General features: G+C 40.6%; 3 protein-coding genes, 2 non-coding genes and 2 pseudogenes across 7 annotated transcripts; 2 read left to right on the forward strand and 5 right to left on the reverse strand.

The window, feature by feature from the left end:
- The first annotated feature begins 2,287 nt into the window (after window positions 1-2,287).
- On the forward strand, window positions 2,288-3,128 carry LOC138386844 (large ribosomal subunit protein eL21-like; annotated as a pseudogene).
- Window positions 3,129-7,850: 4,722 nt separating this feature from the next.
- TCAIM (T cell activation inhibitor, mitochondrial) lies at window positions 7,851-67,073 on the reverse strand. 3 transcript variants are annotated; one of them, XM_069473546.1, is made up of 11 exons: window positions 66,929-67,073; window positions 57,591-57,663; window positions 55,467-55,602; window positions 51,388-51,541; window positions 45,854-46,106; window positions 25,972-26,094; window positions 22,407-22,504; window positions 22,058-22,149; window positions 18,024-18,256; window positions 17,229-17,360; window positions 7,851-9,600 (listed from the first exon to the last, which is right to left on the reverse strand). In XM_069473546.1, exons 2-11 carry the CDS (start codon window positions 57,617-57,619, stop codon window positions 9,360-9,362), a joined length of 1,491 nt encoding a protein of 496 aa, XP_069329647.1. In that variant the 5' UTR covers window positions 57,620-57,663; window positions 66,929-67,073; the 3' UTR covers window positions 7,851-9,359. The 3 variants fall into 3 exon arrangements, with proteins under 3 accessions (XP_069329647.1, XP_069329646.1, XP_069329648.1); XM_069473545.1 differs by lacking the exon at window positions 66,929-67,073 and adding an exon at window positions 66,625-66,716; XM_069473547.1 differs by lacking the exon at window positions 66,929-67,073 and adding an exon at window positions 66,423-66,457.
- On the forward strand, window positions 34,124-35,356 carry LOC138386845 (large ribosomal subunit protein eL32-like). The gene is made up of 3 exons (XM_069473544.1): window positions 34,124-34,356; window positions 34,700-34,807; window positions 35,161-35,356. Exons 1-3 carry the CDS (start codon window positions 34,189-34,191, stop codon window positions 35,302-35,304), a joined length of 420 nt encoding a protein of 139 aa, XP_069329645.1. The 5' UTR covers window positions 34,124-34,188; the 3' UTR covers window positions 35,305-35,356.
- Window positions 38,395-43,465, reverse strand: LOC138387771 (small kinetochore-associated protein pseudogene; annotated as a pseudogene).
- A 2,156-nt stretch (window positions 67,074-69,229) lies between the features above and the next one.
- Window positions 69,230-151,887, reverse strand: TOPAZ1 (testis and ovary specific TOPAZ 1). The gene is made up of 20 exons (XM_069473548.1): window positions 151,548-151,887; window positions 148,625-151,094; window positions 138,662-138,723; window positions 137,848-137,975; window positions 126,272-126,336; window positions 121,556-121,695; window positions 120,053-120,138; window positions 118,825-118,950; window positions 116,833-116,896; window positions 111,011-111,162; window positions 110,717-110,809; window positions 106,523-106,638; window positions 95,729-95,795; window positions 94,534-94,708; window positions 93,393-93,493; window positions 90,647-90,812; window positions 81,580-81,744; window positions 79,730-79,933; window positions 72,431-72,614; window positions 69,230-69,449 (listed from the first exon to the last, which is right to left on the reverse strand). The coding sequence occupies exons 1-20, from the start codon at window positions 151,885-151,887 to the stop codon at window positions 69,230-69,232; spliced, it is 5,124 nt and encodes a 1,707-aa protein (XP_069329649.1).
- On the reverse strand, window positions 99,780-99,915 carry LOC138388712 (U4 spliceosomal RNA). The gene has a single exon (XR_011234209.1). It is a non-coding gene; the product is annotated as a U4 spliceosomal RNA (small nuclear RNA).
- On the reverse strand, window positions 133,494-133,554 carry LOC138388938 (U7 small nuclear RNA). Its single transcript, XR_011234393.1, has one exon. It is a non-coding gene; the product is annotated as a U7 small nuclear RNA (small nuclear RNA).
- Window positions 151,888-288,358: the final 136,471 nt, after the last annotated feature.

The following is a 288,358-nucleotide window of genomic DNA, read 5'->3' on the forward strand; positions in this document are numbered from 1 at the left end:
GCAATTGGCCCTGGGGAGCCCGTCACAGCCTCGCAGGCACACTGAGTCTGTGAGCCCATTTTACAGGTTTGTTGGGAACCTACTATGTGCTGGAGAAATAAGGATGAATGACATACTAACCTCAGGTTGTTAGGGAGAAATGGCCCCGTGGATGTCCAAGTTCTCTGCTGTCCCCTGGCAGAGCTTGCCTCTCCCCAGGGAAGTGGTTCTGGTCAGAACAGAGGGTTCTGGCCACCCCAGGTGATGGCCTGGGACAGAGGACCCCAGTGAGCCTCAGGCCTGGACAGCTAGTCCTAAAGATGGAGCCGTGGGGAGGGCCCTGAGCTGGGACGCACCAGATGGCCTCAGCTGGCTCCTCTGCTCAATGATCGCTGGTCCTGGACTCGAGGGACATGGGAAGTGCACACACAACCCTGGCCCAGCCCAGTCCCTGTTGCGGTGCGATGCTGCCTTGCTGGGGTCCTCTGTGTGGCTTCCTTGAACATGTGGCCGTGGATGCTCCTGAGCCAGCTTTGCCCTCTCTCCTGTGGTAAGGAGCACCAAGACTGGTGACCTCCCTGCCCGGGGCCATGGCTGGGTGTGCAGAAAGGAGGGCAGAGCATAGAGTTCTGGAGCCAGTGGGTCTGGGTTTGAGCCCAGCTTCCTCACTTCCTGGCAAGCTACACTGCACCTGCAGGGATGGGGTGGCTGGTCCTTGCTCTACGCCCCCTCTGGAGGCTGCAGCAAGACTCTCTGGGATGGAACGTACATGGGGGAGCCCAAGCCTGGCTGAGGAGGGATCAGAGACCTAGGGCTGGAGGATCACTCCACACAGCCCTTTGGTGCTGGGACCACCTGCCAGGAGGGGCTGCTGCTCCTCCCTCCCTCTGCTGCTGAGAGCCCTCAAATCCCTCTGCCTGTCCTAGCCAAGAGCCTCTTGGCTGGACTGAGTGGGTCTTGCCTTGACCCTGGTAGATGAGGGCCCCCACTCTGTGTGCTACCCCCATGACCCAAAGAGACTATTGGGTGTGGACAGTCCTCTCTGTGCCCCAGAGCCTGAGCCTTCTCCTGTTCCAGGCCCACGAGGGGTGGGGCTAGGACACCTTCCTGGACTCACTCGGGATGGGACATGGGTACTGCCCGTAGGTCCCACAGAATGGGGGCTGAGGGGCTGGCCAAATAAGCTGTGCCTTGAGCCATGTGGAACTGGACGTCACCCCTGTGGGCTGGGGAGTGTGAATGCACGGCTTTCAACTGGAAAGGTGTTAGAGCCGGTTCCCCTCGGCCCACGGAGCAAGGGAGCCACAACAACCAAGGTTGCAAAAGGCAAAGGAGTTTATTTGCTAGCTCGAGCTAGGGTCCAAGTCCCAGAGCACCAATGCAGTGGCCTCTTCACAAACAAGGACCCTGCCTTGTGGTACAAGGTGAGTTTTTATACTCTCTGCTGTTTACAAGACTCTGGTCTCTGGTTTAGAGAGATATTGGGAAACACACGCCTCACACAAGCTGTTCACACACTGATCATGCCTTGCCCTTTTTATCTAATTGGTCGGTTGGAGCCCCGAACTCCTAGTCCTTTATCAGGAAGTAACTTGCGGTCGCCTCCCTGGGGCCTTGTTTTTCTCAATTTTTCTGAAGCCTGTTATGCCAAGCTAAACATCAAGCAAGCATGTAATGGATACAGAAGCTGAAATAGGCTGTTAGCCCTTTACAATATTTTCTAGTTCTACAAAGGGACTAGGAGACACAACCAGAGCAGAGCACTTGAAGGACTGTGGGCCCCTGGGGTGAGAACGGGCAGGGACCAGTTCGTAAAAGCGCACATCGCCTCCCTCCACTACCCAGCAGAACTCCCAGGCCAGGACGCCCTCCTTTGTGCAGCCTGGGCCACCAGCCTGCCCACCTGCCAGTTTCTACTAGGCTGGTCTACGCTGTGGGGCCCCAACCACGGGGACCACAGGACTGCAGAGCTCTTCCCTCCAGGACACACGCGGGCCACCCCGACTGGGGAGACGTGACGAAGCCCACATACCTTGCTCTGGAGGAAAAGGTGAGCTGCTCAGGCCCAGAGGAGCAAGGCTGCTGCATCTCAGCACCAAGGATACAGTTAAGTTTTGTTTTTCAAATAAATGGGCAACGACTTGGAAGGCTGAGGGCCCAGAGCCCTAGGCGGGGGAGCACCCAGGGAGGAGCCCCACCCGGCCTGGCACCCAGGGCAGGGCGCTGCTGAGTCAATGTGTCCGTCCGGGGCCAATCAGAAGACAGAAACCGCCTTTCCGCCGGAGCCACCATCTTTCAGTAATTCGCCAAAATGGCGAACACAAAGGGGACGAGGAGAGGTACCTGACACATGTTCTCTAGGCCTTTTAGAAAACATGGAGTTGTTCCTTTGGCCACATACATGCAAATCTACAAGGAAGGTGATAGTGTAGACGTCAAGGGAATGGGTACTGTTCAAAAAGGCATGCCCCACGAATGTTAACAGGGTAAAACTGTAAGAGTCTACAGTGTCACCCAGCATGCTGTTGGAATCGTTGTAAACAAACAAGTGTAAGGTTTTTTGGATTGACCCGGCGCCAGAGAAAGAAAGACGAGCAGAGTTGAAAGGGATAAGTAAAGAGGCTTTATTGGAGCGCTCCCGGGGGCGGGTAACGAGTCCCTGAGAAAGGGACCCGGGCGAGCCTCACGTGACCCACGGAGTGGGACCAGAGAAGCCGCCCGCCCAGAAGTCTGAGTGGGTTTATGTAGGTTCTTAGGGCTGGGGGATGGGAGCTTCTTCGGCCAGGAGATGTCGGCTGGAGGAGTGAGGAATTTCTTTGTTTCAGTTTTGGGGCGGGTATTCAGGAATAGGAGGGGCTTCTTTTTTCATTAGGGAAGGGAGGGGTGCCTGCCACCAGCCTTCCATTAAGGGCAAGATTCTTGCCAAGAGGATTAATGTGTGTATTGAGCACATTAAGTCCTCTAAGAGCCGAGATAGCTTCCTGAAACGTGTGATGGAAAATGATCAGAAAAAGAGGGAAGCCCAAGAGAAAGGCACCTGGGTTCAACTGAAGCGCCAGCCCGCTGCACCCAGAGAAGCACACTTTGTGAGAACCAGTGGAAAGGAGCCCGAGCTGCTGGAGCCTAGTCCCTGTGAATTCATAGCATAGGAGACAAAACTAATAACCGCTGGAAAAAACAAAACAAAACAAAACAAACAAAACAAACAAACAAAAAAAAAAAGAAGAAGACAGAAACCACACAGGGATTTAAACAGGGGAAGTTTAACATAAAACTTGTTAAACTGTAGTTACAGAATGACTAAAAGATGTAAAAAAGTCTGCATATGGTACACTTGAGTTGAGGGAGAGCCGCAAGGAAGAAAAACGTGGAGTCCCCTCTCCAGGACGGTGTCGGGCCTCACTGAAAAAGGTGCGGTTGCAGTGACGGGATGGCAGAGACGCTCCCTGGGCTGCCCGGCCTTGGCTGGTCCACAGTCACTGGGTAAGCGGGAAGCCACCCTCTGGGGCCCCCGTGGGGCGCAGGCCACCGATGGCTGGGCTGTGGGCAAGCAGTGGGAAGGAGGGCACAGCAGGGCAGGAGGCCTGGAGCTGCTCCATGTTCGTGCAGAGGGGGCCACGCGAAGGTGATCACCAGGCAGGGCCAGGACCCTGTGTCTGGGCCGTGCCCATCGCCCCCACACTTCTGAGCAACCTCGCAGCAGCTCAAGCGGCAGGAGGGCCCCTCCTCCTGCAGTGTGCCTGCGCCCCCCGCTGAGAAGGCTAGCCCGGGCGCGCACTGTGAAGGAGGGGGCTTAAAGGAATTCCGTCATCCTCCCAGAGCCGGAGTGGACGACAGTGAGTGGGAAACTGACACGCAAGGCCCACAGCTGCCCTGTCCCGGAACTTTGCAAGAGAAAAGAAGAGACGGCGCACAGCAGGCTGAGAAGAAAAGTGAGGGGCTGGGGCTGACCCAAATGGCCAACAAATAGGGCAGGCTAAGTCGCAGCTGTAAGCCACGGGGAACCCTAACTTTGGGGATGTGAGTGGATACGAAATAAAGCTCAGAGAGAAAGAGAAAGCTTGTGCCCTGCCAAGATCTTAGGTGAACTTGGCACAATGCCCACAGATGGTGGGTCCTCTCTGCAAAGTCATTCAAGGGCAGAATCAAAGTCGGGTTTGCAATGGTGATCCCAGGTCACCAAGTGTAGTGGGTTGAATGGTGGCCCCCAAATGATATGTTCCTATCCTGATCCCTGGAACCTTGACTATTACCTTATATGGCAAAATAGGTGATTGAATTAAGGCTCTTGAGAGGAGAGGCTGATCCTGGGTTATCTGGTGGGTCCTACTCGCAATCACAAGTGTTCTCCTAAGTGAGAGGCACAGAGAGTCTTGAGACAGACACACAGAGGGCACAGAGGGGAGGAGGCAACGTGACGACAGAGGCAGAGATTGGAGCGATGTGGCTACACGTCGAGGAAAGCTGACAGCCACCAGGAGCTAGAAGCAGCAAAGAAAGGCATCTCCCTTAGAACTTCAGGACGGAGGGGAGCCCTGGCCACACCTTGATTTCGGACTGCTGGCCCCCAGAACTGTGAGGGAATAAATTTTTGTTCTTTTAAGTCACTTTATTTCAGCCACAGGAAACCAATACGCCAAGGGGAGGCTACATGATACTCAGTGTCTGTGATGTCAGCTCCTCAAGGCAGCGTCTTTCTATGTGGTCCCTGCGGTGTCCCCGGTGCCTAGGGCAGGGTCTGCACACAGTGGGTGCTCCCTAAGTGTTTGCTGGATTACTAAGAAAGAAAACACCAAGGATTTTACCACAAGGTTTAAAAACCTGCATTTCTGGGTGGGGTAAAAGTGCAGTGTGAGGGCGGGTATCTACGTATGTTGTCCCTTGCCCCTGTCCCTGACCACGCTGCCCTCCCTTCCCGAGGCCTCTGTGCCTGACCTGCTGACCTGGAAGTCTCCGGCTCATGCATGTGGATACTGGGTCTGGGCCAGTGCCTGTAGTAGTGACAAATGAGAAAATGAAAAAGAAAAACCAGCCACCTCTCAAAGATTAGGAGGGTGAAAATCTGATGCCCCCCCCAGTTTGGACCACACCCTGTGCTGAGCCAGTTTCCCCCAAATAAGTGTCTGTGGTGGGCACTTTGGGGCAGAAGTGTGCACATGCCACTCCAAGACGATGCTGTCGGCACCTGAGCAGTCCCTGTGCACCCCATGCCCTGGCTGCGGCAAGGAGGGAATGAGGCTGAGGCGCCCAAGCAGCCGGGCTGGAAGGAGGGTGAGGGCTGAGGCTGCCAGGCTTCCCGTGGGAGAAGGAGGGAGCAGAGCTGACAGGCGCCAGCCCCACCTGGTCTCCACACTGGTTCTGCAGGTGTACCATCGTGCCCAGGACTGACGCACCTGACCATCCAGGTACCATCCCAGGTCCCTGTCTCTCCGTGCTGTGACCCACCCACCCTCCCAGATGGGGCAGTACTGCCCCAAGGGCCACCTGGTGGTGACCCTACCCCTAGTGCTGACCTGGTGGTGGGCTTGCCTAGAGCTGGGGGCTCTCCTGCCTACTCAGATCCCTCACAGGCCCAGGAACACCTGGATTCTAACTTCATCTCTCCTGCCTGCAGCAGGTAGAGGGCCTTGGACAAGCCTCTTCCCGATTTTGGGCCTCAGTCTCCCCATATGCAATATCTGTCAGCTTAGGAAAGAAAAGCTCCCTAAGATGCTCCACACAAAATAAGTCCCCACGAAGGGTTTTGAGTGGCCAATAGAACCAGGCTGTAGGAGCAGAGTCTTGGGGGAGTATTGGGGGTTCATGACGTCCCTGATAAAGCTAGGGTCCCCTGGCAGAATGTGCTGCAAGAGATGAAAGAAACAGAAACACAGACACAGAAATAGTATTTAAAACAGCAGGGAAATCAGGGGACCATCAGCACTCTTGGTGCTAGGTGGCAGTGACTGAAACCCAGCACTTGCTTTTTATTCTCTTTGCCATGCCGCAAAATACAATGATCTCATGTGAAAAAAATCATGGGATCCAATGATCAAAGGTCTCAGGGATCCCCCCAAAATCACAGGGTGTCCTAGATAATTTCCTTCCCCTTTCTAGAAGGGAAAACCACATAATTCTTCAGTAGGTACAACACTTTTGATCAAGGTAACCTAATTTTATCCCAAGCTCAAGCTACATACATAGATATCAATCTTCTAATTTCAGTAGCTGTGACTCATTTGATCAAGGAACAAAGAAACTACAGGCTTTACATTGGGAGACTGGTTTTACATTAACTGAGGCACTGTGGAGAGAAAGGGGCAGAAGGAACTTGGCCCAGCGTTCTAACTATGGAAGCCTGAAGACCCTTCTCCTGGGCTGACATACGGCAATCTAACTCTACGGCTGTGAGACAGTTTTCATGTCAGGCCGCTCTGCGGCTTTTCACGCATGAGGCCCCTTAGGCTCTGAGGTTGGAGCATGCTTTGCTGTACTCCCGGATCGCTGATGTCCCCCAGCTAGGCAGTTAAGATCTGCCTTTATTTCAGGCTTCTGGTCAGGCAATTCCTTTACCTCCTTTCCTCCCACAGCCTCAGACATAGCATCCCTAAGTCCCAGTGGTCTGAATCCCGTCAGGGGAGGAAGGGGGGCCCACAGTGCCCACCTAAGTCTGATTTGTCTGGGGCACTGGCTGCTCCAGCTCCTCCTGTCCTTTCCAACTGCTGAAGAACAAGTGCCTGGGCCAGTGACCAAGGTGCACCCGTGGGAGGCCCCTGGCTTCCTGGGACAGAACCTGCTGAGGGTGGGAAGAACATCCAAAAACATGCCTCGGTGCCTCATTTCACAGGTGGGGGAACTTGAGGCGAAGTGAGGGGTGGGCCTTGCCCAGGGCAACTTAGCAGGTGGAGTCACTGGAATGCCATGTCGGGGTTCCCTGGGGCTTGTGCCAATTCTTACCCATGGGATGGGACCTATGGTGACCCTGCCATGTCAGAGGGCCCAATGTTGGGGTCTGTGGCCAAGTGGTGTAGGTAGGGGGGTGGTCTTGGAACAGGGCAGACACTGTGGTCAGCCAGCTGCCAGGCCTCACCTGATGCATCTGTGGCTCCTGCACCCTGGCCTGTGGGTGGGAGGCTGCCAGGACCATGGTCCCCTATAGAAGAGCCTGGAGCCTCAGGGCCCATCCATCTCCCTGGGACTTATCTGATCTGCTTGGCTCGCTCCAGGGAAGCCTGGACAGAATCCTCCAGAGCATGTGGGGTTGGGGATGGGCAGCCTCCATGACAGAGGCTGAGTTAGTATGGGGAAAGCAGGCACCAGGACGCTGGAACAGTGATCTGAGCTGGAGGGGATGAGTACTCAGTCCTTAGAGATTCCAAAGGTGAGCTGGCCCCTGACATGGCCCTGGTCCCTCTTGTCCCACTTGCCCACTCAAGGCCCACTACCCTCTCATTAGCTCAGGGAGGCTGCCTGGAGGTGGAGGCCTTTAAGAGACAATGGAAGCAGCAGGGTCTGGGATAGATGTAGCTTTGTCTAAGAACTAGTTAATGCTGAGAACTAATGGACAGCCTGGGGGCGGGGAGGGCACAGGCCCCAGGTGAGTTCAAGTCCTGTTTCTCCCTTGGGACAGCCCTAGCCCTGATCTGGAGCTCCGGTCCCTTTGGAGACGATTTCTTCCCAAGACTTTGCAGAAGCACAGTTAGAGGGGCCTGGTCCTTTTATGTTAGATTAGGAGAAGAAATCAAACAGGCACATACAAAAAAATCACAATTTTTTGTAATTTCGTATTGCACTGCAATAGTTATAAAACCACTAATAATTGGATAACAAGGAAAAACAGTTATCTGGTTGATGTAGGTATTATTTATTATGTAACAGTTTGTAGACAAAATTCAGTTGAAAACATATTACTGAGGATTCTATACTAGTTGATTTTAGAAATGGCATAATCCAAACCTGATACATTTCCAATACATTTTCTTATATAACCTTTAAGGAATTTTTCACTCCCATTATTTGGCTCTGGAAAATCTTAACAGGTAACATGTTATGCTAGAAAACAAAATTTAAGTATAGTTGTTAGGCACAGGTTAAAAGGGATGATATGCACAAACTATAATAATTACAAATCAATACTTCTTTTGAACACACATTTGAATTTAAACTTGAATCAGCGTTTTAGATAAATTTAAAACATACTTCAAAACTGATCGTAACATCTCTTTTACTTTCTAATGCACTTCAAAAAAAATTCCTGATTTCTTCAGCAACAAGAGTCACAAAAATGGCATCCCAGATCAGCATTCACTTTGTCCTCTTGAGAAATGAGCTGGAGAGGTTTGGATCTGGTTAAAAATATATCCTCAGGAATCTTGGGGTATATGTGCAGAGAGAGAAGCACCGAGTCTAGAGACCAGGTCCCTCGAGTCTTCTGGGGACACCATAAACCCGGTGGGGCGAAGCTGTATTCTATGAACGAGAGGTGACTCCGAGGGGCTTACCTGGGCCAGAGCTAACAAAAGCGTTTCAAACATGGGTAGGAACAGGAAGGGTTGACAGCGGTGACAGAAATCCTGAACGGTCTGAACCATTTTACACTTGACTCTACTTCCTAGAGCTCTTTGGGAAAATTTTCCTAGATAGTGTCTGCCCATGAAAACAAATGGGTCCACCTCATTAAATGATTCAAAATATTTCCTGTCTGTCGGTTTCATGCTACCAACAGTTATAATATTTTAATGAAGGGGAGAAATTATGGGTTTAAAACTAAATTCTCTGTCACTGAAGATGTTTTAATAAACTGGTTATCAGACTGCTGATGACAATGTCAATACCATATATTCAATTGCTTTTTTTCTCCTCTAGTCTCTTAGGAAAAATTTGGTTATCTAATTTTTGCTACCTATCAATCATTGGTTTTGGACATCAAATGTCCATTTCTGGCTGCAAAATATGTGTGTGTGTATATACATGAGATGTAACTATAAAGATACATGTTGCATGTGTCCTGTAGAAGCGAGCTCCATGACTTCTGAGCTATATTCTGGACACGGGGCCTGTTTATATTTACACACACAAACTTGTCCAGCTCCAAACCACATTCACTCATACAAAAATATATCACTCTTATAAAGTCTTTCATTTACATATCACTAAAAATATGTTCACTCTAACATCTTTTTACCTAGTCTTGCCGATCAATACTATAAGACCAGGAGATAAAACCTTTTAAAACAAGTCTCCTAGCAGAAATTCATTGTTTTAGAAATGTCTACTTTTAAAGCAGCAGTTAGAAACTTTGTTCTTGTAATATGTAAATAATACTGTTATATCAAATTGTGGATTTAAATAAGTTTAACTGTTTCTTTCTTATCTCTTTAAAAAAATAAAGCAGATTTCTGTTACTTAATGGCTTCTCCATTCTTCCAATTCCAAGGAATACAAAGGTCTCCATCTTGCATAACAGAGTAAAAATGTGAAACGCACAGGTGCATCCCATGTAGATAAGGCAGTGATTGTTCTAGAAGTCTCTTACAGCAATCCACCATTTGTATACTAGAAATGCTGGGCTCTTTATATAACTTCTCCAGAGAAAATTTCTTTGTTGAAGCCTGTATCAATTCATTCTCAATAACCTTTAACCTATTATATTGAAAATAAAAATAATACTGCCATAAGCTATAATAAATAAAAGAACATACAATGTAAATATATTCTTAAATATCAGGGCTGTAAGTTTCCACTCACAACACTGAAAACGGCACCCGCAAAGGCCAAATTACATGTTTGGAAGACATGCTGATAGTTACGATGCAGAACCTATTGAGTTACTGCCACATGTATCTCTAAAAGCATTTGTTCAATCTTTTTAGCAATAATGGGGTAAAAACAACTAATCCATAATTTAAAAAGCTCTTATCTTGTCTTGCCTAGCAGGCATCAGCAACTGAGGAAAACAGAAAGCTAGGAATATAAAACCGCTAGCTTCAGTGTTTTTCTTATGTTTTTCTTGCTGATTTGCTTGAGTTCTTTGTAAATTCTGGTTATTAGCCATGTGTTGGATGTGTCTCTTGTGAATATTTTCTCCCATTCCGTAGGCTGTCTATTTTGTCCTGTTTGTTTCCTTAGTTGTGCAGAAGTTTTTTGGTTTCACCAGGGGGGAGGGGCAGGGGGAAGGGGAAAAAACTAACTAATGGGTACTATGAACACTATTTGGGTGACAGGCACACCTATAGCTGGGACTCAAGCATTACAAAAGTGACCCATGTAACCTAAAACATTTGTACCCCCTGAATATTTTGGGGAAAAACAAAAATAAAAAACACCCTAGCTTTAGCAGCCACTTAAAGCTTAACCAGTGGGTTGTACTGACTTCTAAAGACTCTCAAAATAAACACCAGGCCCGCAACAAAACTAGGGGACCGGTTCCCTTTATTGTTACTTTCCTACCCCTCTCCACCCCTTTCTGTTCCCTCTCCTTTGCCTGAGGTTACAACATCTCTTGTTCTATTAGGGGCTTCAGTTAAGGCCCACAGAGTACACAGCTCCAGTGCAGAATCAGGTCTCAAATACCCTCTCCCACAGCTGGCAAGTGCTTATGAATATGCCGCCTGGGTAAGCGGATTCAACGCCCCACATCTAGAGACGTGTTCAAGAGAATCCACCTTGTTACACCCTCACAGTTATACTAGGCCAATACATATGTTACTTGGGAAGCCCCATTTGACAAGGTGAGTGAAGCAAAAACACCATGGTTAAGTGTCCCAAACCAGTCTAATTTAAATATTCCATTGGTTAAAAATACCCAAATATTCTATATTTAATCACCCTTAAACTCTGCATAAAAGAAAAAAGTCGGTATCATAAAATATCCATAAGCTAGAAAAACCTTCGAAAACAGAAATTGTCATAGCAGTTAGTTATCCCGGTCTAACTTCTGAATCCCTTTCTTTAACAATGCCCAGATCACTTTCATAGTGCTGTTAGCTTTTTCTATAAGATTGCTCTTCTGCAGAATGTTGCTTAGAGATTCAAGAAAGTAGACAGCAGTCATGGTTCTGAGAATGTTCCAGTGGGGCCTGCTTCTAATCTCTCCAGGATTAGATAGGAAGAACCCTAAACTACCACTGATACAGCGGGGTATAGCTATCTTTTTCCATAAAGGGCTTTTTCACTTATGAAAAAAAAATGTATTAACAGCCTAGCTTAGAAATGAAAAGCCTTGCAGTGTGAACACACTGTTGTGTAGCTCTCCAACAATACATCTTTATACAAATCTGGGCAGGGCTCATGCATTTCCATTCCTTCTAAGGGAAGCCTCCGAGTTTCCCAGACCCACAGGCCACAACCTTTCTAATCAGGAGAACCTGTCAGTCCTTCAAGGGTGCAATCTTGGAGGAGCATCAAGTTCTGAGAAGGCAGTCCCTGGCAAGGTTCCCTCCAGGCATGTCCCTTCAGTAGGAAACAACAGGTAACAGCCTTTCCTCCTTCTTGGGTGTTTCTGCAGTCAGCAGCAGACCAACTTAAAAAATATTGTTTAAAAATTATATTTTGTCTTTCCCTGTAATTTTTTTTTTCTTATAGTTTTTTGGCCTTAATTCCATACCTCAAGAAAGAGAGAGATCAGCCTGAGCAAAAGCAAGACTCCGTCTCTACTAAAAAAAAAAAAAAAAAAATAGAAAGAAATTATATGGACAACTAAAAATATATACAGAAAAAATTAGCCAGGCATGGTGGTGCATGCCTGTAGTCCCAGCTACTCGGGAGGCTCAGGCTGGAGGATTGCTTGAGCACAGGAGTTTGAGGTTGCTATGAGCTAGGCTGATACCATGGCACTCTAGCCTGGGCAACAGAGTGAGACTCTGTCTCAAAAAAAAAAAAAAAAAAAAAAAAAAAAAGAGAGAGAGATAGAGAGAGAGAAAAGGAAAGCTGAGTACACACAAGAGAAACGTCATGACATGGTGTCTGTGAATATAGGGTTGGTGAGTGTGGCTGGTAGGAAGTTCTGTTCCTTTCCTTCTAATGCTAAGAAATACATTGGCCAGACATTTCCTAGGGGAACCAACCCTCCTTTCCTTTAACAAAAATTATCCCATTTTTTTTTTTTTAAACACAAAGTTTAACCACTCTGCCTTTGATGTCAGAAAGTGAGTTCCATGTCTTGTTTGCACTGTATCAGCACTAGTGACTTTACAGCGCTTGCTAGGCATGTAAGTACTCAATAAATATTAATTGAATGAATGAACATTCTTTTTTTTTTTTTTTTTTTTGAGACAGAGTCTTGCTCTGTTGCCTGGGCTAGAAGTGCCGTGGCGTCAGCCTAGCTCACAGCAACCTCAAACTCCTGGGTTCAAACAATTCTACGGCCTCAGCCTCCCATGTAGCTGGGACTACAGGCATGCGCCACTATGCCCGGCTAATTTTTTCTGTATATATTTTTAGCTGTCCAGATAATTTCTTTCTATTTTTAGTAGAGATGGGGGTCTCACTCTTGCTCAGGCTGGTCTTGAACTCCTGACCTTGAGCAATCCACCCGCCTCGGCCTCCCAGAGTGCTAGGATTACAGGCGTGAGCCACCGCGCCCGGCCTGCACATTCTTTTCTTTTTTTTTTTTTTTTGAGACAGAGTCTCACTCTGTTGCCCAGGCTAGAGTGAGTGCCGTGGCGTTAGACTAGCTCACAGCAACCTCAAACTCCTGAGCTCAAGCGATCCTCCTGTCTCAGCCTCCTGAGTAGCTGGGACTACAGGCATGTGCCACCATGCCCGGCTAATTTTTTCTATATATATTTTTAGCTGTCCATATAATTTATTTCTATTTTTAGTAGAGATAGGGTCTCGCTCTTGCTCAGGCTGGTCTCGAACTCCTGAGCTCAAACGATCCGCCCACCTCGGCCTCCCAGAGTGCTAGGATTACAGGCGTGAGCCACCGCGCCCGGCCTGCACATTCTTTTAAATAGTTGTTTTCACTATATGCAAGTCTCAAAATAACTGAACCATTCTCTTATTATTGTATATTTCTTTTTCTTTTCTTTTCTTTTGTTTTTTTTGAGACAGAGTTTTGCTCTGTTGCCTGGGCTAGAGTGCTGTGGCATCAGCCTAGCTCACAGCAACCTCAAACTCCTGGGTTCAAGCAATCCTCCTGCCTCAGCCTCCCGAGTAGCTGGGACTACAGGTGCACACCACTACGTCCAGCTAATTTTTTAAATTTTTAGTAGAGGTCTCACTCTTGCTCAGGCCAGTCTCAAACTCCTGAGCTTAGGCAATCCTCCCGCCTCAGCCTCCCAGAGTGCTAGGATTACAGGGGTGAGCCACCATGCCCAGCCTGCTGTACATTTCTATTGTTTCCAATTTATCTAAGTGATTTTAAAATTTGAAGTATCAATGGCTGGATTTAAGCCACTGTTTATAAGACAGGAACAGTTACATGGCTGGATACTTTTCAGACAGCCCTCGTACATGCCATAAGGTGAGAGGAAACATCAAGTGAGGGGAGCCATGCTAGGAGAGCTGATTTATTGTCTAGGTGCAATTTACCTGGGTTATTACCGCCCTACGTAAGAGCTGTGCACCTGGCTATCACCATCCTCCAAAGGAGTGGGGGTGCCACAGGAAGTGCACACTTTCCACATGTCAGCCAGGCAGTGTTAGCAGACGAGGAGCTACCTGCAGTCTTGAGATCGTCATGTTCTATAAAGACAGGACCTGGATATTAGCTTAGAACTGTGTTTTTTAAACTGTTCAGCAAGCCGAGGGGCCTGGAGAGGTACTCAGAGGGCCCTATGGGTACTGGTAGCCTCTCATTTCTTTCCTCTTGAACTAGAGCAGCTACGAGCTTTTGTCTTTTTAAATACATTGGGTTTCTACTTAAGAGTCCACTTTACAAAGAGATATGCAGTTAAAAAGTGTCTGAAAACCACTCTCCAAGAGCACACTTCATGTAAGGAAAGAAGGTAGTCTTAATCACCACCTGGCAAATACAAGAAAGGAGATCTTTAGGGCAGGGAGAACAGAGCAAAGGAAAGGAATGAGGGCAAAGGCTGCTGGGCCTAGAGTCAGAGGCTTTCAGGGGGGCAAAGGTCATGGCTTAGTGCAAAGGTATGTGGGGACCAGCAGCAAGTGTTTTCCTTCCCTTGGGGGATAAGTATAGGGATGAGGGCTCTGGAGCCCAGAGCCAGGGGGGGCTAGGAAGCAAGCCAAAGCCAAAGTTGACAGTCAGTTGGGGGTATTTCCTAAGCGCCTCCTGTGTGCCTGGCACCGATCCCAGCCAGCACTGGAGGGAACAAGACAGACCAGTCTCTGCCCTCGTGGAGCTCACCTTCTACTTGGAGGGAGAGACAGAGAATAAATAAGGAAAGAGAGTTTGCTGAAGTGGATGGTGCTAAGCCAAACGGAGAAAGGCCGCCGAGATGGACAGGAGAGAGCAGTGGAAGGCGGGGCTCCACCCTACGCAGTGTGAGCAGGGCCCTGAGGAAGTGTTAGTGGGAAGTTAGCGCACAGGTCCAGGAACTACACGTGCTGAGGGTGCTCAAGGAGGATAAAAAGGCAAATGGGGCTGGAGCAAAATAAGGAGAGAGTGCCAGGAGCCCATGCAGAGGCAGGGAGCACCGCAGAGGATCCTGCAGGCACAGGCACACGCAGGCAGTGACAACCCGGACTGCATTCTCACTCCAGCTGCTCCAACGAGCACTGACAGGAGGTGGGTGGAAGGGACCGGTATGGAAGCTTGCAGACCAGACAGGAGGTCATTACAAAATGAGGGGGCCTAGACTAGGTGTGGCAGAAACGGAAAGGAGAAATGGCACGCTCTGGGTCTCCTCTGAAGGTGGGGCGGAGAGGACGAGTGAGGTGGGAGAAGAACCAAGATGACTCAGGGTTTTTATTTGCCTGAGTAACTGGTAAGAGGGAACTTTCAAAAATCAACCTATTTGAATTTTATTTTTTAATTTTCCTTCCTCACAATCTAGTAGCATTATTCCAAAGCTATAAAATGGCCATAGAGAAAAGCAGCAGCTATGGTACAACAGACAAAATAATCAGTCCTAAAAATGACAAGTTGGCTGGAATTGCTCCCAAGAGATTAGACCAGACTTACACTTTAGAAAAGTAGTACCACAAACAAATGTTTAGCAACCAATCAAGAAGTAGGATATTCCTATTGTGATAAGCAGATGTAAATTCTGGTCTCTCCAGTTAGGCGGAAGGCCAGAGTCCACCCCAGATGCAGAGAAAAGAAGGAATGTCTCCTGATTATTAACTGTGTTGATGATTATCTGCTAGCATAGTACAATGGGTGAATAATCAAAGTGACCCTTTAAGGCAGGTCCTAGGTCCAAGGAAAGGAGAGTCGATTTAACAATACTGCCCAGAGGCCGGGCGCGGTGGCTCATGCCTGTAATCCTAGCACTGTGAGAGGCCGAGGCGGGAAGACCCCTCGAGGTAGGGAGTTCAAGACCGGCCTGAGCAAGAGCGAGACCCTGTCTTTACTAAAAATAGAAAGAAATGATTTGGACAACTAAAAATATATAGAAAAAATTAGCCAGGCATGGTGGCGTATGCCTGTAGTCCCAGCTACCCGGGAGGCTGAGGCAAGAGGATCCCTTGAGCCCAGGAGTTTGAGGTTGCTGTGAGCTAGGCTGACACCATGGCACTCTAGCCTGGGCAACAGAGTGAGAATCTGTCTCAAAAAACAAAAACAAACAAACAAAAAAAAAACCCACAAAAATCCCCCCAATACTGCCCAGCTACATGAAGTTAAATTTTACAATGCTTATTTAGGTTGTAGGAAAATGTACTTTGTTCTAACTGATGCTATCTGCTTCTGTGAACCTGCTTGCTTTTTACTCGATTGTTTAAAATAGTTAATCAGATAGGACTGGAGGGTCTTTAGATGATCTCATAACCTTAAAGCTGGAAATTGTTGCCTAAGATGTCCCAAGATGTATATGTTTAATGTTCCATATGGTGCAATGGTGAAGGGTATATAAGTTGTCACAAAACCCGTGCTCAGGGCCGCACTCCGAGCTTGGTGGGATTCCCTGCCAGAGAGCGTGCCCCTGGCCAGCTAATAAAGACTCACTAAATTTCAATCAGTCTCTTGTGGTTGACTTTCTCGCTCTGGTTCATAACACTATCATAGGGTCTGGCCAATAGAGCTGTTACCAATTCCACAAGCAAAACAAAGAGATGCAGCCCCTTCATTTATTTTATAAATAAAACGATCCCATTGTCTCTTCCTAAATGGACAGCTGCTAGCTGTTCTATTTTATATCCCTGGCTTTTTAAATGAGCACTTTGTGGGGACCGAGCCTTGAAGGGGCAGTTAGGCAGAACTGATTCCACCAGCACCCTGCTGAACACCCAGCTGCCATGTCCCTGTTCTCCTGTCTCCTCTTTGAAACACCCGACCCCCAGACATGTGCAAAGCCGTTCCCTTCAGCTTTCTTCCAGCTCCTTTGCTACAGCCTTCCCTGCTCCTCATGTTCCCTGAGCGTTGCCTCTTCCCGCTCAACTTATTCATAGCACTCAGGTCTCCTACTAGAAACAAATTCCAGGAGGGCAGGGACCAGGACTTCAGCTAGCAGTGGCACCTATCACAGCTTTGGGCACACGACAGTCACAGTAAATGCTGGCTAAATAAATGAATGAATGAATAAATGCTTGGTAACCAAACTTCCTGGCAACATCTTTAGAAAAATAACCATTTTTTGAATGTAATACCTCCTTTCTCCACAGGAGATGCATAAAACATTATTGAGCAGTATCTCACCGCCTACAAAACAGGAAAGTATTGGCTATAATATGACTTCTTCAAAGATATAAACAACATAGAAATAGGACTGTTTATGAACTAAAACAATTTTTTGTTTTACAAATTTTTCTCAATTTCTTTAAAATGCAGATAAAGTTTTCTATCAATGGTTAAAAAAATTTTAAACAATGAAGATTTTGTTGTTGGCAATCTTTTCCATCTGGAGAATTTCTTTCTGATGTTTTTACTTTTCATTCTGTTCCTGAGTTGAATTTTATATTAACAAGCCCTACTTCTCAAATTGAGGCACACAGTGGCAATGTAATTTAGGTTATTATACTTACAAAACAGCCACATCTAATCTCTTGCAGGTGGGGAATAAATAAATATGGAATATCCACAAATTAGTCAATTTCCTAAGTTTATTAGAGTTTTAAGGTCCCATATTTATGAGTTCCAAATGCCTGATTTTTTAAAAGTTAGACTGAATGATACGACTTTACAGAGGGCTAACGGTACTTACTCTTCCTTTCTTTTCATGTTCTCTCTTGCCTGCTGAGCTTTGGTGAGAATAAACCATTGGAGATTTGCTAGATCACAGAGTATTGGGATGTTAAAATGCCCGAGTTCATGCAAGCTTGGAGCATATCTGTCACTGAAAGGAAACATACATAGAGGAAAAATTATTGACCCCATCTGCTACCCCACCAGAGAAATGTTTTATTAGTCTTCAAGAATCTGAAAAGGAGTCACCAGGAAAATCCACCTTACGAGTATAGTAACATTGACTTAAAGCCCAAAGATACACTTTATGAGGATGATTACATACTTCTGAGCCCGGTGACCTTCCTTATTTGTTCCATGTCGGTAGTGACCTACTTGATGGTGAGGTTGCAAGAGCTAAAGAGAATGCGTGTAAGCACCCAGCACAGTGGGTGCTTCACAGCAAATAGCAAGTACATGCACAAAAAATGTTGGCTACTGGTTTAATATTGGTTTAATCCTGTAAGGTTTTCCATAGGATTGACTTTGCACAGTAAGTGGCAATATATTCAAAGAATGTTCCTGAGAGTCAACCTTTCAATCCTCTCATGCTGGCTTTTCTTTTCTTTTTTTTTTTTTTCTTTTTTTTTTACAGCCCCATGTTGGCTTTTGGCTTTTCTAATGTGTAGAAGAGAGTGGCTAACATAAGTAGTGACATTGCTTTTTTTAATTCCTAAGAACCACACACTGAACTACAAAACAATTTAATGCACTCACACACACAACCCCCTTAAGGGAAAAAAATAAAGGTAATCTTTCTGTTTTAGATATTTACCTGTTAAGGATCATTTGTAAACCACGCAGACTTTGAGGGTGAAAAGGTATTCTATTTTTCAGTATCCTACTATAGAACACATCAAGAAGAGAGTAATATTCTTCAAGTGTCAATACTGGCTGTAATTCGTCGATATAAACAACTTGTATGCCACCTAAAAGATAGCTTATTTGGTCTTCTAAAAGCATCAGCCTCCTCTGAAGGTCAAAATAACTTGGCAATCTTTCAAAAAGCTATAGTATTAAAAAAAAGGAAAGAAATAGTAACATTTAGTTTTATGTTATGTTAATAATTCAATTTTAGGATTCCAATAAACGGTATTGAGAAATTTTAGCAAGAAAATTATTTTCCTAGAAGGTAAGTTCAAGTAAGTGTTAAGAAAAAGGCTTAATGTAATGCTAGAAATATTAATATTCAAAACAAACCACTGTAAATCTTGGGGGTTTTTTAGAAAGGAATTGAAGAGATTAAAAAAAAAAAAAGAAATATATTCCAAATAAAAATGAGTCCTAACTACTAATATTTAAATATTTAGGTAAGAGTCTTAAATTAGCTTAGAATGATTAAGTAGTATAATACAGAAAGTTTTAGAACTGAAGTATATGTATTTCAACTCCAAGTCTATTCCTTCAAAATTTACTTTAAATCAACTAAATTCAATTAAATGCAATAAATATTATCAACCACCTACCATGTACTTAAGCACTGAACTGGGCACTTGAAGTGCATAGATTTTTTTTTTTTTTTTTGAGACAAAGTGTTAGTCTGTTGCCCGGGCTAGAGTGTTGTGGCGTCAGCCTAGCTCACAGCAACCTCAAACTCCTGGGCTCAAGCGATCCTCCTGCCTAAGCCTCCTGAGTAGCTGGGACTACAGGCATGCACCACCATGCCCGGCTAATTTTTCTATATATATTTTTAGCTGTCCATATAATTTCTTTCTATTTTTAGTAGAGACGTGGTCTCGCTCTTGATCAGGCTGGTCTCGAACTCCTGAGCTCAAACAATTCACCCACCTCGGCCTCCCAGAGTGCTAGGATTATAGGCGTGAGCCACCTCGCCTGGCCTGAAGTGCACAGATTATAAGAGTTTGTCCCTGTTGGGCTGGGGCTCACAGTTGGGGTGCAAGGAGACAAAACAAAAATCTGAATCCAGTGTACTAAGTGCCACAGCGACATGAATGGATACAGAGAGGAGGTTCCAGTGAAGTCTAATTTGACTAATCTTAACAGGTACATAGGATTTAGAAATGGAAGATGAATGTGGGAATCTTTGAGGGGGAGAAAAAAGAGCACATGCAAACATGGAAGCATGAAATGAAACAGTACGTTCAAAAACAACAGGGAGTTTGGTGTGGCTGGAGTGGACCTGCTTGTGGGCGAGTGGAAAGAGACAGGCTGAACAGGGAGGAAGGAGCTAGGTCAGGAAAGGACTGTTAAGGACTTAGATTTTACATCAAAAGCTGGGCTCTACACAACTTTAAGAGGAATTGGGCCGGGCGCGGTGGCTCACGCCTGTAATCCTAGCACTCTGGGAGGCCGAGGCGGGTGGATTGCTCAAGGTCAGGAGTTCGAGACCAGCCTGAGCGAGACCCCGTCTCTACTAAAAATGGAAAGACATTATATGGACAACTAAAAATCTATATAGAAAAAATTAGCCGGGCATAGTGGCGCATGCCTGTAGTCCCAGCTACTCGGGAGGCTGAGGCAGTAGGATCGCTTAAGCCGAGGAGTCTGAGGTTGCTGTGAGCTAAGCTGACGCCACGGCACTCACTCTAGCCTGGGCAACAAAGTGAGACTCTGTCTCAACAAAAAAAAAAAAAAAAGAGGAATTGGAAGGCACCAAAAACTCTGCTATGATAAAATTAATAGCAATATAAAAATTCTACATATTATTTATAATCAACATTTTGTAAAAAATAATTTTACTTTTTAAATTTTTCTCTCAATGAGGTTGCTCATGTGTATATTTTGATATAATCGTAGATTTGCGTACCTTTCTTCCAGTTTCCCCAACGGTTAACATCTTGTGAAAATACAGTATAATATCACAACCAGGAAACTGACATCGATATAATTCATTAATCTTACTCAGATTTCATCAGTTTTACTTGCACTCATTTATGTGTGTGTGTTTAATTTTATGCTACTTCACCAAATGTGTAGATCTGTGTGACATCACCACAGTCAAGACACAGAGGAGTTCCATCACAGGGATCCCTTTTGTAGCTGCTGACACCGTCTGCTCCCCTACTCCTCAACTCCTGGCAACCACTGATCTGTTCTCCCTTTCTATAATCTTAGTATTCCAAGGATGTTATATAAGTGGACTCATACAGCATGTAAACTTTGGAGGCTGACTTTTCTCACTCAGTGCAATGCCCTCGAGAGCCATCCAAGCTGCTGCATGTATCAGTAGTTCATTCCTTTTTATTGCTGAGTATGACTCTACGATATGGATGTACCACAGTTTTTTTAAACTATTCACACACTGAAGGACATTAGGATTTTTCCCAGTTTTTGCCTATTATGAACATTCATCTACAGGTTTTTGTGTGAACATAATTTTTTATTTCTCTGTATAAATACCCAACAGGGCAACTGCTGGGTCATATGATAAGCACACATTTAGTAAGAACGTTGAGTAAGAACTGCCATACTCTTTCCAGAATGCCTGTACCATTTCACATTCCCGTCAGCAATGCATGACTGATCCAGTGTTTCTGCATCCTCACCAGCATTTGCTGGTGTGGCTATTTTTTATTTTAGCCATTCTGATAGGTATGTACTGATATCTCATCGTAGTTTAAATTATATTTCCTTGATGGCTAATGGTGAACATCTTTTCATGTGCTTATGTGTATCATCTGTATATCCTCTTTGGTGACATGTTTTTTCATGTTTCTTGCCCTTTTTTAGTTGGATTTTTTTACTAATGAATTTTGAGAGTTCTTTATATATTCTAGATACAAAGTCTGTCAGATATGTAGTTTGCAAATATTTTCTACCAAATATTTTATTTGAACAAATACTTCACCACAGAAGGATATGTGGATGGCAAATAAGCACATGAAAACATACCATTATCTGTCACTAGAGAAATGCAAATTAAACTCACAGTGAGATAGTACTACATACCTATTAGAATGGCTGAAAGCAAAAAGATGACCAGACTAAATGCTGGCAGTTTTTTAAAAAGTTAAGATAACCCTACCATACAATCCAGGCATTCTATCCTAGGTATTTTACCCAAGAGAAAGGAAATACATGTCCATATATTTGTACACAAATGTTCACAGCAGCTTTGCGTGTGATAGCCCAAAACTAACACAACCCAATGTCTATCAATGTGTGGACGGATAAACAAACTGTGGTATATTTATACAATGGAACACTACGTAACAAAAAAGGGAATAAACTCTCATACCTGCAACATCATGGATGGATATCAAAATAAGTGAGTGAAGGAAATCAGACAAAAAAGTATGCATAGTCTGTGATTCCACTTACATAAAATTCTAGAAAATGCAAACTAATCGAGGGTGACAGAAAGCTGACCAGTGGTTGCTTGGGGAAGGGGTGGTGGGATTACAGGGAAGGTTTACAAGGAGCCACAAGCAGAGGACCCTTTGTAAGCCCTCCCTCCCAGGTGATGGATGTTCACTGTCTTGGTTGTGGTAATGGTTTCACAGGCATATATGTATGTCAACACTTACCAAATTATGCACACTATTATGTATAGTTTATTAAGTATCAGTTATACCTTAATAAATCTGTTAAAAACAAGGATAACAAAACAACAGAATACAGGCTCTTAGGCTGTGTTTCAGAAAAAACTGTTACGTTACCAGATAAAAACTGCCTTAAAAATCAGTCTTTCCTTTAAATATTTTAACTACATGATATTAAGCATCTTACTTGAAAACAGCTGAAGCAAGGATTTAAATTTTTAGTTCAATGACATGATAGCATTGTTTGAAACGCAAGCATATGAATGACAAATCAAAGAGACTGTTTAGTGCTCAAGCTCCTTCTCACCTTCACCCAGTGGTGATGGACATCCATCGTTCCCAGCATCACATGGCCCACTGCACTCACGCCTGAACGGTCTGTGAACAGGACTGTGCATCCTGATGATAGAGCACAAACCCTTTGGTCATGGTCCAGAGATGCTTCATTCTTCTAGCATCGTGCAGATAATTACTTAACTTTGGGGTATAAACTCAGGATTAAATTCAATAGAAGCTTAAAGGCTAATTTTATGTCACTGCTTTATTCAGAGGAACAGATTTAAAAATTCAGCCGTGATAAAGTCTCTCAGTTTTCTACTACAATTTATGTGTACAGCAGCTAGGTGATATTTTAAAAGAAAGTGGAAAATGTTTACCTTTTGCTTTTTTAAGTGTTTCCAAGTTCTGCTGTGCTAATCGGCCCAAGCTGTGCAGCTGGCTACAGCGATGGGCGATGCCCCAGCTCCTCTGCCACCTAAGCCAACAGAGCACACAGGTGCGTTAGCAGCCAGCACCCGGGGGAGGAGCCAGCACTCACCTGACGGTCTGAGTCCTGGGAAAGCCAATGAGTTTCTTTCTGAAGAAGCCACACAACATGTTTTAACTGACCCGTTTCCAAGCTAGCTGATTTTTAAAGAAGCAATAAGGCCGGGCGCGGTGGCTCACGCCTGTAATCCTAGCACTCTGGGAGGCCAAGGCGGGCAGATTGTCTGAGCTCAGGAGTTTGAGATCAGCCTGAGTAAGAGCGAGACCTCGTCTCTACTAAAAATAGAAAGAAATTATATGGACAGCTAAAAATATATATAGAAAAAATTAGCTGGGCATGGTGGCACATGCCTGTAGTCCCAGCTACTCGGGAGGCTGAGACAGAAGGATTGCTTAAGCCCAGGAGTTTGAGGTTGCTGTGAGCTAGGTTGACGCCATGGCACTCTAGTCCGGGCAACAGAGTGAGACTCTATCTCAAAAAAAAAAAAAAAAAAAAGAAGAAGAAGAAATAAAACGGAAAATGAATGGTTTACCAGAAGTTAAAAATATTACTGCTATGTTCAAGTATCCAAAGATTTAAAATAAGCAAATACACTATGTTGTTTCTATTTTAAAATAAGAGGATGAAATAGGAAAAACCTTGAAAAAATATTTTTCTCCTCCACATTTTATAATGATGATTTTCTTTTAGATTTAAGTTCCAATCAGGAATTCCAGTTAGGTTTATCAGATTCTTTTTATCTTATTCTAGAGACAGTGAATTTGATGACATTATGTAATTTGTTTGTTTTATAAACTAATGGAATCTGATACTGACATGATGTCACAGAGGCTCTGCTGTGTAAATGTAAAGAACACTGGTTGTCACCTGGAAAGCGACATCAGAAAACCCACCTTTGAATTCTTTCTTTTCTTTTTTCTGTCGCCCAGGCTAGAGTGTAGTGGCGTCATCACAGCTCACACTAACCTCAAACTCCTGGGCTCAAGTGATTCTCCTGCCTCAGCCTCCCGAGTAGCTGGGGATACAGTTACATGCCACTATGCCCGGCTAATTTTTTCTATTTTTTGTAGAGATGGGGTCTGGCTCTTGCTCAGGCTGGTCTTGAACTTCTAGCCTCAAGTGATCCCTCTCACCTCGGCATCCCAGAGTGTTAAGATTACAGGCGTGAGCCCGCGCCTGGCCCACCTTTGAATTCTTATTCTGCGATTTACTAGCTCTGCGACCTGGGACAAGCTGCTTTTAGTCTTTCTAAGGTTTTCACTTTCATACATGCAAAGTGAGGACATTTCCTACTTCCTAGGTAGAATACGTCAAATGAAATCATATGTGAAGGATTTAGGCATTCAAAACAGGCCCTAAAAAAATTTTATGTTCCTCTTTTATCCTAATACTGATTCTGATCAATGTCATTTCTGATAAAATGAAAACTGGTTTAAAAATTTTTTTCCCTTTAAGTCATAACTGAAAACCTAAGATATAATCTCAAAGAATTTATATTAATTTTTGATTTGAAATTTAAAAATTATAAGTGATAAAGCTATTAGATGCTGTTTTAACTAATAAATGGTCTTTCATATAGGCTGTTCAGAATGAAAAACAATGTCATTAGTCACAATGTTTCCATTTGCTGGACTCTTGGCCAATTTTCTACTAAGTGGAGAAGCCCTTATGTCCATGGTCCTCAAATGTTATGGTCTCAGAATCCCTTTATATTCTTAAAAAATGAAAGCCTCAAAGAGCTTTTGCTTATGTGGGTTACATCTATTGATATTTCCCATAGTATAAATTAAAGGTGAGAAATTTCTCTATAATATTGTAAAATAATGCTTATTTCCTTCTACATTTAAGAAATCCTCTCATTTTCCTAATCCCAGTCTGCTTTGACAGATCCTTTCAAATTTATACTAGAAAAAGTTATTTTCATGCACATGAACTTGTTGACTTTATAAACTTTTAAAAATGATCTTGTTTTTAGTTAGAAAAGTTAATGTTACTAAACTATGGAATTGGAAGAAGCCCCTATAATCAAAGATTGATCTAAAAACTACTGATGTCATGGTAAAAGAACAGCTATAAGCATAAACACAAACATTCCACACACTGCAAGTCTAAAGGATTTGCTTTGAAATGTGAATTACCTTGTAAAATGATGATTTGAATATACAAGAACAGTACACATAAATACTATCTGTACTCCATAAGCACAGAAATAAAAAGAGCTATTATGGTATCTAAACAGTCATTTGGTTCAATATAAGAAAAAAGTACTGATAATGAGGGTTGAAAACAAGACAGGTTACAGCAAAAAGTACCAGAAATGTTTAAGCATGAGACTGGCTGACAATTTTTCAGGGTTCTAATAATGGGGAGTTCAATGACTGAATCATCAGACGCCTTTTCCCTTCCTTACAGTTTTAAGAGCTATTAAATCTATTTTCACAATAAATTTCAACACGTATCTTTATATAACTGCAATTTCCAAGTTTATGAAAACTTATTTAAAAAGTTGTGCTATATAACATAGAACCAAGAATACAACAACTATTTCCTTTCTTCCCTCTTCCTTTTAAACTCAAATACTAGGCAGGGCGCGGTGGCTCACACCTGTAATCCTAGCACACTGGGAGGCCGAGGCGGGAGGATTGCTTGAGGTTAGGAATTCGAGACCAGCCTGAGCAAGAGCAAGACCCCGTCTCTACTAAAAATAGAAAGAAATTATATGGACAACTAAAAATAGATATACAAGAAATTAACCAGGCATGGTAGCGCATGCCTTTAGTCCCAGCTACTCGGGAGGCTAAGGCAGTAGGATCGCTTAAGCCCAGGAGTTTGAGGTTGCTGTGAGCTAGGCTGACACCACGGCACTCTAGCCAGGGCAACAAGTGAGATTATGTCTCAAAAAAAAAAAAAAGAAAAAGAAAAGAAAAGAAACTCAAATACCAATCTTACATGATGGGGCATAATTATTTTTTATATATAATGTGTATATGGAAAAGGATATTTTTCTTCTTTTTTTATTTCAGAATATTATGGGGTACAAACATTTTGGTTACATGTAATGCCTTTGCCTCACCCAAGCCAGGGCTACAGGTGTGCCCTTCCCCCATACAGTGGGCTCCGTCTCCATTAGTTGTGAGTTTACCCCCTCATCCCACCATCTGACCAGCACCCAATGAAAAAGATATTTTTCTTACAAACTCATTGTGTAAAAAAAAGTTCAACTATTATGCCAAAAATGTCAGTACTTAAACTTTATTTCAATATTTAAAACAAGAAATTAATAATTTTCTTACACAGATGAACATTTGATTATCTTCATAAAAAGATAATTGAAGAATATTTAGTTATCAGAATAATTAAAGTTAAAGATGCAAATATTTAGCTGCTAGAAAGCTTTACCAGTAAGTAATTCATATTTATTTTAATCTCTAAATTAGGTTCTCTCTTCTTATTACCTGATATCTGACAGTTGCAATTGATGAGACAGTTCATCTTTTAAACGATCTAGTTCTTTTCTAAGTGGCAAACTATTTTTCAACTTTTTAACAGCGCTTTTTCCATTATTATCTAACCAGGATCTAGAAAGAAAAAAACAGAGAGAGAGAGAAAGAGAGAGAGATATACTTTGCAATACTAACCATAATGTAAACACATTTCTACTATTTAGAGACATATACATTACCTTAAAGCAGCCCCAACATTGAACTGAATTTTCATTCAAACCTTTATTTCTACAAGTCTATTCCTGTAGAAACCTGCTTCTAAAACAGGCTGCTTGGAGAACTGCCAGCACCTGTCAAATCATATTCTAGTTATGACAACTTCCTTTGCAAATTAAAACATCAAATTTTAATTACATCAAACCTGTCACTAAATTTCTAGAGATGGAATAATTTTTAAAAAATTAAAGATACTTCAAAACCTTTCACTTATGTCTATTACTACTTCCAGTAACCTACACTAGATCTTCGCTTATGTCAGTCATATACATGTGAGCATAGAATGAATAATAATTATAGAGCAAGTGAGCAAATAATGTTATGGTAGAGCTAATAAGGTATAAAAGTCAAACTCAGAAGACATATCCAACGGGACTGGTGACAACTAAGACGCAATGCATCCTTGTGGAGGAACTTGAAAAGATTACTTTGTGGATTCTAGCTGGGTAGACTCCAATTTCTCCTTTTATTTTAATCTTAGATATTAATACCCAGAGCTCTTGATGCTTATCCAAGTCCCTCCACTGGTCGGACCTTACCAATCTAGTCTTTTTGCCACAAAGTCTCCAAAAACACCTGCTCCTTCCAGGTGGGTCTCTTCACTATGCTGGTGCTCATTTACACCTCCATTTCTTTCCAACCAACCAAATGTCCAGTTGATGTCTCATCTCAACTGTATTAACTATATGATAGTCTCAGCAGAAAGATGTTCTGTATTTCTTAGAATGTTTACCTGAACAGCCTTAAAAGAAAAAAAAATAAAAAATGCTTTAAGGAGATTAGGAGGGGATAGCTTTCAGCAAAGAGCTGAAAGGCAACTTGCATGGCCTTCCAGAGAGCAGCACTGCCCTCCTGGAAATCATCTCTTACTTGGTGCTATGATCATCACGACACCGGGTTGCTTGTTACTGTTCAGGGTCTCTGGCTCCTCAAGGGAAGTCTGGAGAAATGAGTGACCTGGGTGGAGTCCTGGGAGGCTGAAGAGTTGCTGCAGGAACATGTGGGGTAGAATGACAAGGTGGCTCTTGGCTGAGGGGAACATTTCGGAGTCTAAGAGTAGTGGTGGTGGTGGGGAGAGCCTTAGACATAGCTGTGCACGAGAAAACTTCAGGGGATCAGGGGAAAATGATCACAAGAGCAAACACAGATATGTCACACAGCCCCACATCACCAGGATGACTGAGAATCCCCTGTGGGATATGTCAGTGATGGTCACAAAATACAACACTGCTGCAGAAGAGCTCATATCTCCATCCCAAAAATGCTCGCCAAAGTCTTCAAAAAAAAAGAAAGAAAAAGAAAAAAGGTTCCTTAATAGTCACTTTAAAGGTTTTAGACGTTGTGATCTAAAGCATTTAAAAAATTATCATGTTTAGAATATTGGAACCACCAATTCATTATGCATTTATTAAACATTTATCCTGAATGCTTGATATTGCATTGTGTTGGGATTATAAGGAATAAAAAGTCCCTATTGTAAAGACAGACACATTTAATAAGGAATATAGAGATAAGTAGAATAAAATATAAGAGCTACCATGAGAACAGAGGAAGAAGTAATTAATTCTGCTTGGACAGTTCTTTAGAACAGGTGATATGTGATCTGGAACCCGACAGATGTATCAGATCTTTCCAGGTAGGTGAGAGGGAAGGGCATACCAATCATACTAACGCACAAGGATCTATAAGATGAACCAATATGCCCAGATCATATGATGCTTCGCAGTGGGGAGGGCATGAGAAGAGACTGGGGGAGGGGTCAGACCATGAAGGGTCTTACACACTGGGAAAAGGAATTAGGACCTTATCCTCTAGGTAAAGGTGTTCAACATTTTTTGATTCACTAACTTTGCATAGCAATTAATAATCCTTCCTATACCCCCTTTAAGAATATTGATAAAAATTTTTATCACTTCTGCATGGTGTGTGATAAAAATTTTTATCACTTCTGCATGGTGTGTGATCACCATTATTAGATATTGCATTATAATTTTCCAACCTTTCCTCATTTATTAAGTAATACATGTTATTCAATTTACTTTAAATCATGTAAGAGAAAGCATGATTCATTGACAAATGAATTATCAAATGACATACCATGTTTAGTTTGGGGACCAAATACCTTAAAATGTAGACTGAAATAAAAGGGGACTTCAAAAAGTTCATTGAAAAATGCATATTATGAAAAAAGTATGGGCCGGGAGCGGTGGCTCACGCCTGTAATCCTAGCACTCTGGGAGGCCGAGGCGGGTGGGTCGCTCAAGGTCAGGAGTTCGAGACCAGCCTGAGCAAGAGCGAGACCCCGTCTCTACTAAAAATAGAAAAAAATTATATGGACAACTAAAAATATATATATAGAAAAAAATTAGCCGGGCATAGTGGCGCATGCCTGTAGTCCCAGCTACTCGGGAGGCTGAGGCAGGAGGATCGCTTGAGCCCAGGAGTTTGAGGTTGCTGTGAGCTAGGCTGATGCCATGGCACTCACTCTAGCCTGGGCAACAAAGTGAGACTCTGTCTCAAAAAAAAAAAAAAAAAAAAAAAGAAAAAAGAAAAAAAAAAAAAAAAGTATGCATAAATTTCAAAATTGTTTTGTATCAAAATAAACTCATACTAACTTGTTATAACATGTCTGAACAGGATTTCTAGTTTGAGGCACTAAGAAGGATAAGATACCAGTTTGAAAAAAGCTCCTATCAGAGCAACATGAATTCTGCTAAAATTGAAGCATGAACAAACATCAAATTTATGGTAAGCTTGAGTGGAAGCATGGTGAAATCAGTGATGCTTTATGAAAAGTTTATGGGGACACTGCCTCAAATAAATCAGCAGGTTACAAACGGATAACTCATTTTAAGAAGGGACGAGATGATGTTGAAGATGATCAGCCACATCAGTTTGGGAGGAAAAAAATTAATCTTGTTCGTGCCCTAATTCAAGAGGACTGAGGATTAACAGCAGAAACAACAGCCAGCACTACAGACATTTCAACTGGTTCTGCCTACACAATTCTGACTGAAAAAAACAGTTGAGCAAACTTTCCACTTGATGGGTGCCAAAACCATTGCACCCAGATCACCTGCAGACAAGAGCAGAGCTTTCAATGGAAATTTTAAACAAGTGGGATCAAGATCCTGAAGCATTTCTTCGAAGAATTGTAACAGGAGGTAGAACACAGCTTTGCCTGCATGATCCTGAAGACAAAGCGTGGTCGAAGCAATGGCTACTCAAAGCAAAAGCGGACTGGTCAAACGTAAAGGTTTTTAGGGGATGCACAAGGCATTTTGCTTGTTGACTTTCTGGAGGGTCAAAGAACAATAATATCTGTTTATTATGAGAGTGTTTTGAGAAAGTTAGCCAGGCGTTAGCAGAAAGCTTCACCAGACAGTCCTTCTCTAGCACAACAATGCTCCCACTCATTCCTCCCATCAAACAAGGGCAATTTTATGAGAGATTTGATGGGAGATCATGAGGCATTCACCTTATAGTCTGATTTGGCTCCTTCTGATTTCTTTTTGTTTCTTAATCTTAAAAAAACCTTTAAAGGTCACCCATTTTTATTCAGTTAATTATGCAAAAAAGACTGCATTGACATGGTTAAATTCCCAGGACCCTTAGTTCTTCACAGATAGACTAAATAGCTGGTATCATTGTTTACAAAAGTATCTTGAACTTGATAGAGTTTATGTTGAGAAATAAAGTTTATATTTTTATCTCTTAATTCCATTTTTCCACAAACTTTTTGAAGTCCCCTTGTATAATCTTACGATTATACATTCATGACTTGACTTTTGAAATTCCTACATTTAGTATATAAATATCAACTGGTCTAGTTTAATAATTTTTGTGTTTTGTTTCTAAACACTGAGACAAAAATGAAGGTTCTAATCATGGTTTTTAATATATATATAGATATAAAGATAAAGATATATGCTTCCTAGCTCTGGCCACTGAGAGGATTAGTAGCAACTGTGCACATGTAGCACCCAGATGTTGGTTTCTAAAAACCATTCTCTACTAGAAAGAACCAGAGCTTCTTGGCAAAATGGCTGAATCAGACTTTGGGGCAGGGACAGCCCAGATGAGCCTGGATCATCTTGATGAACCAGAGAGTAAGGGAGTACTCAAGGAATCAGGGGTACACAGGAGCCCAGCTTGAAGACATGATGAAATTAGGAAATCAACACTTGGTAAACGTAAGAGTAATATGTGATTCAGGCAAGACTCATCAATGAATATCAGAGTGGGGGAGTAAATTTCTGATTAGTAAAAGACTATTTATGTAGCTCTAAGTATCCTATAACCATGGGACCAGCCCAAACTGGGCATACTCTGTTGATAACAAAAAGTCAAGTCACCTTTTAGGTATAACAGAGCCCAAAACTCCAAGTCATGTAGCCCAGGCAGGTGCAATAGGAAAAGCTGTGACCTCTAACAACACCCAGAACCAACAATTTCTCCCCCAGAACCAAGAAGATCAGGACATGACCGAAACTTGAATGTCAGAGCTCTTTCAGAAGCAAAGGGTTTATTGGCCCAAAAGATGAGGGGTCTCAACACACCTTTCTGTAAATGGACAAAGCTCTCCAATCAGACCCTGCCAAGCCAACATTCCTAAATCCTTTCCCTTACCCTCTGAAACTGTAAGTTTAACCCAGACCACAAATCAGGGAGACAGATTTGAGCCCACTCCTGTCTCTTTGGTGACCAGTTTTGCAATAAAAGTCTTTGTTTTCTGAAAAGCCAGTGTTATAGTTATTGGCTTCTGTGCACACTGGGCAGGGAGCTCATTTGCTCGATAATATCTCTTCAAAAGAAACTAATTAAAGGGAAAAAGAATAACTTTACCATGGAAGAAACTGGAAGACATTACATTAATCAAATGATTCAAGTTAATGTCACTCGTAATGAGATAAATCAACATCATGTGCCTCCTGTATAATCCACTGAAAGCAACACCACATCACTTCTGGGGTATTTCTGCCAAAATGAACAACCTGACTCTAATAATGAGGAAACATCAGATAAACTCAAATTGAGGGACATTCTACAAAATAATTTGCTTGTACTCATCAAGGTAATGAAAGACAAGAAACACCGAGGAACTGTTCCAGATTAAAGACTAGAGAGCCATGACAACTTCTTGTGGCTCATGATCTGAGGTCTCTTAATAAAAGGCAGTGATCAGAAAATGAATGAAATTGAATAAAATCTAGGGATTAGCCAATAGTATTGCTATCAAATGTTAATTTCCTGATTTTTACAATTATGTTATAGTTATATAAAAGAATGTCTTTGTAGCTTAGAAAATACAACCTAAGTATTCAGGGTTAAAGGAACATCATGGCTGCAATTTACTCAAATGGTTCAGGGGAAAAATGTATACATATATCATAATTTATATATAAAAATTTACATCTACAGAGAATGGTAAAGCAAATGTGGCAAAAAGTTAACATATGGGGAATCTGTATGGATAGTACAGTATATGCAACTTCTTTGTGTTATTCCTACAACTTTTCTGTGAGTGTGAAACTACATCAAAATAGAAATAAAAAATAAGTAAAAAAGAAAGAGTATAAGTGTCTGGCTACTGTTTGCAAGCATTTATCTAGAGAAAAAAAACAAAATGAAATAACTGTAGAGACTGTCTTTATTCTTGAATTTGTGAACAATCAAACGGGAAAAAAATCAACAGAATTTTCTTTCTGGTTTGGTGCTTATGTACAAGAGATAACATCATGTGTTTTAGAATTTTGACCAAATCAACGTAACTAACAACTCAGCTGAAAGTCATCATGAGACAAATTTTCAGAATATTTTTTATGCTCATTAACTTTTTCATTATCAGCAGTCCCTATATTTCTTTTCTTTAAAACTATTTTAATAAGTACATGGATCTATTTAGGGTAAAATATTTCACACAAAAGCATCTGCAGCAAAATGGGAGTCTCACTTCTCAGATCATATCCATCAGGCCAATTTCATGTTCTCCGGTCTTCCTGTAAACATCACAAGATACTTGACATCCTTGTAATTTATTTTCTACTTGTATTAGATAGAGTTGGTTTCTTTTGCTGGCAACCAAGAACCCTGACTAATAAAATTCTCTTGCATTTTCTTGGTGACAATCATAAATTGTGCAAATGTACCTCTGCCTTTCCACATACCCCCTTACTGTTTCTTATTACATTGGCTGGACCCTATAGGACACATAAATTGTAGAGTTGATAGTGGGCATTCTGGCTGGCTTGTTACTCCATAGTTCTGATCCCATCTGCTTTCTATTTTTCAAAAATTCTTAAAAATTGTCTCTTATTGGCAAACTCCATGCAATTTCATAAATGAATCCCTGGAGATTTACAGGCTACCAACTGGGAAATGCTTCTCCAGATAATGTAAGCTATTAAGGGGAATGACGCGATAAAATCCTTTTGTAAAATTGAGAAGGTGGGTTTGAGGGAATATAGAATCCAGGTTGTAGGGAAGAGAAACTTGTAGTAGAAAGATCCTTTAGGAAGTCATACCAATAGTCCAGGAGAAAAAAAGAATGTGGCAATGTGGAGTCCCACTGAGCAACTTTGAATGATCTTTTCCCCCACTAATTCAAAATTATGAAAACAAACTGTAAGTAAGCCAAGAGCTGTATTTACTTTAAATCCTTTCTGGACTTATTTACCCTAACCTTTGTCCTCTGTCCTGTGACTGGCCAGTGCTTCTTCAGTATCCCTTTTTGAACCAATCACAGTCTATTTGTATAATAATTTCTTTGTACATGTCTTATTTCTCCCATTATCCTATTACCTTCATGAGGGAAAGGTAAGTCTTTTATTATCTAATACGTACTTAATCTGAATGTCACTGCAGTGAGATCAACCAACAACATGTAATTTGATTATGAAAATTAAACCATAAGGCAAAGAAAAAAAGAGTCCCTTCCTGTCCAATGTGGAAACACATGGGGACCCTGTCTATCCATACTCTAGGTCTAAGAGACAAATTTCTGAATTATTCTCTAAATGAGAATACTCTATTGCATTTCAAAAGGATCACTATAGCCTGAATTTGCCACATAAATAATTTTAATTCTTAGCTTAATTTTGTAATCACAGACGTTTAAAAATTCAGAGCCCTATTTACAATAGGGAGAAGTCTAATTAATTACTATTGAGATAAGGTAAACAGGAGTCTCACATTTATTCTATAGTAAAATACCAAGTAAGCCAGACAGTTTAACCTTTACTAGTCAAAAACTTTAAGAAATGCTGATTTTATAAAAAATGAAATCATCTATAAATACATCAAGAATAAGATGCTTAGGAGTTAACTAAGGAGGTGAAAGACTTGCACAATGAAAACTATAAGACATTTCTGAAAGAAATTAAAGAAGAGAAATATATGGAAAGACACCCCATGATCGTGGATTGGAACTGTTTTTATAATTCCCTTTTTGGACTGTTCATTGTCAGTATATAGAAATGCAACTGATTTTTGAGTGTTGACTTTGTATCCTACTTCTTTGTTGAATTTATTAGTTCTATCAAGTTCTTCTGTGGAATCTTCAGGGTTTTCTGTGTATAAGACCATATCATCTGAGAGCAGAGATAATTTTGCTTCTTCTTTTCCAATAGATGTCTTTTATTTCTTTTCCTTGCCCAACTGCTCTGGCTAGGACTTCCAGTACTATGTGGAACAGAGGTGGTGAAAGCAGGCATCCTTGCTTAGTTCCTTACCTGCCGGGAAAAGCTTCAGTCTTTCGCCACTGAGGATGATGCTTGCTACGGGTTTTCATGTGTGGCTTTCATTATGTTCATGTAGTTTCCTTCTATTCCTAGTGTGTTGAAAGTTTTTATTATGAAAGAATTTTGTCGATTCCCATCAGCCCTTGCGCACCACCTTCCGCTCTCTCTTCTTGGCGCTGTCTACGGAGGTAGCAGCCATCTCTTATTCGGTATCATGGCTGCCCTCAGACCCCTCGTGAAGCCCAAGATCGTCAAAAAGAGGACCAAGAAGTTTATCCAGCACCAGTCAGACCGATATGTCAAAATTAAGCGTAACTGGCGGAAACCTAGAGGTATTGACAACAGGGTTCGGAGAAGATTCAAGGGCCAGATCTTAGGCCGGGCGCGGTGGCTCACGCCTGTAATCCTAGCACTCTGGGAGGCCGAGGTGGGCGGATCGTTTGAGCTCAGGAGTTCGAGACCAGCCTGAGCAAGAGCGAGACCCTATCTCTACTAAAAATAGAAAGAAATTATATGGACAGCTAAAAATATATATAGAAAAAATTAGCCGGGCATGGTGGTGCATGCCTGTAGTCCCAGCTACTCGGGAGGCTGAGGCAGGAGGATCGCTTGAGCTCAGGAGTTTGAGGTTGCTGTGAGCTAAGCTGACGCCACGGCACTCACTCTAGCCTGGGCAACAGAGTGAGACTCTGTCTCAAAAAAAAAAAAAAAAAAAAAAGGGCCAGATCTTGATGCCCAACATTGATTATGGGAGCAACAAGAAAACAAAGCACATGCTGCCCAGTGGTTTCCACAAGTTCCTGGTCCACAGTGTCAAGGAGCTGGAAGTGTTGCTGATGTGCAACAAATCTTTTTTTTTTTTTTTTGAGACAGAGTCTCACTCTGTTGCCCGGGCTAGAGTGAGTGCCGTGGTGTCAGTCTAGCTCACAGCAACCTCAAACTCCTGGGCTCAAGCGATCCTCCTGCCCCAGCCTCCCGAGTAGCTGGGACTACAGGCATGCGCCACCATGCCCGGCTAATTTTTTGTATATATATATTTTAGTTGTCCATATAATTTCTTTCTATTTTTAGTAGAGACGGGGTCTCACTCTTGCTCAGGCTGGTCTCGAACTCCTGACCTCGAGCGATCCACCCGCCTCGGCCTCCCAGGGTGCTAGGATTACAGGCGTGAGCCACCGCGCCTGGCCTGATGTGCAACAAATCTTACTGTGCGGAGATTGCTCATAATGTTTCCTCCAAGAACCGCAAAGCCATTGTGCAAAGAGCAGCCCAGCCGGCCATCAGAGTCACCAATCCCAATGCCAGGCTGCACAGTGAAGAAAATGAATAGACAGTGCATGTGCACATTTTATTTGTGTTTGAATAAAACCATAAAAACTGAAAAAAAAAAAAATTTTGTCAAATACTTCTGCTGCATTCATTGCGATGATCATGTGGGGTTTCTTCCTTCATTCTGTTATTCTGTTAATGTGTATTACACTGATCAATTTTTGTATGTTGAATCATCCTTGCACTCCAGGAATAAATTTTACTTGATCGTGGTATATAATCCTTTTAATATGCTGCTGAATTCACTTTGCTAGTATTTTATTGAAGATTTTTGCATTAATGTTCACAAAGAATATTGGCTTGTAGTTTTAGTGTCTTTGTCTGACTTTTGTATCAGGGTAATTCTGGCCTCATTTATAATAAGTTAGAGTGTGTTCCTTTTTCAGTTTTTTTTTGAAAATTCTGAGAAGGACTAGTGTTAGTTCTTCTTTAAATGTTTGGTAGAATTTATGAGTGAGGCCATCAGGCTTTTCTTTGCTAGGAAATTTTTGATTATTGATTCAATCTTCTTACTAGTTATATATACGTCTTATCAGATTTTCTATTTTTTTGTGGTTTAGTCTTGGTAGATTTTGTGTTTCTAGAAGTTTGTCCATTTCACCTAGGTTATCCATCTAGGTGTACAATTGCTCATTATTCTATCTTATAATCTATTTTATTTACAATTGGTGTAATGTCTCTACTTTCACTTCTGATTTTAGTAATTTGAGTCTTTTTTCTTAGTCCATCTAGCTAAAGGTTTGTCAATTTTGTTGATCTTTTCAAAGAACCTACTTTTGGTTTTGTTGATTTTCTCCATCATTTTTCTGTTTTCTATCTTGTTTATCTCTGTTCTAATCTTTATTATTTCCCTCCTTCTACTAGTTTTGGGTTTAGTTTGTTCATTCTCTAGTTTCGTAAACTGTCAAATTAGGTTGTTGATTCGAGATCTTTCTTGTTTTTTAATGTGTTTACAGCTATAAATTTCACCCTTAGCACTGCTTTCACTGCGTCTCATAAGTTTTAATATATTGAGTTTTCATTTTCCTTTGTCTCTAAGTATTTTCTAATTTCCCTTGTGATTTCTTCTTTGATCCACTTGTTTAAGAGTGTTTTGTTTGATTTCCACAAGTTTGTGAAATTTCCAGTTTTAGTTCTGTTTTGTTATTGATGTCTTTAACTTCATCCCATTGTGGTCCAAGAGGATACTTTGTGTGCTATCTATCTTTTAAAATCTACTGAGTAAGTGCTTCAGGAGCAGTTAAAAAAAAATCCATTGAGATTTAATTTTTAGCCTAACATATGGTCCATCCTGGAAAATGTCTCATGTGCACTTGAGAAGAATGTGTATGCTGCTGTTATTAGGTAAAATGTCCTGTTTATGTCTATTAGATCTAGCTGGTTTATTGTGTTATTCAAGTCCTCTATCTTCTTATCTTCTGTCTGGTTGTTCTATCCATTATTAAGAGAAAGGTATTAAAGTTTCCAACCATTATTGTAGAACTCTCTATTCTCCCTTCAATTCTATCAATTTTTGTTATTTTGATGGTCTGTTATTAGGTGGGTAAATATTTATAGCTGTTATATCTTCTTGCTGTATTGAACTTTTTAAATATATAATGTCCTTTTTTGTCTCTTATAGTCTTTTTTGACTTAAAGTCTATTTTTTCTGGCTGGGCGCGGTGGCTCACGCCTGTAATCCTAGCACTCTGGGAGGCTGAGGCAGGAGGATCGTTCGATGTCAGGAGTTTGAGACCAGCCTGAGCAAGAGCGAGACCCCGTCTCTAATAAAAATAGAAAGAAATTATCTGCACAACTAAAAATATATAGAAAAAATTAGCTGGGCATGGTGGCGCATGCCTGTAGTCCCAGCTAGTCGGGAGTTTCACTATGAAAAAATCAACTAAACTATAAAAGAAGACAGTAATACAGGAAATGGGGAACAAAAAAGCCACCAGGCAAATAGAAAATAAATAGCAAAATGACAGAAGTAAGTCCCTTCTTATCAGCAGTTACTTTAAATGTTAATAGATTAAACTCTTCCAGTCAAAAGACAGAGATTGGCAGAATGGATTTCAAAAAAACATGATAAAAGTATATGCTATCTTGAGAGACTCACTTTAAATCCAAAGACACAAATAAGTTGAGAGTGAAAGGACAGAAAAGAATACTATTCCATGCAAGTAGTAACCAAAAGAGAGCAGAGGTGGCTATATTAATATCAGAAAAAATAGACTTTTTTTTTTTTTTTTTTCAGACAGAGTCTCACTCTGTTGCCCAGGCTAGAGTGCCACTGCATCAGCCTAGCTCACAGCAACCTCAAACTCCTGGGCTCAAGCGATCCTCCTGCCTCAGCCTCCCGAGTAGCTGGGACTACAGGCATGCGCCACCGTGCCTGGCTATTTTTTTTCTATATATTTTTAGTTGGCCAGATAATTTCTTTCTTTCTTTTTTTTTTTATAGTCAGAATATTTATAGAAATATTTATTTTAAAAGTAGCACTTAAAAAAAAAAAACAGAAGTGACTTACATTAAAAGCTCCAAGGTGTACTGTTTCAAGTACATGTTATTACTATCTATACCTTTACCCCATTTATTAAGCCAAAAACATTTCAAGCAACTTTAAGTTTATAAATTAATAATGAGGTACAGAAGCCCAACCAGAATGGGACAGAAAGTGCTCCAAGTTAGAAGGGGGCAACATGGCTCCTTAACGATGTCTCCCGTAGAGCACCTGTAATTAAGGTTTCTTCCCTACAATTGGAATGTGACATTTTAGATGCTCTGGTTGTGACTGGTTTAGTCCCCCAATTCTAAAGGTGTGTTAGCATCAAGTGGTTGCCCAGGAGGTCAATCCAAGCTTCCAGCTTGCAGTCTTGTAGGCCCCAATTATCGACATGCGGCTCAGGAGGGCTGACAAACCTGAAGGCTGGGAAAAATTGCTTAAAGGAGGAACTGCCACTCCAGCATAAACTACCCTTAATCCTACTGCAGATATGGTTTTCATTCTGGAGGTGGTGAGTCCCAGAAGATCATGGCCAAGAAGATGTCCTAAGTGGCTTCCTCTGAGAGTTTATCCCCAAGAGGGAGCCATCTGGCCATTTGCTTTTTATTACATTTCTAATAGCTGCTCCATTTCCTCAATGGCTGTTGTAAAATCATTTACTTGACTGTTACATAAGGTTTGCTGTTCTAGGAATCGGAGCCTTTCTTCTTCTTTCATCTTTAACTTTACCTTTAAGGCCTGTAACTCCTCCATCTGCTTTTTGGCTGTTTCGTTAAAAAGCTTCAGCTCATCTTGCAAAGTTTCTAACAGCAACATAGAGTCCGTGTGATCTGTCGTGGATTCTTGCTGTGATGCCAAGGTCTCACTGCCTAAAACTGGGTTGAGGCCTTTGCTCTCCAGAATTGCCAAACAGTTGTCCTGAAACTTTTCCAGCAGCTCTCCCTGAGTTTCAGTTAACTTCTGGTGCAACTGCTTGTTGACGGCCTCTAAGAGCTGGTTCTTATCCTTGAGCTATTCCTCTGATTTTTGCTTAGTTGGTGGTTTGTAGCCCTTTTTGACATTCCTCCTGGTGGCAGTGCCTGCAACTTTCATCTGCCCATTCTCTCATTTCGGTTTGGTGATTTTCATAACATCATTCTCTGAACCTCCTGAATGAAGATGTCTGGGAACATTGACTTCTTTGGACCTAACAGTAATAGACTCTTAGAAGTGGCTCGAGTTTGTGGGTCTGCGGGCAGGCCGCCGCTCTGCACAGAGGGGGGCTGCAGGCTGTACACGGTCTTAACCACACTGGTCATCATAAGCAGGCGGCATGGCAGGGCCCTCTTGTTCAGAAGCAGCTCCAATTTCTTTCTATTTTTAGTAGAGATGGGGTCTCGCTCTTGCTCAGTCTGGTCTTAAACTCCTGAGCTCAAACGATCACCTCGGCCTCCCAGAATGCTAGGATTACAGGCATGAGCCACCGCACCCAGCCAATTCACCTATTTTTAATGTGTTCGCAGAGTTGTGCAACCACCAGCACAATTGATTTTAGGGCACACTCAACACCCTAATAAGAAATCATGTACCCATTAGCAGTTACTCCAGTCCTGCCCTCCAGCCTCAGCAACCACTAATTTACTTTTTGTCTCTATAGATTTGCCTATTCTAGACATTTCCATAAATGGAATCATACAATATCTGGTCCACTGTGATTGGTTTCTGTCACTTAGCATGTTTTTAAGGTTCATTCACGTTATAGCATGTATCACTATTTCATTCCTTTTTTATTTTGCTAAGTAATATTCTACTATATGAATATACCACATTTTATTTATCCATTCACCAGTTGATAGACATTTCGGTTATTTCTACTTTTTGGCCATTATAAATAATGCTGCTATGAACAAATCTTTATGTGGATGTCTGTTTTCATTTCTCTTGACTATACACCTAGGAATGGAATTGCTGGGCCACATGGTAATTCTATGTTTTACATTTTGCAGTACTGCCAAACTGTTTTCCAGAGCAGCTGCACCATTTATTCCCATTAGTGATGGATGAAAGTTCCAATTTCTCTATATCCTAGCCATCACTTGTTATTCTCTCTCTCTCTTTTTTAAAGTCCCGACCTTGGCATGGATGTTACTCTCTTGATTATAGCCATCCTAGGGTATGAAGTGGTATCTCATTGTAGTTAATTTACTTATTAGAACTTGGCTTGTTTAAAAAATGATTTTAGTACACTTACAGCAATATATGTAATACACATATTTCATGTATTGTTATAAGATCCAAGCAAAGAGAAAAAAACAATAAAATGAAGTCAAAGGAACATAAAAAGATATGTGAAAATGAATGCCAGAGTATCATGCATTGGGACTAAAGTTAGACTATGAAATCATCTGGTTTAGTTCCTAGGGTCATGATGCTTTTGGGATAAAAATATTTCACTAACTCAAAAGAAGTTCAGTTCTTCATGAGTTTAAGAGGATGAAAAGGAGAACCATGATACAAATAGCAATATAATTAAAATGCCATAAATTTCAAACTCCTAGGCCTCAAACTGTATGAAACAAAGGATAGCATTTAGACCAATAGCTTTTTATTGATGGCAACCCATGGTAAGAAATATTTTACACGGTGAGCCAGTATATACATACTGGCTTGTACACACTTGTACATACATGAGTGTGTGTAACTAAACCAAATATTTTGAGATGTAATACTTAAACTTACTACCAGAAATACATTCACAATATATAGTTTAAAATGTTAAGAAAAGGAACAAAGCAAAGCAAAACAATGTTGTTGGTCCCAAATCACTAAATTGTGCATTATGATCTGTAATTTGAAAAACACTTAGCCTACAAACAAGGGAAAGAATATTTATTTATTTATTTATTTTTGAGACAGAGTCTCACTCAGTTGCCTGGGCTAGAGTGCCATGGCATCAGCCTAGCTCACAGCAACCTCAAACTTCCTGGGCTTAAGCAATCCTTCTGCCTCAGCCTCCCGAGTAGCTGGGACTACAAGCATGTGCCACCATGCCCGGCTAATTTTTCTATATATATTTTCAGATGTCCATATAATTTCTTTCTATTTTTAGTAAAAGAGACGGGGGTCTCGCTCTTGCTCGGGCTGGTCTCGAACTCCTGAGCTCAAACAATCCGCCCACCTCGGCCTCCCAGAGTGCTAGGATTACAGGCCTGAGGCACTGCGCCAGGCCGGGAAAGAATATTTAAATGCATGATATGAGTTAAATCATGACTATCAAATTCCCAAATATTCTATGGAAATAGTTCTGATGTTGTCCAATATGGTATTTCATGGACACAAAGGCTGATTCAGAACTTAGACACTGAAAGTGAAATAGAACCACTTGAGCTAAGTCAAGTAGAAAAAATGGACCTCTGACACTTACTGGTACCTTAGTAGCTAACAGAATAGTATTTCAATGGCTTTTTATGGTTCAATGACATGTTTTTTCAGTGAGATAGACATTTCAAATAGGATTATTTTGTTTAGATATAAATGAGTCCTGTTGGCTCCTTCCAAACGCAAGTTATATAATTAAAATATGTTGATATTATTTGATAATCAGAGAATATCCAAAATATGGAAATACTAAAATCTACAACACAGAACAGCATTTCCTAACTTTTTTCCAGACTGGAAAATTTCTTTTATAATAGTATATAATTTCAAAAACTCCTTAGGTATTAATAATTTCATTTTATCATTTTTATATGGTATACAATAGAGTGATTTTGAAGTGAGATAAAACACAATTTGCTGAGAAATTCAAAATTACATAGCATGTCCTAAAATGTAGATTAAAATGTAATTGCTAGATATAAAATGAAAATGGATTAAATAGAACTTTTATGACCTGATAATTCTTGCATTTTGTGTTTTTAAAAAACTTATTTTCATAATTTCTTTTAAAAAATTAAAAAATGCTCAAGACAGATATATGATTCCTTGAGAGAAATTACAGGCACAATAAATGCATTTAAGCTATGATTTCTTCTCAAATTTTAGAGCATGAAAGCATAGAGGAAAAAAAAATGCAGAAGAATTTTACAATTCTAATTTTTGAAATATACAACATAGATGACAAAACATTTATATTTTGAGGGAAGGAAGAACGATTGAAAGGTGATATTACTGCCAACTATTGGAGAATGTGGGTCAGTGGAACTGCCTACAGTATTTCATATGTTACCAGCACTCACTGACTCACGGCTAATTTTCAACTTCGTAGATGAGCCTTTCAACCCCTTTACTATTTATTCACGTCTAATCATTTTAAAAAAATGGAAATCAAGAATAAGAGAGAATGCAAATAAAAGTATTTGTACTACCCATTAATAACTCTAGAAGAATTTTTTTAAATGCTGAGATAATTTCAGCCTGTACTTTTCAGCAAAACCAAAAACAGACAAAAACTTAACGATTTAAAAAGTTAAAGTCTACACTAAATAATACTATTATATTTTCTTTTTAACATGTATTTAAAAATATTAGAACCATCTTAACTTGCTTTCAACAATGAATTAAAAAGAAAAAGAAAAGAATTTATCAGACGAAGGTAATTTGTAAATCAGGTGAAGATCAGGTTAATGCAATTCAGCAGAATTATCACTTTTATGCTTCTTTTGAACTATATAATTCAGCATGTGATCCTTATAATTCCTCTCTATAACCCACCTATATAATGAAGATGAATTAAATAATACAAGAATAAAATTAAAAACTTAAACCGTACACTGCCAAAATGACCATCACTGCTAACAGGTTTTAGTCAAGTTATAGGTACCCTTTGTCTTCCTAATGGGCAATCACTTGATTTCACGTAATTTGTTTTTTTTTTTTTTTTTTTTTTTTGAGACAGAGTCTCACTCTGTTGCCCAGGCTAGCATGAGTGCCGTGGCGTCAGCCTAGCTCACAGCAACCTCAAACTCCTGGGCTCAAGCAATCCTCCTGCCTCAGCCTCCCGAGTAGCTGGGACTACAGGCATGCACCACCATGCCCGGCTAATTTTTTCTATATATGTATTTAGCTGTCTATATAATTTCTTTCTATTTTTAGTAGAGATGGGGTCTCGCTCTTGCTCAGGCTGGTCTCGAACTCCTGAGCTCAAACGATCCGCCCACCTCGGCCTCCCAGAGTGCTAGGATTACAGGCGTGAGCCACCGCGCCCGGCCGATTTCACGTAATTTGAAAGCTCTCAAATGGCTCAAGAACTTTACAATTTGTAAAATAATTACAGATTTTTAAAAAATCAGTAGTAACTGAAATGAGAAATTGATCCAGATATCATTCTGGCCTTTATGATATAAGCTTCTGGAACCCTTGCTGGGAAAAACTAACATAAACCCTTAGCAGAAGTTCCTTCAAATAAATAGGGCAGTACCTCTGCTTGGGAACAGGTCAAGATTGGCTAGAAGGGGCTCTCGGTCCATGCTAGAATTGGGAAATCAGGTTACGTTAAAGAAAGAGAGATATGAAACCATTCAAATCAGTATGGGTGTCATAACTCCACAGGGTCTACACTGAAAGATTCACTTTAAGGACCCAATGAGCAGTACTCCTTTTCTTGCCTTAGCTCAGCACAATGCTGTCCTCTCTTATCCTACCAGCCTGGCCTTTCTGCTCTAAAATTATACCTTCCAAAGCTAAACTCACACTCCATGAGGTATGATGATCTGGTTCAGATAAGTCACTAAGATACCCATTCTTAAGAAATATAATCTAAGGGCCCCCAATATAAGCATTAAAAACTAGACAAAACTATCTACTATAATGCTATATCATTATTCATTTCATTTTATGAAACTAAGAAAGATTCTATCTGCCTAATAATGGGTTTACTTTAATGTCTGTAAAGATAAATAGTTATTGACAACTCAGCTGGATAATAATGATCAGCGAATTAGAAAGTTAAGTTTCCACTAACTTCAATTTCTAAAACAGTGGTCTATTTAAGTTGCTGTCCTCTTTAAGGGTAGACAAAAAGTTAAAATGACATTTTTTTGAGCTTGTCTTGATCATACAATAGAGTTTGAATTTAAAACAAAGCATATCTTGGAAGAAATCAAGAATTTATAGCAACACAACTCATCTACACTCAGAAAATTTCCTTAAGGTAATGTATCTCTCTCCTGCTGCTAAAAATACCAGATATTTTTTAGTAAACACCAGTGAAATTAACATAGGTATTTTAAGAAAAAATGGCCCTTTACATTCATTGCTAAGCCACTTCTATTACTACCATCTGTATTAAGCTACTTTACATTTCTATATTAAATCCTGAGTTCGTTACATGGAGGCTCCAGCACATCACATGCACATTTATTCAACAGTTCTTTTATTCAGTTCCATGAAAATACTGGATAGGTTCTATGAATCTATAAAGCAGATTAGTAGACATAAAAATGATTAAAACATGTTCTCTACTCCTAAGAACTCACTATCTAGTATAATGTAATATAATACAAGAAAGTCTACTTTTATTAAAGACTGAGGAATTTTATTGGATAAACTACATACAAATAAAGAAATTATAAATACTCAGCTTAGACAAGGAACCCAGTTGAATACCACTTTTCTTATTGAACTGGCCTTTTTAAATTTCAAGCTGTTTTCATTACTTTGCCAGCTGACTAACTCTTAGTTCTAGGCCTTTGGTACAATGTTTTCATGATGGCTGCACATCCACCTCCAGGAAAAAAACCGTGCTCTACAAAATACTCAACTGAACCACAGACTAACTGCTTCTCTGAAATTCTTTAATACATTATTCTTAAGCCCTTTAGCTTGAGTAAAGGTCCAACAACTGTTATTTTTGCTTTCTTGCCTAGCCTCACTCGATCCCACTTTTTTTCTATACCTGTTAGGCCAGTCACTCCCCACAACCTTTTGTTCATCTAGACATGGTGTGAGATAATAAGCAATATCCTCTTACAGGTATAAGGAGAAGTTTTATATGCTATATCGCAGTGGATACATAGCTGAGAATCTCTCTTCCAACTAGTGCTCACAGCAATCTACTTCACCTCCCACTGTAGCCTCTGTGTGCAATTAACCTTAAATCATCTTTTCTGTTTTTCTAAACCAAATTTTAAATTTACCAATTTCTGGGCCACCATGACTCTTCATTTTTTGCCCTACTTCTTACTGTCTCATTACTTCTGGTCTACCATTATCATTCCCAAACCTACATTTCATCTCAGTTTTGTTTACAGAAGAGAATCTAAACAATTAAAATGCATATATTTAGGGTGGTGATTTATCCATCAGTTGTGCATATAGACAAATATCATAGATAGACCATATCACACACAAATACATACATACACACCTTTAGACATAACTTGTGTCCTTTCCTGCATTGGACTCTGCTACCTTCCTATCTCTTCAGCCTTATTTGGAATCTAGCTAGGAGGGAGGATATCTCTGAGTTAGGATAGATGATCCACAAAGCAGGTCCCATGCCAGTGGATAATGAAGGATAATTTACTATGTTGTAATGAGTGAGAGTCCTCTGGTAAGGCACTGGACTCTTTAAATACAACCATAGGGACAGAATGTGCTTGATCTTTATGGAGTCCCAAAATGACTTACTCAAAAAAAATTGATGGTAAATTTATAAACAAGGCATCCCAAATGATAGAAAATATTTTATACATGGCTTTTATAATTTAAAAAAAATATCCTTTCTCAATAAGCTATTCTAGATATTTTATAATGTTGTCTCCATGTATCTTCTTATGTATGGATTATTATACTAAAGTACATTACTACTGAACTCTCCCTTAGAAATGCCTAATACATGAAGAAGTGTAAAACATTTTTATAGTCTTAGGTATAGCCTTTCTCCATACACCAGGGGTAACTTGAATAGAATTTTTAAAACTTAAACAAAACAACCTCCTACATGTGTTGGATATCAAAAGACCAAAAAATTATAAATACAGTTGGAAGTATTCTGGCAACTTTAAGAAAAATGAAATGTCTTTAGGCTTTAATTTTAAACATGAACTACAAATAACAGTTTAGGTAAATGAAAACTTTTACATACGTTAGGGTCGTTTCCATTCTTGAGACTTGTTCAAGGTCTTCATCAGGGTCCTTGAATCCAGTGAAGGAGTAATAAGACTTGTCCCATTTGATGGGCCTGTCAGACATCCTTTTAGCTTCTTTGAGTGGCTGGGAATGCACATTAGTATTCAAGCTTTGGATATGTTCAATAGATAAACTGCAGGAGTTGAGAATATATAATACTGTGCTTAGCAGATCTCTGGTGTGCAAAGTAAATTTGACTGCTCGAAATCCTAGAGAATATAATTCCCCCAAACAATTAATAAAGATGATTATTTGCTTTACTTCAACATTTATAAAATCAAAATCTTTCAAAACATTCCATTACTGATTAAAATTCATCCTACTGGCAGATAATCTGTAAATGAAAATACTTCTCTTCTACAAAATTATGCCACACCATTTTTATCTTTATGAATTCCTTCAGTCATCAGCTCCATTTTCTAGTTTGGCATCAGTGTCCAATGCCATCCCAGCCCAAGAAGGGGATTCAGAATATTTTCAATACTGCCTATAAATTTGGTCTCTTAAGAGACAGAAAAGCTCTCCTGTGAGCTGGTGTCCACCAAAGATAATTTCTAGTGGGGAGTGGAGGAAGGAGAGAGAGAGAGAGAGAGAAAGAGACTGACTGCATTGTGACAGATTGTGACAGTAGTTCAGATGAGGAGAGGGGCCAGATAATCTAGTTTCAGTGGTCACAGAAACCCATCTTGAATTTTCTCTATGATTGAAAGAGATTGTCCCTATACTTGCCCAACCCCAACTAGCTAGCAAGCCAATATTTTCAGGAGTGATTTAAGATTTTCTAATTGCTTAAAAGTGCTTCACGATCTGATTTCGATATTGGGTAGTTATTGGATTAAGGGTAATAATAATTGTTAAGTCACCAATAGGAAATCCACTGGTTTTGTTTTTATTCTTTATTGGGTATTAGGCATGGTTCTGGTTGAATTTATGTAACTTTTCAATCAAACACTCCACCAACTGTGCCATTATCATCTCTCTTGTCAAATGTGAAGATTAAGGTTAGAATGAAGGTTAAGAATGAAGCCAGGCCTTAAATCTGAGTTGACATCAAGCCAAGTATTTTCTCTACTACAACACCTTTTTTCCTTTTTAAAAATTACTTTTAATTAGTTTTCAAAATTATACAAGTATTATATATGTACATGCTTATTGTAAAATATAATAAAAGCAAAAATCTCCCACTAACAGGCATACAACTTCAAACCTTTACTAGATATAACCACTATTTTATTTTTAAATCCAAATCCTTGGGTATAACCACTATTAACCGGTATGTATTCTTCCAGACGTGCACTATCTAATATGGTAGCTACTAGCCACATGTGGCTATTTAAGATTAAATTGATTAAAATTAAATAAAATTTAAAATTCACTTCCTTGGTCACATTTCAGGTGTTCAATAGCCACATAGGGATAGTGCCTACTGTGTCAGATGGTGCAAATGTGGAACATTTCCCTCATCACAGAAAGTTCTCTTGGGCAGCATTGCTCTAGACCTTTTCTAACCATGTGCATATGTGTGTGTATTATATGATATGTATGCATGTGCATTTATACAAACACACAATCACACAGTTTGAATGGTTTCTTTTTAATATATAAATGGTATCATTCTAGATATATTATTTTGAACTTGTTTTTGTTACTTAACCTTGGTGATCTTTCCATATTTGTATGTACACATCAACCTCATTCTTTTTAGCAGGTACATACTAGTCTATATAATGAATACAGTATAATTTATTTAACACTTCCAATAGTGATGGACATATAAGTTGCTTTCAATTTTTCACCATTCAAGGCTGAAATGTATTTTCTTGTCTTTGCAACTGCTGACAGGTATCACAATTTAAATCATACTCAGGGATATATATTCTACTTGCTACACAGACATGGAATCCAGAACATGAAAACTAAGAAAGACTTGTTGGTTGAATCATTTAATGGTGATATGAGAACTACTGGTGAATTATTATAGTCAGTGAAGGAGGAAAGAAAAACCTAAATTGCTGCATTAGAGGTTAAGAAGAAATAGCTCATCCTTAAAGAGCAAAGTCAACGAATAAATCTCAGTTTTTATCTTTATTTATGAATTCCACTAATTATTTAATCCAATGTAAGGAATGCTATTTAGTTAAGTCTTGCCTGTATCAGATTTTTTAGGATACATTTATTTTATTTTATTTTATTTTTTTATTTCAAAATGTTACTTAAGGGGTAGGAGTGTTTTTGCTACATGAATAAGATACATTTTGAGAAAAGGAATTTTGTAGCTTTAGAGAGAGAATTCCAAACTGCATTCTAGAATTTGTACAAATTTATACACATGCCAAAATGTGGGAAAATGCATTCTCACTACCTATGGGAACTGTCAGTAAAAAAAGAAAAAAAATTAATGGGCAAGAAATAGTACCTAATAGTTCAGTTTGCATTTGAATACTGAAGCTAAACATTTTTATACACTTATGGCTATTTATATGTATTATTTCCTGAACTGTTTCTTCATTATCTTTGCTCATTTTAGTAACAGAGATACTGTGTTTTCTTTTTGATTTGTAGGAAATTTTTTATATATTAACATTATCTTTTTGTCATATATGTTATATGCTTTCTACCATTTCTAATTTAATTTTTTCTGTAACTTATTTTTTCTTTTTTGTTTTTACAGACAGGGTCTCACTTTGTTGCCTAGGCTGGCATACATGTTATATGTTTTCTCCCATTTCTAATTTAATTTTTTCTATAACTTATTTTTTCTTTTTTGTTTTTACAGACAAGGTCTCACTTTGTTGCCTAGGCTGGCATCAAACTCCTGGGTTAAATGATACTCCTGCCTCATCCTCCTGAGTAGCTGGGACTACAGGTGAGCATCATAGTGCCCGGTTATAACCTATTTTTGTTTAAAAAATGACTCACAGTTGACCATTAACTGAAAGTAAAGGATTTCTGTCTTTACTCAGGAATCAGAGCTGGCTCTAGCTATTTGTTTTAGCATTAACTCACAGGAAGCTCTTAGGACATCCTCAACTTGTTTTAAAACTTATTCTAATAATAAAATGTATTTCCTCATGAATCACCAAAAAGATGTGGAGCTGAAGAAATGATTAGGCCTGTAAGGATTCAATGTATTAATAATGCAAAAGGACCCATGAAATTTTAGTAATGAAAATCATTAATAAACATTTTATCTTATTACCATCTTAATTATCAAGGAAAAGTTGATGAATGATTTCTAGTGTTCTGGAAATAAAACCCACTTGATTTTAATTTTATAATCAGATAAAAATGTTAAAGAAATAAAAATGTTTTAAATCTTTGTCAAGGGGCCAAGCTTTCTCATAAAAACAAAGGCAAAAATGATTAATAGCAATATTTTTTAAAAAAGAATAGATCATGTGGTATAAAAATAAAAACATTGGACTAGGAATGAGAATCTTAGTTCTAGTATCAGCTCTTTCCCTAATTTGCTGTGTAAAACTTTCTAAGTTCCTTCTAAGCTTTCAAATTCTGTTTACTCTTTAACTCCATGTATATTCAGTATTTAAGACAAATCTAGATGATGACAGTTTTAGAAGTAATAGTTGTAGCTGTGGAAATGAGCTTGACTCTCCCAAATACATAAAAATAAAAACAGACTGATGATAATATTTTAATTTTAAAAACTATAAAGGATATAATTTATCTTCATAAATTCTATCTGTTTTGCTGGAAAAATCAGGAAACCTAAGTAGAACACTATGTCTAAGTATGATTTTCTTTAATTCCTAGCCTAATCTTGACCCCAAGTAATAGGTACATATATCTAATAAAAAATATTTATGAGTATTTGGTCTTATACTAGCAAACAACATATATCTCAGTTCCTTATGAGACTCTCATGGCTAAGAACAGCATATTTATAAAAGATTAAAACAAATAATGATAATATACAATTGTGTCACTTAGAGTGATAATCATAATTATTATTTATTACTATTTACAACATTCTTCAGTACAGCTGTTCCTTCACAAAAGAGCTATAAATTTACTTTTTATTTCTGAATAATGAAGAATAGGGACTATTTTTAATAAAATTCTGAATCAGAGCTAGATGGAAAAACTGCCAAAAAAAGGAATTTGTAATTTCTGATCTTCCATATTCAATCATGGGAAAATAAAAGATAGGAGAAAATATACTACGGAATACTAGTCCCTAGAGAGTCTGAGTAGGAAGCTGTCTTCAAAATAAAGATCCTATGTTAGCGCTTTTTAGATCAAGCTCTTCCTCTTCCCATCTGAGGTCCCCAGCACCTTGTGAGCATTAGTATAAGTGTGAGTGGCCTCTACACAGTACCCCAACTCTTTCATGTTAACAAATGAAGGCCCAGAAGTTAAGGTCATATAGCTAATCACTGGCAGAACTAGAAACAGATCCTAGGTCTCAAAAGACCCATAAAATTCCATTTTATAATAGTTTGTTACAAAAACATCATAGCACATTTTCTTTTTCTTTAGAGAAAGGGTCTCGCTCTATCGCCCAGGCTGAGTGCAGTGGTGCGATCATAGCTCATTGTAAAGAGATCCTCCTGCCTCAGCCTACCAAGTAGCTAAGACTAGAGGCGTGTGCCACCATACCTGGCTAACTTTTTTAAAAAATCTTTTTGTAGAGATGGGGTCTTGCTGTGTTGCCTAAGCTGGTCTCAAACTCCTGGCCTCAAGTGATCCTTCTACCTCAGCCTCCCAAGGTACTGGGATTACAGGTATGAGCCACTGCACTGGCCTACAGTGCATTTTCTAAGTGTTTTTGTTAACACAGAAAGTTCTCAGTAAATCTTTAAATTGTTTTAAGTTCATTCTAAAAATAAAGTTATTTCCTCAAGGATCATCAAAAGGATATATATTTAGAGAAATTATAGGCTGTTAATGATATTTATCTAAATATTTGTCTTTAATTTTATTATTGGATCATGGTTAAAGCAGTGGCAAAAGGTACTGAAAAGGTTATCAATTAGGATTGATTAGATTTTAGAAACAGCATAAGGTTGGAGTTAAAAGACCTGGGTTCAAGGCCTATATATTCTGTTTTTATGGTCTCAGGAAAGACAATGAACGTCACTAAGTTACAATTAGGCAAATACCACCAGCCTCACAGGGTATTTTGAGGACTAAATAAGAAAATGTAAGGTGTAATCTTTAGAAATATAAATTGTTATAGACCTTTGTTTATAGTGTTCAATACTTAAAACACTGAACTCTGAACTAGGAAAGGGACAAATAGGAACACTACAGTTTTACAGACAAAAAGTTTAAACACACACAAAAATGGCTTGTTCAAACACATGCAGCTAGGAACAGAATCTATTAAATAATTCTAGAAAAATAATCATTCAACTGATATCATTTTTCTATGACCAAAGCTTCAATCCAAAGATATTTTGGCAATGTTAAAATTCATGAATACATTTAACATGAAACTTGTAAAGGACATACTAGAAATAAAAAACATACCGGAAGTACTAAAGGGTTCGTGGCCATCAGAGGAATTCTGGTCTGTTCCTCTTACATAAAACGTAAGCTGAGTTGGTTTCAAAGACTTGAAGCCTGGCTTCTGGAGGTTTTCTAAGTAGACACTTAATCTCTTGAGAGAATTTTCATTGACTTCCTAGAAAAATATATTAAGGGCATTTACACACAAAATAGAACAAGGAAACATGAGAAATTATATCTGGCTTTTCAAACACATTATTGAGGGTACTAAATAATTTAGTGTTCAAAAATGTTGGGATTCCATAGCTCTTTGGTGAAAGATAAAACTGGATCCACATCTTAAAACAAGTAACAAAATGAACTCTGCATGAATGAGCTGTAAAAAAAATGTGACCACAAAAGTACTAGAAAAAAAATTCCTTTATAACTTAAGTGTGGAAAATGGCTATGACCAAACAGATCAAAACAACAAGTGATTGATAAATCCAATTATGTAATTATATTTATTACATCCAATGATATAAGATCTCTATTACCATAGAGAAATATTTTTTATGTAAAAAATTTTAAATAAACACATAAAAAACCACACACACAAGCAAAGTCAAAAGACAACCAACCAAGAGAAAATATTTGTAACTTACAACAAAGGGCTAATCTATCTATAAACAGTTCTTAAACACACATCCATAGGAAAGTGGTTGAATAAATTATGGTACATTCATTTAGTGGAGTACTACAAAACCAAAAAGAAAAGAAAAGAGAAATAATATAATGTAGAAGATATATATGAATTGACATGGAGTGATTTTTAAGGATATAGTAAGTGAAAAAAGAAAATGTCCTTTTGTGATGGAACAGCTCTGCGAAGAATGGCATAAATAATAACTGTGCTTTTTATTGCTCTAGGTCTATTTTTTTTTTTTTTTTTGAGACACAGTTTCGCTATATTACCCAGGCTAGAGTGTAGTGGTGTCATTATAGCTCACTGCAATCTCAAACTCCTGGGCTCAAGTGATCTTCCCTCCCAAAGTGCTAGGATGATAGGCCTGAGCCACCCGGCCCAGCCCCATTCTAGGTCTCTTTTCAGGCACACAGTGTGTGATCTGAAATTAGAAATAATCATTGCTTATTTGTGTTTGTTTAATTTATTATAATATGATGTTCTTTTTTTCTTTTTTCCCCCCTTTGTATCACCTAGGTTTAGAAAATTTATAATAATATGATATTCTTAGCCTTAAGAGTCCCATAAGCAAATGTGGTACATTTTGTGCAAGTGTATGACTAAATCTTCATGATTATTTTTTAGCATGTTTCTATTTTTGCCAAAAAGAAACACAGGAAGAACAATCCAAAAACTAATAAAAATGACTATCTATAGGAAGCGAAGAGGAATGGGGTAAAGGAAACAGGGATAGGAGTGAGACTTCTTAGTAAACTCTGTATTTGGTTTTGATTTTTTAAACCTATAAATGTTTTGCAGATTTTAAAATTAAATAGGATTAAAAAACCCCATTGTGTATTACTGTGAAATCCTGGACTTTGAGCCTGATGTCAGGACTAGATGGGACTTTGAGTCTGTTTCCCTTAGAAAGGGAATAAGTGTGTTCTGTAAGAGTGAAAAGAAGAATGAACTGAACATGTGATGATAGGAAGAGTGAACTGCCTTCATGGAGCTTGCATTTTAGTGAGGGGAAAACCATAAACAATAAACCTAATAAATAAGGAAACAGGGTACATGGATAGGAAAAAACACAATAGGACAAGTACTGCAGGGTAAGGGGGAGAGGGAGTGCTGGGAAGGAAGGTGGAGGTGGCAATTTAAAATAGGGCAATGTGGGGCAGCCTCACTGAAAGGTGACACTTTAATGACAAAGCAAAGGGCAAGCCATATTTGAGATATGTGAGAAAAGGATGCTCCAGGCAGAGGGAGCAGCTAGTGCAAGGGCTTGGCACAGAGTAGGCATCCAATAAGTACAAGATGAAAGAGAAAACGAAAATATAAATTTACCAGAACAATTAAACTCTATGCATTCTTTCAGGGGTCCCTAAGACCACCCTCAGGTTGAATGATTTGCTAGAAAGATTCACAGAACTTAGAAAAGCTGTTTTACTCACAGTTATGGTTTATAACAGCAAAAGGATACAGGTTAAAATCAGCAAGGGGAAAGAGTGCATAGAGCAGAGTTCAGGAAAGATCAGGTACAAGCTTCCACTTGTCATTTCACAGTGGAGTTTTACGGACAGTGCTTAATCTTCCAGCAATGATGTGTGACAATACATGAGAATTATTGTCAACCAGGAAAGCTCATCTAAGTCTTGATGTCCAGGGTTTTATTGCAGTCAGCTAAGCATGTAGTACCCACGTGGCTCAATTTAGCTATTCAATCTCATCTGCCCTCCCCACCTTCCCAGGTAAAACCGATACAGTATAGCACAGGGCCTCAGACATGCAAAAACAGGTGTTCACCATAAATCACAATGTTAGCATAAACTATATGACATGGCCCAAGGCCTCAGACATATAAAACATTTCTATCAGGCAAGACATTCCAAGGGCTCAGAGCTCATCTTCCAGGAGCCAGTCAAGGGCCAATACTGAAGTCAGACCTTTCTTCAGAATGTGTAGTTTAAGCAATCCAAGCTTGGTGAGTTAACGTTTTACAGTACATAGAACTGTTTTCTGTTGTTTTTAGAGATGGGGTCTTGCTATGTTGCCCAGGCTAGACTCAAACTCTTGGGCTCAAGTGATCCTCCCACCTCAGTCTCCCAAGCAGCTGCAACTATAGGCACGCCACTGCGCCCAGCTGCACATAAAAGTTTTAATTTAAAATGATACATTGGTAGAGGAGGGAAAACATTCAACTATTACTAGGGTTGATCTTTTCATGTATGTTGGGTTTAAAAACTTTAATCCCCAAGGTAATGAATATTTTCCTGTTGATTCAATTTACTGATTACTTAGAAAGGTTCTGATTTTGAATAGCCAACGCATGTATATCAAATATCATAATCAGAACATTTTCTTAGAGCAAAAGCAGCAAAATTGATTTATTTTCCATTGCAAGTAGAAACAATGTTATAATTTTCAAGAGTTTAAGTTCTCTTTCATGTTAAACTAGGTGTTAATGTCATAAAAAGAACCAATGAAATTAGTACCAAATGATCTGAATTAAAATAAATATTAAATAATATACAGTCATCCCAAAGTATCTGTGGGGGATTGGTTACATGACCTCCTGTGGATACCAAAATCCACAGAGGTTCAAATCCCTGATATAAAAGATGTAGTATTTGCATGTAACCCACGTACATCCTCTGGTATACTTTAAATCATCACTAGATTACTTATAATACCAAACACAATGTAAATACTATGTAAATACTAGTTGTAATGTATTGTTTAGGGAATAATGACAAGAAAGAAGTCTGTAAATGTTTAGTACAGATTCAGTGTTTTTTTCTTGAATATTTTCAACCCAAGGTTAGTGGAATCCACAGGTGCAGAACCCATAGATAGGAAGGGCTGACACTGTATTTTTTAATGTTAAAAAAACATTGACCATCCTAACTAAGTCTATCATAAGTTATTTTTCATATCAGTTTGTACTCTTTGAGCACACATTAACTGTTGTTGTAAGGAAGTGGTCCAGCAGCACGCAACACAAGGAAAAGTCATTAGAGCACTGAAAAATCTTCCTTGTATCATCCTTTAAAAAGGATTGACTCAGTGTGCAGATGGGTGGATTCAAGTAAACAAAGAAAAAAAAAAGCATTGATCATAGCAATAGAGGTCTTAAGTTTTCTTTCAAATCCCCCAATTTTACTCCAAAAACTGGTACAAAAAAATAAGATTACTAACACTTTAGAGAGTTTATATGACAGCTCTATTGCCTGCACAAAAAAATGACAGCTTTCATTAAAAAAAGGTTATATTTTTAATTGTCAGTATCTATATTTCAAATTAGTTTAAGGCATTGATTACATTACCATGACAGAATAATCCAAATTTATAGAACTCTATGTATTATATTGTATCAAAGGTAAACAAACTAAACAGAAATGTATACTAATGGTTAAAAAAACAAACAAATGCTTACCCTTTCTCTGGGGTGCTGTCCAAAGAAATCTGGATGTACTGCAAAATAGAAAGGCCTCAAGGCGTTGACTGCTTCAGCTGCTGATAAAGCTCTTGAGTAGACAAACCAGGGTGAAAATATCTTTTCTAGACAAAACCTTTAAAAAGATGTGGACTGATCATGCACTGAGGTACATACACACACAAATCCTCAATGTAGAAAGTGACAATATAATTAAAAGTACTATGCCCAGTAAATACCATAGAAACAAGATAGATACTTTATGGTTTTCTAAAATCTATTAGTTTTAACGAGCAGTGAGTGCTACATGATTTCTAAAACAGTGGTTATAAATTCTGGTGCCATATGAAAAATATTAAATAAGAATAAAATTTCCCTTCAATAGTCTACTCTGAAATGTCAACTGGCTTTACTGCAAGTGATGATAATTTTCTTCTTCAGATAAAAATAATCTCAGTATCCAATAGTGCAATTTTGTCTTTATAGTGGAAAATATTTTGAGACTTATAATACTTAAAAAAGATACAAGATGTCTCTTAATTCATTTCTTCATTACTAGCATGTTAAAATTATTCTAGTTGAATAATTTGATACTCTCACTCTTAAATTTTGGCATAACCCACCCAAGACTGTATTTTTTTTTTAAGTACAGTGTTTAAATCCAAATGAAATTATATGCAATTTTTTGAAAGAACTTCCATGATATCTTTTTTTGAATGTTATAATTTACCTTTTCCATCCTAAACATTTTATAATGAAGTTGCTAAACACTGTGCACATTTTTGTTCTCATATATTAGGTGTGCTGAGTCTTTAGAAAGGTTTTACATTTTTAAAATGGTAGAGATTACAGAATTATTTCTGGTGACATTTTTTTAACAATGTGGAGACCACCAACACATTTTCAGATTACCTTTTGTTTTTCCCATGTATTTGAACCTTTCATAAAGTTAAAACATAGGTTTGTACATTAAGGATTATAACAGGAGTTTGAAGTAAAGGAAACAATCAGCCAGATATTAAACACGAGCTAGTCTAAGGAAACGACAGTGACAATTCTTCTTATTCCCCTCTGAGTGAGCTTCAGTTCATTATTTTCCTTCTAAACTCAGCCTGGTAACAGAAGGCAAGGAAGTAGTTGGACAGTTCAATCCAGGATTATTTTCCTTATTTTTCTTATTGTGGTACCACTTTTCTCAATATTGCCAAAGCACAAAACCCAAATGAGCTCACTATCCCCATTTATTTTTGGTTAGTTTTGAAACAACTTCTCACTATACAATGTACCTTGAAATCATTCCTTCTTTCCATTTTCTCTGCTACCAATTATCTTCATCACAAAACTGGACTGTACAACTTCATACTTAGTCTACTCCCTGTCTCTTTTCTCTAGCCACACTGGATATCACCAACAGACTTATTTTCCTAAAATCCTACTATCACTGTATTTCTTATTCCAACACCTTTGATGGCTCCCTCCATTCCTACAGAGTAAAATCTACTCCTTGTTCTGATATTTGAAGCCTTTTATAATCATTTCACCATTTGTCTTTCCAACTTGGTCTCCAAGCACTCATGGAAACCCTCAATTCCAGCCCCCAGTGATCTTCCTTATTCTTCACCTTTCTTCCAACATAATTTCTAAACCCTAATACATCCTCCCTGCTCCCCACTTTGCCCTATCCAAATTGTACTTACTCACTGAATAATCACTGCAAACCTTCCATGTGCCAGGAGGGATCATACCCATTTCCCCCAGAACCTTCCCATCTGTATTCTCATTACAGTCTTTCCCGCTTTTAAACTCTAAAGAAACTGTGTACCCTACGTCCTTGGAATATCATACCATAAAGGTGAATCGTATTAAGAGGAAACTTGATCTGTTTTTCCTCTTAAGCTTTTCACATGGAACTATTCTAAAAGACAGTATTCTTTTCATCTTCTATTCTGAATGGACTCTTGGAGGACCTGGCTGTCCATATGAATTTTCTTTTTCTTTTTTTATTCCTGTTTTCCACCATAATATAAAATAACTTCAGAATTTAAAAACAACAAAATTGAAATTAACCAATGCATAAAAGATTCCCCTCTCAATAGTAATTACAGATTGGACCACGAAGCTTACCTCCTCACAGGTCTCAGGTGGCAAAACATTTCTGAATATGTATGTACATCAACTTCCAGGCATCCATTAATTGCTTAAAAAAGTTAAGAAGATACCACAAATGAACAAGTGGAATTTGAAATTAACAACACATTACCATTTATATTATCACCCCAAAGTATGAAATAGGTATTAATCTAACAAAATATGTATAAGATCTATATGAAAAACACTACAAAATTCTGACGAAAGGAATCAAAGAACTAAATAAATGGAGAGCTATTCCATGTTCATGACTAGGAAGACTTAATATTGACAAAATGTCAGCTCTTCCCAACTTGATCTACAGATTCAATGCAATCTCAATCACAATCCCGGCGAGTTCCTTTGACAAGGGAACTTGACAAAGGTAATCCAATGAAGCAGTCTTCAACAAATGACACTGAAACAACTGGATATATACATACAAAAAAAAAAAATTAACCTAGACACAGATCTTATACCCTTCACAAAAATTAACTCAAAATGGATCACAGATCTAAATGTAAAATGTAAAACTATAAAACTTCTAGAAAATAACAAAAGAGAAAACCTAGATGACCTTGGGTATGAAGATGACTTTTTAGACACAACACCAAAGGCCCAATACATGAAGAAAATAATTGATAAGCTGGACTTCATAAAAATTGAAAACTTCTGCTCTGCAAAAGACAATGTCAAGAGAATAAGCCAGGCCACACACTTGGAGAAAATATTTGCAAAAGACACATCTGCTAATAAACTGTTATACAAAATATACAAAGAGCTCTTAAAATTCAACAATAAGAAAACAAACAACATGGTTAAAAAGGGATAAAAGACCTGAACAGACACCTCACCAAAGAAGACATAAAGATGGCAAATAATCATATGAGAAGACGTTCAATATCCTATGTCATCAGATAATTGCAAATTAAAACAATGAAGTACCACTACACACCTATTAGAATGATCAAAATCTAAAACACTGACAACGCCAAATACTGGCAAGGATGTGCAGCAGCAGGAACTCTCATTCACTGCTGGTGGGGGTGCAGAATGGTACAGATGCTTTGGAAGACAGTTTGGCAGTTTCCTCTCTCACCATACTATCTCTCTCACCATACTATCATACTATCATCATACTACTCTCACCATACTATCCAGCAATTGCACTCCTTGGTAATTAATTCACCAAGTGAATTGAAACTTATGTCCATACAAAAACCAGTACATGGATATTTACAGATGCTTTATTCATAATTGCCAAAACTTGGAAGCAATCAAGATGTCTTTCAGTAGGTGAATGGATAAATAAACCATGGTACATCCAGACAACTGAATATTACTCGGGCTAAAAAAACAAAAAAAGCTATTAAGCCATGAAAAGACATGGAGGAAACTTAACTACCTATTATTAAGTTGAAGAAATCAATCTGAAAAGGCTACATACTGTATAATTCCAACTATGTGATATTCTGGGAAAAGCAAAAGTATGAAGACAATATAAAGATCAGTGGTTGCCACAGGTTGTTGGGGAGGGAGGGATGAATAGGCAGGGTACAGAAGATTTTTAGGGCAGTGAAACTACTCTGTATGATACTACAGTGGTGGAAATGTCATCATACATTTGTCAAAACCCTTAGAGTGTGCATTTTCAAACAACAATGGATACATCAATTTAATTTTTGGTTGACTGGTGTGGCAAGAGTTTCTTGTATACAGAATGCATTTATAGGTATTCATTTAAATGTTAAAAAGGTGATTTTATTTAACCATTTACATTGATATTTTGAGACAAATAAACAGATCCAGAAAATACTTCTACCACCATGAAGATTTCTGAGATCAAATGGAGATACAATAAGGAAAAAAAGAACCATTTGGACTATTTGAAGTTTCAGTGTTATCAGTGAGGGACTGAATTCTCACCAAACGTCATCACGAAGTATTATAATAACTGGAATAATCTAGACTTACTTAAGATAGTATAGGTACAAGGCTCAAAGCTTGCAAAGAAAAAAAGACTAGAAGAATATACATATGCAATCTGTAATGACTATCCCTAGGTGGTAGGATATTAAGTGCTTTAAATTTTTTTATTTCCTAGTTTACTTACAATGAACATGTAGAATATGTTCTTTAAAAAAAAAATCAAAGCTTTTAGCATACAAATTAAACAAGCAAAATTAGTCTAGCAGGAAATGAGTATTGTTCATCCAGTATTTAAGAAAGGCCATCAGCCCAGGGCAGTATGTCTCAGGACAGTCCTGGACTGTGGTCCCAATTTAGCTCAAGAAGAGAGCTCTCCATACTTACACATAACAAGATTTCATTTTTTATATTACTAAGAAAATTTATGCCATTTAATTGCAAAAGTATACTGATGAATTGGCTAAAACTGTGGATAAGAAACAATGAATAATACCTGAGAGGCACCTGATCATCTAAGAATACAAATGGTAATCAGATGAAATAACATGCAACCAAGCTCTAATTAACCAGCATCTGTTATTCAGCATAAAATGATCCTGTAAATTAGTAAAGCCTTGAAAAGCCAAAATTACTGAACAGCAAAGTTGCACTTAGGCCTGTGTTTGCAACAATGCAACATGGTTTTAATTGTTTTTTGCAGTAATATCTTAGAAGTTCATAAAATCAAAATGTCTCCATCTGATGAATAATATAGTGATCCAAATGACATTCTCTGCTCTACATTTTCACACACACACAAAATATCAGTAACAAACATAACATTGAAAAGACACTGTTATAACTTGAAATTTAAAAAATGTTTTGAATTTTGAAAGTTAAAACATACTTTTTAGTATGCTTTTTTGGTCTTTTCAGATAAAAAAATCTGAAACTAGCTGGGTACAGTGGCGTGCCTATAGTCTCAGCTACTTGTGAGGCAGAGGTGGGAGGATCACTTGACCCCGGAATTTGAGGCCAGCCTACGCAACATAGTGAGACACCCCTTCTCTCAGGGCCCCCGACCAAAAAAAAAAAAAAAAAAAAAATCAATCAATCAACCTGAAACCAATTTAGAAAAGACTAGGTGCTTCAAATTTGATTCATAAAGAATTTTAGAAGCAGGCAGCCAAGATACATTGTTCAGAAGCAGCTTATAAGATTTGTCTTAAGAGTTAGCTCAAACAGTAAAATTGCAAAAATTAGAGAATGCACCTGCTATGGTCTAAATATTTGTATCTTCCCAAATTCATATGTTGAAACCTAATCACCAGTGTGATGGTATTAGGAGGTGGGCCTTTAGGAGATGGCTAGATCATTAATGCCAATATAAAAAAAGGCCCACAGAGTGCCCCTTCCACTATGTAAGGTTACAGGAAGACAGGCTGTCACCAGACACTAAATATGCAGACACCTTGATGCTGGACTTCCCAGCTCCAGAACTGTAAGAAATAAATTTCTATTGTTTATACACTACCCAATTTATGGTATTTTTGTCATAGCAGCCTGAAGAGACTAAGACAATATCATTAAAGACTCTTAATCATGGAGCATAAATTATGTCGTACATAAGACAGAAACATGGAGCACATCCTAGAAGCACTTATATCAAAAATATCAAAGCAAAAAAAAGTCCTGTAAAGTACTGATCTTTAGTTGTCCAGATTCACTTTCTAATTAGAGGGTATAGCTAACCTACTCCTGGGCAATGGCTAGTAAAGGACATTAATACTTGGAAATGTGACAACAGATTTTCCCAATGAAAATAAAATGCTCTCAAATACAAGTCTAAACATTAAATCACAGTTTCTAGATTTAGAAAGAGAACTAAAAAAAAAAAAAATTACAGGTTGAGAGTTAGGTGTTTTCTACTTGCTTTTTTTTTTTTTAAGTAGGCTATTTCCTAAAGAGGTTCACCCTTCAGTAAAGAGCATTAGAATCTAGGCCTGTTCTATCTATTAAAAAGGTAGCCAGCCACTGGCCACATGTGGCGACTGAGCACTTCAAATGTGGTTAGTGTAAATGGAGATGTGTTAAGTGTAAAGCATCCACTGGATTTTAAAGATGTAATACAAAGACAGAATGTAAAGTATCTCATTAATAATTTTTATATTGGTTACATGTTGAAATAATTTATTAAAATTAATTTCACTTTTTACTTTCTTAAAAGTAAAACACAACTTAGATTTAATTGTCTTTTGTAATTTACTGTTAGAAAATTTTAAATTATATCTGAGGCTCACATTATATTTCTATTTCTAAGCCAATGCAAGGCAAAACCACTTTAAGTTCATGTGACACTCAGAGTAGGTAGTGTACACAATGGTTAGGAAAGGGGAGCCGAAGAATCTGAGACTAGTCTTCAAATCTTGACTTTTGTACTGACTGAACAAGCAAGCTCAAGTTACATCACCTTCCTGAGTCTAAGAGCAAGCTCAAGTTACATCACCTTCCTGAGTCTATTTCCTCATCTATTCAATAATACATGTATTAAATACTGATACATGTTAATACTAACACATATTTACTACAAAAGCCATTTCTTTGTAAATTAGCCTATGTGCAATTCATAAATAGAGGAAAGATTTTATATCACATGCATTTTTTCCAAGCATGTTAGTGATCTGAAGTGGTCAGAGGTGGACTTTCTACAATTAAAAAGGCTTTAGCAATGTATAAAGATCTTAAGGAAAAAAAATTAAATCTCCCAGTAGTTTCTTCCTTTGGTTTAAAAAGCAGATGGTTAGTGGCTTCAAGTATGGCTGCATTTCCCACTACATCAAATAACCTGGGAAGGTGCTAGTGTGGACAACAAAGCTGAAGATTTCCAAGTCTTTTTAAAAAAACTGATTGATAAGGCTACTTCTAGATTAAAACATTAATTTTTATGAAATTGGTCGAAACTAGATTTAATTGTACTAGTATGTTTATTAGGTTATGATTTTTGTTAGGGCTCTCTAAAATTCTGTAAGTTTTGAGTGGTGTGTATTTTTCTTTATAAGCCCTGTTACTTTAGTGTATTCTCTTGCAGAATATCAGGATTTCCAGCAATGCATGTATGGCATTATAGCAGAAACACCTATGTTATATACTGTCACTCCAAAATGCCCTGTAATTCCAAATTTTTATTTTATTGAATTTTGTCTTTCTTTTGTAAAAAAGGAAAAATTATACTTCTAATACTAGCAATAAAAATACCAAATTAATACAAATGAGAGAACAATAGATATATGAATTGCTGTTTGGCCTTTACCTGATGCTCACTAGAGTGAAGTGGACAGTATATTTCAGAAAAAATGGCTGAAAGACATACAAAATGCTAGAAATAGTCATTAAAGCCTTTCTAAAAGGTGAAATGTAATTTAGAACATTATAATTATTTTTTAGCTCTCTGGATATGGAATCCCACATTTAACTTTTTGTATGCTTTCAAGAGAATGTTAGTTACCAAAGTATAGGCTACCTGTGTCACAGGATTTTTGTGAAGCTTAAGTAAAATAATGTACATATAAGGCAACATTTGACAAATAGAAAATTCATAAAAGTGGCAACTATTGTTTTGTTTTTTTTGTTTTTGTTTTTTTTTTTTTTGAGACAGAGTCTCACTCTGTTGCCCAGGCTAGAGTGAGTGCCGTGGCGTCAGCCTAGCTCACAGCAACCTCAAACTCCTGAGCTCAAGCGATCCTCCTGTCTCAGCCTCCCGAGTAGCTGGGACTACAGGCATGCACCACCATGCCCGGCTAATTTTTTCTATATATAGTTTTAGCTGTCCATATAATTTCTTTCTATTTTTAGTAGAGATGGGGTCTCGCTCTTGCTCAGGCTGGTCTCGAACTCCTGAGCTCAAACGATCCGCCCACCTCGGCCTCCCAGAGTGCTAGGATTACAGGCGTGAGCCACCGCGCCCGGCCGCAACTATTGTTATTATATAACTTAGGGTGTATTAAAAACTGCAGAATTCTTTTTTGCACCTTATGTGGGCTTACATATAGATTGAACATGCAGTCAAATATAACATTTTATCTGAAAACAAATTTTGTGATTGGAAAACTCAGAATTATCACAATAAGGGTACAATACCTCAAAGTCTTAAAAAAATGCAATGTGGTAGGTAATTCTGTCAAGGCTATACATACAGGTCAAAAACCATGATTTCATTTCATTAATAATTCTCTAGGAAAAATATTTTGAATTTAACAGAATAAAAAATGGCTAATTGTTCATTTTTACTATTTCAAGACAAAGTTAACACTTGCGTAGTAATAAAAACACAAGTTTTGATGGAAGTATCATTCCTCTCTTCAAAAACAAAACAAAACAAAACTGAAGTGAGTATAATAAAGTTATATTGTACTGTGGGAACTGCCTTTCCATGAATGAATACTGATTTTTTTAAAGATAGTGTTCATTGGGGGATGGAGGAACAAGAGGAAAATGGAGGAGAAACGAGAGGGAATATGACTTCTTTTCCTTTATCCAACAATTCTCCTCTTCTGTAATACAATGGTAGCGGATTCATATTTCTAGAGGAAAATGCCTATATACATAAAAAGATATTCAGTAAATAATTCTGATATCCACTTAACTAAACATTGTTCTAAGATGAACATTTCCTATACAAATCATTGGAAAAATTAAAAATATGCTCTGGTTCTATTTAAGAATGGAAACTGATGTTTCCCCTTGGAGTCCTATGAGTATTTCTCATAAACTCTCCCTTAAGAGTGGGCTCTGAAGACTAGGTGACAGAGAAGGCATGACTATATCAGGATCCAGTTTTGGAAAAGAGAAAAGGGATAAGGGAATAAGGGAAGAGAGAGAAAAAGAAACAACTTTTAGGGCAGTGGTTCTCAAAGCAGCGCATTACCAGGAACCTGTGAAAAACGCAAATTATTAGGCCCCACCACAGTCCTGCAGAATCAGAAACTGGGTGGAGTCCACGAATCTATTTCAACACACTCTCAGGGGGTTCTGATGCAAACTCAAATTTGAGAACTGATGCTTTAAGAAATCCTTCTGATATTATCACCGCAGAGGATTCTGGGATATGTTAGGAAGCTTTTAAGCTTTAACACTTTAAAAATAATTGTTTAATACAAACTTACGGAAAGATTTTTAGATACTCAATTGTATGCTAAAAATTAAATGAAGATTTTAAGTTTTTACTTGAACTAGTTCTTTGTTCTCTGTATGGTTTACCTACTTTTGAGATTAAAAAGATAAAATTCTAAGTGGAGTCAATGTCAGAGTCCAGCAGGTTGGCAGGCATGGCTGCCTGCCTTTTCCTAAGGCACAGATCTTGGGTTAGTCCTCTACTTTGTAAGACCAGGACCCAATTTTATCACTTCAGGCAGAAATAAGCAGGCCCTGGGAAAACTAAATCAGAAGGGGCCTGACTGATAAGTAGACATCAATTTTTCAATTTACTTTGAGAAATATAACTGCTAAGAAGACTACAAAATTCAGATCTAATGTTCTTTCTCTTACAGCACTAACTACACAGAAAATCAAATTACTATCAGCAGAGTAGAGTTGGGTGCTCCCATTTGCTTCGTGACACCAGCACCAAAAGCCTGGGGCATGCACATCAATTGTAGGGTTCTTGTCTTCAGATAAATTCTTACGTGGGTGATTTCTGTCCATATTGCACTTAGCTCACTATCCTTCCATTTGGAAAAGGCCTCTGGCATCCTATAAAATAACTAGCGAGGTTACACTCTCCTATCAGGCTTGGGAAGTATTCTGGGTCTTTCATTCACCCATTCATCAACATTTATGTATCAGGTCCTATGTAAAGCACTGGGAATAGAAAAATATTAATACAATTCCAGTCCTCAAGAAACTAATAGTCTAGGAGAGAAAGAGGACTGGAAAAACAAACACAAGCAGATAATTATAAAACAATGCAGTAAATGCAACGATACACGCACAGAATACGAGAAACTCCCAGGTGTTACACCTAGAATGGGGTTTGGGGACTCTCTGGAAAGCCTTCCAAGGAGATGGTGTCCTTCACAGATCAGGTGAGGAGGCAGAACACCGGAAGGATACAATTTATTTACAAACCATTGTAAATTACTACCTTAATCCACTTAATAGTGACATTAGCTAATATTTCATAAAATGAAAATTTCTAATTTCAATCTAAATTCTGTGCAAAGGGAGGCATTAAATTTGTGCAGCTTCGAACTAAATTTGGTGGAAAGATATCTAAATTGGTGAAAAACCCAAATTAGGAAATAGTATAAGTAAAACTTGTTTTGCTTAAATGACTTTCGATAGACACAGTCTGTCAAGCAGAGGTTCTAGGATGGGGCTTTGGCCATTTGGCACAATTTTTATTTGAACCTAACTTACTTTTAAAAAGTTAATCTCATGCTACTCTCATTTTAAGTTCCCTTAGCGGCTATCTTGTAAGGTTTCTGAAAGCAGTTTGTTCCACCAACGAGGGATAAAAGCTGGCAATTTTCACTGCTTTTCAGTTGAATATGTACTTCTTAGGGTAGGGAAAAAGGCAAAGAAAAAGAAGAGCAAAAGCAGGAAATGCTATTAGATAAATTAACCTAGATTGTGTAGCTTCCTTTTTAAAATCTCTATGAGATTTAAATCCTAACAATTTCCTGTAAATCAAAGACGTCGGGAAAATATAACAGTCGGAAACAACCAAACCAAAATCATCTTTGCGTTCTCATTTCAACGCGAGTTTAAACAGATGCGAAGCGGACACTCCAGCCCTGGCATTGCCTCGGCTCAGAAGTTAGCACGTTGAGCTAAGGGTGGCTCTGAGCACGTCCCTCCGGCCCCTTCACTCCCCTGAGAGGAGCCGGAGTGCACCGCCGGAGCCCCTCCCCTCTTGCCCCTTACAGTTCTGGCCAGAGTCCGACGCGAGGGCTGAGTCCGACCAGTTCCACCTCCTACCCTGAACCAGCAGGGAGGACGAGCGCTCCTGCAGGCCTGTGCGGGGGCGCATGCGCACAGCGCTAGTCGACCAACCCGCGCGCGCCGCAGAGCCCGAAGCTCCCACCTGCCCTCGCCACACTGGCGACTGGCGCTGACAGGATCTTACCCGCAGTGCTCTCCGAGCTCCCACCCCTGAAATCCCAGCTGGGCACGCACGGCTCCACCCGCCCCCAATACCCTCCACCCACGGCGGCAGCAGGTAGCTCGAGGCGAACCCAGTCAGGGGGCGGGCCGCAGGTCGCACTCCCATTGGTTGGAGCGTGCCAGGCCTTCCCCCCAAGGCGCCTGCGCGCAGCCAGGGGCGGGGGTTAAGCCCTCCCCGGTGCCCTGCCCCGGGTGGATGTCCGCGGCCTCTCGACCGCTCCGCCTTCCCCGCGAGCTTCGAGGCCCCTACCCCTCCACCTACTTACCCGCCGCCCTGAGGGGCCTCCGCGCGCTCCGCTGAAAGCTTTAGGAGGCGCAAAAGAACACTCTCGAGATACGTAAGACTAGGCTGGAGGGAGTCGGAAACTGATTGGCCGGTCGCCGGGGAACCTGGCCCGAGGGTTGATAGGAGGGCGGGAACTGAGAAGGGCGACCGAGCACGCGCTGGAGCCTAGAGAGTGGGGACGGGCTGCCAGGGGCGCGCGCATGCGCCAGGCTGCCCTCTGCCCGCCCCACCCCGCCCCGCGGGCGCCCTGGGAAGGGTGAGGCTGCGAGGTGTAGTTCTTGGAGCTGAAGCTTTAGCCACAGATTTTAAATGTCTCATGGAAGTATCTCCTTTGGTTTTCCTTGTATAAATATAGCTAACTTTTAAACACTTCTTTCCTCCGGCTTTTTTTCACACTTTGGCCCCTTCAGTATCTGGATATCTTTAAACGTTAACAATTCTCCAGTCGGCATGGCCTTTTTACTGTTAGTTTTATTTTGCTCCGGTATTTTCGATTTGCCCCAGAAACTGCCACACATGAAATCGGGCAAATACAGTAACTACCCTTTTTTACCTTTTGGCACTGTTGACAGGCAAAAGATGCCTCTATTTGTTACAGCGCTAAGGCTCCCGACTTCTCATTAGAAACCAATCCGGTCACTTGTGGTCCATTCCACCCAATCCCATTTTCCCTAGAAGCTTAATGTATCATCCCTTCTCTCGTGCATCTTCATCCTAATATATCTTTGCCACCGGCATTTAAACCGTAGCATATTTCTCTTCCTGTCTTAAGAATTTCAGTTACCATTTGTAGAAATGACTAATTTATAATTGCCCACTTGCTAGTCTCCACTTCTCTTCAAAGGCGCCTCAAAATGATCTCCAAGCCTATTTCAGAGTTGTGCCATTTAAGTAATGGCAGTTATAGTCTCACCCAGTCTGCTCATACTAAGGAACTGGGCATGTTTCTTGACGTCTGCCCCACTTCCCATATTCCATTTGCGATACTATTCCACATTTCATTCATAGTAATAAGGCATTTTGCTAAGTGCTAGGATTTAACTTTTCTGGTCTTGTGAGGTTATAGACTTACTCCAATGATGCCATCATGTACCATATTTGGGGAATTCCCTTAGGAAATACTTCCAATCTCCTTAGTCATAACTTGTTTTACTACTAACTTTGTTCAGACTTTTTTCTCTAAATTTTAAATATGGTTTAAAGTATCAAATTAAAAATGAGGATTACCACCTTGGAGGATGTGCTACAAATTCTTTTTTTTTCTGAGACAGAGTCTCACTCTGTGGCCCAGGCTAGAGTGCCGTGGCGTCAGCCTAGCTTACAGCAACCTCAAACTCCTGGGCTCAGGCGATCCTCCTGCCTCAGCCTCCCTAGTAGCTGGGACTACAGGCATGCACCACCATGCCCGGCTAATTTTTTCTGTATATATTTTTAGTTGTCCATATAATTTCTTTCTATTTTTAGTAGAGATGGGGTCTCGCTCTTGCTCAGGCTGGTCTCGAACTCCTGAGCTCAAACGATCCACCCGCCTCGGCCTCCCAGAGTGCTAGGATTACAGGCGTGAGCCACCGTGCCCGGCCTACAAATTCTGAAGATGACTTCATAAGAGGAGTTTTAACTTCCTAAGGTGGTTTGGAAGGAGCAATCTCTGTTTAGATATTTAAGTTCTGGTATGTTTGTTTAAAATATTTCCTTTCGTTATATCTAATGTAACATACATAAATTTTCAAAAATCATATAGTATTCTAGGATACACTAAAAGAAAACTATTCTGAGGGTAATTTAAAATTTTTTGTATAATTCAGAATGTACTCTGGAATTTTAGTGCTCAAGTCATTTTTCAAAATTATTTTATTATTCTCAATTACAGATGTAGAATAGCTTTAGAGACTGGACTGAGTACACACCAAACCTAGTTCATACCCTCAAAGGTTTTCCTGAAAACTCCAGTTACCTCCTTGCATATTTTCCCTTTTATGTCTCCTTCTTACTAAACACTGCACAGTTTATGGTTTTTCACCATTTGGATTTCAGAATAATAGGGATTTACTGTATTTAGGTTCTCCTAAATTAAAGTCAAAAAGTAATTTGGAAAATCACTTTTCCGTATCGATAAAACCATTAAAAATATGAAGAAATTTTTAGTGCTTGAAAACTATGTTAACTTGTAAGTCAATAAAGAGCAAAAGCTGAATATAGTGAAAACTGTCTTTATTTTTATTGCCTTTTATTTTCAACAATGATTACTTGAACTTAAAAAAAAAAAAAAAGCCTGTATTAACTAATGGTTACTGAAAAGCCAAACCTTTCCAGCCCACTTCATATTTTCTTTCAACCATTTCAGGGCAGAACAATGTTCCAAACTATAAACCTGTTCCTTATTAACATTGACAGTCATGTGCTTAATGAAAAGCTTTGGATCCGATATACGAGCAGCCATAATTAACCTTTCTACTGCAGCTTGATAATCATCCTTGCTCCGAGATTTGTTTTCTTCACACCTATAAAATGAACACCTCACAACATTAGAAACTCTTAAAAAAAAAAAAAAAGCTAACTGGTTTCTTCAAAAGATAGTCATTTATATTTATTGGTACTAAGCTATGATGGTCTTTTTACCGTATTCTTCTAAAAGTGGCTTTCAAACTTTTTTGACTATGACTCACAGTAAGAAAGGCATTTTAGATCATGACCCAGTATATATACCTTCATATATAAAAAAGGAAATAAGTTTCGCAAAACAAGACTTACCCTGATGACAATGTACTCTATTTTCCTTTATTTTTAAATAATGGTTGTAACACCCTAAATTAACTTTACCACACAAAGAGGCTAGGCTGCAACCCAGTTTGCAAAACACTGATTTAGAATACACCTAATTATCTATATCTTTGTAATTTCAAAATTAGTAATGGCATAGTTATTCACCATACTACATAAAATATTTAATGTAATCAAGTTTAGAATTAACGTTCACATGTTAGTTTTACCTTGATATTGGCTATTTTTAGTTAAAAGAAAATACTTAATATGTAGCTAACTTTTGGCAATAGAATTGTATGGCTATATGCCTTTATTAAATTTCTGATGATTTTCTTCAGTTCTGACTTAAGGTACTTCACTTAAGTGCTAGAATTTACTTTTCTAGTAACTTTTCTACCAGGCTCCATCTGCCATCAATCGTGACTGCATTTACTTGCATAATAAAATTCATACACTATGGTAGTTTTTCCTCTGGGGTAGGGAGAGGGAAGTATTTAAAATAGAGATGTGGCTACTATATTAGGTATCACACCTTTAGGGCCCAGCAGCAAGTTCTGAATATGAGCCTATCTGCATTAATACCACAGTGTGGTCCACAGAGTGATGGGAGTGAGGACTTGCACTTGAAACAGGAATCAGTGGTTACAGAGAGGAAAGACTGGGAAGGTTCCTTCTAGTACATTTGAGCTTAGAAAGAGATGCTCAGGAATATATATGGTAGATTGGACAGATGTCAACTATGCAGTTTTCAGAAGTCTAAAGATGAATAAAATTCTCTCTCATAGAGGTTAATGTAATGACAAGGTAGGGCTCAGCCTGACTATAACAGAGTAAACATATTGGCTTGGACAAAATCAAAGATCTAGGCATGTCACTAGTTATGCACTAGGGTTACAAATATCCCCCAAAATTCAACAATGAATAAAAAGGTTATATACGTGCACAGAATGGAAAGCTATGAGAAAACCAAGCCCTCATCAGGATGATGGGGAGCCCAGATGCCTCATGCCACTACAGTGCACAGCAGTGAATAAGGAAGTCCTCAGAAAAGAATTATAAGAAAAAAGGCTAACTTTAGTGAGATTTTTTTTTTTTTTAAAAAACATGGAACTAAAATAAATTATTTCCTAATTCTGCCCCCGTAGGTGTGGGATAGACTAAAAGATTTGCCTATAACAAATACAAGAAAGCAGAAGTGACACAGTGTGCCACTTTGGATACTAGGTTGTTGGATGATATCTTCATAGGTCTCTTGGATTTCTGGAAGTTTTTTGAGAGACACTGATACCTCTTGTTCTAAATGTCAAGGACATTTGGAGACAGTGTCTCCTTCTGGAGCAAAGGACAGGTTTGCTTATTACCCATTATAAAAGATCTAGGTTCCCTAAGCTTGGGATTCTTCTCTCCTCTTACAGAACCCAGGGCATGTGCAAGTATCCACGTGGGCCATCTGTGGGACTTAGGAACAAGAAGAAATGATGCAAATATGCATATAATCGTGCTATTTGCTGTACCACAAGTGATAAAATCTCTGTCTCCAACACAGGAGAGTCTTGTGTCTTATGTTAGCATCCATGAAACTGTGGCAGGCTAAGTTGCAGCTTGCAAACAGGGTAAAATCTCAGACCCTCACAGTTCTTGCTTGATATAGGTCACAAAGACACTGCAGCTTTCTCCTTGATTTTTCTTTCCTGGATCACTCACTCTGGGAGAAGTTAGCTATCATGTCATGAAGACATTCAATGAACCTAAGGAGAGGCCCATGTAGCAAACTGAAGCTTCTAGTGAAGAGACATTTCAGCGAGCCATCTAGGAAATGGATCCTCCAGCCGTAGCCAAGCTATCATGGAGGTGACTGCAGCTCCTGACATCTTGACTCTAACTATGTGAAAAACTGTGAGCCACACACAAGTTCCTGAGCCAGAACCATCCAGCTACACTGCTCTGAAATTTCTGACCTATAGAAACTAACATACTGTTTTGCTATTTTAAGTCATTAGGTTTTGGGATAATTTATCACACAGTAACAGATAACGTGATATTCAATCAGATGGTCTGGTTTGTAACACCAGTGAACTGAAGCAAAATTCTTATCAAGAAGCTCTAAAACCGAAGTCCCAGGAGGTCTTTATATTTCAAGTTTCCTGGATAAGGCTGACAAGAAATTAGAGTGGTATAAGTCTAAATTCTGAGACTTTGAACAAAATTATTTGAAAAAGTGTTACTCTGGTCCAATACTCACATTATAATATTTATGCACGCATAACATTTTACAATATAGATACTAGGCTGATGGCTTTATCTTCAACAGTATTCTTGACTGAACCTAATAAATTATCACATATTTCCCTTTTAGTCCTAGTCCTTAGATCTTTTGGGCTGACCAAAAAGATAAAGACCTTTTAGGTACTGATCTCTAAACAGAAGCAAGGTTGGTACCTAAAGAGAATCCATCTCTATGCACATGGAACTATATTTTTGAAGTCTCTAAGGTGTTTACTGAATGCTACTAACTCATTTGGTTTTAAGCCTCCAACAGGTCTAATCCTTTTTTAATTTAAATGTTACCTAAGTTTACAACATACACAAAATACATACATATATACACACACACACACACACACACACACACATATATAAAAATACATAAAATATTTACATCCTAGGGTGGGTCTGGCGAGCCATGATTTGCATTCAGAATGCAGTTAAATCAACCAACCTTTTCAAAACTATCTGCAGTGTCTGTGTAGAAGTTCCAGGACTCTGAATACTACTAGCATTAGATACCAGGAAGATTTCAATAGCTAAAAGCATTTCAATCTCAGATAAATAAGAAGGAATCAGTAGAAGTTTTCGGTATAAATTTCCCTCCAATGGTGGGTAGCAACCCAATGAAAGAGCACCTGAAAATCAAATAATAGGTCAAACTTTACTAAAACTCCAATAGGTAAAAACCTAGACTTCTAAAATACTCACAGGTGATAATTACTTACATTATAGAATAAACCTTCATATTAAAAGCAGATTTATTACACAAATTACATGGTATTGAGCTTATCCTAGTACATGTAAAATTCTTTGTAAAATGCTTTTTAAATATTAGATATGAAGAAATAAAAAAATACATTCTGGAAAATCATGGCAAATGCCATTTATTTTAAGCCACAGTAAATACAACATAATTTAAGAATAACTAAAAAATAGCTACTTGGCTTTTGTTTTTTTATGGGGTGCAGTCTAGTAGCAGCTACATACATTTATAATTATGGCCTATATTGAATAATAAATCCAAAATGTAGAAAGAAAAAAAACTGTGTGAAGATTTTACTTGATTATTAATTATTGATAGTATTTTTGAGTATACTTATTTATAGTGCCATTATAGTTTGTGCAATATTTACTGTTCCTACTATACATCTGGCATTGTGCTAAGCACTAGATATAAAATGTATTTCCACCCTGTAGCTGCTCAGTGTATTGTAGCTATATTCACCAATTCATGTTCTAAAAACTTTACTTTTCAAGAGGAGAGATTTAACTTTTAAATTGTTTAGGTGCTTATTAGAAGTAATATATAGTGAAATCCCCTTTAAAACTCCTAGGACACCCAAATTGTATACAGGTAATATTATATTTTACTGAAACTAATTTAAATCTGTATTTAAATTTGTTTAAAATGTTTTGTTAAGGTAAGTTTCTTCAGGGGCATCCAAATAGGAAAGGAAGAAGTCAAATTATCCTTGTTTGCAGACAATACGATATCTATAGGAACCTAAAGATTCCACAAAAAAACTACTAAAACCGAAAAATAAATTCATTAAAGTTGTAGGATACAAAATCAACAAAATCAGTAGCATTTCTATATGCCAACAGTAAACAATCTGAAAAAGAAACCAAGAAAGCAATCCTATTTACAATAGCTACAAATAAAATGAAATACCTAGGAATAAGCTTAACTAAAGAAGTGAAAGATCTCTATAAAGAAAACTATAAAACACTGATGAAAGAAATTGAAGAGGACACACACACACACAAAATGGAAAGATATTCCATGCTCAAGGACTAGAAGAATCAATATTGTTAAAATGTCCATACTACCACTACCTCAAGCAATCTACAGATTCAATGCAATCTCCATCAAAATACCAATGACATTCTTCACAGAAATAGAAAAAATAATCCTAAAATTTATATGGAGCCAGAAAAGCCACAGCCATCCTGAGCAAAAAGAACAAAACTTATAATACAGAGCTTTAGTAACCAAAATAGCATGGTACTGACATAAAAACAGACACAGACGAATGGAACAGAGAACCCAGAAATAAATCAACAGATCTATATTGAATTTATCTTCAACAACATGCCAAGAACATAACAGTACAAAAAGGACAGTCTCTTTAATAAACGGGGCTGGGAAAACTGGATATGAATATGCAGAAGAATGAAACTAGAGCCTTATCTCTTGCTGTATACAAAAATCAAATAAAAATGAATTAAAGACTTAAATAAATCTGAGACCTGAAACTACGAAAACTACTAAAAGAAAACATTGGGGAAACTCGTCAGGACATTGGTCTGGGCAATGATTTCTTGAGTAATACCCGCAAAGCACAGGCAACCAAAGCAAAATTGGACAAATGGGATCACATCAAGCTATAAAGCTCGGCACAACAAAGGGAACAATCAACAAAGTGAAGAGACAACCCCCAGAATGGGAGAAAATATTTGCAAACTACCCATCTCACAAGGGATTAATAGCTAGAATATATAAGGAGCTCCAACAACTCGATAGGAAAAAATCAAATAATCTGATTAAAAAATAGGCAAATGACCTGAATAGACATTTCTCAAAAGACGACATCCAAATGGCCAACAGGTATATGAAAAAATGCTCAACATCATTAGTCATCAGAAAAATGCACATCAAAATTACAATGAGATATCATCTTAACCCAGTTAAAATGGCTTTTATCAAAAAAACAGGCTGGGCATAGTAGCTCATGCCTATAATCCTAGCACTCTGGGAGGTGGAGGCAGGAGTTTGAGACCAGCCTGAGCAAGAGCAAGATCCTATCTCTACTAAAAGTAGGAAAAAAAAAAAAAATTAGCCAGGCATGGTGGCGCATGCCTATAGTCCCAGCTAATCAGGAAGCTGAGGCAGGAGGATCACTTGAGCCCAGGAGTTTGAGGTGGCTGTAAGCTAGTCTGTTGCCATGGTACTTTAACCTGAGCAACAGAGCAAAATTCTGTCTCAAAAAAAAAAAAAAAAAAAGACAGCAATGAATGCTGGCAAGAATGTGGAGAAAGGGGAACCCTTGCACACTGTTGGTGGGAATTAGTGCAACCACCATGGAGAACAGTATGGAGGTTCCTCAAAAAACTAAAAATAGAACTACCATATGACCCAGCAATCCTATTGCTAGGTATATATCGAGAAGAAGAGAATTCAGTATATCCAAAAGATATCTGCACTCCCATGTTTATTGCAGCACTATTCATAATAGCCAAGATTTAGAATCAACCTAAGTGTCCATCAATGGATGAATAAAGAAATTATGGAAAATATACATGGTAGCATATTATATACCCATAAATATGAAACCCTGCCATTTGCAACAATATGGATGGAACTGGAGAACATTATGTTAAGTGAAATAAGCCAAGCACAGAAAGACAAATATTGCATGTTCTCACTCATATGTGGGAACTAAACATTAAAAACAACTAATGTCATGGAGACCAGGAGTAGAATGATGGTTACCAGAGGCTGGAAAGGGTAGCAGGGAATGGGGGATACAGTGGAGATGGTTAATGAGTACAAAAGTACAGTTAGATAGAATGAACAATATTTGATAGCACAACAAAGTGACTATAATCAACGATAAGTTAGGATATACTTTTTTTCTTTTTTTGAGACAGAGTCTTGCTCTGTTGCCCAGCTAGAGTACAGTGGCATCATCATAGCTCATTGCAACCTCAAGCTCCTGGGCTCAAGCGATCCTCCTGCCTCACCCTCCCTCGTAGATGGGACTACAGGTATGTACCACCACATCTGGCTAATTTTTCCTATTTTTAATAGTGACAGGATCTTGCTCTTGCTCAGCCTGGTCTTGAACTCCTGACCTCAAGTGATCCTCCTGCCTCGGCCTCCCAGATTGCTAGGATTACAGGCATAAGCCACTGCACCTGGCCTAAGGTATACTTTAAAATAACTAAAAAAATGGAATTGAAATGTTCTTAACACAAAGAAATGATAAATGCCTGAGGTGATGGATAACCCAATTACCCTGATTTGATTAATTCACATTGTATGCCTCTATCAAAACATCACATGTACCCTATAAAGATACACAACTATTAGGTACCCATAATTAAAAATAAAGGTTTTAATTATAAAAATTTAAAAAAATCTTTCTAATGTGGATAATGGCTAATCTTTGAGGATCCACTAAATGCCAGATACCTGTGCTAAACACAGATTTTTGTCTCATTTTAACCTGAATGATGTGCTACCTATGAAATTACGTCCAATTATTCCCATGTTATAGATGAGGGGCTTTTGGTAAGCACTCAGGCTCTCTAAGCCTGCATGGGAGGCTGGCCTTCTGGCTCAAGATTTTGGATGCCTAACCACTAGGTATTTCCATCTCCCTAGGTCACTGCCAGGAGAAACAAACTATTAACTCATTAACTTTACTAGCTATTGGGAGGTATAGTTTGCGTGCATTCTTGTTTTACTTTTCTGACCAGAAAACAAATGAATTAAATAGAAATGTACTAGTATTGTGTTTTCCCCTAAAATCAAACACGAGAAGAAAAAATTTTCACAGGGGGGAAATAATGGAAAGACATACTAATAGTATCTTCCCCTCCTGACTTTTGAGCTCTGAGAGAAAGGCAGTATTTTTAGGGTGAGGGAGAATAAATCAGGAGCATCAGAAAGGCAACTTTGCTGTCCCTGGAAAATTTCCTTCTAATTAGTCTGGAAATGAAGCAAGGCCAAGCCATCAAGAAAATGACAGATAACTCACAGAATGGACAAAATATCTGCAAGTCCTATATCTGACAAGTGACTTGTATCCAGAGTGTATATGTATGTATATGTATGCATGGGTGTGTGAATATTTACTTTTACAACTCAACAATAAAAAAATCCAATTAAAAAATGGACAGAGGATTTAATAGACATTTCTCCAAAGAAAATATACAAATGATCAATAAGCACATGAAAAGGTGCTCAACATCATTGGCCATTAGGGATATGCAAATCAAAGCCACAATATCACTGAACACTCACTAAGAAGGCTAAAATCAAAATCAAAAACACGGTAACAAGTGTTGGTGAAGATATAAGGAAACAAGAAATCCCACACATAGCTGGTGGGAATAAAAATATTAAATGGTGAAGTTTCCTTGGAAATCAGTTTGGCAGTTCCACAAAATGGTAAATATAGATTTACTGTATAGGCCAGCAATTCTTCTTCCAAGAAAAATGAAAGTGTATGTACTCACAAAAACTGGTATGTGAATCTTAAAAATAGCATAAAAAAATTCATGATAGCCAAAAAGTGGAAACAACTCAAATGTCCATCAACTGATGAATGGATAAACAAATTCCATATAACAGAACATTATTTAGCAATAAAAAGTAATGAAATATTCATACATGCTACAATACTGATGAAACATGAAAACATTATGCCAAGTGCCAGTCAGTCACAAAAACCCACATGTTAAATGATTCCATTTATGTGATATGTCTAGAATAGGCAAATTCACAGGGACAGAAAGTAGGTTAGTTGTTGCCTAGGACTAGGGTGAGGTGGGAAACACCTAGGGAATGGGGAATGAATGCAAATGTGTACAGGACTTCTTTTTCTGGAGGTGTTAACAATGTGTTAAACTTAAAGGGTGGCGATGGCTGCACTCTGAGACAACACCAAAAACCAGTGCAACATACACTTTAAATGGGTACATTTTATGGTATATGAAATTATATCAATAAAGTCATAAAAATGTTAAACAAAAAAAGCAAAACCATAGCCTTAACAAGGCCTTTATGAAAATTAGCCTTAAGCCCAAAATCAAGTACTATTAGACGTGACTATAAGGCATTGAAAGGCTTTTCTTCCAAGTGTAAGCTATGCCCAAAGGGAGTTCCAATAATATTTTAAATATTAACAATGTTAGGAAATGAGATGTTTTGAAGACTCATCAATGGCTATAAATTACTCATTGGTTTTATAATTCAGGTACATTTAAAAAAAACCAAAAAGACTCTTTAACCTTATTTGTGTAACTCTCAGAAGTTACACTGCATATGAAATAAGGCATAGTTGTGATGAGATAAAAGGAAAAGTTCCAATAAGGTACTGAGTTGTACACAGGCGTTAATTGCTTTAACACACTGCTTAAAAAACAGTTTAAAAGTAATTCTTATTAGACCTAAAAAGATTTTAGGGGAATGAGGAGTGACTACTAATGGATGTGGGGTTTCTTTTTAGAATGATGAAAATGTTCTAAAACTGATCATGATAATGGTTGCACAACTTTGTAAAAACATTGAAACCATTGAATTGTATACTTTAAATGGGTGAATTGTATTGGCATTTGAATTATACCTCAATAAAAGCTGTTAATAAAAATTTTAAAAAGAAATGATTAAGTTTAGCTGTTTTAATACAAAATTTTATTTCCAACTAAAAAATAGAAATATTTATAAGAATCTCATTTAAATGTTTGAGTTTATACTTTGTTTCTGTGGCACAGAAATACCTTATGATGGCATTTCCCCCAAGTTGTACAATTAGTTATTTGAAAAATAAATTACTCTCATTAACTTCAATTTTAAAAACTAAAATCAGGAAGTACAACACATAGTACATATATTTATGTGTACAGTGTGTATATGGTTTCTAGCAGTTTGTAGGGAAATAGTATTAAGAGTTGAAACATAACCACAAAATTGAAATGAGGTATTATGAACAAACAATTCTACCTTTCCTGTAAATTTGTGATCATTCTTTTTAAAAAATTCTGCTTTCAAAACTTCTTTTAATTATAGTCCACAATAAGAAATACATTTTACATAATGACCCAGTATATATATATGTATATATAAATGAAACGAAAATTTTACCAAATACTTAACCTTACTACCAGTAATACACTCTAGTATTTTCTTTCCCATTTCATTAGGGGAAAAAGTTACCTACTATCTGCTAAAGTGATCTCAGCTGGTACTCTGGAAAATACTTCCTGCTCACGTAAGAGTGGCTAGGATGTTTGACGCGTCTGGCACAGGATGATACACAGTAGGCACTCAAATGTTTGTTATATAAAGACAGTGTTAGAAATGGAAATTTAAGATTACTGCATGAAGGCAGAAAAAAATCTTTTCTAGATATAGATTCCACATGGGATTACTTTCTAATTAAAATATGTGCAAAGTGGCTGGGACTAGAGAAAGCACTAGTTTCCAGGCTTACCTGTTATAGAGAAATAGCTGTAAACAGATTAACAAAGTTCTATTACTAGAAGCCATGTGAAAAACGTTATATACCATGTTGCATTGTTATGATAGCCTCTGTCCTCCCTATGAGCCCTGCTGTCAGTTATTCTAAGTTATAAAGATCAGCGATACAGCAGAGATAAATACGTAGATATTTTTTAAACTTGATTCTACTTTTCTAATTGTTTCTAATTCTAATGTTTTACTCTTATACTGTTAATATTTATAAGATATGCCAAACTGGTTCAAATTTTGTCATTTATTTCCTTTGCTTCTCCTCTAGTGGGCATACTAATGTGCAAACAAGTAAAGATATAGTAATTGGAAACAAGAAAACAAGTTTGAAAAGAGAACACAGATCTGTTCACATCATTGCCTTAGAATATGTACCAACTGCTCCTTTTACATATATGAATATCTAATCTTAAATATTATAAATGAATCCTGGGTTAGAGAATAAAATTCAAAACCAATATATCAAATTAAAATTTTTAAAATTTAACTTACTTTTGTAGTGGGCTCTGGCTTTGAGCCATAAACAACTCCTTCCTAAAGAAGTAATTAATCTTCTAAGAAAGGAAAAATCAATAGGGATGCTCTTTGAAATCATGAATTCTGCTACAGAGGATGACACACCAAGACTGTTGCTTTCTATACAGGCATCTAGAAGTTTATTAAAAAGAAGGCTATACTGTGAGACCTCCACAGTTTCTGAAATGAAAAGAAAATTGATGTAATGAAATTAATTTATCTTAGTCTCTCAAACCCCCATCTTTTACTCCTTTCTAATTCCCTCTCCTCCCCTTGGCCCTTTCTTACCCACTATAGGAGTCACAGTCACTAAAATGCAATCACCTTACATATTCTCTAAGTAAGAAACAAAAAAAAAAAATCTGACACAAGTAAAACCATTCATTTCCTTTGTAATGGGGAATATGAAAAGAAGCTTGACAAAGATTTCAGAGGATGCATTAACACATCTCTATGTGATCCCTACATGTAACTGTGTATCTGTAGCATCTTGAATGGTATTGCAATTCTGTTTGCATTATATCTACAATTCCTGCCTTACCCTTATAATTCCCTTGACTAAAAATAAATCATCACCTAATAGTCACTCTCAAATTAAAAATAATTCTTCAGTGGATATTTCTATTCCTTCAGTCATTCTTAGAAGAAAGCGAAGTCATCTTAGAGACTTTCAACTCCTATTCCCTATATCCAGTCAGTTGGGTCCATAACCTAGGCTCTAGGTCTTTATCACTTTAGGATCTTTCAGTGGTCCAGGCTTTATTAAGAAATTAATCTCTTTACCTTTAGTTTCTTCCTTAACACTATAGCCACAGGAACTTTCCTAAAACACCAACTTCATTACATCACTCCCTAGACCCCAAACTCTAGTGACCCCCTTACTACACACAGAGAAGAAAACTCCTTTAGCCTGCCATTTAGGGTCTTCCAAAATCTGGCACAACTATCTGTCCAATCTGCTTATTATTACTTTGTTTCATTATCAACATAATTGTATATTAAGGGCCTGCTAGATAGCACCCATTGTGCCAGAAATACCAAGATTAAGAAAATATCAAGATAAAGAAATACCTTGAAGGAGCTCACTATCTAGAAGAAGCTCACTATCTATTTAACACAAGGAGAAACAAATAAGAATGCTAATAACAGATGGGAATGCTAATAATACAGGACCCAGTGGAATAAATGGAAAAATGAGTATTTATAGAGGATACGATGAAAGCACTGAAGGGAGGCTCTCAAGTTAACATTTTCTTCGCTCATTCCTGACCCAAAGCTTTTGCTCTTTGACTCCCTCTTCCTATTTATATAGGACTTGAGCTTTAACATTCAAGAGTACTAACTACCAATGCAAGCAATGGTAGTTCTTTCTTTGAACTTGCCATCTGTTTCATTTCCTCCACTTATTCCAAGTTTACCTATGTCCCAAGGTAATGTAAACTAAGTTTTACATTTATTTATGAAGTGATAAGAGAAAAAGTATTTTTCATTATTTCAGTGCAATGACTTCTTTAAGATACAGAGCTTGTTGGGGACACGTAAGCATATTGTTTGCTGACAACTTGACAGAGCTAGGGAAAGGAGAATTATGAAAATTCTTGTTAGGAACTGCAGACAAAAACCCCAAAGATAAGAATCTCTGATTTTGTGAAACCATCAGGAAAGCATATTCAATTTGCAGAGAACACATTTTACAGAAAATTAAAAAATTTCTGTAATTAAAATGCTAGAATATAAAACTCAACCAAAACAGGTGGATAACTGTTTCTTAATAACAGTTAAACACCAGATAGGCAAGAGATAGTTAAACTTTTAAAAAAACATACCTTGAGAATTTTGAAAACCTGGTAGATTCTGCAAAACTTCGAATGTCTGCCTATAAAGGCTCTTCGCTAAGACTTCATGTGCAATTGTACAGAGCAAATTATGTCGATTAAGCACATCCAGTCTATCACAAGGCCACAGTGGTGTATTGATTATCCATTCTGACTCTTCCAAAAAGAAAAAAATATGAATACTTTACACCATGACAATCACAATAGGATAGTCACAACTAATGTTTTTAAATATCTTTTGGAGAAAGTGGCAAAACTTAAATATGTGTACTCAGAAAAGATAACCATGGCTCAAATTTATTAGAAACAACTTATATAGTCATGATCATCATCCTAAGAATATGTAAACTAATGGCCACTTTATTTTTTTATTAATTCTTCATTTAAGTGTGTACTAGTGAGTTATTGATTCTAAAGTTAATGTTTATTTTTATGACAAAAATGTTCAGATTATAATGAATGTTTGCTTTAACATAAAATAGTTGTGTGGACAAGTTCAAAAAATTTTATAATAAGGAATACATAATTTATTTAGTTTCTGGTATTATTGGGGAACAGTTTTTCTCCCCGATTTCTGTTTATTTTTAAAACAATATTATGAAATATTTGATATTTACAGAAGACTATCTAACATATATGTTGTAAAAGCATAAGAATAAAATGAACTCTTATGTACCCATCACACAGCTTAAAAAAAAGGGAATATTACCTATAATACTGAAGTTCCTTAATTTCTGCCCTGATTTTTTCACATCGAGAAAAACAATGGGAGACTGTAGTACAGAACACTGAGGTGCTAAAACGTTAGAAATGTCAGTATTTTTCATTTACCTAATTTACTCAATCATTATACACATAATGAAGCATTGCTATATTTAATAATATAACAACATAATTATATATAATAATAATATAACACTCAAGTTACATTTTGGTGTTCTTTTTCAACTGGACTAAGTGAGAAATCAAATAGTCCTTTTTTTTGTGTGTGGCCTTCCCAGCACGGTGAATACCAAAGTATTGAAGAAAGAGTTGATAAATCAAGTACGTAATGCCAAAAGAAAGCTTTATGTACCCAGTATAAAGCTTTAAAACAGGAACTTATTTTAAAATTACTAGGGCCCACGTGACTTATACTGACTTAACAGATTTACGCTATGTGCTGGACAACGTTTCAAGTGCTTTACAAATATTAACTCAGACAGATACTGTCATTAATTTACTCCTAAATTTGCTGAAATTTTAATATATAGAGAAATTAAAATGAACTTAATATCTCGAAAGACTACATAAGTTATCTTTAAACATAATTCCCATTAAAAGTAAAACTGTTAACTTACCATGCTTTATAAAGTGAATTTTGCTTTGACCAAATAAGCTCAATTATTTTTTGTTAGTCATATATCTGTTAGATATAGCTTATAAGAAGTAGCTTATGTAAGCACTTTCTCATAAAAATTACATTGTTTTTATTTAGTACTTATTCTTTACATTTAAGGCAGACTAACAGTCGCATTTTTGAAAGTCTATACAGTATTTTAGGAGATTCACTTTAAAATTTTACCAAATTGTATAGCTATATAAAAAATGTGAATAAGTTCATTATTCCATTTATTATACCAAAGTTAATTGAAACTGATAAATGGGAAGTCACTTGGAAATCAATGCTTTTAATTTAATCCAGCTGGTGTACATTATAAATACTTTTATGAAAATTTTATAAGCACTGTTATGAAAATTAAATTTCCAAGAACAAAAATCAGTTTAATAGTGTGCTTAATACTAGTTTTATAGCAATAAAAGTTGTTATTGCATTCATCTTCATGATTTTCTCTGTTCTACAGTTGGGAAATATTTTCCATTTGTTTAAAGTCTAAGAGTCACAAAAGGCAAGCAAAATTTCTATAATTGCCCCTCTTTATCCACTTATCTTCCAATACATGCATATTCAGTCATTACTCAAACAAGATTTTGAATATAGGCACTGGGAATATGAAGACTATTAAGACAGTCTTTACACTAAATCAATCTCCAGGCTAGTCAGTGAGATTATCAAACAAATAACCATCTTTTAACCATGGGGAATACTGCAATAGGGGAATATCTAAAGATATCTGTTCTCCCCTTAATGTATACATTTAATATAATCCCAATCCAAATCAAATTTCCTACAGAGCTGTATTAAACCCTGATTCAATGACTCTGAAATCCATTCAACACAAAGAATAGCAAAGAATAGTTTGGAAAAGAAAAAGATTGAGGATGATCTTGCCTAGATATATAGATATCATCACTTTTTCTAATACTACATGAACCAAAAAGAGTATAGTGCTAGCACAGAAACAGAGAGATCTTTAGGAGAAAAGGCAAGTACAGAAACAGACCCAACATATCGAAGATTCTATTATTATCATGAAAGTGGCATTTCAAATTAGTGAGTAAAGGTTGAACTGGAACAACATTTTGGGGGAAATAAATTAGGTTCCCACCTCACACCAAAATTTAAAACTAACAATGAATCAAAAAATTTGAAGAATGTACGGGTGAAAGTGTAAGGACTGCCCAAAAGCATGATACAAAACAAAGATTATTAAAGACTTTAAAAGCAGTTTATATTAAGTAGAAAAAATGCCAGTTGGGCAAAAGAAGAAAACAAACAAAAATGCAAAAAAAAAAAAAAAAATCAAAAAGGAAAATGAAAAGCTGAGAAAAATATTTGTAAATATTCAACACATCAAGGGCTAGTATCTTTAATATGCAAAACTACTGTAATATAAAAGGGACATTAAATATATCACTGATGGTACTTGAATTTTAGGTGTTACATTATAAATTTTAATAATTTGTGTATTTTAAAAATTATAAAGATCATATTATACATAAAAATCACATTAAATCTGTGATTTCACAGATATTATTGCCTAGGATGAGGCCAAGTTGGTTGATTTACTTTTAAAATAATATTTATTTTTAAAATACAAATGCTTACTACAAAAAACTCAAGCAAAACACAGAAATACGAAGAAGTATTTTAGAAATAATCTAAAATCCCATCACTAAAAATGACCAGGGCTTACATTTGGTGAAAATTATTTGGGAAAAAGGTGTTAATGAACTAAATAGTTGGTCCTGATGAGTAGATGTAAGAGAAATTGTGGTATTAAAACAGAGGCTAAAATTTGCCTGGCCTACCACAGCTTTATGCTGACATCTACCTACTGTTTGAAAATGAAGATAACACATTTTTTCCTTAAAAATTAAAATTCTTTGTATGCTTATATTTGTACTGTAGTCATAGTCACTGGTCCAGGTGTGTAAGATAATCCTTGTGCTAAATTTCATAGCATAAAAAAGTTAATTTTTCTATTTTTAGTAGAGACTGGGTCTCGCTCTTGCTCAGGCTGCCTGTAGTCCTACCTACTCTGGGAGGCTGAGGCAGGAGGATTGCTTGAGCCCAGGTGTTTGAGGTTGTAGTGAGCTATGATGACGCCGCTCCACCCTACCTGGGGCAACAGAGCGAGACTCTGTTTCCAAAAAAAAAAAAAAAAAAGCAAGCTAATACTTTTCTTAAAACACACACTTTAAAAAATGCCAGCCATCTTCTCCTTAGGAAGGCACAAAGATACTTAAATGAGGAAAATCCATTCATCCACTTACCTCAACTATTAATAATATTTACTCTGTGTCAGATACCACCACAAGTGAAATCCTCTCAATCTAATAAACTTTCAAAAAATAAAAATGGTAATGTTTAACAGCAGTGGTTAAAAAAACTAGGGGAGTGACTAGAGAGGGTGTGGTTTAGGGACACAGGTGAGGTATAAGAAAACGTCACCATGTTGAGGGTGCTGTAGGGCAATGGTTCTCAAAGTGAGGTTCCTAGACCAGCAGCATCAGCAACATCTAAAACCTTGAGAGAAATGCAAATTTTCAGTACCCACTCTAGACTTAATGAACCAGAAAATATGGGGGTGGGCCCAGCAATCTGTGTTTTAACAAGCCCTCTAGAGAATTCTGATGGTCAAGTTTGAGAACTATTGTCTTAGATTTCTGAAAACAAGCCCAGTATCCCTATTTTGCTCAGGAGGTTGACTAGGTTAGGTCTGGGTCTGTTTATGTAGTTTGTGCTCCTGCTCTAGTTGCACTTTTATAATGTACACTTAGAGGAGAAAACAGGGAAATAATAGTACTGGTATAGTCATTAAAAATATGGACTTTGTAGTCAGACAGACCTGGATTGTAATTCCTGCTCCACACTTACTTGTGTGATCTTCTCTGAACCTCAGTGTCCTCATCTTGGGATACCATTACCCAATACCTACCTCATGGGGTTGGGGTTGATTAAATGAGATGACACAAGTAATACACTTAGCACAATGTTTGGTATATAGTGAATATTTGCATTATTACTAAATCAATAATCAAGAGAAATAGTAAAATCAGAAAACAGACCAAGAACATGGACAGGCAACCCACAAAATAATAAGTACAAATGGGAAAAAAGAATAAATTTCTATAATAATAAATTAAATGCAAAGTAAAGTTCTGAATATCACTTTTACCCTAACAAACTAGCAAAAAGATAAAAAAAAAAATAAAATTCAGTGTTGGCAAAGGTGTTTCATAACCTGCATCTTCACACACTATTAAAAAGACTATAATTACTACAACCTTATTAAAGGTGTAGAAGACTTTTCTACTCACAGGGATAAGACCTAGAATGAAATGTACCGAACAGCTAGACTGGGGTTTGCATAACCTTGAATGTACCAGTCTGCCTGTCCAATAACCAAAAATCATACTATTGAGAACTGCTAGAACTGTTAATATGCACCTGTGATCCCTAAAAAGGACAATCCTAAAAAGGATCTATCTAATACTATAGTTCTTTAGGATTTTCTCACCAAAAGGGGCTTTCTAATAAACCTGAAATAACTTATCTGCAAATATGAATGGCAGTAAGAGCAAATTTGATGATATTTACCAAAAAGCTTTAAAAATGTCCTTACCCTTTAACATAGCGACTCCGTCACTAAAATTTATTCTAAGGAAATTAAGATTTAGCAGTGATGTTAAGCAGGGATTATTGTGTATAACAGAAATTTGAAAACAAGCTAGGTCAATAAAAGTAGATTCATGGATTAATCTATCCACCTATCTGTATATAAGATGGAAAACCGTTCAACTCATTAAGCGATGTTGTAAAATAACATTTCTTTTCACAGAAAGACTGTTGCCTGAAAAAAATGCAGGGTATAAAAAAGTCTCTATAGTAACATTAAAGTGGATAATAGCAATTTCTGGGTGATCGAATGATAAAAGATTTTTATCATTAGTTTTGCTTAACTACCTTTTCATATTTCTCTATAATGAATACATGTTACTTATATAAAAGAAATAAAAGTTATTTTAAAATTCAATGGCAGCGTCTCAATAAATGGCATAACATTTTTAAAAATGTGTATTCTAGAGAGCTAAGATACTATTTTTCAGCCTCTGAAGCATGATTACAAAATTACGGTTTTAAGACTTTTTTTTTATGTTGCTATTGGGAGAAGGCATGGTAGGAATTTGTTGCTCATTTGCCAGGATAAAAAGTGCTAGTGCTGAGAAAGAGTTTGAAATGTCAAAGTGAAAAGCCAAAACAATAGATTTCTTCTCATCATAAAGTCTGCCACCTACCAAAAAAGAAATGTGTAAAATATTCTGCATTTCTCAAACTTGAGTAATTATGTAATCCCATTTTTTAAAAATGTAGCAGGTAATAAACGTACATTTTTTAAAAGGAAAAAAGTAGGAAAAATACATGTAAAAAGTTAATCTGCCTCCCATCCTTGTCCTCTAAACACTCAATTCCCCTTCGCAGAGGCAATTACTATTACTAGTTTCTTGTGTATCCTACAAGTATTTTAAGAATATATAAGCAAAAAAAAAAAAAAAAAAGAATATATAAGCAAATATGTATGCACCTATTCTATTATTATTTTTATACAAATGGTAGCATACTACATACACTGTTCTGCACATTCCTTTTTTCGCTTTATAATGGACCCTGGAGATCATTCAAAATTAGTACCTATAGATCTGCCTCATTCTACTCCATCATGTGGCTATAACACAATTTAATTAACTGGTATTCCCTTAGTGAACATTTAAGTTACCTGGAATCGTTTGTTACCATTGTTGGTATAAGAAAAGACTTCAGGTAACCGTAAACTGTGTACAAGGGCATGTATAGACATGCCATCAAGTATATACATACCTTTGTACACAGGTATTAATATAAATGTGTTTGTAGTACAAATTCCTAGAAATGGAGTCAATAAATATATATTTTTACTTTTGACATTTATTTTGCCAAAAAAACCCTAACAATTTCTGTGAATGTCCACTTTTCTATACTCCCATGAAAAACATATCACCAAAATTTGATCTTTGATAGTCTGACAGGTTCAAAATGGTGTTTTGTAATTTAAATGTATATTTCTCTTATTACAAGTGAATATTAATCTCACTTATTATCTGTGAGATTGAGTCATTGTATTTCCTTTCTTGGGAATGCCCTGTTCACTATAAAACCATTTTAAGAATAAAAAATTCTAGGGACACCTGAGTATACTTTTGTGGGCTCTTATTTTAAAGTAATATAATTTTACTTGTGAAAATTACTTTCAACTGAAACTGTCACTGCAAAATACTGTGTTTATAACTGATAGAATTTTAAAGATAATCTCAAAATTAAATATCAGAATTTCAAACAAGATCTCCATAGACCACTCTATATCCCTCCCACAAACTCTCTCCTAGTCTGTAGTTTAAGAAAGACTGGCTATACCAAAAACTTTTAGGCAGAAGGTTTCTATTGTAACATGATCTAAGCCCATTTTTTTTTTTTTTTTTTTTTGAGACAGAGTCTTGCTCTGCTGCCCGGGCTAGAGTAAGTGCTGTGGCGTCAGCCTAGCTCATAGCAACCTCAAACTCCTGGGCTTAAGCGATCTTCCTGCCTCAGCCTCCCAAGTAGCTGGGACTACAGGCATGCGCCACCATGCCCGGCTAATTTTTCCTATATATATTTTTAGTTGGCCAGATAATTTCTTTCTATTTTTAGTAGAGACAGGGTCTCCCTCTTGCTCAGGCTGGTCTCAAACTCCTGACCTCGAGCGATCCACCCTCCCTCGGCCTCCCAGAGTGCTAGGATTACAGGCATGAGCCACCACACCCGGCCTAAGCCCATTTTTATCAACTGTTTTACCCTTCCCATTTCTTCCCACATCTCTTCTTTCTCACAGAGCTTGTGAGCTCTGGCTTGCATTTTACTAATTTCTATTTTTGTATCTTGGTTACTCTTTCCACTTAAGGAAATTGTGCTGGCTATGTTTGAGTTGAAGAAAATCTTTTCCAACAAGCTTTTGAATGAAGTCTATTTATCACAACCTCTGTATTCCATATAAGTACAAGGTATTATACACACACATATATAAGTATATATGTATATGTACACAGACACATATATATTCCCCCTGCTCTCTCTCTCTCTACATATACACACACACACATATACATATTGGTGCTAGTATATGTGTTTGTGTGTTAGTGTAAAGTAATCTATTTGCCTTATTTATCTAATCCATCTTCCTACCTGAACTCTGAGATCCTTGAGGTTTCTTTATTCTTAATCCCACGTTATGAAGTAAAATCTGCCTGATGGTCCAAGTAGCCAGAGCAATCCTTTGCTACCATGTCGTACCACTATCATGCTCTTTAAATTTTTATTCATCTCATATCAAACTAACCTTAGTTGCTTTTGCTGGCTTAACTTCATTGTAATTTCCGATAGAAAGATTGCCTTGCCAGGGAAAGTGAGCTTTACTTGTTTTGGTTTGAAGTCACATTTGCCTATACATGTGAAGACAGAGTTTATGCACATTGTAATCAGGATTTCCTTTTCACATAGCAGCTGAAGCCTGAGCTCTGAAGCTGGATTGTCTGGGTTTGAATCTGGCCTCCACTCCTTACTTGTTATGCTCTTTTGGGCAAGTTGCTTAATACAGACAACATCCTTTTTATATTTATATTTTTCATTTTTAGAGACAGGGTCTGGCTCTGCTGCCAAGGCTGAAGTGCAGCAGTGCAATTACAGATCACTGCAGCCTCGAACTCCTAGGCTCAAGCAATCCTCCTGCCTCAGTCTCCCAAGTAGCTAGGACTTTGCATGCCACCATGCGTGGCTAATTTAAAAAGTTTTTTGTAGAGACGAGGTCTCACTATGGTGCCCAGGTTGGGTAACTCCTGGCTTCAAATGATCCTCTTGCTTCAGCCTCCCCAAGTGCTGGGATTATAGGCATGAGCCACTATGCCTGGCCAAGGACAACATTTTGCTATTGATAAAATGGGGATTGTAATAGTTCCCAACTCAGGGTTCTATGAAGATTAATTGGGATAATCTAGGTAAAGCACTTAGTATGGTGCCCAGGCCACAGCAAGAACCAGTTTTTAATCAACAATGGCTCATACAATTTCTTCTCTATTATTTATTTATTTATTTTTGAGACAGAGTCTCACTTTGTTGCTTGGGCTAGAGTGAGTGCCGTGGCATCAGGCTAGCTCACAGTAATCTCCAACTCCTGGGCTCCAGTGATCCTCCTGTCTCAGCCTCCCGAGTAGCTGGGATGACAGGTGTGAGCCACCACGCCCAGCTAATTTTTTGTTTCTATTTTTAGTTGACTGACTAATTTTTTCTATTTTTAGTACAGACGGCATCTTGCTCTTGCTCACGCTGGTCTCGAACTCCTGACCTCAAGCAGTCCTCCTGCCTCTGCCTCCCAGAGTGCTAGGATTACAGGCATGAGCCACCACACACAGCCACAATTTCTTCTTTAAAGCTAAGTTAACTTTCCCCTTTCAGTTTACTCAACAACAACCTTTTCTACCCACATGTTCACTAGGGTTTAGACCAAATTATCACCCACAGTTCAATATCAATTTAAGGTAATTACATAGACAAAAATTTATAACAAGTTTAACAAATTATTTTACGCTTGCATATGTCAGAACTTACCCCTCAATACCCAAATGGCACCATCTAGGCTTCCACTTTTTAGAAAAATATCTGCTGCAACATTCACAATTTGACATCTTGGTGCTAACATCTCAGGCCCTATAAGTCCTTTTAAACTTGTAAAATGTATTTTTAATTCATATAGTTTATCTAAGACCTTCCTTCCCTAGAATAAAAACAAAGAACACTAATTGATTATCAATCATTACAAAGACACAAAGTCATTGATAACTATTCACACGCTAATTGTCCAGTTTGAGTCATCATCCTAGACTGATGGCTGTCAAACTGCTTCAAGACTCTTCCTTGAAGCCCCTTCCTGCTCCACCATAAAGACAGAAGGGGAAAGGGAAAAAGTAGGCTCTGCCTCATCTTAGTCACTCTCTCCCACCACCACCACCACATCGGGCTCCCTTGATCAGCAGTTTTCCTTTCATCTGTTTCAAACACTGTTTTTGACAAAAGGATTTCATGTCTTAATGTAAAACACTACTGATTATATGTTTTTGTTCTTTTTCTGCTGACCAACCTGAGAACAAGGAGGGAGACACAGTAAAGATGAAGATAATGTGTTAGCAACTTTAGACAAAGAATGATAGTAAAAAAGGGATAAAATTGTTGGCCAATTTTTTTTAAAGTCAATAGACTAATTATTTTACATATTAGAAATGAAAATTGTCTTTGATCTGGACATCAGAAATTGGACATATATTATTTTATACGAGGGGTCAGAAAAGTGTTCCTGTAAGTGGCCAGATAGTAAATACTTTAGGCTTTGTAGATCACCTTTAACTTGTTGCACGTTCTTTTTGGTGGCGGTTGTTTTTTCATTTGTAATTCTTTAAAAACGTAAAAAACATTGTTACCTTGAGGGCTCTACAAAAACAAGCTGTGGGTGAGATCTAGTCCATGGGCCGTAGTTTGCAGACCCTTGTTTTATATTCTATACTATTTTGATTCAGATGCTTATTCTGATGTCAAAGTACTTTCAATTTGACTGTATAAATGAGTGCATTTTTTCAAGAGACACCTTTAGTTTAATTTCAATGATTTTATTTTTATGTTTAAAAAGGAATAGGCTTCATAAAAAATTCATAATAAAGTGATAAATAATAGTTCTAAATAAGATAGTTAAAGTTTTTAATTAAAAGACAAAAATCCCGCAATTTGTTAATGTCTTAAAAAATAACAACCAAATAAAATTAAAATATACTCTAAAGTTTTAGCAAAATCAGTCTGAGTTTTCAAAAAGGGTCTTCTTATTAAGTAGTTCTCAAATTCCCAAGCATTAACTATTCAAGAAATTAATGCTATAACCAACCTTAAGGTAGACTATGAGAACCAGCACAAGGTATATCTTTGTCCACCCCAGGCCTACGACACAATTAAGTGCTAAATCTCCTGGACCTTGAAGCCTAGAGACCTTCTGGGTTGAAAAAAAAAGTTGTTTTTTTTTTTTAATTCATGAATTTTATATGTATACAAGTGACTATGTACTTAAATGTTATTCAACACATATTCAATTATGAAATAAACTCTTTATAAAAGGTAGCAAGTAACAAAAGATACATTCTAATAGTTAATAGTGACCACACTCTTAACTACTCACTCCACTCTCTATATAACTCCAATCCCAAGGCACCTCCTCCTTATTTTGGATTTTCCTGTCCTCTACTTGAACTTTACTGACTCTATAACTCTATCTGCCACTTCAGGAAAACCTAAAGAATGATACAATATGGTCTTGAGTCACTAAAACACCTATATGCTAGGCTAAGCCTCAAAGTTAGACATCAAGATATATGGTACACAGTGTTACAGACATTCTAAGAGGCGATTTTTAAGTTCTAATTGAAGATTAGATTTTCAAGTTTTAATTGAAGTATCCTGAGTACATCTTAAGAAAAGTGTCTTGGGCCGGGAGTGGCGGCTCACGCCTGTAATCCTAGCACTCTGAGAGGCTGAGGTGGGCAGATCGTTTGAGCTCAGGAGTTCCAGACCAGCCCGAGCAAGAGCAAGACCTTGTCTCTACTAAAAATAGAAAGAAATTTTCTGGCCAACTAAAAATACATGTAGAAAAAATTAGCCGGGCATGATGGTGCATGCCTGTAGTCCCAGCTACTTGGGAGGGTGAGGCAGTAGAATTGCTTGAGCCCAGGAGTTTGAGGTTGTTGTGAGCTAGGCTGACACCACAGCATTCTAGCCTGGGCAACAGAGTGACACTCTGTCTCAAAAAAAAAAAAAAAGAAAGAAAGAAAGAAAAGTCTCTTGAACTCTTCTAAAATTACAATGCTACTGACACTCAGGAGTTGGCAAATAAACTGTGAACTGAAAGTTGCTTTGAATAAATATGACATTTAGCACAGCTTCTTAAGTTCTCACTCTACTGAGTTTTATTTATTTATCATTATTTTTTTTTAGAGATGAGGGTCTCCTTATATTGCCCAAGCTGCCTTGAACTTTTGGGCTCAAGTGATAGTCCCACCTCCACTGCCTGAGTAGCTGAGACTATAGCTGTGTGCCACTATACCTGGCTTGAGATTTTAAATAGTAGCCAGTCTCATGCCACTTCCTTTCCACATTTGCTTAATATACCAACTAATAATTCACTTACTAGTGTGTATCTCATTTTGTCACCTATCCTGGTTATTAGCAAATTCCTAACCTGCAAGGTTAAACTATATTTTGTGCATAATTTAAAAACTAACACTCTATATGAAGCCAAAACAAAAATTTAATGAAGTACCTTGGACCATTGCAACAGTTTGTGATAGAAGTACATAACATTGATTCCGATTCTTCCCAGCAAACTTTTATCTACTTCACTATTTTGTGGATCTTTGCTAACTGAAACACAAAGTAGGCATATGGAAGAAAATGAAATAGTCACTTAAAATGATGGAAAAGGCAAATTGATACAGAATTATTGATAATACCACAAAGACCAGGTGTTGGCAAACTATGGTCCACATGCCAAATCTAGCCTGTGGCCTGTTTTTGTATAGCCTATGAGCTAACAATGGCTTTTCTATTTTCAAAGAGTTGTTTAAAAAGAAAGGAAAACTACATATAGTGTGTTCAAAGCCTAAACTATATTTTTTTTTTTTTGAGACAGAGTCTCACTCTGTTGCCCAGGCTAGAGTGAGTGCCGTGGCGTCAGCTTAGCTCACAGCAACCTCAAACTCCTGGGCTCAAGCGATCCTACTGCCTCAGCCTCCCGAGTAGCTGGGACTACAGGCATGTGCCACCATGCCCGGCTAATTTTTTTTTTCTATATATATATTTAGCTGTCTATATAATTTCTTTCTATTTTTAGTAGAGATGGGGTCTCGCTCTTGCTCAGGCTGGTCTCGAACTTCTGAGCTCAAACGATCCACCCACCTCGGCCTCCCAGAGTGCTAGGATTACAGGCGTGAGCCACCGCGCCCGGCCTCAAAGCCTAAAATATTTACTATCTGGCCTCTTCCAGAAAAAGTTTGCCAACTCCTGATAAAGAGCATGGTAGCAAAGAGCTCATGTAAATAAATAACCACAAAAACAAACTCAAAACTATATAAATTTTGTTGATTTGTAATAGTGAAGATAGTGAAAACTTCAATGATTCAAAAATTGAGGTGCTCCAGTATAATTTGCTAGCAATAGTTTTTCCAATCTGAATGAAAAGAAAAATAAGAATATGAAACATCTGATACTAAAACACCAATTCTTAACCTTATATCATTATAGTCTAACTTAACAACAGATAGAAAAATTCATAAAGAGGAGTATCTGAAACTTGCAACACTAATTTATCCTCAATATGGAAAATATTAAAGCTTTAAATTCTTGTTAAGAACACTGCACTATTCTAACACACAATCCTCAGACCAAAAAAAGAGACAATTTACCTGCGTCAGCAAATTCACAAAAAGGAACAGCTGGTCTTTCTTCTGTACAGTCTTTTGTTAACGTTTCAGCAACGCAAGCACAAAATCTCTGGAAATCCGCAAATATTTCACAGCCCATTTTTACATTAATGTATAAATTTCCCAATTTGGTCCAGTCACCTTTTTCTTTACAATACTATCAAAATTATTAAAAACAAAATAAAGAAAAAATAAATAAAGCACAGAAACTATTTATGCAAACAAGCACTAAGGGTCAGGCACATGTAGGTATTAGATATACAGAAATTAATAGGACATAATTTCTGCAAATCTATAAATTTACTTACAAGCATCATAGCAATAACATACTATTGTAACTTCTCTTTTCTGACTACAGAAAAGTCTCTATAAATTTCAGACAGCAATGTACATTTGCATTAATTACTTAGGGCCTAAGTACTTAACGAAACCATATCTAAACCTGAACTCAACAGTGGAGGTGGATTTTATGGAAAACAGATTATGGCAGCATGATTTGAGCTATCTCCACAGCAATACATTACTTTATTACTTTTAGAGACTGCATTTAACTATTATTTGGCCATTTATGACTTGGGGCTCACATATTTTCAGCATTACATTTCTACAAAAGTGGCTACAAAGTAAATTTCAGTAAACTTACTATCTTCCTACTAATTTCTATTATAAACTAAGAAGTAGTTTTCCATACCAACAAAAAAGTTGTTTCAAGGATATAAAGATACTAACTAAAACTATACCAAAAATTGTTAAGTACAAAAATGATATTAAATTTAAAAATGAAATCATCCTGAAAGTCCTTGTTTCTTATAATTTAATCACTTGGAGAGTGCAGTGTGATCCAGGCTTTCTCCCATCACTTCATGCACCGCAGCCAACCTTGACAACTAAGCCAGCTTTCTTGCGCACTGAGTTTGCCCAGACACAAGAATTAAAGACTAAGCTTTATTAACATAAATTAATTTTGAAACAGAACATTTATTTTTAGAATAGTCCACCACTCTAGAAATTAAAATGTTTGCATTTCAAAATATTAATTTGTAAAAAAAAATTATTTTCCGTGAGCATTTTCTCTGTGTAACAGCCACATTTCCAAAACTTTCCCTAAAATTTGATTATTAAAAATGTTTTTACTGATTTTCAGAGATCCCAGCAATTTTTTTAATAAATGCCATACCTCTATTTCATTCAAGGCTGAATCTAAATCATACTTCCAGTTCTTTTTAAATGGCCTCATCTGTAACCTTTAACAATAGAAAAGTGTTAATTATAGTTATATTCACTCCCTCAAAAGTCACTATTGCTGCTCATTAATTTATTCTATAGTGTATACCTAAGAGACCTAAGGAAAAAATAGATGTATATGTTATAAAGTCTTTAAAACTGAAGAAAATGGCAACTGTATAGATACTTACCTTACACTGTTTCTTCCCTACACCACAAATAACAATAAGGAAAAGCAAATTCCACATGAAATCATACCTTAAGCCTAACCTGAAGACAGACAATGCTAAAACTTCAAAATCATTGTCAATAAAAATAGAAAAAAAAAAAAAAACCAAATCCCACAGATCTCTACTGCTCTGACCTCACCCTCACTGCTCTCACAAGGATTTATAGGAAGCAAAGACAGACAGAAACAAAAATAGAGTAAGCAAAAAACCCAAAAATCAGTAGGGGAGAACTGAAGAGAAATGAAGAAGGAAACTACCAGAAGGACCTAACATTGATTTAAAAATACTGCCACAAAGACTAACTCCAGAATAAGTTTGAAAATGCTAATAAAAAATGTCTCGATAGATCAGAGAACAGACCACAGGAAGGAACTTAAAAGTCTGCGTGATTTAAAGGCAGCAATCTTTGAAATATATACCTTTTGGGAAAGAAAAAAGACAAAAATGAAAGAAGCACCCTTTGGCAATTAGAAAGAGGATAAGAAAAAAGAGGAAAGAAGAGGGCACCATTAAACTAGGAGATTATGTAATACCCAACTATGGGGTCAATTTTGGTAATTAGCCCCAATGCTCTATAAATTATTCCAAAGCATTAAGAAGGAAGGATAATTTTCTAATTCCCTATATGAAGTATAACTCTGATATTTAAACTAGATAGGCAAAACTAAAAAACAATACTCAAGAATGGTGATGCAAATCAAAAAAAAGAAAGAAAATATTAATGAACAGAATCTAAGGCCACATTAGAAAATAATAAACCATGGTCAAGTGGTATTTATTTTAGGAATACAAGCTAAGTACAATATTAGAAAATCCATCAATATCGTATGCCATATTAATAGATCTAAGGAAAAAAATCATTAATTCCATAGGTACTGAAAAAACTTTTGATAAAATTCAACAACTCATGACAAAAACATTTAAGAATGAAAGAACTTGGCCGGGCGCGGTGGCTCACGCCTGTAATCCTAGCACTCTGGGAGGCCGAGGTGGGCGGATCGTTTGAGCTCAGGAGTTCGAGACCACCCTGAGCAAGAGCGAGACCCCATCTCTACTAAAAATAGAAAGAAATTATATGGACAGCTAAAAATATATATACAAAAAATTAGACGGGCATGGTGGTGCATGCCTGTAGTCCCAGCTACTCGGGAGGCTGAGACAGGAGGATCGCTTGAGCCCAGGAGTTTGAGGTTGCTGTGAGCTAGGCTGACGCCACGGCACTCACTCTAGCCTGGGCAACAGAGTGAGACTCTGTCTCAAAAAAAAAAAAAAAAAAAAAAAAAAAAAAAATGAAAGAACTCAGGGATACTTTCTTAAAATGATTAAATATATATGCCTTAGTCCCAAAGCTAGTATCATACTTAATGAGAAAATGCAAGAGGAGTTTCCACTAAGATCAGGAACCATGCAAGATGTCTAATATATCCTCTATTATTCAACATTGTACTAGATGTATGAGCCAATGCAATTAGATAAGAACACTTAGAGGCATAATGGCAACGGAGAAGTAAAACAATCTCTATGTGCAGATGATATGACAGTGTACCTGAAAACTCCAGGATCAAACTAACTCAAATAATAAAGACTTCAGAGTAAGGCCAGGTGCAGTGGCTCATGTCTGTAATCCTAGCACTCTGGGAGGCCAGGGCGGGAGGATCGCTTGAGGTCAGGAGTTCGAAACCAACCTGAGCAAGAGCGAGACCCCCATCTAAAAATAGAAAAACAGAGAAATTAGCCAGGCGTGGTGGCACACGCCTGTAATCCCAGCTACTTGGGAGGCTGAGGCAGGAGAATCACTTGGGCCCAGGAGTTGGAGGTTGCTGTGAGCTAGGCTGATGCCACAGCACTCCAGCCCAGGTGACAGAGCGAGATTACGTATTCTACACTGTATTGTTATGTGTGATGAAAAATGGATTCTTTTTGACAATTGCAAATGTTCACCACAATGGCTGGATAAAGATGAAGTGCTGAAACACAGTCCCAAATCAAATATTCATCAAAAAAAGCTAATGGTGTCTGTTTGGTGATCCAGTGCTGGTATTATCCACTACAGCTTCACAAAACTTGGTCAACCAATTACAGTGGATCTACTACAACCAAATGGACAAAATGATGAAGATACTTGTGATGAAGCAGCCGAGACTAGTCAATGGAGACAGGTCAATCCTCTTGCAAGACAATGCTTGACCACATGTTGCACAAAAAACACTGTTCAAACTACAGAGGCCAGACTTGGAAACTCTGTCATCCACCGTAGTCACCAGACCTTGCACCAACTACCGCTTCTTCCAGGCTTTGGACCACTTCTTGCAAGGAAAAATATTCAATTCTCAACAAGCTGTGGAAAACGCCTTTTGCGATTTCATCGCTACTGGCTCTCCAGGCTTCTTCTCTGCTGGCATAACCAAGCTACCATTAAGATGGCACAACTGTGTCAATAGTTTAGGCACATACTTTGATTAATTGTACTGCTGCTTGTTTGAGATATGATAAATTAATTGTTCACTCGTTGCTCACTTCCTGCTGTGCAACCCCCTGGTTCCTAAGTTTCATGGAAGACAATTTTTCCACGGACAGGGGCTGGTGGGGGTGGTACAGTGGAGCTTGGTGGCCTGGTCCCTAACAGGCCACGGACCAGTATTGGCCCGAGGCCCAGGGATTGGGGACCATATACCTAATAGATTAGCAAACATTAAAAAGCATTATAACACATTACAGTAGAAAGCTATGCTGAAATAGGCAGTCTCATATTTTTCTGATAGGAACACAAACTGGTACAACCCTTCTGAAGAGGAATTTGGCAGTATCTAACAAAAGTTATATATGTACTTATCTTTAAAAAATTTTTATTTTGAAATAATTATAAGGTCACAGGAATTTTCAAATATAGTACATAAAGCCCTGTGTACCCTTCATTCAGCTTCTTCCAATAGTGATATCTTACATAATTGTAATACAACACCAAGACCAAGAAACTGACATTGGTATAATATAGTTAACAAGACTATGGATCCTACTCAGTTTTCACCATTTTACATGCATTTGTGTGTATGTAGTCAGGGACACTCCCGTCCCTGTTTCCTGGCAACCATTAATCAGTTCTCCACCTCAGTTTTGTCATTTTGAGAATATTATATAAATGAAATCATGTAGTATGTGGCCTTTTGAGATTGGCTTTTTAAATTCAGCATAATTCCCTTGAGATCAATCCAAGTTGTTGCATGTTTCAGTAGTTTCTCTTTCTCTCTCTTTTTTTTTTTTTTTGCTGAGTAGTATTCCTTGGTATGGATGTATTATAGTTTATTCATTCACCTGTTGAAGGACATTTGGGGTTTCTCCAGTTTTTTGCCATTACAATTAAAGCTGCTATGAACATTGGTATTGGTGTACAAGCTTTTAAAGGACCAAAATTTTCATTTCTCTAGGATAAATGCCCAAGAGTCCAACAGCTCTATTTGGTATTTGCATGCTTAGTTTTTTAAGAAACTACCAAACTGCTTTCCAGAGTGGCTGTACAATTTTACATTTCACCAACAACATATGATCTAGTTTCTTCACATCCTCCCCGGCATTTGGTGTTGACACCATTTTCAAATTCAGTCATTCTGACAGACATGTGGTGATATTTTATTATGGTTTTAATTTGCATTTCTCCTATGGCTAATGATGTTGAACACCTTTCGATGTGCTTATTTGTTACCCACACATCCCCATTGGTAAAATGTCTGTTCATATCTTTTGCCTATTTTTTTCTTTTTTTCTTTTAATATTTAGTCTCCATAGAGACTCTTAAAAATTGCCAACACTACGTTGCAAGTTGTCACTGTGGGCTACTGGGAAAAATTTTCAGTTAGCAATAATGGCACCTCAGATAAACTTCATTGGCTACAACACTGCATTATGCAAAGCTTCTTTCACACATTTTCTTTCTTTCTCTTTCTTTTTTTTATTTTTGGAGACAAAGTCTTACTCTGTTGCCCCAGCTAGAGTGCAGTGGCATCATCATAGCCCACTGCAACCTCCAACTCCTGGGCTTATCAAGTGTTCCTCCTGGCTCAGCCTCCCCAGTAATTCTAGCACTCTGGAAGGCTGAGGAAGGAGGATCACTTGAGCCTAGGAGTTTGAGGTTGCGGTGAGCTATGACGACATCACTGCACTCTTGCTAGGATTCTGATAGGAACTGTGTTAAACCAACAGATGAATTTTGGGAGACCTAACATCTTTATTGAGTCTCCCAATCCACAAACAAAATGTTTCTCCATTTATTTAATCTCTTTTGGTTTCTTTGATCAGCATTTTATAACTTTCAGCACACAAGTTCTGTAGGTGTTTTGTTGTTAGATTTTTACCTTTTTTTTTTTTTTTTTAGCCATTGTAAATGGTGTTGTGTTTTAAATTTTGGTCTCCCCCCCATATTAGTCTATTGCTAGTAGAGAGAAACATGATTGATTTTTGTGTGTTGATCTTTATGCTGCAACCCTGCTTTGCTCAATTAGTTACAGCAGGGTTTTTTTTGTAGATTCCTTGGCATGTATGCAGAAAATGTATGCCATCTGCAAATAGGGACAGTTTTATTTTTTCATTTCCAATCTATATGCCTTTTATTTCCATTTCTTGCCTTATCATGTTGGCTAGAATTTTTAATACTATGTTGAATAAAAGTGGTACAAGCGAACATCCTTGCCTTGTTCCCAATCTTAGGAGGAAAGCATCTAGTTTTTCATCTAAGTGTGATGTTTGTTATAGAGTTCTTATAGATGCTTTTTATGAAGTTAAACAATTTCTCCTTTATTATTAATCTGTTTTTTCATGCAGATGTTGAATTTTGTCAAATGATTTTTCTGTATTCATATAAATATGTGATTTTTTTTCTTCTTTTGCTGTTGATGTGATGGATTATATTGATGGATTTTCAAATATTGAACCATCTTCACATTCTTGGAATGAACCCCACTTGATCATGGTATATAATTCTTTTTATAAATTGCTGGATTCAATATGCTAGTATTTTGTTGAGGATTTTTACCTCAAAGATCATGAGTGATTAATGGTTTGTAGTCTTCTTCTTTTTGTGGTAGTCTTTTTGTCTAGTTTTGGTATCTGGGTAATACTTGCCTCAAAATATGCTGGTAAGTGTTTCCTCCTCTTCTATTTTCTGGAAGAGATTGTGTAAATCCATGCTGATTCTTCTTTAAATGACTGGTAGAATTCTCCAGTGAAACCATCTGGCCTTTGAGATGTCTTTTCTGGAAGCTTTTAAATTATGGATTAAATTTCTTCCATAGGTATGACTATTCAGATTATCTAGATCATATTGGGTAAATTTTGGTATCTTGTAATTTTTGAGGAATTGCTCCATTTCATTTATGTTGCTGAGCATATGTCAAGTTGTTCAAGGCAATCCCTTATGATCCTTTTAATGGTTGTAGGATCTGTACAGATATCCTCTGTCTCATTTCTGATATTGGTAATTTGTGTATGCTATCTTTTTATTTTAGTCCTTCTAGAGGTTTATCGATTTTATTGACTTTTCAAAGAAATAGCTTTTTAAATTAATTTTATCACTTTTTTCAGCTTTATTAATTCCTGTTCTTTATCATTAATATTTCCTTTCTTATGCTTGCTTTGATTTTATTTTGCTCTTATTTTTCTTGTTTCTTGAGGTGGAAGCTTAGAATATTTGGTGCTACAGGTTTCCCTCTCAGCACTGCTTTAATTGTTTCCCCCAAATTTTGATATATTTTCATTCAGTTCTAAAAGTTCATTCAGTTCTAAAAGTTCATCCAGTTAAGTTTTCTTTTGAGAGTACCTGTTCACATACGCATTATATAAAGTGTGTTGTTTAATTTTCAAGTGTGTGGAGATTTTCCTATTATTCTTCCATTGTTGACTTCCAGTCTGATTCCATTATGGTCAGAGAATGCACTCTGTATAATTTCAATTCTTTTAAATTTTTTGAGGTTTGTTTTATGATCCAGGATATAGTCTACCTTGATGAATGTTCCATGGGTGTTTGAAAAGAATGTGTATTCTGCTATTTGGATTGGAGTGTTCTATAAATGTCTATTAAATCCTGTTGGCCAACGGTGGTATTTAGTTCTATATCCTTGCTGAGTTTCTAGTACTACTATCGATTGTTGAAAGGTATGTTTAAGTCCTCAACATAATTATACATTTGTCTATTTTTCCTTTCAGTTCTATCATTTTGCTTCATGTATTTTGAAGCTCCATTGTTTGGTACTTACACTTTCAGGAATGCTATGTCTTCTTTGTGTATTGGCCATGTTATCATTATGGAGTGTTCCTCTTTATCCCTGGTAATTTTCTTTGCTCCAAAGTATACTTTATTTGATATTAATATAGCCACTCATGCTCTTTTTAAAACTAATGTTTGCATGTATATTGTTTTCCATCCTTTGGCTTTCAAATACCTGTACCCCTTATACTAGAAATGAATTTCTTGTAAAAGGCATATAGTCATGCTTTTATACCCACCCTACCAACTGCTGTCCTTTAATTGCTGTATTTAGAACATTTACACAAACAGTGTATTGTAGATATCGCTCTAAATCAATACATAGAGAAATTCCTCATTCTTTTCTTTATAGCTGCAAAGTACTCCATTGTGTAGACATACTATAAGTTATTCAATTAATTTAGGGCACTTAGGTTCTCCCCAAAGTTTTGCAATTATAAACAATGGTATAATGAATAGCCTTGGGTAATATGTATTTTTGTATTGATAGAGGTATATTTTCAGGGTACCTTTGTAGAATTGGGATTACTAAGTCAAAAGTTAAGTGCATTAGAGCAACCACTGGAAAAACTATACAAAGAGATACTCAAAAACACTATAGATAATAAAAATGAAATTCTAAAAAAATGTTCAAGTAATCACCATAGGAAAACAAGGAAAAGGAAACAAGAAAGAAACAGAAAGCAAATAATAAAATGGCAGACCTAAGCTCCATTATAGCAGTACTCACTTTAATGTAAATGTTTTTAAATAATCACTGTATGTTAAGAAATTTCCTAGATTATAGGCACACGAAAATTCTCACTAATGTCAGAATTCTTTGTAGCAGTCTTATCTCCTGTGAAAGTCTTTCAAGTGAACTTTAAACTAGATAATTAAAAAATATAATCCAAATCACACTGTCTGGGGAACGGACACGCCTGGAGCTTTGACTTGGGGGGACAGGTGGTACATGGGCAACGTATGTAACCTGAAATTCTGTATCCCCCATAATAATAAGATGAAATAAAAAAAATATATAATCCAAATCAAAGAACAAATGTCCATTAAAACTAATTTCCCTAGCCCATAAAAGGTTAATTATTTCAAAGAGAGTTAAGAAAATTCAAATATATACTATCTTTTTTCCTTTTGCTTTGGGGCTGGGTACACACACCCAAACATGGTCTTTATCACTTAACCATTCACAGTTGTTTTCCTATTCTCCCAAAACTCCCTCCTTCATCAAACAGGTCACCAACATTAGTACCTCTTAAAGAATACTAATACTATATAGTCATGCATCACTTAACAATAGGGATGTGTTCTGTGAAATGCATCATTAGGTGACTTTGTGCAAACATCATAGAATGTACTTACACACACCTAGATGGTATAAGCTACTACACACCTAGACTATATGGTATAGTCTATTATTCTTAGGCTACACACCTGCACCACATTACTATACTGAATACTGTAAGCAACTGCAACATAATAGTATTTGTGTATCTAAACATAGAAAAGGTACAGTAAAAATATGGTAAAAAAGATAAAAATAATGGTACGCCAGTATAAGGGCACCTACCATGAATGGAACTTGCAAGAATGGAAGTTGCTCTGAGTGAGGGAGTGATGAGTGAATGTGAAGGCCTAGGACATTACTGTACACTATTGTGGACTTTATGAACATTTTACTTAGGTTACACCGAATTTATAAAAAATTATTTTTTCTTCAATATTTACTTTAATTACTATAACTTTATAAATTTTTTAGTTTTCTTACCTTTGACTCTTTTGTAACACTTAGCTTAAAACACATTGTATAGCTATACAAAAATATTTTCTTTATATCCTTATTTTATAAGCTTTTTCTATTTAAAAAAATTTTTTTTTAGAAAAAAAAAATTCCAAACTAACAGGAAGTTGATTACAAATTTTTATCTTTTTATTTTTTAAACTTTTTTGTTAAAAACTAAGGCACAAACATGTATATTAAGCTAGGCCTAAACACCGTCAGGATCATCAATATCACTGTTTTCCACCTCCACATCTTGTCCCACTGGAAAGTCTTCAGGGGCAATGGGCAATAACATGCAGGGAGCTGTCATCTCCTATGCTAACAATGCCTTCTTTTGGAATACCTTCTGAAGGACCTGCCTGAGGCTGTTTTGTAGTTAATTTTTTTTTTTTATATGAGTAGAAGGAACACACTCTAAAAGGATGATAAAAAGTATAATATGATACATATCATTATCAAGTATTATTTACTGTACATAATTATAGTGCTATAATTTTATATAACTGGCAGTGTAGTAGGTTCGTTTAAACTAGTATCACTACAAACACATGAGTAATGTGTTGCACTATGAAATTACTGCAGGTTACTAGATGACAGAAATTTTTCACCTCCATTATAATCTTATGGAACCAACACTGTATATGTGGTCCATTATTGACCAAAACATCATTATGGGGTGTGTGACTGTGATGGTTTTGACTGGGAGCGTAAGAAGGGGCAGACAGTATAAGGATAAAGTTTTCAAAATTAGGAGCTGTACAATAAACTGTAAGACTATGTGTGTGATTGTGTCACTTGTGTTCAACAGCACAGTAGGGCAACCACAGAACTTATAGTATACAAGAATTTATAGTATACATCAGAATAGCTAAAAGATTCAGAATGTCCCCAACACAAAGAAATGATAACTGTTTGAGGTGATAAATATCCCCATTACTCTGATTTGATCATTATACATTATATGCATGTATCAAAAAACCTCATGTATCCCATAAATATATACAGCTATTATGTATCAATTAAAAAATTTGAAAACTAAGGCTGTTTTTTTCTGAAATCTTATAGTAACAGATAGTGTTCCCAATCACTGCATGAAGGGTGGAGTTCTGCAGCTGTTCTGGGCACAAAGGTACTGCTGCTGTCTTGAGCCTTGATACACACACTCTCCCTGTGCCAGCTGCTACTGAATCTGACAGGAGACTAAAATCTGCTAGCCACTTTGAGCTGCCATAGTTGCCACTACCCAAAATGGGAAAAGTTTTTAGCATGTGGCTTAGGGGAAGAATGAACTTAATGTTTGGAAGAAAATATCAATATACCCTATCCCAGAACTATATGCTAGATTAATTATATTTTTCTCACAAAAATTTATTTAACCTAAATAGTATTAAAATTTTCATTGAAAACATAAATATTTTTAATTAGCAGTAGTTAAATGAAAAAAGTCATAGAACTTGAAAAACTAATTAATTTCAATGTTGGTGCTTGAAGGGAAGTAGTATTACTTAGAGCTGCTATTCTCTTAACTGCACTAAGACATCCAGGGCACTATAGTAAACTCACTGAGGCAAAAGAGGTTATTTTAAATTTTCAAATGACATCTGTCAGACACTGCACAAACTACTACTATTAACTTGTTTGGACCTAACTACTTAATAAATAGGACTGCTAACATATTTCTTTTGGCCTAGGGACACTGTGAAACAAGAAAGTTTGGGAACTTCTGCATTAGAGGACAATGAGAAATGAATAAAAATAGCATGGAAGCTCCCTGTGGGAGATTTATGGGCATTCAGAAGGACTTTAGTGGTTGATACTGTTTGCTCTTTATCAAATCTAATTTCATTTACAAAGTTTTGGTTCATTTAAACACATCATTTGCATACTTTTTTCTTTAATTTTAATTTTTTATTTTTTTGTTCTCGTTTTCTTCCACTTCACTCAGCAGGATGCACACTTTTTTCTATGTATGTTATACTTTAATACATTTTTAAAGTCATGGCTTTCCTTTTCCTTAACACAGGTATATTATCCTACTCTTACAATTATAAGAGGAAGCCTTTGGAGGCCCATAAGCTACATAGAGAAAGTGAATAAAGGAGAGGCATTAGGTATGTTATTAAACTAATAAGAAGTGAGTGAAAGAGAAAAAAAAATTAAGGTAATTTGTATACATATAATAGAGTACATTAAGTATAACAGAATGAATTAATTGATGAACAGAAGATAACAGAGACTCCTTTTACACTTGATGAGCCAGACACTGAGAGGAAATGAGGTACTGAGAAAGATATGGCGAGGCTGGCCAGAGGAAGCCTGACTAAAGTGGGCCATAGCCAAGAGATGGGAGAATGGTTTATGGTGGGCAAACTATCTACATATTTGGGCATATGAAAAGATAAGTGCTTTGCCTTCACCCTTTGTAAGTCTCCATTAAAATACATATATTATTTTAGCCTTAATTATAATGATTTTTCTCACCTGGATTTCATTTCCAGAACTGCAGTTATTTCTTGCTTGGAAGCCTGTAATTGGCATAAGAGCTTAACAATATAGTTAAAGTGTTCTGGGTCAAGCACCATCCCAGCTTCAATAAGCTGTAGAAGAGGAAAAAAGAATAGTCATTCCTATAAAAATGTGAAAGAACTGAGAAGTCAATGTGTGTGAAACAACTAAGAGACTAACAGAAGAAGCAAAACATGCACACAAGTAGAATTAAAACTTGTTTTAAAAATTTGAAGCATATTTCCTTCAAACGTTTGAGAACCACAAAGAGATACCTTACTTTAACAATTTAAAACAAAAATATAAATAATAATTTTGCATTTGAAATTTGAATTTTCTTCCTGTTCTCCAAGTTATCTCAACCACTTTATCACTTGTACCTCTTATTTGGTACTCAGTGTGTCTTTGAGTATAGCACTGGTGTTCACACCTCATCCCTGCTTGTAGACTTCCTGAAAAGTATTGTTCCTGTGCCTCACACAGGGCCATGGCCAGAGAAGAATCAGTGATCACTTGTTAAATTAATAACCTAGGTGACTGACTTCCCATAAGTAATACAGTATTTGATTTAAAATATCAATTCAAAGGTTTTCTCCTTCATTCACATGACTCCTTTTCCTGTCTTCTTCATGCACCTCAGATCTAATGGAGAGAGCCAACAGGGGAGTATCTGGATGCTTCTAGCGTACGAATGGAGGAATGAGAGGTAGGCCTTCTCTGACAGCTCTTCCAAAGCATAACATCATCCTGGAAGGGTCAGAAGGTAAAAGGTTGTAGGCTGGCAGTCCCATTAGTTCAGTTGCCTCACTGTTGACCTCTGCCACAGGTGTTATGACTAGGTCCTCCAATGCTAACCTGCCCATGGGGTGACATTGGTAGGATTAGAGTTAAGACTGACTCAGCTGAGTGGTGTTTGAAATTCTGTAACATTTTTGCTGAGAATCTTTCATGGTTCTGTTTTGATTTTCAGAAAATTTCTCCTTTTTTGGAATTACTTAAATATAAAAATGTTTTTGAATGTTTGGAGAATATACGCTTTATCCCAGTATAGACTGAAAGGAGTCCAGGAAATAAGAATTTGGGGTAGGATAATAAAATAATAGTAAAGGAGAGTAAAGGAGAAGCCACCTATTCCAAGGTATAATTAGTCTCTATGAGAGATGCTGTAATTTGGTTGTCAGAACTTATAACTGATGTGTACTTTGAAACAGATTTTTTTTTTTTTTTTTTTAGTAAAGAATAATAGTAACAAGTTGCTGAGAGATTTTCCCTATGTTTGGACCCTGAGGAAAAGTCTCCAATGTCATGGATCCCTTTTGAATGGGTCCTAGAAACTCCATCCTAACCCATATGATTAAACAACTTAAACTGAAAATAGTTTTGATGTAAATAATTGTAAAAATAACTGTGTAAAGCCTGTTCTTAACATCAGGCTATAATTCTTTTTTTTTTTTTATTTTTGAGTCAGAGTCTTGCTCTGTTGCTCAGGCTAGCTCACAGCAACCTCAAACTCCTGGGCTCAAGCAATTCTCCTGCCTCAGCCTCCTGAGTAGTTGGGACTACAGGCATGTGCCACCATGCCTGGCTAATTTTTCTATATATATTTTTAGCTGTCCATATAATTTCTTTCTATTTTTAGTAGAGACAGGGTCTCGCTCTTGCTCAGGCTGCTCTCGAACTTCTGAGCTCAAACAATCCACCTGCCTCGGCCTCCCAGAGTGCTGGGATTACAGGCGTGAGCCACCGCGCCTGGCCCAGGCTATAGTTCTTAAACTCTTTGTATCAGTTCCTCTGGACTCAAAGCATGTTCAATTTATTTTAAAAAAGGAAAACAGCTGTTCTCTTAAACCTACCAATCCACCACCTTAACAAATAGTTTTCCAAACTTTATGAAGTAAAAGTGTAAACACCATGATTATTTACTAAAATGCTCTTTAACATTCGATAGGACCACTGTTGGTCTCTCTGCAGTCACTGACCATGTAGTGATTTTTGATTAAATGGACAGGGCCAACTATAAACAAACCTGCAAGAGAACAAATTAGTTATCTGGTTACTGATACAGTTAAAAAAATCTGCCCTTTAACACTGCTCAATAACTATAAATTGTTTCTTGAGAAACTAGATAACAACCTAAAGCGATAAAATAACATGTTAATTCTCTTTTCTCAATGATATTTATGTTACTTAGATGGGGGTATAGTACACTGCTTGAAGAAGAAGAAGGAAAAACATCTTCTGTGATGATAACATGGTTTTATCATCACTGAACCCTGAAACAGTGTCAACAGGGAAACTGGTACTGTTATTAAACAACTTCTAGAAATGATGGCTCCATATTAGCTATGCAAAAATGAAAATCATTGTCTTTGCTAGATATTCTCCAATAAGGGTAATTTTATTTGGACAGTAACTGGGATACATTCTGCAGAAAGCCAAGTTTTATTCAGTATCAGACAATTTATGGGATCCTCACTGAGGCTTTCTATAACTAATATAGGTGAGCAGTGACTTCTAATTTGAAAAATTTCTAGGCAAGTACTTCTGTCAAGTTTTGTAATGTCAAACTAGAGGTATTCACTTAAATATCTGTTCCTCTGCTAAAGTGGTTCCAGTGTTGCTTCCAAAAGAAAATTTGGGGTTTTCCTACTATCAGGCCTATTCTGAAGCAGATGGCTGGGTAGTACCAAACACGAGGAAGCATTCCAAAAAAGTTAAAATTTCAGTCTGATTAAAAAATAGGCCTAAGCTCTGAATAGGCATTTCTCAAAAGAAGATATACAAATGACCAAAAAGTATATGAAACAAATATTCAACATCACTAATCAGAGAAGTGTAAATCAAAACTACAATGAGATATCATCTCATCTCAGTTAAAATGGCTTTTATCCAAAAGATAGGCAATAGTAAATGCTGGCAAGGGTGTGGAGAAAGGGGAACTCTTGTAAACTCTTGGTGGGAATGTCAATTAGTACAGCCACTATGGAAAACATTATTGAAGTTCCTTAAAAAACTAAGATCTGCCATATGATCCAGTAATCCCACTGCTAGGCATATATCCAAAAGAAAGGAAATCAACATATGGAAGAGATATCTGCACTCCCAGGTTTATTGCAGCACTATTCACAATAGCCAAGATTTGGAATCAACCTAAGCATTTATCAATGGATGAATGGATAAAGAAAATGTACATATATACAATGAAATATTATTTAGCCATAAAAAAGAATGAAATCCTGTCATTTGTAACAACATGGATGGAACTGGAGGACATTATGTTAAGTGAAATGAGCCTGGCACAGAAAGACAAATTTTGCATGTTCTCACTCATATATGGGAGCTAAATGAAAACAAGTAAACTCACGGACAATGATGGTTACCAGAGGCTGGGAAGCATACAAAGGAATAGGGAATAAAGTGGTGATGGTTAATTGGTGCAAAAATACAGTTAGATAGAATGAATAAGATCTAGTATTTGACAGCACAACAGGGTGATTACAGTCAACAATAACTTACTGTATATTTTAAAATAACTAAAAGAGTAGAATTAGAACGTTATCACAAAGAAATGATAAATGCTTGAGGTGATGGATACCCCAATTTCCCTGATTACATACTATATGCCTGTATCAAAACATCACATGTACCCTATAAATATATATACCTAAATATAAATATATATACCTAATATGTACCCATAATTAAAAATTTTTTTAATTTTAAAATTTTAATATATTTTTATTAGAGCTATAAACATTCATATTTCTTTTTGTTTAGTGCCAAAATTAAAACTAATTCCTAGCTACCATGCTTCTATTTTCTTTGTTTTGGTCATGATTTTCTATTTACATATTGGTTTGTTTATTTTTATTGTAAATAACCTCAATGCTTTTGGAGAAAGAAAATTTTCTTTAATCATCCTTAAGGAGTAGAGATGAAGACAGTTTACACATCAGAAAGTCACCTGGATTGCTTGGAACTACTTATTAAAGGAGAAGGCTTGTCTGCCACTGGAGTATGTTTATAAACCCTATTTCAGGAGAAAAAGAACATTTCTGGAAATAGAGTTTTTTGACATCCAAAATGTGAATAAAAAGCAGCTCAAGGGTGTAAAAGGAAACAATTATTTTCTTGGTTATTCACTAACAGAATAAACAGATAAAATCATACCTTGCAAAAGATATCAATTAAAGCAGGTACAGCAGTCCTTAATTTCATAGTTGTGACATGTTCAAATATTTTTAGTAATATTTTCAGAGCAGGCTGAATAAAACAAAAAAATTACAATCATTTTCATGTCTTTTTTAGTACACCTTAAGTTTCTCAAATTTGTTTATGCTGAAAAACACAAGTGTTCTCTAGGAAGTCTTCAACAAACAGAAATTTAACTGCCAAATTCAAACAACAGGCATAACAAAGAAATTAACTTAACATATTTAAAAAATATATTCTCAGGTTACTTACCGGCATTTTAACCATTATGCTGAGGTTCACTACCTGAAATACTTCTTTCAATAAACAATGTGTGAGTAAAGAATTTAGAAGGTCATTTAGCACTTGTAAATCAAAGTGTATACCCGGGGGAAATTTTCTGTAGTATTCCATAAATATGTTTACTGAAAATGAAAATATATTAGAGTCATTTTCTGTTTTAAAATATTCATCCTCCTTAAATTAGATAATTTTTCTCTATTTAAAAATAAAGCAATACTAATTCAACATAAATTCTTTAAAGGTATATGTCTAGTGTCAGAAATACTTGATAAAAATTAAAGCAAAAGCCAAAATGGCAATAATATTTGAAGTTAATCAAGCATGTTGAGCACTAAACTGGGATCTAATTCATGTGCTATCCACAAAGAATAGGTCCAGATTGCCAAATATATCATGATCTCAATATGAACTCCTAAAGAGTCAGGCTCCCAGAGAGTCTTCAAGCAGTGGCTTGGGTACATATGCAAAATTGTATAATTTGGTGATGGATGCAAATTATTTTGATACATGCCCCTTCTTGGTGTTTTAACTCCACCAACATGTTGACTCTGGGGATATTTTTGATTCCAGTTTATGATTCTACTAAAAATACAATACTAATTTCCTTTGAGAAAGTAGTTTATGTTGATCCAGTTCCTTAATCTATTTTCTTTTCTTTCCTTCCTTTCCTTTCCCTTTCTTCCTTCCTTCCTTCCTTCTTTCTTTTCTTTCTTTCTTTCTTGTGACAGGGTCTTGCTCTGTTGCCCAGGCTAGAGTACAGTGGCGTCATCATAGCTCACTGCAACCTCCAACTCCTGGGCTCAAGAGATCCTCCTGCCTCAGCCTCCCTAGTAGCTGGGACCACAGGCGTGTGCCACCGCACCTACCTTTCTATTTTTTTTTGGTAGAGACAGGGTCTCACTCTTGCTCAAGCTGGTCTTGAACTGCTGGCCTCAAGCGATCCTCTCACCTCAGCCTCCCAAAGTACCAAGATTATAGGCACGAACCACCACACCCGGCCCTCAATCTATTTTCTATACAACCCTTAGGCTATTTCCAATTTTTCTCCATTGACTTTACTAAAATTATTTTAATTGAGATCATTTCATTGATCCTTCCCCCACCCCCATATTCCAGAATTTCCCAGGTCAAAATCTGTATACCCTGGCTAAAACTGACTTAGTAAAAATTACTTTGGGTTTTATTTTTCTATTAATTATTATTATTTTTCAGATAGACGATCCCACCCTGTTGCCCAGGTTGGAGTGCAGTGGCAGACCATAGCTCACTGCAGCCTCAAACTCCTGGGCTCAAGCAATACTCCCGCTTCAGTCTCCCAAGTAGCTGGGACTACAGACACATGCCACCATGCCCAGATCATTTTTCTTATTTTTTTGTAGAAATAGGGTCTCTCTATGGTACCCAGGCTGGTCTCCTGGCCTCAAGTGATCTTCCCACCACAGCCTCCCTAAGTGCTGGGATTACAGGAGTAAGCCATGGCACCCAGCCAGTGTGTTCACTATTTCTCCTAGAAATACTTAATATTAACTAGATTACCTAGTGTTGTTTGGGAAAGTTAGTAGCTACTGACACAGCTCTGTAACACAATTGAAAAACTGATGTGAAAGTTATAATAATTTTTAGTAACTTTAACAATATGGCATAACAATACTGAACTTTGTTGCAAAGCTTCTCTACATACTACAATTGTTTTCCCTAGACACATATAAATTCTTGTAGCTATTCTTTTTATTTTTTTTTATTTTTTATTTTTTTGAGACAGAATCTCACTCTGTTGCCCGGGCTAGAGCTATGCTGTGGCATCAGCCCCGCTCACAGCAACCTCAAACTCTTGGGCTCAAGGGATCCTCCTGCCTCAGCCTCCCAGGTAGCTGGGACTACAGGCATGTGCCACCATGCCCGGCTAATTTTTTCTATATATTTTTAGTTGTCCAGATAATTTCTTCTATTTTTAGTAGAGGCAGGGTCTCGCTCTTACTCAGGCTGGTCTTGAACTCCTGAGCTCAAGCAATCCTCCTGCCTTGGCCTCCCAGAGGGCAAGGATTACAGGCGTGAGTCACCACGCCCGGCCCTTGTAGCTATTCTTTTTGCTGTATCTACATAGTTGCCTCTGTAGAAGCAGATCAACCGATAATATGGGAAGTTCGGTGTCTATTACTATGACTTACTAATAAAACTGGAACTGCGATGTTTGAAAAAGGAGTAGTTGGAAAGAATCTATGTTAGCCAGTATGCAACAGTCCAGTAATTGACATGAAACCCACCTCCTTTTTGTCATTAAGTTATTTTTAAATTTTAATATAATTTCTCCATTTAAAATGATCTTCTCTGGTAAAACTGCTGGGCGGAAACAGTTTAAACATTTTAATACCTTTTGACATAAACTGCCATGTTGCTTTTTAAAAAGGTTTTGTCAATACATAACACTACTTCACGAATGACTTACCAGAATCAGGTACTTTTACTCCTTTCTTTGATTAGGAGTGCACAATTCCAGTGAACCAGTAACCACTGGATTTTCCTCTCCAGACCTGTTGCTAATTCTCACAAGAAGAAACAACATTCATGCCTTTCTAAATAGCTGATTGAATTCTTGATATTCTTATAAATTGGAATATTTTTATATATTACCAATGGCAAATCTACAATATTTGACTTTTTCCAGTTTAAATTTATATGATCAAATTTATATGTTTTGTATTTCCTTTGATGACATTAAACCACAGAAATTATCACCTTTCTTAAAATCTGATTTAAAAACTTATTTTTTTCTACTGAACTGCTAATATACTATATTCATTTATTTTGATATATGCTAAACAGTAGTAGTTTCCAAATTTTTTTAGCCATAAAACCTCTGGAAGGGGAATTTTATGTGGAAATTCAAATATAAAACACATAAAAGAGGACCAATGATTTTACTCCTAGGTATATACCCAAAAGAACTGAAATCAGGGAAACAGATACTTGTACATGAAGGTTCATAGCAACATTACTCACAATACCCAGAAGGTGGAAACAGCCCAAGTGTCCATCAATGGATAAATGGATAAGCAAAATGTGGTATACACATACAATGAGATACTATTCAGCTTTAAAAAGGAAGGAAATGCTGACATATGTTACAATATGGATGAATCCTAAGGACATTATTGGAAATTAACTAGACACAAAAAGACAAATATTATAAAATTCCACTTATCTAAAGTACCTAGAATAGGCAAATTCATAGAGCCAGAAAGTAGATTAGAGGTTATCAGGGGCTAGGAGGTATAGGGTAATGAGGGGTCACTGCCTAATAGGTACAGAGTTTCTATTTGGGATGATAAAGTAGTTCTGGAAACAAATAGAGGTAATGGTTATACAACATTGTGAATGCATATAATACCAGTGAATTGTACACTTAAAATGTTTAAAATTATAAATACTATGGTATGTATATTTTATCACACACACACACTCAAAGAGTCAAAGAAAGACTATAGAAATATTCCAGATTAAAGGAGGCTATAGAGACATGACAACTATATGCATACCTGATCCTGGACTGGATCCTAGACTAGAAGCAAAAATGCTATAAAGGATATTATTGGGTCAATTAACAAATTTTGAATATAAATAGATTAGATAAAACTATTATATCCATGTTAGTTTAACTGATGTGGATAAATGTACCATAATTATATATAAGAATAACCTATTTTCAGGAAATATACACTAAAGTATTTAGAGGTAAAGGGCCATGATGTATGTAACTTACCTTCAAGTGGTTCAGGGAAAAAATATGTATGTGTATGTGGCCATGTATACACATGCACACACATATATGGAAGGCGGAGAGAGAGACAGAATAAATGCAAATGGTAAAGTAAGGATATGAGTATTCTTTGTATTATTTTTATTTCTGAAACTTTTTGTAAATTTGAAATTATTTCTAAACAAAAATTTTAAATTAAAAACTCTGGAAAGAGAATTTTATGTGGAAATTCAAATATAAAACAGATAAACATAGAACTATGATTACATAGGGGAATGGGGAGTCCCACCTACTCAGCTACCTCCCCTTGTGCACCAAAGGTCCCTGAGACTTCTCTGTAGAGTCTAAGCAGTTAGATCCACACCTTACACCAGTGGTATGGATCTAACTCTTTAGGGGTGTGAAACTTTCTAAGTTGCTATGCAGTTTATCTTAACTCATTTATTAAACGATTCCTCCTTAACTATCTATTCTTTTCTACTGATCTAAGTTTCTATTTTCACACCAATTTCCACAGGTCCTTGACAACTTCCTACTCTTATTCTTTGTTATAAGCCCTTATTTTTGTTCTACATTAGTTGTTTTAAAACTAAATTCAGATTATTTCTTCTGTGGCCATATTGGATCTTTACACAGAATTATATTTAGAGGAGTTTTGCATCTTTTCTGTGACATCATCTTTTCTTCCACATCTCATGTTATGAAATTATTTCTGGAATTTAATTTTTTTTTTTTTTTTGAGACAGAGTCTCACTCTGTTGCCCAGGCTAGAGTGAGTGCCGTGGCGTCAGCCTAGCTCACAGCAACCTCAGACTCCTGAGCTCAAGGGATCCTCCTGTCTCAGCCTCCCGAGTAGCTGGGACTACAGGCATGCACCACCATGCCCGGCTAATTTTTTCTATATATATTTTTAGCTGTCCATATAATTTCTTTCTATTTTTAGTAGAGATGGGGTCTCGCTCTTGCTCAGGCTGGTCTCGAACTCCTGAGCTCAAACGATCCGCCCACCTCGGCCTCCCAGAGTGCTAGGATTACAGGCGTGAGCCACCACGCCCGGCCTATTTCTGGAATTTAATAATTCACATCTAACCATATGTACCTTCTCGTTCTTGGCTATCACAAACCCTCGGTCACAAGTTTATTTCCATATAGGCTCCTATTACCTCCACCTTAACTATTTTTCCCTTGTTACAGTTAGATTAAGTCCAGACTAGCAGTTCTCTCAGATGCTTCCTCTAATCCTTAGGGAAATGATATCACCAGCAAAACAAAACAATAAACTTGTCAGAGATTTTGTTTTTAGCTGAATAAGATTTCACACAGATGAATATGAAGCTAAAGTGCTCTATTCCCACATACTATGTGGCTTTGGTGGGTGTGTAAGGGTGACAAATATAAATAAAGATTGGTCCTCGTCCTCTTGGGGCTCATGTTCTAGTAGGGAGAGGGAACAGAAGCAAAGAATGAGGTGGGATTGTGGAATCAGAAAAGGGTATAATAGGAGGTAATCCTATTTCCTATGACTCAGCCTTGAAAGATGAATAGTTCTTTGCCATGGGGAAAAGGGATGGAAGGAGAGGCATTCCGGGCAGAGAGCAGTGGCAGCAGTAGCGCTGGAGTTATAACACAGCCTGGTGTGTTTAGGGAACTGCACAGAACTCACTGTGCATGGCTAGAAGGGGTAAGTATAAAAAGAGAAAGATGAAGAAGTTGGAAAAATTCACTCTCTGAAAGATCCATTCAGATGGATTTAAAGGCTAATTAACAATACCCTTTTCTCTATCTTATAAATAAAATTTCTAAGTCATGAAAATATTAGTACATAAGGGAATTATAGTGTTTAGGTGGACTATAAGTTTTTATTAACCAAAAGACGATATTTATTTTTAATCCTTTCTAAAGCCAACAGAGCCACTCTTACATAAGGCATTCAGTTTTCATACTTAGAATGTACTGAATTTACTTTCAAACAATAGCACATTGTTTGAAATACCCACACTAATAAATTTATACTAATCATTCAATTGTTTCATACCTGCACGTTGTAGCAAACATAGTTCATTGATGCTTATATATTTCTTAAACACATCCATGCAAATCTGCAAAAGTCATGAAAAGTATAAAATTACCTTTTTTATATTTCATAAGAACTATAGAATTTCAATTCTATCTCTTTGCTTATTTCAAACTTTTAAAATCAATGAAAGCATAAGAATAAAGAAGTGATGTTTGGCTAACTTCCAGATTTGAAGTACATACTGAATTCGTTACAAAAACCTTATTTAGGTTATTTAAAAATAACCACTTACAGGTACAAGGATAAACACACTGACCAATGTATTAGATCAGACTGCCCTGAAATAGACCCATTCAGACATAGTCAGCTTACTTATGACATGGTGACACTGCAGTGCAGTGGAGAAAGGATGGTCTTTCTAATATATTTGATTAGTTATTTTTTTAGACACAGGGTCTTGCCCTGTTGCTTAGGCTGGAGTGTAATGGCAGGATCATAGCTCACTGTAGCATCCAACTCCTGGGCAGAAGCAATACTCTAGCCTCAGCCTCCTGAGTAGCTAGGAGGATGGTCTTTTCAGTAAATGGTGCTGGGTCACCTGAAGATCCACATGGGGAAAAATTGTATCTTGACCCTCTTCTCACATCATAAACAAAAATCAACTCTGGATTAGAGTTCTAAATGCAAAAGGTAAAACAATAAACTTTTAAAGGAAAAATACAGAACATCTTCAGGATCTTAACAAAGATATCTTTAACAGGATATAAAAAGTTAATACCGGCCGGGCGCGGTGGCTCACGCCTGTAATCCTAGCACTCTGGGAGGCCGAGGTGGGCGGATCGTTTGAGCTCAGGAGTTCGAGACCAGCCTGAGCAAGAGCGAGACCCCATCTCTACTAAAAATAGAAAGAAATTATATGGACAGCTAAAAAAAATATATGTATAGAAAAAATTAGCCGGGCATGGTGGTGCATGCCTGTAGTCCCAGCTACTCGGGAGGCTGAGACAGGAGGATCGCTTGAGCCCAGGAGTTTGAGGTTGCTGTGAGCTAGGCTGACGCCATGGCACTCACTCTAGCCTGGGCAACAGAGTGAGACTCTGTCTCAAAAAAAAAAAAAGTTAATACCACAAAAGAAAATAATTGAGAAATTGAACTATATAAAAATTAAGAGATTTTGTTTCTCAAAAGACACTTTTAAGAGGGTAAAAGGCAACTTGTAAAGTAGTAGACAGATATTTGCTATATACATATATATATCTCCAGTCTAAGAAACTGTGTTCAGCTTATATAATGAATTCTTGTAAATTGGTTCAGAAAAGGACAATCCCATAGAATATAGGCAAAATATCTGGATACTTCCAAAAACAGCATATCCAAATGTCCAATAAACACTTTGAAAAATGCTCAACTTCAATCATCAGGGAAGGCATCACACGGCTAACCAGAACGGCTAAATTAAAAGGCTGATACCGTAAAATGCTGGTAAGGATATGAAGCAACTAGAATTTTCAGACATTGCTGGTAAAGAGTGTAACATGATAAAACCACTTTAGAAACCTGTGTGGCAGTATCTACTCAGGTTGAACATATGTAGACCTTATGACCCAGCAATTCCAGTTTTAAGTATAACCTATCAGAATGTGTGCATATGTTCACCAAAAGACATGCAGAAGAACACTGATAGCATAATAATTATGATATCCAAATCTGAAAACCACCCAAATGCCCATCAACAGTAATATTTATCCACATTAATTTTGATATACTCGCACAATGGAATACTATTATACAATGAGAAAGACACATCTATAATTAGATAAAAAAAGACAAATTTCAAAAATATTGAGCAAAATCCAGACATAAAAGAATACACATTATATGATTTCATTTATATAAAACACAAAAACAAGCAAAGCTCATATATGCTCTTAGGAGTTAATGAAAATCTAAATTAAAACGCATGAATGAGATAGTTATTAAAATCTCTACTTCAAAGACTTTCTGTTTTACCTTTTCATCCCCTTGCTCAGGCACATGAGCAAACTTGCATTGTGATCGTTCACAACCACGCAACGTATTAAAATGAAATTTGCAGTATCTATGGGGTATCATCAACCCTAGGGGCTTCTGGAACACCTAGAGAATTAGAAAAATTCCCATTCTCTGTTTACTGCAAAACATTTACTATAAGCAAGTAAGAAAGCATTTGAAGCAACAAATATTAAGCATCCTAAACAGTATCAGGATAAATTGCTTGCTAATTTTATAAGAAAAAATAAACTCCAAACAATACATATATATATAAATACTTTAAATTTTAGAGACAAAGTCTTGCTCTGTCACCCAGATTGAAATGTAGTGGCGCAATCCAGCCTCAAACTCCTGGGCTCAAGTGATCCTCTTGTCTCAGCCTCTTGAGTAGCCGGGACTACTGGTGCATATCACTACACCCAGCTAATTTTTCTTATGTTTTAGGAGATGAGGTCTTGCTATGGTGCCCAGGCTGGTCTTGAACTCCTGGCCTCAAGCAGTCCTCCCACTTTAGTCTCCTGAGTTGCTGATATTATAGTTGTAAGCCACTGCAACCAGCTTATGTTTTTAAAAATAATGAAAAATTAGAGTGATTTGTCTGTGAATTTTCTCAGTTTCTTAGTGTAAAATATTCCATCAATGTTATTCTGTTTTATATTACATTTTTTTAACAAGACTTTTTTTAAGAGAAGTTTTAGGTTTGCAGCAAAAGTAAAGGAAGGTACAGAGATATCCCATAGACTCCCTGCCCCCATACACTTTATATATTTTTAAAAGCTTATATAATCCCTCCTCCTTTTCATGCACCTGCCCCTACTTTTATAAAAAGTTAATTCTATTATAATATGCATCATATTTCAGATGCATTTATTAGAACCAAAATTTTCCTTAGCTTTTCTGATTAATAGAAAAAGGCAAAACTTTCCCCATAAACTGCTTTATATCTCCAGCTTTTTCTTTCATCAAGAGAAGTCTTCATCCTATATTTTCTGTTTTGTATGTTCCCCCTCTGCTGCTTTCAACCTCTTATGTTATTTGTGAATATCCTCTGAGTCAATACTTATTTTCTGCCTCTTACCACCAGCCTCCATTCAAAATCCATAGAATGTCTAGAACTGCTTAAAAAATGATAGTAAGAGAAATACAACCAGAAGGGTCCAAAGTATGAGTTTTATAAAATTATTTTTTTAAAAAGTAGAAGACTTACCCCTACATTTTTTTCCCTCCTAAATATTTCACAATTTTCAGGATTCTGCAGCTTTAGGACAGAATGTTTTCCTGGAAATCTGAAATCTAGAAATGATTTAGTATGACATTACGCACCAATATGTTACAATTTATTCCCTTCATAACAATGAAATAGATGATCACTACTATCTGCTTTAAAATTTCATTTTGGAATATTCATGTTCAATTCACAGACTGTGCTGCCATGTGTGTTTCTGTGAAATATAGAATGATTTACATTTTAGGTACCCTTAAGTATTTCTAGATCTGAATTTAAAATTTTAAACTCACTACAGGCTGCAGATAACTTTCTTAAAAGCCTTATATAGCAGGATTCAAACGGTAAGTCTCTACGTTAAACAAATACTGCACACAATAAACCTTTCTAAGGGCAGAAAACTACTGACAAACCCAGATACTATGGATGGAATTGTTTCTCCTCCTCCCCTGCAAATTCACATGTGGAAGCCCTAACCCCCAGTATGACTTTATTTAGAGATAGGGCCTTTATATAATTAGGGTTAAATGAGGTCATAAGGATGGGGCCTTGATTTGACAGAATTAGCATCCTTGTAAGAATAGGTACCAAAGAATTCACCACACTCCAAGGAAAAGCTATGTGAGGACTTAGCAAGAAGGCAGCCATCTGCCAGCCAGAAAAAAAGCCCTCACCAGAAATTGAACCCTGCCAGAACCTTGATCTTGAACTTCCAGCCTCTAAAACTGTGCAAAATAAATTTCTGTTGTTTAAGCCACTCAATCTGTGGTATTTTGTTATGGCAGCCCAAGCAGACTAATATACCAGGCATCATATCCCTTAATGTTGGTCTTTTAAAATGAGAACTAGGGCATTTAAAAATATTCTTTTCTAAAGATAAAACAAATAAAAATAAAAGTATTTTAAATTTTAAATCACTTATTTTTTACTTTGGCAGCATGCAGATATAATCTGAAACAAGCTAAAGTTTTTGCTGCATAGCTTTGCAGTAATTTACATTATGAAAACTGTAAGCATTTTTAAGATAAAACACATGATCATTGTGGGTATGCTGTGTATTATAGTATACTACACCAGGCAACATTAAGTCAGTATTGGGAAGGTATAGACAAATTAGATGTGTACAACACAAGTGGTTTTATAGATTCTAAATTCACCCTTCAGTGTAGCTTATTGTGTTCAAAGGATTGTGAATTATCAAGAAAATTGGCAAATTCTAAAATACAAATATACTTAATTAACATATAAATATTTTATGTATAACCTACATTCCCTGTACTACTACTATCACATATATACAGAAATTTCAGAAGTTATCCCATTAAAAGTACTAAAGAAAGGCACATAAGCCTTCAATTTTAACATATACCACATTTGTGTCAATTTTTCTTTTTTAACTTTTTTTTGGTTTTGGTGGGAAAATCTCCTATATACTTTCTATATCACCAAAAGCCAACAGGACTCTATAAAGAAAACAAATAGTACCATTCATCCAGGGCTTCAGTATTGTGTCTTCTTGATGACTACTTAGATTCAAAGGAGGTACTAATAAGCACAGAGGTTTTGGGGCCAGTGCTGCTAATTGACATTCACCAACCATAATGTCTGCATTTCTAGAATCTTTGCTGTGTGAGCAGAAAAACCAAAATCAGAATTTAAATTTATTTTTAAAACATTAAAGTAATGAGAATCAAATAAGTAGAAACATAACCTAATGCTATGTACATGCCACATACTATGCTATATATTATAGGCATATCTCATTTTATTGCACTTCACAGATACTGTTTTTTGTGCTTTTTTTTTAAACAAATGGAAGGTTTGTGGCAACGCTATGTTGAGAAATTTATTGATACCATTTTCCCAACAACATGGGCTCACTTCATGTCTCTGTGTCACATTTTGGTAATTCTCACAATATTTTGAATTTTTTATGATTATGTCTGTTATAGTGATCTGTGATTTTTGATGTTACTATTCTAATTATTTTGGGGTACCACAAACTGCACCCATATAAGAGGGCAAATTTAATTGGTAAATGTTGTATGTGTTCTGACTGCTCCACCAACAAGTAGTTCCCCCATCTCTCTCCTTCTCTTCAGGCTTCCCTATTTCTTGAGACACAACAATATTGACTCTAGGCCAATTAATAACCCTACAGTGGCCCTTAAATGCTGAAATAAAATAAAGAGTCTCACATCTGTCAGTCTAAATCAAAAGCTAGAAATGATTAAGCTTGGTGAGGAAGGCATATCAAAAGCTGAGATAGGCTGAAAGGTCTCTTGTTAGCCAAGGTGTAAATGAAGAGGAAATGTTCTTGAAGAAAATTAAAAGTGCTACTCCAGTGAATACACAAATGATAAGAAAGAGAAACCACCTTATTGCTGTTATGGAGAAAGTTTAAGTGGCCTGCACAGAATATGAAACCAATCACAACATTCCCTTAAACCAAAGCCTAATCCAGAGCAAGGCCCCTAACTTGCTTCAATTCTATGAAGGCTGAGACAGGTGAGAAAGCTTTAGAAGAAAAGTTTGAAGCTAGCAGAGGGGGATTCATGAGGTTTGAGGAACGAAGCCATCTTTGTAATATAAAAATGCAAGGTGAAGCAGCAAGTTCTAACGGAGAAGCTATAGGAGGGTAACCAGAAGATCTAGCTAAGATCACCGATAAAGGTGGCTAAACTAAATAACAGATTTCAAATGCAGAGGAAATAGTCTTCTATTGGAAAAAGATGCCATCTAGCACTTTCATAGATAGAGAGGATAAGTCAATGCCTGGCTTCAAAGTTTCAAAGGACAGGCTGACGCTTAGGAGTTAATGCAGCAGGTGACCTGAAGTTGAAGCCAATGCTCACCATTCCAAAAATCCTAGGGCCCTTCAGAATTATGCTAAATCTACTCTGCCTGTGCTCTATAAATGCAAACACAAAGCCTGGATGACAGCACATCTGTTTACAGCACGGTTTACTAAATATTTTAAGCCCACTGTTGAGACCTACTACTTAGAAAAAAAGATTGCTTTCAAAATATTACTGCTCATTGACAATGTACCTTGTCACCCAAGAGCTCTGATGGAGATGTACAAGGAGATTAATGTTGTTTCCATGCCTGCTAACACAACATCCATTCTGCAGTCTATGGATCAAGGAGTAATTCTGACTTTAAAGCCTTTTAAAGAAATATTTCATAAGGCTATAGCTGCCATAGATAGTGACTCCTCTGATGGATCTGGGCAAAGTAAATTGAAAACTTCTGAAAAGGATTCACCATTCTAGATGTCATTAAGAACATTTGTGATGCATGGGAAGAGGTCAAAATATCAACATTAACAGGAGTTTGGAAGATACTGATTCCAACACTCATGGATGACTTGGAGTGTTTCAAGACTTCAGTGGAGGAAGGAACTACAGATGTGGTGGAAACAGCAAGAGAGCTAGAATTAGAAGTGGAGCTTGAAGATGTGCCTGAATTGCTGCAATTTCATGATTAAACCTGAATAGATGCAGAGTTGCTTCTTATGGATGAGCAAAGAAAGTGGTTCCTTGAGTTGGAATCTACTCCTGATGAAGATGCTGTGAACATTATTGAAATGACAACAAAGGACTTCAAATATTACATAAACTTAGTTGATAATGCAGCAGCAGGGCTTGAGAGGATTGATTCCAATTTTGAAAGAAGTTCTACTGTGGGTAAAATGCTATCCAACAGCATTGCATGCTACAGAGAAATCTTTTGTGAAAGACTCAAGTGATGTGGCAAACTTCATTATCTTATTTTAAGAAATTGGGCCGGGCGCAGTGGCTCATGCCTGTAATCCTAGCACTCTGGGAGGCCGAGGCAGGAGGATCATTTGAGCTCAGGAGTTCGAGACCAGCCTGAGCAAGAGCGAGACCCCATCTCTACTAAAAATAAAAAGAAATTATATGGACAGCTAAAAATATACATAGAAAAAATTAACCGGGCATGGTAGTGCACACCTGTAGTACCAGCTACTCGGGAGGCTGAGGCAGGAGGATTGCTTGAGCCCAGGAGTGTGAGGTTGCTGTGAGCTAGGCTGACGCCATGGCACTCTAGCCCAGGCAACAAAGTGAGACTCTGTCTCAAAAAAAAAAAAAAAAAAAGAAAGAAAGAAAGAAAGAAATTGGCACAGCCACCCCAACCTTTAGTAGCCACTACCCTGATCAGTCCGCAGCCATCAACTCCAAGGCAAGAACTCCCACCAGCAATAAGATAACAACTTGCTGAAGGCTCAGAGGATTGCTAGCATTTTTTTTTCTAGCAATAAAGTATTTTAACATTAAGGTATGTACTTTTTTTCACATAATGCTATAATGTTATTGCACACTTAATAGATTACAGTATAGTATAAGGATAACTTGTATATGCACCAGGAAATGAAAAACTTTGGGTGACTCACTTTATTGCAACATTTGCTTTATTGTAGTGGTCTAGAACCAATCCCACAACATCTTTAATATCTTCAATAAGTTATTCCTGACTTCTTAGCTAGAAAACCAATACTTGTTAAATGGTTGGGTAGCAATGGGGTAGTGTGGTTAAAACTGGAGCAAAATATTTTTGATCATGATAAACAAAAGGTCTGAGGAGGAGCGAGGCTGACTTTCTAATCCAGAAAAGGTCATCCAGTTATTCTACTGAGAGTGCAGTGAAATGGATTATAAATTATTCTTCAGGACAAGTATATGTAATAAATATATATGGGTCTTTGAGAGCTTCCTCTGGGGAGAAGGTCTTAGAAATGTTATTGTTCCAGGGTTGCTGATTTAAACAGCTTTAACTGTATTCTAATATGTGAAATCCTATATAACCAATTTTACAAAAATTTAGAGGTTATTTAGAAAAAGAAATAACAAATAAGGGGGAGTGGGGAAGTACTTCAGAGCTAACTAGTAGATACAAATGAAGTACTTTTTAGGGAAAAGACTTATACCAACACTCAGATCTTTTACCTTAAAGATAATTCTAATAAGTTTTTCAACTGGGGTTTCCTGGGCCAAAGAAGAGTAAAAATAGAAGAGGGGATCATATTTACAATAGTTGAAACATTGTAGCATTGGTGGAATTTAAAATTTTCACACAAAATATTTGCTTCCCTCCCCATCTTGGGATATCATTGCTCTGTGTAATCAACATAACTCCCTCCCCCACAAAATAAAACAAAAGCAGTAACATAAAAGAAAGAAATAGGAATTATGGAATCTTATAGATGGAAGAGATTATCTAGAAAATTCTCTCATTTTTGATTGGATAATTGAAGCCCAGGGTGATGTAGTAAGTTGCCCAATGTCACACTTCTGATCACTATGATAGAGCCAAGCTGACGATAAACTTTTGTAGGATACAATGACACTATTTTAGTCTGTAAGCAAAATGCTTCAAATAGAAAAAGAAAAGTAAACCTTGTCATCTTTCCTTTTTCTTTAGGATCTCCAAACGGTCATGAACCATACTGGACTTCTACGCCAATCTAATTCTTACCTAGCCTTTCCCTTAACACAGTGGTTCTCAAACATAAGCATGCATCATTATCAGTTAATGGCCTTGTTGAACATAGACTGATGGGCCCCATCCCCAGAGTTTCTGATTTAGTAGACCTGAGGTGGGACTATACAATTCCCACTTCTAACAAGCTCCCACCTGATGCTGCTGCTCCACGGATCACACTTTGAAAACCACTGCCTTAACAAAAGGACTTGAATATGTCCATCACCTGTTGTGCTTCACCTCAACAGTAAAATGAGGGTAGAGGATGGATCAGATGATCTCTAAGGTGTCCTACAACTCTAAATGCAGTGATTTTATGGTCTAGTGAGTGTGCTGTAACTCTTAGTACTAATCATTGCATCTGTTTAAGCTCCTTGCAAACTGTCATGTTCATCTGATTTCAGCCACTTTTTCCTTCATAAAAGGCATACACATAAATCCTTTTTTATTTTTCTAATTTTCTTTTTTCACTACTTATCTTTTATCAAAAAATATTTTAATGGCTAAAAAAACTTAGTGTAAGCTTGAAGGAAACTTACAATACCCCTTATATCTGAGTGCATCTGACACATCAATTAAATTCTACCCACATATGGTTTATGGTAACCCAAGCATTTATGCAGAGAATGAAAAACACAAGATACAAATTAGATATGTGACTACTTTTAAGTTATGTAATTAAAAATTGTTACAGACCTTTTGCAAACTTCATGAACATTTTCTTTTTCTTCTTTAATAGTCACTTTGTCTGAAAATCTATACTGTGAAGAGATTATTATGGTTACATAAGTATATGTGAATATCTCTATTACATATTAAGCTATAAGGCTTACCAGATTTATAAGAATGTGTCAGATGCTAATTATACAACTAGCTTATGGCCAACCTTAAAAACAATGCTACTCACATAATTTAAAATACTTGGCTGGGCTCAGTGGCTCATGCCTATAATCCTAGCACTCTGGGAGCCTAAGAGGATTGCTTGAGGTCAGAAGTTCAAGACCAGCCTGAGCAAGAGTGAGACCCGTTCTCTACTAAAAATAGAAAAAGTTAGCCAGGTGTGGTGGTGTGTGCCTGTAGTCCCAGCTACTTGGGAGGCTGAGGCAGGAGGATTGGTTGAGCCCAGGAGTTCAAGGCTGCAGTGAGCTATGATCACGCCACCGTACTCTAGCTGAGACAACAGAGCAAGACTCTGTCTCAAAAAGAAAAAGTCTTAAAATACTGAATATTGACTTAAAAATTTCCATTGCTGCTTAAAAGAAAAATATAAATAAATTAATATGATTTCCAGCTTTTAATATCACCATTAATTATATAAACTACTATTTCAAATTATTATGGACAATTAAAGTTGTGGAGTTTTTAATTCAGAAAAAAAGCTTTGAGTGATTTTTATTTTTAGGTGATATATATGAACACAAACAGAATTTATTTTTCATTAGAAATATTGAAAATAAACCCTCAAATCCCCTAACACTCCAGCAGTCAGAGATAACCACTTAATATCTGAGTTTATATCTTTCTAGTCTTTTTTATAGTACATAATCATATTTTAAAATAATAGTACCACACTGTATAGTAGTCTCCCCTTATTCATGGTTTTTGCTGTCCAAGCGAAAGGTTCCGCTTTCCAAGTTTTCAGTCACCTGTAGTCAACCACGTCCAAAAATATTCAATGGAAAATTCCAGAAATAAACAACTCACAAGTTTTAAATTGTGTGCCATTCTGAGTATTGTGATGAAATCTCAGGCTGTCCTGCTCCGTCCCACCCACAACATGAGTCATCCTTTTGCTCAGTGTATCCATACTGTATACGCTACCTGCCCTTTAGTCTCTTAGTAGCTGTCTCAGTTATCAGATTGTCTACGGCAGCATCACAGTGTTTGTGTTCAAATAACCCTTATTATTACTTAATAATGGCCCCAAAGTACACAAGTAGTGTGATGTTGGGAATTCGGATATGCCAAAAAAATTCTATGCTGTGATTGCTAAGATCTATGATAAGAATGAATCTTCTATCTATGAAATAATGAAGAAGGAAAAAGAAATTTGTGTATAGTATATATAGGGTTTGGTACTATCCGCAGTTTCAGGCATCCACTAAAGGTCTTGGGACATATCCCTGGTGAATAAGGGGTACTACTGTATATACTGTTAGAACTCTTAGAAAACCACATGCTGGGAAAACTGGATAGCCACATGCAGAAGACTGAAACAGGACCCACACCTTTCACCTCTCACAAAAATCAAATCACAGTGGATAACAGACTTAAACCTAAGGTGTGAAACTATTAGAATTCTAGAAGAAAATGTGGGAAAAACTCTTATAGACATCGGCCTAGGAAAAGAATTTATGAAGAAGACCCCAAAGGCAATCACAGCAACTACAAAAATAAACAAACGGGACCTGATCAAATTAAAAAGCTTCTGCACAGCCAAAGAAACTGTCACGAGAGCAAAGAGACAACCTACAGAATGGGATAAAGGGCTGATAACCAGAATCTATTTAGAACTCAGGAAAATCAGCAAGAAAAAAATCAAACAACCCTATCAAAAAGTGGGCAAAGGACATGAATAGAAATTTTTCAAAAGAAGACACAAGTATGGCCAACAAACATGAAAAAATGCTCAACATCTCTAATCATCAGGGAAATGCAAATCAAAACCACAATGAGATATCACTTATCTCCAGTGAGGATGGACTTTTTGATAAAGGACCTTTATCAAAAAAGACCTTTATCAAAAAGTCCCAAAACAATAAATGTTGGCGTGGATGCGGAGAGATAGGAACACTCATACACTGCTGGTAGGACTGCAAACTAGTGCTACCTCTGTGGAAAGCGATATGGAGATACCTTAAACAGATACAAGTAGACCTACCATTTGATCCAGCAATCCCATTATTGGGCATCTACCCAAAAGAACAAAAGACATTCTATAAAAAAGACATCTGCATTCGAATGTTTATAGCAGCACAATTCACAATTGCAAAGATGTGGAAACAACTCAAGTGCCCATCAATACATGAGTGGATTAATAAAATGCGGTATATGCATACCATGGAGTATTACTCAGCTATAAGAAACAATGGTGACATAGCACCTCTTGTATTATTCTGGATAGAGCTGGAACCCATTCTACTAAGTGAAGTATCCCAAGAATGGAAAAATAAGCACCACATGTACTCACCATCAAATTGGTTTCACTGATCATCACCTAAGAGCACATTTAGGAATAACATTAATCGGGTGTTGGGCAGATGTGGGGGGGGATGGGTGTATACATACATTAATGAATGCGATGTGCACCGTCTAGGGGATGGACAGACTTGAAGTTCTGACTTGGGGGTGGGGGGCAAGGGCAATATACGTAACCTAAACTTTTATACCCCAATAATATGCTGAAATAAAAAAAATAAAAAAATAAAACTTCAAACTCCAAAAATAAATAAATAAATAAATACAAACCTCAGTTAATTTTGCCAAAAAAATTGGGACTTCTCACCAATTCCTGAGATTTCACCTGCAAAGAAGATTCTACATTCCTCCCTCTCCTCATCAACTCCCACCTCATCTGTACCGAACATCATGTTCCCAGAAAACTTCCCTCAGGAATTATAATTTTCTTATTAATGTTATACTGTGAGAAGATTCAAAATGGTTGAGCAGGTCACTACTCCCGAAAGAACCATAATTGTAAGACAACAATGTCCAAGCCTGAATTTTCTCAGTTACGTGTAAAATATCCTATTTTAAAAGCTACCTTTTTGAGTAATTATTATGACTATAGGGGCTAAGTTAGGAAAAATAAAATTTGTTAAATCCTTTAAAAAAAAAAAGAAGGAAAAACACAAAAATCAACTGAGGAACGTGAAACATTAACAAATGGAAAGATCTACCATGTTCCTGGATGAGAATATTAAAGGTAATGATGTTAATTCTCCCCAAATTTATACATTTAAAAACCTACTTTACAATGTGAGTTCAAAGCACTCATAAAAGAATATTTGAGAGAGAACCACCAAAAATATTTTAGATTTATACTACATCTTAGTATCATTTAAAGCAAGACTTCCTTATTATTTTCACTTTTCAAATAATTGACAGTATGGTATACGTGGAAGAATTGAGCAATCAATGAAACAAAAGAGAAGTAAAGGGATAATTCTGTACATGAAAATTTGAAAACATTAAAGATGGTATTCGAAATTTATGATGAAATGATTCAATAAATGGTAGAACAACGGGCTAGTTGACTAGACAGAAAAAAAGCTTGGTCCCAACTTACCATATGCCAAAATAACTTTCAGGTTCATTAAAGATTTAAATATAAAAAATAAATTCCAAAAATAGCAAAAGAAATAAAATATATAAATGGGTATTTATATAATTTGGAGGGTGGGGAAAGCCTAAGCATGACATCAAAGGCAGAAATCATGAAGTATGATATCAATAGGTTTGACTGCAAACATTTAAAATATTTTCAAATGTAAGAGAATAAGAAGTGCAAAATAGCCATTTGCCAAAATAAAGAAAAAAAGGAAAGTTACATTGTTTCTACATGCTTCCTCCCAACATAAATTTTAGTTTGATAAAAAAATTTAAACATAATAAACCATAAAACCCTAGAAGAAAAAAAATTTGGTTTTTTTTTTTGAGACATAGTTTCACTCTGTTGCCCTGGCTAGAGTGCAGTGTCATAGTCATAACTTACTGCAACCTCAAACTCCTGTTCTCAAGCAATCCTCTGGCCTTAGCCTCCTGAGTAGCCGGGACCATAGGTGCATGCCACAATGCCTGGATAATTTTTTCTATTTTTAGTAGAGAGAGAGGGTTTTGCTCTTCCTCAGGCTGGTCTCAAACTCTGGGCCTCAAGGAATCTTCCTGCCTCAGCCTCCCAGAATGCTATGAGTACGGGTGTGAGCCATCGCACTTGGCCAAGAAAATTTTTTATCTTGAAATGGGGAAGGTTTTCTCTAAATATAACTCACAATTCCTATTATAAAAGAAAACTGACATATTTGGCTAAATAAAAACAAAAAGCTTCTGTAAGGTGAAAAGCTCCTAACCCAAGTAAAAACAAATGAAAAACAAGAAAAAGTATAGCAACATATGACAATGAACAAACATGTTTAATATATGCAGAATTCCTGTAAGTAAAAAAGGATCAAAATCCCAGAAGAAAAAAGGGCAAAGAACATAAACAGGAAGTTTACAGAAAAAATATTAATGGCTTTTAAACATGCTAAAAGATGCTTAACTAGACTCATAAGGGAAACACAAATTACAAATAAAGCAAAGTCATTTGTAAAAATAAGCAGATGGACAAAAATTTTTTAAAAAGCAATAATGAATTGGTGAGTACATGGTGAGAAAACTACTCTCACACAATGTTGTTGAAAGTATAAATCAAAGCAATCTCTATGTAGGACAATTTGACAACTCCACTTCTAGGAATTAATCCAAAAATGCTTGTACATATGCAAAATGCCTTATGCTCAAGGATGCATAATGCAGCAATATTTAAATAGCAAAAAAATGGAAACAAACCAAGTGTCCATCAATACAGGGACTTGTTAAATACAGTATATCCATACAGTAGATAATTATACAACTATAAAAACAAGGCATCATTACATACATTGAAAAGAAAAAACCTCCATTATATATTAAGTTAAAAAAAAAAGATAAAGAACAGTATGCTACCATTTGGATAAAATTCAACAGAATCAATAGGTCCACTTCGAGAAATGGCAGAGAATCTTCTACTGGGCTAACCCTTCTGCAGATAACAACTTTAGACCCTGGATAAAATAATTATTATAAAATCCTCTACCCGAAAACCCTGAAGAGATATGAAAAACATTCAGAAAGATGGAATGGCACTGGGTAACTGTCTTGTTTTTAATGGTTTTATATTAAAGGCAGGCTCTAGCTGGAACTACTTGTGGAGGACAATATGCCCTACTAACATTAAGAACCAGAAGAAAAAGTCTGGGCAAAATCAGAAACTGGAAATCCTGGAAAGGGAAAAGCCTAAGAGACAAAGCCCCCAAATATGCTTATAAACTTGGCCCAAATCTCTAGCTGATCTCTGAATTACACATATGTAAGGTAGATTCCAAACAGTCCAGCTAAGACTAAAAGAACAGAACAAAGATTTCAACTGACTCCTATTGCAGGATAGTGATCTGGAGACTGAGTTCACCCACGTTAAAACCTATGCATGCCACTATTATATACCGTATAGCTCAGCAATTAGAGCCCACTTATCCCAGAGAAATTAAAACTTAGGTACAAAGACCTGTATGTGAATGTTTATACATAGCAGTTTTATGTGTTAATAGCCCCAAACTAGAAACAATCTAGATATCCATCAATGAGCGAATAGCTAAATAAACTGTGGTACACCCATACCATGGAGTATTACTAAGCAGTAAAAATAAACAAACTATTGATACATGCAACATCCTAGATGAATATCCAGAAGATTATGCTGGGTGAAAGAAAAAACAATCTTATAGAAGTTACATACTATATGATTCCATTTGTACAACATTCTTGAAATGACAGCATTATAGAAATGGAGAACTGTTGCCCAGGGTTAAGGAGGGGTTGGTGGGGAAGGAGAGAAGAAAGTTGTTTGACTATAGAAGAAAAACATGAAGAATCCTTGTGGTGATGGAAATATTCTGTGTCTTGACTATATTAATGCCAATATTCTGGTAGTGATACTGTACTATAGTTATGCAATATATTACCACTGGGAGAAAGGAACAGTTCATGATATTTTTATGTATTATTCTCACAACTGCATGTGGATCTAGTTATCTCAAAAAAAATTAAGATGCTGCTAAAGCAGTATTTATGAATAAGTTCATAGCACTAAATGACTCTATTAGAAAATAATAAAGGTTTCAAATCAATGACCTCAGCTGCAACTTTAGGAAACTATAAAACGATGAACAAATTAATCCAAAGTAAGCAGAAGGAAATAAAAATCAGAGCAGAAATCAGTGAAATTGACAACAAAGAAATAGAGAAGAGAAAAATGAGAACAAAACCTAGTTATTTTAGAATTGTCAATATAATTAAAAATCCTCTAGCCAACTTCCTATGAATCTACATTTATTATGCTAAAATTATAGAGATGGAAACCAGATCAGCAGTTGCTAAGGTTAGAGATGTTGGGGGGAAGGAGAAAGGTTTGACCATTAAGAGGTAGCATAAAGGAGATCTTTCTGATGATGAAATAGCTCTTTGATTGCAGTGATGGCCACACAAATCCACACAGTTGATAAAATACAAAGAACTACATAAATACACATTGTGCCAATATCAAATTCCTGCTTCTGAGATTGTATTTTAAGATGTAACTATAGGAGAAAACTAGGTGAAGGCTACATGGGCCCTCTCTGTACTACCTTTGTGACTTCCTGTGAATCTATAATTAGTGTAAAATATTAATAAAAGGTTTTTAAAAAACATACACTAATGCTTTAACTATCTGGGGCTCATTAAGCAAGTCTATCATAGTAAACCTGAAAATTGTTACATATGGATTCTGGGTACACTGATACATAGGAGAAAAGAAATAGGGTCTCCAGAAAAAACATATATATATGTAGTGGGAAAATATATATATATATATATATATATGTAGTGGGAAATAAAACATCAATAAGGAATAATTTCTAAAATTTCTTAGACAGCCATATATAAGAGCAGAAAAGAAATAAAGAAGTAGGACAGGAATATATCCTGTAACTCAACCTATTTACCATCAAATGTTCCTAAACTGTAAGGAGAGAGAGAGATGAACAAAAGTTTGTTAATTCTCAAATCTGGGTGCCAGGTATTTTATTTCATTGTATTTTTTTTATTTTATAATTTTTTATCTAAAAAAAATGTTTTTATAGGGGGTCTTCTGGTGAGGACTGGAAACCTGCTAGACAAATTCTAAAAGGGCTGTAACACTGGTGCCACGTATTTTAAAGACAAATATTATTGACTACGTTATGTATTTTCTAAAGTACTTTAGAAGTACTTTGTGAGTACTTTGAAGGGTGAATACTTTGAAGCCTACCATGGTATCATCATAGAAGGATAAACTGATCATCTTCCTTCCCTTAAACAAAACAAAGAAATGTTACCATACTAGGAAGCAGCTAAATGATTTCTTTTGGATTATTATTTTTTCTTTCTTTCTTTCTTTTTTTTTTTTTTTTTTTTTTTAAGGCTGGTCAAGTGAAGCCATGGGAGTGGAGAAGGAACAAAGGAATCTGTAACTGGTTGTGATCAATAATTTGGAAATACCACTGCACTCAGATTATTTTTAAAAGAATTAATATTGAAGAGTCTACATCTTTTTTTTTTTTTTTTTGTTGAGACAGAGTCTTGCTTTGTTGCCCGGGCTAGAGTGAGTGCCGTGGCGTCAGCCTAGCTCACAGCACCTCAAACTCCTGGGCTTAAGCGATCCTACTGCCTCAGCCTCCGAGTAGCTGGGACTACAGGCATGCGCCACCATGCCCGGCTAATTTTTTTTCTATATATATTTTAGTTGGCCAGATAATTTCTTTCTATTTTTAGTAGAGACGGGGTCTCGCTCTTGCTCAGGCTGGTCTCGAACTCCTGACCCCGAGCGATCCACCCGCCTCGGCCTCCCAGAGTGCTAGGATTACAGGCGTGAGCCACCGTGCCCGGCCAAGAGTCTACATCTTTAAAACATTTACAGTGTTAAGAACTCAGTGAATTCTGGTAAACACCCAAATTCCATCCTTGCAGGGGTGAATGAATTAACACTTCTCCTCATGCTTAAGTAGAATAGAGTACAAGTTGTTTCTCCTATTTTTTAATGGTTTAAACAAGGGTCATCAAGGTATAGCCTAAAGGCTGCCTATTTTTTGTAAATTAAAGTTTTATTTGAATACAGTAATCCCTATTTGTTTAAATATTGCCTACGGCTTCTTTTACACTACAATGGTAGAGATAAGTAGTTACAGCAACAATCCTATGGCCCACGAAGCCATACAGATATTTACTATCTGGGCCCATTAAAGAAAAAGTTTGCTGACCCCTAGTGTAGAGTCTAAGGACTCTGCTGTGTGACCCTGGACAAGATACTAAGTCTCGGTGTCCTCATTTGTAAAAGGAAGTAACAGTAGATGTATGTACAGTGAAGGATTAACTCAGCAAGTCTAGGTTGTCCATACCCTTCACATTAAGGTTTGGCCCTTGACCTGTTCATAAGGGGTAACTTCTAAGCCCTTGGAATATCCTGCCTGATAAATGTGTCTATGTCTACCTGGGAGAGACTGGGGTTACATCAGATGGTCTATGCTAACAATGTGATTTACGGTGGAAACTTTGGGTCATACGGTATCAGCTTGATCTTTGGAGGGACTAGAGACTGAGTGATTAAGGTCAGTCATGGAGATAGTCAGCCATGCCTTTGTGACTGACTCCAGATAAAAACCCTGAACATTATGGCTAAAGTGAACATCCCTGGCTGGCAATACTCCAAGTGTGTTGCCACACATGACTCTACTGGGAGAGAACAACTGGAAGCTCGTGCCTGCTATCTCCTGGATTCTGCCCTATGTGCCTCTTGCCTTTGCTGGTTTTAATTGGGATTCTTTTAACTGTAATAAACTGTAACCATGAGTATAACAGCTTTGCTGATCTCTGCAAATTCTAGCAAATCCTTGGACCTACAGGGGTTTAGGGGACTTCTGAATGGCACATCATTATATTACAGGAATAAAATGTGATGATTCATGCTAGGTGTTTAGCAGTGGCTAAAGGCTCAATACATGTCGTCTGTTATCAAATCATTAAGCAAGTGCTTTGTGAGATTTTTATTCTTGTTACAAGACACTTCTAGCACTTAAAGACTATTTTCAAATGAGGTTCACATTTGCTATTCATTCAACAATTTGTGTTATTACTCTATATTAGCCAGAGAGATTCAGTAGTAAAAATGGATAAAAATATTTCCCTTCATGGAGTTTCGTTCTAGCAGGAAGAGACAGAGATAAACAAAAATAAGTAAATGTATAGTATGTTAGATCATGGTAAGTGCAAGAAAGGTAGATAATGAAATGTTGGGAGAATGGAAAGCAATGAAATTTTAGGTTGGATGGCCAGGAAAGATATCCTGAGACCGTGGGGCATAAATAAAGACTGAAAGCAAATAACAGAGCCAGGTATACCATTTTCTAGGGGAAAAACATTCCACGCAGATGAACTGGCAAGGGCAAAGGCTCTGAAGTGGGAGAAAGCCTGGTATATTCTAAGAAGAGCAGAGGCTAGTGTGGTAGGTGCTAAACAAAGGATAGTGGTAGAAAAGATTGGAGAGGTAACAAGGTGGGGAAGGGGGACAGAGGACAGACACAGGACCTTGTTGGAACTTTGGCTTTGACTCTGAATGACATTGGAAGCCATTGGAAAGTTTGAAACAGAAGAATGGCATGATCTAACTTATTCTGTGTAGAGAATAAAGTACAAGAGGGCAAGATTAGAAGCAGGAGATCTGTTCAGAGGCTACTGCAGTAATTCAGGCAAGATGATACTGTTCTGGACCTGCACAGTATTGATGAGGGTGATGAAAAGTGGACAGTTTCTAGACATCATCTGAAGACAAAGTCAGCAGGATTTCCTCAGTCTGCATACGGAGTGAGAGAAAAAGGAAGTATGGAAATTCAAGGTTTTGGGCCTGGGAAATTATAAAGGATGGAGTTAGCAATAACAGAAGAAAGTTACAGGAAGAGCTTGTTTGTGGTGGGGGAAGATTATAGCAGGAGTCCAGTTTTTAACATGTTCAGTCTGAGATGCCGAATTGGATATCCAAGTGGAAAAAGCAGGTTTGCAACTAGACAAAAAGTTCTATAGTTCAGAAAAGAAATTCAAGATGGTGATATAAATTTGAGAATTTTAGCACATAGATGGCATTTAACACAATGAGATTGGATGAAACCATCTAGGGAGCAAATCCAGGAGGCGGGGAAGAACAGATTCATGGTCTGGGCTCTGGGTCACTCTAACATGCAGAGGTCAGAGAAATCAGGAGAAACCCACAAAACTAGCTGGGAAGTCACAGATGGAAAGGTAGAAAGTAAACCAGGCAAGTATGTTTATTCTGGAAGCCAAGAGAAAAGTGTTTCAAGGAAAGAGTGGTCAACTGTGTCAAATACTGGTGGTAGGTTAAGATTAAGACTGACATATGTCCATTAGATTCAGCAACAAGGATGCCATCGGTGAGTTTAAGAGCAATTTTGGTGGAGGTATGAAGGTGAACATCTTTGAAGGAGAGAAATTGGAGATAGTGGGTATAGACAAGCCTTTTGAGAGAGAGGATGACAGCTGAAAAGGGCAATGAAACTATTAAAGGGTTTTTTGGTTTGTTTTATCTAAAGATGGGAGAAAAGCACATTTAAATGTTGATAAGAATGATTCGGTAATGAAAGGAGAATAGTGAGACAGAAGAGATGAATCTAGCACCAGTGGAAGGAATAGCCTTGGCTAGTTTATCCACTGTAATGAAGAGAAAGCTGGAGTTCTCAGAGCAAATGGAGGTAGCTGTTCTAACATATTATGGGAACTTGGGACATTTTTTTCCAATTACTTCAATTTTCTTGATGAACTAGGAAACAAGGTTGTTAACTGTGAGGAGGAACTGAAGGTTTAATAAGAAAGTATGAAACAGTTGCCTAGCAGTCAAATTATGCAAAAGGTTCAGACAATCATACACATTATCCAGCAGAAAATCAGCACAGAAAACTTGAAACCCCAATTTTCCCCCCAATCATACACCAATGGTATGTTCCAGCATCAAGTTTAGCTCTAATTCCTCTGCCTTCTACATCTGTGGTTGAATAACTGATGCCCACATTCACAGCCCTCAGGTACTATGCTATTCAAAAATTTCAAGGAAGACCAAATGATATTCAGTACTTTGTGTTTAATGAGGCAGAAAAAAATGTACCATTTTATTTAGAAAGACTTATACAGGTTTGTGATGAACTTCAGGATACTGAAAAACTAAATACAGTATGTAATTAAACAGTACGTGCCATTTTCCCAGACAAGGGAAAACCTGTTTATACAATGCTTATGCAAAGCATCAAGGGATACATCCCACGGCCTGAGTGATATGATTCTTCTATTCAATAAAAGAAGTTACACTAGTCACCTGACAGCATTGTTAAGATGAAATTCTCCATTACCACTATTTAAGACTAAGAAATAAGAAAATGCAAAGGATTCCCTAGTACCTTTTCATCCAAGTCTGAACCTTTTATTTGTTCACTGAAGTCTCCCAGGTTTTCATTTTCAGAAGTCTCATTGGTAACTTCTCCTAAGGAAATGTTTGCATCTTTGGAATCATGTTTTATTTCATTTGCTGAAAAGAAATAATTTCAATGATAGAAACTTTAAATGACAAAATAGCCAAGTCACTCAAAGACTGTTCTAAAAGATGACTTAGAATTCAGAGGCTCTTTTAAGGTCTAATGTGACAAATATCAGGTAGAATTTTCAGCAAATTATATATAATTACTCCCCTATCAAAATAACTCCATTATATTGTATAAAAAGAATTGGCAGTGAGATATAAGAATTTTTCCTCATGTCCAGCTATTTTAAATACATTTTTAAAACTTGAAAGTCAAAGTAAAATTAACTTTCATATTAAGTTATTTCTTGTGAAATAAAGATTCAGGCATTTAGACTTATGATTAGCTGTTAATTACAAAAAAAAATTAAATAACTCAGATTTAAAACATGGTAAAGGTTAAATATATATTTCAATTTCAAAATAAGACTACAAAAATTATTGAGATCAATTACCTATCTTTTGTAGATAAAGCCTAACAAAGTCATTTATTAAATAATCAAATGGAAAATATCTCAAAATCTGATTTGCCAACTAGTCACAATTAAAACTGAGAAAAACTGACAAACTGTAAAACATATGTTTAACAGACTGTAAGATGAAAAGTTTCCTATTCTAATGAATTCATTCTAGGCCTGAATGGAGCCATAAAAAGATGCTTCAATACTACATATACTGAAAATGTCAAATTTTACCTGCGGACAAGGAAGCACAGATGTCTGATTTCATCAATCCAGGGTCCAGCACAGGAAGTTCTCTATTATAAAGCAAGCAGAGCTTAAACATAATAAAAGATTCTAAGCAGAACTATTCACTTCTTTAAACATTATATATTAATAATATTAGCTTTGGCAAGTGGTAAACATCAGCTCAAGTCCTCCAGGATACAGCACCATAATGGGACTAAGAACCTAGCACACCCATGCAGATTCCTAATTTAGCTCATTAATCACATACGCTTCAACTGTTAGGGGGTGCTGCCACTCAAACTTCATTACTCAGAGAGAACCTGACAAGATATGCCAAACATTTAAAAAATTTTAAAGTACTACACCAATACAAGATAGTGTTTAACTTCTAAAGCACATATATGTATGTCTTACACACAGTATAAAAGGAAGACAGCTTGAGCGTGGTTTGAATGTTTTTTTGTAGTCTCTAAAGACAACTTACAGTCTAAAGATTAAGATTAGAGTTAGACCAATCTGGGTTCAAATATTTTTCTGCCACTTACTGTGTAAATTACGGCAACATTACTTAACTTCTTTGAGTCTAATCATATCTGTAAAATGAGAATACCACCTGCCCACAAGGTTATTGCAAGGATTAAATAAGATAAAATGTTCTTAAAGTCAATAACATAGGCCCAACAGATGAAAACTACATATGTAGGGGCCACTCAAATACAAAAGGCCAAACACTATTCCATTGTTTTAAAACTTAGACAAAATTTAAAATATATAAAAGTACACAGAATAAAATACAACAAACACCTATAATCCCACCATTTATTCATTCATATAACAAGTGGATTTTATTAAGCATATCCTACAGCTCTACAAGTGCCCACTAGTTCAGAATTACTTCCTAGCCAAGGAAGAGGAAAACTAAACAAAGCATCTTGCATACACCTTTCTTTGAAGTTTGGAAAACATGAAGTATTTTTTCCCAATATAAACCCTAGAAATAACCCAGCATTATATAGCTTAAGGGATGGGAAAATAATAATACAAACAGAAAACACAAACAATTGCAAATCTCCTTCTCTAACCCAGACCTCTTCATATCTAGCTGTCTACTGGAATATTTCCATTTCAGATTCTCAAAGGCCTCTCCAACTCAAAGTGTCTAAATTTGACCTCCCCCATCCTGCCCCTTTGCATTGGAGATGAACAGTAAGAGAGAAATGAGATATCATCTTCAACTCCTTCCTCTGCCTCACCCCCATCTGATTAATCAATATTCACCTCCTAAACCTCTCTCAAATCCACTCCCTCTTCTGTCTGAAGTCACTATGTTCTTTTGGTCTAAGTATTACAATAGCTCCCGGCCAATTTATTCTCCACACCAGAGATATAGTGATTTTTAAAATGTAAATCTGATCAAATTCTCTCTCTTCTTAGAAGCCCTTCAGTGAATTCCTACATGCTTAGGATAAAGTTCAAACTCAATACAAATTCTAGTTTGCCTACTATGGTCTGTTTATGCCTGTTGTCCTGGCATATTAATTCTTTATAGTTCCCCATTTCCCTCTCAAAAGTTTTGCAATTCAAAAGGAAATTCTGTGCTCATCCTTTCAAAGCCCTTCTTGACTGAGCTTCTGTACATTCTATAGCTTCATTTCTTACCATCTGAACACTAAGCCATGGAACATTATTTCAGTTTCTCACTTTTCTTCACCTATTATCTAATTCCTATTTATCCTTTAGACCTCATGGTAAATGTCTACTTTCATCAGGAAGCCTTTAACATCTTTCTATCATTTTCTCACTTAAACATTTGCTTCCTTAAAAGCTCTATGAGGACATGGCCCATATGTGTCCAGTTTCTCCCTAAACATGCAGCACCTATCATATTCCTAGCACAGAGTACTGGACACCGGGGAGACCTAAACGAAGACGCCTCTCTCCTCTCCAGAAACTCCTAGTGCAGGGTGAGGCTCACATACAAATAGACATAATAATATATAGAGATATGTGCCAAGAGAATAATTGGAGTAAATTCCTGGAATAACATCTCAAATGTGATTGGACTGATAACTGAATACAAACAAAGGGACTTTCAGATAAACATAAGCAAAAGGATTAAAGCACATGGCACATTGTGGAAACAATGAGCTGCTTGCTGTGTTTATCTTTCATTAGCCTTTCACCCTCTCTTCCTCTCCCCAAAACCACAGTTATCAAAGAGGGAATGGATATAAATTCACTAAAGAGCCTTAAAAAGCCTAGCCAAGCAATTTAGACTCTATCCTCAGGTGGCTGAAAACCAGTGAAGCATTCTAAACAATCACTGGCAGACCCCTTTCTATTTCAGAATATCACTATGACAAAAGAGGTTTTTTTTTTTTTTTTTTTTTTGAGACAGAGTCCCGTTCTTTTGCCCTGGCTAGAGTGCCGTGGCGTCAGCCTAGCTCACAGCAACCTCAAACTCCTGGGCTTAAGCAATCCTTCTGCCTCACCCTCCCGAGTAGCTGGGACTACAGGCATGCGCCACCATGCCCGTCTCATTTTTTCTATATATTTGTAGTTGTCTGGCTAATTTCTTTCTATATTTTTAGTAGAGACGGGGTCTCGCTCTTGCTCAGTCTGGTCTCGAACTTCTGAGCTCAAATGATGCACCGGCCTCAGCCTCCCAGAGTGCTAGGATTACAGGCGTGAGGCACCGCGCCCGGCCGACAAAAGAGTTAAAAGAGTTTAGAAAGATATACCAGGAGCTTATTACAATAATCTAGGAGAAAGATAAATAAAATAGTAGCAGTGAGAATTGAGAGGAAGGAACAGACACGAGAGATATTAAGGTAACATGAACAGAATTAAGGGACTTAATAGAGAAGAATTGAGGGATGTTTCTGTGGTTTCTAATTATCCTGAAAGTTCCATTCATAAATGGGTACAGCAAATATATTAGCTTAATTTCAAAGTATTAAGATAGCATTTATAATATTGCTGGTATAATTCATACACGTGTGAGAACCTTTTTACTATGTAAATAGCTAACTTACAAGCAAGGTAAAATTGTATATGCTACTTTAAGAAATAATTTTGTTTTGAATTTGACACAAAAAAGTTAAATTCACCTAAATTTAAAAAAATCATAAAGTTGCAATTTACATAAATATCATACAGTTCTGCATTGGTGGAGTGGGAAATTATAGTTCTATGTTGGTGGAATGGAAAAGGAAAAAATGAAGGGTAGAAGGAGGAAAGGAGAAAAAACAGAGATGGGTAAGGCTACAGAAATATAGAGAAGCAAAAGAGAAAAATCTGAGCAAAAAGAAGAGGGGAATAAAAAGTTTAAGTCAACTCTGAAGAACCACACAGATTATATCAAGCTTATCCTCTAGCACAGCATTTTTTAAGTGGGTAATAAAATCTATTTAGTGGGTCCCAACTAAGAATTTTTTTTTTAATGAACTAGAATAAAATACAACATATGAGACTCCATCACTTGTAAGGAAAATACTGTTTTTGAACACCTATTGTTTCACCTATTTATAAGTATATACTGGATGTTAATGTAAAACATATCTTTATTGTGAGTAATTGACAAAAAGGTTGGAAGATGATTGCTTTAGAATAATTATTAGCAGAAACAGTTTGAAAACTATAGCCCAAGAAAAAATTCAAAATGTTACTGTCTCCTTTTGAGATGCTAACTAGCTAACTGTGGTCAATATTCATTTATTTATTCACATATTCTGCTTCTGGATAGGACTGCCACAGATTTGCTAGTATAATTATTCTGCAGATAGCAGTGGCCATAAGCAGAGAAATATTACAGTATCCAATTCATTGAGCCAGAAGTTCCTGAGCCTGATGCCATGCTGTGAGTTAGGTTTCATGAGATTACATATGATTACTTGATCAAGCACAACACTTTATTTCAGCAATGACAAGGACTCGGGAAAGGGGGGGTGGGGAAAAAAATATGAAACTATTGTTTTTAACTTGCACTGTTCACTTAATAATTTATCATGAATATTTCCCATATTATTTCATATCATTGTACAAGAAATAATGTATACATTATGAGGACATACTGTATCTAACAAGATATACTGTTAGACTCTTTGATTCTGTAAAACTAAATTGAAAAAAAATATATATATAATAAAAAAACAAAAAAAAAAAAAAACTTCTTATAAATATCACAGCACACAATGGAAAAGTGTTTAGTATTTTGTTACATAGTTAAAACAAATATTAATATAATTATTAATGCATGTATACATATTACATATATGCATACACTCATGTACACATGTGCAAATTTTTTTGTTAGATTTAGATTTATTAAAGTAGAGAAATAAAATGAAAAAAAAAAAAAAAGAAACAATGGGGGAATGGGTGTATACCTACTTGATGAGTGCGATGCGCACTGTCTGGGGAATGGACACGCTTGAAGTTCTGACTGGGGGGATAGGGGTGGGGGGAGGGGATGGGTGCATACCTACATGATGAGTGCGATGTGCACTGTCTAGGGAATGGACACGCTTGAAGCTCAGACTCGGGGGGATGGGGGAGCATGGGCAATATATATAACCTGAACTTTTGTACTCCCATAATAACCTGAAATAACAATAAATAAATTACTAAACAATTAAAAAAAAGAAAAGAAAAATGGTTTATGTGGCCTCAAAAAGAAAAATGTAAAAATCGGACAGATGTTTCTTCATATTACCCCACCTGCTGCTTTAAAAAGGAGGAATAGATGAGACAGGAAAGGGATCAAAAGTAAAATAATGTTCTGTGGCAGTTTGCAATCAAATGAAAGCTATAAAAAGAACCAAAATGCCACTCATCCAGCATGCCATTTTAGGGATGAAGGACAGACTCTGGAGTGGGTTGCCCCAAGTTCAGGTTTCAGCTCTGATTCTTGCAATCTGTGTGTCCTTTGGAAAGTTAATCTCTTTGATTCAATTATAAAGATAGGGCCAGTTTCAATCTCAGAATTGCTCCACTAAATAGAATAGGTACTATATCTAGCACAGGGTAGACATTAAAGATCAGTTCTTACAATTAGGTGTAAAAATTTGCACTGTAGTTAGAACACATCAGATATTCAGTGGAAAGGGACAATGGAGAAAAGTAAGTTTCTTAAAAGACAGGCAAGGAGTCTCAATATAGTACAGAAAGAATAATCCTTACTTTGAGCGGAAACCTGTTTCTTTGTCATTTAATATGGTGAAACTGGTCATAAGACCACTCCACTCTAGAAGGCAAATCTTCTGGGGAATAAACTTGGATTAAATTAGATTATGAGAAAGTAAATTACTTGAGACAGGATATAATCTTCCCAGGCTAGATCCATGCTAGGCAAGGGTCTAGTGGAACTCAAATACCTGGCTGGGCAAAAGTGATAGGCTTTTAGCTTCTCTGCATTGGTACCAGACGTATTTCCCCCTAGAAGTTTGTGTTTATTATTTACCAGCCCCAGAATCTACAGCAACTCCTTATGGATTTAAGTACAAGTTGGGAAGGTAGTATAACTGATCCTCACTGACCACCAGCATCAATTGTGTACTGAGTTCAAATGCCTAACTTTCCAACCTCCTTCATCTGGCATCATAGTACTTATCGAATATTATTTCGCAATAGTCTTTAATGTCTATTTGCTTTAGAAAGAATTCACTGTTTTCATTTACATATATTTCAGTCTCGGAACTTGAGAAATAGCCTGCAATATTCTCAAGTAGAAATTGAAACCTTAATTCTCTTTCCCACCCCAATAAATGAGGGACTGGACTTGCAAAGGTAACAAGACATAGATGTTTCCTACCTTCAAGAAATCCAACAGTTTAGCAGGCGAGAGAGATGAAAATTATATTATCATGGAATCAGTGCTATAACTGAGGTAGCACAGGTGCTATGGGAACACATAAGGGTTCCTCCCTCTGCCTAATGGAGTCAGGAAAGCCTTTATAACCTTCCCTACACCAGCATGTTCATTACCTACCTTTACCTTTTTGCCCACATATTCCTCATTTCTCCTCCCCAAAACTTGTTTCCTTCTTCCCCTTTTTTAATCTAAATGAAACCAAACTTCAAGGATCAATACAAATTTTTTACTTTCCAAGATGCTTTTTTATTCCTCTGTTTTCTAAATTCCTACTATTCTTAGTACTTCAGTTTATATATTTTTATTGCAAACCTGTTAGCCCCCCTCCAGCTATATAGTAGTACCCCTTAATTTCTGGCCGATTCTTAAAATCTCAATCTATCATATATTATAATTCAACTGGTATTTTAGCATTTAATAATAATCCTATGTTCTAGTACAGATTAACTGTCTAGCACTGACCATTATAGACATTCTCAGATCATTTCCAAGGATACTTACGTGCTAATTCAAAAAGTTTTACCAATTTCAGCCATTACACATTTCCAAGCTTATCAATTCAAGTTTTAGTGAATGAGTTCTAATATGCTTCTAATGCTTTATATTTTATTATGGACTTTCCTCACTATGGAGGCTGACAACAACGAATATGCATTCTATCATGACTTAAACACCTTACAAATTCTCCCTAACCAGGTCTGTTTCCCCAACAATTAAATCAGCTCAGATTTATCTACTTGTTTTACCAATAAAAGGTAGTCCAGAGCTTCTGACAAATATCTGTGCCTAACACCTTCTCATCTTCTATTTTTTATTCCTGTAAAATAAAAACCCATTCTAGCAGACTTCAACCTCTCAGTGTCTTAAAGGGGGGAGGGGGTAAAAAGTATATGAACTAGCAACTGATTGATAAAGGAAACAGCTGAAATTTGAAATCATATTTTAAGCTTAATTTAGTTCTAGAACCATTAACCACAGTAGTTGCACAGGAGCTTTTGCAACTACTGATAGATCCTATAGTTATCATGATTCCGTTTTTCCCTGTTAAGGTTTACCCTAGCACTGTGGATGACTCTAAAACTGATATTTCCAGTGCAGATAAAAAATAGAAATATTAAAATAGCTAAGGAAAATTTCAAGTTTATTTAAAAACTGAAACTTCAGAAGCAGACATGAAAGGCAAAGAAGAGCCAATAAAAGTATAATTGGTGCTTTTGAAATAAAGGGAAATGAAGTTCAAACATAATAAAAAAAAATTATCTGAAGTAAAAACTTGATACTGCAAACCAAAATGGCTCACCTTGTCTCAGGAAAGACTGATATAAAATTGCTAATCCCAAGGTGGAAAGCAAGAAGAAAAAAGGCAGTTTAAAGAGGTGCAGTGGGAGTATTAGTTTGGCCTTAGGGTTTTCCACCATAATAAATGAAGCCAGAAAGCAAGGGAGCAATGTCCACACAGTTGTGAGGAGGAGAAACATAAACCAAGAATAACTTTTTTTTTTTTTTTTTTTTGAGACAGAGTCTTACTCTGTGGCCTGGGCTAGAGTGCCCTGGCGTCAGCCTAGCTCACAGCAACCTCAAACATCTGGGCTCAAGCGATCCTTCTGCCTCAGCCTCCCAAGTAGCTGGGACTACAGGCATGTGCCATCATGCCCCGCTATTTTTTTTTTTTCTATATATTTTTACTTGTCTGTATAATTTCTTTCTATTTTTAGTAGAGATGGGGTCTCGTCTTGCTCAGGCTGGTCTCGAAGTCCTGAGCTCAAACGATCCACCCACCTCGGCCTCCCAGAGTGCTAAGATTACAGGCGTGAGCCACCACGCCCAGACATAAACCAAGAATTTTTTACCCAGATTATTTTCTCTTAGACAAGTCATTCTTATGCACCCACGATCTTAGGGAATACAACAATCATAAACTCTTAATTTTCTTTTTTGCTTTAAAATCTAGCCAATTAAGTGATGAATCAAAACAGCCAAGATTACAGGAAAGTATAAAGGATTGGTAGCAAAGGCTGAATCAGTTTAAATAGAGAAAAATCTTCAGGAATTCAGATTACTGAGGAGAATGTAAATGGCACAAGGCTTAGCAACATACAATAAAAATTTTTAACAAAAACATGGGGGGCAAGATTGGGAGAAAAAGTATCTATGTACAGATACATTCATCTTTCATATTAGGAAAGCGTGTACTGCTGTCTAAAGTTGGAACACAATATCTAAAAGTTAAGATAGAACTCACTTTTAAATAATCTTCCTTATTAACTTGAGAGATAACTTTTAGGAACTAATTTCTTGTGGTAAAAAATATATCAAGTCAGTGATGCCTTTCATTTCACCTCGTTTCCCCACCCCTTCTAGTTAAGTGTAAATAAAATTAATGTTTTTACTAAAAAATGGCATGATCCAATTTTTCTAGTATTATATCCACATATATGCAGAGATAGAAGTCGGGAATGATGCATACACATAGCTATTAATTTGTTACTTGGGGTAGTGGGATTTTACTCCTTTTTATGTTTTAATGCAATGAACATGTATCATTTTTCAAAAATCAGCCATTATTCTTTAAAAAAATAATAATAAATTTCCTGCACTTTAATTCACAACATTTATCTCTTTCTACTTTTGGCTGTAGCTCATTGTCAACATTTTGTCAGTCAACAGAGATGTTTGCTCTTAAGAGATTGTAGGCTTTGCTCTAACTTTCCCTTATATTCCTCAAAGGAAGCATGGTATAACAGTTAAAAAAAATTCAAGAACTATCTCTTATTGATCCCTCACTGCTCACCTAGTGCCATGGTAAAACCTCTTCTATTCATTCGTTGATTTAATCCTCACAACCCTGAGGCAAGTACTTTCCTTTTCTACAGACAGGGTAGAATCATTTGCCTAAAAGGTCACATAGCAACAAGAAGATTTTAAAAAACCAAGCTCAGGGTATAAAGATAAGGATCCATTAGTGTTAGAGTAAGAAAGGCCTGGGTTCACATTCAGATACTGTTACTTAGCAATGTGACCTTGGGCAAGTGACAACTTGTCATCTTCATTTTTTCTATCTTCAAAATGGGCAGATTACCATCCTACCTGATTACATGGCTAAAAAATAATAAAGCTCTTTGTTCTTCATTTGGCACACAGAAAGCATTCTATTTGTTGATAAGTAAGTCCCTGCTGTGCTAAGAACATTAAGAAGAATCTGGTATCACAAAGGTAACTACAAATCTGTGAATACCAGAGAAATTTAAGTCATGTACCATTGAATCTTAGTGGAAAGTGTTTTCATCTTTTGAGTCTGTTCATAAAACAGTCCAATATTCAAATATTATAACATACAAATATAAATAAGAGCTTGAGGAGTTATGAAAGTTTAGTAAAATATGACATAATATTAGATCAATTTGGGGCCAACTAGAATAGATTAAGTTCCTGAGCATGAAGGTTACTACTTGGCTTCATTTAAAGTTGCCTCAGGCAAACCAGTCCTATTTTGGGGGAAAAATCATCATTTAAAATCATCACCTTAAAAGTAAAACCACATAAAATTTTTATTGTTTTTCTCTGAAAATTAGTTTAATTTCTGATTCTATTTTCAGGCCCTAATTACTTCAAATAAAAATTTACAAGGCTTCGCTGTTCCCCCCCAAATAGACTTTTTATCTAACAAGGAAGCCACAGAAAATTGGTTAAAATATATAGCACTGATCTTAAGTAATCTGACTGAAATAAAAGTTTACCTGCATATTTTTAGTAATTAAAGAATATATAAAAATAAATTTAATTGACTTTTGAAAGAAGCAATTTCCATAATTTAAAAGGCCACTTTATAAACCATAATTTTAAATTTTGAACAGCTAATCTGCTCCATTATAGCTTCCAAGATATATAGAATCCTTTATTTCAACTCTAAGTTTTAGCATAATGACATTTCTGGGTATCAGCACTAATATGCTATATTGCATTTAATAAATAACTGGGTTAAAAAAATAATAGAGCTTCAATGATCACTGACTAAATTAGTGCAACGTAAGAGAAGAGAGTGTTTTTGTAACCTCCAACAATAATTTGCACCAAAAGGCATACTAGAACATGCATACCTCAAGTCATCACTTGGTTCTTTTTTTTCTGGAAGTTCCATATGCTTGGAGTCTGTTGATTGGAGCTCTTCAGCAACACTGGGCTCCTGGCTTATCATGGGGACTTCTGAAGCAAATGAGAGCTCCCCTTCATTGGAGACTCCAAAGAGGTCTGGGTCATCTTGAATTACATCAATTACAAGGACATCATCTTCATATGCTTTAAGAATATCTGGAAACTCCACTTTCATTTCTGAAAAATTCTTAGTCATTTTTCTACCACTAACTTCACCGGAAACTCGTTGGAAGGTTTCTTGTACATCAGAGCAGAAGGAAGAACTTTTCTCTATACACCCAGGATCACAAGAAAAAGTATTATTTTCAACTGTGAGAGAAACAGCTTCCTTTTTAGAAACAATACTGCCTGGTTCAGAGATGTAATTAGACACTTTATTACCATTATTGTACTGCTTTGTAAAGCCTGGAGAAATACTATAGGGATTCTTACTGTAGAATGAGTCAGAACTCACTTTCACTGGAGTTATGTTATTTTGCATGCTCAAAGACTGAAGTCCTGAAGTTGATGTGGAGACACTTTCTTTATTTCTATTCTGTCTTATCTCTGCTCCAGATAAATTGTCAAGAAGTTCTAAGGGACTGTAAGCTTCTCTCTCTGATGACTTGGCATTTACTTCTTTTCTTTTTTCTGTCTTATTCTTAAGTAAAGGAATTTTAAAATTAGTCAGCCGTCCTGTGTTCAATATTTTAAACAAGTCTGGAACGACAAGTGTTTGTTTAGCAATGCACGATTTTCGATGAATAGTTTTGCCTGTAGAGTTACTTGCTTCCTGACCATCTTGGGAAGCCATTGTCAAATTTAGTCTTGTTAAATTTCCTCTGTCTTTTTTTTTACTGATTGTTAAGCTTTGAGTCACATTAGCTAACGGAATAGCTTCAGTAGTATTAGAAGCTACCTCTGACCCAGTTCTGCTCAGTTCTTCTGGCTTTATCTTTTTATCATCCTTGATTATAGGTTCCTTTATAACCATTAAAGTAGGTTCTACTGCAGAAACTGAAGAGAAACAATTTAAATGAGAATCCAATTTCTCTTTACTTGAAGAGTCAATGTTTGTTTCTGTTAAGGAACTTTCTGACAATAATTTGGAGTCAGTTAAGTGAGTCTGATTTGTTTGGTGTTTAAGAAAATCATCTTGCCCAGAACTTTTCTGAGACCCAGGAATAACATAATTTGATCCTGGCAAAGCCTTTTTCCAACACTGGGCAGATATTCTAGCACATGAATAACAAGGCCAAGTTCTTTTACCAGTCATTGGTATTGTTCTGTGACAGCTTACCTTCGATTCTTCAGCTTCATTTCTTAAGTCTTCCTGTGAAGATCTCTTTTCGATATGATGGTAATCATTAGGTAATTTTACTGTGGAGCTTTTCATGGATTTAAAATACTCTTCTGGCTCCATGCTTTTACATCCTAACGGCTCTGAAGCATTCTTTGTTTCTTCTTTCAAAGGTGGTTCAAATGTTTTCTGAAATACAACATTTACAGGATGTCCAGGACTTGGTTTTTTTCCTACTGTTTCCGGGAGGCTTAATAAATGATCCATTGGAGAGTGCACATTATGGTTTACTTTTCGCAAAATATTTGAAGAATTTTTTTTAGCCTCTAAAGTCTCTGCTTCTTTACCCTTGGCACCCATTTGGTTTTCTTGCAACACCAACTCAGACTTGTTACATACATTAGAGAAATTCATCTCAATAGCCGTTGCATCTCCTTTTCCAGACAACTTCATCCTTTTTCTGGGTTTCCTCCCAACATTGCTCTCCTCTACTGAATATTTATTTTTTTCACTTTGAAGGCAGGAAAGCAAACCATTATTTTTACTTTGGTATAAATCACTTTCTTCATGCAGTAACTTACTCACTCCCATTAAATTTTCTTCAGTTTGTAAGAGCTGAGGAATACTATTTGTGTTACTCTTCTCTGCAAGATTCCTAAGGTTTTCTTTCTTTAACTTTGAAGAATTCTCCGCTACACGCATACATCCACCATCAGGTTTATATGTCAAGTTGTTTTCATCATTATAACCCTTGGAATGGGGGAAACAATTGCAATCATGTAATTTTAAAATGGAATTATTTTCTACTCCAGGTGACAAGCTGTTACAAGAATATTTTGGAGTATTCTTGTACAGTTCATCTTGGAATTCAACCTTAATATTTTGTGTAGCCTCATTTTCAGTTATTTTGAGAGGTGGGCTTTCTAAGCTTTTAAATTTTTTTATTCGAATTCTTCTTCTAATACCTTCTACCAAACTTTCCTTACCCAAAGACTGCAAGAAAGCCATATTTTGATATTCACTGCACTCCACTGTTTGGAAAGATTCCGAACTGGTTAATGATTCCTTTCTTACCACATCAATCTCTGGCTGTGGATCATCACTCAAGGCTTCAGTAACTTTTCTTTTTTCCTTGGCTGATCAAAACAACAAAACATACCAGAAAAAAATATTTTATATTGAGAAGGAAAAAGCAATCCCACTTTAAATAAAAAATCATGAAGCTATTCATTTTTACTTCCCTGAATAGCTGTATGGAAATATACTTTTGTTTTTAAATGAAAACTCTAATTTCTATTAAGATACTACATATAAACCTGTAGAAATTCTAAGGCAGCTTAATAATCCTTAGCATCATCTTTTCACACTAGCCAAAAGGGACCACTAGGAGTTCCTCCCAGTAATTCTGACCAAGGGCTCCTGACAGGGCAAACACCTGTTTAAAAAATCCGTTTTTCCCCTTTCCTGGTAAACCATGTGCATCAGAAGCGACCATGCAGAATCAAGTTAAAGACTAGTGGCGCGAAAACAAAGATGGCGCAAGCTGAGATACAAGAGATAAAAGAGAGTGACCACTGAGCGTTTCTTACTGTGTCTTCCCAATTGCAAGGGGAGCTCCGCCTCCTTCGCTGCTTCTATGCCTGAGGGCTCCGACCGGCCCACCTGGTCCCCCGGCCCCTCCACTCGCAGCCTTGCGGTCTTCCCAGCCCCAGACGCCTCACCCGACTTGTCACTCTCCATCTCTTCTCTCCCAGGCGCCCGGGACACCATTCTTTTATGCCTGCTCTCTTCGCGCCCCGCGGCCTCAGGGCCGCAGCCTCCCGCCTCGACAGGCCCTGGCGCCAGCCGCCGGCCTCGCTTCCTCGAGCCTCGCGCTTCACCTTCACGCCCCGGGGCCATCACGGGGCCCGGGGGCAGAGGCCTCCGCATCCGCCCTGGGCCGCCCGCCCTGCCCGCTGGGGCCCCGCCGCGTCCGCTACCAAGAGCCCACCGGCCACGCCAAGGCTGCTCCAGACGCCAGACGCCCACCGCCTTCCACCCCGCCCGGCGCCGCCAGCCACCTCGGCCCGGGGCCGGAAGCGGAAGTGGGGTCCGCGTGGCTGGGGCCCGGGCGGGCACAGAAGGCCCCAACCGGCAGGAGGGCCGCGAGTCCCGCTGGTCTTCCAGGGGGACCCCTCGCGGCGCCCTGAAGGCGGCGGCGGCGGCGGCGACCGAGCCAAGGGTTTCATTGCGCGGGACTGTGGTGAGGCTCCTCACTGGCCTCCTTTGCATCTTCTACTGTGCCGGAGCTTCCTGGAAGCCTTCAGAGCTCCTCCCAGCTGCTGCTCCTCACGCCTTGGCTGCTCGCGAGAACCACTGTCGGCCAGTGGCTTCTAACTCCACACCAAGCCTCCTAGGAACCCTTTCCAACTGCCTTCCTAATATGTTCACCCTGATCTCCTACAGGCACCTCAGACTCAGATGTGCAACACTTAGTTTTTCTCTCCTCACAAACTTGCCCCTGTCTTGTTGGTGGATGCACCACCATGCACCCAGTTGTTTAAGACAGAAATCTAGAAACCAGAGACAACCTTCTTTCCACTTCATCCCTCACGTCCACATTCATTAGATCTGCTTGATTCTACTTTCTTAGTTTGTCAGCCACTCTCCCCCTTGCGACTACCATGGCTCTGGCCCTCAGACTTTCTTGACTGACCTACTACATCAGCCTCTGAAATGTTGTTCATGCCTCCATCCTTGTGCCATTTCAGTCAAGCTTCCACCTCCTTGACAGGCCATGCCTCTGCAGTTAAAGGGGATCCTAGCATTCCCAGCTTAGCCTTTCATGAACTTACTTTGCTCAAAGACTAGAACTAACAGAAGTCCCAACTCCTTAGTGTGGTATTTGCGGCCAAGTTTGATATGACCCCTGAATATTTAACCAGTCTTGTCTACAACTAACATTGTAGGGAAAATCTGTGCTTCAATGGAAAACTGCATAGAAGTCATCCTTCTGAATTATCTGATTCTAATTCTATGGGAGTTATTTTACACCTCTGTAAATTGCAGATGAGTGATAACAACTCAGTGGTCTATGGACATGCAAATTATGTCTAATAGAAGTTTAATTGACTTCTCATCCCCACTGTGGAAGAAGCCAGTTTTGCCTCCATTTCCATGTTGATTTCATTCCTGATCTATAAACGTATTTGTTGTTTGGACCTATCCTTTGAACCAGTGGTTATAAAATCTTCCTGATAAGAGAAATATAATCTTTAACACAGTTCATTTTTACATGTGTATAAGAGCCATGATTTCATCTTTTCTTGAAAACCAGCCTTGTAACACTACACATAGGTTGCACTTAAGCTACATTGGACTACTACTTGAGTGCCCCAGATTTCATATACTCTGCCATACCTGTGCCTCTCTACATGCCAGTCTTAGAAATTCTTCCTTTGCTTGTCTGCCTGGTGAACTACATATTCCCCCCTTCAAGATTCAGTGCGAGGGTCACCCCCTGGAGGAAACTTCCCTGCTACTCTTCTCCTTGTACTTTGAGGGGTCAAGTGTTCCTTCCTATCTGATAACACACTGTTTTCAGCTGTTTACTAATGTGTCTCCCTCAGGGCAGATATTTTCCATTAATCTTCGCTTTCTGTGTGTTTCAAGGGAACCTGGTGTATTTGAATACAATGTGTGTTATGCATTAACGAATAGTAGGTATGATGCATAGAGAATGAATATCGTGGCAGTTTGGATGAGCAGCTCATGTCAAGTGTTCTTAGGGGCTTCTGTAAAATAGAACTTAAGTAAAAGAGGCCTGTAAGATCCAGAAATTCTCCTTATTTCTTTCTCCTTGTAAATACCCCTTATAAAAGGGAAACCAGTTTAAGAGTAGCAAAATTTATAAAAAGATATGTTAGGCATTTCAGACTACATTCTAAGTTCACTTTGTGCCTGTATGTCTCAGTTTTCTCATCTGTAAAATGAAATAATAGTGTCTCCTCATAGAGCTCTTATGAGAATTAAATGTGCCAGTATCTGTAAAGCACTTAGAACAATGCTTAGCAGACTGTAAACACAGATTTGATTTGTTAAATTAAAATATCAATATATATATTGAAAGATAGGCTTTATAGAATTGTGACCTTTACCACCTTCAAATAAACATTGCTATAAAGATATTAGTTTTTTTAAAAAAGTAAAAATTCAAGAGTCCAGCTTCTTTGGTCTGAATAAGAACAGATGGTCTTAAAGTTGGTTACAGGCCCAGGAATTTAGAAGCTTTTATAAGCTATAACTGCAATACATAAAACAAGAATGAGGGGCCGGGGTGTAATGGCTCACACCTGTAATCCTAGCACTCTGGGAGGCTGAGGGGGAGGATTGCTTAAGGATGGGAGTTTCAGACCAACCTGAGCAAGAGCGAGACCCCCGTCTCTACTAAAAAAATAGAAAACAATTAGCTAGACAACTAAAAATATATAGAAAAAATTAGCCAGGCATGGTGGCACATGCCTGTAGTCCCAGCTACTCAGGAGGCTGAGGCGGGAGGATCGCTTGAGCCCAGGAGTTTGAGGTTGCTGTGAGCTAGGCTGACGCCATGGCACTCTAGCCCAGGCAACAGAGTGAGACTCTGTCTCAAAAAAAAAACAAAAAAAACAAAAACAAAAAACCAGGAGACAGATATGAAAGTGCTGTCTTTGCCTTTTCTTGTTTTTCCTAGAGCAGATTGATAACAGGAGTTGGTCTTTCTTTCATCTTGGCCATAGATTGATAACAGGCGGCATCTGGTGCAATTTCTCCTTGAGGAGGAGGGGAAGCTTGCACCCCTGCTGTCCTCTTAGGAACACTTCCAGGCTGTTTAAACGAAGTCAGGAAGACCTTTTAGTCTACAGGTAGCGAATCTTAATGATGGTCAGATAGTTTACCCTTTCTTCCCCCATCCTGGAGACTCTTCTGTCTCTGGAATGTGAATTGACCAGCTCTGGCAAATGTTAATGAGAATTTATGCTTTCTTTTGTTTACTTAGCTTCATATTAATCACTAGATAAACATTTCTGTAGGAGAAATACTCATGTAGCTAATCTTACAGATCAAGTTCATGCCACTTCTAACAGGCTGCTGGTTAGAGTTTATTTTTCCTAGTAGCCTGTTAGCAAGACCATCCTTTCAATAGATACCTCAGCCATGAACCTAGCAATGGTGGAGAAAATAAATCTTTTCTCTGCCATGGAAAATAAATCTTTTTCCCTTTTGACTTGGGTCTAGTGGTTGGGGGCCTGCAAAATAACTGACAATAGACAGATTAATAGGAGAAAACATAAGGTTTATGTATTCCCTCAGGATCCTTTAGATGAAATGGCTACTTGAGCAGCCAAAGATAGGGGTTTATATATCCACTTAAAAAGGGGGAAAGGAGGGGAAAAGAGCTCCTGGAGAAGAACAAATGGAAGACACAGCTGTTTCTGATAGTTTCTTTAAGCAATTACTCATTCTGGTGATAATCATTAGTCTCTTTTTTGACTGTAAAGTATCTAGAGAATGGATTTATGGTGACAGTATTTTTTAGGAGGTCCTACTTAACTCAGCAAAAAAGGCTTAGATATTTTTTTCTGTGACTGCTGTTTTTAGCTTAAAATAATCTTTATGTCACTGAGGTGCATTTTAGAGCTCTACAACTTAAAATGTTTAAACAAATTTCTTTTTTCCTGACAAGAGATCCCCTCTGTAACTAAAGGGGAGGCTGGAAGGACAATGGAGATGAAAGGAAAGACTTGTTCAGTCACAATAGCAGGAAATACTCTTTCACTGTCTTGAAATTAACATTTAAATAATGCAAAAATAATTTTGGTGTTCTCTGAAAATATGGTCATTTATTTTTTTTCCTGAATTTTTCCAATATTTTCTTCAGGTTTGGTTTCTTATTCAATTTCAGATTGTAAATCATCTGCCTAGGAATATCATCCAACTCAACATTCAGCAAAGAATAACATATTGGCATCCCTTAAGTGCTAAAAAATTAATGATCCTATTTTACCTCTAGGAAAAAAAAAAAAAAAGAAATAAAGAAAGTTTTCAAAACCTGCCACTGGTCCCAAATATTTTACTTCAGGTATTCAGGTCCAGACTTGGAAATCGCAATTAACTTTCTCTCCACTAGAGGGCCCCAGACGCGGAGCAGCCAGCCATGACTCTTCGCTTCTTCGGTCCCCACGAGCTCCGCGCTCTTTAATCTTAAGAGCCTCTCTGATGGTGTCATTGAGTCGGAAGAACTCAATTACTCAATGTAATAAGTCCAAAATGGAACACAATAGGAATTTGAGAGCAAAACAGGACTTTAGAAATAATCTAGTCTAACCTCTTCTTTTTACTCCTGGGAGGCAAGAGAAGCTAAGTAATTTAAAAGTCTGTGAATCCATCATTTCCTGAGTGCTTCCTCTTGGTTGCTGCCTGGCCGCCTGTGCTTTCAAATGACCACACTCCAGGAGATGAGAACCTCTGGTCTGAACGAAAGAGACGTGGAAGCAAGCACAGGTTTATTCTGCCGCTTCTGCATCTGCCACGTACCTGAGAATGCCTAAGGTGGCTGTGCCCATGCTCTGGCATCTCTGGAAAGGATCTCCTATTTATCTCTCTTAATTTTCAAGTTGGATTAGGGCCATCATTACAGGCTATTATTTTGTTTGTTTGTGGAGGAGAGAATTGCCGTTTCACTGTCTCACATGGGATAACCTCAGAGAGAAGCGCAAAGGAAGCTATCTATGCCTGTGGCCACAATGTCAACATCAAGTTTGCCAAAGGATAGGGTGGATAGTTGCCTAAATGGTTTGATTTGAAGCATGACAGGGAAAATTCCTCCTATAGAGTCTCTTTCCCACTAAAGAGAACACGTATTTATGTATATGCTGATGACTTCCAAAGTTGTATCTTCAGCCTCTAGTCTGATTTTGTATCCTCTCGGCCATGCCTCTGATCCAGTGGCTGGGATAACAAGTTCCTTGCTGGCTTCGACTCATTTGGCAAAGGGCATTCACCCGGCTCTTCCCTTACTGCCCCAGGGATTGCCCTACTCTGTGGAGCAGATAGCTGGCTTCCTTCAGGGCTTCAGTAGGTAAAAAGCGCAGCAGTGTTAGCATGCCTGTAGAAACCCTTAAGGAGCAGGTGGGGAGAGCTGGTGGATAAATGCTCCTGCCTCCTGTCCTGCAGACAAACAATCCCTGAGGCATTTTATACAGTTTCTCAATTATCTGTGAAAAATTGAGCCCTCATTGCCTGTGGCAGTAACCTTGCTAACACAAGCTTTTATTAGCTTTTCTCCTTCCTGGTCTCACTTACCCTATTCCCTCACTCCTGGCCCCACATGCTCCACTTCCTGACCTCTTTCAGATCTCTGCTCACACATTCCTTTATAGAGCAACCCTCCCTAACCACTGTCAAATAAAAAACAAATCTGGACTTAGTAAGGAAAGAATTTTATCTAGAAGGCTCATTGCAAGGGAGAAGGATACTATGGCAATAGAAGAATGTTGTGACCATAAGGTCTGAGTTTTTATCTGATAGAGAGGAGCAAGTAAAGCTAGAAAGGACAAGGTGTGGAGTGGAGGAATGAAAGAGTGGTGTGATCTGACAGCAGATCAGAGAATGTTTGACCCAAGGTCAGCCTCTTCTTAGGAGGAACTGTATAGTCGGCCGAAGTTCAGGCACCTAGAGGAAGGGCAGAAGGGGAACCAAAGTTTCGAACATGCATTTTGTTCCAATTGGTCGGGGGACAAGTAGGTCAGCTAATCATTGATGAGGCCAAGAAGGGGAATCCTGAGGGTTGATGTCTGGCCTTGTCATAGATAACCAAGATGGCATCTATGAGTCTTATCTAGGTCACCTGGGAAAACGTGGTTCTTTGGCAGCAAGCTGTGTTCCAGGACACAGAGTGGGGGGATTTCTTAACCGTTAGAGTTTCCCAGGGTCACAGGGCTCAGGTGAAATTCAACATTGCTACCTCTCTAAGATGGAAGTTCCCTCCTATGCACTTTCCTTGTTTGCTTTTCCTCCCAACACTTTCAACATGTGGCATGTTATGTATTTGTTCATTGTTAGTCTTCCCCAACACTCAGCTAGAACAGCACCTTTTTTTTTGTGCCCTGCTGTAGCTCTACTGATGAAAACAGTGCCTGGCACAGAGGTGCCAAGCAAATATTCATTGGATGTGTGAGGCCTGTAACACTCCTTTTTGAGCGTTACAGGGTTGTGGCTTAGCAGGACTGTCAGAGTCCTGGCTGAGGAAGGGTGATCCGGAGGGGCTGTGCAGGACTACAGGAAGGAAGAATCCAGCGAGGGGGCCCTCTCCACAGTCCACGTGGGAAGGGATGAGACCTGTGCTGGAGTGAAATGCTGGGGAAGGAAGAAATAGGTTCAAGGGACGCTAGGAAGAAAAATTCCTCCGTGAGAGTCAAGAGAGTGTCTCATTTTAATCTTTTTAAAGACTTAATAAATAATAATTATATCCTTAAGGAGTACAATGTGATATTTGGTATATGTATACTTTGTGGAATGATTAAATCAAAGTAATGAACATATCCATCCTCTTATATACTTATTTTTTTGTGGTATGAACATTTGAAGTCTACTGTCTTAGCAGTTTTGAAATATACATTACACATTAACTATATAGTCACCATCTTGTGCAATAGATCTCAAAAACTTATTTCTCCTGTCTAGCAAACTTTGTATCATTTGACCAACATCTCTCCAGCACCGACCCCCAGCCCACCATTCTTTTCTTTACTTCTACGAGTTTGGCTTTTTTAGATTCCACATATAAATGAGATCATGCAGAATTTGTTTTTTGAGAGAGTGTCATATCGATCTCTCTTCTCTGAACACCTAGCATGATGCCTGGCCACTGGGAAGTCCTAAAAAATAAATTTCATTGCATCTCCATGATATTTAGAAGAGAATTGGGAAGAGTTTGCATACATCCTTATGTTAGAATATGAAAACGAGCAAATATGAATCTTTAAGAAGTGTAGGAAAAGAAGAGAATCTCCTTTCTGGCGTTTTTCCTCAATACTTTCCTTTTTAAAGACAGCTATATTTATAGAAGAACAACACATATTTGGTGGCACCAAAGGGTTAGACTGCTTTCTTCTGTTTCCTTAAGAATTATATTTCAATAGCCACTGCCCAGGCACACCACCCCACAGGCAAAAAGCACTGACCCTAATAGGTAACCTAGAGTCCTAGGCCTCACTTGTCATCCCTTCAGGATATATGTCTTCAGCAGTCACAGTTGTCTTGGACTTGGCACACACGTAGCTTTGGAAGTAGTAGAAAGCATGGGCTCTGGTGTCAAACAGCCTGGGTTCAAATTCTGGCTCCAGCTGTGCAATCTTGGGCTAGGTATATAATCTCTCTGTTCCTCAGTTTCTGCTTCAGTAATAATAGTGCTTACCTCATCAAATTGTCCTGAGGATTAAATGTCAATTTAACACAATGTTTGGCATGACGAAAGCACTAACTGAAACTTTGGCTTTAGAAAAATTCCCTTTGAATAATTGTACCTTATATCTCTGGTTCATTCATGAAGTTGTATTGATATTCAGCGCTCTGTTCCACCTCCATACCGAGAGATTCCAGATGGCTGAGTGAAGAGCTGAGAGCAAACACTACCTTGTATGCATCCGTTTCTAAGATTTTACATCATGTGCCAGCTTTCATATCTTGACACACTGTAGAATGCATCACCCCCAACATTCTCTGGTTCTTCTCTCTTCTCTAATTCATAATCTCCAGTATGTACCTTTTTGCCCCAAACACAAGGAATGTCAATGGATGCTGACTTAGGGGAAGTGGGGAGCTAACTACTTTTTAACACTTAAAATCTGGAACATCAGTGATGTCATTTATGACCTAGAGGTAGCAGCAATTGGTCTATTCATTCAACGAATACTTATCAAGCATCTGTTATGTGCCAGGTCCCGTGCCCAACCTAACCCTTAATCTAATTTATAGTTCAGTAAGAAAAACAGATAATTATACAAATAACTTTATAAGACTCCATTCCAGAGAGGAGAATGTTGAAAAGAGAGGGTTTGCATGCTAATCTAGAACTTTTTTTCCATATACTACCATTACTTAGGGACATAATGTGGCTTTGGCTTATCAGGAAGTGGCTAAGCCAGTGTTAGGTTTAAAAGGGTTACATGTGCATGAGACAATTCAAACCATATAGCAGCACATAAATAAAAAAGTGAAAGTCTCTCCTCCAATAGCCTTTCCTAGAGGTAACTGCTATTAAGTTTGGTGTCCATTTCTTCAAATTTTCTATAGGTACATAATTTATACTTATATATAAACATACAATATTTTATTTATATATAAATATCTTTTTCCTTAAAACAAAGGAGTTTCTATTACTGTGTGCAACTTGTTTTATCCCCAATATATTTTGTGACTTTTTTCAGACATTGATTTATACAATTTTCACAGAATAAATTGTATTCTTCTATTCCATGACCCAAGCAAGTACTATGTAGAATAGAGCTACCTAATAATTTTTCATAACCAAGGTGGTAATTAAGAAGGAATGAGGGAGGTACAGCACTTTTGCTATTTTTATCCCACAAAAGGGACTACTAATTTAAAAGTTAGAAATAAAATGAAAACATATTTAAGTTTGAATGTGCACTTAGTGTATTCCTGACATTTATTTCTATTTTCAGTTCTGCTCATTTTTGTTATTAACTATTTCACATTTAGGATTATTTCATCTTCCTAAAGAATTTGGCTTTTTATCTTTATGAAACACTCCTCTTTATTTCTGGCAATACTCCCTGCCTTGATGTCTACTTAGATTCTTAAATAGCCACCCCAGCTTTTCTTTGGTTAGTGTTGTCATGGTCTATCTTTTGCCATATTTTTTTCCATCTTTTCACTTTCAACATGTCTATGGGCATCCTCTAAGTAGCATATAGTTGAGTCTTGGTGGTTTTCCTTTTTACCTTATCTGACAAGCTCTTTTAATCTTAATCTCTTTGGAAGATTTAGCCATTAATATTTAATGTAATTACCGATATGGTGCGATTAAGTCCATTGTCTTACTATTTGTTTTCTATGTATCCCATCTGTTCGTTTGTCTTGTTTTTCTGCTTTTATAAAAAAAATTAAATGTAATTCATTATTCTATGTCCTTTTCTTTAGGTTAACTATATTTTTAGTGACCAGCAATTATAATATGCATCCTTAACTCATTCCATCTGCCTTAAGTTGGTACTTTACCACTTCATGAATCATATAAGAACCTTCAATAATATAATTCCACTTACCTTCTCTTGCTCTTTGTGATATTGTCATATTTTACTTATATATATAATCCCTCACAATATATTGTTGTTATTGTTGCTTTAAACAGCAATCTTTTAAAAGTTTTAAAATAGTCATTTATATTTGCCCACATTTTTCTGAATATTTGTTGAAGGGAGAGTACATTGGGGATAAATTTTCTCAGATTTTACTTGTTGAAGTATGTCTTTATTTCACTTTGTTTCACAAACTATGTTTTCATTGGATATAGAATTGCAGGCTGGCTTTTTCCCCCCTTTAAGCACTTTAAAGATGTTTTTCCATTGTCTCATGGCTTCTATTTTTTGGTTGAAAAGTCACTGTTATTCTTATTACTGTTTCCCTGAATGTAATGTGTCTTTTCTCTGGCAGTTTTTGAGATTTTCTCATTATTTTTTGGTGTACAGTAGTTTAATTAGGTGTGGTTTTATTTATATTTATCTGCTTGGGGTTCACTGAGCATCTTGAATCTAGAAAGGGCTTATTTCTTCTCTGGTACTTAGTTCCTCTAAATTTCTCTCCATTATCTTTTAAAAATACTAAAAATTGGTTTTGGTTGTTTTAAGAATAGTGATTTACTGCAACTTTCTGCATTCTAGAGGAAAGCTGGGAGTTCTGCCTCTGATATTTAATTAATCTATTCGGAAGATAATTTAATGAGTAGTCAACTAAATTTCTTTCACTTTATTGATTTAAACCTATTAAAGCAATAGCTTTACTTTAATAAACCCCTCTATCCAAATAAACAACAAACATTTGTGTATATATGCACGCACACACACATACACACATACACACACCTTCTCTAATCTTTTCAGTTCTAAATTTGTAGCTGCTTCTTTGCAGATTTTAAAATATCACTTTTTGTTTCAGGAACCTGACTGAAACTTAAGTTTGGCTTTACTCTCCATGAACATAGGTGTTTGTACATTCATGTGGTAATTCCACTATCTGTAGTATTAATACTTGTGGGTCTGTTTCTGTGCCTATTTCTGTTATCCATTTGTGCTGGGTCTTGCTCATGTTTCTTAGTTTTTTGTGTCCCTGATTATATTTGATTGTATTGTTTGTGAATATTATACTTGGAAAAATTATTTATAGAATTACATAGTACATAGGATAATATTATCTTCCCACAGAGAACATTCACAATTGTTTCTTTCAGGCATCTGAAGGCGCTAGTAATCTGGGACCACCTGTATCCAGTATTAGCACAACATTTTCCAGACCACCCAAAGGAGTTCTGGAGTATAAACAAGGATGAATTTGCTTTTGGTTCACCCTCATTTCTAGGGTTCAGCCCACAGGCTTACTACACTGAGGGGCTATTTGCTGTTGCTTCCCTCTCTCGATCAGCTCTCAACTCCACATTTTAACTCCTTAGCTTTGAGAGGCTGTCAAAGGCACCAGTCTGTCTCTCAGTTCCTCCACTTATGATTTTCAGATTTAGCAAATAAAAATGCAGAACACCTAGTTAAATTTGAATTTTAGATTGTCAACAAATAATTTTAGTACAAGTACATCCCAGGCAATATTTGGGGCATACTTATACTAAAAACATTCATTCCTTATCTGAAATTCTAATTTAACTGTATTTTATCTGGTAACCCTGCCTCTACTGCTTTAGCAGTTGGAGCTCCCTAATCACTGGGCCCACTTTTCCGGATTTGTATCTTCTGGATCTTGGCCTTGGGGATCCTTCACTAGTTTGGTAGACCTTTGATGCTTCTAAAAAATTAGTTTTTATATTTAACTTGGCTTTTCTAGTTATATTCAGTGGGAGAGACTTACACATCTTATCAGATATGTAAATCTCCCATCTCTAGTCTTTTCCCTTCTTGCCCACCCTCATACCCCAACTCCTAATATTTGCTGCTAGGGCAAATGTGATGAATATCAAGGTGTAGGTTCTCACATTATTTAATAGAATAATTTTCATTGATTATGTTACTGTCATATACTTCCCAAGAAGCAGTCTCTTCTATGAGTGGAAACATCCAGAGCAAGGAAAAAAATGTAAACTATTTAAAAAGGAAAATTTTTTCTGCATTTGTGGCTAAAATGCCTAGGTATGAAGATGCTTATATAGCCATTGAAAATTATTTAAGTGCATACAGTATTCCAGACCCTCTTTTAGGGCTCGGAAATATAGCAGAAAAATATCCCCCTGCTTTCATGGAGCCTGTATTCCTGTGGGTAAGAAAGATATGCACAGAGGCAATATATCAAATGGTAATCAAAGGTGTAGGGGTAGGTACTAAGGTGATGTGCAGGGAGTAAGGAAAGGTGCTAGGGAATGCTGTTGGGGATATTACAATTTTAAATGAAGTATTCAGAGAACTTCTTTAAAAGTTACTTGAAATAAAGTGAAGGAATCATGCAAATACCTGAAGAAAGAATATTCTAGACAGAGAAGACAGCAAGTGCATCAAGCACTTGGGGCAAGATTGTGCCTGACATATTCAAAGGGGCATCAGGAAGCCAGTGTGACTGCAGCAGTGAGGAGGAGAGCAGTAGGGGGTGGGTTCGGAATACTGGACGATGAGGTAATGTCATGAGAGACCACTGTATTCTTTATCCTATCTGAGGCCTAGAATGCAAACTGATGTTAAACAAAACCAACAAAACCTCTTGTACCTGTTTAAAACTTCTGTAAACATTTAAACAAGTGAGAAAATTCCATACAATTCTGTATTTCTAGTTTCTCTTTAAAATTGAGGATTTGGCCTTTAGAAACAAAAGCCCAATCAGTGGGAGTTGAGAAGTTGCTGCCCTCTTCAGGCAGCACCATGATCTTCCATTGGCCACAGTCCCCACTACTCCCTACTGTGGCCCTCAGCCCCATTTGCTTGCATATGCTTCATGCCTGGCCTCTGTCAGCATGCGTTACTTCTAAAGTAATACATTTCCATTTACAGGAGATTTGCAACCTCACCTTCTGTGATGCTCAGAAATCATCCCACCATATCCCTCTTATATTAATTTCTTACTCCATTCTCCATATCATCTCTTCAGAACCCTCTGCATTTTCTCAAGCCTCTAGCTCCACACTCTTTCCTATACAGATGCAACTACCTTCTACTTTTGGGGAGATGTTCTTGATCATTTTCAGATTGATGTTGTTTCCTCTGTACCACTAAGTATGTCTTTATCTGTTCCCTCTCTTGAGGAAAATAATCTAAGACCAACCAAATGAGAAAAGTAAAGGCTATGTATTCAGAGCTTGCTATAAAAGAAATCAACCGCCATCACTTGTGTTTTGGCAGATACTTGAATACCAGCAGAGGAGTGGGAAAGCCCAGGTGCACCAAGAGGTATGTCTGCAGAGGCCATGAGAGATGGCTTTGACTGCTGCCAGGCCTATTCCAGGACCCAGCTTCTCTCTGAAGGTGTTAGCGAGGGAGGAAAAGCAAAGGGAGACAGGGAAGGAAAAGATGGAACAGTGGGCAGGGAAAGATGGACAAGGAGGAGGATGACACCCTGTTCCCACTGGAGGCTTCCATATGGACACAGGAATGTGCTAGAAAGGGGAGACAATTTAATGCCATGCCGACTGCCAACCCAAATCAGAGTTTGATCGTCACATGAGACTAGACATTTCCATTTCTGTAATTGAGACTGTTCATGACTAAAAGCAAGGGAGGACTTACTTGTGAGTGACTAGAAAATTCTTCCACCTGCCCAAGTCTTCATCCAGGGTCAGGAGAATATTATTCCCACTGCAGAAAATTTACAGGAACAGAGGAAGACAAAAAGAAAGTTCAGCTTTGGTCCCATGCCCATGTAATGCTTGCTCATGTACAGGTTATATATTTGTTAAAAAACAAAACAAAACTACTATTTGAGTGTGCTCCATGAGAGACATGACATTCAGTCCTGCCACCAGCTCTACAATGAAGGGATTTTTGCCAGGACACTCAGTTACGGACACTGAGGCTCACAGGAGTGTCCTCTCTCAGTGAATTGGAGCAGGGTAGGTTCACAGCCATTTGTCCAACCCCATAGCCTGTGACATTCACCACAGCACTACTGTGCCTCCCGTGAATATACTTCTCTAGTGCTCCCTCGGGTTTAAGGCACCAGCACATTTTATTTATCCTTTTGCTAATGCCATAAAATGGACCAGTGGGTGCTTATAGCCCCAGGTTCACAAAGGAAAATGACTCGTGGAGAATCAAGTCTTGCTCAGGGCTACTGGTCCTATGGCCTGTTTTTGGATTCTTGCTCTCTGCTGGTCTATTTCTCTAGGGTGCCTTTCAGATACCAACTTCGCTGAACTTGAATGTTATGCTTAGAGATAATTTTCTATCGTCTTTTTAAAAATTGTGAAATGCAACACATGCACAAAAAAGTATGTGGAACTCATGTTCAGCTTAAGCAAAAGGCTGTAACCACCACCAGCTCAAGCAGCAACATTTCAGTACCCCAAAGCCCCATGTGTCCTGACCACAACCTTGCCTCTTAGCCAAAGGTAGAGCTCTCTCCGTCTCTCATGACTTTTTTCCACCTTGCCTTATAGTTCTACCACCTACATGTGCTTGTACCTCTCAACACTGTAGTACAGTATTGCCTGTTTTTAAACTTCATATAAATTGACTTGTATTGGTGTGCTCTTGTGTCCGATTTTTCACTCAACATTGTCTTAAAGGTTCACCTATTTTGGTAAATGTAGCTTTAGCTTGTTTTTATTGCTATATGATGAATTTCACTATGTCAACTCACCAGTTTTTAAATCCACTTACTATTGGATAATAGGATCATTTCTAGTTTTGAATGACTATGGGAAATATAAATATATATTTCTGTATATGCACGTATGACATTTCTGTAGGGTGGCCTGGAAATTCTGGGTCATCAGATGTAGCCACAGCAGTGTGTGTGGTGGAGCTGACTCTTCCTGGCCCAAGAGCCACTTGTTAAATTTTGTGGAAATTTACTAGCAAATTGATAACAGCTATTGTTAAAAATTCAATTATATATATATAAACTTACGATTATTTTAAAAACAAAGGTGACACATACTGAAGACTCATTATTTTACTGAAGACTCTAGTTATTTTCTGACATTCTGTTATTCTCTACACTCATTACTCCTGCCGATTGCATCTGCAGGGTGGGAACACTGTGGGGTGGTGTGCAACTGGGCACCTTTTCTGAACTCCACATTCAAGGGAGGTCACACTGGTAGCTTGAAATCAGTCACAGCAGGAGCATTTACACCATGGAAACAAACACCACAAATCAGGGCTTTCCTTCCGGAGAGCTGTTTGTTAAAACATTTAGCAGCCCACCCTGGATATGGCGTCAAATTTATCAGATAATTCCAAACCATTTTCCCAAGTTGTTGTAACAATCTACATTCCCACCAGCAATGTCAGAGTTCCTGTAGATCCTTGCCAACACTGACAGTTAATTCTGCTTTAATTGCGGTTTAATTTGCATGTCCCTTCAGCGCTTGTCTTGTTTATTGGCTATTTGGATTTCCTCTTCCTGTGAAGCGCTTCTCCAAGTCTTCTGCTCATTTTTCCGTTATGTTGACTGTCTTTTTTTAAATTGCTTTGTAGGATATTTTCTTTTACAAAGGTTATGAACCGTTTGTTGATTATGTGTATTGCAAATATTTCCTGTGATTTTTCACTTTTTCCATTTTTGTTGTAAAACAGGAACAGAAAACCACATAAAGTATTGCTTAATAAATTATTACAAAATACCTTACAATCACTACCCAGGTTGAGAAATAGACCTTTGCCGATCACTTTGGCAGTAGTGCCTCTGTGCCCCATGCTACTAACAGCCCTTACCTCCTCCCTAAAAATAATGACCATCCAGATGTTGACAATTATCACTTCCTTGCTTTTCTTTGTAGTTCCAGCTCCCAAATCTGTGTCCTTATAAGCAATAGCTTAGTTTTGCTTTTTTAAAATAAATGTCTTTGAGGTCTCTTAATTTACAGGTTTCTCTTTCCTTTTTCTTTTTGCAGTTTGAAGAAATTGAGTCATTTGCCCTGTGAAGTTTTGCATAGACTGGCTTTTGGTAATTGAATTCATTTTCTTATGTCCTTTGAAGTTTGAGGCTTGATCCTCTTCAGGTTTAATTTTTTTTTTCAAAGATAAGCTCGTGGGTGGCAATGTATGTTTGCATTGGAAGGCACTTAATATCTGGTCATCTTTCCTTCTGTGATGTTACTAGCCTACATGCATTCATCAGGGAGTGCAAAATGGGAGATTCTAAATCTATTATTCTTTCATAGATTAGCTGGGCTACTTCTATACAGAGAAACTTTCCCTCAACTGCTAGTTGGTTACTTGATGGTTCCACCTATAAAGAAAACCAGGGAAATTGGTTCCATTTCTTACTTTTTAAGGAGTTCATTCTCTATCATGCTACAGAAGTGACTTTTCTCTTTTATGATGACTTACATATTTGAGGATCTCTGTCTACCACCAGTATCTTTTTATGGCTGTGCAAATTCTCTCATCTCTGGCCCGTGGGAGCCTGGCCAAGAAGCACAACCCTGTTAGTCTTTCATAGCCTCTCTATTTTCTGATGTGACAAAATGTTCCAGGCTCATCTTGTACATTTCCTATTCTGGCTCTGGAACCATCCATTTCTCCAAGAAGCCAGGCCTGGTTTCTTTCAACAGGAAATGGTGTTTCAAGACCACAGTCTTGGTGCTAGCAGGTTGCTCATGGTTATTTCGAGGTGGTCTCAGCAGACAGAGTTAGGAAGCTAAATGAAAACACTTTTAGTTCATGCTGATACTCCTATCTCCAAGTCATGACTGCAGGATTTCTACTTAACTTCTTTCATCTTATCTCTGTTACCTCTATCCTTCCATGTAGAGGATCCTGGATCAAGGATTCAGGGGATGATAGATTAGACTATCCTGTAATCACACACTTGCCCTTCCACGTCACCTGCGCCACACTCTCAGAGCTACAAAACCAGTACCACCACCACCAAGATTACTGAAGACAGCTCCCTTTTCCACATGCTCTCCCCATTCTCTTTGCTCTTTTAATGATGCACTATATCTATATTGCCAGAGTGAACAGCTATTGCATATTGTAGTTTCTCCCTTATAATCCTGATTCCTCATAAGCAGGAGCTTACACAGGGATGCTTAGGCAGAACTGACACTTCAGCACCTCCTGTGCACAAGAACTTTGCAGGGCATCTTTGCATATTAAAAAGAGCAGGTTTCAAACAAAAGGGAAGTATACTCCACCAAGGTCACATGTTACGTATCTTCATATGTGAATGTGTACACTCTTCCCTCCCGTTAACTGATATTTTGGGTTACGCAATTAATTCTAGCAATCTCACTAGATGATCTGTTAGCACAAAGAATGAGAAAGAAAGGTAACACCCATGGCTGTTTCTGGGCTTATGAACTTTGAAATAATATATATACAGAAAGCTTCTGGAATTTAGAGGATTACAAAAGGAAGGGCAATTCTTGGTGGACATACACAAAGTTTTATTCTCAAAACTTTGTTTTCAAAGTTAGTATCTATATCTTTCTAGGAAAAAAAAAAAACAGGCCTTTTGTTAAAAACTCCATCAATATAGAAACATTTCAAAAGCCACCTTAAAAAATATCCCTCAAACTCACACTACTGAGAGGGAGTTCCAAAGTTGGAATTCCATATTGTCAATTAAAACTTTAGTTCTGATTATGTTACTTATCATAACTTCTGCCAGAACTTCCAGAATTCTCCAAGTCACTTCAGATAAAAGGAAGAAACAAACAAGCTATACTTAGAATCATGAAAATGCAACTCAAATGTTTTGATAAATATAGTAGTACAACTCATAAGTTGAAGCTGTCAGATTAGTACTGGTGTATAGTAAGTTGTACTATGTGGTCATCAAATGCCAACTCTACCTGTAGAAAAGCAAAGCAGCAATTTCCCTACAATATACTTGGCTATGCAGGTGTAAGTGGCAGGAAAACAGGTAATGAGGTTGGAGAAATGAGGTGAATTATGCAAAAATCCTTTATTTACCAAAGATGTATTCAGCTATGTGGTGCTGGCAGCGGTACTTCAATCGTATCATTAACGCACCAATTAGGCAAAGGAAACATCAGCTCAGTGGCTCTTGTTTTAAAACACTGGCTACAATGTCTTAGGTACCTGCTCTGACTTTCCCAAACAATTGTTTGCCTAAAGGCTCAGCAATCCCAGTTGGAGGTTAAAAAAGAACTTCTGACATCAGGCAGGCAGATACAACTATAACTTTCTTCTGATGTATTCACAATGAGGCTACAACACAACAGTTTCCCTCAGAGAACTAGGTCTTTGTTAAACTTGGAGTCATCTACCTATTGTGAAATCAGTGGATTCAGGCAATGTAATGGTCTTCACAGGCACTAAAAATTTGTAAGAAACCTATTTGCATGTAGCCTTACCTAAGTCACTGCTTAAACTACTGCCCTTTCCTATGTGCAGTATTTCTGCCATTGAGAAACATCTTTGACCAACGTCAGCCTCCTGTGAGAACTTGTTAAAAATGCAACATCTTGGGTCCCACCCCAGACCTCCTGAATCAGAAACCGGTGTGGGGCCCTGCAATCTGGTTTTAAGAAGCCCTCTGAGGAATGCAAGCTCAACTCTGAGAACCATGGTCTAAGAGATCTGAGTGACAAATCACTTCCTGCATGCTTTGTGAAATTAAAATATGTTCCAGAAGCATTTGTTCACTTCTCTGAGCAGAATCCAGAGAGAATTTTTTTATCTACTGCATTGGAATAAGACACACTCACATTTTGTGGGTCTGTGGTTTTTTCCTGAGACTGGCGTGGACCCCACTCACTGCCACCTACTGCCCTAGGATTCATCGTGAAGTCAGCTGGAGCCATGATTACAGGAAAGTGCAAACCAGCCCTAACTCATTTAGCAGTTCCTCCCCTTTTCATAGCTTACCCACACAGGCAGAAGACTCCTCCTAAGCTGCGTAACCGGTTTCCCTCACAGCCACTGCAACCGCAGTCACATCGGGAGTTTCATTAGACATTGTCCCGGAGCTCACCAGCTGTGCCTTTTCCCTGACCAGCTTTCCTTCTGGGCCCCTTCGGGTGGGCAGCAGACCCAGCAGGGAAGCTGGGTTATAAAACGTGTACTTTTCTTCCTATCTCCTATAACTCCCAAGCAATTACCCTGAAGTTACTTTTATTGCCCTCTTTTTCTTACCAACAAGAGAATGGTAAAATGTTGGTGCAGGGCAGAGATGCACAGGCAGCTGGGAAATTTTATGACTGAAACATATCAGTTTTAAGTACATGTTCCTGTAAGTAAACATCAGCTTTTGCACCCCAGCTTTCCAGCCCATACCTGCTCTCTGTCCTTTCCTCGGTCATCTGCCTTCTCCTAGTCATCTCACTCTTCATTAGCACCTCCAAAGGAACGAGTTGGGGTTCAAATGGTAATAGCTTTCAGGTGCTCACTTGCTTGTATTTCCCCTTCATCTTCTTAGAAGGTCTGAGAAGTGGTCTCTTTTTGCCAGATTTTGCCCCTTAGATTGCTGGGCTAGACTCAGGTTCACTGGAGGAGCAGCTGGTTCCTTAGGGGAGGAGGGGGATTACTCTTGGTTCATTGCCTCCACCTGCCAATCTGCCTCACCCCATCCCCAGAGGTCCCAAACTGCTAGATTTCCTAATTAAACACTGATTCAGGAGAGCTCAGAGACTTGGATATTTCAGACGGCCCTTTCTCCATGGAAATCCCCAAGTAAAAACAGACATCTCCTCCCTAAGAATCACCTTTCCTTCTCAGAAAAAGGAAAGAGTTCTGGCCATTTTGAGCAAGATTTTGTGAAGGGAAACTTTTTAGGAAGAAATATAGTTTAACAAAATATTGGATGCTATAATCTTTATAAGCTTGGCAAGTCTTATTTCCAAAAATCTTATGAGGCTCTAAAATCTCCGTGACTTCTCTCCACTGTATCACGTTTGAGATTGATGGGCCCCCCCACCCCCACTGAAGTGAGACCATCACATGAAGGCAGTAAGTACAGGGTAACGTGGGACCCTACACCCATCACTGTCCAGGCACCCTTCGGAGAGAAGCTGAAGATCCTAAGTCAAAGAGAAGAATCAGGACTGGCAGAGCAGGAACACACCATCAGTGGGAGAAAATCAGGGCAGCAGGTAGAGTAGAGAAATGATTCCCCTTGCTGCACGGAGCATGAGAGATGTTTGAAAGGCAAGTCCTCACTGTTAGCTCTGCATTCAGGACAACTTGGTACAGAGGTAGCAAGTTCTTAAGCCCAGTAGATTGTCAATATCAAAATTGGAATTGATTTAATTTTGCTTACAAACTTTTGACCATTTTCTAGGCTTTCTCTTGGTCATTGACCACACTTTGAGGATTAAGAGAAGTCTCAGAATACCTCACAAAACCATTAAAGAAAAAAACCTCTTATTTATATCATAGTGTCCCAGACAAGAAAGCAGCTAGGCATTGTGAGCTTTGATTGAAGGGACTAAGAACTAGGAGGGTGTGGGCTCCATACCCAACCCCTCAGCGCACAAAGAGCCTTGCGGTACAGCCAGGATCTCTCTAGAGCCACTAGGTTTCCCCTCATACTCCACAACCCCAAGCCCTTTGTAAGGCCACAGCCCCTTTCCTGGGCAGGCACCGAGGAGTCCCCTCACTCCTGGACTCAAGCTTCACGCCCTGTCTCCCCAGGCCTGACCTCACCACAGGAACCCGTTCAAAGAACTTAGTGTCTTGGCAGCTCCACCCACCTACACCTAAAGACCTGGAGACTGGGGCTCAGGCCTCCTCCTAGATCACTTCCCAGCTTGTCAGCGAATCACATCAGCTGGGTAGGTGGCAGCAGGGTGCCTGCTAGCAATCCAGAGCCAGCAGCACTCCAGGCTCATTTTTCTCTCCCCTTCTCCCTCCCTCAGTGCTAATACACACAAAATTGAATTGTTTCATAATTTAATGCTGAAATGCTCATAAAGGCAGAAGGACTGATTTCCATTGTTATATACTATTTCATGGAAACACCTAAAAGTAAATCTTATCAAATAATTTAGTACACAAAGGAGACCCAAATCTGTATTTTTTAAAAAACATGTTAAATAGTTATTAATCATAAAATGTAAGGTTCATAGAGAAAGTGAATATTTTAATACCTAATTGTAAAGCCAACACCTGTCTGACCACCACCATAAGCCAAGAAATGGAACATAGCCCAATTATGAGACGCTTCCCCACTTCCATCCCTTCCTGCCTCTTACGATAACCATTTCTTGCTTTTCTTTGTAGTTTTGTTACCCATACATTTAATCCTAAATGACCTAGTAGAGTTTTGGCTCTTTTTAAGCTTTATTTAAATGGGTCATACTGTATGAATTTTTTAAAAATCTTTCTCCTTTTTATGTTGCTAATATTCATCCATTTTGTTGCTCAAGTTTAGTCATATTCATTGCTGTGTAATATTTCATTGGGTTAATGTATCCTGATTTATCAATTTTTATTGTTGGTGAACGTTTGCATCCAGTTTTAGGGTATTATAAATAATGAACATTCTTCATTTGTATCCTGGTGCACATGTCTACAAATTTCTTTAGGATCCATGAGTGGAATTGCTGGATTATAGGGTTTATTTATCTTCTAGATTATCAGATAAAGCCAGACTTTCAGTGGTTGTGAACACAACAAAGTGGTTATGCCCATTTATACTCCCACCTGAAGAGTATAAGAGTTTTCATCATAACATATGCTCACCAACATTTAAGATTGTAAGACTTCCCATGTTTTGCCAATCTGTTGGATCTATGATGGTATCTCATTAAGGTTTTAGTTTACATGTCCCTGGTTACTAATGAGGTTAGGCACCTTTTTCTATTTATTGGGTATTTGAATATATTCTTTTGTGCCGCTCTTGTTCAAGTATTTTTACCATTTTTATCTTATTGATTTGTAGGAGCTCTTTATATATACTGAATTTGAATTTTATGGCTTGCCTTGTCATTCTCTTTATGGTAAACAAAAGTTGTCAAATCTAATGTAGTAAATTTATTAAGCTTTTCCTTAAAAATCACTGTACTTTGTGCTGTTTAAGAACTATTTTCCTAGGCTGGGTGCAGTGGCTCACACCTGTAATCATGGCACTCTGGGAGGCCGAGGCAGGAGGATCGATTGAGCTCAGGAGTTCGAGACCAGCCTGAGCAAGAGTGAGACCCTGTCTCTACTGAAAAAAATAGAAAGAAATTAGCTGAACAACTTAAAATATATAGAAAAAATTAGCTGGGCATGGTGGCACATGCCTGTAGTCCCAGCTACTTGGGAGGCTGAGGCAGGAGGATCACCTGAGCCCAGGAGTTTGAGGTTGCTGTGAGCTAGGCTGACGCCACCGTGCGCTAGCCCGAGCAACAGAGTGAATGAGACTCTGTCTCAAAAAAAAAAAAAAAAAAAAAGAAATATTTTCCTGCCCCAAGCTCAGAATAACAATATTCTACATTATCTTCTGAAAGCTTAGTTTGCCTTTCACAATACAGGTGCATAATATACGCTTTTCAGCATCCTTTTTTCCATATGTATATTCAGTTGTTTTAGCACAATTTATTGCAAAAATCATCCTTTTCCAGTACTCCATGATGCACCTTCATTATAAATAGTGTCCTCATGGTGTCTTCTGTTTCTGGGCTCTCTATTTTTTTCCATTGGTCTATTTGTCTAGTCTTTGTTTCAATACTACTTTCTAAATTACCACAGCTTTATAAAGGGAATTGATACTTGTAGAGCAAGTCCTCCCATCCTGTGCTTCTGCTTTAAGCCTGGCATATAACTTCTTGGCCTTTGCATTTTCATATATTTTACAAGATCATTTATCAAATGCTTCTCTGCATCTGTTGAAATGATCGCATTGCTTTTTCCTTTAATCTGTTAATGTAATCAGTTAAGTTAATTGATTTTCAAATATTAAAGCATATTTGCATTCCTGGGATAAACCCAACTTGGGCATGATGTATCATTTTCATATATTCTTTAATTTGTTTTGCTAGTATTTTATTTGAGACATTTGTATCTATGCTCACAAATGAGCTTGGCTTGTAATTTTTCTTTCTTTTTTTTTTTCTTTTGGTCCTCCCCCCCCACTCCCTTTTTCTTTCTTTAGTCCTTGCAAGGTTTTGGTGTCAGAGTTATGCTTGACTCACAAAATAGGTTAGGCACTTTATTTTTTCTATACACTGGATTAGTTGAGGCTATATTATAATTGTTTCTTCCATAAATTTATGGTAAAACTTGCTGGTGAAGTTGTTTGAGCCTGGAGTGTGTGTGTGTGTGTGTGTGTGTGTGTGAGCAGGAATTTTTTGAGTCAATTTTTTTAATGGTCATAGTATTATTCAAATTTACTATTTATTCTTGAGTAAGTAAATTTCTGTCAGTTTGTCCATTTAATCCAGATGCTATGAACCTGGGCTACATATCCATGTGATGGCTGGTTCATTCTTACCCTGAGGGTGTAGCCCACTTATATCATTGTCTATAAAAAATTTTTGGAAGCAAATAGTTGCACAAACATAAGGCTTATAGATTTTAGACTAGAAGTCAATAAGCCATCTTCTACTTGCCAGTCTCACCACTAGCGAGCTGGCCGTCATCGTGTTCACACCAGCCTCAGGATTTATTGACTTCCTCATAACCTTTCTTTTATTTTTGTATTGTTCTTAATTGATGCATAACAATTGTCCATATTTATGGGATACAGTGTGGTGTTTTGTTACATGTATACATTGTGTTAAAATCAAATCAGGGTATTTAGCATATCCATCACCTCATAATTTATCATGTCTTTGTGGTGAGAACATTCAGAATCCTTTCTTCTACCTATTTTGAAATATACAATACGATAGGGTTAACTACTACTGTGCAATAGAATGCCAGAACTTAGTCCTCCTATGGGTCCTCTGATTGTTACTTAGTCCTCTGGTTGTTAGTTCTCTGATTATTATTTAGTCCTCTGATTGTTACTTTGTACCCTTTGACCAACTTCTCCCATATGATCTTCCCCGCTACCCACCCAGCCTTTGATAACCACTATTCTACACTTTATTTCTACAAGATCAACTTCTTTAGATTCTACATGTAAGTGAGATCATGTGATACTTGTCTTTCTGTGCTGGGCTTATTTCACTTAATATAATGTCCTCCAGTTCCATCCATGTTGCAGCAAATGACAGGATTTCATTCTTTTTTGTGTGACTGAATAGTATTCCATTGTGTATTTATACCACATTTTCTTTATCCATTCATCCGGTGATGGACACTTAGCTTGATTCTATATCTTGGCTATTGTGAATAGTGCTGTAATAAACATGGGAATACAGACATTTCTTCAACATACTGATTTCATTTCCTTTGGCTATATACCCAATAGTGGGATTGCTGGATCATATGGTAGTTTTATTTTACTTTTTTGAAGAACCCCCTTAATGTTTACCATAATGGCTGTACTAATTTACATTGCCACTAACAGTGTATGAGTTCCCTTTTCTTCATATCCACATCAGCATTTGTTATTTTTTGCCTTTTTGAGAATAGCCATTCTAACTGGGGTGAGGTAATATCTCATTGTGGCTTTGATTTGCATTTCTGTGATAATTAGTGATGTTGAGCAATTTTTCATGTATCTGTCAGCCATTTGTATGTCTTTATTTGAGAAATGTCTACTCAGGTCTTTTGCCCATTTTAAAATCAGATTATTTTATTTTATTTTATTTTTGCTATTGAGTTGAGTTCCTTATGTATTCTGCATATTAACCCCTTGTCAGATGCATAGTTTGCAATTATTTTCTGTCATTCTGTAGGTTGTCTTTTCTCCATGTTGATTGTTTGTTTCCTTTGCTGTGTTTTTAGTTTTATGTAATCTCATTTGTCTATTTTTCTTTTTGTTACCTGTGCTTTGGGGGTCTTCTCTGAAAAATTCTTACCCAGACCAGTGTGTTTCCCTTATTTTTTTCTTCTAGTAGTTTTATTGTTTCAGGTCTTACATTTAAGTCTTTAATCCATTCTTGTGACATTTCTTATTTCTGTGATTTCACTTTTTTTTTTTTCTTTTTTGGCCTCTGGCTGAATGTTCTTCCTCCCTTTTCTGCCTATATTATTTCAGCTCAATATTACAGGTTCTTTTCAAATGCTAGCCCTTCTTGAGAATGTTTCCCACTGGGAATCCTTCTCTGATCTCCCAAAACTCTCTCAACCTACTCACTCTGCTTTGAATTCTGTTCATTGCTCGTATGTTGATCTCTCTCTCACCTGAGACTATATTTTACTTTTAGGTGCCCTTTTATTCATTTTGGTATCTACTACACTGTCTAGCACTGTGATTGGTCTTTACTAGCCCTTAATAAATACTGGTTGAATAAATGAAAGTAGTCATGAAGAGATTTTCAAATTTTCTTTATTTTAATAGGGATGGAAATTATAATACTATATTCTTAGGGATATTGCTAATATTTTTAATTTCTTATCCTCCAGTAGTCAAAAATTGCATATTCTAGATCTAACTTGTACTTCATTGGATATTATTGAGGTTCAGTATATTTCTGTGTACTTATTAGTTATTTTTGTTTTTTTTTCTGTGAATTTATATTTGTGTCCTTTGCCAATCTGGAGGGAGGGTTTTTAATATAATATCTCTATATTATGGATATTACTATCTTCCTGGTTTTGTATATTTTCTCTCACTGGTGGCTTGTCTTTTAATTTTACCATATCTTTCATTAAACAAAAGATTTGGATTTTTGCATGTTCAATCTGTCAGTGTTTTCCTTTCCACATTTGGTTTTTTCTTTTTTTTTTTTTTGAGACAGAGTCTCACTCTGTTGCTCAGGCTAGAGTGAGTGCCGTGGCGTCAGCCTAGCTCACAGCAACCTCAAACTCCTGAGCTCAAGCGATCCTCCTGTCTCAGCCTCCCGAGTAGCTGGGACTACAGGCATGCACCACCATGCCCGGCTAATTTTTTCTATATATATTTTTAGCTGTCCATATAATTTCTTTCTATTTTTAGTAGAGATGGGGTCTCGCGCTTGCTCAGGCTGGTCTCGAACTCCTGAGCTCAAACGATCCGCCCACCTCGGCCTCCCAGAGTGCTGGGATTACAGGCGTGAGCCACCGCGCCCGGCCCCACATTTGGTTTTAATAAGAGCCTTGCTTCTACAAGAAGCAAGACCTTGAGCAAAGAGATCCGCTTTCTAAGAGATAATGATTTTAGAGCTAAAGAGACTCTTAAGTAGGTTGGTGATAAATCTCTCTCTATATTTTATTTTGGAGGTCCAAATTCCCTTATGTATGCTACAGATACATAATAGCATTTCAAGATTAATTTTTTAGTGTTTCTATACATGATTTTAAAATCATTGATGTTATTAATAGCATTCATCACGTGGTTTTGCAATTCACTAAAATTTGCAAAATTGCAAATGGTTTAATAATTTCTATGTGCATTGTTAAGAACTTTTTCAGAAGTAACCCCTTGAAGGTGTATTTCCTACCAAATTATCTCTGATCCTTTGAGTTCCAATCTACCCAAACTAATAAATATTTACAGAGAATATTGCCTATTGGAAGTATAAGATTCCTGGCCATACTTCACAGGACTGGGGGTCCTATGCTGGGTTGGGCTTTCATACGGACTATAGTCATTCATTTTTTGCAGGCAGAAATCATCGTTCCCAGGATCTGTCAGCATAACACCACGAAGGTTTTAAAATTCATCTTGCATCAAGTGTGCTCCCTCAGCTCTTTCCCCAGTGGCACTTGAGGTCAGGAATAGCCCCATAGTACTTGAGCTCACAGCTCTGGTCCTTGTGGCCTTGCGTCTTAGTGATGTTCATCCTAACCACAGTGTGAACAGGTTCCTAGGAAGCACCAGTAGGAAAAACAGTAGCCACTGAACCATTCTATTTAATAAAAGTATGATTGTTTTGTCATCAACTGTAGCCCTCCCTATACATTCCTAACAGATTTATTGCCTACTGTGGAGGGCACAAATTGTGTTCTTGTCCTTTGAATGCATGGGTCATTTGTATGTTCCTGAAATTTGAATTTGCATGAAGAAATAACCACCTTGAATGGTTCCTGTTAGTTGTTTTCCTTTGTGTTTAACTTGTTTAAACATTTCACCTGGTGTAAATACTGGGTTTTGAACTCGGGATGGACACTCCAAGATTCTCCTCCAGTAGTGAGGTCTACCCTGGCATGAGAGGGTGGAGCTGGTTTGTACCTGATGATCACCTTTCGTTGGAGCTTTCTCTCTCTCTCTTTCTCTCTCTCTCCCTTTTTTGCTTCTGCAGTAACCCAGAGGAGTAAGGAATCCTGATTATAAAATCAGCAATAACTTTGATATTTTGAATCTAACTTAGTAGCAAATGCTTATGCAGTGCTTAATATGTACCAAGCTCTATTCTAAGTCTTTATATGTAGTAACTAATTTAATCCTCACAACCACCCTATAAAGACACTACTACTATTATCCCCATATAACAGATGGTGAAACTGCGGCTTAGAGAGATTATATGGTAATGACAGGACCAGATTTGTTTATTTATTTATTTTTTTTGAGACAGAGTCTCGCTTTGTTGCCCGGGCTAGAAGTGAGTGCCATGGCGTCAGCCTAGCTCACAGCAACCTCAAACTCCTGGGCTTAAACGATCCTACTGCCTCAGGCTCCTGAGTAGCTGGGACTACAGGCATGCGCCACCATACCCGGCTAATTTTTTCTATATATATATTTTAGTTGGCCAGATAATTTTTTTCTATTTTTAGTAGAGATGGGGATCTCGCTCTTGCTCAGGCTGGTCTCGAACTCCTGAGCTCAAACAATCCACCTGCCTCCGCCTCCCAGAGTGCTAGGATTACAGGCGTGAGCCACTGCGCCCGGCCCCAGAACCAGATTTAAAGTCTCAATGACCAGCTCCAGAATTAGGTTCTTAACCATTAAATTATGCTGTTAATTATTATTTATTCAGAAAAATGAGAGTGTAGCTTTGATCATGATAAGAGGAGTCCCATAAGCTGGTGGATCTATCCATTTGAGTGGATCTATCCAATATTTGTTCATAGTAAAATCTGGAATGTACTATAAAATGATAATAATAGCAAGCATTATAATAATAGCAAAGTATGAGCTAGATAGTATTCGAAAGTTATTAATACATATTAATTCTTTTAATCCTCACAACAACTTTATGAAAAAAGTACTACCACTTTACAAATAGATGAACTGAGGCCCAGAGATGCAAAGTAATTAGCCTAAGGACACACAGCTTAAAGTGCTTACTAATGATATCCTAATTACTTACAGCCATCAAAGCATTTGTTCTCTATAAACACTCCAAGTTTTTTTCATACGTATCAGTCTCGTTTTATTCTCAGAATAATAGTGTGCCAAACTGTCCAGTAGGTCTGTTTTCTGTTTTCTTTAGCAGTTAAAGTGATTTCTACTTTAGGCCATTAGCTGATAATCAAGAGTACTCCAACACTTGAGCTAAAGCTCCAAATCGCTCTATTGAAATGGAATCAAGGCAATCATTTATTAGCAGGAATCATAATCCAGGGTTGCAGGGCCTGGGAAGGAATAGATGGAGTCCCAAGATGGTCAGTACAGACTCAGGAAGGAAACAGAAATGCTTCAAACCCAACAGGAAGGAAAGCTGGGGTTTCATATCCACAGCCACCCATTCTGCTCTTGGCTCTGGTCTTCTTTTGTGTGCCATGTATTTCAAAAACCTTGTTTGGGGAATTTAGGTGACTTGAGCTATTTGAAGTGGGGAGGAGTAAGTAGAAATGAAGAATACCATGGTTTGATTGCTGACCCAAAGGAAGATCAAGGGCACAGCTCAGCTCTATGTCCCTGGGCTAGAAAACACAGTCTGGGCGGAGCTCTCCTCGGGCCGGCTGCCGCGGATTGCGGGGCAGTGCTGAGTGCGCCTGCCCAGCCACACAGAGTGGCCTTGCTTGTACGAAATGCACTTGGAAGAATTCCTTACTGAATAGATCTAATTATAACCGAATCCACCAAAAAAGGTTTTCCAAATATAGAACAAGGGCTTTCTTCCCTTGAATATTTTCTTGTCAGTTTTATTGCAATGGTTTTTAAAAAAAAATAATAGCTTCATTGAGATATAATTCACCTACTGTACAGTAAACCCATTTGAAATGTATAATTCAATGGTTTTTAATGTATTAAAAAGTTGTGCAACCATCACCACACTCAATTTTAGAACATTTCATCATGCCCAAGAGAAACCCTATGCTCGTTAGCAGTCACTCCCCATTTCCCCCCAACCACCCAGCTCTAGGCAGCCACCCATCTACTTTTTGTCTCTATAGATTTGCCTGTTCTGAAGATTTCATATTAATGGAATCATAAAATATGTGGTTCTTTGTGTCTGATTTTTTTCACTTAGCTTGTTTTTAAGATTCATCTGTGTTGTGGCATGTGTTATTAGTACTTCTTACTCTTTTTATTGCCAAATAACATTCCATTGTTTGAATATATCACATTTTATTTATCCATTCATCAGGTGTTGGACATTTGGGTTGTATCCATTTTATGGCTGTTATGAATAATGCTGCTATGAACATTTATGTACAATTTTCTGTGTGGATGTATGATTTCACTTCTCTTGGGTATACATCTAGGAGTGGGATTGATGGGTTATATGGTAACTTTATATTAATATTTCAACTCTCGAGGAACTGCCAGATTGTTTTATAAAGCAGCCATACTGTTTTAAATTCCTACCAGCAGTGTATGAGGGCCCAGTTTTTCCACATGCTTACCAACACTTATCTGTCCATTTGATTTTAGCCATACTAGTCGATATGAAGTGGTATCCCATTGTGGTTTTGATTTCATCTTCCTAGTGACTAAACGTGGTAGGCTTCTTTTCACATGTGTATTGGCTATTTGCACATCTTTTTGGAGCAAGATCTATTTAGACACTTTTCCCATTTAAAAAATTGTGTTGTCTTATTACTGTTGAGGTCCAGAAGTTCTTTATATACTCTATTAATAGATACAAGTCTCTTATCAGATAAATGATTTGCACAGATTTTCTTCCATTCTGGGGGTTGTCTTTTCACTTTCTGATGGTGTCCTTTGAAATATAAATCTTTAAAATTTTGAATAAGTGCAATTTTCAATTTTTTCTTTTGTTTCTTATGCTTTTGGTGGCATATATAAGAAATCATTGCTTATTCCCAGGTCATGAAGATTTATCTCTGTTTTCTTCTAAGAGTTTTGTGGTTTTAGCTCTTATGCTCAGGCCTTTGATGGCTGCAATGTGAAAGACAGCCTCTTTAACGTGATATCTCTTTGCAGTACACATCCTGTGCAACCCTGTATGGCAGCTCTAACTTAGGGGAACCCAGTATCAAATCAGATCTATAAATACTTGTGTGGTGTCTTTTAATTTAATGGGTAAGACCTACACTTGGCTTTGGGTGTTAGGATGATGTTTAGGGGCTGTGCAGTTGTAGCAATTAATTTTAATACCTAGTTATGAGCCCCTATTGCCTGGAGGGCATTGCTGGGGACATTAAGATGAATAACACATAGTCCTTGTCCTCAATGAGCTTAGAATCTAGTAGGCAATATGGACTCATTGACATATAACTAGTGTACAATTCAGCCATCTTTGTGGCTACTTGCATTTTAATGATAAGTCAGGGTCCTTTGCCCAGCAATCAGCATCATCCCTCTCCCCAAGCTTCCCTAGATAAGCACATGATCTAAGCCCAAGTAGTATCCTATGGTCCCTGCTTCCTGCAGCCCTAATCTCTGCCTTGTGGAGAGGTTCTGGAGCCAGCACTGTTCATGGCACAGATGCAGTCTTGGAGTTAGTTTGAGTGTACAGTGGCATCCCACACAAACTGCAGAGCAGACAGCCTGTCTTACGAAGCCACGGGAAATGTAAGGTGGCAGCTGGGCTTCGCAGCACCTTGGCCCCTGACTGAGGATTTGCACGGTGCTCCCTCTGGTGTTTGGGTCCTGGAACACTTCCATTGTTATCACCTGGGTTCTTGATACCACTGTGGGTTCACAGACCACTGACTCAGACTCTCTTCAGGTGGGGCCCAGGAACTGGGGCCTTAATAAGCTCCCAGCTGTGACCTGGGAGGGCTGAGAGTGTACTTAACCCATGCTTCCGAGTGCTGTTTGGGCAACAGCTTCTCCCAGTGGCACATTAGACTCTGGGGAATGACCCTGTATTTCCACCCCAAGTTTTCTGAAGAACCCACCTCGCGTATTCTTCGTAGGCATAAGAAGTGCTGATTTCTGGTTGGCAAGCAGTGCACTGCTGCTCACGTGAAGCCTCCCTCATGTAAGGCAGCTGCGTGGAATCACGGGTTCACCTGCGCAGGCTGTCCAGGAACAGGCTATAAAAGCTCCAGCCCAGCAGCCTCTGCCCCCAGGGATGGCAGGGGAAGTCAGCCTGTGCTTGGGGAGCTGTGATGAATGCTTTCTGACCTCTGGAAGTTGAGCCCACGGCAAACAAATGGGTCTACAGAAAAAGCTAAGGTCACTTATGTGTCTCCCTGTAGTGATGGAGGCGAAGTCCTCGGTACATTTAATCGGCTCTCTGGAGAGTAAGGCCTCTAAGCTGCCGCCCCATCAGTTCAACCTTTGCTCTGAAGAGCTGTGGCTTTCTATGCAGTTAGGAGGGGGAAGAGCAGGATCCTGACTCAGCTGTTGCTGGTTTTGCGGGGTGTCCGAGGAGCCACAGCTTCAGGGACAGGTAATTCACACTTGCTGCAGTGGAGTACCTTTTGGTTTCAAGCTATTCTTTTCTATTTTAGCTTTTGGGCTTTTTAAAAATTACTGTTACATTGCACTTTAGCTTTGTTTTTAATTTCTACGTAGGGAGAAACTCCTGCACCTAACCCCAGGGCCGTCCCTAGAGGGTATGGGGCCCGGGCAGTAAGCAGCCTGCCGGGGTAATGGCGATTGAAAGGAGGCTGGGCTGTTGGCAGAGTTCGTGGATCCCTGAGGCTTTGGTTGGATACAGAAGTCTGAAACTGAATTGTAATGATCAGAAAAAGGAATAAAGTGCAGGGCCGTGTGGGGCTCCTGGGACTGCCCTTGCTGTCCTCAAAAGCCAGGCTAATCTGAAACGATAACGCTGGAATCACCAGGGCACCACCACCCAGTCGTTTAAATTTTGGTTGTAGCCTAGGAAGAGGCCAGATGGATCCTACTTTAGCTGATAATGAGCTCCTAGGTTTCCGTCTTGAACTCAGTTCAGGTGTTGTCTTGATTCTGTTTCATCGCTGTAGTTTATCTGGGGACAAGCCAGGACTGAGTCCTGTGGAACGTGAGCATCACTAAACAAAAGATAATGCTTCCCTGGGTACCTGCTCTGGTTTGTTAGCCCTGGCTTCAAGCTACATCTTATCCTGGAATACTTCTGTCCTTGGCCACCCAGTCTAGGACATCAATGTAGGCTGCCAAAGCACCAAGAACCGGGTGGCACTGTGCCTAGTCTTAAGTCTACCGGCAGCTTGGTCTGCACATCGACCTCACTGGTTGTTTCTCATCACCTTCATGGCAGGTCACTGATTTTCCAAAGGAAGTGTTTGGTGAGAGAACCTCAGTGACTTTGACCTGGACATGTCTCTGCACTTCCTCCCTCATAGTGGATTGGCTTGTGAGGCTGCACCCAACCCAGGGAAGGGTGAGTGAAAATGAACAGCCAAAGAACTTGGCTTTTCTCGTGTCTACTTGGGATGTGGATCAAAAGTTTTTGATGTTGACTTTGACTTTCAATAAAGGGAATTATTTTTACTGGTTTCTGAGCTACAGTTAATTCCCCCACTGTGACTCTTTCCCTGTCAGATGGCCAGACACACTGATGGTGGGCACAGGTCATATGCTCTGTGACTCACACTGAGTTAATTCAATGCCTAGTTGAAGTAGGTATTTGACAAGCATTGGTTACAAATGAAATGCAGCCTCCCTGGCATTTGAAGGTATTCAGAAAATTCCAGGTACATTTGTGAGAGGACCCTTATCTGTGATGGGTGATACAGCAAATATGTAGACCATGCATGATCCTAATTGAAAGGAAAGGAAATTATGCCCAATAATCCTTCATTTGGGAGAAATATTATCTAAAATGTCTATTGAGCACCAGCCAGGTGCTTGAGACACTAGAGAGAAATTGAGCTGGGAGAGGTCTAGTGATAATTCAGTTGACCCTGCCACACTTTCTCTCACAAAATGGAAAGAGTAATGCTGTCCCCTTACTGATTGTACGGTGAAATGTGGAGATGTTAACTTGGTTGGTTAATGGTAAGGTGGTATTGGGGGACTGGTCCCATTCTGATCACATTGCCCATGGGATCCCCCCTTCCCTGCGGCAAAGAGCTGTGGTGAGTTCACTTAACTGTTTGGTTTATCTACGTCACAACTTCCTTCAGAAAGATGCTAGCCTGGACTGTGGGAACACAGTCTTTGGATGACCAAATCTTTAGATTTTATTTCCAATTCTTAGTGTAGGTGCTCTTGTGTTCTTTAACAAAAATCCAATGTTTCATGTGCGGATACAGCTGGTAGGCACCCAACTGGCCAGCTTATTTTTCTACATGATCTCCTCCTTCATGAGTAGTCATTTCCTTCTGGCCACTCTCCAGCTGTGGTTCCATCCATGTCCCTTGTCTCCACCTGGCACGGGCTCGGAGAACCCTAAAAGACTCCTTTGCAATCCTAAAGGCTGTGTTGGTGGAAGAGCCCAGCTTGCTCTGCCCTTCCACGTTGATGAAATTATTGCTTTTGGCAGAAAGCATCTGACCACATTCTTGGCATTGGTCCCCAAGAGCCAGTTGGCACACTTAAAGTTAGAGCTTTGAGTGGCACCTCTATGGGGAGCTTCAATCTACCTCCATCACCTCTTAATTATAACCTTATGAATTATGCATTTGTGAAGATGGTGAATCACTGTGTGTGAAATGTACAGTTTTTTCCATCTGATTTTCTGTAACATGGGACTACAAACTACAGGGTTCCCACCCTTCCCTTTACTATTGGGTTGACTCCTTGGTACTTTTTTTCCGAGATGGCTGAAGGCCATTCTGAGTGACTGGAGTAAAAAGACTATTAGAGGCAGGTTATGGAAGGTGATGCTTTGCTTAGCACCTACTCTCTGCCAGTACTAGCTAGACACATGTTTTCTAATCCTTATAACCCTGTCTGAAGTGTCTTCCTAATTAAGGCTCATGGAGGTTTAAATCATCCAGAGAAGCAATGTTTTTCCAAGTAATGTGATATGTGTTTGTATACACATAGTCACTGCATTTCTAAAACTGATTATGGGAAGATGTTGGATTACTACCATAGCACAGAAAGTAGAAACCAATTTCTACATTCATTTGTTAAGAGATACGTTTATTAGGGTTGCTGGTTTTAAAATTGATTTATTTGGGGATTTATCCACCAAAAGGTGGACTTAAAATTCTTGGCTGTGGTTATGTTGGTCCAGAAATGGAGTTTCAGGGGCTCTATGTTCCATTTAGGTCAAAACTGTAAGTTGAGTAAACTTTGAGGCTTGTCAGTTGGTCAAAACTAGAATTATGCATCTAGGGAATGGAGGCCTCTACGGTTTGTAGTGAACTAATGAATTGCTGATCCAATTTGTTATGCAGTGGTTGTCTCACTTACTGGGTACACATTTCATGGGAAAACCCTGAGCTATGACCATCTTTCTCCTAAGAGGCTCAGAGCCTGATGGAAGATGGATTTGTAACCAGCACACCCAGAAGTAGGTTGCATGTTCCCTTTTTCCTTTGTTATTTTCCCTTCCCCCATTTTTCCTCTTCTTCCAGTAGCTTCCATACCACTTCTTTGCTACCACAGGAAACCTCCAGGATAAAGAAACTTGCTGAGTGGAAGCGCTCACACACCAGCAGTGACTGTGCCCTGGAGGACACCTTTGGTGAGATCTGGCAGCTGATGCCAGAGAGTAGGAAGTCTCATTCCTTCCTCCCACCCAGAGCGCAGACTGCTGTTTCACTGCTAGCCAGCAATCTAGCCACCTGATTAGCTGCTTGCCTAGGATTCCCTTAAATCTTACCAGAACTTTGAGAAAATGAGACTAAATTGAGGATCTAAAAGGTATTTAGGCATCTATCAGTGACTGGAGTTTTATTTAACACCATCTGATTGTGCCTACGTACTTGGGATTTTTTTTTTGTTCTTTTCAATGTTCTTAAATGGAAATATGAATCACCTCTTTAGCAAATAAAACACGTGCAGGTATTTTCCAGATACTGCTGACACTGCAGTCCTCGATTTCCCCAGTATGAGGAGACTAATCTAAGGAGACTTGGATTAGAATAAGCATCCTTGTACCTCATCTCCTTTCGGTCCCTCAATTCTACAATCCTAGGAAAACAACCCTGGGATAAAAAGGGATGGCAAGGGGTCTCATTTTTGTAGATTAAAAAAACTCTTGCTGCCTTTAGAAAACAATGGAGCTTGTTTCTTCTGACTTCTTGCCTTTCCTTCAACAAATGTGTTTAGCTACCTGGAGCAAAGGCTACAGGTGTTCAGCGGGTAGCAAGTGTGGGAAGGAGGCTTGCATATGAATCCACTGGGTGGTTCCTGTCAAGTTCACACGAACCCCGTGAGCTGTTGGCCCCTCAGGCAAAATCAATCCTAGAGAAGAAGGAGGAAGGGCATCTGAGAGCTTACATACCAATTGAGAAACCTCTGGGGGGAGGTTCCCCACCTGCAAGTGTGGTGGTTATGAGAAGAAAGCTTTTTGGTTCTGTTTATGCCTCTCTCCCATGTTGTCTTGGGACAGTCACTGCCTGCTTCTTCCCTGTTGAGATGGAGAGTGACAACCAGCCCCCAGTGAGGGCCGGGAAACATCAGGGCAGCAAACAAAGCGGAAAGACAGGCCCTGCTGCTGTGAGAAGCTGAGATACGAAAGATGGCACTGATGTCTGGGAGAAAATAGGGAAAGGTGGTGGCTGTGGCCGGGCTCTGTGTGGCCTGGTCATCCGCAGAGGCATTGTTTGGCCTGCATTGAATTTAGGCAAATTGAGACCAGAGTTGTAAAATGGAATTTAAGCTCCTCTTGGTGGAAAAAGAAAATAAAAATACCCCACTGTAAGCCATCTTTATGCTTCCTGCTTTATCCTACTGTCCACTTGGGTATATGATATATTTGACTTTGGAAGAAAACATATGCTTGACTATACATATCCTCCATCCAGAACACATTTTTAAAAAAATAACTGAACTGTATAAAACTACATTAAATGAGATCCTTAAAATCACAGTGAACCATGCACAACTATTGGATTTGGAGAAGGTGTACTGCAATCCAATAAATAGCTGCCATGGTTCAAGAGTGATTAGTGGTTAGGGAAAACCTTGTGGTTTTCAGTGAACAACAGCTGAGGTCACCCCCTGACTTAGGCACTTCTTTAGTAGAAGGTATAACTTTTCATGGACAACTGTTCTTGTTTAAAATCCTAAATTGCCTATCAGATGGCTGGGGTCTTTTAATGGTGTAAGGTTTTAAGACCAGAGTCCAGGGGAGGGGCGGCGCAGCTGAAAGTTAAAGCACCCTCCCTGGTTTCGGCACCAAATGTAAGGTTTTTTGGAGTGGCCGGTGCCAAAGAAAGAAAGATGAGCAGAGTTGAAAGGGATAAGTAAAGAGGCTTTATTGGGGTGCTCCCAGGTGGGGGTAATGAGTCCCCGAGAGAGGGACCTGGGCGAGCCTCACAGTCCCATGAGTGGAACTAGAGAAGCTGCCCCGCCCAGAAGTCTGAGTGGGTTTATATACATTTTTAGGGATGGGGGATGGGAGCTTCTTAGGCCAGGAGGTGTCAGCATGAGTGAGGAATTTCTTTGTTTCAGCTTTAGGGTGGGTATTCAGGAATAGGAGGGGCTTCTTCTTCATTAGGGAAGGGAGGTGTGCCTGCCACCAGCCTTACATTCTGGCCTTTTAGTGATAATAGGCCTCTGTGGTCTTTTTGGCTATTTCCTGCTTTTGAGGGGCGTAGTGGGGGCTATGGGCCAGAGTCGGCTGGTGGAGGGGTGACTGGAAGAGGAGAATAGGGATGAAGAAGCATCTGGCTTACTGCTACTCTGGATAATTTCTGCAGGTGGCGTTGGAGAAACTAAGCCAGAGGAGTCAGTTGTCTCTGCAGGGAAGTTAGTGATGTGGATGTGGTTTCCAGATTGTAGGCGATCTGCAAAGTCTTGGGCAGAAATGACACTGTGGCCCAGGGCACCTCCTGCAGGTCCTGAGGTGTATAGAGTTAACTGAGGATGACCATGACAGGGAAACAAGGACCCGGGGTGGAAGTATTGATGCAGCGGGTAAGTGTTCCGTTGTACCAGAAGAACTGTCCCGGAGCAGAAGAGGTGGTCGTGGTCACAGTATGGTTAGTAAGACAGTGTCCATGAAGTTGTAGGTTGGGGTCAGTGAGGGTGGTGAGAAAGCATATGTGATCTGCATAAGGTTGGCCTGTGGGCTCAGGTTCCCATAGGGGAACTTGAGTGAGTGGAGTGGAGCATGAGGGAGTCTTTAGGGGTTAGAAAAGTTTAGGGGAACAGTGGCCAGTAGAGGGTCACTGAAGGGAAGCACAGAGGAAACAGTGGGAGACATTAGAGATTATTTTAGAGGAGTTTAGGAAGGCGAGGGTATGTTGAATAATATTTAGCCAGGAGGTAAGAGGGGGATGTTTAGGGCAGGAGGAAAGTTGTCCTGCTAGAGTTTGTTTTGCTTCCAGAATATTGATACATATTTGAACCTGTGTCTGGTGGGCCAGGACGTATTCACGGCTGATGTGAATAGTCGCTGAAGGGTAATAGTTGTGTATTTTTTAGTATACTTTGCCTGTGACTTTAATTTTCCAACGCTGGTCTCAAGGGTCGAGGATATCTGTGTGAGAGATATCTGAGTCGGTCTCTGGAGGCTGAGGTAGATACCTGTCTGTGTGGGCCCCGAGAAGTTGCCTGGTGAGGGAGAGATATGGGAGATAGGAGGCCAAAGGTGGGGGCTGGGCTGGAAGATGGTGGTTAATGAGAAAAGCACAGCCATACATGAGTTCGAAAGGGCTAAGGTAGGTAGGATGTCGAGGGGCTGTCCTGATCCAGGTGAGAGCTAAGGGTAAAAGGTCAAGTCATGATTGGCAGGTCTCAATAATGAGTTTGGTGAGGTGGTTTTTGATTAATCTGTTAGCCCTTTCAACCTTTTCTGAGGACTGAGGCCTGTAGGGAACATGAAATTTTTACTCGACATTGAGCGCCTCACAGACCTGATGAACAACCTTAGAAACAAAAGCAGGGCCATTGTCAGACTGAATGGAGGATGGAAGGCTGAAGCGTGGGATAATTTTAGTAATGAGAGTGGAGGCAACAACAGCAGTTTCATTGGCAGTGGGAAAGGCTTTAACCCATCCCGTAAAGGTATTTACCAGTGTTAAAAGATATTTGAAATGCCTGTGACGTGGCATATGGGTGAAATCGACCTGCCAGTCTTGTCTGGGGAGGTGACCATGCATCTGGTGGGTGGATATAGGGGGTTTGAAGCCCCCTTGAGGGTTAATAGAGGCACAGATGTCACAGTTCGAGCAAACAGTTTTGATGAGAGAATATAGGGCAGGGTGTGAAAATAGAGGCTGTAAGAGGTGGAAGAGGCCCTTAGTGCCAATATGAAGTGAACAGTGGACCTGGCCAACGAGTTCCAGGGCCTGCGTCTTAGGGAGAGCCAGATTGCCATCCTCAAGAAGGACCCACCCTTCAGTGGTGGTTGATCCCCCTTGGGTGAGAAGGCTGGCTCTCCTCTGGAGTGTAGCGAGGTTGGAGGGAAGGAATGGAAAGGAAAACAAGAGGAGCCAGATTAGGGTGTTTTGGGGATGTTAGACTGTGGGCGATAGTATTAGCATAGTTGTTTCCCTTAGTGACAAGGGACCAAGTCCGACTGGTGTCCCTTGCAGTGTATGATAGCTAATTGGGTGGGTAACTGAAGGGCCTCGAGGAGACAGGAGATAAGGGTGGTGTTAATAACAGGGGAGCCCTTGGTGGAGAGAAAGTCCTGTTCTCTCCATATGGCAGCATGGCAGTGAGCTATCATAAACACATACTTGGAGTCTGTATAAATAGTTACACTCCTGCCTTGGGCTAGGTGTAAGGTTCAGGTGAGAGTAATGAGTTCTGCCTTTTGGGAGGTGGTGCCCTCCGGAAGTCAGGAGGCTTCTATTACCTGAGAGGTAGAGCCAATGGCATAGGCCACCTGGCATTTGTCATCCTCACCTGTGATGGAGCTGCCATCAACAAAGAAAGTTAAGTCTGCTGTACAAAGTGGCTTATCTGATAGATCGGGTCTAGGGGTAGTGGAGGCTTCAACCATTTCTGAGCAGGAGTGTGAGGACAGGGTTAGGCAGGGAATGGGGAGCAGAGTGGCAGGGTTTAGAGTCAGGGACTGTGATAAAGTAATGGTGGAATTTTCAATAAACAAGAGATAGAATTCCTGTAGTCTAGATGGAGTGAGGAGGGCTAAAGAGTGGTGAGTTAGAAGGTCCTGTAAGCAGTGGGTGGAGAAGACATGTAAGTTCTGTCCCAGGGAGAGTTTCAGGACCTCCCTGGTGAGAGTAGTGGCCGTTGCTAAGGCGCAGAGACAGGGCGGCCACGGACTGTGGTGTCCAGCTGTTTGGATAAGTAGCCCACTGGGGTGAAAATGGGAGTAGGTCCCAGAGGTTGGGTGAGGATGCTGAGGGCCAGGCCCTGGCGCTCATCCGTGTAGAGGTTAAAGGGTTTTTCAGGATGAGGGAGTCTTAGAGGGGGTGCTTGTAGGAGAGAGTCTCGAAGTTTTAGGAATGCGCGGCAGACAGCCTGAGGGTTTAAGAGAGGGCCAGCAGAGGCATCATGTGCTGCCTCATAGAGGGGTTTGGCAAGGAGCGAGAAGTTGGGGATCCAGTGTCGGAAGAAACCAACAAACCCAAGGCAGGATAGAATTTGTTCCGCAGTGGTGGGAGGCTGGAGGTCGCAGAGAGCCTGCCGGTGATCAATAGTGAGATGACAGGAAGTGGGGGGTGAGACTAAGTCCAAGGTAAGTGACAGTAGGCTTAGACAGCTGAATTTTGGAGGGGGACATCTGGTAGCCCTTAGAGGCAAGGAAGTTGAGTAGAGAGGCAGTGTGTGTATGGCTGTTGGAGTATGAGGGGCTGCAGAGTAATAAATCATCCACATATTGGAGGACAGTGCTTGGTTGTAAGGGGCATTGAAGAAGATCTTGGGCCAGAGCCTGACCAAAGAGGTGGGGGCTGTCCCTGAACCCCTGGGGCAGGACAGTCCAAGTGAGTTGTCGAGACATGCTCATGTCAGGATCTTCCCACGTAAAGGCAAAGAGATTGTAGCTGGCTGGGTCTAAAGGAATGGTAAAGAAAGCGTCCTTGAGGTCCAGGACAGAAAAGTGGGTGGTGGAGGGTGGAAAATGAGAGAGTAAAATGTAGGGATTAGGCACCACAGGGTGTATGGGGACAATTGCCTCATTAATGAGTTTGAGGTCCTGGACTAGCCTGTAGGAGCCATTTGGCTTTCTTACTGGGAGAATGGGTGTGTTATAGGGAGAGTTAGTTGGAATTAAAATTTTTTGTGCAAAAGACATTCTATGATGGGTTTTAGACCCCTGTGGTGGGTTGGTGAAATAGGGAGCTGTGGCCAGGAAGGGAAGAATGGGGTCTTTGAGTCGAATGAGGATGGGGGTGTGGTGTGTGGCCACCACTGGGGTGGAGGTGTCCCAAACCTGGGGGTCTATGAGTTCTGGTGGGAGGGGGTATGTAGGACTCAGTAAAGCAGGAGAGGCTGTGGGCAGAGCTGAGGAATCTGGAGAGAGAGAGAGAGAGAGAGAGAGAGAGGAAGGAGGGTGGAAGTTCCGGAGGAAAAGTGGAGGGTGGTGTCCAGCTTGGTTAATAAGTCCCTTCCCAAGAGTGGAGTGGGACAGGAGGGCATGATAAGGAAGGAATGGGTGATGGGACGGTCAGGGGACCGGTGGTGGGGGGTCGAGAGGGATTGCCGTCAATACCCACGACCGACACCTGGGAAGGATAGGTAGGTCCTGAAAAGGAAGGCAGGACAGAGTGGGTAGTCCCTGTGTTAACCAGAAAGGACACTGCCCTGCCCGCTACCTTGATTGTTACCCTGGGCTCGGCGAGGGTGATGGGGTCGTTGAGTCGGGGCCTCTTCAGTCTTTAGCAGCCAGACCCAAAGCTGCCATCGGCAGGTCTAGGGATGGAAGGACTGACCCTCCGGACTTCTGTCCCAAGGGACAGTCACTTTTCCAGTGTCCCTCTTGACCACATGCCGGGCAAGGCTTAGTGGGCTGACGTGGCTGTGGGCACTGCTTGGCCCAGTGGCCTTCCTTACCGCACTGGAAGCAGGTGCCTGGTGGAGCGCGGTTGGTCGCCTTATACGAGGTCGATGGTTTCTCGGGTCCCCCTGGCCTCAGGGCTGCAACCAAGGCTTGGGCCTGCAGGTGTGCCTTTTGGCGGACACGGGCCTCCCTTTGGGCCTCTGCCTGTTCATCTCAGGAATTGAAGACTTTACATGCCATATTCACTAGGTCTCAGATAGGGGTCTGAGGGCCCTCCTCTGCCTTTTTTGAGGTTTTTCTGATGTCAGGGGAGGACTGAGTAATAAAGTGAGTTGTAAGGACAGTAGTCTCTGCGGAGGAGGTAGGATCTAGGCGGGTATATTGGATAAGGGCGTCTGTAAGGTGGCTGAGAAAGGCCGCGGGGTTTTTATCTGCCTGTTGAGTGATTTTCCTGAGCTTATCATAATTTACAGCACGTTGGGCGGCGGCCTAGAAGCCGGTAAGGACACACTGCAACAGGTGGTCTCTCTGCTGTCTAGACGTGTTCTTTTTATCAGTAGTAAGGATAGAGGATAGTATAATAAAAATATTATGTCAGATAAGGTCATATGCCTGTGTCAAGTAACGGAACTTTTTGGTGTAGGCAGTAGGGTCATTAGAAAATGAACCTAGGCACTTCTTAATCTGAGAAAGCTCAGAAAGGGAGAAGGGAGCATGTACGTGTACAAGCCCTTTGGCGCCTGCCACCTCCCGTAACGGACAGAGGAGGGGCTGGTCTGAGGGGTTTGCGTGGGAGCGAGTGTGCTGGCTGACTGGAGACGTTGGCAGCAAGTGGCTGGGTGGTGCGGGAGGATGGGCGGGCGCCTGTGGGTATGGTGGAGGTCGAGTGGGGAGAGGGCTGAGGGAGTCGGGTGGATCAGAGAAAGCAGAAGGGGCGTCTGAAGAGACATCTGGTGGAGAGTTAGAGGGAGAAGAGGTGGAGGGGGGTGGGGGATCCAGCACAAGGAGGACCTGTGCGGGGTGGCAGGTCAGACAGAAGGACGGGAGCGCAAACAGAAAAAGGCTTGGACATATGGGATTCTCCGACCATTTGCCATTCCTGCGACAAAAGTTATCAAGGTCTTGCAGAATATTGAAATTGAAAGTCCCATTTTCAGGCCATTGGGAGTCATTGTCCAATTTATACATTTGCCAGGCAGTGTTGCAGCAAAGAATGAGGCGCTTGGGCTGGATGTCTAAATCCAGGGCCTTCAGATTGGCCAGCAGACACCCCAGGGGCGTCGCACGGGGAATTTTGGTTACCCATGTCACCTCAACCCGGATGGGGAAACAGCCAGGAACAGCTTCCTGGCTACGGAGGCAGCAAAAGTCTGGGGATCCCCAGACTCCCCATGTCTCCACCCAAGACTAGTGTGCCGGCAGGGAAAGGGGTGAGAGGAATTCAGGCGTCCCCGAGTAGCCTCAGCCCCTGGAATGGGGGAGCCTCCGACATGGGCCCATGGTTTAACGGCCAGGGAACAGCTTCCCGGAGGGAACGGAGGCTCCTGGGGGATCTGGGTTGGGATAACACGGGGTGACTCACCCAGGCCGAGGTCGTCAATCAGGGACTTGAAGGCAGTCAGTGGAGGTCCCGGTCCGGAAAGTGAGAGTTCTCGGAGGGGGTGGTGCAGCCAAGGCCCCAGAGTGGGCCGGCGCAGCCAAACGCCCCTCCCAGGTTTCTTTTGGCACCAAATGTAAGGTTTTAAGACCAGAGTCCAGGGGAGGGGCGGCACAGCTGAAAGTTAAAGCAACCTCCCAGGTTTTGGCACCAAATGTAAGGTTTTTTGGAGTGGCCGGTGCCAGAGAAAGAAAGACGAGCAGAGTTGAAAGGGATAAGTAAAGAGGCTTTATTGGGGCGCTCCCGGGTGGGGGTAACGAGTCCCCTAGAGAGGGATCTGGGCGAGCCTCACAGTCCCACGAGTGGAGCTAGAGAAGTCGCCCCGCCCGGAAGTCTGAGTGGGTTTGTATACGTTTTTTGGGCTAGGGGATAGGAGCTTCTTTGGCCAGGAGATGTCAGGCGCAAGGAGTGAGGAATTTCTTTGTTTCAGCTTTAGGGTGGGTATTCAGGAATAGGAGGGGCTTCTTTTTCATTAGGGAAGGGAGGGGTGCCTGCCACCAGCCTTACAAATGGCAATATATTTCACAGGGCTTTCATCATCTGCATATAGCTGTATACTGCCCCAGGGCAGCCCCTGGGTGCCTTTTCAGGTTTAGAGGAAAAAGACAGTGAAGTTTGAAGTAACACCTAAAGGGCTTCTGTCAGCCTTTCCTCAGCACCGTGCTGTCTTCTCAGTGCAGGCTGCAGTCAGTTGTGCATGCAGCAAGGTGAACAAACAGGCCACTTTGGAGGTGAGATATGAACATACTTTATTACGATTCAGGGACACTGGGTTTCTTTACTAGGAATCTGGGGCTTTCATATGCAACCAAACAAAATGGCCTGTTTTGGGGTGTTTCCCTTCTCCGATCTTTGGAAATTGCTCTTTGTGTCATGAAATACTTTTCCTGTGTCTGCTCCTGATGTGCTGAATTATTTCGAATAAAAGTAGCAGCAAGCCCGTTTACCCCAGGGCAAAGATGAGAACATGTGTATGAGCAGGCCTTGGATTTCCCAGTCACTCTTCCCCAGTGCTGGAAAGAAGGTGCTGGAGGGAAAGTCCCTACTCCCCTGTCTCCAGATGACCTGCAGCCTCCACACGAGGCAGTGCTGACCTTGGGTTCGTGGGGATAAGGTATAGAGGTCAGTGGCCCACCCAAGATCAAATGTGAGATTTCGTAGGTACTTTTCTGCTCAGCCCATGTGTTTTACCAGATCCCCGGAGCTGTGTATGAATCCAAAAATGGTTAAAATTGCAATTCTGATTGGAGATCCTGGGAAGAATGATGGTCCTAAAAATAGAGGAAAGATTGGACATCTTTGCCTTCATGGACTTCTTGCCCTTGCTCGGTGGAAGCGCTGCTGCCTCCGCTGCTGCTAGTGGCCGCCTGCGTTTGTGGATCGTCGTGGCAGGGCAGCCTGACGAGCCTAGAAGGGTTGACTTAACTCTAAGGAATGCTAAGTGAGTTTTTAAGTGTAAGAATGTCATTGGCTCTGACACTGGTTGGTGTAGATGTCTGCGTGCTCGCGCTGCGCTGTGCCAGGCAGGGCGGTTAGCACTGCCAGTGAGAGTCATTTTCATCTTTACAGTAACCTTAGGGATACATGCTATTGTCATCACCCAAGATGAAAGGCGGCAGCATTCAGTCAAATGAAGGCAGACTGCACTGTCATTATTAAAGTCCAGTGGGGGGGGGGGGGGCTCTGCGCTTCAGAGAGGGCCTAGAATGCAAAAGAGGTTCCAGACTGCATAAAGGACCTCTTCCTTCTTCTCCCCAAATGAATTTAAAGAAAAAGGAGAAAAGAGCTCTTTGACTTCTCCTTGAGCGCCACTAGATGGCGGTGTGCCAAAGGCTATTTCCTACCAGACTTCTAACCTCCAAAGGAATACACCCAAGTTTTGTTCTGAAGTATCAAAATTTGTCCAAGAGTTTGGAAGAAGAGCTCTAGGGGTGAGCTGGGAAACTCCCCTAGCTTCCTTTCCCCCACACACTCTATCTTGCCCCAGGACAACTTACACCAAATGTTTCATTTTGGTTAAACAATGTATCTCCTAAAGAATGCATCTACCTGCCGCTGTCCCCTGGAGTAATTCTGCATCTTCATCTGCAGAGCATCTGCAGTGGGCATGACAACTGCATTTTCAGCATGCCGTCATAGTTTTGCAGTGATGGTAACGTGTTTCATCCTAATAATATCTTTACAGAGTTCTCCTAATGGTCCACAGATTCTAATGCTTTAAAATTTTGTGATACAGTCATGCAGCATCCAGGAGCAGGGGTTGAAACATTGCTGAAATCAGTAAGGAGTCAAGAACATTATGACCTTTTACATTTCCACCTACCCTATACTTTGTCTTTTTAAATGAAATCCTGCTTGGGTATTCCCTGCTGTTACTGAAAGCTAACAGATACCTCCCCAAACTAGGCAAACAATCAAAACATGTATTTTGTATCACTAGGAGCTGCCCCTTTTGAAGCCATATGTGAGTACTACAATGAGACCAAAGTAATCCCATTCAATTATGAGTTTTTCTTTAATCAGTAGTACAACTTTAATGGCTGTTGCTATTTCTGTAGGGCTGTAAATGTATTTTTATTGCACCCTTTCCAGCAGTTAGACGCAGAGACTCGTCTGTCATCTAAAGAGCCTCATCTAAAATCATATATAATTCACGTACTAAATGGCTAAACTGGAACTGTGCCTCTTCTCTTATGTAGGAATTTAAAACATGATAAAATTACTAAGTGGTTGGATCCTCTTCCTTCTCATACGTGCCTGATGAAAATGTCCTATAGTCCTAAATTGTTTGTGTACAGAAGAGAATAAAGGCCAGGTATGAATCATTGCGTGTGATATATGTTCAGGGCTCCTTGAAATTTCTTTACAGACACGCAGCAAAGAGCTTTTATTTAAATGGAAAAATCTCAATTCTGAGTAATCTGTAAATTTCTGTTTTGAAGCTCCCATAAATAGCACCTGGGTTATCAGAATGCTATTCCCAGCAACCTTTGGAACACATAAATAAGCTCTATTATGACTTATGATATTTTTGCATCTATCAGAAAACATACACCATCCAATTTTGCAAAGCTATACTAAAGTGCTTTCCTTAACTAAACATACTTTCATTTGCTATTTGTGTAAAGCAAACTGTGACATTGAACTTCTCATTAAACCATGTCCAGAATCCTTAACATTGTCTTCGTATGCTAGTCCCACTTGTAACATTGATATTCAGAGTACATCTTTCAACCTGTTGTCTCTTTAAAGTTGTTGAGTATCATTTCATAGCCACATTTCCCACCTTGTTCCTAAAATCCACTTCTATTCCATCCCAGCCATGTTAATGCATTTAATATGTCCTTAGGTATGTATGTGCTCCCATTTACATCAATGGTTCCACGTTATAGATTTCATTCTTTGTCTCCACTCATGCTTGTTTAAGTGTATACGCAACCACGGATTCCTCGTATTCATGACATTTAACTGCAGCATGCTGTTCTAGTATTTATCTACCACATTTTCTGTATCTGATCCCCTAGTAATAGTCACTATCTCAGTCAAGGTAATGTTAGCTAATGGAACAAACATAATAAATTATTAGGAATGGTTATTTATGATAGCAGGCATCTCTCTCTGAAAGAAGTGCTTTGGGGACCCAGGCACCTATCTTGTAGCTCTGCTGTCTTCACACCAAGGCTGCCAAGGCTCCAAGGTTTCCTGTAATGATCAGGAAGGGGAGACCCTGGATTACATCCGAGAGGGTTTTCTGGGCCGTGCCCAGAGCAATGCAGATCACCTCTCCTTGTGTTCCATTGACCAGAGCTTGGTCACAGCCCACACCTAATGCTGGGGAGGTTAGAAATCTATTGTTAATGGTATTGATTTTTAAATTTCAATTTCTCAACTAGTATATAGAACTAGAATTTGTCTTTTAATGTTTACCATGTATCCTGTGACCTTACTAAATTCATTAGTTCTGGTGATTGATTTATAGATTGTTTAAAATTTTCTCCAAAAACAATCATGTCATCTATGAATAGAGAAAGTTTGACTTCTTTTCTAATCACTGTGGCTTTTCTTTTTCTTCCCCTGTTGCAGTGGCAATTTCTAGTATACACTGTTGAATAGAAATGGCAAGAGGATGTTCTTGCTTTGTTGCTGCTTGTAAGGGGAAGGCCTTCAGCATCTCAATGAGTATGATAATAGCTATACGTGTTTTGTTGATACCTTTCATCATATTGAGAATTCTTCTATTTCTAGTATCCTGAGAGTGTCATGAATAGGTGTTATTCTGTCAAATACTTCTTCTGCATTTATTAAAACAATCGTGTGATTTCCGCCCTTTATTAATATGGGAATTATATTGATTTTAAAGTCTTAAAACCAGCTTTATATTCTAAGCATAAACCCCACTTGTTAAAAGTGATTGAGATATTTTGCTAAGAATTTTTGCATGTATGTTCATGTGCAATATTGGTCTGTAGTATTCTTATATCTGTCTGGTGGTATTAAGGAAATGCTGACATTGTAAAATTCCCTATTTTCAGAAAGTTTACATAAGACTAATGTTAATTTTTCTTAAATGTTTGATAGAGCATACTAATGAAACCATCTGGGTTTGGAATCTTGTGGGAACAATTTTTAAAACAGTCAATTTCTTTAATAGAGGTAGGCATTCTTATTTCTAGATTTCTTATTTCCTTTTTTTTTTTTTTTTGAGACAGAGTCTCACTCTGTTGCCCAGGCTAGAGTGCCGTGGCATCAGTCTAGCTCACAGCAACCTCAAACTCCTGGGCTTAAGTGACCCTCCTGCCTCAGCCTCCTGAGTAGCTGGGACTACAGGCATGTGCCACCATGCCCGGCTAACTTTTTCTATATATTTTTAGTGGTCCAGCTAATTTCTTTTTATTTTTAGTAGAGACGGGGTCTTGCTCTTGCTCAGGCTGGTCTCAAACTCCTGAGCTCAAACGATCCTCCCACCTTGGCCTCCCCGAGTGCTAGGATTACAGGCATAAGCCACCGCACCTGGCCTTATTTCCTCTTATGTCAGCTTTAATAAGTTGTATTTTTCCATGGAATCTGTCCATTTAATCTAAATTACTTCATTTATTGTCATATAGTTCATAATGTTATCCTACCCTTTTAATGTCTTTTGTTCCTGATATTGGTCATTTGTATTCTCGTTATTGATTAATATAGCTAAAGATTTATCAATTTTGTTAATCTTTTATTGGAACCAACTTTTGAACTTTATTCTATTGTCTCCATTTCTCTGTTGTCTATTAATTTTCTCTATTTCATCAATTCTTACATTCACTTGCTTTGGGCTTGCTTTGCTTTTTGTTCTAGCTATTACACAGAACCTTAGATCATTGACTTAAGACCTTTCTTGGCCGGGCGCGGTGGCTCACGCCTGTAATCCTAGCACTCTGGGAGGCCGAGGCGGGTGGATTGCTCAAGGTCAGGAGTTCGAGACCAGCCTGAGCGAGACCCCGTCTCTACTAAAAATAGAAAGACATTATATGGACACCTAAAAATCTATATAGAAAAAATTAGCCGGGCATAGTGGCGCATGCCTGTAGTCCCAGCTACTCGGGAGGCTGAGGCAGTAGGATCGCTTAAGCCCAGGAGTTTGAGGTTGCTGTGAGCTAAGCTGACGCCACGGCACTCACTCTAGCCTGGGCAACAAAGTGAGACTCTGTCTCAACAACAAAAAAAAAAAAAAAAAAAAGACCTTTCTTCTCTTCTAAAGTAAACACTTATAGCTATACTTTTCCTCTGAGCCTTTATTTAAGCCCTGGTTTACCTGCATCCCACATATCTTAAGGTTTTATTTTATTTATAAATCAGTTCAAAATATCTTCTAATTCCCTTTGCTTCCCCTTTGACTTATTAGAAGTATGTTTAATTTCCAGATATCTGGTATTTTCTAGATGTCTTATTGATTTCTAATTCCATTGTGGACAGAGAACATATGCAGTATGATTTCAAACTTTGGGATTTGTTGAGACTTGATTTGAGGTCCAGCACATGATCTTAATGAATGTGTCATGTTTTTAGGTTGTTGGTGGGGTGTTCTACAAATGTCACTTAGGTCAAGTTCATCAATAGCATCTTTTAAGTCTCTGGCCTGTTTAAGTTTTAAACCTGGTTTTCTATCAATAACTAAGGAGTATAAAAATCTCCAACTATGATTATTGATTTGTTTTTCTCCCTTTTAGTTCTATCCAGTTTTGCTTCATTTACTTGAAAGTTCTGTTATTTGGCTTATATGTACTTATGATTGTTTGTCTTCCTAAGGAACTAACCCTTCTATAATTACGAAACATCCCTGTTTATTGATGGCAATTCTTATTTTAAAGAGTATCTTATTCAGTCTTAATGTAGCCACTCTAGTTTTCTGAGGCTTCCTGTTTGCATGGTATGTGCTATTCCATAGATTTACTTCAAACCTATCTATCTTTATATTTAAAATGTCTCTTGTAGATAGCATATAGGTATATCTTAACCAGTTTGACTATTTCTGCCTTTAATTGGAGTGTTTATTACACTTACATGTAATATAATTATTGGTATGGTTAGATGTAGGCCCACCATTTGGCTATTTGCATTCTGTTTTATGTTTTGTTCTTCCATTCTTCCTTTCCTATCTTTTGTGCTAAATATTTTTTAGAATTCTGTTAATTTCTACTGGTTTTTATTTTAGTGGTTCTAGAGATTACAAGATACATCCTTAACTTTTCAGTTTACTTTGAGTGAATATTATACCATCTCACCTAAATTTACTTTGTAGCTATCTGCTTTCTTCCATATCTACTTTATACTTTATATGACAGCTGTGTGTATATATCACATCATTTACATATAAGCCCCATAACTCAATGGAATAGCAGTTGCTTTAAAATGTCATATGTGGCCATAATCCTGTAATCCTAGCACTCTGGGAGGCTGAGGCAGGAGGATCGCTTGAACTCAGGAGTTGGAGACCAGCCTGAGCAAGAGTGAGACCCCATCTCTACTAAAAATAGAAAAATTAGCCGGGTGCGGTGGTGCACGCCTGTAATCGCAGCTACACAAGAGGCTGAGGCAGGAGGATCACTTGAGCCCAGGAGTTTGAGGTTGCTGGGGGCTACGATGATACGATTGCACTCTGCTCGGGGCAACAAAGCAAGACTCTGTCTCAAAAAATAAAATAAAATGTCATATGTATTTTTTTTAAACTAAGAAAATGTATCATTTAATGTTTGTCCATACATTTTCTATTTCTGGTGCTCTTCATCCTTCTCGAAGATTCAGGTTTCTATATGATAGATACTATTTTCCATCAGTATGAAGAACATTTTTTGTAGAACTGGTCTGCTGGTGATGAATTTTCTTAGGCTTTGTTTATCTGAAAATGTCTTTATTTTGCCTTCATTCTTGAAAGATATTTTGGCTTGATATATCTGAGTTGACAAGTTTTTTCCTTCCCCCAGCAATTTAAAGATGTTATTACACTGACTTTTTGCCTCCACTGTTTCTGATGACAAACTAATTCCTAACTTTGATCTCTTAAAGTTTCTTTTTTTTGTCTAGCTGCTTTCAAGATTTTCTCTTTTTGGGTTTTCAGCAGTTGACTATGATGTGCCTAGGTGTGGTTTGTTTGTATTTATCCTGCTTAGGACTCACTAAACTACTTTAATCTGTAAATTCTCGTTTCTTACCAAGTTTGGAAAATTTAGACTATTTCTTCAAATATCATGTGCTTTCTCTTACCTCTTTCTGGGACCCTAGTTACACCTGTATTAAATCTTACATTTTTTCACAGTTCATCTCAAATCAGCGTTTAAGCCTACCTGGTGAAAATTTTGAACCCTTCTGATAGCCCACTTTTCCTAAAACACTATTCTCACTATGTCAGTATTTTAAGAATCTACAGTATGCATATAACATGTAAAATACATTAAAAAAACAAAGCAAAACTATTAACAGAATGGTTCCCTCCTGCCTATTAAATATAGACCAAGTGCCTTATCTTGACACTCAAATCTTTCTACGATAGCTCTATGTATCGTTTGTACAAACAGTTGCCATGATCGGCAGGCATGTCAGAACTGTATGGCTGGAGAGGGTGGGGAAGCAATTCTTCAAAGGAAGAGGAGAGGAGTGACTATTTGTGCCAAAATATTGACACACCCACTGTCCCTTCCCTGAAAATTGCCAAATCCACTGGCCTGTTCATGCTTCCCATAGAACTTTCACATTATATGTTTGGGCTATTACACAGAGAATGCCTGGGTCCTTTAAAGTCTGACATGGGAGCATCTTCCCCCAACTAAATTTTAATCTCTGTGACAACAAGTTTGTAAGCATTGAGAACACCAAATCCTGGCATAGATATGTGAACGTGAGTTATGAACATGAACACTAGCATCAAAGCTAAAGTCAGATGCAAGATGGCTTGATGTGATGTAGGGTGCCTACCTGAACAGCTCTTCCCTTCCTGTTGTTCTTTTGCCAAGAAAGAGTGTGCTTGGGCTGAAGTTCAGGGTGACCATGATGAGTAGTTTCTGACCCTAGCACTGGGCTGGGCTGCTGCTTCCCTGAGTTAGCACCATGGTTTGTCCATGACAGTTCAGCATGCATTGAGACCACCTTGTATCTTTTGCATGTGCAATGGATATGACACGGATATTACACTTCAATAGCTACCATCTTTAATGTCTTCAGACCCATTAATGTTGTTTGAACCACTATCCTTTACAGAAAAAATTATTACAATAACTAACCTTCACTTAATAGACTTAAGAAATTATTGGCTGGGCATGGTGGCTCACGCCTGTAATCCTAGCACTCTGAGAGGCCAAGGTGGGTGGATCGTTTGAACCCAGGAATTCAAGACCAGCCTGAGCAAGAGTGAGACTCCATCTCTACTAAAAATAGAAAGAAATTATATGGACAACTAAAAATATATATAGAAAAAATTAGCCAGGCATGGTGGTACTTGCCTGTAGTCCCAGCTACTCGGGAGGCTGAGGCAGGAGGATTGCTTGAGCCCAGGAGTTTGAGGTTGCTGTGAGCGAGGCTGATGCCACGGCACTCTAGCCCAGGCAAAAGAGTGAGACTCTGTCTCAAAAATAAAATAAAATAAAATAACATAGTAAAAAGAAATTATTAACTGGGTATGGTTTTTTTTAGACTTACAAAGAAACTGTTTGGTTCTAATACAGTGTTTAGTGACTGTAAGAGTCATGTTACAGGATGAATAGGAGTGAATAATGAAATTAACGTAAACCTAAGCTTACAAGAAAACAAATGAGCCCCAAACTCTTTACTTCATTCATAATTTCCTTCCACACTTTGTCAAGGACATATATTCAGAAGTATTACACAAGTATGACCAGCATTTCCCCTAGGCTGCTTTTGGCTACTACACATGCTGGCAATTTTGAGAAAGGGCATTGCCCAGAAGAGGATGGGGAGGATGGTCTTTAAATCTATCAGAAATAACAAATAGTTCTGACAACTATAAAAAGCTGAAACACATAAAGAGCTTCAGGTTAGCGGTAGAATAAATGTATTATTCACGCCTTTGCCCACGTAAATGTCAGGGGTGGAGGCAGATCCTTTGCTGGCATCAAGGTGGCAGGGGCCCCTGGTCGTGCCCTGACTCAGTCACACCATTCCTGGGGAGCTCCACACACAAGGAACAATAGGACATGGGAGAACAGCATGTCACTCTACTTGAGTCTGTGACATATACTCCCCAGACTCCAAAACAAAGTCTAAAAAAGCCAGGCCGGAGCACGAGGCATAATAGGGCTTAACCAGAAATAGGGTCTCTTCTCCACAGCCCCAAACCCAAATCTTGAGGCCCTGTTCCCTCCGTCCAGCCTCATGGTAATGAATCTAGAGCAAATGACATGTGTGCTAAAGAGCGTGCACAGGGAAGAGACCAAGACCTGGAGGGATCTGTGTCTTGCCTGCATTCGTGTTGTGGTACATGTTCCAGAAACAACACTGAAAGTGACCAACCTTGGGCAACAATTTTTAATTAGTACTATGCAACATAGCGCTAATCTTCTGAAAAGAAGTGTGAGAGTAGCACTGGGAGTGATACTGGACGCTCCGCACGCTGCCTCGCGACCCCCAGTCTCATCTGGCTCCAGGTGGAGCTGGAGGGCACAGTCAGTGTCTCCCTGCTGGCCCCGCCACACCCGCACAGGGGCTGCTCTCACAAACCAGGGGTGCCTGTAGGAACCCACTCGACACAGCTGCAGATGCGACCCAGATGTGGAGGGGGTGGGGCTGTATGGGGCAACCCTCAGGTAGTAGGTGTGACAGTGGATGACAGGAGCCCGTTTGTGATGCTTCTCCCTTCAGCCCTTTAGGTGGGCAGTTCTGGGATGCACTTGACCTGGCTTATAGGCCCTGGTGGGGGTGACCCCCAGGGCCTAGGGTGGTGACTAACTCCGACAATGACACATCCTTGTGATGGCTTTCCCTCTTGTTTCATGTCCCCCTTCGTTTCATCCCTGATTCCCGGGAGGCCCTGTCAAGTCAAAGACTATAAGCGAGGTTGGCCTTAGGCTCTGCTTTCAGAAAGAAGCACCAAGGTTGGGGCCCTCTGAGGCACTTAGTGCAGAAAGCTATTTGTTTCTGGATGGGAAAGTGGCTGTTTTGCACTATTTAAGCTTTATCAGGGATGGCGGCTTACCCTCTACCCTCTCAGCTAGCACCTCAGGGGTGTGGCTGTCCTATACCTTCCTAGCACCTTCTCCAGGCAAGTGCTCCATCCTTGAGACAGTTGTCATGGCTCATGCTAAAAGGACAACACACCAAACATGTACTCTAAGCTGCTGGACAGCTCATCCCATGCAAACACCCAGTGATAAAGGCCACTCGTCATTCACGGTGACCTTCTGTTAACACGTGACAGAGGCCGCTCCTCACAAACTGCCCTTCCCTTGATACCACAAGCGCATGTTCAATACTTCCAGCTTTCCAACTTGCAGAGAAGAGTTCAAAACCACGCTCAGCCCTTTGTGAATCGATGCCTTGCAATGAAGAATCATCAGAGTGGAGGTGCTGCGACTTCTTGAGAGAAAGCGCTGTGCTATCTCGGCGGAGGCCTTTTAAGTCTCAGGATCCAGAGTGACATTGTTTAGGATTGCAGAGTTTTCTAATGGAAATAGCGGCAGTGGGGCTACCTACAACCCATGGTTTAGGGAAGTCACTGGGGTTGTTCTGGAAGCACCCACCTACGGGATGGCTCCCAAGACAGAAGGGTGTGCCTGGGTGCAGACTTAGGTACTGGAAGGAAGATGGGGGGAGCTGTCTCCAGAGGGGCTTGGATTCCAGGCTTTTCCACCCTAGCTTCTCTTCTGGGCTCTGGGTTCTCTGGTTGCACTTACTAGCTTTGCTGACTATAGAATAATATGCATGTGGAAATTAAGTATTGGGCTAACCCGACCCAGTACTCCAGTTTATAATGGTTTCCAGCTTGTCAGAGTGAGTATGGAGCTAAGTGATTAAAGGCCATTTTGAAAATCACTGAGCACCATGATACTCCGTTCCCAAATGACAAGGGGCAGATGCTAAGGCTCCAGGCACTTAAAAAAAAAAAACAGCAAATGTTCCCCTTCTGTGTTTAAAAAAAAAAAAAAAAGAAAGAAAGAAAGAAAAGAGTGGGAGGAAAGAGAAGTGACTTGCAAAGATTTGCTGCTTTGGAAAATTAGTTCTTACCTTAAATCACCCAACTTGAGCTTCTGGGGTGCCCAGCCTGTGGGGGATTTGGCTTAAGGCTGCCAGGGTACCTGGGAAACCTCAGCTTCTTAACTGCCATAAGTCACGATGGCAGACTTCCCTCTGCTGACGCCGAACTCCTGTCTGCGGTGTGTTCTGTAACGCCCGGGAACGGCATCTCCACCTGACTGTCCTCTTGGCTCCTCTTCCTGAATCAGCTCCTCGGACAGAGCGTTGGTGGCATCATTTGGCAGGAAAAGGGCAGAACTTCTGCACTTTGCTGCTGATCAGTCATCTAATTCTTAACTTACAAGGTTCAGTGTTCACTTAGGGGTGAATCAATTATCTATTGCTGTGTTACAAATTGCCCCAAAATTGAACAGCTTGAAACACCAAGAATATATATATATATATATGTATAATTTTGTGCAGAGTTGCTGTGGGTCAGGAAGCTGGGAGTGGCTCAGCCAGGGGGCTCTGGGACAGTCTCTCATGAGGTGGTAGCCACACTGTCACTTGGAGCTGCAGCCACCTAAAGGCTGGACTGAGAATGGAGAGTCTGCTTCCAAGCTCGTTCACGGGGGCACGGGCAGGCCTCAGCTTCCTGCAGGCGGTTGTGCTGCGGGTCTCGGTTCCTCACTGGTTGATACCTGCAAGCTTTAGTTCCTCACCTCTTGGGCCTCTCCTAGAGCTGTTCACATGGAATCTTGCTTCTCCCAGTGCAAGTGACCCAAGAAAGAGAGACAGAAACCACAGTCTTATGACCTAGTCCTGGAAGTGACATGCCATCCCTTCTGCCATATGCTGTCACACAGTCACACAGGCCAAGCCTGGTACAGTGTGGGAGGGGACTGCCCGAGGGTGTGAGTAGCAGGAGGTGAGGTCCTTGGGGCCATCTTGGAGACTGCCTGCCACAGTGACGGCTGGGGGAGGGGCGTAGGCTCAGATTCAGACACTGCTGTGCCTAGCCATCTTCATCTTTGACACCTTTTTAAAAGCAACCAGTGTGACTCTCAGTCCACAAACCCAAACTACATGGTACGTGAAAAAATTGCATTTTGAGCCTTCATTCTACTGGGCTTTAGGAACTTTAACTTCACTCTTTCTTGGGGGAGCCAAGGTATGTGGGGGAAGCTCCCTGGTTATGAAGCACTGGTCAGCCCATTTTCCTACTGTGGTATCTGTTATCCGAGGGGCTCTTCCACCTCCAGGCTGCAGCTGGGGATTATCTGGGTAGCCATGTGGCATCTCACCGGCCTGCACGTGCCACAGCCCTTCTTTTCGGCGGTCTGGCTGCTTCCTAGGTGGTTCTTCCTGGGGCAACAGGTTGTCTCTGCCATGGGACCCCCAGACTGTTCTGCTTGTTTTCATTTCCATAGATCAGAAAAAGCTCTTTCTAAGCTATTCCCTTCATTTTCTGACCAAAACACCTCTCTTAAAAATTCTACGCTAGCCCTGGGGGGGCGGTTTTAGACTTTAGAGACAAGCCCTGTAGAGTTCCAGGTTGCTTGTGACTTGTGCCCTGAGGCAATGAGCAAAGGGCTTCCTGTATTCTTGAAAGGCAAAAGCGCAGGAAGAAAACATGAAAGACGCTGCCTTGTCATTGTGCTCCCTGTACTTCAGCTGGCTGTGCCTTTGCTCTGCTGTCCCCAAGTTCAACAGGCTTAAACACATCTGCCTGCAACTCCGAGTCACGTCCTTCAGGCACTGCCCTGACCTCAAGCTCCAGAGGTCATCGCTCTTCGATCTGCATTTTCCAGAGCTCCCGGCTCCCATGCCTTATTCTCTGCCACTGCTCAGTGTCGATTCAGAGATCACAAATTGGCATCCTGTTTGCTGAATCTGTCCCGAAGATGCAGTTTGACCCATGCCACTTCTTAGAGTTAGTTGCCAACATTTAAAAAAACAAAAAAAGTGATGTTGCATAAACTTAGGATTCTGGCTTGCACTGAAAAATCGCATCTAGTAACACCAGAGCCACATTCCCAAGGGATGATGGTGGCTGGTGCGGAGCAGCCACTGCTGTCCTTAGACAGGTCCCGCTCTCTTCAGCTTGCCACTGCCTGCACCTGCTTGCTCTTCCTCGGTACCTGCCAGACCTGTGTTTGTGACCCATGCTCCAGGAGCAGGACAGGCTGCTTGTCCCGGAGGCTCTTCTTTTGAATTTAATGATTGCCTAGCACGTTGGGCTGAACTGGATGCACGGAGAAGAAAGTGAAAACCATGACATCTACAGACTAAACATTAGAAACGACCTTAATAAACACGTGGCCTTATCAGCTAATTTCATCCAGAAATTTGCTGCTAGGAGTTCAGTTTACTCTCCAATATGAATCTGACTTAGGGAAGCAAGTGCAAAGGCCCTGGGGCAAGAGTGTGGGTGGGGCAAGGTAATCAAGGGGAAAAGTAGTAGGAGCTGAGGCCAGAGAGTTCACAGGAGGCTGGGGTGTGACTGTGCAGGTGATGGGAAGTGGTCAGATTCTGGATTTGCCAAGGGATTGGCATTTGCATGGGCTCCATCAAAATGAGGTCGCTCAACCCAGTCTGCACGATGGGGCTGAACGGTGCTCCTGAAGCTCACTGCTGAGAATACTCGCAGGCAAAGATGTAAACCCGCCTTTGATTGCCTGTGCTTTCCTGTCATCCTCTTGCACAGCCTGTGATCCAAGGGCTCAGGAAGCTTAGCAACAGGCCAGAGGTCATAGCAGTGCCCAGGTTTAAGCCCTGGCATCCAAAATGCAGAATTTCTGGACTCTCTTGGATTGACCTTTGCCCCAGAGGATGCCCAGCATTGGCAGAGGCAAGCTCTTTGGGCGATATCCAAGTGGATGGGAAGCTTTCCCTATGCCTCGGTGGCTATTCAGAGCAACCTGGCAATTGTACAGTAACCCATTTTCTTGATTCGTAGCCCTAAGTTTCCTTCTGCCCAGTTCTTTCTGTCTAGAATGGCTCCAGTGTGAGCAGGTTTGACTTTGGAGGCTGTTTTGCAAACCAAAATTAAGAGCCTGCTTTGATATGGCTTAAAGGAACACCCCGAGAGTGAGAGAGTGAGAGAGCGAGCTTCAACGGCAGCAGTTGCTTCATTCAATCCTGGGATACAACAAATGCTCCAAACAGGGCCACGCATGCCTCGCATTGCAGGCCTTTCCTCAGAGCCACCCAGCAAGCGGCCATTTAATCTCAATTGCTTCCCAACAGCATGTGCCAATTAAAGAGGAAGCCAGCAGGGCAAGGATCACTGGCGAATCTTTTGAGGGAAGGAGACCCCAGGGCTGCCTAGCCAAAGGCTCTCCCCCTCCATTCACACACTGTGCAAGAATGCAAGTGGCGGGGCTGCCAGTTGGATCGAGGGCTGCCCCAGAAACGGAGCCGAGATTCAGTCCAGATGGCACTGAGAGTGGCAGCGCCACAGAATAGTATCCCCAAGGCTCCAAACTTCCAAAATGAGATTTACAGTTCTGGCCTGCCCCCTTTCGGGAGGAAACACCTGCTCCAGCAGCTTTGGGAACGGCCTCTTATTATCAACTTCTGTGCAGGGATCAGATTTTTGCAGCTAACTAGTGCCTGGTGTGAAATAAAAAGCTATTTTGAGGTGGGAGGAGTTCTCAACCTTTCCTCTTTGCATTTTGTGTCTTGATTAATTTCTCTCTAATCCTTTATTTCTGGGTCTCCTTTCTTCCATGATTCTTCCTTCTCTAGCTTCCGTTCCTCTCAATTTTTAGAATCTGTGCTTTAGAGACCAAGCAAGAGATCACCAGTGGTCCCTAATCCCTTCTGCCCCTCAGAGTTGTCCAGGGCATGCAAACAGTTATGCCTGGGCCACTTTCCAGACTACTTAAGTCAGAATCTCTAGGGGGAGGGCCCTGGCTTAGAAACGTAAGTTCCCAGCTGATTCTAATGCACAGCCAAGGTTCAGAACTACAGGCTGCACGAACACTGCTAAGAAATAAGAGTTGGACTGTCGTGATGAATCGGAGTTAGCTTAATACCTATGTGTGAGTCTCTGGAGGGAGGATTTAGTCCCAAAGATGATCTGTGGGGCATCAGATTTATTTTTTTCTTAGCTTTTCTCCAATTATACAAATGATATATGTTCATTGAAGAAGATTTAGGAAATACAGAGCCAGAAAAATCTATAACCACTCAGAACTACAGTTAATATTTTGGTGTATATTTTAATGTAGTTTCTTTTAAGCCAATTTTTATGTACATATAGAGAGTTGCTTGAATAGAAATGGGATTAGACTGTATGTAGCCTAGTAACTCTTAATACCATGAATCCCTGTCTACATGAGTAAATACACTATAGAACACAATTCTAATCAATGGCATCGAAGTTTTTTTTTTTTTTTTTGAGACAGAGTCTCACTTTGTTGCCCAGGCTAGAGTGAGTGCCATGGCGTCAGCCTAGCTCACAGCAACCTCAAACTCCTGGGCTCAAGCGATCCTACTGCCTCAGCCTCCTGAGTAGCTAGGACTACAGGCATGCGCCACCATGCCCGGCTAATTTTTTCTATATATATTTTAGTTGTCCATATAATTTCTTTCTATTTTTAGTAGAGACGAGGTCTCGCTCTTGCTCAGGCTGGTCTCGAACTCCTGACCTTGAGCGATCCACCCGCCTCGGCCTCCCAGAGTGCTAGGATTACAGGCGTGAGCCACCGTGCCCGGCCGGCATCGTAGTATTTAATCAGCCTCCTATTAAAGGGTTTTAGGCTACTGTTCTCTTATGATAAACACCATTGTGTCCACTCTTACAGCCGAATCTTTGCCCACATGATTCACTGGTCATCTTGTTTAGTCCTGTGGCTTTAAATATACCCCCAATGCTAACACTCCAGATTTATATGCATTTCAAATTGCTTTTTGTTCAAAAGGAGTTATTGCTATGCCTTTCTGGCTGCCCAGACCTTGCTTCCTGTCTACCCACCTTTCATATATTTGTTTTTTCTTCAAGCCAGAAACCTAGATGTCACCCTCGATTCTTCCTTTACTCCCAGAACAGAGCCTCTCCCCATCAATCCACAAGCAAGACTTGTTGGTTCAAGCTCCACATTGTCCTGAATCTATCTACATCTTTCCATCTGAGCCGCCCTCCTCTCTCATTTGGACTAAGCGTTTCACTCTTGACCTCCTGCAATCTTTTCTCCACACTGCAGTCAGAATGGTCTCCTTCAGGCAAGAATCAGATTATGGCACTTCCAACTTGGAAGAGTTCCATGGCTCCCAATCTTCTAGAATAAAATTCAGGACAATTTATCATGATCCGTAGGTCCTGCCAATCTGATTCCTGCTTACCTTGAGAACCCCTTCATTCTACTTCTCCCCTTGATGACCAGGCTCCAGACACACTTGTGTTCTTTCTGTTCTTAAGCACGATAACTTCTTTCCCACCTTGGGACTCTAATACTTACAGTGCAGCACCCACCTGCTACAAGGGAAACCCATGCAAACATGAAGGTCATGTTTCTTGGTTGTTCCACGAGTGGTAAAATCCTTTGGTTTAGCAGTCTTGTATCTTCTACCATGAAATGGTGGTGGGCTAACTTGTTAGCCTGAAAGTAGGGTACAATCTCAGACTCTTCATAATTGACACTCACCATTCCAGTGGGCTTGGGAGGAAAACCTGCCTCAGGATAACAAAGGTGCTTGGCTGCTTCTTGCACACACTGCTGATGAGCAGACTTGGCTGCTCACCTCTCATACACTATATCTGCCCCCTCCCCCTTCCTCACTATACCCACTTTCAACGGAGCATTAAACCACACTGCATTAAGAAATTTCAGCTGTACTCAAATGCCATCCTGGCTCGCAACAGTACAATGATAGCTGTCAGACACAATAGGACACGTCTCATAATAGTCCTATTTGTCTATTGAGTAAAGTAGGTGGATCTGGGGGACAAATGTTGGCTATTGTGGCTTTTCCCAAAACCAGACACAGTGAAAACTATTTAGGAAGCCCAACAGATGGAAAATTCGACAGATTTGACTAATGCTTGCTTTTCTATATGAATTTCATAAGGAAGGCAGGCAGAGTTTATTTTCTTATGGGAGGAATGCAGTATGCATTTACTGTTTCTCCTAAGGGTACCTGAATTCTCCAGTATATGCTCACAACTTGGTGAAGAGAGATTTGGATTTGATTGTTTTTCACATCGATAATATTGTGATGGTCTCCTTTTCAGAAGAAGCAGGAAAGGAAGATTGGAAAATTCCAAAAGTATATATGACCTGCTGAAGATGTTTACTTCACTTGGTTAAGATATAGGGTCCAATCAGTTCAATTTTGGGGAATAACAGGCTGAGCCCATGCAGATAAGAGACATTCCCACTCAGGGTATTATTTCAGTTTCTCAGAATTTTACTGTGTTTTTTCCCCAAAGGCAACAAGTGCTGGATAGTGACTTCCCCTTGCGTGTCTAAACTAGGACTGACTGTAAATGCTGCCTACTTGTGTGATGCCATCATCCTTTGCTCAATTAACCCTCCTCCTCCTCCTCCTCCTTCTTCCTAGAAATAGATCAAAGAGGAAAATGTGGCAAGGCTAACCCTGCTATCTGCCCTAGGGTGGGTAGTATGGCTGAAACTAGGGATTTGGGTTCATTATCTGGCTTGAGATAGACAATGAATGGGCAGATGTAAATGAAGCACATAAGTAGACGGTGATGCTGGGAAAGGATGACGTCACTATTTTCTCAAGATTGTATCTTGGAGCAAGAGAACAATACTCCTAGGTGTTTGTGGTTCCAAACCATGGCAGATGCTAGGAGAAAACCTTGAATTTGCTCTACCTTGAGACGGAGATTTGGACTGAAGCCAGAATACAAGATATACTTTAATAGACTTCTACTAGGTTGATTTTGAGAAAAGATACCCCTTTGATGGCCAACCTGAATGATAGCAGGTGGAATTATCATTTGGTCGGCTTTTTGCTTTCGTTATTTTGTGATATTGGTTCTTTTTAGCCCCTATCTTTGAACTGGGATGGACACATTGTCCTATTGTGTCTGACAGCTGATACACTGTATTGCTATGAGCCGGGATGGCATCAAGTTAAGGGTATAAAAGGAGCTGCATCTTGCTACTTACAGAATCTATTTTGCCTTTTACCTACACCAGGTATGTGACTATGGATGAAAACTACATAAGCAAGCATTCGTGAAATCAGAATGGTGTCCAAGAGGGTGAATATCTGTGTGATATGATGGCCCCACCCCACTGATTGCCCTGGAACTTTGGAAGGGCAGGTGAGTAGTGCTCTGTGGTGAAAACTGTAAGCTTGGGTTAGTGAGAACTTGGTGGTGGTGGTGGGCATGTTGTCATGGCCCCAGGCCAGGTGGAACTCAAAGTTCACTGAGCAGTAGTCTCTAGTGACCACCTTTGTTAGGGTTATATGAGACAAAAGATATGTTTGCTTGGAAAGTTGGGAAAATGACACCATGATAGCAACTGATATATAATGTATTAGCATTACTTTAATCTCTGTGATAGTTATAGAGTATCATAAAAGATTTTTAGCTTCACGTATAGAGCTAAATGAAAATCAAGCCAATGTAGCAGATGATCTCCAGGATGAAAGATGTTATGGGAAGTTGATGTAATTCCCATAGAAACTTGCCAGAGAACTCTATGGAATTGAATGCGTCTATCAACATCTATAAAAAGGTGCAAACAATGAGTGGGGGGAAGGAGAAGGGAGGAATGGAGCAATCGATAAAGGGATATACATCAGAAAACTTGTCAATGGGGCAGAGCCTTGTTCACATTTTGCAGAAACAGTGCCAACTCTTCATTGGAGGACATAGGTATTGGTTGACTGTATTTTAGTATATTTATTTTTTTGTACAACAAATATTGTAGAAGTTGCTATACTAAGAATGATAAGAAAATGCCTCAAATATATATCAAGGAATTTTAGTGGGGTCAGGAAGGGGGCTGGAAGGAAAGGGTTAATAACTGGTTCCGTGGTCTTTCCTTGAGCCTCAGGGATAGCTAAGGATCTTTTCTGCAACATTTACTCAGAGAATTGTTGGGCTTATACGCTACTGATGAAATAATCCAGCTGAGGATTATGTACAGGTGCTTAGTCTGTACATGCATACATGCATGTTGTCAGGATTGGTTATTGAGTAATGAATAATTGACATTGATGAGGTGCAGCTGCCCTAAAGAATCAGGGCCAGTCACATGCCCCAGGGGCTACAAGGCCAGCTGGCATAAAGCTGAAGGGGGCTTAGAGCTGATGCCTCCCCTGAGCTGAGGTCAGCTGCACCCACTCAGTCTTGCCTCTTGTGACCACACATGTCCCAAGTTCAGAATGGCTGGGACACCAGCAGCTGTGCCAGGGAGTCACAGGACCTCTGCTATGCCATTGCTGTGCATGCCAGGATATTTCATGTCCTCTATCCTTTCGTAAGGCTAAATACACTTGGTGCTAGGTGAGGCCTATTATATCTCACGTGTTTGTCCATCTGTGGCTAATAGAGCAGAGTGGATATTGCAACGACTTCAGCTATTGTATATTAAATTGTTTTATTCTTAGTCACAGTGCTTGGTTCATAGCTATAATGAACAGTTAGTGAAAAGCAGGAAACACAAGGAACATTGATGTTGAAATATATATTTAAAAAGATAAATGATAATTTCTCAGATTTGCTTCAAGATGCTCTTCCTAGATCTGTAAGTTGCATTTATCTGATCAAGATCTTAATATAGCAGATCAACATGTCTCTTTTACTTAAGCAACCGGTGCTAAAGAGAAAATATGGTGAAAATTATTTCAAATTGGCTTTCTATTTATCAGGAATAAATACAACCCACATCTGTAATGTGTTATTTGTAGAGAAAAACTTGCAAAAAGCAACCTAAAACTTTCTCTCGAATCTTGTCATTAAAAAAAAAAACCATGAAGGTTATGATAAATATCTATTTGGTCTTTGTCCCTGGTTCCTTGTACACAGCTCCTAAAATCCTGGGAATTCCGTAAGTGATAAGAGTGCCTTTGGTATGCTAATGAGATGACACTTGGCTGAGGGGTTCCTAGATACTGGGGTGGGGGGAGAGGTGGGAAATTGCTAGAAAGAACAACCATGTGATTAGAATGTTGGAATTTTCAGCTTACCCCTGGACCTCCAGGGCCAATGATTTAATCACTTATGCCTATGTAATGGAACCCCCTTAAAAACCGTTACATGACAGGGCTTGGGGAGCTTTCAGGTTGGCGAATGCATCCCAATGCCCGGAGAGTGGTGCACCCCAGCTCCACAGGGACAGAAGCTGCCTGTGCTCAGGACCCGTCTGGACCTTGTCCTACATATCTCTTCACCTGGCTATCCGTTAGTATCCTTAGTGCATCCTTTAAAATAAACCATTAATAGTAAATAAAGTACTTCCCTGTGAGCTAAAATGGCTCACAGAACCTGGGGGTGGGGGTGGGATTTGTGGAAACCCCTGGTTTGCAGCCCAGTTGGACAGAAGTAGGGGTCACCTAGGGACCCAATACTTGAAACTGGCATCTGAGGCGAAGGCAGTCTTGAGGGACTGGGCCCGTAAACCCGTGGAGTCTAACCCTGTCTACACTTAGGGTCAGAATTGAATTGTAGGACACCCGGTTGGTGGCTAGAGAGTTGGGGAATTTGTGGGTGTAAGGAAAAAACCCACACATTTGGTGAAAGACGTGTGTGGGCAAAAACACCTCAGAATGTTAAAAAAAAGAAACCAGTTGATTTATCTCAAAATCTAAGAATTCCAAACATGTAATATTGACCTCTATTTGTCACTAACACAGATCATCTAAAAGTACGTGAAGCATTGAACATAAGTCAGGAAATCTTTGTTGAGAGCAAAAATGATTTCATTCAAGTCCCAGCTCAGTTGTTACCTTTTAAGGGCCTGCCTGAACTATTCTGCCTAATGTGTTCCCCTGGCTTCTGCCCCTTGGGTATCCTCCGCCCTACAAACCAGGGTTCTTTGTCTTATCACCTCTTATTTTGTGGCGGATCACATTCTCCCTCTAGAGTGTGTAGGCTTTGTGTGGGCAGAGGCTCTGTCTCCACAGTGCCTGAGAACATTGCCTGGAACATGGTAGCCGTTCAATGACAATTTGAACGTATCAAATACGTATTTTATTCCCCTCGTCCAGGTATAAAAGGTACTTATTTTGTGACAATTGACAAAAATGGAGTATGCTATACATTTTTCCTGTATCTTGAAAAATGCACGATGCAAGTATTACATAGTCAGTATGTACCATGCTTTGCAGTTAGAGACCACTTGTGGTTCTATTCCATTGATTTAAATATATATTGAATTTTAAAACCAAAGGTGGTGACTGAGGAAATGCACTGCTCATATCTCTGGCTAAGGGGTGTGTAGCTGACTGACAGCTCCAGCTGCTGCTCCTCTGGATCCACTACTGTGTGTGCATTGAAATCATGCTCCCAGCCAAAGACCAAGCATGGCGAGGCCCTAGAGGACTTCTCCAACTGGCAGCTTTTGCTTGAGGACTCCGCATCAGCTGGGTTGAGAGTTTCTTGGAACTGCACTGCAGTCTTATACTCTTCCTACCCAATTTCTTCTTCCTTTCTTTCCTTCTGAGATGTTCCCCAGTCAGGGAGGCATTGGAGAAGATTGGAGGATGGGAGGGGAGGGGTAGACCTGGATACTTCTCCTCTCTCTGCTTCCTATAGCACCTCCAGCAACATCTGTGTCTCCTCCATGGCTCCATCTCCCTCCATATAATATATTCACTCTCTTTGAGGTCCAGCACCATCTAGGCTGTCCCTATTGAGCTCCTAGCCCCACCCAATGGCCACTATAATCAAATAATTTCTATTGGCTTAGAGATCGACAAATATACACTGGAACAAAAGAGAATTCAGAAAAGGATTATGCTTTATATAAAAATTTAATATATCAAAGAAATTGAAAGGTTTATAATAGGTTATATAATAAATGATGCTCATACTGCAACAAGTATGTGGACTTATTTTATTTCATATAAAAAGTCAAATCCAGGCTGGGTTCAGTGGCTCATGCCTGTAATCCCAGCACTTTGGGAGGCTGAAGCAGGAGAATCGCTTGAGCCCAGGACTTTGAAACCAGTCTGGATAATAGCAAGACCCCATCTCTACAAAAAAAATAAAAAAAAACTTAGCTAAGCATGGTGGCATGCGCCTGTAGTCCCAGCTACTCAGGAGGCTGAGGCAGGAGAATCACTTGAGCCCAGGAATTTGAGGTTGCAGTGAGCTATTATGATGGCACTACACTCTAGCCCTAGCAACAGAGTGAGACCCTGTCTCAAAACAAACAAACAAAAACTTTCAAATCTAGCTGGGTGTAGTGGCTTGTGCCTGTGTAGTCCCAGCTTCTCAGGAGGCTGAAGTGGGAAGATTACTAGAGGCAGGAGTTTGAGACCAGCCTGGACAACATAGCAAGACCCTGCTTCTAAAAAACACAACATGAATAAATCAACAAAAAAATAAAATACAATAGGTTCAAGAGTTAAATGTATATTTTTTAAGATAAAATCTTGCAAGAAAATGTAGGGGAGAGTACAGGTGTGATCTGGGATAATGGGAATGCTTGTAAACTGCGTTACTTATCTATTGCTGTGTAACAAATTACTCTAGAATTTAGCAGCTTAAAACACCAAATATTTATTATCTCACAGAGTTTTTAAGGACCAGGTATCCAGAAATGGCTGAGCTAGGGGGCTCTGGTTCAGAGTCTCTCATGAGGTGGCAGCCAAGCTGTGGGCCAGGACTGCAGTCATCAAAAGGCTCAACTGGGACTGGAGGATCCACTTAAAAACTTACTCCTGGGGTTCTTGGCAGCTTTCAGTTCCTCACTGTTGGAGGCTGTTGGCAAGAGGCCTCCACCTCTCACCATATGAATCTCTCCACAAGGCTGCTCCCAAAATGGCAGCTTGCTTCCTCCAGAGTAAGAGATGAAAGAGAGAGAGACACAAAGAAAGAGAAATATGGGGAGGGGGGAGGGAGAATGAGAGAGAGAGAGAGAAATGAGAATGTATATGAACCCAAGATGGAAGCCTTAGTCTTTTTCTAACCTAACCTTAGAAAGTGACATCTCATCACTTCTGCCATATTATAGTCATTAGAAACAAATGACTAAGTTCAGCTCACACACAAGGGGAGGGGAATTTAAGTCTCTATCTCCTGGTGGGAGGAGTATCAAAGAATTTGTAAATACCTCTTTAACACCAACAGTGGCAAGAGAAGAATCTCAGAAGCAATAAAAGAAAAAAAATCTGATTATATGAAAAATGAAATGTTCACATGGCAAAATACTATAAAAGTTAATAGACAAGAGACAGCTTGAGAAAATGTTTGCAGTGCAGATGAGGGTAAATCTCTATAATATATAAAGAGCTTGTAAAATTTGACAAGAAATAGACAACCCGCTAGGCAAATATGCAAAAGATATGGAATCAGTTAGGAATTGTGCTTGACTGCTGGTGACAGAGACACGCCTGTAGTGGCTTAAAGACTGGAGGATTTGTTTGCCTTTGTAATAGGTCCAGAGGGAAGAGGTTGCTGGCATTGGTTCAGGTAATCAAATAATTTCTATTGGCTTAGGGATTGACAAATACACAAGTGGAACAGAAGAGAATTCAGAAAGAGATACTGATTTATATAAAAAGTTAATATGTCAAATTATTGAATTTGACAGGCTTAGGTGTCTGCATTCACGTGGCTTTTTCCTTCTAGTTCCATACAGCTGCTAGAGCTTCAGACATGGATGCACATTCTGGGCCTCAGGAAAGAAACACAGGAAAAGGGCAAAAAGAGTTTTGCCTGAAACCCTGGCCAAGGACTTATAGAAAAACTATGAGAAATGAGCAAGATTACCTACTGTATCAGAAGATGCTTTTTGGTCCAAACAACAGAAAACTCAAAAGAAGATAAAGAACATGGAAAATTGTTTATACAAAAGTCCTGAGGTAGCAAGTTTCCAGTGTTAATTCAGTGGCTCAATGCCAAGAGAGATCTAGAATATTTCCATTATTTTTGGCTTTGCCTTCCATAGAGTATTTGCTTTTAGTTCCTAGGCCATTAGCTCATGATCACAAGATGTACAGCTACAAGCGTCACTTGCTACACAATGACCAATGGCTAGAAAAGGCAACTCTGTCTTCCATTCTGAAAGCGATCATGACCAAGGCAATGGCGGTACCATGATTAAATGACTGACTTGAACCAGAGAGTCTTAGTTGGTGCTGAAAGTGCGTACAGTTCTGCGAGTTTGATCCTCTGGGTCTTTAGGGCATCCTGGGTGGGACCTGAGGTGCCTGGAGTCTCCCAGGCTAGTTGCCTCCCAGGATGAATGGAAACATTCAAAAGGGGCCAGCTAAGAAGCACATTCTGTGTGGGAAGCAGGGGCTAAGAGCAAGGCACACTTGCCCCGGGGCTGGAGAGAAGACTGAACTGCGGCCATCAGAAGCCAACAGGGGAAAGGGGGAGGCAACTGAAGGTTTGCCATACCTATAAAAGGGCTAGAATCAGATCTAATTAGAATTCTGATCCATATCTCTAAAAACAAGACAGCAGAACTATGGATTCAAAGTAGTAAGGGAAAAGATCCTTGACCTAGAGCTTTATACCCAATAAAAACGTTGCAAGTTGAGGTCGCTAGGAAGCAGATGCGGAGATGGAAAGTAGCATTTGGTATTTCTATTAGGGATCGACACCTGTGGGGGATGGAAAGAAGCAGATTAGGCAGACAGGAAAGTTGGGCTGCAGTGGAACCCTAGCAAAGGCTCCAGCTGGCCCCAAGAGGAGCTCTGAGGTCGGACGGCCCTCAGGGCTGTCCCACACTGTGGCACATGGTACTGAATCTGTACTCCCACAGGGACCAGTCAGTGGGTGCCACAGGCAGTGCTCTCGAGCTCTGGGGCAATTTCAGGGGAAGGCTAAGATATGGTTGCCAGCAGCAATTCCTAGATGCTGGCGGAATAAGTTCTTTAGTCCTGAGGGGGATCTTGGAGCCACATCTCAGCATCCAGCACGGAAATGAACATCTACTCAACAGATATTTATTCATTACCTGCTACATGCCAGACACCATTCTAGGCACTTGCCATGTATCAGTAAACAAAAGAAATAAAAATCCCTGCCCTCATGCAGCTTATATTCTAATAGGCAGTCAAATTCTAATAAATAAGGGTAAATTATATAGTTAGGCATCAATCGGTGTCTGGCCAGGAAAATCAAAACCATTCCAGAATTTTCAAATAGAAGGTGTTTTATACAGGGGGTTAATTACAGTGTTGAAAGAACAGGAGAGCCAAATAGAATGTAAAGTAGGTTCCTAGAGTTAGCAACAACAGGAAGCTGCTACACTTCTAGGGCAAGAGGGACAAAAGGAAGAGGCAGCTTTACCAGAGCCAAGAAGCTGAGGCCATTGTGGGTGTGAGGGGTGGCTAGAAGCTCCATGTGAGCAGCTGGGAGGCGCTGGACTTCAGAGGAAGGGAATATATAGAGGCAGATGGAGCCAGGGAGGGGACAAAGGTGCTGTGGGAGGTGCCTCAAGAAGCAGAGAGAGGAAAGGAGGTACCCCAGCCTTGCCCTTTCTCCCACACTCCGATTTTCTGCCGGTGCCTCCCACTGGCGGAGCCTCCCAGAAGCCAGAGGCCAGGGCAGCTTGGACAGTGTAGTTCCCTGTGATGCGGGGCCAGGCGGGGGAAGGCTGGGGATGGATCCCAGCACAAGCCACCTTTGAACAATGTGTAGTGCATTGGAAAGTGATAAATTCTAGGTGAAACAGAAAAAAGTAAAGAGAACTGAACGAGCTAGAGTGGAGGGGGACAGTAAGGTCAGGGAAGACCTCACGGAGAAGGCAATATTGAGCAAGAATTTGAGTGAGGCAGTTGGCCGAATGATTGTGTGTGGGAAGAATGCGGTGTGTCAGAGAGAGAGGAGCTAGAACTAAGGCACGGAGTGAGCCAAGCTGCCGCCTGCCCGTGGCAGGCCAGAGGTGAGCTGGGAACGGAGCTCACCCAGTGAACTGCACGCGTGGCTAAAGGTGTGGGCAGAGAGGAACGGCGCCAGGTCACACTGGCATTGTCAGAAGTTTGACTTTTACTCTGATTAAGATTGGGGGACATCACACAGCTCTAGTCTAAGAAGGAACATTCGAATAAGTAGTTTAACATTAAAACAATTGATCTCATGAAGACAGAGAGTAGAATGATGGTTACCAGAGGCTGGAAGGGTAGTGGGGGCAGGGGGTGGGGAGCAGATAAAGTGAGGATGGTTAATGGGTGCAAAAATAGAGTTAGCTAGAATGAATAATATTTGATAGCGTGACAAGGTAACTATAGTCAAGTGTAAGTTACAGTACACTTTAAAATAACTAAAAGAGTGGAAGTGGAATATTCCTAACACAAATGATAAATGCTTGAGGTGATGGATACCCCAATTATCCTGATTTGATTATTACACATTATATGTCTATATCACAAATGTCACATGTACCCTATAAATATATATGATTATCATATACCCACAATAATTAAAAATAAAAATTTTTTAAAAATTAAAACAAGTAGTTTAAATGCAGCTCTTTCAAATGGTGGCCTGAAAGCACACTACCCACAAGCTCTCTCTGAAGAAACTACTAGAGGCTGTAATATAGCAAGAAAAATTAGTTCAGGGGCAAGTGGAGAGATGCAATGGTGAGTAAAATCCAGAGCCGTCTAAATAAGTATTGAAGACATGTTTTAAAAGAATGATCTGGAATGAGAATTCTGGATGATTCAATATGGAGGTAAGGCAGCAGGCGGTAGGGGGAGTTGAGAGGCATAAAAGCACATTACAATTCCTGTCTTGTTTGGTGGGAAGATATAGTAAGACCTTATTAGAAAAACATATGTGGGTTGAACATTTAAAGCTTAAAATTAATGGTTTAAAGTTCAAGGGTAAATCACTGAAAGAATATAGAACTTTCTAACTAGTAGAAGAAAAAACTGGAACTAAGGAGACTTAATTCAACAAAAGGCAGGAAAGAGGTGTATGTGGGGGTGTGGTAGAACTGGTGTAAGAAACGAAGAGCTTGGGGGAAAAAAAAACAAAATTAGAAGGATTATGTTAAATACAGAGTTACTATGGGACCCAGCAATTCTACTCCTAGGTATCTACCCAAGAGACATGAAAACATATGTCCCCACAAAAATTTGTACACAAACATTTATAGCAGCATTGTTCATAATAGCTGAGACATGGAAACCACCCAAATGTCCATTGATGGATGAGTGTATAAACAAAAGATGGTACATCCATATACTGAGTAGTATTTTGCCATAGAATAAAGTACTTTATCTTGAACTCCTGGCCTCAAGCAATCTTCCCACTTTGGCCTCCCAAAATGCTGGGATTACAGGCATGAGCCCATGCATTTGGCCGAATAAAGTACTTTAAAGGAATAAAGTACTGATACGTGCCACAGCATAGATGAAACTTAAACATTATGCTAAGTGAAAGAAGCCAGTTATATATTGTATGATTCTATTTATATGAAATGTCTGGAATAGGCAAATCTATAGAGTCAGAAAATAGATCGGTGGTTGCTTGGGGAGGGTGGGCGGATGAGGGATGTGGGAGTAATAGCTGAAGGGTAGGACTAGAGAGAGAGACAAATGCACAGATCCACAACAGTGACAATGATTAATTTCTCCAAGTTGCTCTCACTACTGGGTGTGGTAGGTTCTCCTGCATCTTTCGCAGGGCCTGGCACGGTATGAGGCATTTTGCTAATTCGTTTGTCAAACACTGATGGAGCACTAGGAAGTGCTGGGCGCTGATGATGCAACAGTGAGTGTGATGGACCCAGGCCTGACCTCACGGAGTCCTGGATGGTCACAGTCACTTGGGAAGTGTTCACTGACTGAGAAACCTGGTGAAATGTTTAATCAGAAAGGACCTCCAATGCACAGGCTATGTGGGCATGACCTCAGCAGAGAGAAAACAAGGGCTTCTGTTTTAATTATGTATGGCATGAATTGTCTTTATTATCTTTGGAAACGTGTCTACTAGTCTACTTTCTATCTAATAGTCTACTTTCTATCTTATATTTATCGTGACTTGAGATAGAGGCATCTTCACAATCATTAGCAAAATGTTTAAAAACAAGGGCTACAATGTAGTCAACAGAGGAACAATGATGATGAAGATTTCTCTGGTTTGATTAGAGTTGTGCTTGGTCAAGATTCAGTATATTTTGATTTATATGTGGAAATGCAGATTCAGGTGTCTGAAGCCTCCATCCTGGGTCTGTGTGATTTAATTTCTGTGACTTTGCAAAGGTGACTTAGTCCCTCTTGGGTGCTGAGGGTTGTATTGGCTCCAAATACCTTTCACACCAAGTTGGCATCCCTTCAAACAGAGAAAATGTGAAAAAGCACTTTTTAAGTTGGAAACAGGTTAATAGATTGTTTTTCATTACCCCAGCCCAGAGTTTATAACCTGCCTGACCCTAAAAATGAACCCTGGATGATCTGTTCTTTCTCCAGGGAGTCTGCTGAGTATATGGAGAGAGATTTGTGCCCATGTTGGCTTTTAGGTCTTTCTGCCCCTCTTTCCTGCAAGGGGAAGGCTCCTGCTGAGAGCCTGCAGAGCAGCTGGGCAGAGGCCATGCTCATTACCGCTGGACCCCGCAATTCTCCTGGGGATCTACCTAAGAGAAATGAAAACATATGTCCACACAAAAAGTTGCACCAAAACATTTATTTATAGCAGCGTTGTTCATAATAGCTGAAAGGTAGAAACAATCCAAATGTCCACTGACAGATGAACGGCCATGGCTGTCTGGACCTTGAGTAAAGTGACCCAAGTGAAGTCCTACAATATACCCAAAGACCTAAGTGGCCTGTGTTGAAAGGCTCACAGAGCAAATCAGGTTTCCCTTTGGGAAGTGTGGCATCAGCTAGCAGAGACCGAGGCAGACAGTGGGAAGAGGAAGGACGAGAGAGAACGCAGTCGGGCTGAACAGGAGCCATGCCAAGCAAAGCCACTGGCGAGGCAGTGCCATGAGCAGAGAGAAAAGGAGACGTTGCTGGGGAGTGAGCCAAGTGTCAGTCGCATTCAGGTTGGTGAAGGTCAGGTGTGTCTGTGCGTGTCTGTGACGATGTCACAATTGGCAGCCTCACTGCTTCCTAAGTCTCGGACCAAATTTGACCAAGTGTCCCGACTGTGCTAACAGATGTCTCCCAGCCTGTCTGGAGTAGGAAAAAAGTCTCTCTCTTGCTCTCCCCTGGCAGGTCTACTGCAACTTGCATAAAAGGAAGCTTCCCAAGCAGATGGGACATCTTAAGGATGGGAGGTGGCAGTGTCCTTAAAACAAAAACCCCAAAGGAGAGGCCTATACACTGAGCATGGTGCTGGTGGCACAGGCTGTTGTGCTTTCTGATTTTCAATGCCATTTCTGTGTCCTCCTAGAGTCCTCCTAACCCATCCTGTTTGAAACACCACTAATGCCTGCAATCAAAACTACTACTAATGCTAATAAACCAATCTGGAAGTGTTGGTACAGATGGGGATACATTTGGTTATACGTACGTCCCAGTCATCTTGCTGAGGCGTTGCCAAGTCAATCCCACAAAGCACTATGACCCCGGCCTGCGGGGCAGCTCTGGGTTGTGTGTGCCTGTGGCCCCTTTGGGACTCCATTTTCTCATGTGAGCTTGCTCACTCTCATGCCCGCACGCGCTCTCAGATCGTGCAATTTAATGCATGTAAGCTCATTCTGTGTTCAGTGGCCATCTATTGTGCTGCAATCAACTCAGGCTGGTTGAACATCCATTCTGAACCAGACATTGTGCCACAGAAGTTGATTTAGGGCATTCACAGCTAAAGGAGAGGCAGTTAATTAATCAATTTATTCCTGGTGGTGCATGTCACCCCTTTTCTAAAACAAGGAGTGCAGAAATGCCTGCTCTTCCTCAATTGAAAATGGGGGTACAAATCTACGGTGTTTCCTTAGTATCCAAAGTGATGAACTATCACCCAGCATATTCCTTTTGTCTGTGCTAGGCTGGACGTCTCCACGGTGGAGTTGGCTATTGCCAGGCCTTGGTGAAGCCAGGCGTCCAACCATAGGACTGTAGGGCCGGGGACCGAGTCGCTCTGCCCTCTCTGCCTGGCCTCCTCACTGCAGAGGAAGGAGGAAGCAGAGAGTTTAAAGAACACGTTCAAGTACAGGGTGGGATACAAGTTCCTCTTTAATACGTGGAGTGTGGTCACGGGAGCCAAGGGCCACTGTATTAGGGATTCATTTATTTATCAAATCGGGGTGCTTCTGTGTGCCGGGTGCAGTTGCAGGGCGCGGTGGACAGCAGTGAATGAGACAGACAGGTGCCTGCTCTCACGGAGACTTCCTAGGGACAGAGGGCAAACACAGAACACCAAGTGTGGCAAACAGTTGCATCATCTGCTGAGGACAGAGCCTGTCAGTATCCCTAGCTCTTCGCTCTGAGGAACTGGCGCCCGCTGCGGGGTTCCTAAGAGGAGCCAGTCCAGCAGGCCGGGTCTCTAGCTAGACAAGTCTTCCGGAGAGAACAGGGGTGGTGAGGCTCCCTAACTTTGGATTTGGGCTCCTCTATCAGCCAGGCTTTACTTCCCGGGGCAGACATTTCCCCACCCAAGCTGGACCAAGGCAGGCAAACCTCCAGCTCTGAGGGAGTGTTGGGATATACTACGCGGGTGGTCCCTCTGAGTCAGGCCTGACAGGTTAAGGGGGCCCCTTCTCTCCCAGACAACACTGTCTCCAAAGGTATTCCAAGAGGCACACATTGTAGCCCTCCGATCTGTGTCTGAAGCATTGAAAAATACAAATTTTTATTCGTATTGCAGCTTTAAGTTTTTCTTTTTTTCTCTTTTATTGCTACACAATATTTTGTATATTTATGGGGTACATGTGTGTGCTTGTTACATATGTAGAGTGGGTCATGATCAAGTCAGGGTATTGAGAGTATCCAGCTCCTAGAATGTTTATCATTTTTATGTGTTGGTATCATTTCAAATCCTGTCTTCTAGTTACTTTGAAATATATGCATAATATTGTTGCTAAGTGTAGTCACCCCAGTCTGCTGTCAAACATTAGAACTTATTTCTTCTGACTCTTATTTGGCCTGACTCTTGAATCTTGAGCCAACCTCTCTACCCTACAGCTTTCCCACCTCTGAAATAGGACAATAGCTCATAGAAAGCAATGATGTAACACATGCAAAACTTATGCACAGTGTTTAGTATATAGAGCACATTCCATAAACGATAGCTGCTATTATTAGCTATTGGAGCTTCCTAACCTCTTCTGTCAGAGTTGGTCTCCAAAGCAGATGCTAGAACAATGGGCACTCAGAGCTCTCCACTCTGCACCATTCCTCCTCGTGGACACAGAGACACAGACATGTGGCAAGACTGGACACAGCACGGACACGACCACCGAGAAGCCCTGCCCTTGAATCCGGGCAGCACTTCTGCTGGTTTGAGAGCTTCCCATCAAATTCCAATCCTTTCCTACTGCTTTCGGCCTTGCTGTTTCTGTAGCCATTAAACATCAAGAGAAGGTCACGTACTCATTGTCAAAGATAGATAGCTATGGGATCAGTGAAGAGAAACAGACCCAGGAAATGAAGAGAAATTGGAGAGAGTGATGTGACCAGCATGTGCATCAGGGTTACGTGAGCTGGAAGCCCCAAAGCTTCCACGCCTGCTCCTGTGTGGCCTGCCAGGCAGGAGGGCATTTGGTCCCTTCCGCAGGCACAGGTGGGGATATCCACGTTCACCTGTGGGGAGTGTGACAATCTCTGCATCCACAGCATAGAAAATGATTGAAGTGTGGCACCAGCATTTCGATAGGAGAATTGTGGAACTTATTTTGAAATTGCCTTTTGAAACAAAATAGTGTTCATTATTCTAAGAAATTGGGAGCCATCATTTCATTTGTCCCCACATTCTTGGCCATGGGTTATGGCAGAGCTGTCCCGGTGTCCCTGCCTATGGAGTTGCCCCAGTTTGTCTTCAGCTGCACCTGCACCGACGCCCCCATGGTGTCAGCTGGGCAGCAGCACCATTGGCACTCAGATGGACATCTGCTGCCAGGTGTGGTGGCAGAGAGAACTGGAGGAAATTCTTTCTTTTCTTGAGACAACTCAGGGTTTGTGTGAATGGAGGGCAGATAAAATCCTCAGTACTCCTCGTGATTCGGATCATTAGACCCCCGCAGGCAGGCCGGGAGGGTTGATATCAAATAAGAACTGCAGAACAAACAGGCACACAAACCTATTTGAAAAGCTCCTGAAAACAAAGGGGGTTTTTGGTGTTTTGTTTTGTTTTGTTTTAGTTTTAAAGGAGAGAGAGATTCCAAAACATAGAAATTCCCATTTGAGACTTCAATGTAGATAAAGCCATGTTGGCCAGAAACTAGTGCCCTTGCAATATTGATGGAAACATTTATTCCCATCCTACCTATTTTAGATAATTTCATTTGCAGCACCCTCTATGTTTAGTATGCCATTATTTAAGTGGCAGTAAAGTTAATTATCCACCCTACTGACAATATTCAGTATTGACAGTGCTTGGTGTCACTGCTCACACCGTTTTGCATTTCATAAATGCCTCCAAATATACTGAAAAAGAAGTCATGACTTTTCAAACACAGGAAAATCAAACTGCCAAGCAAGCATTTCATTGCTTCTCTGAATTACAGATTGTCTTCTGACCCCAGCCATGTGTGCAATGAAGCCCCTCTCTCCACAGTGTAATTACTAAAAGCCAATCAACTTGATTTGTGTTATTCTGGTTCAGTCCAAAGAGAATTTAAACCAAATGTTGAAAACTACAAAGAGAAAGACCAGCCTGTGTATTGGCTGACACTTACATGGTCTGATTATCCCCCATACAGACTTCTCTAGGAAAATGGAGAGAGGAAAGGTTGGTAGTCATTTCATCAGAACAGTAACCCCCTGGGTGGGTAGTAGCATTTCCATTTTATGATGAGATAATAGTTTCTGAGTAGTTAAATATCTTGCCTAAAATCACACAGTAATTAAATAACAAAGGCAGGATTTAAACCCAGGCCTTTCTGACAAAAGAAAACAACTTGATTTTTTTTCACTCCATACCTGTGCTGCCGCACTAATGTCCACTCCTGACTGTATGAGCACTTCTGCTCATCACAGCTAAGATGCAGGCTTTGACTTCCTGGGAGATGTTGCTGTGGTTTAACTCTGAGCACAAGACAAACATGGCAGTTTATACCTTAGCTCAATTAACTAAAAAGTACTGTCTGAAGTAGGAAAGGAGGGTTCACTAGACATCAGGATCAGAGATGCAAGTGCTTCATATTGTAAATCTTGTTTCTAAGAATAGTTTGAAGAAATTGATGTGGATTTCTGGGAAGGCCTCATGTTCTGAGGCAAGGCTGATCCAAGAGAACCTGCATGTTGCATGTTCCGGTTGGGAATGAGGGAGACTATTGGCTGGCGGGGAGAGCCCAGCGCCTACGGCACATGCTGCTGCTGCCGCCAGCCTGCCATCCATCCCTGCTGCCTCCCGCACTCTCTTCCTGTGTGCCCCAAACCTCCTAATGTTCATACACCCTGGGTTTCAGGGAAGGTTGACCCACCTTTTCTGCAGGGGTGGATTTGATTGGTGTTACCAGGGAACTCCTACTCCCTTGCTAGGAAGATACTGTTCTTTAAGTTGCAAGAAAGAGACAGGTCTCTTCTGCCTCTGGCCATTTGCCTGCATGGCTGTAGCAACTGCAGCAGGAGAATCAGAGTTGGATTGAATGAGTTGGAGCCATCGAAGAGGCAGACCATGACCTGTCTTCTATGAGCCCATCCAGGAGCTGGCCTACTTGTCCTGGATTTCTTTTATGTGAGATAAGTTCCTCGTAGTTGAAGCCGGTTGAGTTGCTTTTCTGTTGCCTGTAGCTTTAGGTGTTCTACCTGGTGGGTAAGGGTGAGTCCCTGGCATTGTGGAAGGACGTTGGGGGCAACCTCAAAGCTTTAAAATGCAGAGGGTCCGATCCAGCTGAGAAATACTCCTGGATCAAATTTGTGCGTTCCTATGGCAGCTGGTTCCTTATTCCACAGCTACTTTCCAGGGGGCCTTGGGACCCCTCCCATCAGTCCAGTGGCACTGTTTCTAATAGTCCTAAAAGCACTTTCAGTTCTCAGGGAACGTTGTCTTCCAAGCACTTGCCATAGTCTGGTGGCTTATGTTCTCTGATTACACAAATTTTACCTGTCAGTGGGACAAAAACAACAAAAAGAATGGGGGGGAAAAGTACTTATAATCCTAGCACTAAGACAACTATTTTGGTATATATGCTGGGGTTTTGTGTATGTTTCTGATTCATTTTTCCCCTTTTCAAAGATGTACTTATCATAATATATATTTAGTTTTATATCTTGTTGTTCAAACTCACAACTGTAGCATGAGTTTATTTTCTATGTATCATTAAATGTATTTTTAAAACTTGCTTTTAATGATTGCACATTAATTTATTACATAAATATATAATATTTTTATGTGAAGGATACATTCCTGACAATCTTATATAATTCAAGCTTTACATAATTTAGGGTAATTTTTTTCACAAATAGAAATAATGACAAACACCATTGACAGCCCACCAGCTTTGGACTGTGATTCTTGAAGAACTTAAAATTTGGAGGTGACTTGCATTATTTTAAAACTTGCCAGTAAATTTATTCATTTAATCAGCAAGTGCTGGAGCACCTACCATGTGCTGCCCCATGTCTAAACTTTTGGGAATCTCCAAGGAAGAGTTGATCATTCTAGTTGAAGATAACCAATAAACATTAATAGATTTATCTATTTATCATGTTTTACATTAAAAGATGACAAGAGGTATGGAGGGAAAAAAAAAGCAAAATTAGGGCAGGACGGGGGATTGGAAGTTCCAGGACAGAAGGGTGGGATCTAATTTAAAATAGAGTGAGGAGGAGAGGGGAGTAAGCCATGTGGCTATTTGGGTAAAGGGAATAGCCAGTGCAAATGCCCTGGGGCCTGAGAGTGCCTGGTGCATCTGAGGATACCAGGGAGGCTAGAGTACAGAAAAATGAGGAAAAGGGTAGTTAGATATGAGATCAAAGGGGTAAAGAGGTCAGATCACATAGGCCTTGTAAGGGCCATTATAAAGCCATTAGCTTTTGTGCTGAGTAAACTAGGGAGCTATTGCAGGGTTTTAAGCAGAAGAATGACATGATCTGATGGCATGGGACATTTCTTGTGAAGACTCCAAATCCGCTAGGTCCCATCTCTCATTCTACCACTGCTGCAATGGCAGTTGTGGGAAGGCTTCAACCAACTTTGCACCAGGGCAATGTGACACTGCCTAGGGGTGGTCCCATTCACTATATCTCGTTTCCTTCCCCAGGGCTTCTCTGGTGCTGAGGAGTGGGGCAATTGTGGGAATATAGTCAGAACTCACGTTCCTGGTGTGCACTACCAGGAAGCGTGAAGGAGTTAATGCCACAAGGCCGCTTGATCAATGGGGATGGGAGTTGTGGATGGATTCCCGCCTTTTTCTCTCCTTGGTGGGCTGAGATGCATTTTATAATTCCTCAGAGGTCCCGCAGAACTGAGCCCCCATTGCCAATAGTAGTGGTCAACTTGATAATCCTTATATTGGTTTTCCCTTCTTACTGGATCCCTTTCCCTCTCTCTCACTCCTGCTTCCTGGGATCACTTCCCAAATAAACTCCCTGAATGGAAGACTTGTCTTAAGCTCTGCTTTGGTTCCGTCAGAAAGGTTAGTCTTCAGAAAAGGTTAATTCATACTGATATGGTAGCCATTAGAGCTGCCCCCAAATATCCTATTTCTTCTTCCTCCAGGCCACGACATGTATTTCATGTCATGTTCCCTCAAAGCAGAGCTTGAGATGGGGATTTGTGTGCATGTGATTTATAGAGAATGAATTCTCTGCAGAAATCAGTAAGGAAGTTAGGGATGCAGAGTGGGGAAGGGTGAAGGAACTATGCAAGAATGTGGTTTTAGGTGACATCCAGCCTCAGCCTGATCTTGTGGTGAGCTCTGGTACCATGGAATCTATCTCAACTTAAGGTAAGGAGAAGGGCTTTCCTACTCTAATCCAAGTCAGTCCTTGCCCATGGGCCACTCAGGGATGCATCCATGTAACTCCTGTACACTTCTGGCAACACAGGTTCCACCACCCAAGGACAGTCTTCCAGAGAAGGCTGCAGGGGGCAGCCAAGAGCTGAAGCATCTGCAGAAGCAAAGGATGGGCCACCAACCAAAGCAGCAAAGGGAATCTCAAGAGGTCTGGGTTGGGCACTGGCATCATTTGCTATAGGAGGATTCTAATTCCTTGTCCATTTTGAAATGGAAGGAGGGGGAGGGTATGTGTGTGTGACTGCTTTGCCCAAGGAAGTGTGAGAAGAAGGGACTTTTTCTTCTACACGGATGCCTTAGAGCTGGTGTGCGATTTGCCTCCATTCCCCTTTCTTGCTTTGATGATCACAGAAACCTCTTTTGAGATGGAGCTTGGGTCATCCCAGGTCCCCAAGGACTGCTGAGTAGAACCCTGCTGGCCCAAAATGTATGTGCAGTATGAGCAAGAAGTAAGCTTTTGTTGTTGGGAAGATTTTCTTTGTTATAGCAAAACCTAGCCTGTCTTGCCTGATATACTCGATAGGAGTGTTGTGCTCAGAGGTACAAGTGTGTGGAACGTTGGGAGGGGTGAGGGCAAATTAGAAAGGCCACTCTCAGAGTTTTGGGCCTAATACCCCTGGCTGAGGTTTTACAGCAAGGCCCTGGTAGTCTGAGGACTTGGGTCCCTTCTAGTGGAGACCATTGCAAATCCCAACATTTCAGTTCCCTGGCTCATGAGGATTATGGTGCAGTTATCGGAAGTCTTGCTTGTTTCTAAATGGGTTATCCAGGGCAGACTGAAGCAGCTTATCGGGAGCCACTTTGGATTCCCCTTTTGGAAATCTTCCCTGCCAGCCTCTGTGCAGTGGCGTGGAGTTAGGTGTGGCTGGACTCACAGAGTATTGAGGGAACCTAATCAGCTCTTTCTCATCAGCAAGATGCTTTGCTTTTATGACTGATGAAGCCTTTGCATTGACTTTAGAGGATCAATTTATCATAATAGTCAAAGAGCCTGGCAAGAGAGTTGCTCAATAGATGTATTCTTAATCAGGATAGATGCTATCTTTCCAAGGAAATCATACTCCCACAGTACCAAGTCTCACGAAATGAGTACATGAGGGAATGCCTTCATTATCTGACCCTCTTCCATCCTTTTTGCTGATGGGAGCCCCCCAAATTAAAAAACATTACTGCTGAAGGACTCCAAGAGGTATAACTGTGCTCCTACCCAAACTCCCATTTTCTCACGTGAGTGAACTAAAATGTAAAGAAATGAAGTGATTTGTCTGAAGCCATCAGGTGGTCTTCCCAGCCCTTCCCATCATGGGCTTCTCCTCCTGCAGCCAACCTCTAAATAGTTGCAGTCCTCAGAGATCAGTCCTGGGCTGTCTTCTGGCCCCTATTGGCACTCTTCCCTAGACTTCAGTACTGTCTAGTTTCTGATTCTTCCCAAATTTTATCTCCACCTTTGACTTTCCCTATGAGGCTTTGGTCTCAAATCACTAACCACCCACCCCCAACAGTTCCACTTAGATGTCCCACAGGCAAAACTATTGATTTCCCCCCCTTCAACCTTCTCTTCCCTTAGTTTTTCCAATCTCAACAAATGGCTCCATTCTCCACCCACTTCCTTTACCCAGAAATCAGTTGTCTTTCTACAATCCATTTGTTAAGAAGCAAAGAAATCTTTAAAAACAAAGTATACAGGATTAGAAATGAAAAAATAAAACTGTCCCTATCTTTAGATGACATGTTTTTCTATGTGAAAAATTCCAAGGTAGCTACAAAAAAACTTCCAAAACTAGTAAGTGATTTCAGCAAGACCTCAGGGTATGAGAAAAACATACAAAATCAATTGCGTTTTTATATACTAACAACAAACATGTGGAAACTAAAATTAAAAACACAGTACCATGTACAATCACACCAAAGAAAATGAAATAGGCATAAATCTGACAAAACACATATGGGGTCTGTATGCTGAAAATTACAAAATGCTGGTGAAAGAAATCAAAGATCTAAATAAGTGGGAAGTCATAGCGTGTTCAGGGACTTAACATAGTAAAGATGTCAATTCTGCCCAAGTTGATCTATAGACTTGATGCAATTCCTATAAAAATCTAAGCAAGGTTTTGTTTGTTTTTGTGGCTATATGGAAGTTTATTTTAAAATTTATATGGAAAAATAAAGGAGCTGGAATAGCTAAAACAATTATGACAAAGAATAACACAGTGGGAGGAATCAGTCTATTATATAGCTACAGTAATCAAGACAGGGTTGTACATATCGTGGAGGGGTAGACACAGATCAGTGGAAAGAAGAGAGGACCCAGAAACCATGCAACCACCATATGGCCCAGAAATTGTACTCTTGGGCGTTTATCCCAGAGAAATGAAAACTTAAATTCACACAAAAACCTGCACATGAATGTTCAGAGCAGCTTTATTTGTAAGAGCCTAAAACTAGAAATGACCCAAATGTCCTTCAGTAGATGAATGGTTCATCAAATTGTGGTACATTTATATCATGCAGTATTATTCAGCAATAGAAAGGAATATGCACTATTGATGCCTGCAACAACTTGGCCAGACCTCCAGGGCATTAATGCTGAGCGAAAGAAGCCAGTCTCAAAATGTTGCATATTATATGGTTCCACTTATATATTAATATCAGTCTCAGTAATATAATGATGGAAAACAGATTTTAAGTTGCCAAAGGGTTAGGTGGGAAAGGGGCATGCATGTGGCTATAAGGGGTAGTACCAGGGAGCCCTGCAGTGATGAAACTAGTTATCCTGTATAAGAGAGCTCTGCATCTTGATTGTGGTGGTGGTTACATGAATTTAACATGTGAAAATTGAATAGAACTATATACATACCACACATACAAACACAAAAAATTACATGTAAACCTGGTGAAATGTGAATAAGGCTTGTAGATTGGACCAATGTCAATTAGCTGGTTTTGATATTGTACTATAGATATGCCAGGTGTTTCCATTAGGGGGAACTGGGTAAAGGGTACATGGGACTTCTGACGCATTTTTGTGCAACTTCCTGGGAAATTATAGTTATTTCAAAATAAAAATGAAAAACAATATGAAATATATAGGGTCTTATCACTCTTCTGTTTATGACCCTTTGATGTCTTCCCATTGTTCTCAAGAGTGATTTCTTACCGTGGTTTACAAGGCCTTTGTGATCTGTCCCCTCTCTCCCTCACCACTCTCCTGTGGCACAGGCCATTTGTCCAACCCTAGTCTGTGCCAACAAGCTCTTTCCAGCCACGGGACCTTGCATTTCCCATTCCCTATGTGTGCATTTATGTGGTTGTCTCTCCCTCCCTTTTTTCTTTAGATTTCAATTTATTAATAATTGTCATCTGCTCAGAAAGCCCTTCCCTGACCATCCTATTTCTCATGGCACCATGATGCTAATTTCATTCATTGTGCTTATTGTCTTTTGAGTCATTTATCTTTCTGTTGACTTCTTGTCTGCTGCCAACTTGACTGTAAGCTGCTTACGAGCCAGAAACTTCCACGTCTTATTTCCTGTCGTACACAGACAGAGCGTGTGTCTGGCACTCTGCCCAGCATGTGGTTCCAGCTGAATGAATGAGTAAATCCAGGAATTAATGGCAGAGCCAGAATGAGCACTCTGGTGTCCAGTCTTTTACTGCAACACACCTTCCCTAGTCCCCTCTGCCTCATTCCTCACCAAGTAACAACGTTGGCAGCAACGTTCAGTTCCCACAACTCGGTGGCTTAAAACAATCCAAATTTATAATCTTATAGTAGTTGAGGTCAGAAATCTGAAATGGATGTCACGGGGTTAAAATCAGGGTGTCGGATATCAGTGGGGCTGTGTTCCTTTCTCAACATTCTAGGGGAGAAGCTTTTGGGTTTTTTTGGTCTTTCCATCCTTGGCTCACGGCACCCTTACCTCTTCAACACCAGCAACGGCTGGTCAAGTCCTTCTCACATCACATCACATCACGGTGATGATCATTTTTCTGCCTCTTCTACGTTTAGGGATGCTTGTGATTATATTTGTCCAGGATAATCTCTCTATTTTAAGGTCAGCTGAATAACAACCTTAATTCCCCTTTGCCATGTAACAGAACACATTTGCAGGTTCTGTGAATTAGGGTGTGGACATACTGGGAGGCCATCATTCAGTCTACCACACCATTCGACTCTAACTGCCATGAGGAAAGTGACTCTTCTGTTCACAGTTGGATTCCAAGGGACTGCATCTAGTATCACTCAATACATTGCTGAAACAAACTTAACCAGAATAACCCATGGAAAGCATCAGTGTCCGGCACACGACAGATACTCTTGCCTTCACCCACCAAGAAAGCTTTGCTGAATGATCCTTCTGACATGAAGCCTCCACTGAGTGTGAACGTGTCTTCCTCTTCACTTCTAAGGGCACAATTATGTCTTCCCTTTGACATGTGTTTTATTAGCCTTCTTCCTTTATTAGGTCATGAATTGCCTGGATAGCGACAGCCTCATTCATTTCTGAGCTCTTCATAGTTCCTGGCGTGTGGTGAGCCCTTCACTATTTAAGAGAAAGTGGGCAACACAAAGGAAAGCTCAGAGAAAGACAGTACTTGGGGAGTGCGAGAATCAGGGAGCTTCCCTTCCCAGGGCCTTCCAGATCCTCTCATTGGAGAAGAACCTCTGTTGCATGGTGGTTAAATTGCTGGCATTATGAACACATTTGTAATAAGGTGTTAGCATTGGATTCTTCCTCCCATATTCCCTCTTAAAAACATTCAGTTTCTGTGAATGCTGTCATCCCAGAACCTGCAGCCCATTTGACACCTCTGCCTTTGTTGACAGTGGAAACAGCCCTGGCTAGTTTTGATTCCATGATGAGGACTCTGCTTCCTGATCCAGACACTTACTTTTGTTATCTCTCCAATGTTTTCCAGCATCTACCATTCTCCTTTGCCATCCTGTTGCCTCCACCATCTACTTGGTATGGAGTAGCTGCCCTTTGCCTGTTTTTGAAGGTCATGCCTGAAAGCTCACACCTTGGCTGAATACCTCTTCCTTTCCAGAAAGTGCAGAAGGTGACTTCCATGCAGTTTTAGAAAGTGGGTGTGCTTTTATTTTTCTTTTTTCTTCAAAGACACTTTAAATTCTTTGGTCAACATTTTTCATCATTTTCCTTTCAGATACCCAAGGTCAAGTACTATTTTTAGCCATTGTTCTCCCCAATGGGGTTCTCCTCAGAGCATCCTGACTACTGGGGCTGTACTTTTATGAGATTCTTCAAGGGATAATACACAGGTAGCTACATCTCATTTCTCCCCCTTTTAAGTAGGTTAAATCTTCCACAGACCATTTGCTTGTTGTGTGTCTAGTTATTCTTGAATGGCTTGGATAGGGATAACTGATTGGAGGGACAAGAACAAAGGTACATAACTTTGGTTGCTTTGAGAGAGTATATTATTTATCCAATTTTCTCTTGGGGAGCACAATGGATGTGTTTGAAAGAAGTGCTTTGCTAGGCCATTAGAAGCAGGTGAAACTCCAAGGGGCCTAGGTGAGCAGAATGGTCTGTGAAAGAAAGGAGAAGGAATTTGTGGCTTGATTTGGGTTTGGGAGAAGTGGAGATGAATGGAAGGAGGAGGAGGGTATAGCTAGCAAGATGGCTGAAGGCTGTGTATTCCAAGATGTGACCCTTTGCTGTGGTCCCTCAAATCCTTGCTGTGAAGTGTAGCTAAATCACAAAAAACTTGACATGAGTAGATTCTCATGGGAAGTAGTGAAGCCAGGTTCATGCCGTGCAAACTTGGGGACAATTTATGCTGCCAATTGAAAGCTATGAGGGATAAGAGAATACAGCCATTCACAGAAACTGGCAAAATTAAAATCGGAAGCAGAGGTGATTTAGTTGGCCCCAAATCCATGAGTAAGAAATATCATTTGTGGTAGTTGGTTACAACTCAGCTGTGCGACAATAGCTGACTGATACAAACTCTCCTACTGAGATCACAATCTATGACCCAGCTCTGCCCCTACTCTTCAAAAAGCCTTCTCTTCTGCAACTCATGTTCTCAATAGCATCCCTCGCCTCTAAAATTCTGCTTTTGTCACCTTTGGAACATAATTTAGTGCTGAAAGTTAATAACTGTGTTAGTAAAACGAAATTCAAACACACAAAGTCTTCTGTGGACTTGTGGGATTATTACAGAGAAGAGAACCTACGAATGGGTCAGAGGGATGCAAATAGCTGGGAACAGCAGAGAACTGTTTTTGGTGGACAGATGGTCCTTGGTGGTGACTCTTGAGCATCACAGGCAGAAAGATCACTTTTCTGGAGGCATAAATGGCAACAGTATGATTAGTTGTGATCAGAGTCCAGTGAAATTTTATAGTGTGCAAAGCTGGACAGTGGTCTGGGAGGTAGTCACTAAGTCACATCGTAGCATGAATTTAGGCATTGTTCCAGGTTACACAATCTCTCTTTTTTTTAATTTTTATTTTTTATTATTATTATTTTTTTATTTCATCTTATTGTTATGGGGGATACAGAATTGCAGGTTACATACGTTGCCCATGTACTGCCTTTCCCCCCAAGTCAGAGCTCCAGGTGTGCCCGTTCCCCAGGCAGTGCACGTTGCACCCATCATGTAGGTATATGTCCCTCCCCCCCAACCCCCCCTTCCCGAGTCAGCACCTTCAAGTGTTACCACTCCCCAAACGGTGTGCAATGCACTCATTATGTAGGCATACCCCCATCCCCTCCCCCACCCCCCACCTCAGTCTGATATCCGATTGGTGTCGTTCCTAGATGTGTATTTAGGTGATGTTCAGGGAAACCAATTTTCTGGTGAGTACATGTGATGCTTGTTTTTCCATTCTTGGGATACTTCACTTAATATAATGGGTTCCAACTCTCTCCAGGAGAACCATAGAGATGTCGTATCTTCATTATTCCTTATAGCTGAGTAATATTCTATGGTATACATATACCACAGCTTACTAATCCAATCATGTATTGATGGGCATTTGGGTTGTTTCTACATCTTTGCGATTGTGAATTGCAGGTTACACAATCTCTTAAGCTAGGTTCTCATCCTCCTTGGCATTCTTAGCGTACCTGATAGCCCTTTAAAAACTTAAATTAGCCAGATTTAAGTTAAAGCAACCAGATTTTCCTTGCTTGTAAAGACTAACAGAAACTATATAGCTATCTCAAACAATGTGGTGATGAACACCTTGAATACACACATCTTTGATTATTTCCCATAAGTCCTTAAACCTGGTTTTTATGTTCTGAGTAAAATGGAGTAAATACACTTTTCCCATCACTCCCACTGAATATGACTATAAAACCTGGGTATAATGCATGAGTAACTATTTGAGGATTTTGAAAAATAAACAGCAGCAGGCAGGTTAGGGGAAAATACCAGAAATGAAAGTACCACCACTCTGGCAGTAAGTTTACTATTTTTGTCCCTCCAGTGTATCTCCCAGTCAAAATCAATGCAGCCAGAAACTCAAAAGTGAGCACTGAGGCACAGAAGAGCTCCAGGAGGATCTCTCAATCCTCCTGGCTTGAGTTGGAAAAGGAACTCCTGACACCCAGAGAGAGAAAGAGAGAGCGCGCGCGCGCGCGCATGTGCACACAAGTGAGCAGCAGTTCTCCTGGATTTATCTTCTCTCCTTTCTGTTCTCTCATACCTCAGCCCCCCGGCAATCCTGTAGTTTAGGGGCAGTGGTAGATCTTTTATACCAAGAGCATAGGGCTAACCCTTGTTGCTATTTTTTTTTTTTTAAATCTGTTTTCCCACTACTTAGCCCAAATGCAAATCCAATCATGGAAGTATGAGGCAAAGAAGGATGACTACAGCCTCATGTTTCTGGCCAGAAGACTAAAAAGAGGAGAATTAAGAAAACCAGAAGGTATTAGGAAGGCTGCAGACAAGGAGGAGCTCAGAAAATCAGCTCTGTTTATGAACAAGACTGTTACGAGCAGTTGTTGATGAGCTCCAGGTCTCACTCGAGACATGATGTGCATCTGATCATAATTAGCATGCCAAAGATTTTGAGAACTAAAGTAATGGATAGATTATCCCCCAAGGTTCTAGACTGATTGATACACATTTATGACAGATCTGCAGAGCATTGCAAAAATTTGACAGCTGAACTAATATTGGAAACATGGCTCTCATGTTGGAACTTTCAGCTTAAACCCAATCAGATCAAAAACCAAAAACAGAACAAAAAATCAAAACAAAAACAAAAAATATCAATTTCTCCACAGGATGCAAATTTTCATAACATAATACTTAAAATGTACAGAATACATTCCAAAACTATTTAGCATCTTAAGAATCACAAAAATTCTGACTTGCATGGGAGAAAACAATCACAGCAAGAACACAGATGATAGAATTATCTGACAAAGACGTCAAAGCAGCCATAATAAAAATGTTCAAGCAATTGTAAACAGTCTAGAAACAAAATCAATACTAAAAAGAAAAAGTTTCAGCTAAGAAATAAAGGGCCGGGCGTGGTGGCTCACTCCTGTAATCCTAGCATTCTGGGAGGCCGAGGCGGGTGGATCGCTCAAGGTCAGGAGTTCGAGACCAGCCTGAGCAAGAGCGAGACCCCGTCTCTACTAAAAATAGAAAGAAATTATCTGGCCAACTAAAATATATATAGAAAAAATTAGCCAGGCATGGTGGTGCATGCCTGTAGTCCTAGCTACTCGGGAGGCTGAGGCAGTAGGATCGCTTGAGCCCAGGAGTTTGAGGTTGCTGTGAGCTAGGCTGACGCCATGGCACTCACTCTAGCCCGGGCAACAAAGTGAGACTCTGTCTCATAAAAAAAAAAAAAAGAAATAAAGAACATAAGAATTAAACATAAATTTTAGAATTAAAAGTTACCGCAACCAAAATTAAAAACTCACTGGATGAGCTCAATAGCAGACAGGGAAAAGAGTCCATGAACTTTAAGATAGGTAAATAGAATTTATGTAAACTGAAAAAGAGAAAAAACATTGGAAAAAGTGAAAAGAGCCTCAGGACCCTGTGTGATAATAACAAAAGGACTAACAGATGAGAAATTAATGAAATAGGAACACAAAAACAATAGATAGAATCAATGAAATCAAAGCCTGCTATTTTAAAAAGAGCAATAAAATTAATAAACTTCTAGGAGGACTGACAAGGCAGAAAAGAGAGAAGACACAAATTACTAGTATTAGGAATAAAAAAGGAGTGAAGATATCACTCAGATTCCACAGACATTAAAACGAATACTACAAACTACACATAAATTGGAGAAGTTAGATGAAGTAGACCAATTCCTCAAAATCCACAAACTATCAAACCTCATCTCAGATAAAATAGAGAACCTGAATAGTCCTGTATCTGGTAAAGAAATTGAATTTGTTAAAATCTTTCCAAAAGAAGAAATCTCTAGGCCTTGAGGTTTCATGGACAAATTCTACTAAATACCAATTCTGAATACTCTCTTATAGAAAATAATAGGGAAGGGAATATTTCCCAACTCATTTTATGAGTCCACCATTACCCTGATACCAAAACCAAAGATAGTACAAGAAAGAAAACTAAAGTTGACCCTTGAACAACACGGGTTTGAACTGCGCAGGTCCACTTACATGTATATTTCCTTCCACCTCTGCCACCCCTGAGACATCAAGCCCAAGCCCTTCTCTTCCTCTTCCTGCTCAGCCTACCCACTGTGAAGATGATGAGAATGAAGACCTTTGTGATACACTTCCACTTAGTGAATAGTAAACATACTTTCTCTTCCTGATTATTTTCTTAATATTTTCTCTATCTTTATTGTAAGAATACAGTATATAATACAAATAACATACAAAATATGTGTTAATTGATCATGTTATTGGTAAGGCTTCCGGTCAACAGTATGCTATAAGTAGCTATGTTTTTTGGGAGTCAAAAGTTATACATGGATTTTTGACTGCACAGGGGGTTGGTTTTCCTAATCCTCATGTTATTCAAGGATCATCTGTACACACCAATATTCACGAATATAGATGCAAAAATGCTCAATAAAATACTAACAGTGGAAAAAATCCATATATAAAGAGGTTAACACACTGTGACCAAGTGGGGTTTAGCTTGGGAGAGTGAGCTGATTCACTATTCAGAAACTGATCCACGCAACTCACCACATTAACTATCTAAGAAAGAAAAACCCTACATGATCATACCAATAGATGTAGAACTGCCAACATCCATTCCTGATAAGATAAAGAAAATTCTCAACAAACTAAAGTAGGAGAGAATCTCCTCAGGACAGCTACAAAAACCCTACAGCTAATACTATACTAGTAAAAGACTGAGTGATTTCCCCCTAATATTGGGAATAAGGCAACAATATCTGATCTCATCACTGCTATTCAAACCACACTGGACATCTTAGTACAATTAGGAAAAGCATAAACAAAAATAAATACAAAGCAACAATCATATAGATTGCAAAAAACAAAATAAAATAATATTTTTTCACAGACAACATGGTTTTCTATATAGAAAATCCCCAGGAATCTCCAGTTGACATTCCCATCAGCAGCACCTATGGGTGCCGATGCTTCAGTACCCTCTCTCACCATCCCTGGCATTTGTTGTTTATCATTTTTTTCCCCAATTTGATAGGTGTAAGTGTTAAGTGAGCTTTTTAAAAAGAGTATGTGTGTGTTGCAATCAATCTTCAGCCCTAGTTTGTTTTGAGTAGCATGTGTCCCTCTTAGGTCATATTGTCAAATGACTTCTTGGGTTACAAAATGCCAGCGCTTGTTTCTAAGCAGGTGTGGGATACATTTGGTAATAGCGTCACTCCATATGCAGGAATGAGGTAGATGATTCCTGCTGCTGGATTGTTTTGAGCTCTGAGTGGGGAGTAAAAGGCCCTACCAGGAACTCATAAAAGTTGTTATTCTTTCTTTCAGGACTTGCAGAGACCTCTGAAATACAACCTTTTCTATCATTGTGGTTGTCACAAGAATGCCATTTTAGGCCCTTGAAACATAAGATATGAACCAATAGAAATGTCCCAGTGCAGGTGAGAGGCAGAACTGTTTTCTATGTAAAGGGCCCCAGCAATACATGCCACACACAACCAATCACTTGGGACTTCCAGCAAACGTGTTAGAAAGGGCCTCTGTATGCAGACACTGTCAGCACGCCATCCACGTGCCCTTGGTTTCATTTTGCCATTTTTATACATGTGGGTTCCCAGGGTGCGTTCACTCCCGACAGGCACACCTGTGCCTCGCTATCGAAGGGCCGCCCCCAGGCTGCTGGACCCCGCTCCACTTGTGTCCATGGATATACAGAAATGCCCAGGAATTGATGTTCTTCTGGGGGTATTTCTTGACTAACGATTAGCAGGTCGGCGGGGCGTGTAAATTCTCCAGCTCCCTCACATGTGATCACAGCACACTTAGGTCTGACCTGTACTGTCCCCAGAACTCCCATGAGGGATAGAGCCATGGTTACCCTCCCTGGGACTTTCTCTGATTTTATACTCTTGCTTGGCCGCCTTCTCTTCTTACTTTCCCACTCTACTGTCAGTTTTTCCTAGGAATGCTTCCTAACAACTCATAAATCACTTGACATGGGTCCTCATCTCAGGGTCTTTTATGGGAAATGCAAACTCAGACAACCTCTTTTCTCTTTATTTGTGACTCAATTAGAAAATTGATAATCCTACTGCACTCTAAGGAATTGTATTAATTAGAATATTGGTTTGACTGCTTTAACAGGAACACAAAAATATTAATAACTTGGTTTACGTGGATATTTTTTTCTCTTCATACAACAGTCTGGGCAGCTCCGTGATGTGGAGGACCCAGATCCTTCTTTGTTGTTTCTCCTCCATTGCTCAGGGGTGGCCTCCATCTGTGTGGTCGTGAGGGCTCCCCACCACGGCCACACAGGCGAGGGGGAGGGAGGCGTGCCTCAGAGTTGCTCACAGCACTCTTGTTCACACCCTGTTGTCTGGAAGTTAGATGCATGGCCACGTCTGACTGGAATGGAGGCTGGCTGCTTTATAACTGGGGTCTCCATGGTTGCGAGAGAGAAAGGAGAACAGACTTGGGGGTAGCTGGTAGCTTCTGCCGCAGGTATACTTGCGTGCTGTCCATAGTTCTGGATAGGGGGAAGATGGGCCTATGACTGGGTCCTGTCCTCTGCTCTGGTTCTAACTTATTCTCTTTGGCCATGTCCCCTGGTAGGCCTCAGTGACAGAGGATGGACTCACCAGTGGAACAGTTGATCTTTAAGCAGATCCTTTCTAGAGGTGTGGAGAATTCACTTGAGGTTCATCATTCACCTTAAAGTACATTTACCATCTACATGGGATCAGAACCTGGGCTACGCTGGTCCTTGGTGGGGGAAGCCAGAGCGGAGATTGTTCGCTGTGGTCAGTGAAGGAGTAGGGGAAGCAGTTCACAGATGGGAACGAAACTCAGAAAGGGGTGATTTCAGGCAAAGTTGCAGCCTTGCTCTGACCCGACAGAGGAGCTCTGGGGCGTAAATTAGACTTGGGCTAGAAGCCAGGGAGCTGAGCTTCCTTTCTTTTACTATTCAGGCACTGGCTAGGGGCTGCCTCCGGGGACAAACTCCCCATGCCTGCAGGCAAAGCTGTGCCAGCAGCCCCTAACAATCCTCCTAAGACAGTTGTGAGTACAAGCTTGGGGAGGGGCACACAGAACCTGTAAAAGAGATCTGAGAAGAGTCCCAGTAGTGTCTACTGCAGGTGAGGGTTACCAGTGAGCCCTGCAGCTGTTTATAAGGGACTGCCTTCTTGGAAGGGGTGGCCTTCCGGCTCCATGGGGGTGGGGCTCCAGCTTTGTGGCAGCTCCTTGGACAGTCGTTTGTCCCCAGGTTAGAGTCTTCCTTCTGGTCCCCTCTTGCTCACTTGAGAGGCTGAAATAAATCGGATGGAGCCATGAAAACCAGAGCCTTGCAGGTTACAGGGGACGGCAGACTTCATTGTCTACCCAGAGGGACGAAGCAGATGTCATGACATTGGAACTCCCAATGCAGGCGTCTCCCATCAAATGAAGCGGGTGGTTGATGCAGCTTAAGTGATTCTCCCATGTGGCTGTTTCTAGGTACATCTTTTAAAATTAGTTGTGCTTAAATTAGCAGTGCTTTACTTTTAATATTCCTCTCTCGAAGCAGCTAGCACAGTTTCAATCAGGCACCTGATTAATATGCAAAAAATGATTTGTTTTGATTTCAGTCTAGTGGGTGTTTTTTTTTTTTTTTTTTTTTTTGCCAGGCAACTTCTTTATCAAATTCCTTCTGCTTTTAAGGGCTGAGAAGAAACATATCTCCTTAAAGTCAGAGGGCACAATTTCCTTGAAAATGGAGATGGGAAGACCTCTCTGGGAACTGGTCTGAAGTCTTAACAGCATAACTTTGCCAGTGGCAAAATCTTTTCCTAATTTCGAATCTATTAAAAAGTATCAGCCCCGCCTTAAGTTATAATCAGTTCCCTGATTAAGCTATGTGAAGTCTTGTCCATTGGAAGTCGCAATTGACACACTTGTACTGTCACAGTGTATAATATTTTTCTGCTTATTGTGTGACTTTGGGCAAGTTACTTAACATCTCTAAATATGTTTTATTATTTTTAAAATGAAGATAACATGTACCTTTGGGATTTTTTTGCAATATAATTCTGTAATCCTTCATTAAAAAACCTTGATGTATTTCAGAATCCAGAATGTTTTGGACTTTAGGACGGTAATTCAACATATATATTATATTATTAGCACCCCCAGTGGAGTCTGGGGAAGCACCCTGTCATCAAATACATTAATATTTCTGTAGCCAAACTAATGAATATCCATACTGAGTGGCATGAAGACTAAAAATAGCCTCCCACCAGTTGAGGGCAAGCTTTATAACTGAGTTACAAATCTTTCAATTTTCAGAGCTTTTGGATTTAGGGATTAGGAACCAAAGGCTGTAGTCCTGTCATAAGATGGTCTCTGTGTCCATCCATCCATTTTCCAACTGATTCCAGGAAGGACCCACGATGCTGGGGTAATGCATGTGGAAAGGTTTGCTCCCACAATGGGCCTGTTTTCCTCCCTGCTTGTGATGTGGGTGGATTCTTGTGAATTTTCCTCTGTTCTTTGACGTTTTGATCCTCATGTTCCTGGGGTATGATTTTAGGTATAATTTTGTTATTTTGACAGAAATAGAAGAGGACACACTGAAAAAAGCCCACTTTCTAGAGAGAAAGAAACAATGCAATATGTAAACACTTAATTGGTGGGCTCATTAAGCAATAAATTGAATTGGTAATCTAAAAATTGGTAGGAAATTCTAAAAATTTCAGGAAGTTCAGAACTAAACACACTGCAAGGGTTTATAATTATACATAATGGGCTGGAAACCCCTGGCAAACCCCCCAAGACTCCCATGTTACCCTCTCTGCTCCCACATCCTCAGCAACCCTGCTTAACTGTGCTTGGGCCCGAGTCAATGTGTAATTCTTACTTATGTCAGAATACATGAATGCATCATATTTGTGATACATCTAACAAGATAAATTTTCTACATGATTTATTGGCTTTCGTTTTATTATACATTCTGAAAATTTCTTGTGAAAAGTTAGGGTAAAATTTTGACAAAGGAATAATGAATTAATGGCCTTGATTACTGTTGGGGCTGTTTTCTTCCTTCACTACATTTGCATTTATCTTAGTAGAAAATAATTATAGTTTGCATTTATGGAGCAGTTACTACATGCTAGGGTCTGTTATTAGCACCTACACTTACAGGATCACAGATCCTTTATCTAAATCCCTCAAGGCCAGATGTTTTTGGGGTTTTAGGCAGGCACTATGTGGTTGATGGCGATTACATGTTACACCCCTGCGGGAGGGGTGGGTGGTGGTGGTGGCGTGGCACCATCCCCCAAATCACATGTGCTGGTATTTCTTCAGGAAAATATATGAAATTCTCACTAACTGTAATAAAAAGATATAAACAATCTCATGTAAGTTTTTTTTCCCCACTAAATGATTTATGAGAAAACTTCCAGTTTTCAGAGCATGTGGGATTTTGGAATTGCAGACAAAGGACGATAGACCTGTGTTTTCTTACTTAATCCTTACAATGACCCCATGAAGTTGGAACTATTATTATCCCCTGAAAAATTAACCTTACCCAAAGACAGGTTTGGTTTGCCCTCAGCTATTGGGAGGGGATTTCTCAGCTCCTGGAATGTCTTTCCTGATAGAAATGTCTTTGTTTGCCTGGGGGCTTTGGGCCATGCAGTGTCAGCTCTGACTTTTGGAGGAACTGATGACTAAATGTATTAGTCTGGCCTCTGGGAGAGACTGGGAATTAAAAGTCAGCCACCTGGACAATGTGATCAAGCCCTAATAAAAACTTGGGACACCAAAGGCTCAGGTGACCATCCTGGTTGGCAGTACTCTGTATTGTCACATATCATAACTGGGAGAAAGTTAACACCATCCAGGACTCTACAGGGAGAGGACAACTGGAAGCTCCACATTTGGATCCCCCCCAGACTCGGTCCTGTGCATCTGTTCCTTTTGCTAATTTTAACCTGTATCGTTTCCCTGTGATTAACCATGACTATGATAGCTTTCAGTTAGTTCTTAAGTCCTTCCAGCAAATTTTTGAAATTGAGAGTGATTTTGGGAACTTCCTGAACATGGAATTGGCATCAGAAGTAAGGGCAGTTTCATGTAGAGAACTGTTCCCTTGGACTGTATAGCTGCCTAAACTCATTGCGTCCCCATTTTCCAGATGAGCAAATGGAGGCAAAGAAGATAAATCACTTACTACTAGGCCACAGGAGGAGGTGCTGATATAAATGGAGGAGCTGATTCAAACCCAGCCATCTAGCTCCAGAACCAAACCTGTCTTAACCACTGTGTAACACTTGGACAGTGTGAATGGCTGTCAATAACAGTTATCTTGTATTTCTTATTAGAGGGAGGAGGGGACATATTTTTGGGGATGGCTTAGCTAAATGAGTAGTCTATTGCTGAATATATATTAAACTATGAATGAGGCATCTCTTAATGATTTTTTTATTGAATTTTTTTTCTTATGTTTTTGGAATCATGTGCATGATACGATCATAGTAAAAAAAACTGAAAATGACATAAGCAAAAATATAATTCGCCTCCCAGAGTGTATGGAGCAGGCCACGTCTCATGATGCTTGACTGTAGGTGGCCATGTTCTGTGCCACGTGATAACATGGCTGCACCTGATTGGGCAGAGCTCAGCAGAACCAGCCAACCCGTAAGCCTCATCCTGGCATGATATGAGTGTGACTAGATCTGCTGTCTGGGAACTCTGGATTAAGAAAATCAGATAAAAATGAGGCAGATAGTGGTGGAAACTGAAGCACAAATGTCTAAATGAGCCAAATAGTTCATGATGGGGTGTTTGAAGGCCAAAGATATGGGAGTGGAAACTACGAGAAAGTAGAGGATGTCAATCCATAGAAGAAAATGAAGCAGAAACCCAGAGAAAATCAGAGATGCCAAATAATATCCCACTTTGGATATTAGTTTTTCTTTTTGAGTCTGATAACATCATTACCTGTCAAAACATTGTTTTAGTTTACATATATTTCATTAATAATACATTTGAACATTTGAAAAATTTTACTGATCCTCTTTTGAGAATTGCCTGTTTATGTCCTCTTATCTTCTAAGTGTATCTTTTTATGTCAAAATGATTATAGAACTGTGGTCAATAACATAGAAAAATTAGAAAGAAAAGAAGTGAAATATTCAATTATAGCTGGGTTAAGGCATTGAAATGTAGGTAGGAATCTTGCAGAAAAATGAATTTAAATATTAAAAAGCTAAAATAGGCTGGGTGCAGTGGCTCATGCTTGTAATACCAGCACTTTGGGAGGCTGAGGCTGGAGGATCGCTTGAGGCCAGAATTTTGAGATCAGCCTGGGCAAAATAGTGAGACAAAAATAAAAAAATAAGACAAGCATGGAAGCATGTGCTTGTAGTCCCAGCTACTCAAGAGGCTCAGCCAAAAGGATTGCTTGAGCCCAGGAGTTTGAGGTTGCAGTGAGCTGTGATGACACCACTGTACTCTAGCCTGAGCAACAGAGTGAGACCCTATCTCAAAAAACAAATGAACGAACAACCCCCCCCCAAAACCCTGCTAAAATAATTTAGTCATCTTAAAGTTAGAAATAGTAACACAAAACTCATGTTGCTTAATATAAATGTTTTTCCAACTTTATCCCTAAAGTGGCTCAGCAGCAATGTCACCCCATCTTCTGCGAGTATTTATGTGGAACAATCTGATATGCACCTCTGGTGTGGTTTCTAGTACTAGTCTCCATTAAAAGGAACCTGGCTCATATCTATTTTTTGTTAAGAAAAAGTCAATATGGGCCTGGAACATTTGGTGTTGAAAAGCAAGGATACTTTAAAAAATGTTTGTGGTAGCACTGAAAGGACAAGGAGGTCAGCTTAAAGGGCCTTCCAATGGCCATGCCGTGACAATTTGAGAATCAAAAAGAGAGCAATAATAAAAAGTAATTGTAACAACTTGAATTTCTTTTGCCATGAGTTCATAATGATCCTGAAAAAGTGACAAGTTAATGTTGTAATAAAGCTCTATGGCAAAAGGCTGGTGAATATGCTAGAAGATTTAAATTTTAGGTAAATGCTTAAGATTGGTCATAGGAAATGATTGCATCTTGAAACAGTCTATTGTGGGAGAAAGGGAGGCTTTGACTGATCAAGTGGCTCCTTCCAATCTGCTTTCTTTCATTGTCTAAAGACTTCCCCATGGGGCTTTCACTCTCCCATGCTCCAGGGAAGCTGGAGTTTTGCGTGTCTTAGAGCAGCCAGTGCACAGGCTCAACAGTCAGCCAGCCCCGGCCTGGGGCTTTTCCCCAGTCTGCAGTGATGGCAGCAGAGGTAGGGGACAAACCTTTACAAGTTGTAGGATCTGTGAGCCATGGCTGGGGCTGCTCGAGCCACGAAGCAAGGAAAGTGGCCGAGGCCCTTGGTGGAAGGAGGAGGCAGGGCCCAGCTGGTCGGGAATGGTTTGTGCATTGGGTACAGAACAAAAGATGAGCCAAGACTGTAAATTCTGTTGAAAGTGGATTATAAACCAGAGACATTTTATCACAACATTACACTATGAAGTGCTTGGTAGGGAGTTAGGTCCATTTGGGTAAAACTAATTCTGACTCTAAAACAGAATAATAATTCTGTATGCTTACATCATGACTTGTATTTTTGTAAAACACTTTTACATGCGTAGTCTCATTTATTCCTCATGCCGCTCTAAAGTGGGCTGGCAGCAGAGTTGAAAAAACAGATGTTTGAACCCGATGGACATAGATATTGAGCCATTGCTGGCTGAGTAATGTGGTGTGTTGCTCAACTTCACCAAGCCTCAGCTTCCTCAGCTGTAAAATGGGAATACTGACGATACCTCTTTAGGAGGGAGGAGGGAAGGGTGTGGATAGGAATGTGTACAAATCATCTTACGCATCACAGATGTTCACTTAATGATCTCATTATCTTACAAATGAGGAAAATGAGTCAGGGATATTAAGTGGCTTCTCCAGGTCACAAACTTATACGTGGCAGGACCCAGATTTTGATTCAAGTCCCATAGACTTCTGAAAGATAAAGATAGAAAGGATCTTAAAGATCATCTGGGCCCAAGGTTCTCACACTTTTATTTTAATCTTCAAAGAAAACCCTGGAAATCTCTAAAGCAGGAATCATATAAAAGTGAATCTACTCTAATTTAGCTAGACTTGCCCCTCTCCACCCAAACTGTTTAGTAACCCCTGAAGGGGCTGTGGTACCCTAGGGTTCCCTGGAGCACTATTTGAAAATCTCTGGTGTAGTCCCACCTGTGCTTTACAAATGAGGTCGCTGAGGCTCAGAGAGGTCACGTTACTTGCCTAAGGTCATACAGGTGGTCCCCAGCAGGGGTAGGATCCAAGTTCAGTGCTCTCCCCTCTTCACCTCATCACTTTTGTGGGGCAAAGACACGTGGCCCCACATAACGCAATGTCATCTGATGACACTAAAGGGTAAATTGCCCTCCAGCTCAGGAACTGTCTGTTGGTCCTCAGCCTCATTTCCATTCTCTAGAGCTCTGCTTTGCAGTGTGCACCACAGGCTGAAAGCGTGGAGCTGCATTTCATGTTAATCTTGCCAGTCGGGTTTCTGTCAGGCTTTGCCAATATGAGGTACCTGCAGGAGGCTAGAAAACAGGAAAGGAAGAAGCCACCCAGGTCCTTGTTCTGGAGCTGTGGATGACTGAGGGTGACTTTGCAGATTTCAGCAGCATCCGTGTTTCCAGGAGCAGCACCCATGGAAACCACTCTGTGTGGTCTTAGGGCAATCTTTCCGTTGTACTCCCTTCAGCATTTGAAGACCTTTGACAATACCATTGACTTCCCCTGGCTAAGGAGCACCAAGGGAATATGCTGCACCATTTAATGGTTACCCAGCTGTGGAGGGAGAACACTGATGTATTTTGTTTCCGCATCGCATCTCCTTGTCCTACTTCCGATTTCAGCACCACAGGGCTGGACAGTGTCAAACCAGCCCATGGTGTCCTGCGACTTTGTGTCAATTCAAGTCCTAGAAGAAAATGTGAAAACAGGATTAGAGGAGCAAGAGGTTTGTGGGGGGAACACCTGTGCAGGATGAAGGGGAGGAAGCAGAAGTTAGCAGGGAGAGCCTCAGACTGCAATGCAGACCTGACACTTGGAAAAGAAAAGGGGAAGGAAAGGCTACAGGAAGAGCCTCAGACCTTCTGAGCAGTTCTGTGACAGTCTTGGCCAGGAAAATAGGGAGTCCCTGAGCAAAGATTGCTTTTTTTTTTTTTTTTTTTTTTTTTGAAGACAGAGTCTCACTGTCGCTCGGGCTAGAGTGCAGTGGTGATCATAGCTCACTGCAACTGCAAATGCCTGGGGTCAAGCAATCATCCTGCCTCAGTCTCCCAAGTAGCTGGGACTACAGGCACCCACCATGCCTGGTTAATTTTTCTATTTTTTGTAGAGACAGGGTCTTGATCTTGCTCAGGCTGGTCTCGAACTCCTGGCCTCAAGAAATCCTCCTACTTCGGCCTCCCAGAGTGCTAGGATTATAGGCATGAGCCACCATGCCTGGCCAAAAGATTGTTCTTTAGAGGAGTTTTGCACTGGGCAGGAGTGCCTTGGTTCCAGTACCCCCATGGTGCTCAGTTGTTGGCTGGGAGCAGCCAGGGGAAGCGTTGCCTGGGGGTGATGCAGCAGGTCTGAGGGCACAGCTGTAGGAGACTCCCTGCAGCAGTTTCTGTCGAAGGAGATCTGAGCGGCACACCTCCATGGATGCCGTGAGTGGGCCCATAGCTTCCTTCTGCTTCTCAGCCTCAGAGCTTTCTCCCAAGCTGATGAGGCCCATTGCAACTGTATGCTCACTCAGCCCCGAAGTGCAGGGAGTTCATTCCTCTGGGGGATGGGACCCATGGGTGAGTGTGCAGCTCTCCATCTGCCTCACATTCTGGCCGTTCCTCAGAAGGTCCACAGCAGGATTGAGCCCAGTTGCCCACAGCAGTGGCCCACTCATCAGTGTGCCCTTTATTGTCATTCCTCCTTTTCCCACTATGTTATTCCTGCTTTGGGGGGATTGCTCTACAGGCAACCCTCATCCCAGGATCTGCTTTTGGGGGTAGCCCACAGTAACGTGCCCAAGAAGCTGAACACTCAGTGAGTCAGTGGCAGTGCTCAGAGTGAGAGACCCCTACGGCAGGGTAACACTCCAGGGTATAGGGCTGAGATCCCCACCAGGGTGAAACTCAGAGAGGGTCCCAGACCTGTTTTCTTAAGGGAGGCTGGGTTCCCAACACGCTCTATTTTAAAGTGCCTCATCTTTTTGAATCACAAGGTTGCTGTCGTCTATTTCATAGGGTCCCTGGTCACATAATGTTTAGCCTCTTGGCCTTGCTCATGCTAACAGCTGTTCCCAACCTTTTAAAATCCATGCTGCTCCTCTATAACCATCAAACGTCTCAGGATCTGCCACCTGTTCCGAGAGTATATTCCCTAAGGCTCCCCAGCTAGGGCATCACTACTGTGTCTTTTGTGTATGGCAAATGGTGAGACTTCCCTGCACTTTCCTTCCTATATGTGTATTCTAGAAAAGCAGTACACTTAGCCCCATGTGAAATTATATCACAGTGCTTTCATACGAGTTGTCTTCCCCGGGAGATCAGGCTTCTCCTTCCTTTATGTTGAAGGTTGCTACGTTAGGAATCCAGTGATGAGAGTCTATTATCTTTCCTTCCCTTCTCCTTCTCTCCTCTTTCTCTGTTCTCTTAGTCTCACAACTGACAGGAAGTGGTCTTTGATGAGATAGTAAAGTGCCAGAGAAGTTTCTTAGCCTCAGAATTTTTAGCTCCTGCTGCTGGTGCCTGCCCACAACCCTTGCCCTTGCCACCCTGCTGTCAAACTTCCAGCTGCCTGCACCTGCATTTGGTTGCCTGAAGGTTGTTCTGGCAGCAGAAGACATTTTTACTGATGGCTGGAAGCTCCAGGGAGTTAATAGCCCCTGGGAGTAGCCCTCAATGAATGAAGACCCCGAGTTTTTCAGGTGTGTGTTCTGCACTATCTCCCAGAGCATCCCTGTGGGTGGCATGATGCTCTAATGGCCCCCAGTGGTAACTAGTTCGATAAGGAACCTACTACATCCTACTTTTCCACTCCCCTAACAGTGTATCCTGGTCACTTCCCAAGTAAAATTTTTTTGTGCCCAAATCCTTGTCTTGGGATCTGCTAATGAGAAAACCCAAACGAAGACACAACTTGCTCAAGTTCTGCTTTGAGGGAGTTGAGTAATCCCAGGGGAAAGTGTTTGGAATACACAGAACCATAATTTCCCCAGCAATGCCACGCTGCCTCTCCAGGTAGAGCCTGGACCCTGAGGAGGAAGGAAAAGAAAATACCGTGGGGCTTGGGAGAATAAGTGTGGAAGGAAGGAAGCTGGCAGGAAGCGCAATGATATGGCACTCCTGACCCCAGCTGCTGGGAGCTGATGGAGGCGTGGTGGAAAAGGAAAGTGATGTATGTTATACCACGTGCTAAAATCTTGTAATTATAAGAATTGTCCCTTCCTGGAAATGGGTGGACCGATCCCGTCTTTGAGACCAAAGAGTCTTAATAAGAATTGATTCCCCTTCATGTCTCTGTGTGGGGCCTTGGCTCCCCCCATATCTGTAACAGCGTTCATTGATGAGGATGGGAGCACATTGGATCTCTCTCTCTCCAACTGGGATTTTGGGGCTATCTGATTCCAGGCCTTCCCCTCCTGTCAGTTTAGTCTGCAATGCTAGTCTAAAACATGTGTTCAGACCAGGAGACTCCTGTCCTCTGAAGCCTCTCCCTGGACTCGCTGTAAAGGAGGAAGCTTCTGTTTAGTTGCCCACTGGGAGTTGACAGAGAAGCTTCTGTGGGTGGTGCTGCTGGGCTGGGACATGCCGAAAGGGGATCACTGCATCACTATGTGTCTGTCTAGTGAATCTCTTTGAAAAATCTCTTTTATCATTAGCTATTTTGATGCTGATATATATTTTTCTGAAACTTGATCTAAATGGAGATAATTGTGTACAAAATGAGAAGCCTGGGGTGCGTACAGGTAGAACATTTCTGAGCATACTTAAGCAAGAATGTCAGATGGAGGCAGAGATATTCCCCTTCTGATGTCAATAAACCTCCAAGGACTCCTGTCTGCAAAATGTATACCTGCCAGATCCATTCCAAATACCTCCAAGGGGCAGCTGTGCATTTCTTCTGTTACTATTTGATGTAATAAATTTTCTTTTTAGGGGGTGTGCATTACAGCTAGCTCGTAGTTCTGGAATGTCTATAAATAATCATGGATTAAAAAAACATATTCATGCAATAGATTAAAAATGAACAAACTGGTTCATTTGTGGGCTTTTAATCCTTGAGGTTCATGATTCTTTGTGAGGCATTAGGTTTTCAAGCTGTTTGTTCACCTTTGACAGGCAAAATGCAGCATTCTCTGATCTGCTTGAATACCTCTGGGAGCTTAGTGGAACCATGGCAGAGGTGGGCATGGGGGTGTTCCAGGGACACATCTCTGTGAGAAACAGCGAGTTAAAGGAACAAAGCAAAAATCCAGAGATGGCCTTCACTGGAATGACCAGCATCCTAGCTTGGAAAAGAATCTCACAGCTAGCCCTGACCCACAGCATCGGCCTCCTGGAGAGGGAGTGGGCACTGCAGGTTACAGAGCCCCTCCCTTTCCCGGGACTCGCATCGCAAGCTTAAGGATCTCTGCTCTAGCGAGGAGAGCTTGCCGTGGGTGGGGGAGGCAAGCCTCTCTTTCAGTTTCCGATTCAAATATTCTGTTGCATGTGTCTGATTTCTTTTTTTCTTTTCTGAAAACACAAAGCAGCCTTGTGGAATTAGAGGACACAAAAGCCAACAGCTTCAACAAAATCAAGGAGTTTCATATGAGAGGTCAGGGAGTGCGACTCATATTCAACATGTTGGCAGATTTGTGATCCTAATTTGATTTTCTAAAATCTGGTATGTTATGGAGTAGAATTCAAAAAGCATGTGAAAGCTTCAGCTGAAGCAGGCTATTAAAAAAAATTAAGCCTCATGGAAGTGTGAGGGGGAAGGAACAACCTGCTTCCTGCTATCCCCGAGATAGCTAAGGTATGTGCTCAGTCTCCCCCTCGATTAGGGGTCCCTACTGCAATGGAAGACAACCAGTCACACCTTAGTACATATTTGTTGACTGTCTTGTTTTGTTTTCAATAGCTGAGGTCAGTTAGGTGTAGGGAGCACGGGGCTCTCCTACATTGGGGAGGGTCTCTCTTTGGGCAGCAGGATGGCACTGTGAGCCTGAAGGGTCAATAGTGAGTGTGCTGACTGCCTGATTTTCCCTAAGGCCTTACCTGTTCCACACAACTTCTGTTTTAGGTTATGGGGAAATTTATTAGAAAAACTGATCTAGAAGATAGAGTCTTTCTCAGTGATCCACGTAGGATGAAGAATTTGTTGGAGAAGCATCTACAGCCAAATTTAATCCCAAATTAGAGGCCTTCTAGGTCAGAGAACATAGACTATCTAATGAGCTCATAAATGTGCAAAATAAAACCACAGCTGAACTCTATCTACCCCATCCCCAAGTATTGTATACAATAAGAGCCATCCAATGTTACTGAAGCGTTCGCTGTGCTGGGAGCTTGTCATGCATCCTCATTCAGTCTTCCTCAAGTGAAGTGGTGTCTTAGGTTGCATTATCTCCAAAGCAGACCCTGAGACAAAGAATCAGGTAGCTTATCTGGGAGGTGCTCCTAGGAAGCTTGGTGATGGTGTGGGGAAGGGATGCAGGGAAGGGAAGAAAACCTACACAGAGTGCGTTCGTGTGTGGGGTGTTCAGTGGTGTCTACCCACCCACTCCTACCCCTCATTGGTTGAAAGCCGTGTTTGGAGCATTAGCTCTCTGGCACTTGTGGTCTCCCCCATATGTGCAGCTGAGCTCACTGTTGTGGCCAGAGAACAACCTCAAGCAGGAAGTCGTAGTCTTTCTGAAACTGTCCCTAGGCAACCTGCTGAGGAGGTCCAAGTGTCTGTGGGTGAGACCTGACAGAATCTGCTACAGGTGAGCATCACTTGCATTTGAAAGATAAGAAAATAGAGACTTTCAGAGGTTAAGGAACTTCTGATGTCAAACAGCTGGTCTTGACCAGATCTGCTAGACTAAGACATTCTTTGCTGCCTTTTCTGTAAGACGATGCTCCAATAGGAAGTGATAATGGAGCCCGGGGCCTGTTGAACCTTTGCTTCCATCTTCAAGGTGATGCCAAGGGCCACCAGACTAAGGAAGAGCAGACTGCAGCTCTGAGGGGCCCCTGCTGTCATCCTGGACCCTCCTGTCACCTCTGGTGCTTCTGGTGGCAGCACCCATAGGCAGAAGCTGTCCCATAAGAGCCCTATCTGCCCACAGGGCCTGGTGCCTATAAGTACTCCAGGGGACCCCATACTTCTAGCCTAGGACAAATGTCTTGATGCCTCAAAATGCAATAGCACCTTCTCAAATGTCTCTCCCAGGCCATTCCTCCGTCCTCTGGGTCTGGCCACCTTCTCAGCTGTCTCAACAGAATGGTGGCTATTGATGACCTGGAGAGGTTGTTATGGGTGCCCAGGCAGGCCTGGGGGTGGAGAGACAAAAGACAAAGGCAGGCCAGGGTCTGAGACTGATACACAGCAGCCAGCCCTCACCACCCTCCAGCCGTATCACCACCCTCTGGCTGTATCACCACCCACAAAGCCAGAGCCGGCCCCTCTGTCTTCCACAAACACCTCCACTTGTTCTTTTGCCACCATTTTCTGGAGCAAAGCAGTCCCAGGTGGTCACTTTCATAGCACGGTGTCTAAACGTACATATTGAGGAGTCAGATCTGGGTTCAAGTCCTAGCGCCACGCACACCAGCTGCCTGGGCAGGTTACCTAATCTCTGTGATGGAGAAGATAGAGTTGTTCATCTGTAGACTGTTTTGACAATAGACCCTTGTAGGGCCATTGTCAGGATCAAATAAGCCAGGCACTGGCATATAATAAGTGTTCGATAAATGTTAGTGTGGCTATTATTGTAGTTGTTATTATTGAGTCATTGGGGGAGGGGACAGGCTCAGGGTTATTTGTCCAGTTGGTTCTCCTCAAGGATGGCCCATGCCCACCCCCCATCATAGTATTAACAATTTCTAATCAGTGGCTGTTCTGTATGTCTGGTACTCTATGACCATTTCGATTATCATGAGAAACCTATGAGATGTGTCCTGTGGTGCCCAGGCCACAGATAGAATCCTTGGCTCAGAGCTGGGAAGTAACTCGCCTAGCACAGTGTAGACAGGGCTGCCACGGGAGCCAGGCTGGTCAGCCCCATGCTGTGCTGAACCCCCATAGCCTCTGTCCAAAGCCCCTCAGGTCTCACAGGGACACTTAGGAGACATCATAGGGACACTAAGGGGTCCTCAGTGTCTCTGAGGGCCTCAGATGTTAACCTTGCCAGCCCTGGGCTTTGCATAGACACTGAAATGCAACAGCCCAGGTCAGAGAGGGCATGCAGGGGTGGCGCTGCTGTAGAACGAGCTCTCCCTCTCTTCCTCAAAAGCCAGCTCCTTTTGGGGTTTTTCGTTTTCTCCTTGGGAGGGCAGTGCCCTCCAAGTGGCGTGGTCCAGTCCCGACCTTCCTGGAGCGCTGGTTCCTCCGCTGCAGGGCCATGGGGATGCAAACTCCCTGCCTCCCCGGCATGCTGTGGAACGCTGACAGGGCCGGGCGCGTGCCTTCTGCCAGCCCCGCCGCCATGCAGCCAGGGCAGAGGTGGTTCTCGGCACGTGTCTGGACCTCTGTGGCTGGGGTCACTCCAGAGGAAACTTCCGAAGTCCAGGGAGGAGCTACAGCCCACAAGGCCACCAGGGCAGATCACAGCAGTCCCCGTATGCCTCTGGATCTTTTCATGGATTGCAGAGTGAAACCCCAGGAAGACGCAGGCAGGGTTTGGAGGAGGGCGGCCTTCTCTTTCCCAGGCGTTGCCCGCTTGGCTATTCGATTCCCAGGGCGGCACTGCACTCACACAGGGCTTCTCTCTCTCTCTTCCCAAGGGTATTTTCTGTGTGACTTAGAATAAGTATTGGGTCATGTGGATGTTACTATGGCAACCGGTGTTTTAAATAAAAATAGTGTTACACCCCCGGTAGCCTGTCAGTGTGAAATGTGCCTATAGGCAGTGAAAGGCTGTTGGCATCTGCATCCCTTCGGTTCCCAGCAGCATCCTCCTGGCACCCCCCAGGCCTAGAGGGCAGAATCTGCTGCTCTGACAGGGCTGGGCTCCCTAGTAGTTTAGGGGGGAAGGTGGGTGGCTCGCACAGGTAAGTTTCCCTCAGCTGGCCAGGGGGCTCTCCCTGGTGACTCCCCCAACTTCTGCCAGCAGCAGACAGGGGCTGCTGTTCTCTAAGTCCTTTCTGGACAGAACATTTGATTAAAGATGGGCTTTATCTTGGAGTCTACTTCCCAGGGAACACAAACGGAGACAAGGATTTGTGTGCAAATAATTTGTTTGGGAGGCAGCGCAAGGAAACAGCAGTGGTGCAGGGAGTGAGACAGGGGAGGGAGGGCGGCCAGCAAAGGTGCATGTTCTGACGCGACTGCTGCAGACAAGTGGAGCTCAGTCCCGCGTGGGAACTTTGGGAGACCATTGAGTAATGCATCCCCTCAGGGGCAAGGGAGCTGGCGCATTTGTTTAGTAATCCCCCTCTGTCACTGGATTTGAGCAATGAAACAAAAACAAACAAAAAACCAAACCAAACCTCACAAAAGTCCTTAGGCAGAGAGTTGGCAGGCAGCAGGCTTTAGGGTTTTAAGGTGAACACCTGCCTAGAGGATATGGGCAGGGCACCCACCCCTGCTATAGGCCTCCTGGCTGGGCCCTCAGCCTTCTGCATGTCAATGAATTCCCCCAACTATCAGAAGCACTTTTGTGTTGGGATGAGGAGCTGAATCTGAAAAGCTAAAGGAATATGAAATGGGCTTTAAAGATTTCCATAAATCCTGAGACCTTTGAGGGCATGATGATGAAACTGGTACCTTTAAGGCCCAGTGTCCTCCGTGGTGGGGCTGGTGGCAGGTGGGAGAAGGGCTGGGTTGGGGAGGGCTTGTTCTCTTTTGGAGGAAAGAGAGGCAGCTTATTACATTCCAAACAAGTGCTTTTGAAAAGTGTTTGAGTATGTCCTTCTTGACTGACTTTAGACAATGAAAAATTTTAAGATTAGGCACAATGACATTGAACCCAAGAAACGCAAACTTTTAGGGGAAGTTTATGGCTGGTGGTTTAGGTAGGAGTGAATAGGTAGAAATGAATTGGAGATACAGTGCTTTGAGGCAGGAATTGGGGCAAGGTGGGCAATTTTTCTTCTGCCATTAGGTTGTGTGAGTTCTCTGGGTAGAGTTAACTGCCTGGCACATCCATTCACCTTCTGAGCACAGGTAGCCCGGTCTTGCTTTGAACACAGAGTCAGTGGGTCTGTCCATCAGTGGGAAAAGAGTTGCTTCCCAAAGTGCCCCACCACCTTCTCCTTGGATTTGAATCCTGAGTAGATGTTACAAGGACTAAAATTTGGAGCTTATTGATGTCAACAGTAGTGTTCTAAAAAAAGGAGCTCACTAATTTCATGAGACTGTGGAGCATCCAGTTCTTATCCTTTCCTCTAGTTCCTTAGCTTTTCCTTAAGCCCTCTGGGTATCCCATAGTATTCCAAGGCATTCTTTTGCCTTTTCTTATTAAATTAGGGTTTGTTTCTGTTGGTTGTAATGGAAGAACTCTGAATGATCTTGACTCCTGTGGAGGGATCCCATTGGGATTAAAAATCTAGATACCATCAAAGGAAGCCCTGTGAAAACCTGTCTCTGTGGCTGCTATTTCATGTAGTAGGTGCAGAAACAAGGGAGGAAGAGAAAAGTGTTAGCATCGCGGGAGTGGAAGAGGTGTGTGTGGGGGCGGAGAAGGGAGGAGGGATTGCCTGTGACAGAGAATGCGGAGGAGGGCAGGGTAGGGCAGGGGGAGCCTCAGCCTGCATTATAGATCCCATGGTCTCAGCCAGGCCGGTGCCAGGCTCCGGCGCAAGGACCTCCCCTCACAGAAGTCCAGTGTTGGATGGAAATGGCTGGGCCCTAGTGCTCTGCTATGCTCAGGCTTTAGCTAGGGCTGCTGGGAGGTAGTGTGGCCTCAGCTCAAAAGCCAGAATCATTGCTGAAGGCGCGGCGGCTGGAGACTGCCTGCTCACTGACTCCTTTGCAGCGGAACAGCAAGTCCTGCCTGGTAGGGAGATCTGAGTGGCTGCCATCTGCCGACTATACACTGTTTTGTCTTGACACTCTCCATTTTATCTTGTTTGGGCCTCTCACTGTTCCTGTGAGGTCGGTGCTATTTCCACTCCCACAGATGGTGAAATGGAGACCTAGCAAGTTATCTACCCCCTGCCCACATTCACACGCCCTGATAGTGAATGTGAAAGTTGGGATTAAAAAAATTTTTTTTTTTTTAGATGTGGGATCTTGCTATGTTGCCCAGGCTGGTCTTGAACTCCTGGCCTCAAATGATCCTCCCACCTTGACCTCCCAAAGTGCTGGGATTACAGGCATGAACTACCATGCCTGGTCGAGAGTTGGGATTTGAACTTAGCTATCTTTGGCTCGAATGCTCTTGCTTCGATGTCCTGTGGCAGCAACCATTGCTTCAACTGCTGTCATCCCCTTGATAAGTCCTCACTGGGGCTCTGCAGCATCAGTGGCTGCTTATTGCCCCCAGAGCAAATCTATGTGGGTAGTGTGTACGTCTGTGCACTGGGTCTGTCTTGGGTTAAAAACACAGCTTTCCTTTTAGAGCTGAATAATATTCCATTCCTTTGCCTAGATGCACCACAGTTTATTTATCCATTCACTTACTGGAGGACATCCTGGTTGCTTCCAAGTTTTAGTGATTAAGAATAAAATTACTCTAAAGATCCATGTGCAGGTTTTCGTATAGACATAAATTTTCAACTCTTTTGAGTAAAATACCAAGAAGTGCGATTGCTGGATGGGATAGAAAGGGCATGTTTAGTTTTGTAAGAAACTGTCAGACTGTCTTCCAAAGTGGCTGTACCATTTTGCATTCCCACCGGCAGTGAATGAGGGTTCCTGTTTTGTGGCTCCTCATTCTCACCAGCATTGGGTGGTGTCAGTGTTCTGGATTTTGCCCCTTCGAATAGCTGTGCAGTGATATCTCACTGTGGTTCTGATTTGCATTTCCCTGGTGACATGTGATGTGGAGCATCTTTTCCTACACTTACTTGCTGTCTGTGTGTCTACTTTGGTGAAGTGTCTGTTCAGGTCTTTGCCCCATTTTTAAATTGGTTTGTCTGTTTTCCTATTGTTGAGTTTTAAGAGTTCCTTGTATATTTCTCCCTGTCTGTAACTTGTCATTTCATTCTCTTTACAGCGTCTTTCACAGAGCAGAAAATTTTAATAAAGTCTAGCTTACCAACTCTTTCTTTCAAGGATCATAACTTTGGTGTTGTATCTAAAAATTAGTCACCAAAAACCCAACATCATCTAGAGCTCTTAAACCATGAAAAGACGTGGAGGAAACTTAAATGCATATTGCTAAACTGAAGAAGCCAATCTGAAAAGGCTACATACTGTATGATTCCAACTATATGACATTCTGGAAAAGGCAAAACTAAGACAGTAAAAAGATCACTTGCCAGGGGTTGGGGGAAAGGGAGAGATGAATGGGCGGAGCACAGAGATTTAGGGCAACGAGAGTACTCCGTATACGACAATGGAAGGTGCGTGTCATTGAACATTTGTACAACACCGAGAGTGAACTCTGTTGTAGACTATGGACGTGAGGTGATAATGGTATGTCAATGTAGGTTGATCAATTGTAATAAATGCACCACTCTCGTGGGGGATGTTGATAATAGGGGAGGCTGTGCAGGTGTGGGGGCAGGGAGTATATAGGACACCTCTGTACCTTCCACTCAATTTTGCTGTGAACCCAAAACTGCTCTAAAAAAATAAAGTCTATTAAAACACATCAACAAAAAATCCCCATAGGTTTCTTTCCCATGTGTTTTAGTTCGGATTCCCTCAAAGGCAGATGCTGAGGCAAGTGGTTTACTTGCGAGGATATTCCCAGAAGTTTGGGGGAGGGAGTGAAAGAGAGGAGAGGAGTATGAGCCAAGAAAGGGCGTCAGTGAACCAGTCGACATGGGCAGCCGGTGCTCCCTCCTGCTGGGGACCGGCTGAGGAGCTGTACAGGATGCGGGACAAGCCTGGCTTCTGTTCCTCATTGGTGGAATGCAGCCCCGGGGCGGGGCTCCCGGCACCTCCTGGCACCTCCAGGCAGGCATGGCCTTTGCCTAGGCTGAGCAGCTCGCGGGGCACCAGAAAGAGCCTCAGGCACGGAGCTGGGATGGGGCGGGGTGGATGCCATCAGCGGTCAGCAATGGCCCGTCATAGCCCTGGGGGACTCAGAGGTGCTGGGATAATCCACAGCATCCCACATGCAGACTCAAGGTTTTTAGGAAGAATCCAATTCCACTTTCAGAATATCTGATACTTGTGACTCCGGATTCAGGGGAAGTAGCAGCGATCATACAACTGTTGGGGCACTGTATTAGTTTGCTAGGTTGTCACAACAAAATGCCACAGACTGGATGGCTAAAACGACAGAAATTTCTTTCTCATGGTTCTGGAGTCTAGAAGTCCAAGATGAAGGTATCTTAGACTGTTCGGTTTCTCCTGGGGCCTCTCCCCTTGGCTTGCAGGTGGCCACTGTCTTGCCATATCCCCAGATGGTCTTTCTCTGTGTGCTCTTCTTGGGGGCTCGTCCTCTTCTTAGGAGGACACCATTTTTATCGAATTAGGGCCCCACCTTTATGGCCTAATTTCACCTTAAGTACCTCTTTAAAGGGCCCATCTCCAAATAGTCATATTGAGGGTTAGAGCTTCAACATAAGAATTTTAGGGGAACACAATTCAGTCTGTAACAGACATGATGGCCAGCGAGAAGACCTGGATCTAAGCCATGTTTCTTCTTTTTCCTGGTCCCAGAAACACTTAAGTGAGAAGCTCAGGGTCACACAGATTGGCAATACAGTGCTGAGTCAGAAGCAAATGTGTCTGCCCAGGGTGACCCCCAGCCCAGGGACTGCCCACACCCACTGTCTACAAGGTATCCCAGCCTTGGCCCTCTCTCCTCGAGAACCCTTGAGGGGCCCGGCCTTTGGTCCTGAGGCCTGGTTCTAGGGATGGTCATGCTGTGTGGCCTTGTCCAAGTGCTTCCCTTTGTCCCCTCTTCTGGGACATGAGGGACTGGGTTACATTCCCATTCCTATTCTCCCAGTCTTGTTTCCAGTGTGAGTGAACATTCTGGGGGAAAATGGGCACTCACATCTGCTAGAGGGATTGTACATTGGAACAGTCTGTCTAGGAAGGTGATCTGGCAGGACGTTTCAAAGGCTCTAAAGAATGTGCACGTCCAAGGTTATTGCTTTATGATGTATTCCTAGAAGGGCAACTGCTGGTCAAAGATTAAGCTATGAGGAGAATCACTAGCGTTGGTTTCTCACATGTCACTTTTATAAACATGCCCAACACCAAGGGACTGGATAAACAAATCATGGTACCTTATGCAATGGAACACACAGACATAAAACATGATTCTGCAAAGAATATTTAATAATGTGTAAAGATTTTCCATAATATCAAGTGAAAAAGCTAATTACAGAGCAACCCATAGTGTGGTTCAATCCATGTTAAAAAATACAAAAAGCTAGAAGGATAAAAAGCCAGGAAGAAACTGTAGTTACTTCAATGTGATGGCATCTTAAATTTCTATGTTCTGAAGTAACAGTGTATATTTATTGATTTTGAAATATGAAAATCCACAAAAACAGTTGTTAAGAAAAATAATTTACCTAGTTTGGGCAGATGCTGCTGGCCAGCTAACTCTGCAGCTGTTACCCACATATTCCTCCCTTGCTGCTTGTTTTTCCACTTTCTGTAGTTGAATCCTCACCTTTCCAGCTCTTCTAACTGCTGATGTGGCCAAGTGATGGAGTTCTGGCCAGAGAGATTTAAGTGGAAATTCACTGGGTGGACATAGAGGTTTCTTGAAAAGCTATGCCTTCTGATAAAAAGGAACTATTACTGGACTGTTCACCTCTCCTTTCTTCTTCCTGGAATATGGAGGTGATGGCTGGAACAACAGCAACTCTCTTACCATGAGGTAATAAAGATGGTGGAGCAGAAGGGTTAACTCTAGGCTTTCAATGGCATCCTTGAGTCATTGCACCAACTCTGGACTAGACTCCTACCTCCAGGCTTCTTTTTATGAATGATAATTCTGATATAACAGTTCTGGTTAGAGCAGTTATGAATGCTTTGGGCTGCAAGTAACAGAGTTAAGGTCGTTCCCCTAGGTCCTAGATCACCCCCGTTATTCCAATGTTGCCTCCATGGAGAGAAACAGAGATGTCCTCAACAAGGCACTTTCTTCCCAAGCTTGGTGGTACCCTCTATTTGGCATTAGTATCTGAATTTGTTTGGTGGCCCTTGGAGAAGAGCACTGCCTGTCTTTTATAGCATGGGAACATGTTAAACATCTGGTATGCCACACAGGGCAGGGCAGGGCATGGCACTGCATGGGACAGTCAGCTGTCCCTCAAAACACTTCCTATGTGCTGGGCATTATGCCAAGTGCTGGGGGAGGCAAAAGAACAAAACAGACCCACATCCTGTCCTTCTGAAGCTTATCACTTGGTGGAGAACAAGGATATCAAAAGTCAGTTAATCTCATGCATGGTTATGTATACAGTGTTTTAAAGTACAGGGTGCTGTGTGAGTGCATCATGGAAGAGCCTGGGCTAGGGCCCAGGGAAGGCAGCCTAGAAGCTTTTCTCTGTCTTTAATCTCAGCAAGATGAATCCAAAATTCCCATCTTGTCTGTGATGGCCTCTGGGTAACGATTTCCCAGGGAAGGCGGCCTTCCTGTTGATGAGAGCCCTCGCCTGTGAGCTTCCTTGTCCATGTCAGCAAAGTGAGGAGCCTGGACTTGGCGAACTTCTAGGTTTCCAGAACTAAAATGACACACGAAAGCTGCTGAGAGAGGCACCACCAGGGGAACGGTGCAGACTCAGCTGGGGTGGCGACACTGGGGCTGTTAGGAGAGGGGCTGTTTACTTCCCATCCTTGGCAAAAATGGGCCCCACATTTGTTCACTCAACACACACACACACCGAACACCTGCTGTGTGCCAAGCACTGCTCTGGCTGCTGGGGATGTATCGATGAACACAGCAGACAGTGATCTCGGCACTTGGGGGTTTATGGTCTAGCAGGAGGAGACAAGATCACAGTAACCTATGCAGGCATTTCAGGGTGATACCTGCCTTGGAAGCAAGGCACACAGGTGAGGCGAGGGATTGGGGGCAGTGGTACATATTCCATAGGGAGGTCAGGGTGGCTGTCACTGAGGGGGGGAGTCGTCTAAGACTTGCAGGAGGGAAGAGACGCCTCTGCAGGGGACAGAGTATGCCAAGGCCTTAGGGGTGGGCCTATGTGAGGTGCAGCAGGAAGGCCAGTGGGGACAGGGCAGATCCTGTGTGGCCATGAGCAGTGGAGGTCAGAGCGCCAGGACCCGACTTGTGTTTCAAAAGGATTTCAGGTCCGCCCTTGTCCAGTTTATTTACTCTGAGTCAAAACATCGAGGCATCGATGGTGGGCAGACCTGGTGACCCAAAGTCGCATCGATGGATGTGGGCTCAGACCCTGCATGTACCAAGATAACCTGAGCAATGAAGCATTTCTTCATTTGTAATTTGTTCTGATGTATCTTTAAGTGAGTATGACTTGTCTAATCATAAAAAATATTCAGATTGTTAAAAGACAAGTGGTTATCTCTGGGCATACGACTATAGGGGACTTCCACATTCTATCCTGTACGTCTATCATCTTTTTAATTTTTGGTCCTTGAGCAGTGTTATTTTCTATTGGTTTGTGCCTCTAAACAAAGTTAATTACACACAACACACACACACACACACACACACACACACACACACACACCCACACCCCATGCCTCTTCCAGCCGACTCAGACCCGAGGGAACAGCTTTGGCAATCCACTGCAGGAGGATATGTGTCCCCCCTCCCCATTTCCAGTGCGTGCTCCCCACAAACTCCAGTGTTTCAAGTCGAAGGCAGGCACACCTACATACCCTGTTGGCAGGTGGCAGAGAGCTGCCTGGGAAGGAGGGATGAAGAGGAAGCCCCTTTGGGCAGGGTTAGCAGCGCAAGTCCTTGGAGCCTAACCATCTACTCACAGCTGCTTGACCTTTTGGAGCTTGTTCCTCACCTGAAAGATGGAATGATGACACTGCTTCCCTTCCCAGGGCTGCTCTGTGCCAAATGGGATGACGCAGACCCAGTGCCTGGCACACAGTAAGTGCCAGCGGGATACGGGGGTCACTGCCTTTGTTGTGCAGCACCAAGACCTCTGACTCTGGAAATAGAGCACCAAGCTGTGTGGCCTAGGGCAGGTTACTTAACTTTCCTGAGCTTCTGCTTCCAGTGTAAGGTGGAGCTGCAATGGGAGGCCACAGCAGGCTGCAGGTGTCCCTCACAGTGACTTCCTTTGCCTCAGTGGGCCCTGCCCTGATTCCATTCCTCTGAGACCATGCTGATGGGCTGCTGGAGGCGCCTGGCCCTGGGCCTCGCTGCACCCAGGATCTGCTCCGCTAGGAAGCGAGGCTTCCCAGACCCGAGGCTGCTCCCAAGTTTCATCTTCTGTTGGGCCTCAGCCTTAGGTCTCGCAGCATTTGGCCTCTGTGGCACTCCCTGGAAACAGGGAGCAGTGGTCCAAGTCTCTAGAACTGAAGCAGAATGCCAGGCAGCTACAGCGTATGTTAGAAATTAGGTTTTACTGCTTAGGTAGTTTGCTCCATTTTTCTATCAAAACCCTTTTCTGCTATGCCTTTTAAAATAGCAACTTCAAACCTCACACCTTGGTCTGTGTGAGGCTCTGCATGAGTTTCTGTGGGGACAGAGGGAATGGTAGGACAGATTATTGGTGCCCCCCCCCGCCTTAAAAATCCATCAAAAATCAACAGTAAGGTGAAAAATTTTAACTTCAACTCTGTCCTTGAGACCCATGAACTGTTCCTGAAATATCAGCAAAGCGGTGTGCAGAGTTTTCCTGGGGAGGGTGCCCACGGCTTTCCTGATAGTCTCACTGCAGTTGGTAAGATGGGAGCATGCAGGAACTCTTGCCTCGTAGCAATGACAAACAGAAACCCTCAAATTACTATATTTTCTATTAAAAAATAAAAGAGAGAAGCCAGTTGCCTGGAGCCAATACCTACCAAGAGACAGATGCTCAGGGTTAAAAGGTCTTTGGCTGTGGCTGTCACAAGGAATATATAAAAGACTGTCTCTGAGGCCTGAAGTAAAGGGCTGGTGACAATTACCAGTAAAACAAATGAGGACATCTGTCCCCACCTCCACCAAAAAAAGAAGCTAACCTCACGGTAAAAGTACAAGAAAAATTTTCAAGTTCAAACAAAATGACTGCCCCGTATGTTGACTCTTTATGGCATTGCACTTTAGGGTCAGGGTTTCGCGGAGGTGGCTGCCACTCCAGTGGCTTTTCAGTGCTCAGACGGATGCAGGTGCTCTGAGTGGGGCACTGCCGGCTTTCCTGGTCCCCACTTGTCCGCTGAGGAGGCAGGAAATCAAAAGCAGGACCAGGCATGGGTCTGGGAACACTGCGGGGCTCCGTGCTCTGCTCACCCCTGGGGGGCAGGTTCCTAAACTTCTCTGCCTCTACTTTCTCTCCCTAGAATGGGGTGGTTGTGAGATGAGATTAAAGAAATGGAAAGCCTTTAAAAATGTACTGTGCTGTGTACTGTGTTAAGAATGCAATAAACTATGAAAAAAATCTAAGACTTCATATTGGTAGAAAATAACTTACCTTCCAACTCCCCTGTTGTGAGGGATGAAAGGATGTTCTGGCCATGTTTATTCTGGCGAAAATGGGAAGAGTCAGGTTTTCATAGCCCAGAATACCTGGGGATTTACTTTTCAAATTCAGAAAGGAGTTTTAACAGAATTATTATCCAAGATACAGTAAATGCCATAAACTTTTCACACTGCTGCAAATGGCGGGCACAGGCACTCCACTACTGTGGCTTTTTTTTTTTTTTTTAAATTATCATGGGTGCCCAGTTGTACATACCTACAGGATACATGCGATGTTTTCATACAGGCATGTGACATGTAACAGTTGAATCAGGGTAACTGGGCCATCCATCCCCTCATGCATTTATCGTACCATGGCCTCTTAACATCTGGCACTGGAAGGCTCCCCCCCCCCATCTTTTACTCTATTTTAGGGGTTCTCAAACTTGAGTGCATTGCGGAATCCCCTGGGGGGAGGTTATTAACACACAGGATGCTGGGCCTTGGCCCTGAGCTTCTGATTCGGCTGGGGTGGGGCTGGAGAATGTGCACGTCTCACAAGTTCCCACGGGGTGCCGGTCCAGGGACCACTCTTTGAGAACCATCGCTCTATTTGATATTAAATACACTCAGGACACTTCCTTCCAAATCCAGCTTTTCCCAGAATCGCCGACTGGGGTCGGCAGATGGTGAGCAGTTGGAGAGGACAAGATTGCGGGTGTGAAAGTGTGTGTCTGATGAGTTCCCTATGTCACCAAGGTTTGAGGCAGTCTGTAATGGGCCTCTTGGAGAATCCTAGTCTCTGGAATGTGACCAGCTGCAAAGGTAGGACCCTCAGTAAGTTACAACATAGAGATTCTAAACTCAGGGCTTCAGATGATCATTAAATCAAGGCTTTAGAAAAGGGGAACATGCACATACTAGTTTTTTTTATGGCCAGGTGGCATCAGGTCAACCTAATTGGAGGGTCTGGGATGTTCTGGAGGAGGGAGGCTGTTCTCAGTGAGGTTGGATCATTTTGGAAAAGAAGCCACAATGTGGACAGAGGTGTGTGGCCCAGGGGTGGGGCTCTGGCTGGAGCTAAGAACTGAGAGGGCAGCCCGGGGCTGCGCTCCCCTAGGCTGGGCTCGCGGAAACACTCAGTTCTGAGGGCACATGTTTGCCTTTGCAGCCTCGGCCTCTGAAGGTCACTGTGCAAACCTCAAATGAATTCACCAGCCAAACACCAAAATTAAGTAGAGCTTCCTCTGATCCTAAATGGGTTTTCTCTCTCATTCTCTCCCTAGACTTGACCCCATTTTATATTTTATTGGATTTTTAATCAGGTTCCGTTATGAAGTGCTTTAAACAAGGTTAGAATCTACAAACACACACAGGGGGAGAACACTGCCTGGTCTACCTGGTTTAAGAAGCCAGAGTGGAAGCCTCCGAGAATGGAGAAGGCTTGACTCAGGCCCTGGGAGCAAGTCCCGGGGACTTCCCCTTTCAGCTTTGTCCCCTTCACTCTGCAGCATGGACTCTGGGGCTGAGTGCTTGGGTTTGAATAGCAGTGTCACTAATTACCAGTGCTGTGGTCTTGGTATTTACCCAATAGGGTGGTTACATGCCCTACCTGCTTATTGTGAGGAAGCTGAGGCACCAAGAAATGGCTAAATGCATGCAGAGCACTGAGGGCAGTGCCTGCCGCTAGTATTATGATGCCACTGGAAAGAAACCAAGACTCAGGGCTTCAACAAAGAGCAAGAGTAGCTGACCCTAAAGGACACTGGGCTCTGGCTATGCTCATCCATTCATGGAACACATCTCTCATAGAGCTACTACTCAATGCCACTCACTGAGCTAGGATAAGGGGGTGCAGCAGTGAAGGAAGCTGAGTATTCCTGTCCTCAAGGAGCTTACAGCCTAATGAATGCACAAGGGCAATAGGAGACGAATGCTGTGAAGGCACAGAATTCAGCTTGCTGGGCACACAGAACCTGGGCTGGCCTTTTGGGTGGAGGGCGTTAGCTGTCTGAAATCTGGGGGACAGGCTTCAATAATGGGAGTTGGGAAACAGCTGGGAGCACCCCAGACTGGGCTGAGCCAAATGAAGGCTCTGGGGTGGGGCAGGCAGGATTTTGTGGAGGAGAAGATGGGGGAGTGTGTGCCACTCATGGATTCTACTGCAATTAGGGGGAGTCCAACTCTTTAAGCAGTTTTAATGCTGGGGGTGGGAGGGATTCACATGAGTTAGGGGTGCATTTTGAAAACATCATTCTGGCTGTAACCTGCAAAGAGAGAGGGTTGGAATGGAAGCTGGAGAGGATGTGGGGAGACCAAACAGGGGGTGACAGTGGTTCTGAAGAATCCCCCGGAAGGCCTGTGAACATGCAGCTCGCTGTAGGTTCTGTCTGGGAGCAGCAGATGTGCGGTGGTCCTTGGATCCTGCTTTTCCAACATGCTGAAGCTGCTGCCCGTGGGCCACAGCATGAGTCGCACTGGCTTGGACTCTGCTGGTGGCGGGGGAGTTGGCAAGTGGATGGGTTCTCAGGGACAGGCAGTTTATATGTTTTAGGAGACAGTGGGAAGCCCTTTCTGAACACCGGGACTCTTTGTACTTCGAAGATAATTGTCCCCAAACATACTTTAGTACAAATTTTAGAGACGCCCTTAGTGACTTGAGGATAGGGTGAGGGACAGAACTTCACAGAAGTCATAGACTCACCTCTTAGAACTCTAAGGTGACAGAGATCCAGGCGGCTCTGATGAACTCAGGCTCTGTGTAACCTCTGCATGGGGCTTTTGTCCATCTCTCTGACTTTCTGTGGGACAGCAGCAAAAGCCCTGTGCAACACGAAGGTTACACAGACAGGGCCTGGGTTAATCAGAGTGGCCCTGGATCCCCGTCCTACAGAAAGTCAGAGAGAAGGACATCTTTTTCTCAGTGCTTCAGAAAGGATGCAACTCAGCAACTCTGTCTTGGACACTCCTGGCTGGGCTCTCAAAAATGGTGGTGTCACACATCAGATTTAATTTAGGTATAAAAACACTCCAACTATGGAGACCCCAGGTAGTTTTCCAACTCTGTCGGGTCCCTGGCTGTGAGGACCTGGGGAAAGGAAGCCCATCTGTCAGCACAGGTAACGGCACGAATTATCCCTGACCAAGCATCTGGCAGATCAGGGCCCTGAGAACGGTCTCGTGCGTGGTTCCCACCCAGCATCCACATCTGCGGGACACACACCGACGGAGAGCTGCGAACTCTCCCCAGTAAAGAAAGGGCACCTAGGACCATCCAGGAAATAGGTTCATTCCCTGTACATGTGGTTACAAAGGGCCTTCCTTTCTCTGGGAGTGTCCCCTGAGGCCACCATCCTGTAACTAGGTCCTCCACTTTGCCCTATTCAAAGCCTCAGCGTCCCTCCACAGCCACTGTGTTGCCAGGACCTAGGAGGAAATGGTTAGTTTAGTGGCGCTTAACCCCGCTGAGGGCCCATAACTGCATTTTTCACAGGGGGAAGTCGGGTAGCGCTGTTTTCTCCGTAGGAAGCTAATGCTGCCAGGAGTGGCTTTTCCTTTCAAAGTGGAACTGCATGCTGGGGGATGAACAGCGGCCTCAGGAGGCCAGTGTTTGCGGTGGAGCTGCACCAGCAGGCCCGGAACCGGACGGCTGCTTGCCTGGGCTCTGGAGCCGGCGGTCGTCTGCGGAGGGCCTGGCTGCCTCGCGGGGGCGCCCTTGCTGGAGCCGGACGCTGCCTGCAGTGCGGTGCGGCCCTGGTGTTGTGAAGTAGCCGTTCTCTGATTGGCAACGGCCTGATTCACAACACCAGCTGCCCCACCGCACCATGCTGGGTGGCCCCTCTGCAGGGCGACTGGTGCTGCTGCTGGAGGCGGGAGGAGGGGGAGAGAGCAGAGAGAGCAGCGGTGGTTAGAGCAGGATGCAGGCAGATCCCATCACTTCATCACCCTCCTAGCCGCATCTACGAGACTTCTCTTGTTCTGTTGTGTCTTTTGCCAGCTTCCCCATCCCATGGGGTCATGGGTGGGAATCAGTGGCACCCAGGAGCCCTGGTTCCTGGACACAAACTTACCTGTGTGTTGGTACTTCTGTGGGAAGAGGATCTGCCTTAACAAATCCTGAAAGGGAAACAGCCCTCCCCAGTTTCAGTATCTGCTCAGCGAGGTGCAGTGGGAACCAGATACTTTTAACCCATCACTACGGTTTTCTTCCCCATTGATATTTGTCCAGGGAGGAATGAAGGGATTTTCCATTATTCTTTTGCCAAACATGGAAACCAGAGACAGTTCTCCCCTCGCATTCTGAGTAGTAATTTTGCCAGACTCCCTGCGCCGCGTCCCCCCTTCCCCCAATTTGTATGCCTGTCCAGGGTCCCCAGACCTTGAAGGCTACACTTGGAGGAGCTCCCACGACTGCTGAGAATGATCAGGTCAAAATGGAATCCTTCAAGGATGGGGCGCAATCTCCATGACTCAGTCCGCTGCAGAGTTGGGAACACATCCCAAGCACAAGATTAGGGGGATCACTGAGGATTCGAGGCAGTCACACAAATCAGCAAAAACTGAGGCTGGCTGCAAAGAAATCAAGTAGCCAACATGAAGCACTCAACCATGGTGGCACCTTGCCTTTCTGCCAGCAGATGACCCACTGGGCTCCTCCTCTCCCCAGTTTCAGCCGATCCAGGGTATCGTGTGTCTCTCCTAGGGAAGCTCGGCAGTAAAATGACTTTGGAACTGTCCTTTTGGTATCTGCTTGGATTTTATCACCATTATGACATTATGTAGCGTAAATTGATGTGAAAATAGCATTAGAAGTTTAATGCCTATTTCCAGGTGTCAATAAACACTTTAAATGAACAGTTCTTTGGCCCCAAATGGCTCCTGCCTGCTGCGTGGTTCTTAGTTACCCAATCAAGAAAAATCACATTTCCCACTTTCTGCCATCTATCTTGGAAACTGCTTTATTTTAAGGACACAAACTTGGCAAGTTGCAAGTACTGGATGTGGCACAGAAGTTCTGCCAAAGTTCTTGCCAGAGTCGGGGGAGGCAGAAACTTTGAGTAATTCATCAATCATAGCTTAACACCACGCCATGTAAATCACCATGGCCTTGGAGTTCGGAAATGTCTGGGTTTTCCTGTCTACGATCAAAGAATCCCTGATGGGACATGAGGCTATAATCTCTACACTGGGGCCTCTATGGTCCACAGAATTGCCAAGCTGGGGATTTGTACCAAATGTGGGTTGCTCCTGCCAGACACCCAGGAAGGGCATGGAACCAGGTGTGCAGTTAGTGTGCGCTAGGGCAGAAGGAAAGCTGATGTCTGGGGCCAGGTGCTGTTCTAGGCACTTCCCACACTTAAACTCCTTGAATCCGCATCACACCCTGTGAGAGTCATGATCTATCACTGTGCCCACTGGGCTAGAAATGGGAAGTTCAGGGGGATGAAGGAACTTGTGGTCAAGGAGCAGGGGGAGGAGCTGGAGTGGAGAGGACACCCAGCTCCAGCTCGGCCAGGAAGTTCCCTGGTGGACACAGCCGATTCTGGGTGCCTCTCCCCGTCAGACTGCTCTTCTGTTGAAGATGGCCCAGAGCAGATGGCCTCTAAGTCCCATAGCCCCAGATCTGCAGGCTCAGATCCTGCTTTCTGGACACACAGTGTAGATGAGCAGATGGCTGTGTGGCACATGGTTACGCACCAGGGCTTGGTGTGCTTCTGACTCTGTCCCTTTCTACCTGTGTCCTAGCACAAGTTACCAAACCCTTCTGGACCCCAGTTTCAGTACCTGCAAAACAGTGTAATATGAGATCAGAAAACCTGGCATACAGCAAATGCTAGACATGTGTTGGCCGAGGTAACGTGGCTAGCTTTCTGAGCACTGGGTAGAGACCTGGCATTTTTTCCTTCCCATGGGGCTGAACTTTCTTGAGGACCAACACCTACTTACTCTGAGAATTAGCAAGTTCCAGAAAGTGGGATTAGCTCCTCGCAAAATAAAGCAAGACCAAATTGCTGAGTGGACAAGAGTCTTCGGCAAAGTTAATGTGCTCTTTTGGCCAAGACTGTGTGCAGGGGACGGTCATGTTGGTAGCAGGTGAAACCTGAATAAACCCTGAGAAAGTAAAACACCATGGACCCAGTACTGGCACTTATCCCCTCCCTGCATCCATGGGCAAAAGGTGACTCGGGAACAGGTGAGAAGCTGCGGCCATGAACAGAGCTATCTATAGCCAACTCCACTTCTTGGTTCTGTCTAAACCCTCATCAGTGCCCAGGGGGTCAAGGAGAGACCAAGAAATGATAAACAAATAACCATCAGGTTTTAACTTCAAACGCTTGCAAGGAGCTGGCATCCTGCAAGGGCTGGGCCTGGCCCAGGCCCTACCTCCTACTCCTCTAATCCCTCAATGTCCTCCTTGCCCTCTGTGCTTTTTTAACTTATCAAAATGGGCCATGCTCCTTCCTACCCCAGGGCCTTCACACAAGTGCCATCCTCCACCTGGAATGCCTCCCTCCCTGTTTTGCAGAGTTAAATGTCAACTTCTTCAGGCTTCAGCTCCAAAGTCACTTCCTGGACCCCCAACCCCAGATCAGATCTGACTCTTCTGAACTTGCTCTGCAGGCATCTGGCACTCCTTCTTCAATGCACTTATCACGGAGCGGGAGTGCAGTCTCCTCCACTCGAGTCCACCTTCACCATTGCAGCCCCAGTGTTGGCCACAGGGGATACTGGTTGGATAAATGAATGATTTCAACCAACACTCTGTGGCCCAGCTACTTTTTTTCTTTTTGAGATGGGGTCTTCCTATGTTGCCCAGACTGTGGCTGCAAACTCCAGGCTCAAGAGATTCTCCTGCCTCAGCCTCCAAGTAGCTGGGACTACAGGCATGCGCCACCACGGCTGGCTCCCCAGTTACTTTTTGCTAAGTGCTCGGATGACTCTCTCAAGAGAATCAAAATGGCACTGACTATTTTAGGGACATCCACAGTGCTATTTTGTAATGGATAATTTTACTTCAACAGATTGACTGTCAGACCTCCCTGCCTTTAGGCTAACCCCACTGCGATCCACAGGGACCAGACGGACTCTTCCAGAGGGTCCACAGGAGCTCTTTCAACCTCTCCAAGGCTTCCCACTGCTGTCAAGATAGAGTCCCAGACCCTGCGGCCCCTCACTGCCCCTCCCCGATGGTGCGGCAGAGCCCCCAGGACAGCACGTGTGCTGCTGCCGTGACCTGAACCTGACCGGGATGCCTGCACCCCCAGTCTAACCAGCAAACCCCTCTTTCTGCAGTCGGGCTCTAGGCAGCCGTTAGGAAGGCCTTTCCTGCTCCTTGCTCAGCCTAAGCTCCTGGCCTGGCCTCTAAGACTCTTGTACCTTTTTTGTCCTTAAATTATTGTTTACCTCACCTCTTCAGTCTGTCTTAGTAGATGGTGACCACGAGGACAGAGGCCATGGTGGAGTCACTGGCGCGTCAGCACCTACAGCAGCTGGAACTCAGGGGCCTTCAGCTTGGATATGCTCTCATTCCATGAGGAGGTCCTGCAAAATTGGGGGTGCGTGGGCACTACGATGATAAAAATTGGTTCTTAGTGTCCCCTATGAATCAGCAGAAAGTCCCAACATTTTCCATCTGAAGTGCATTTCTTCATCTCCATGGCCACCCCACATGCCCAGCCCAGGCCCGCCTCCGGCCCCCAGCCTGTCTGGACCGCGTGGTAAGGGTATAACTTGGCCCTCTGCGATGCATTCTTCCCACAGCACCCTGGGTGACCCTTTTAAAATAGGAATAGAGGATGTTACTCTTCTGCTTCAAACACTCATTTGCTTCTCATCACACCCAGAATAAAATCCAAATTCTCTGCAAAAGCCCGCAAGGCCCTGGTGTTCCAGTCCCACCTACCTGTCCACCATCAAGCCCCTCCTCCTCGGCTCTGGTCGCATTGCCCCTGCCTGTCCACTGTCACCTCCCTCTTCCTGGGCTGTGGCTGTACTTTCTTTCAGATCTTGAAACACAGGGCTAGACCATATGGTGTCTTCTGCAATGCAAAAAATCAGGCATTTCCTTTGAACATAGCCTTTTGTGAGCTCAAGATGTCCCTGCCCCTGGGGATACGCAGGCCCTTGACAGGATGTGTGATCTCCTGAGTGGTGCCTGGGCTGGACCTCAGCCCCCACTTGCCCCTGGACAGGGGCCCTGTGTCATACAGCCACACAGAGTGGCCCTGGTGCAGCACACTCTACACCCTCTCATGTCAGGGTCTATGACCTACTGTTGCCTCCTTAAGGACCTCAGCAACCCCAGGGGCATTTAAAGAGAATGCAAGATATCTAGTATTCCAAAATTCTGCACCAATTTTAACCAAAATTTTTATCTTTTACTTTCCACTTTGGCCTGCTTATGTTAACCTTTCTTCACTACCAGCTTGCTAGGGCCAAGCCAGCTAATTCTGTTTTTTGTTTTTTCCCTTTTTAACATCACATAACGATTGCTTGGTGCAGGCAATACCAAGGACGTGACATTTATCTGAGCTTTATAACATCAGAGGTCTCAGATCAATGAGACATTTTTTCGCCTGTTAGTTCTGGAGAAAGATGACTGCAACAGAGACGCAGGATGTGTTTCCTCATCAACCACCTCCCAGGCTCACCACGGATCGACACAGATTCCATTCAGTGTTTGACATCCACCACCGAACCTGCCTGGCTCGGGGTGTGGGCTGGGGGATTCAGGGCTGCACCCAAATCCAAGATCCTGGACCCTGATTGAGTCAGTTTGGGGGTGACGTCCAGGGATCTATCCCCCTACCCAAGTGGATTATGATAAACCAGGTTTGGGAACTGCTGCTCTAAATCTAGGGCTCTGTTAAAAAACAGTGTTCCTAATGAGTCTCAGCACAGTGGGAGTCTGATATGACTTTAGCATCTTCTGAAGAAAATTAAATCTGGCCCACGTGGCAGGCCTGTTTCTGCCCAGCACTGCCGATCCAGTATACAGGGTGCAACTCCCGGCTTGGGGGCTTCCTCGGGTCAGGAAATGGACGCGGGCGGGTGTTCAGGGCACTTGCGGGCCAGCTGAGTGCCAGTGAGTTAACCTCCCTGGGCAGCGACAACCAGTGACTGCGCAGGAGTTGGGGAATAAACACCGGGCTCCTCTGGCCCTTGGGTGGGACCCTGAGATGTGTTCTACACCAGCTCCCAGAGGTCCCCCGTGCAGCAGTAAGCTGACAGATGACACAATCGCTGTTGGCTCCCTTCTGCAGTTTCTTACAATGCTTCCTGGACCACCTCGCAACACTCGGCGGTGCAGCTGGTGTCTGTGTTAAGTGCACTCCAGGGCACTTGTGGTTTTGAATGGGAGCCCCTTCTACTGTTCCCGGGGTGAGGGGAGACAGGCACACGCTCTCAGGTGCTGGTGCTGATCCTACTCTTGCCCGAGCCAGATCATGGGTGCATCCTGGGCATCTCGTTTGCTCACCCTAGACCCACCCTGACTTTCAGGGACTCAGAATACACAAATCAGGCAAAACAACCCATTCCAAGTAGGTATTTTCCACAGTGTGCTGTACTTATATTTCTTCATTGCTTTTTCATAGACAATAACCCTCTAAATGGAGAACCTTTTGGCCCCTAAATTCTGAAGTATTAAGATCATTCTGCATGGTCAGTAAAGCACATGTGCTATTGTAGGCATTTAAGACAGCATGTCGACTTTTAAGATGATGGCAAAAATAAACCAAAAGTCAACCAACCCGTAAAGCCTGTTTGCTTTTAGCCCATCTTGGCAGAAGCCTTCGAGGTGGGCTTTAAAATAAAGACTCCTGGTTCAAAGAGGCTGCCCAGCCTGCTGAGCTCAGCCCAGAGTTTATTAGCACATTTAATATCGCATGCAAATAGATTTCCCTGCTTCTGTCATGCCAGTCCATTAATTCAGCCCCTTGTCTGCTACATCTTTATCCTTGGCAGGTTAATCCTGCCAAATGCCTTTGCTGTAGCACATGTCACGCTGTGCCTATGTCCAACAATGCAATTTTGCTAATCCGGTTGTATCAGCTTTGTGGCCCTGTCTGGTCAATCCAATGGTGGAAAAAGGACATATAAGGTTTTTGCCAAGATCTTTCTCCTACTCTAGCACCTACTCCTTCCTTTTTTAAAAAAAATAAATAAATAAAATAAAATATATATATATATATATATATATAATTTCAAGTAAATGGTCTGAAAGTCAATCACAGTTGTATGGATGGCTGCCAATGCCAGCGTCTTCCAGACGAGGATGTCACAGTGCCCAGTGGGCCTCCAAACTCTTTCCGGCAGCCCCACCCAGCTGCCAGCTGAATGGGAAGGGTTAAAACAGGAAGATCAGCTAAACGTCACTGTTCCAAGGCTCTCCACACATTAAGGGCTTGAGCATGGCTGAGTGGAGGGCACAGGTATCGCCCATTATCTTTGGTGCTATCCTCTGCAACATTTAGTGGAATCATTAACATGAATTATTAGGAGAGGCACATCCTTTCCTGCAGTCACCTTTTTTAGGTATCCACCTGACACAGGAGAAGCGTCTCCAGGTCCCACAGTGTTTTTGCTCTTCTAGTTTGTGTCCCAGTGGGGTTAAGAACATGGGTGGGCCTTATAGCCAGATTTGCCTAGGTTCAAGTCCCAGCTGGACTACTTTCTATTGTTATGACCCAAGCATGTTGCTTTACTTCTCTGGCCTCACTCTGCTCATCTGTAAAATGGGCATAGCCATAGCACCTGCCACACAGGATGGCTGCAAGGATTCAGTGTGTTATTCACGTCCAACACTTAGAATAGTGCTGGCACACATATAGCAGGCACCGGGTAAATGTAAGCTGATATCAGCATAGGTTGGGAACTTCGTCAAAACTCACTGCCATTTGCAGCTTTCTGTAGTCCGTATGCAGAGTACACGGGGTAACATTCCACGTGGGCATGTCTTTTAGGGTCTGCAGATGTGAGCTGTATTCTCTTGCCTGCTAATTGCAGAATTCAAGCTACCAGGAGCCCTGTCTAGTCCCACCACCTACCACTTGTCTCTGTTACCCTGGCAGCCTCTGGTGGGTGTGAGGAGGCATTCCAGGGTAGATGGGAACAAGGTCTTTGATTAGGTCCCCAGGGCCTGAGTCCTGGGCCTGCTGCTACGTGACCGTGGGCAATTACACTTAATCTTTGAGACTAGCCACGTTAGAAATTGGAGACTTGGTTCTGCATTGCAGGCTTATTGTGAGGACTAAATTAAAAAGGTGTACGTGAGGTGCTTGGCATGCTGCTGGGAACACGGCAAAAGGCCCATAAATATTGGCTGTTGTGGCTATGGAGTCCCCTGCAAGGCACCAGGGCTTCCCTCTCCACTCCTCCATCCATCTGCCTCCTGGTCTCCCCACAGCCTTCCTGGAGGTGTGGTGAGAGCTGTGTGGGATCGTGGAGGGAAAGCCGCCAGCACGGGGCTCAGAAGATGAAGAGGCGCTCGCTGCTGTCCACCCTGACTCACTCTTACCCCAGATGTCCTCTTTTGTGATACTCTAGTCTGAACCCTGCTAAGACTTAGGAGTAGTTTTTAGATGATGGGGTGCATGTGTAGATTTGAAACTGTCCCATGTTTGGACAGAGCTGAAAATGCATCCCGATGGGAGCACTGAGAGATCTTTATTTATTTATTTTTTACAGAGACGGGGTCTAGCTCTCTTGTTCAGGCTGGTCTGGAACTCCTGACCTCAAGCGATCCTCCCGCCTCAGCCTCCCAGAGTGTTAGGATTACAGGGTGAGCCACCATGCCTGGCTTAAGATATCTTTATGATAACCATGAGGGCAGAACATTAAGCCTATTTGGTATCAGACAGGATTTTTGCCTGCGATGTGAAGAGAGTATTTTGCTACAAGGAAGAGCTGTCTGCTTCCCTTGGCAACCCAGCCTGGAGCACTGCCTTCTCTCTCCTACTTTTCCTGGGTCTTTCTGAATCTTCTAATAAATGAGGTCCTATCATTAGTTGAGCACTTATTATGTTCCTGTTATCAGGTTTGACCCTGCACATGTGTTATCTCGTTTAATTCTAACGGGGGTGAAACACTACTATTTTACCAATTTCCCACTTAAGGAAATGGCGGCTTGGAAATAACAATTAGCTTCCCCAAAGTCACACCTAGAAAGTAGCCACAGAGCTGTGGTTTGAGCCCAGAGCCCAGGGGCTCTCCAGGCTACTGGGCTACACAATCCATCTTCGGTGTGATGCCATTTCTTCTGCTAGGTGTGTGAGTCAAGGGTGGACCTCCTGAATTACCAAGTCCCTTTAGTATTTGTCCCATAAGCAATATTTTCCTTTTCCTTTTATTGTTTTTGATGAATCCTGTACTGAAATTTTTCTTGGAGGGGAGGGGGTGGGGGTTACAGCAAAAAACCAAGATTCCTTTTCTGCAAAAATGAGGAAATTCCGGCATCAAGCACACTTCAGTGATTATATTAAGACCAGTGCAATAGAATTGGGATCTATAGGTTTTTCTAGTTTTCATTTGCCAATCTCTTGAAAGAATAGGTTTGTAATACTTCATTCTAATTAAAACATGATGGAATCAAGCTATTAGCAAAATGAGGCGTTCTGACCCTCTCTGGCTCCATGGCCTGGGTGAGGTCCACCTAAGGCACACCTATGTGTTGCCTTGGTGAGAATTTGTGCTGAGAGGACAGTCCATCCATCTTGGGTCTTGCTTACCTAGCAGAATGTAAACATCTCTGAACTTTGCTTACTGGATAAAAGGCAGCATTAGCTTCTCATTAGCTTCCCATTGCATTTCCTCCTGCAGGATCAATCACACAGCCAACCCAGACATGTGGCCCCTGCTTGTAACTAATCTTGGAAAGGCGGAGCTCTTCTGTGGATGGATCGCTGTATCTGAGCGCAGCTTTCTGGGGGGTGGGGTGGAGGAAACACAGGCTGGGAGCAGAATAATAAGCACCAGTGTTTGAGAAGCCTGCTCCTTGCCCGGTGCTGCAGGCAGCTTTTTTAAGTGGTTGATTCACTGTCAGAAAATTCGCTTTTGCCATGAATGCTACTTAGCACCCAGGGAGGGAGTTTATGATTTCTTCTTTTCCACAGTGTGTGAATTTGGTGCTTTAGTTAGTTGTGTGTTTTCCCCCCTGTTCTTTTTTAGCCAAATCAAAGCTGGTTAAATCCTGTCTTCTTGGTGGTTCTAGAATTGTGCTCGGCACTCACTGCCTGTCAGAGGGATAGAAGTGCTTGGGTTTCTCACAAGGATTTAACTGTGACAATTTCATACATCTGAAGACCTGCTTTTGACCTTGTTCTCAGAGCTCTGCTTTTCTAATTCTTCATTGGATTTAAAAATGCTTGAAGGTGGCTGGATTTTCTTTCTTTCTTTCTTTCTTTCTTTCTTTCTTTCTTTCTTTCTTTCTTTCTTTCATTGCAGTCATCTCACTTACTAGGCTTGTAGAGGAAGGTGGGGAGGGGGTGGTAACAGGGAAGTGAAAATCCCACCAGCGTTCATCTGAGACGGCCAGAACTTGAGGCGCGAAGGGCTGTCAGCTCCTTGCCTTCCCGAATAGAAACGCTGGTTGCTATTTTAGGAACCAAACACAATGCAGAAAACCTTGCTGTCAGGAAACCCAACACACGGAAGCCCCTATTTACAGAAAATCCACTAAGGAGTGACTTCCTCAAGAGCTCCAGGAGGACTGTTAAGAAGCAAGTTTCCTTGCTGCTGGGAGTATCACGTGAGAGACATGCTTCGTTTTAGGGACATGCCCATTTTGTAAAAAGAGGCATATCTGCGTTTATCTCTACAAAGGGATTTCTTCTGAAAAAGCATCGCCCTCCCCTGGAAGTCCCGGAAAACATATTGACAACACGAGGATTAAGACATGTTGACAATGGGAGGATTACTTCCTAACCTGGTGTGTGACAAATGCCTATTAATAAATGAACAAGACCATTCTGCCTCCATTTTCTCTCAAACATACTGACTCACGGTCAGTAGCCCTGGGGTTACTGGCTTTGCCCGTTCTGCCGCCTGCCCGGGGCCCTGGTGGGAGGGGACCTTCTGAGCGAGCCCGAGACAGCCCTGCCCAGACAGAGGTGGCCATGGAGGGGTCCCTTGGGCTCCATCACCCAGAGCAGGTGAGCTGTTCTCACTTCCTCCTGGCATTCCTGTTGCCAGAGCACAAAGTTCTTGTTAGACAGAATGCATATTTGGAAAGCTTGACCAAGCAGTTTTTCTCATGGAAGGAAATAAGTAGTTGGAAACCTCGACTGGCATTGAGACCTCAGAGGCCTGGCTGGGCATTTCTAGTTATCCGCAGAGACTAATTTTTCTTTTTGAAAGTCCTGCTTCCTTCCCACGATTCCTAGCCTTCGAGCCCTGTAAAGTTTCCCATGCAAGGTTCTAACGCCTCTGTCACATGTTTGCAGTCTCTCCTCTCCAGTGTTTCTTCCAAGAGATTCTCTGCTCAAAAATGCAGCAACTAATACGGTCTTGGAGAAAGAAAAGCCCATGAATGAAAGGTAACTTCACAGAGTAGCAAGGGGAAGTTCTGCTTCGGAACAGAACGAGCTACCTCCACCCCACCACAGAGTACTCGGGAAAGGTAACCTGGGACAGGCTTCTGAGAATGAATGAGTCACCACCTCTCACACTCTGCAGCCTGAGCCGGGGAGACACTGGCGCACACCCGCGATGACTCACTTTAGTCTCACTTCCAGATCTGTCAGGAGATCGCCTGGCCATTATTTCGAGAAATCACTAGGAAAATCAAAGGACAAACTCTCTCGAGTTTAAATCATTCTGCAGTTCTTGACCAGCTTCTGGGGGTGTGGAGCAGCCGCCTCATGGAGGGTCCTCTCCCCAGACTCGGGGCCCAGGCATAGACCTGAACCTGACTCTACCAAATGTTACTGGAGCAGATCAAGGATCCACCTCCCTTGGCCCCTAAGCGAGGCACAGGTCAGCTGGAGCTAGTGAATTCCTCTGGAACTCTGGCCCTATGCAGTACACCTCAAAGTGCCTCCAGGCCTGGGGGTAGGGGACAGCTTTCCTGCAAGTGGAGGTGCTCCCATGCCTGGATGGGCACATTCAGATGCACAAATGGGACAGGAAGGTGGGATAGACCAAGGCAGGGGATGGAATTCAAGGGATCCATGCAGCTTCCTTGGTAATAGTATTTAAAAAAGATTATTTGTGCAATTATTTATTGACATAATTGAATGAGGAATGCTTAGACAAATATCCCTTGAGGCTTTGGTCAAAATAGAGCACTTTTATAACCCTAGGTATTTTAATTTCGGCACCTAAAAGAAATATATTCTTATTTTTTAAAATTCATTTTTATTTAGAGACAGGTTCTTACTCTGTTGCCCTGGCTGGAGTGCAGTGGCACAATCACAGTTCACTACAGCCTTGAACTCCTAGGTTTAAGGGACCCTCCTGCCTAGCCTCCCAAGTAGCTAGGACTACAGGTACATGCCACCATATCCAGCTAATTTTTTTATTTTTTGTAGAAATGGGGTCTCGCTATGTTGCCCAGGCTGGACTTGAACTCCTGGCCTCAAGCCATCTTCCTGCCCTCCCAAAGTGCTGGGATTACAGGCATGAGCCACTACTCCCAGCCAAGAATTGCATTCTGATAAGGTGTCCAAGGCACAGACAAGATCAAGAGCCCCTTCCCTGTGGACCGTGGATGCTGGTGAGAGGGTGGGGAGTAGCAGGGACGTGAGATACATCTCCACGCCCCAGAGCTGACACCCACCTGACCTTGCTGTTTTCTACAGCCTAATAATGCTGCCAAATATTCACTCTGTGCCTCAGTTTCCTTACTGATAAAATGGGAATAACAATACTGTTGAGCCTCAAATTCATACACCTGGCCCAAGGCCATGCATGGCTGCAGCCAACTCAGAATCCCTTCTTACGGCACAGAAAAAACCTACTGACCTGTCTGTACTGCTGAGCCTCTCCTTCTTTGTTTGGGACAATGTCCAGCCTCATTCTTCATTCTGCAAGAAATTTTCAGAAATTGGTCACTCTCGTGGTTACCCTAACTTCAGAGCAAATCCTTTCAGACTCAGCAAAAGCAACTTTGGGACTCAGCTGAATTTCATGGGGGTCATTTTGGCCCAAAGATGGTCCACCTTATTATCGCTGACCTGCTGTCTTAAGTCTGGGCTGGAAAACTGGGTGGGTGTGGGCACGGCAGGCGGGGAGTTCTGCCAGCCAGGGCACTCGGTGCTGATTCTTCCCACGCTTGCGTAGCTGACAAAATGACAGGGCACATATAACATTATCACAGCACCCTCAAGTGCCTCTGAGTTCTTGTTTCACGCAATGCTTCTAGTGACATGCTTTTATGGGTCTTTTAAGCATAGGTGATGAGAGGATGAAGAGTTTCCTGTTTTAGGGCTGGGGTGCTCTCAGAAAGAAAAAAAAAGATGCAATACTCCAAGCCCACACCTAGCTGATGCCATTCCTTTGTCCCCACACTCCCAGAGGCTCAGGCAACAGTTACAGACCTGGGGGCTCAAGAAAGGGAAGCTGAAGAGAAAGGGCTGAAATGAGAAAACCTTTAGCAAAGCCCCTCTTCTCAGCTGAGATACACCTGGACCTCAGTTCCCTTTGTCCTTGAGAGGCAATAAAATAGGATGAGAGGAGATGGGGAACGGATCACGGTTTTGTCCCCATTTTGCAGAGAGGGAAGTGGAGGCAGTGGAGCTTAAAGCGAATTCTTCTAGAGCAGCCTATTAACCTTTATAAAAATCACAGGTTGGTAGGGGCCATATATGTTTAGCAGACATCTTCAGCTCTCCTTTGAAGCTAATGCTTTTATTTTCTTGACCCCTATAATGGGTTCAGACCAGCAAAGTGATAGATGATCAAGTCAGCTCTTCCAGGACATTTATTGAGACTAAGTTGGCAGGAGCATTAAGGTGAGCACACTGCACTCCAGGAGGTCTAAGAGGACTTCTGTGGGGACACTCTGGGCACCTGCGGTGGAAGGGGGAAGCTCAGCAAGGCACACACAATGATTAGATGGCAGTTTCCCCGTCTATAAAATGGGATAGCACTCACACTCCTTAGTTATTAGAGGGAATAAGAGAGAATCCTCGGGCTCAACAAACATTCATAGCCATCGCTACCATCACAGTCACTGTCACTGGCAGCTCACCAACAGGTGCCGCCGATACCACAGAACACGCCCAGACACCACAGTGGGGAGAGCCCAGAGCAGCTCTGCCGCGGGAAGCCCTGTGGGTGCAGCACGCACTCGGCACAGTCTTTCCAAATAGCATCTCTGGGCTCAGGGTCCATTATACCAAAGGATGACACGCTAGTGGTACCCATTAGGTTCCTGGAAGTAGTTTTCCCCAATATCAAAGATCAGGAAGAAAAACAAAAAAGGATCAAAGCAGAGGCATCAGTTGATGCATAGCCAAGACCAGGGTATGCAGTGTTTAGGTACTTATAGCAAAAGCAAAGAAAAATGATGGAGAAAGGAAATTCTAAGCCTTCGATCCTTCCTTCTACATGGTGCCAAGGAAGTTTTGGAAACCTCACTGAATGTAGAACCACCAAGTCCCACTTTCAGCCAACCAGCTAAGCAATCTCTTAGAGCCACTTCCAGCTGCTCAGCTGACACATTAAATTCTGAATCTCTCTACTGCATCCTCTTTGGTCTAATATCCTTAGAATCCATTCCCATCACATTCCTCCGGTTTTCACCACTATAAATTAGTGAAATCCTGCAGTCCTTTGGCGGAATGCCCCTCCTGGCCTGTCTCGGTCCCCCGTGTGCTGGGAGCAGACACCGCCCTGCGCAGCCCTCGGGGGCAGGTCCAGGCTGAGACAGGGCTCCTGGGCCCCAAATGCTGCCGCTCCGGTGACCACCCGTGTTTCTGCCTGTGGAAACGGTTCTTCAGGAAGCGAGATTTGCTGACACGGATGCTCAGCTCTATTTTGGTGTTTTGCCAGAGATTTTACTTTGATTTAGAAATGGAAGAATCCTTCTGATCACAAGAGGGTCCCAGAGGAGTGAGCCTGAGGAGACACCCTGGAGTTTTTGGCCTGACAAAGCTGCTTTTCTGAATTAGTCTTGGCAGGCTGGGGCTGAAGACTCAATATTCACCTCCCTGGCACCTTTAACTCCCACTTTTATACTCCCTCCAGATGCCGGAAGCCTTTGTTATCCAAGCCAGACCGTGAAAAGTCGGCAGTGACTGAGTTCAGGTCTGCCGATGGGGGAGGTGCCCGGCTGAGCTGGTGGCTTCTGGAATGCTGCAGTCCCAGTAACCACCGTTCACACTGTGCTCAGTCACATGCTCCTCTCCAAGCCTGGGAGACAGGTATCACTGCCCCCTTTTATGGGTGAGAAAGGGGGCTCAGCCTCATCCGTGTGCCTCCCCCACATCTACCCCAGTGACAGTGGAGGCAAGACAGGGAGAGGCTGGTTTTGCATTCCCCAGATGAAGCCTGTGGATCTCAGGGGGACAGTGGCATTGGTCGGGGGCTATGACTTCTGCTGGGGACACAGTGCTCCAGCCCCTGGGCATCTGCAGGGAGTGACGCCTGTCCTTTTCTCACAGGTGGGTACGCTGCCTGCCCTCTGCTGCCTTTCCAAATTCTCTAGATGCAGAAAGGAGACCAACTTGTGCCATTCCATTTTATTCCCGCTTTAGAAACATCTCCTTAAAACCAGGTTTGAAAAGCCTGGAATCGGCAGCAAAATGTGCGTTCCGATTAAGTAGGAATGTAAAAACTCTTGTGGCTTCTGAAACATACGTGAGAAAGTGTGTACGATTCCCAAATGCAAAGCAATCCTCGGCTGAATGGACTCAGCTCTCGGGAACCACGTTTTATGCCTTGAGACTAATTATTGACCCAAATGTACAAGGTTAAAAGTTTTTAAAAACAGAATTCAGCACTGGGTACAAGTATGACAAGAACTTCTTTCTCTCTTTCTTTTTTTAAAGCAAGTAAGCTCATTGCCTGAGTCACTGTTAGAAACTTTCTAAAGGATAATCGGCTTTGGTGAGAGAGCGGGGACTTTGGGTCAGATGGACCCATGAGCTCGTTTCCTTGCTCTGTCCTTCCCAGCTCACTTCTTAGGCAAGCCAGTGAGCTCAGTCTCCTCATGGGTAACAGGGGCACAGTAACCCCTTTAGAGGGTTTTGTGTGGGTCGCACCAGACGAAGTCAGAGAGGAACCAGCACAGCGGACAGGGGAGAACAGCTGAGCCCAACATACCTTTTTTTTTTTTTTTTTTTTTTTTTTTTAATTTCTTTGCCCTTGGGACTTCCATTCTGGTCACATTCTAGAAGAGAATTTTTCCACACATCCCAAGAATTTCTTTCTGATTCAACGTCTAAGAAAGCTACAAATGTTGGTAACCAGTGATTCAAAAAACAAACCGACAAAAAACATGTAAGCACCCAAATCGCGTCACCAGGCTGGTGGCTGCGACAGGAAGACGAACGTTACCTACTAGACTCTGAGCACGGAGAGACTTGGTTCACAATGATTACTGGACACAAGCGTTAATTGCTACCTACACAACCGTAAAATTAGTCAGCAATTTCCAGTTAAAGCTCCTGTTCCAAGCGGCAAGAGAATGAGCGAAAACCAAATCCTCCCAATCAAGCTTAAGCACAGGACGAGGAAATAAGTACAGGGCCCACGCAGGCATGAGGCAGGTGAGGATTAAATCCCTGGGTGACAGATTCTGCTGGCGCTTCAGTTTTTATCCCACTCTTCCAAATTACCCCACGCTGGGAATTTAGAATGCAAAATTGCAAAGGCAGTGATGTTCCGGCAAACGAGATAACATGGCTCTGCCTGTGGCTTGCCGTGTCCGGCTGCCGTCAGGAGAGACCCAGGTGGGCAGGGGACAGACTCCAACGCACAGCCGTGGAGAGCCCTGCTGCGAACGCCCCAGATGAACCGAAGACCCCAGCAACGCAGCCACCCCCTTTCCTTCCACTGAAGCAGAATCTGCCCGACAAACACCCTAAATGTGAAGAAATCCTCTTCCAAGTGGACCTGGCTCTTAGAAATCATGTTTTATGCTTTTTGCTTAATTAACAACAAAGGGTCATCTGATCTTGGCATCCTGATTTTCGTTTCAGTTCCCTTTCAATTTCAGTTATTATGGACCAAATCAGAAGGGGGGAGTATGGAACAGTCTGCCCCATCCCCACGCACAGATAGCCGCCCCCGAGCCCCCATTTATCAGTCCTCGCTGCTAGGACGGAATCTACAAGAGCCCAAGTGCCATTAACTGACATTCATCAAAACACTCTCCATTGTTCACAGACACCAGCGGCCAAGAGGTGGAAATTACTTGGCATTTCATTTTAATCTGTATTGAAGACTTGCCTGACAAAACATATTAAGGGTAAGAATTGCCAGCTTGGGAATGAAGCTATGTTTACGGCTTGCCCCATCTTTTTCTCTACTAAAGGAAAGGAAATGACACTTCCCCGTCCTCTCCAACCTTCTGCAGCTCACCACCACACCCCCACCCCCACCATCCGTGAAACCTTAACATTTAATTTTCCTTCGTGAGTGAAGGTTTTGTTCGAGGCATC

This window comes from Eulemur rufifrons, chromosome 7 (assembly GCF_041146395.1).
Source record: "Eulemur rufifrons isolate Redbay chromosome 7, OSU_ERuf_1, whole genome shotgun sequence".
In the NCBI taxonomy this organism is placed as follows: domain Eukaryota; kingdom Metazoa; phylum Chordata; class Mammalia; order Primates; family Lemuridae; genus Eulemur; species Eulemur rufifrons.

Excerpts from the sequence above, each read along its gene's own strand:
- LOC138386845 (XM_069473544.1), top strand. The coding sequence starts at position 34,189 with ATGGCTGCCCTCAGACCCCTCGTGAAGCCCAAGATCGTCAAAAAGAGG. Across the intron at positions 34,357-34,699 it reads AGGGCCAGATCTTAGGCCGG|ATCTTGATGCCCAACATTGA; the intron begins GCGCGGTGGCTC and ends AAAAAGGGCCAG. Across the intron at positions 34,808-35,160 it reads TCAAGGAGCTGGAAGTGTTG|CTGATGTGCAACAAATCTTA; the intron begins CTGATGTGCAAC and ends ACCGCGCCTGGC.
- TCAIM (XM_069473546.1), bottom strand. The coding sequence starts at position 57,619 with ATGTTTTGCCACCTGAGACCTGTGAGGAG. Across the intron at positions 51,542-55,466 it reads GACAGCACCCCAGAGAAAGG|GAAGTCAATGAAAATTCTCT; the intron begins GTAAGCATTTGT and ends ATATTTTTCTAG. Across the intron at positions 17,361-18,023 it reads TTACAAATGATCCTTAACAG|TGACAGATATGCTCCAAGCT; the intron begins GTAAATATCTAA and ends GTTTCCTTTCAG.
- TOPAZ1 (XM_069473548.1), bottom strand. The coding sequence starts at position 151,887 with ATGCGGAGGCCTCTGCCCCCGGGCCCCGTGATGGCCCCGGGGCGTGAA. Across the intron at positions 93,494-94,533 it reads TTGTGAATTTGCTGACGCAG|TTAGCAAAGATCCACAAAAT; the intron begins GTAAATTGTCTC and ends TTTGTGTTTCAG. Across the intron at positions 79,934-81,579 it reads AGGTTTTCAAAATTCTCAAG|AAACTGTGGAGGTCTCACAG; the intron begins GTATGTTTTTTT and ends TTTTCATTTCAG.